Source organism: Seriola aureovittata, chromosome 1 (assembly GCF_021018895.1).
Source record: "Seriola aureovittata isolate HTS-2021-v1 ecotype China chromosome 1, ASM2101889v1, whole genome shotgun sequence".
Taxonomy (NCBI): domain Eukaryota; kingdom Metazoa; phylum Chordata; class Actinopteri; order Carangiformes; family Carangidae; genus Seriola; species Seriola aureovittata.
The window spans coordinates 11,885,234-12,173,591 of NC_079364.1; the positions used below are offsets into that span (position 1 = coordinate 11,885,234).

The 288,358-nt window shown below is 38.7% G+C and overlaps 14 protein-coding genes and 2 long non-coding RNA genes across 24 annotated transcripts in view; 8 read left to right on the plus strand and 8 right to left on the minus strand.

Moving 5' to 3' along the window:
• Positions 1 to 433: 433 nt before the first annotated feature.
• On the plus strand, positions 434 to 16,503 carry tpp2 (tripeptidyl peptidase 2). 2 transcript variants are annotated; one of them, XM_056373602.1, is made up of 29 exons: positions 434 to 743; positions 1,612 to 1,740; positions 1,939 to 2,034; positions 2,413 to 2,517; positions 2,648 to 2,772; positions 2,871 to 3,034; positions 3,177 to 3,331; positions 3,442 to 3,518; positions 3,619 to 3,746; positions 4,192 to 4,440; positions 4,548 to 4,663; positions 4,771 to 4,942; positions 5,079 to 5,236; positions 5,338 to 5,414; positions 5,506 to 5,612; positions 6,604 to 6,758; positions 6,973 to 7,089; positions 7,391 to 7,491; positions 7,578 to 7,674; positions 7,757 to 7,894; positions 8,652 to 8,896; positions 9,458 to 9,536; positions 10,858 to 10,896; positions 11,360 to 11,511; positions 11,613 to 11,709; positions 11,853 to 11,983; positions 12,220 to 12,472; positions 13,102 to 13,221; positions 13,403 to 16,503. In XM_056373602.1, exons 1-29 carry the CDS (start codon positions 579 to 581, stop codon positions 13,490 to 13,492), a joined length of 3,837 nt encoding a protein of 1,278 aa, XP_056229577.1. In that variant the 5' UTR covers positions 434 to 578; the 3' UTR covers positions 13,493 to 16,503. The 2 variants fall into 2 exon arrangements, with proteins under 2 accessions (XP_056229577.1, XP_056229587.1); XM_056373612.1 differs by lacking the exon at positions 10,858 to 10,896 and having other exon boundaries at positions 435 to 743.
• Positions 16,504 to 16,684: 181 nt separating this feature from the next.
• Positions 16,685 to 23,727, minus strand: LOC130167428 (uncharacterized). Of its 4 annotated transcripts, none has more exons than XM_056373626.1 (8): positions 23,548 to 23,727; positions 23,011 to 23,161; positions 22,768 to 22,928; positions 22,439 to 22,556; positions 21,034 to 21,774; positions 19,812 to 19,972; positions 19,605 to 19,722; positions 16,685 to 18,349 (listed from the first exon to the last, which is right to left on the minus strand). In XM_056373626.1, the coding sequence occupies exons 1-8, from the start codon at positions 23,611 to 23,613 to the stop codon at positions 17,964 to 17,966; spliced, it is 1,902 nt and encodes a 633-aa protein (XP_056229601.1). In that variant the 5' UTR covers positions 23,614 to 23,727; the 3' UTR covers positions 16,685 to 17,963. The 4 variants fall into 4 exon arrangements, with proteins under 4 accessions (XP_056229601.1, XP_056229609.1, XP_056229627.1 ...); XM_056373634.1 differs by having other exon boundaries at positions 23,011 to 23,151; positions 23,548 to 23,620; XM_056373652.1 differs by lacking the exon at positions 23,548 to 23,727 and adding an exon at positions 23,279 to 23,517 and having other exon boundaries at positions 23,011 to 23,117.
• Positions 23,728 to 25,688: 1,961 nt separating this feature from the next.
• mettl21e (methyltransferase like 21e) lies at positions 25,689 to 28,649 on the minus strand. The gene is made up of 5 exons (XM_056381481.1): positions 28,380 to 28,649; positions 27,016 to 27,155; positions 26,798 to 26,915; positions 26,583 to 26,680; positions 25,689 to 26,275 (listed from the first exon to the last, which is right to left on the minus strand). Exons 1-5 carry the CDS (start codon positions 28,429 to 28,431, stop codon positions 25,949 to 25,951), a joined length of 735 nt encoding a protein of 244 aa, XP_056237456.1. The 5' UTR covers positions 28,432 to 28,649; the 3' UTR covers positions 25,689 to 25,948.
• Positions 28,650 to 29,008: 359 nt separating this feature from the next.
• On the minus strand, positions 29,009 to 38,674 carry ercc5 (excision repair cross-complementation group 5). The gene is made up of 15 exons (XM_056381470.1): positions 38,446 to 38,674; positions 37,638 to 37,813; positions 37,382 to 37,497; positions 36,796 to 36,915; positions 36,441 to 36,498; positions 35,893 to 36,036; positions 35,603 to 35,813; positions 34,259 to 35,215; positions 33,895 to 34,175; positions 32,886 to 33,005; positions 31,951 to 32,164; positions 31,093 to 31,237; positions 30,239 to 30,439; positions 30,070 to 30,154; positions 29,009 to 29,764 (listed from the first exon to the last, which is right to left on the minus strand). The coding sequence occupies exons 1-15, from the start codon at positions 38,531 to 38,533 to the stop codon at positions 29,255 to 29,257; spliced, it is 3,426 nt and encodes a 1,141-aa protein (XP_056237445.1). The 5' UTR covers positions 38,534 to 38,674; the 3' UTR covers positions 29,009 to 29,254.
• Positions 38,675 to 38,944: 270 nt separating this feature from the next.
• Positions 38,945 to 43,921, plus strand: blzf1 (basic leucine zipper nuclear factor 1). Its single transcript, XM_056376221.1, has 7 exons — positions 38,945 to 39,201; positions 39,459 to 39,527; positions 40,046 to 40,506; positions 40,797 to 40,996; positions 41,225 to 41,353; positions 42,272 to 42,512; positions 42,607 to 43,921. Exons 2-7 carry the CDS (start codon positions 39,509 to 39,511, stop codon positions 42,790 to 42,792), a joined length of 1,236 nt encoding a protein of 411 aa, XP_056232196.1. The 5' UTR covers positions 38,945 to 39,201; positions 39,459 to 39,508; the 3' UTR covers positions 42,793 to 43,921.
• Positions 43,922 to 43,984: 63 nt separating this feature from the next.
• Positions 43,985 to 45,936, minus strand: trmt10c (tRNA methyltransferase 10C, mitochondrial RNase P subunit). Its single transcript, XM_056376207.1, has one exon. It carries the CDS (start codon positions 45,645 to 45,647, stop codon positions 44,097 to 44,099), a length of 1,551 nt encoding a protein of 516 aa, XP_056232182.1. The 5' UTR covers positions 45,648 to 45,936; the 3' UTR covers positions 43,985 to 44,096.
• Positions 45,937 to 46,121: 185 nt separating this feature from the next.
• txnl4b (thioredoxin-like 4B) lies at positions 46,122 to 48,192 on the plus strand. Its single transcript, XM_056376234.1, has 3 exons — positions 46,122 to 46,313; positions 46,406 to 46,557; positions 47,260 to 48,192. Exons 1-3 carry the CDS (start codon positions 46,182 to 46,184, stop codon positions 47,423 to 47,425), a joined length of 450 nt encoding a protein of 149 aa, XP_056232209.1. The 5' UTR covers positions 46,122 to 46,181; the 3' UTR covers positions 47,426 to 48,192.
• On the minus strand, positions 47,927 to 51,650 carry LOC130169435 (tyrosinase-like). Its single transcript, XM_056376194.1, has 7 exons — positions 50,793 to 51,650; positions 50,504 to 50,714; positions 50,194 to 50,335; positions 49,341 to 49,561; positions 49,112 to 49,222; positions 48,978 to 49,027; positions 47,927 to 48,850 (listed from the first exon to the last, which is right to left on the minus strand). Exons 1-7 carry the CDS (start codon positions 51,570 to 51,572, stop codon positions 48,665 to 48,667), a joined length of 1,701 nt encoding a protein of 566 aa, XP_056232169.1. The 5' UTR covers positions 51,573 to 51,650; the 3' UTR covers positions 47,927 to 48,664.
• Positions 51,651 to 53,030: 1,380 nt separating this feature from the next.
• Positions 53,031 to 56,454, plus strand: mrpl16 (mitochondrial ribosomal protein L16). Its single transcript, XM_056381268.1, has 5 exons — positions 53,031 to 53,267; positions 53,935 to 54,006; positions 54,225 to 54,373; positions 54,877 to 55,170; positions 55,390 to 56,454. The coding sequence occupies exons 1-5, from the start codon at positions 53,198 to 53,200 to the stop codon at positions 55,579 to 55,581; spliced, it is 777 nt and encodes a 258-aa protein (XP_056237243.1). The 5' UTR covers positions 53,031 to 53,197; the 3' UTR covers positions 55,582 to 56,454.
• A 587-nt stretch (positions 56,455 to 57,041) lies between these two features.
• On the plus strand, positions 57,042 to 61,982 carry cenpq (centromere protein Q). The gene is made up of 8 exons (XM_056381253.1): positions 57,042 to 57,416; positions 57,514 to 57,580; positions 57,744 to 57,861; positions 58,732 to 58,800; positions 59,221 to 59,350; positions 59,952 to 60,071; positions 60,802 to 60,876; positions 61,278 to 61,982. The coding sequence occupies exons 1-8, from the start codon at positions 57,312 to 57,314 to the stop codon at positions 61,434 to 61,436; spliced, it is 843 nt and encodes a 280-aa protein (XP_056237228.1). The 5' UTR covers positions 57,042 to 57,311; the 3' UTR covers positions 61,437 to 61,982.
• Positions 61,983 to 62,244: 262 nt separating this feature from the next.
• LOC130172480 (C3a anaphylatoxin chemotactic receptor) lies at positions 62,245 to 65,868 on the minus strand. The gene is made up of 3 exons (XM_056381242.1): positions 65,776 to 65,868; positions 64,753 to 64,916; positions 62,245 to 64,308 (listed from the first exon to the last, which is right to left on the minus strand). Exons 2-3 carry the CDS (start codon positions 64,879 to 64,881, stop codon positions 63,364 to 63,366), a joined length of 1,074 nt encoding a protein of 357 aa, XP_056237217.1. The 5' UTR covers positions 64,882 to 64,916; positions 65,776 to 65,868; the 3' UTR covers positions 62,245 to 63,363.
• A 21,100-nt stretch (positions 65,869 to 86,968) lies between these two features.
• LOC130176926 (ephrin-B2a-like) lies at positions 86,969 to 94,782 on the plus strand. Of its 2 annotated transcripts, none has more exons than XM_056388396.1 (5): positions 86,969 to 87,315; positions 88,225 to 88,508; positions 89,978 to 90,070; positions 92,698 to 92,796; positions 93,704 to 94,782. In XM_056388396.1, the coding sequence occupies exons 1-5, from the start codon at positions 87,209 to 87,211 to the stop codon at positions 94,144 to 94,146; spliced, it is 1,026 nt and encodes a 341-aa protein (XP_056244371.1). In that variant the 5' UTR covers positions 86,969 to 87,208; the 3' UTR covers positions 94,147 to 94,782. The 2 variants fall into 2 exon arrangements, with proteins under 2 accessions (XP_056244371.1, XP_056244412.1); XM_056388437.1 differs by having other exon boundaries at positions 86,970 to 87,315; positions 93,761 to 94,782.
• Positions 94,783 to 104,075: 9,293 nt separating this feature from the next.
• On the plus strand, positions 104,076 to 236,877 carry gpc5a (glypican 5a). Its single transcript, XM_056372061.1, has 9 exons — positions 104,076 to 104,480; positions 108,092 to 108,253; positions 137,273 to 137,733; positions 137,828 to 138,061; positions 138,819 to 138,952; positions 139,103 to 139,228; positions 168,970 to 169,090; positions 184,795 to 184,957; positions 233,234 to 236,877. Exons 1-9 carry the CDS (start codon positions 104,330 to 104,332, stop codon positions 233,392 to 233,394), a joined length of 1,713 nt encoding a protein of 570 aa, XP_056228036.1. The 5' UTR covers positions 104,076 to 104,329; the 3' UTR covers positions 233,395 to 236,877.
• LOC130166456 (uncharacterized) lies at positions 186,760 to 187,909 on the plus strand. Its single transcript, XR_008827145.1, has 3 exons — positions 186,760 to 186,909; positions 187,541 to 187,610; positions 187,706 to 187,909. It is a non-coding gene; the product is annotated as an uncharacterized LOC130166456 (long non-coding RNA).
• Positions 188,398 to 190,304, minus strand: LOC130166462 (uncharacterized). The gene is made up of 3 exons (XR_008827147.1): positions 189,750 to 190,304; positions 189,028 to 189,132; positions 188,398 to 188,529 (listed from the first exon to the last, which is right to left on the minus strand). It is a non-coding gene; the product is annotated as an uncharacterized LOC130166462 (long non-coding RNA).
• A 39,596-nt stretch (positions 236,878 to 276,473) lies between the features above and the next one.
• The window catches only part of gpc6a (glypican 6a), a 214,317-nt gene continuing 202,432 nt past the window's right edge, over positions 276,474 to 288,358 (minus strand). For all 4 annotated transcript variants that reach the window (XM_056373012.1, XM_056372995.1, XM_056373004.1 and 1 more), the window contains 3 exons: positions 286,167 to 286,297; positions 284,245 to 284,420; positions 276,474 to 282,207 (listed from right to left, as the gene is read on the minus strand). In XM_056373012.1, the coding sequence (XP_056228987.1) occupies positions 281,984 to 282,207; positions 284,245 to 284,420; positions 286,167 to 286,297 (531 nt within the window). In that variant the 3' untranslated portion in view covers positions 276,474 to 281,983. The remainder of the gene's footprint in view (positions 282,208 to 284,244; positions 284,421 to 286,166; positions 286,298 to 288,358) is intronic.

A 288,358-nucleotide genomic window follows, 5' to 3' on the forward strand; every position in this document is an offset into this window, starting at 1 on the left:
TCATATAATTAAGAGAATTTAGCACCAAAATGACAAGTGTAGACAATGCAAATATAACCTATGCCATTTTTATTCTTGCTGTTTGTTTGCACCCCTGATGAATGTAATGGACCTCTGCAGCTTTCTGACATTCAAGAGCATTTATAAGTCAAAAGATATTTGACAAATTGTTTTTATTTTTAAGTTTAAAGGTAGAAGTAAAAATGAAGGATTTTTACTTGGGAAACCTTTACCTTTAGGAGTGTGGCACACACAGTACCTGAATACTTATTCCCACACTGCCCTCAGGGACCAGATAGTTTATAGTTTTACTGCTGGATAAGGCAGCCTTGGGTGTTCAGCAGCAAAATAACGGCAAAATAACGTCAAAATAACGTCATGATATAATGATATAAATGTAGCTCAAAAATGATAAGCGACAGTTTGTGTCAAAGGCTTGTTGAATGAGGGTTGCAGGGAAATGTGGCTGCGCAGGATAACCCCACGCACTGCCCCTTTAACCAGCTCTCCTCCTCGTCTCCCACCGTGTGTCTCTTCCCCATTTCGCTGCTTTGTTTTCATTGTCGCTCCTCTGAATAATGGCTGCTCATTCTACCGAAGAACCGTTCCCTTTCCACGGGCTGCTCCCCAAAAAAGAAACCGGCGCCACGTCTTACCTCACCAGGTTCCCCGAGTACGATGGCCGAGGAGTGCTCATCGCTATCCTCGACACCGGCGTGGATCCCGGGGCCCCCGGCATGCAGGTAAACCTAACCAGCTGCCTCACGTTAGCTAGCTTCGAGCTAGCAAAGCTAAAGGCCCTACTCATTCACATAATTTGTACACGGCTAGCTAGCTTGTTAGCATGGACAAATACACACAACAACCATAACAACAATTGTATAGCTTTGTGACAACTAAAGCAACATAAAGTAATCGATGAAAAATACTTTTTTCTGTTGCCTAATAGTGTTTCGGTGCTAGACCAATTTACAGATAACCGACATAATGGTTGCCAGTTAGTTGGCACTCATGCTAGCATGTGAGCCTGGCAGCTAACAGCTGAATTTTTCCGCTTCTGTCTCCTCAGTTATCACAGTTTGTCCAGTCAGATGGTTAAATTGTGTTTGGCTGTTGCGACCAGGTTCATAGAAGCTACTTCAAATATTTTACAATTGGTCAGCTGTCAGTAATGAGCCGTGACTAGCTTCATGTTAGCTGCCTAGTCACACTAGTTCAAGTAGTTAGCCTCACGGTGTTAAATTAATGAATAAACACCTGCTAATTTTTATACAGTCATGCCTCTGTAGCTAGGTTAGTTGAGGCATTATGACAGTAAATTAAGGTCAGCTACTGATTTCCAACAACATATCACCTTGCTGCATTCGTGCTTTAAAGGGCAAATATAGAATCTGACCCCTTCAGTGTGTGTAAACAAATATATATGGGAGTTAATTCACTTTTCAGGTTGGTTTGTACACGACTCAGCTTGAAGTTCAGATTCAAAGTGACAGGTTGTTGACAGGTTTTTAGTTTATGATGTCCACAGTACTCCCTGGTCAGTATCAGTAACTAAATCTGCATGTTGCATCCTGTTCAGCCTGATTTCCTAATTCATTTTGGCTTCTTTAGGTTACAACTGAGGGGAAGCCAAAGATCGTCGATATCATCGATACAACAGGCAGCGGTGACGTGAACATGACCACAGTGGCGGAACCTAAAGATGGTATAATCACTGGCCTCTCTGGTAGAATACTTAAGGTGAGTAGACACCTTTTGATATTAAGATAATAACCGCTGTCACATAAGAAATATTCTGTTGCAGTCATTGTCCTGCATGTGATATAATTTTGTTATGTGTAATGATTTCTTTAAGACTAACTACACTCTTCATTAGGACCTCACTGTACATATTTTTCTTCATATTGCTCTCTCACTGTGTCTTTTTATGTCTTCCAGATCCCTCCTGCCTGGGTCAATCCATCAGGGAAGTATCGCATTGGAGTTAAAAATGGCTATGAGTTCTTCCCTAAGGCCCTTAAAGAGAGAATACAGGTAGGAAGACATGACATTATTACTGTACTAACCATCTGGTTTTGAATTTGAACACTATGGTTGTGTTCAGTGGTAGATGTGCATGGACTGCAAGAAAACTTGCACATGGGCAGGAATTTAGAGACTGTCCTCTGCTGATAACAATTTCCCACAAATATTTTTCAGATTACACCTAACGCATCTAATAATAGGAACTTTGTAATGAATGAATGAATGAATACAAATAAAAGAGTTGAAAAACTGGACTAATTGGATTCCCAGAGTTTATATTGATGCAGCCATTGCAGTGTACAATTTAACATAGATGAAAATGAAAGAAACTGGAGACTTTTTGTCATCTATTAATGTTTTTAAGACACTGTTACTTTTGTCTATTAGAAAGAGCGAAAGGAGAAGATGTGGGACCCACCACACAGATCAGCACTTGCTGAGGTCTGTCGCAAGACAGAAGAGTTTGACCTCTCTCATCCAACACCGGCACAGGTCAGACCTACGAGTTCTTGAGTACTCATCAGAGTTTGCATGCTAGTCACAGTAATGTGACATTTTTATTGCTCTGATTTCTCTCTGATGACACTCTCACACGTATTTTTTGCCCTGCTTTCTCTCTCAGATGGAGAAGTTGCAGAAGGAAGAGCTGCAGAGTCAGTCCGAGCTGTTGGCATCTCTAGAAAAGAAGTACAGCGACCCTGGTCCTGTATATGACTGTGTGCTTTGGCATGACGGTGTTACATGGAGGTACCCACATCTACTTTTTTCCTTATTATGCATGATGTTTTGGACCATTTTTCTTCACTGTCTACTCGTTACCACTTGTTACCTCTTGTTTTCTTTAGGGCTGTAGTGGACACTTCAGAGTGTGGAGAGCTGTCCCAGTGCACTGTGCTGTGCTCCTACAGAGAGACACAAGAGTATGCCACGTTAGGAAATGCTGAGATGCTTAACTACTCTGTAAATATCTATGACGAGGGAAACACACTCTGCATCGTCACCAGTGGTGGTAAGTTTTCCCTTTTTGTTTCGTCTTTTCTCATGATTCAGTCAGTAAAGACAAAAAATGTTCAGTGTAACGGATAAGGCTGCACATTGTGTAGAAGTTCACTGTGTTATCTGCAGTCTAACTTGCTTGGGTGCTGTTACAGGGGCTCATGGGACACATGTGGCAAGCATTGCAGCGGGCTACTTCCCAGAGGAACCAGAGCGCAATGGTGTGGCCCCTGGTGCCCAAATCCTGGCTCTGAAGATTGGAGACACCCGCCTCAGCACCATGGAAACAGGCACAGGACTCATCCGCGCGGTATATAGCCCAGACTCTGTCAAATATAGTAAATCTTAAACAGTTAAGCTTTATTTTTATACCTTTTTGTTTTTTCACCTATTCATTCATTATCTCTCTGTCACTTAAAGATGATCGAAGTAATCAACTACAAGTGTGACCTGGTTAACTATAGCTATGGGGAAGCCACACACTGGCCCAATTCCGGGTGAGTACGATGTAGTGGTAGCAAGGGGGTGTGTCATTGAGTGGGTTAATATTGTGTTGCACTCTTAATGCTCGCTCATTTTTGTCAATTTGTTTTTCAGGAGGATTTGTGAGGTGATCACAGAGGCTGTCCAGAAGCACAATGTGATATTCGTTTCAAGTGCAGGAAACAACGGCCCTTGCCTCTCCACAGTCGGCTGCCCGGGGGGAACCACCAGTAGTGTCATAGGTACACACGCACCGATAAAATACATATATTGATACACATATATATTAGATTAACTGGGGACACATCCAAAGTACATAGCATCTGTTCTTTAGCCTTTTCAGTCAAGCTAACACTTTGATCTATAACTTTAAATTGCATGCACTCTGTATTGTGAGGTATAAAATCACCATTGATGCACAAGGTTTATAGGCTATCCTGTTTGTTTGTTGAAGACCAGGAACAGAAACTACAATAAGTGGAACATATGTGATGGCCAATGCAATATAGAGATGTCTTAAGAAATCGTAGCAATTGTGATCTTTAAGTCTTGAACAATGTGTTTATCATAAAAATCAAAATAGTAGTGATCGTAAAAAATCTGATACATTGTCAAGCCCAAATATGTGTGTTCTGTTTTTTATATAATTTGCGTTCATTAATTCTCCCTGCTTTGTTTTCTCCACAGGTGTTGGAGCGTATGTGACTCCAGACATGATGGTGGCAGAGTATTCCCTGAGGGAGAAGCTGCCTCCCAACCAGTACACCTGGTCGTCTAGGGGTCCCAGTACAGATGGGGCCCTAGGGGTCAGCATCAGTGCCCCTGGTGGTGCCATTGCATCTGTACCCAACTGGACTCTTCGTGGTACCCAGCTGATGAACGGCACATCCATGTCATCCCCTAATGCCTGTGGAGGCATCGCCCTAATCCTCTCAGGTGTGTCCAGGGTCATGGACTGATACTAGATGTGGGACTATATTGCATGTTTGGAAGTTTGCATGAATACAAATCTAATGCTAGTGTGTGATTTTTGTGTGACAAAGGACTGAAACAAAACGGGATCCGTCCCTCTGTCCCTGCGGTGAGGAGAGCATTGGAAAACACAGCTCTGAAGGTTGATGATATTGAAGTGTTTGCACAGGGCCATGGCATAATCCAGGTAACTTGACTGTATTGCTGTTTTTTTTATTTTTACTGTAATACTTTGTTATTTTTGTACATTTTCTTGTGTGCCATTCAGTAATTTCCTCCCTTTCTACCTCTCAGGTGGACAGGGCATTAGACTACCTCACTCAACACGCCTCTTTACCCACGAGCCACCTTGGCTTCTCAGTAAGTGTGGGAACACAGAGAGGCATCTACCTCAGGGACCCAGGCCAAGTTCTTGCACCCTCAGATCATGGAGTTGGAATTGAACCCATCTTCCCAGAGAACACAGGTGCTGTTCATACTTAACAGCACAATCATCATGAGCATTTCTTTTGCTTGTTTTTTTTTTACAGCATTTTATTTTAGTGTGGATGAGTGTTTTCATTTCTTTTTACACATTTGTCTTCCCCTTTCATCCATCACAGGAAACTCTGAGCGAATCTCCTTGCAGCTACACTTGGCTCTCACATGCGCTGCCCCATGGGTCCAATGCCCCTCCCACCTAGAGCTAATGAACCAGTGTCGTCATGTTAATGTCCGCATCGATCCTGTGGGACTGAGAGAGGGAGTGCACTACACAGAGGTAGGGACAAAACAGTGGAGGAGGAAAAGATGTTTCTGTGTGTGTTAATGTTTATCTGATCACTGTGAATGTCTGTTTTTTTCTTTTTCTTTTTTCTTTAGGTGTGTGGGTATGATACAGCAGCGCCTAGCTGTGGCCCACTGTTCAGAGTTCCAATCACAGTTATTATCCCTACCAAGTGAGTTCTTGTTTGTGTTTCCTTTTAATTAGAGGTTTGCATGAGTGTGTGTTTGTGTGTTTCTCACAGCTCTCTCTCTGTCTTCCATCAGAGTGATAGATAGTCGTAATCAGGAGGTGTGTTTCACAGACATCCACTTCAGACCAGGCCAGATCAGACGCCACTTCATCACTGTTCCTCAGGGAGCCTCCTGGGCAGGTCAGTGTCTCTGTGAGATGAGGGGGGAGCTTTGGTGTGTAAGTGACCCTTTCAGCAGGATGTGTGCAGGTGTTGAAAAGTCTTAAAAAGCACAGAATTCACTTCCCTGAAAAAAGGCTGTAGAAGGTATTAAAAAGTCTTAAAATTACAAAGGTCTTAAATATTTGCTCTTGCCTAACTTGTAGACGGTAACATTAGTGACATTTTTTTTTTGTATGTGGTTGCAGGTTTACTTAGTTATTTTTAATTGGTAATTCATCCCTCCGTTTCTTCTGTTTGTGTGGGTCCAGGTCACATTAATGGATTAATTATATTATCAAGAATTATTTTTATTCATAGCTGTTAAGTACTGAAAAAAACATGATATCTCAATAAATGTATGTACTTGATAAAGAACTGTAGGCCTTATATTTCATACTGGATTTCTGTTATTCTTTGACTGACTCTGGTGAAATAAGTATTAAATTGCATTCTGTGTGGCCTTAAAACAATCTTATAAAGTCTCAAATTTAATTAGTTGAGCACTACTGAAACCCTGTATCGCCAGTAGCATCATTCAAGTCTCTAAGTGTTTGTTCAAGGTATCAAATGTTGAAATTTGTTCTATTTTGAGTCACAAACGGATGATGATACATTTCAGTTTAGTAATGGTTATGTCGAGTGGTGCCTTTCATTTCTGTTTTCTTTTTTTAACATTTCGATTTATTTTAGAATTGAAACTGAAACAGTGGTATTTGGTTTGACTCATTTTGAAAGTGGTTTCTTTAGGAGGTCTTGATTGAAGATTAGTCAGTGGTGAAAGATGTGACTTTTATTTTTCTTCTAAGTGGAGATAGCTGTGCATAATCAGAATGTGACCTTTTAATTTAACTTTTTTCTCTTCTGCCTCTTCCTGTTGTCTTCCTCCACTTCTTTGTTTCACCTCTTGTTTTTTTCACCCTGTTCTTCCTGTTGTTCTGTTTCCACCTCTGGCTCGGTCTCTGTCCTGCAGAGATCACGCTGACCTCTCATTCGGGAGATGTGTCGTCAAAGTTTGTTCTCCATGCCGTGCACCTGGTCAAACAGAAAGCGTACAGAGCTAATGAATTCTACAAATTCTCTTCACTATTGGAGAGAGGCTCTCTAACTGAGGCATTTCCTGTGCTGGTATGTATATTTTATTTATAATGTATCTTTTTTTTTTTTTATGAGGACTTTGCACATAAGTCATAATGTAAACATACCAGAGTCAGCTAAAACTAAAGGTAGTTGCTATCTGTACTTCTATAGGTGCTTTTAATGGAAGTCACTTAATCTCTTAGATGCGTGCACATAAAAATGGCATAATGGACTAATGTTTGTGCTTTTGTCTCTTCTCCAGTCAGGAAGGGTTGTAGAGTTGTGCATCGCGCGCTGGTGGGCGAGTCTGGGTGACGTCACAGTGGACTACAACATCACCTTCCATGGACTGAACACGTCTCCTTCTCCCCTGCACATAGTAAGAGTTTCACCTATATGCATCTAATGGCTGCTGCTGATTTTTTTTTTTTTTTTACAAGAGGAGGGGAGAGGACTTTATCTTTTTAGATGAAGGAGGATTTTATCAGTTATCAGAAACTAACAGTATGTATGTTAACTTGGTGATGAGGAGGAGGTTATTTTGTTAGTGTAGCGTACATTGTTATTAAGTTAGTGGGGAGGGGAGGTCTTGAGCCATCTCATATGTAAGGTAGACACACCAGAAAGTGAACTACAACCTAGACAATAATAATTTTTGACTCTCATCTGTGTCTACCTAGCATGCCTCAGAAGGAGTGACAAGTTTTGATGTGTCGTCACCTCTGAGGTACGAGGAGGTGTCCCCCACTATCACCCTCAAGTCCTGGGTCCAACCCCTCAGGTAAGTACACAAACACACATATATTTTGTTGTTTGATAACAGTTCAGGTCATTGTGTGATCCCTGTTGTTGCTGCTGTGTTTGTAGACCCTTAAGTTCAAAGATAAAAGCCTTGGGAATGAGGGATGTTCTCCCTAACAACAGACAACTCTATGAGAATGTCCTCACCTACAGCTTTCACCAGGTACTACAAGCACAACATACAAAAAAATTAAGTGATTTTTCTTTTTTCGTGTGTATATAATCCTCTTTTGTTCTTTCCTCAGCCTAAGAGTGGAGAGGTAACCCCCAGCTGTCCCATGCTGTGTGAGCTGCTGTATGAGTCTGAGTTTGACAGTCAGCTCTGGATGCTGTTTGATCAGAATAAGAGACTACTGGGCTCAGGGGACGCCTACCCACACCAGGTTCGTTCAGCCACATGAAGAGCTTTCCCTTAAGACTGCATGGTTTTTTCTTTCCCAGATGTTCACATATGTCTGTAGTTGTTACTTTCTTTCAGAAGGTAGGATTCAGTGCTTTTACATACACTTATGTAACCGGGTTACAGTCAGCATTTTCCAGTAAGCTGATTCCAATGTCATTTAAACAAGAAAGTGTCTGTAATCAGGGTAGGGGACTTGAGAAACATGATATCCCCTGATAAATTTCTCCTGGAGAACACAGATTTCTCTGCCATGAATACCAGCAACCAGGTTTCTAATCGGCTTTTTATAAGTGCACATGTGCATGACAAAAGACTGTTGACAAGAAAAGTAAAGGCCAGTCCATGGTTTCCCGTCAAACATACATGGACAGGAACGTGCACATGAAACTAACACAAAGTAGCCTTAAGAAATCTAAATAAGTGGGTCCCCATGCCAGACACATTTGCGCTATGTGGGAAAGCTCCGCTCTGTCTCACTCTCACTATGTTGTCAGGCTGTTTCAACACACACACACATATACCAAAACAAAATGTCAGGACCTCGGGAACGAGACGGCATCTGCCACTACTACAGTTCAAATAAACAAGCAAGCCATGCTTCCAGAGTAAGCTCAGGGGCAGGAGAGAAATCTGATTACTGATCTGTTTCATGTATACACAGATTTACAGTAACCAGGTTACTGCAGTGCATGTTAACTGAACTGAAACATCTCCCCTCTGTCTGTTTGGCTTCCCAGTATTCCCTGAAGCTGGAAAAGGGGGACTACACTGTGCGTCTGCAGGTCCGTCATGAGCAGTCCAGCGAGCTGGAGCGCCTTAAGGACCTTCCATTTGTGGTTTCTCACCGTCTGTCCACCACGCTCAGTCTAGATGTCTACGAGACGCATCGAGGTGCCCTCATGGGCAAGAAGAAGGCAAACTCTTTCACCCTGTGCCCTGGTGCCACTCACCCGTTCTACGTCACAGCCCTGCCAGACGACAAGTGAGTCAAACTAGAGAGACTTTTCCTCTGTATTGTACAACCTTAAAAGGGATTTACGCTCGATACAGAAAAAACTGACCGAACAGAAGAGGTCTAACAGAAATAAAAATCTATTTTTAATTTTCTCCTAGGAAATATTCTCAGTCCTCCATGAGATATTATTGAGGAAGAAGCAGCTGTGACACTCAGTGCAACTGCAGATCAGTCAGAGTCTTATAAACTACAGGAGACAGATTAAATTTACTTTGAAATGAAGATTATATTCAGGGTAAACAGGAGAAAATTGTATCATTGATCAAATGTAAGGCAGTGCTGTATTCAATGTCTGATCATCTTTTTAGGCAGGGAAAGAGTGATGTTTACTTCCTCTTCAGTATATTTTGTTGAGGCTCTTAAACCCCAAATATTCACTGGATAAGAGAATCTTTTTTTTTTTTTTTTTTTTTTGCAAAAAAATCCTCCTTGAAAATGTAGTTCTCTACATCCATGATATCAAATGTGTGATAATTTGGTCTTTATTCTTTCTGTCACTGTCTTTTTCCCTTTATGTCTCTCTCTCAGGATCCCTAAGGGGACGAGTCCAGGATGCTATCTCACAGGCTCTCTCGTTGTCCCCAAGAGCGAGTATGGCAAGAAAGCAGTGAGTGACTCTGTTCTTTGTTAATCTCTATACTTCAGAGCAGTGGTCAGTCCTGCTCCTCAGGACCCAAAGTCATTGGTGCTGGTTTTCCTTTCTGCCAAATTCTGGGACTTTTACACATTGTCGGGTGAATGCTGAACAAAACAAGTGGTAAGAGTGTGGCAGGTTGCCCTGCCCAGCCTGCCCATCCTGGTTAATGATGTAAAATCGTAGTACTTGGGGTCCCGATGATCAGGATTAAAGACCAGTGCTCTCAGCTTTATTCTTTTTAAAATTGTGTCCGGTGTGTGTCATCACTTTCAGACCTGAGCTGATTAGTCTGGTCTGTTGCTTCTGAAATTGGTTCCCATCCTTTTCGTTAATGCATGTCATTTTTCTTTTTTCACTCATTTGCCTTTGTCCATTCTCCCAGAAAAACAATCTGTTGTTGCTCATGCCAGATCTCAATTTATTTATTGTACATTACTGACTAATATTAGAGAACCTTTTTTGGTTGCTAACATGGTTAAATTGAAATTAGTCTTAAAACTGTGAGAATTACCTGCTTCTGGACCACATTGTCTCTATTTTAAATACCTAAAATTGAGAGAAAATTTCTTCAAAAAAGCAAAGCAAAAAGAAATGATTTGCTTAAATGGTTTTATACTTTATATATTGTGTGTGTCTGTGTAGTCTATAAATATAAATAAATCACAAAAGATGGCAGTGGTTAAGAGCAAAACTACCAATGAATTGAATGAAATATCTCTAAAAGTCAACAACAAAAATTAGACATTTACTTTTATGCACACTGCAATGGCAAATGTTTTATCCCCAGAGCCTATTCTTACTCTCCTCTTGGGCTGCAAGTGCTCACCTTTTACGTCTTTGAAGAGCTGTTCATCATACATGTCTGAATATTTTTCAGCTTTTGCGTACGTGTTTGTGGTTGAACTTCCTTTGCTCAGTGGCTCCACTGCAAAAGGACATTGAATTGAACTTCAGAAACCATTTACAGATCAATATTGTGTCCAAGTTTTTCATGATGTTTCACATTGCATTGCTTAAGACCCTTGTTTTGTTTGAGCAATTTGAAGAATTCTGCTAATCTCATGTGAAATACTCGTATATTCCACTGACAAGTCAGTCAGATTTGTTAGATGTGAACACAAGATAAGAAAGAAGAAAGAGTTTTACCACTGTGTTGTATGTTTAAGTCTGACAGGTAGGTGACAGGCTGACTCTGAGTCTCTGAGTGAGGATGAAAGATAAAATGAAGAGCGAATCCTTTTTGGTGTGTTTGTGTTGTCTCTTCCTCACTGTGTGTTATTCTGACCACCAGGGGCAGGCCTCTGCAAAACGACAAGGAAAGTTTAAAAAGGTACTGGATGAGCTAAAAAAAAAAAAACAAAACAAAAAAACACTGTACAACAGAGCGTCCTCTGCTGTCCTACCATCTGGAAATGGCTTATTCCTTACCTTAAGATGGGATTTGTTACTTCTGCATTAATCATGTCAAAGCATGTCAATATTGCTGTATTGAAATTTACAACAGTCTAGTCATAATAGGTATTCATTTTGATATGGAGTAGTTAAAGTTTTCTGGTGGTCAGTAAAATTATTAATATATATCTAAATATCAGCATCAGTTGATAATGGGCAGTACTTGTATAACTGGGTATTTAAAAGCATTTTTCTTAACTGATTTAAATGGAGAGAACCAGAAGGAGGTGGTTGGTAGGGTGAGAACTGGCTGATTCAGAGTAGAAAAAGAGGTCATGGATTTTGTTGAATGTATTAGTTATTGGTTTTTCCTTAAACATTTTTTTTTTGTGCTCATACAGGATATTGTACCAGTGGTCTACCATTTAATTCCTGCTCCCAATAAAACAAAGAATGGAGGGAAGGAGAAGGACAAGGAAGGAGACAAAGAGAAAGATGTGAAAGACGAGTTTGCAGAAGCCATGCGAGATTTGAAGATTCAGTGGATGACAAAGTGCGTACAGTTTCTATTCTGTTTTGTTCAGCAACACATTGCTTCCTTTATTCTTTTAATTCTCTCTCAACCATGTGTCCTGTCCTCTCTTTGCTGCTCAGGTTGGACTCCAACTCCATCTATGATGAACTGATGGAAAACTACTCAGATTACCTTCCACTGCATGTGCAAAGACTGCACCAGCTGGACTCAGAGAAGGTGATAGTGCACACAAGCAAGAAAAAAGGGAAATGGAGAAAGCCCTGTCAGGAGCACGGAATTATTTTGTTCCTGAAGTTGGAGTCTAAACTATGAAACTATCTCTGCTCACAGTCATTTCTCCTTCTCCTTTTCGTATTCAGGAGCGTGTCAAACGTCTCAAGGAGGTGGTATCAGCCGCGGATATTGTCATCTCCCACATCGACCAGACGGCCTTGGCTGTTTACCTCACCATGAAGACGGACCCTCGGCCCGATGCTGCTTCTATCAAGACGTATGTCACACTGGAGAATAGAATTAAGAGTAGAAATATGAACATCATTAGAATCCTTCATCAACACATACTTAATTGATAAAAGGGGCAAGCAGAGCAGGAGCAAACATGGCTTAACTACACAAAATAACTCTTTGAATGCATGCACTGAAAATTACATTTGTGTGATATCTAACAATAATTCAGCATCTAGAATTAGATTTCCTTTAAAAATGGCCTCAACATCTGTGTTTCAGTGACATGGAGAAGCAGAAGTCGTCTCTGCTGGACGCTCTGTGTAGGAAGGGCTGCGCTCTGGCCGACCAGCTCCTGCTGCCCGCCGCCTCACAGGAGGGCGCCAGTGCTGTCACCACAGGAAAAGCACCAGTAGAGGAGGAGGTTGGGGAGCAGGTGGCCAGCAGTTCTGACGACACCATTCATAACGTGGCTAAAGCCCTGACCGATACATTTTGGGAGGTGCAGAAGTGGGCGGAGCTAACTGACTCCAAGGCAAGCAAAATGTTTTTACAAAAGGCCAAAGTTATTCCATTGTAATAGAGGCAAGTTAAGTTAGTTAAAGGCTCAAGACTTTCTTACTTCCATACCTGTGTTATTCAGCCCTGAGTCCATTGCCTGCTACTGAAGACACAAATCTCTATAAAATGGGTCATGATTATATAAATTAAAATGGCTAATTACTTTCATAAGGCGGCTGGGCACAATAGGTTTAAGCAAACGTTAGTCGCCTGTTGTTTCATACACATTTGGTACAGTAGTGAGTATTTACAGCAGCAGGATGGTGTACTGTACGTGGGCCTCACCCAGTGCAACAGTGTGGATTATGGTATTTTAATAGTTTTTTTTAGCTACAAAGCTACACACACAATACTTATTGGGATTAATTCATTGATAGTTATCATGTTTTAATACCCATGTATGTTAGCTGTGAATTTTTCTCAGTTTTATAACATTGTGTAAACAGTCATTAGGACCACACTTTCTGAAGGTCGTACCTAAATCAATGTGCTTTCCCACAGTTTCTCTGGATGTACTGCATATCTCCAGAAAGCCACTTTTGTATTAATTCAGTAAATGTTACGCTAATATAGTTGGTCTTCCGACTTTTTTCCACTGTGCAGGTGTTGATGTTTTCATATAAACACGCTCTGGTGAACAAGATGTACAGCCGAGCCTTAAAATATGCCTCAAAGATGGTGGAGGAGAAACCCACCAAAGAGAACATGAAAAACTGCATCCAGGTATGAGAGACGTCTGATATCTGTTCAGTCATACATTGTCGGAGAGGAAAGAGTCAAAATATCCAGGAAATATCTTGAGTGGAATAAATTTTAAACGTTTGTGATTGAACAAATCAGAAGAACAGATGGCAAAACATCAGCTTTGTTCCATGAAAGTTATTTCCTTTTTCTTGTTTTCCAGCTTATGCGACATCTCCGATGGACACACTGCGCAACCTTCAGTGAGAACTGGCTCCCTATTATGTACCCTGCTGACTACACACCTTTCTAGGCACAGACACACACATGTGCATGAGCAGCATGGCCATATATGGTCCATTACATGGCAAGTTAGACATCATGTCCCTCAGGGTCACATGGTCTATGCATCTGACCAACCAGCTGCCTCCTGAGAATTACTTTGTTTTTCAAATTCAGATGTAGGTAAACACCAAAACAAAGGATAACACGGTGTGTAAACAATTTGATGCACTCGACACCTTTTATAAGGCGTTAATCCTGTGGTGGAGCCATTCAAACCAGAGGGTGTTTAAATGTCTTGCAGACCATCACAGCTCTGCCGACCATGTAGCGTGACTGCCTCAGCTGTTTGTTTAAATATCATCGACTCAAAAAAGGTAAAGAAAATTAATGTTAAAAACTCTTGCCAAGGCTTGCTGATACTGTAGCTCAATGATATCTATGATTGGTGTTGTCCTTTATTTTGGTGTTCTCTACATATTTGGATGTTTTCACATCCACCTACCCTCCTCAGTTGTCCGGGCTCCATATCATATTAATGACCTCATTCTCTCATGTAAATACTGTAAAAGGGCCAGTGTGGGTTCCAGGGGTGCATCCCAATTCTTAAAAGAAAAAACTGTGATACTATATGGTCACTCTAAAAAGAAAAACAACACAACTTCAGTGATAAAACAGAAGAGACTCGCTGCTACGTGATGTTCGGACATACAGACATGCAGAGTCTGTTTGATCCCTGAATTATAAGGGAGGCTCGGACAGAACCTCATTTCTTTTTTCTTTGTTTATTGATCGTTTCAGCCTGTCCAGGTTGATATAGCTAAGGATTAGTCTTGTCTTGTGTTTTTAGGCTCTGACTCGCATACACAGTCTCAGACCACACAACAGTGATGAGGTGCCTTTCTACATGTACCTTACCTTTTTTCTGATGGGATGAAAGATTAAGTGCGAGGGTTTTGACCACAGGAAGCTGCAGAATCAATAGCGTCAGTTGGCACTCAGTCAATTCACCCATCAGCCTTTGGTGTCAAATGTGATTTTTAAAGCTCACATCAGCAGTGTGAAGTGTCCGTGCACTGTATGCAGATTCGTCAGGAATCCTCAAACGCACTGTCATGGGTTCTACTTAACCTCCAGAGGTGTTGGCCGCCCACTTCACACTGCAGTTACCTGAGCGGCACGTTTGACGACCATCAAACAGACCTCACTAACATAGCAGTTGTAAGCAGCGGTAGGATGTTCAGATCAGATTTCACTGTAAAATGTTCACACAGTAGTAGAGATGTTTCTCTGCAGCATTCAAAATGTTGCACTTGTACACAGTGTCATAAAATGATGTACATACACACGTAACATAAAGAATATTAAGATGCAATAGGTATATAATACAAATATTATTCTACTTATGTATTTTGCATATATGCATGTCTTCTAGGATGTAAGGAAAATGGTTTTATTTGGAAGCAGATTTTAGTTTGTTTCAATTTGAAAGATTTTTAATCCAGAATAAGATTTTGACAATATCTACTTTCTGAGTGTGTGTTTGTGAATGATTTTATGTGTACCTGTGAGCATATTTTGTGTACATGAACAGAACTGAAATGATAGCCATTTAGAGGGTGGTTAAGCATGAGTTTTTTTCTTCAGATACCTTATTTACTTGAAAGGATGATGCCAGTGTTTTTGTATTTTTGAACTTTTTAACTTAAATGTGTAAATCTGTGGAATTCCCCATTGAAAGAGAAAGTCTACCATTTGTTTTCAATATCATATGGAAATTAATGGGAGACAACAACTGTACAGAATGGTTGGAAAAATGTGTCTGAAAATGGTCAGCAAAAATGTCAGGTTTACATGATTTTTAGTTGAGGAGCTAGAACTTGCAAAAACACTGGTATGGTCCTTTTAAAACATCTCACCTGAATCATTTAACAGACGAGGACATGTGGCTCTTTGTTTCCTCAGCGCCATCCAAAAGAGGACCATGCTTAAGATACAAACTACATATTCAGTTTTTACCTTATTATTTTCATGATTCTTGACCTTTTTCACTTATAAATCTGTAAAACAAGCTGTGATTTCCCGTCACAGTCTGCAGTATTGTGAGTTTAACCAAAGAGAGATTTTTCCCATGTTAAGTTGGTTTAATTGTAAAGGAGGTATGAAGGCTGAAAATGCAAGTACCAGAAAAAAAAAATAAAGATGATAAAATTGGACATAATATTGAATAGAAGAAGGAAAACCACCGGTTTAGATATAATTGCTTTAATTAATGGAGTCCTCTTACCCTGATGTTTTAAGTCCTCTGACACGTAGAAGGTACTTGCTTAAGAATGTAAAAGCAGCTGCTGCCAAGCCAAGGCCTTCCGCCCTCATGGGAGTAAATAATCTTTTCTGGGATGGCCATACATACACAGCAAATCAGTGGTCACAACTCATGTTTACCCAGGGATAAGAACACCTTGCGTTTCTGTTTTTAGCTGTGATGTGTGTGCACTTTCTGCAGCAGCCTCAGCACAGGCCCCTCCACATGCGCAGGGGTTTACTGGAGTCAGTTGGGTTTTCTTTTTATTTGTCTTCATTTTTACCTTTTGCAACTTCTGTTTTCTCCCGCTTCTTCGTCCTTTTTCTCCCCTGTGTTTGGGTTTTGTTTTCAGACAGATGTTACGTTCAGGACTCAGCTGTCAACAGTATGCGTTGCCAATGACGGTCTCTCCGAAAATGGCCTTAACTTTCACCACAGGACTGTACCGTCCATTTCTGGCACCAGACTTCTCATATCTGTTGCTCTCACTCTGCTGGTGTCAGGAAAGACTTCAGAAATGCTTCTTCTGGATGTTGAGTGTTTATATTTATAGTCATAAAATCTAGTAAATGCCAATATTTTACAGAATGTTATGAGATAAGGTTGTATGCTCTCAGTATTATTTTATACCCATTCTTCCTCGATGACATATTGGAAAGACCTGAGCTACTGTCACACAATTTTAAGTCACAAACAAGGAAAATGACACTGAATAAATATTATTTGGAAGAATTAAAGCATTCACTGGTCATCACTTGTACATACATCAAAATACAGCAAATTAGGTTTTTCAGCCACCTGATAACAGCTTCTATATTTTTTCTTGTCTTTTCTAATATGATAGAATATTATACTTTTGGACAGGAGTTTTCCCAGAAAGACAAGATAAAGTATAAGAACAAGTTAAGAGACAAAAGGTCTTCCTTCAGATTTTTATTACTGCATTAAACAAAATGTAAAAAAAACGAACAGGCATTTCATAAGTAATGCAGACACAACTAACTATAAAACTTTTAAAAATTGAAAAATGTCCATCATACTTTCACATAGCCCAGTGTGACCTATTAAAACTGCTTGTTTCATTCCAGCAACAGTTGGTTTATTTTCATATATAACAAAGGAAAACATTAATTCCTCACATCTGAACAGCTGGAAGCAGCAAGTGTTTCACATTTGTGTGCTGAAAAATGACTAATTGATCGATTATCAAAATAATTGATTCATTTTCTGTTAAAACAATTCACAGATCCACACTAAGAGCAATGATATGATTCCAATGCACAACTCTGGGACTCGTGTGGCACAGATTTGTCCTTTTCATGCTAATACAGTATTAGACCTGAATCACAGAGGGTTAAATAAAGATCATTGGCATCTCTATAAGGAACAGTGTAGGTAAATGGACGACAACGTGCTTGGTGTGATGCAAGCTGGACACATCTGTTGCACATCATATCCCCTCGTTTCCTGTCTGCCTCTGTATTATCAACTATCCTTTGAAAACAAACAATAATGTACACTGAACAAAAATATAAATGCAACCCTTTTGTTTTTGCTCCCATTTTTCATCAGTTGAAATTCTAGATCTAAGACTTTTCCTAAGCAAAGGATCTCTCTCTTAAATTTTGTTCACAAATGTGTATAAATCCATGTCAGTGAGCACTTCTCCTTTGCCAAGATAATCCGTCCACCTGACAGGTGTGCTTTGGCTGGTCACAATAGAAGGCCATCTTGAAATATGCAGTTTTAATTAGACATTTATTAAGCACTGAACTGTAGATTTCTCAAGAATCGGGGATACAGATGTGCAATTTTTGGGGGAAAGTGTCACGGATCAAAAACGAGTCAGTATCTGGTATGAATAACTTCTGTATTTTGTTCATGCAGGAGATGAAGAGAGGCTGCCTAACAACAAATCCAAACGGACACTCCACTGATATTAAGCAGAATACTATCGTCTACAAAATATAGAAGATATAGAAAACATCTTTGATGCAGGTAACACTTTCTTAAAGCAGAGCTTTTCTATTGGAATCAGGCACAAATAATGGTGACTGACGCCTCCCTACTTTTGACTGAGCCCCTTTGACTTTTCAACCAATGTTAAACACAATCACTTCAGACGGTCTGACCCCTCAGGGCCCCTGGGCCTGTACCTAGTAGGCCAGTCAGCATCAATGGATGCTTTTTCTATCTCTCAGTGTCTGCATGTTCCCATGAAGATCTTCATGTCTCCGTCTTCAGCCAGTAAACTTGTGTGAAAGGCCTTTTTAAAGTTCTCAGTGAAAGTCAGATCATTCTCCATCCTGACCTTGTTGGCCCAGATCACAGTCGTTCCTGGTCGGCAGAAATGCTTCATGGTGGCCAGGAGCTCGTCTAAGAAGTCGTGATGGTAGACCACATCAGCTGCCAGAATGTAGTCGTACCGGTAAATGGATGTAGGGTGGGTGCGCTCCAGGTCGTAGCCCCAGGATAGAACTTCCACCTCGGGTGTGTGTCTGCAATGCTTCCGGGTGTTCCTCATCACATTGGCCCTGAGGTTACTCAACACCTCCGGTAAGTCTGTGGACGTGACTGAAGCTCCTGAGGATGCAGAAACATGATGCGTGTCACTATCATCACTACAATAACAGGAAATGACTACACTGGCGTTTGTTGTGTGGTGACGCAGCTGTTGGCAGAGACAGTTAGTTGTTGTGGTTTTAGTGGGAAACTTCTCCAAATACATCCAATGCAATGCTTTTCACTGGAAGAGACAGACACTTTCATATTGTTGTTTTCATTGTGGCCTGTAATAAAGCCATAATGCTGTGCCTTGGCCATTTGTGTCTCCGCTTGTAACTTCATTACCACATGAGAATGAGAAAAGCCTAAAGGCAACTAAAAGATTACTGTAACACAATACCTATGTCATCAGTGTTTCAAGTCTGGTAAATGAATTGAGCAATATAGCTTCATGAAAGAAGATTGCACTGTACACGCTTTGGAAAACTGGTGGAAATAATGTGAAGAATCTATTATCACTAAGTGTGCTTAGGAATTTATCAATTGTACCTTGGTTGTACACAATTTCTGTGACACACAGCAAGGTAAAGCAATAGTTCAAATACACTGGTTCATGCTATATAGTGCAAGTTAACTGCAGCTTGTTTTTACAGTATGTGCACATATACTAGCTCTAGTTTTAAGATGAGATAAAACGAGCATTTACTGATCCCAGAGAGGAATTTCAGCTATTTCTGCAGCAAAAGGACAGAAATAAGTAGAAAAATAAAAACTAATAAGTTTATGAAATGAAAATAAGAATAGATATAATAGAAACAATTCAACTATTGCTGAACTATTGAAGAGCAATTAAATCCCACAGCGAGCAACACACATGCAGTACCCATGACAACGAAAAACAATACTGCCTCAAGTGGAGTGACATAGTGATGTGTTCAGTAACAGCAAGAGTAAAGTGATACCATTTACTGTATCAGCATACACCTGTGTGTATTAGTTATATTAATGCAATTTAATCTATAATGTAATAAAACAGCGTAACATATGAACATGATATAGTATAATATGATACAGTATGTATCATTACATACTGTAAAATATGTACATGTAGATATAGTATGTAATAGAAAATATAAGCTGAAATAATGTAGTAAGATAACCTGATATAGAGTATAGTACAGAATATAAAGTTTAATATACTATGAAAATAAAAAATTAATAGTAGATATCGTAGTATATTATATAATAGAATATAATAAAAGATTAATTCTGAGTTGACATTCTTTGCGTTGCGTTTGTGTTTACAGTCATGAGGACTTTAGTGACGGCTCACCAAGCAGACTGGCCACGATGGTTACCAGTCCTGTTCCTGCTCCCAGCTCCAGCACCTCCTTCCCCTGCAGGTTCACCTCATCCCTGTTGTTGTCCAGGAAAGAGCAGAGAGCCAAGGCCTGCGTGAAAAACAATGAAATGAATAACACAATGGAGGTAAGATGTTAAGATAAATGTAGCATTTTCTCCTTTTATGAGAAATACTCACCGCTGGCCACATCACTGCTCCATAGGAGTCTATGGATTCATAAATGACAATGTCCTGCCCCACATAATGGTAGACATCTTTGCCAAAGGTGCTCTGGATGCTGGAAACCCAGGCTGGTACTCGGTCCTGCTGTACAGCTTTCTGCATCAGTGACATGTGCCCTTTAAAACAGAAGTAAGTTTCCACTCAAAATCAAACACAATAAAGACAAAAATATAGATTTACAGTGAACAAACATCAACGCAACGATGATGTGGTGCAATAAAAAGATGAACATCAGAACTTTGACAGGCACAGAACATAATATTATTTTGTATGCGAACCAAATAACCTCGCTGCCATGGAAAAAGTGAGTCTCTGCCTCTTGTCCTATTAAAGTCAGACACTCTACACCAGTGGGCAAAGTACATCAGCCCTTTGGTTTCACTGAGGATTGGTAATGTTTTTGGCCTCACCGCATTTTGGCTTCATCAGATTTTGGCCTCACCATTAAGTGTCTCACATCTCACATCTCACATGTTTTTTCTCCTGCCATTGACCTTGTCAGACGCATTAAAGTCCTAAAATAGTTTTTTTCACTTAAGTAAAAGCTGCCAGAAAGCGGTGGGAGAAGATTCCAGGTCCTTTGGTAAAGGTAGCAATAGCAAACTGTGAAAATACTTCACGGTACAGAAAAGTCCTGCATTCAAAACCATTATGAGGAAATTTTACTTAAAGTATAAAAAAACAACTCGTTATGCAGAGAAGTGCTCCCAGTCAGTGTTTATATGTTGGATTCATATCATTAATTTGTATGTTGCATGAGTACTTTTACTTTTGGTACTTTAAGTATATTTTGATGCTGTTACTTTTGTACCATTTGCAGGACTTGTACTTGAAACAGAGTATTTCTACACTGTGGAATAGAAACCTTTGATATTTTCGACTGGATCAAAGTGGTGCATCGACAGTTCGACAGACATTGTAAACAGTTCTTCATTAAAATGACTTTCTACTGAAGAAGAAGTCCCTGGTGTTTGATGTGGCGGCAGATATCTCAAAACCTGAGCGAACAAAAGGAAATCTCTCTTCATCTCTTCTTGGTGAGGTGCAAGTGAGAAAATGTTTTATCTTTTTGTGATGTTGCTTCGAACACAAGGTAATGGGGTTTGTGATAAGCAGACTCGTGCGATACGTTTTGGTAGACAAATGTGCATTTCCACAGATCATGTAGATGACTCACCTGTAGTCTCTACATCACTGGCTGTGGTGTTGCAATTTGAATCATTGTTCTCTGGTTTATTCCTCTCATCCTCTTTATATTCATCATCTTTAAGGACCATTGTCGCCTCCATCTCTTCCTCTTCCTCACACTCATGCTCATGTTTTTCTTCCTCATCATCTCCTCTCTCTGCCTCTAACATGTGAGGCTCCTCTGTTACATCATCATTGTTTTCTTTACCTTCACTTTTTTGTTTATTGACACAGTGAACCTCATCCTCGTTGTGTTTTTCCTCTACAGGCTTCTCTTTGTTATTCTCATCTTCATCTTCCTGTTTCTCTCTCAGCAGATCTTGGATTTCATCACCTTCTCCCTCTTCTTCTCTACACGTTGCCATGAAGATCTTCATGTCTCCGTCTTCAGCCAGTAAACTTGTGTGAAAGGCCTTTTTAAAGTTCTCAGTGAAAGTCAGATCATTCTCCATCCTGACCTTGTTGGCCCAGATCACAGCCGTTCCTGGTCGGCAGAAATGCTTCATGGTGGCCAGGAGCTCGTCTAAGAAGTCGTGATGGTAGACCACATCAGCTGCCAGAATGTAGTCGTACCGGTAGACGGATGTAGGGTAGGTGTGCTCCAGGTCGTAGCCCCAGGACAGAGCCGCCACCTGGGGAGTGTGTCTGCATCGGCCAGTGGTGTTCCTGCTCAGGTTGACTCTCAGGTTGCTCAGGACCTCTGGAAGGTCTGAAGCTGTCACCCATGCACCTGAGGACAGGAACAAAAAATGGATTGACGGATTATGAGACAGTGGCCTTCTGAGCACAGATATGTAAAAGGCCCCCCACCCCTCTGACTGTATCTAGGAGCACGACATCCAAACTAAAAGTTGTTTTGTGTATTTGTAAGCAATTCACTTAGTTTTTATTTGTGGTGGTTTTGTGTCTCTGTGTATATCACTGTGCATGTCATGATGGTCAATTTGCGTCTCCTTTTGTGTTTATTTGGGCTCTTTGTAGTTGTTTTGCATCCCTTTGCAGTCATTTCGTGTCTCCTTACTGTCATTTCATCTCATAGTCCTTTTGTTCCTCTCTGTAGCAATTTTGTGTGTGGCTTCGTAGTCTTTTGCATCTCTTTTTATTCATTCTGTCTCTTCGAAGTAATTTTTTGTCTCATTATGGTTCAATTTTGTGTCTCATTGTGGTAAATTTGTTTCTCTTTATAGTCATTTTCAGTCATCACTTTGTATTCAGTGTGCATCTCTTTGTTATCTTTTCATTGATTTTGACAGTTTAACAGTCGCTGCATAGAGAGGCTCTGGCCCGGTGGCTGCCTGAACCCTTCAGCCCTTGGGCCTCTGCCTGGTCGGTCTGTCCAGTAATCCGTTCATGTGTCTCTGAGAACAGGTTCATGGTGCTCTCCTCTTACATACCCAGGAGCGCCGCTACAACAGACACAAGGCCAGTTCCTGCTCCGATCTCCAGCACCGCTTTGTCCACGAGATTCAACTGCTCACGGTTAGTGTCAAGGTAGTTGCAGAGAGCCAAAGCCTGAGGACAGTCAACATTAACACGTCAATATAATATCAATATTCAACACTGTGACATTTAGTCAGTGCTTTCTTTAAGTTTTGTAATGTGTCAGTTGATTTCAGAATCAGAGTGTAGAGAATAGAGAGTATGGACAGGTATAATGGGACACACAGGTTTATGGCAAATACATGAACATAAGTTTCCAAAGCTGAAAAACACTGCTACTCACCGCTGGCCATATCATGCCTCCATACGAGTCCAGAGCCTCCTCGATGATGATCTTGTGCCCAACATAATGATACACCTCTTTATCTGTTTTGTAGTAGAAACATGGAGCCCAGGGCGGTTTTTGTTGCCTTTGAACAGCTGATTCCTCGGTTTGTGAATCATCTGAAAGATTTTTTTAAAAAAGCCTGCTCTCACATCTGTGGGGTCTGACTCACAAAGTGTAACACTGAGTGTTTCATCTTACATTTTTCCTTCTCTTTATCTTCTTCATCTCCACCTTCCTCCTCCTCCTCTACTTCTTCTTCTCCCCCCTCTCCGCTTCTCATACAGTTGGTTTCCTCCACAGAGTGACTGGACAGAGTATCCATATAAAATGCTCTGTAGACTTGGACAAACTGACATTATCAGTTATGCAAGAAAGAAGTAGAGAATACATCTAGTGCATTTGAAATTGAGCTTCATTAGACATTTTTTTCATGTAATATGTGCTTCTTTTTTCTTTATTAACTTACCTATGTTTCTAATTTCTCTCCATAATTTAACTGTTGATAGACAAGTCTGGGAGAATACAGCCCTTCAATGTGACATTTTTAAGCAGAGCACAGTAGATATGAAAAAACTCACTTTAAATTTTTTTTAAAGATTATTTTTAGTCAGAGAACATGGGAGACACTTTCCCAAATCCTAACATACAATCCAAATTTCTGTTAAAAAAAAAACAAAAGTAATTCCCCCATAACTTTTACAAATATAGTGAAAAACCTCAAGTCAGCCACCCTACCTGTGACCTTTGACCTGCTGCTGCTTTATTTTCCAGTGCAAGATCTCTGGAGCAATACGACTGCATCCGGAGACCTCTGAGTGCGAGATTTTAGAGACTCAGCATCCTGCTGGACCCACCCATCATCATCACAAGGGCATAGGGGTATTTTTAGAGCCATGCCCATGAGAAATCAACACAAGAGGGATAGAAGCACACGTAGATTCAAACACACACATACACAGACACACACACACACACACACACACACACACACACACACAACAATAACAGAGATGAGTCAGAGAGAAAACCAAAAGCAGTGAGAATGGCAGGAATGCCATGAGACCAACAGCCATGGATTTCCGCTGAAGCCTCCACGGTCTGCAACCTCACACTGGATACAGCCTGATATGGATATAATATGAAGGAATACCTGTAAAACCTGGCTTCTACACTAACTACCGACTGATTTCCAGCTACAATGACCAAACACAATTTTTATGATTTGGATACAGTTGTGGGCTCCACTCAGCCAGATACTGCACATTACACTGGGAATGCATCAGTTTCACTTAGTAGTCTACAAATAGTCACAGAGACACACAGGAGGGATAAGCTCTCTTGAAAACCAGGCCAATGCATGATTTGTATTTGGCTTGATAGCATCTTGGCAGGCAGCCGTTAGGTGTTTGTGCTGCCACCAAAACCTAAAAGCCTCATAAACTGATTTCAATTTCTGTTAAGTTTGTGTCTCTTCTTCTGCAATGCTTTTATCAGCTTTTTTTTTCATCAAGCCAAGAGTCTATTTAAAAAAGGTAATCTGGAACTTTCCTGTGTTGTATGCTTTTCCTGCAATGGCTTCAAGTGCTTCACCAGAGATGGGAAGTAACAGGATCAGGCTGGCATGCAACCCCTATGTACCAACCCCCCGTACAGAAGAAGGGGGCTCCTGTAATATAAAACTCAATTAGATTTCCATTGGTTATATTTTGACAGCGCTTCACCAAGAGGTATCACCCAGTTTTGGTTTAGTCAAAATAAATCCTCTCCCATCTCAAAACCTGAACTGCATCCAGGACCCGCGGGTGCTTTGACACGTTAATGAGGAGTGGGAGAGAGGACACAGTGGTGAGGTCATTGCCCAGCTGTGTTGTAGATGTGGAACAGCCTTATTTGGTTTTTCAGCTTGATGACAGGGAGCGTTTTAGCTCTGTCTCTCAAAAGGATGTGAAAGGATGTTTGTCAAAGAGGCTGTGAAAACAGTCATGAGGTTAATGGATATCTGTACAGGTCTGCGGCGGGCAGTTTTCAGCTGTTGTGTGGTTGTTTGTTTTGACAATGACTCATGGTGTTTCACTGCCACTGGCTTTAAAGAACCTCTCTGTTCCTCTCTAATCCGCCTTTTCACCACTCCTCTCTTCCTGCAGCCAAACAACACACATCATCACATGGTGGGCAAAAAGACAAGGAATCACAAGACTGAAGATGCCCCTTAAAATGTTGGAGGATTTAAAATCATATATTAGATATCAGATTTAATGGGTCACATTAATTGCAAGTGGCTCTAACTTGACTCATTCCAAGATATTCATGCAAACTGGTGAGTTTCCAAAACACAGAAAAATTGTGCGACATGTTGGTGTTCATGTTACTGAAGCAGCACATACTGCCCTACATGGACGTGATCTTAAATTTGACCTCCTTAAAAGTGTTTTACTGGTGATGTTACCCAAGGACGTCTTATAGAGGTGTTAACATAAAAAAAAGAGCAATATAAACCTTTTAAACAATTTTTTGTAGTTTTATATTCACTGAGTTTGTTAGATTCGCTGAATACATTTGGTTAAAGGAAGACGGTGTTTAAGGTGATATAGTTATAGAATATATAGTTTTCCTGCTGTATATTATATTATGAAAAGGGATAAATCCCGACATGGTCCACGTGAAGTCAGGAGAGGTTGTTCTTCACTAATGTGACGCTGTGACATCATTTGTAGCACAGGTGTCGTTGGTTAAGGTGAATGCCTTGATGATGAATCCAAAGCAGCCACTTATTAAACACCAATATGAAAAAGCCTTGAGTGTATCCAGACATATGGAGTTGACAGTTTATTAAAGAACACATAAATGAAATGCAAAGCAATAAATGGAGGCTGTCATGTTGTTAAATGGTATTTTATTATATTGAAATGTGTCTAATAGACAAAAATAAATACACCAATAAATACCTTAAATAATGTAATACAATGCGTAAAAATATGATATTTTGACACGTCGAACTATGAACAGCATGAGGTATCAATGTTTAAGACATTTATACGACACCCATGGAAACACTTGACATTACCGTTACAACACCAGACAGTTTCCAAATGTGACCTGATTCAGGAGTAACACTGAAACAATAAAGAGTTCTCTCTCAGGCAGCAGCCTCTCCCTGCTCTCTGGTCCTCCTGTCCTTCCTCCAGGCTCGGTACAGTTTGATACTCAGGCTGGGGAGGTCGTACAGCTCCTCCAGGTGGAAGCGCTGCCGGAAGCGATCCACAAAGCTGTTCTCTGGGTCCAGGCGGAAACGCATAGCCCAGAGGATCTGTGTGTTTTCCTGGCACAGGTGGTCAAAGGTATCCATCAGCTCCTCCAGGTACGAGTGGGCGTACACCACGTCGGCTGCCAGGATGTAGTCGAAACAATGGGTGGCGCGTGGGAAACGCTGCTCCACCTCCTTACCCCAGATGAGCTCGGTGACCTGGAAACAGAGATTGTTTAGGGTGGATTTAATCAGTATTAAACCAACATATTCGACCTCCGAAAGTTTGTTTTTTTTAAAAAGAAAAAGTCGACTTTTGTTTCACTGGAAATATCACGGAATGACAGAGTAGATTTGGTCCTTAACCCAAATATACACCAAGACAAACAACTAAAACGAAACAAAGCGTAACATCTTGCTGATGGTTGTTTTGTCACCAGTACCTTGGCTGGATTTTTGAATGTATCTGAATATATTTCATACATTTATCAACCCTACAGTATGAAATATAAATATAAACACCTACCAGAGGGATGTACTTGCATCTGCCCTTGGTGTTGCGCATAACATTGTACTGGAGGTTCCCCAACACATCTGGTAGGTCAGTGGAGGTCACCTTAGCACCTGAAGAGAGACAGTGCAGCTGAGTGTTAAAGGCAATGACTTAAGTCAATTAAGTCAGAGGGACTGAAAATCAATACGTCTCCCAAAGATGATCACTGGATTGTTTAGTTTGCGTACCTAACAGGCTGGATACAATGGTGACGAGTCCGGTCCCAGCTCCCAGTTCAATCACATTTTTGTCTGTCAGGTTGTATTTGTCCCGGTTGGTCTCTAAGAAATGACACAACACCATCGCCTGTTGGGAGAGACACAAGTTTACAGTTCACTGGCAGTTTCATCCCGAAGAGGCCATGCAGCAGCTAAATGTTGGGATGAGTGTGTAAGCTTGGGCGCACCGAGGGCCACAGTACAGCTCCGTACAGGTCTGTGGACTCTTTGATGCGGATCTCCAGGTCAGAAAAGCTGTATCCCTCCCAGGCCTCCGGGCCAATGACAGTGGGGAGGGAACGCCGAGCCATTATAGCGTTGGCTAGCTCTGCATCCACAGGAGAGACGGGCATGGAATTATAAAAATAAAACATTTTTATACAGTGTTTCTCAAACCAAAGTTTACAAAGTGTGATATTGTAAATGCAAAACTGACCCAAGACAGACTAATGGACTTTGCTCACAGCAGATGCCAATAGCAGCAGCACAGGTTACAGGTATTCCAGCTCACTGACATTATTTACTGATACACCTGATGGTATGTAGCTGTAATTAATGTTATTAGTTGCACTTGAGCTGAACACACTGCTGATTTGTTTTTCATCTTAAAACGACTCGTCTGTGTACCTGCCTTGTTACTTGTGATTTATAGAAGTTGCTATAGTTGCACATTAAGTTGCACATTAAAACTGTATTTGCAAAGGGAAACTGTTGATGCTGCTTGATTAGAAGATGCAATAACTCCTATGAAACATTTTTCATAGTGAGGGCTGTGGATTATTAATATTAACAGGGAGTTTTTTTTTTATCTGGAAAGACATGCTTTATTTTTTTTAATGCAATTTTTCACTGTGAACCAAAACCTAATTCTCCTCCATTGTAGAGGACTGGAAGCAAAAATCTTCATAGATGGGGTAATTAAGTTTAACAATCCTACCAGCTACAGTCTCAAAATGACTTTGATCATGACATAATCGATAACATGGTTTTCTTTCATATCATATTGCCAGTAACATTTAATTCTCCGATCTATAAATAAATCACATTTAGGCTCATAATGCCTATCTGATCCTGTTGTGTTTGTCTGTAACATCATGCCAGTGTGTCAGGCACCAGCTATGTGTCAGTGCTCAGGGCTACTCAGAGGGTCTGACACACAACTTCAGTTATGCAACAGTGGTTTAGAGAGAAGGTCAGGGGAGCCCACAGAGCAACAATGCAAAGGTTGAGTGAGGTCCAGGAGTTCAATTTATAGCTTTTGTGTGTGTATAAATATCTCTGTTATTTTTATCAATAACAAGCAGAGACACAGTTGTTTACAGGGAATAAATATTTCAACACATGTCTTGCAAGCTCTGACATTAGATTTATACTCAGCTGGTTTATGGGATTCAACTTTTACTATGCCGGCATAAAACCTCTTGCAAGTTTCAAAAAGAACATGTTTGCTTCAAATTTTGACCTTGACGCAACTTCCAGCACTAATTAATGCCACTGAAATAACAAAGAAAAATCTTTTCTTTTCCTGTTGTATATGACTCCAAACTCTCACCTTCTTGTTTAGTTTTGGAGTCCTCCATGGTTTTGGGCTGCTGAGTCTCCATGTCTGAAGGAGTCCAAGCAGGAGGAGGGCAACGATGCCCAAAACAGAAAAAACCTTTAGCAGCCAACTGCTGTTCTTGGTTTGTGATCCCAGATGAAGTCCTTTGGATTTAAGTCGGTCTGGATCCAGATATCTAGCAGGCCTTTAACCTTCTATGGTTTTAAGTTCCCCACAAATACAGTGTTTCCTAACTTCTTGCTCAACCCCTCCACATATCTCTCTCTCCCTGGGCAATGCTTCACCCCCCTCTCTCATGCTGTAAAACTGACTGACAGCAGCACCTGCCCCACCAGGCCGGAGAGGGAAAGGAGTAATATGATTATAATTAAGAAAGACGAAAAAAAAAACTAACACATTTAACTAACAAATTAAAGCAGAACCTAATGCAGATATAACTGATTTTTTTCATATGAGTAAAAGTGTATACACGTGTGTGTTCAGGGCAGGAGTGCAGGAGTGTATGCAGTAAGTAGAGGGCAGCTGAAATACAGCCTGGCAGAAATGTAAGGGATGTGTGGCACCTGTCTCATTCTCACTGTGAACACCTCGGCACAACAAATGACAAGTTTGAGCCAAACTGACGTCTACTGTGGAAATACTTTATGCAATATATTGTTATCCCCTCACAAATGTACCACTAATAAATAGTTTACAAAATACATATTCTATAACACAGACAAAACTTAATTCATACTTGTTAATGACATGATGCATTTTCACATTTCCATTGTAAATGTCAAACATAATATGACCGACATTATTTAGGAGTGTGTGACGTGTTCTGCGATTAATATTTAATAACAATTGCAAAGACTTTTTTTTCACTATTTCTTCCCTCTTCCCTTTCCTCTCCCTCTTGTGCTTTTCCCTCTGTGGCCTCGTCGGCTGCCTTCAAAGACAGATCGGGCTGTAACCATAGCGACTTCACAGCCACCATCGCTGTCCTCGCCGGAGCTGCTGCTGCCCCTGACCCTTTGAGGTAGACTCTTAGTAGACTGAGGGACGACCTTCACTGAGAGGGAGTCCTGGCTGGTGCTGCTCACATCCTTGAGAGGTGTAGGCGAAGATTCACCAATCACCTCCGACCCCAGAAACCCTCCTCCTGCCACAGGATTCTCCTCCTCTTTCCCCCCTTCTCCTTTCTTTGCATTCTTGTTTGCCGCCTTCCCTTTCTTGGGTTTGACTGGGGAAGGCTTTTCCTCCTCACTGTCCTCCTCCCCTCCGTCTCTCTCCTTTCTCTTCAGGCAGGTGACTGCTCGGCGGAGTCGCTGGCTGCGGATCGCCTGCTTTTCCTGTTGCTCCATGCGGAAGAATGAGTCGATCCGCAGCTGAGTCTGAAACCAAACAGTGAGAGATAGAATTAAGATGTAAGATGACATAGTGGTTTTATTTCTGTCCATCCTGACTCTTTCAAATTTACACAGTAAAACTGGAGACATTCAAGAGACAGGGATACTGAGACAGTGGACTGAGAATGTGACTTTGTTAGAGCAGCGGCTCTCTACCTTTTTTGTCTTATGAGCTCAGGTATCCATTCACTGGCACCAATGATCATGTTTCAATTATATTCCTACAAATGGATTATAGTGAGGTTTTTTTTCTTTCTTCCATTTACTGCCCTGAGATCTCTCTCTGTTACCTGCTGGGCGTTGAGCTGCTTGATCACAGGCTGAAGAGTCTCCTCCGTCTTCCGACTGCTCCAGCCGAAACGACTCAGACAGAACGTGAGAGATTGGCTCAGGAAAATTCACACGTTCATAAACACACGCACACAAACACTGATCCGGTAACAAAGGGAGAAAGGATATTCTTTGATCATGTCGAGTTGTGGGCGTCCCCAGCAGAAGGAGCTGTCTGACTGGTCCACAGCCGGTTCCAGGTAAGCCTGAGCCACCACAGGGTTGGGGAAACCAGGCTGCAGTTTTAGGTCCCTCAGTTTTTTCTTCACCTTCGTGTCCCGAGGATCACCCATGAGACGCTTTTTTTCCTGAGCCTCTGACCACCATTTACTAGAAGGAAGAAACAATAACCAGACACACACAAATGTACACACATATTTTGTCAAAACTTGTAACTGTAAAGTCCAAAACACATATGTTTTGGGATATAATACATTTACATTAAATATTTAAGTCATGGAAGGGAAGTAATGTATATCTTTTTAAAATTACAGAAATAATCAAGCTGTAACCCCTTTATCAATGTAGAACTTGTTTTGAATTGTTAATAAATGATTCATAAATTAACTTTAACAATAAGTTTATATTACACATTTGTCATGTATTTGACAGAGTAGGGAGAGACTGGAGGGATTAAGTATGAAAGGTTTGGTAACACTTTACTTTAAGTCCCTCTATTCAGCACTTAGAAGCAATGAACAAATGTAATAATATAATAAAATTTAATTTAATTTAATAAAAAATAATATATTAACACACTATAAAGTAGTTGTAAGCAGATATAAGAACATTTTACTGTGTTTATTAACGTACAATACTGGTGAACAATTACAGCTTCTCCTATGAAAACATTTCATATTATTAAAACTGTATTTTACTATATTATTTGTACAGCATCCTCCACTTATTTGAGTTGCTGACAGACACATTAATAAACAGAATTATCTGCTTCCAACTTCCACCAAACCCTGGAACAAACACACCTAAACTGTGTTAGTGGCTCCAACCCTGGCCCTGGGAACTCATTCAGAATCTCCATGCCAGTCACATATCCGACCCCTGGCACACCCTCTGTGTAGTCACTTCCAAGCAGGTAAGCCAGATTTATCAGTTTAGTCCTGTCCAGACCTGAGAGAGAGAGAGAGAGAGAGAGAGAGAGAGAGAGAGAGAGAGAGAGAGAGAGAGAGAGAGAGAGAGAGAGAGAGAGAGAGAGAGAGAGAGAGAGAGAGAATGATTACAGATTGCCATAATCTGGAAAGGAAAGAAAGAGTGTGGTAGAGAGTAAAAGGGTAAAGGCTTGTGTACTCTGTGGTCAGTTTGCTGACAGCCCGTCACCAACTAACACCTGTTGTTGATATGTCCAATATTAGCTTATCAGATTCCTGATATGATGTGTTACCTTAGCACTATTTCAACACCCTACTCTCCCATTTCAGTAGAATAAAAACTGAATAAATATGTTCCTCTGGAGCAGCGTACAGTCAGCATATGTCAGTCTGCAGGTTTCAGAGACTCATAAAATGACATTATTTCATGCCATTTCGTGGTGTTTCTGCATTCAGCAGGATATTGAGTCGTTACTTGATTAAATCGATTTGATTGAAAGTAGGCTGTGATGTGCAAAAACTGAGAAAAGTCAGTAAAAAAAAACTTCATGGGGAGAGAAAATGGTAGGATTTAGATTTTTTCTATGTGTATTTTGCATCAAAATAGAGAAAGAGAGTCCACTTCATGGATCTTCCAACCTTATTGACGCCATTATGTGGTAACATGATAAATAGGACATTAATTGACTATATTTGAATACTTGTAAACACACACAGTTGATGGCGAGCACTGACCCAGTTGGTTCTGCAGGTCACTGTACTGGTAGTGTTCGACATATTTGTTCTGGCTGAAGAAATTTTTATACACATGTCGCCCTCCGAACAGCCACACATCTGAGTCGTCTGTGATGGTCCCATGAGTCTGGTCGGTGCGGTCGAGAGCTGCACACTGAGACTCGGCCTCCGTCGGCGCCACCAGGAACGGCACGCCAAACAGACGCAGCAGCTCCTGGTTTCACACAGGAAACAGTCACTTCCTGTACAAAGGCACTATATCCAAGGTGACAACTCTCAGCAAGCATCTTGTGGTTTGTGTGTTTTTCATATCATTTTAGAAGCCTAATTCTTTTAAAGCTTTCTTCTCATTTCTAGATGTCACTGATACTATTTGCCAAGATTTTAATACATTTTGGATTGTGATTTTAAAATCTGCAGCAGTAAATTCCTAAGTAGTTTTTCTTTTTGCAAGTTAATTCATTTAAAAATAATCCTTTCCCCTCAACAGACAGTGAGTAAATTCCTTCCTGAAAAATTCCTTCGCTCTTAGCAGCTCGTTATCAAAAACAAATCCCTGGTGACCGCTGGGGATTAATAAAGATCCGACACTTTGTTTCATATTAGTAGTGATTTTATGCAGGAGAAAACGCTGACAGCTTGTGATATTTAAAAGTGTGAGTGAGTTAACAGACACACACACACACACACACACAGCAAGTAATACTGAATGCACGTCATAGCTCTGGGAATTTTTGGCAGAGGCACCACAAAGAAATTTATCCCACAGTTGGTCTGACACCTGCTCTGGATTGTCATATGTGAGTCACAGTGACAGAGTGTATGTGTGAGTATTTACATGTTCTGCTTTAAATTTTATTCTTGTAATCACAATTTTTTTTATAGAAAGTTCATACGTCGGCTATTTTCCTAATTGTATCGTGTCTTTGGTTCACCTGGCTCTCCAGGTACATCTGTCCGGTGACTGTGTTCGCCATCCTCTCCTGCTGCTGTTTCTGCTCCCTCAGGTTGCTCTGCTCCACCTGTAGAGAGCTCTCCAGAGCCTCCAGCTCTTCCTGCAGCACGCACGCACGCACGCACGCACGCACGCACGCACGCACGCACACACACACACACACACACACACACACACACACACACAACCTTGGCATCAGCCCTGGCTCATATACATTATTCTGCTGACAGGTCTAAACTGCAGCTGACCAGTTCAAACATGTCATTCAAAACCTGTCTGCCTTTCTGCGCTGCCATGCTGCAGCCCCCTGAAACGTTACATGAAGTGTGTGTGTTAATAATGGACTCTTTCTCTTTTTGGGCTAGCTTCTATAAATGTAGTGAGACACTTAACTGACATAACAACAACAGCAAACCAATAATTCAGCAGGTTCATATTATCTTATTGCAGATATATTGATATTTTTGTGTATGTCAGCTGATAAATAACAAAGAACTGAAGTACGAGTATGTCAGAGATATGTTTAAGGTAATTTAGAAGTGATGGCATTACATAATTTGACCACCACCAGAAGACATGTTTATTTTTCAACTGCAAAATGTCCTTAGTAAAGTATATTTTATGCAGTTTGGGTGAAGTAAAATCAGACATTAAAGTCTGACTCTCAGATTTCTAAACAATACTGTACGGCTGCAACTAAAGATTATTTTCACTATCAAATAATCTGGAAATTATTTTCCGGATTAATTGATCAGTTGTTTGGTTTATAAAATGTATAAAAAAGCGAAAAATGCTGATCACAACTTTCCAAAGCCAGGGATTACATCTTAAAAAAAACTACCCAAAACCACAATAATTTCAGTTTATCATGACATAAGACAAAGAAAAGCAGCAATTTGAGAAGCTAATGTGCAGCCATTTAGCTAGGTTATCAAAAATAATTGCAGATAAATATTTTTTAAATCAATTAATGTGACAGAAATACTAACCATATCCAGGTGTTCCCATTCATTGACAGCCGGAGTTGAGCCAGACTCCGTCTCTGTCGCCTCCTTCAGCTCTTTCTCTTGGTTCTGTCCCTCTGTGGCGTCGTCTTCTTCTTCTTCCTCCTCTTCTTCTGATTTCAGATCAGCAGCTGGAGCCTCGTACAAACTTTCCTCTGTCCCATCCCCTTGGACCTCAGCTGGAGCTCCTTTCTCTCTTCTTATAATAAGTGAATCATCTGCATCCTCCTCTTTAAATTCTTCTTCTGAGACTTCGATGAAGCTCTCTGAGGAAACACATTGCACAGCACGTTTAATGACATCTACTTTTTAAGAAATGATGAATAAGTCTGATCTGACTGGCTTTTACCTCCTGACTCGCTCTCCTCACCGCCCTTTGACTTCACATCATCTCCATTCCTTTCGTCTAGAGCTTCGGTGGACTTCTTCCTCCTCTGCTCTAACACTACAGGGCGAATTTCAGTCTCAGCACTGAGAGGTGCGTTTTGACTGGAAGCAGCAGAACTCTGTGGAACCAGATCCCCTTTCTTTGTGATCCGTCTGTGTCCCGTTTCTCTTCTCTCCAGCTCTTCTTGTTTCTCTGTCCTCGTTCTACTTCCTATCCTTATATCCTCTGCCAACGCTCTTTTCTCTGTCTCCTCTTCTGACTGAATCTCTCTCGCGCGAGGTTGTTGCTGCACTGCGAGGTGAAGAGCTTTATTTCTCTGACCAATCACTTCCTCCATCTCATCTTCAGAACTACTAACAAGCAAACTATCTTCCACATGTACACTTTGGCCGGGTGAGTTCTCCTTAAAGTCTGACTTTTTATCATTAGGTAAAGACTTTGCATCATCAGGTCCGGTCTCTTCCTCTGAGCTGCTGATGACCACTTGTGGTGCAGGGCGATGAATATTCACCTGCAGTTTGGTGGATGAGCCATTGATTGGAGTCCTACGTCCAGCCGCACCGTCTTCCTCCTCAGCCAGAACTTGCTGTATTGCCAGCAGTGTACGTGGAGACACTCTACCATGCTTCTCATCCTGGTCCACCTTCTCCTCATCCGAGCTGTCGTTCATTGCAGCCTGGATTGCCTCGAGTGTACGAGGGGAGGGCGGTGATGCGTCTCCAGGAGCTGGTTTTGATGCTGAGGGTTTGGAGTCCTCTGAGGAGGGGCCCAGCACCTCCTCCTCCTCTTCCTCACAAACAGGACGCCACAGGGGCTGGGGTCTGTCCACTGCTCGTCTTTTGCAGCCTGACAGGGAGCTCCCAGACCAGGGTGCAGCTGCAGGTTCGCTCTCGGGGGCAGTCTTAGTCTTTGTGGAGCCTGAGCAAGAAAAGTGTAGTAGTGTGTTTAATATGATGCAGTCTCTTTTAACAAAGAAACCCTGTTAAAGGAGAACTCTACAAATCATGCAACCTTTACTCTACAACAACCGCTGTCTAATTCACACCATAAGAATATAAATTAATTTCCTACCTTCCAGACAACCCCTGGTTTCTATGGATTTAAACATGGCACCAAAGCTACAAATACAATTTAGAGGAGTAAAGTATTACACTGAACAGTTGCTGTACTACTTTATTGTACTGTGTAATAATACAGTTGTGAGCAGTGACTATGTAGGGAACTGTTTCTTTTCTTCCTGTGAAATACTTGAAGCTATCATGGTCCTGACATGACTGAGTACACGCATCAACGTAACTGCCTCACTTTTAATGAGGATATAGTGGGAATGGTCTTCTGAAACCAGTCGATGTGACTCTACGCTGCGATCCTGCTGGTCCCCGTCCTGTTGGTAGAGCTGTGGGGCGCCGCCGGCACTCCGCTGGCTCATCTCTTTCTGCACACTCTCCAGACGCTGGTTCAGATGGTTCCTATGCAGCAGGCCGGCCAACTGGTACTGGGAAAATTCTCCCGAAAGCTAAGAGGGAGTGAAGAGGTGTCCGTGATGAGAGGAGATGGGCGATTGTGCGTGAGTTTGAATGATGGGTGATCTTTACCTCTGGAGGTTTCTGGTACATGGTCCGGCGACGTTTCGAAAACTCTTTCATGTCTTTGAGTATCTCGTGTTTCATTTCAGGAGGCAGGCTGGCAAACTCCTCTGAGTTGATGTCCACTGAGTTGGGATCTTCATACAGTTCTCCCTGGAACACGGAGAGCAATCTGGCTTCAAATGTCAATTATCAACCAACATAAGAACATACTACAGTGATATGTGATGATTTCTTTTTTTTTTTTTTTTTTTTAAACGTGACTCTAAACACTTTCAAGATAATGACATGTACACAGTTATGTAACAATCGTTTGTAAGAAGATATGATGGACAAACAGAGGCCTTCGCTGTTGATTTCATTTCACTGTATCACTTTACTGTCACAGAGCCAGTGATATTAAAATACTATTAAAACAAAAATTCCACATAATATTTCATCTCTTAACATTAACATTATATTGATATATCCCCCTACTAAAACACAAAGCATTTCAAGATTATTATTTGGTGGTGATGCTAGATAATTTGATGCTCTAGTGTGTGACATAATTTCACCTGATAGATGTTATAACTGTCCATCTCCTCCGACTTTTTGTCTTGCTCCTCTTCTGAGCTGCAAGGTGAGGGGAACACATTGAAATGATGATAGTACCAGTATTACACGGGTAAAATAATATTAAATAAAGCAGTACATTTTGCTATGTGCCTGTCAATGATTAATGAAAATTAGTATTTCGTTATTTGTTAGCTCTGTTTATGTAAAGGAGGTCCTGAAAACAAAACTATATAAATAATTTAAAAAATTCACGTTATGACCATGCAGAGGGTGGCTGTAAAACTCTGGTGTGGACTGCACATATTCTCACTGAATTACTCTCCACTTTATCCATGATAACAGGTGAATAGTAACCTTTCCCAGGCATCTGATCTGCTTTCGTCCTTCTCCTCTGCAGGCGGCAGGGCTGGCAGAACATACATGTCGTCCACCTCATTTCTCGTCACGCTGGAGAGGCTGGGCAGAGGATCCTGACTGTGGCAGGGAAGAAACAAGAGGGATACTTCACACAAAACCACTGAGATTACAATGACTCTGCTAAGAGAGTAGACAGTTCATCTTGAATCTTGTAGTTTTTTTAAAGAGATGATCTATTTAGACAGTAGACAAGGAAAGAGGAGAAACACTTAAGATTTTAAGACTTTATTGGGAATTAGGGGAATTAACAGAATACAAAGTATATAAAAAAGGAGAGATATAATAACAGTATCTGGAAAGGCACGTGCTTAGAAATATACGAAAATAAAATAACAATGTAGACCAAGTGTCTTATGTTCATAAAAACACAAGAGAAAGCTTAAGCAGGCTTGGTTTCTACAATGAATGTTTGGTTGTCATGTGGTTCCAGAGACTGAGGACATAACCACTCAGCTCTTTCTGGACACTGATGTTGTATTTTTCTTTGCCATCCCTCCACCTTTACACTGCCACTGTCCCTCACCTGCGGTCTCCAAGTGCAGCTTTGATAGCTTGTCTCTTCAGGAATGTCTTGAGGAGTTTCTCATTGGTCTGTTTGGACTCTCGGGTCAACTCCTCCTTCCGCTGCCTCCTCAGAGCCTGCAGGAGAGCCACAGCCACAGCCACATGAAGTGATGGATGTAAATTACATCCCTTTGGTAGGAATGGCCTTTATCTGTTTGTTTAGAAAACATTTACACAAAATGTTTACGTGGTTCTCCAGCAGCCACTGGACCTACCAGAGTCTGCTTCTTCAGCAGAGGTGCGTCGCCGTCAAACACAAAGACTGGCCTGATGCGGAAGAAGAGCAGCTTACAGATGCGGTGGAAGAGAGTGAGGAGATGGGCGTTTTGGACACTGTTGCCATCACGGTCTCTCACCCCCTTCACAGCCTGGTTCAGCCATATGCTGATGTCTGGAAGTGTCTTGTTAAGGTTAATGTAATGGCTTAAAAGACGTCAGTTACATCAATACAAGAGACAACATACCATGGTGAAGATACTATTAGTTATTTAGTTTTTGTCTTATTACTCAGTTTCACCATGTGCGCTCCCTCCTGGGAGATGACCTAAGGACGACAACAAAATAATGTTCAAACAATTCCAATATTTTTTTTAATACTTCATTGCTGAGTTGGCTATATTAGTGAAAGTTATGATTAAACAAATTCTAGGCTTCATGTGGCAAACCTGCTAATATGCTTCTTCTTTTTTTTTTTTTACATAAATGTTTCAATACAGAATAATCAATGTTTTTTTTCGACAGCTGTCATGCAATGTGACCCGGTGTCTCCAAATCAATACCACAAATGATTTCTACATCGGCAAAATAGGACACCGCTTCATATTGGTGCATCTTCTATTTCATAAAATAATTTTTATAGAAAAGGTATGCCTTTCTTTCAATAGCTTTTATGTAATGTGACCCAGTGACTTCAAATCAGTACCAAAAATGTATCATAAACCTTTTCATATTGGGTTTTAGTGTTGATTATATTTTAAAAGTATATAATAGCTCCCATGTAATAGATCACCAGGTTGAGGATACCAACAGCAAGGATCTTTCCCTCCAGTGTCTCAGGGTTGATGGGTTTCCCTGTGCTCTCCAGCAGCCTCCACAGTCCGTGCACTCCCATGACAACTGTAACAAAGCTCACCCAAACTGTGAATGTCAAAACCTGAAACACACGACAAATAGTGAACTATGCTCGACTAAACTGAGCATTTTCTTGAATCTACTCCTAAACCACTGGAGCGTACCAGAGCGGCACTTTTCAACGTTTATGGTAACAGTATTTTTGTCCGTAAAGAAAATATTGACTACGCACAAAGGTTCCGAGTTATTCAAGTCGGCCCACATTCGCCTGTGACACCGCCAGCTTCCGGCAGCATCCATTTTCTGATCTGTGATCAGTTTTAACAATTACTTAACAGATGGAAATGTTGGTAGAATAACGCTGTGACTGATTGAAGATCAGTTTTTTTATTTTTATATATAACTATTATTTTGCTGGGTAAGTCTATCAGGCTTTCATGTACAGTATTTTTGCTTCGACAAAATAGACGTTGTAGCTAATGTTGATCATAATGGTTGCGGTTAGACGCTCGATTTGTAGTTTTGATCTATGCACAGGACTGCACAATGTGCTCCCTATACGAGACAGGAAGTTTTGCCTGTGAAGCTCAACGCAGGGAAAATCGCATTTTAGCTTTCGTCAGAAGCCAACCATATCCGGTCACAAAATAAACAGCTTTCTGCTGCTTACAGTGATTTAATCGAGGAAGTTGGAGCCATTTTCGCCCGGTACGTTATTTCACGGGTTTTCTGAATTCCAACATGTAGCTAATAGCTAGTCTTGTGGTGTCACGTTACCGTAATTTGTTTTGTTAAACTTTCTGTTAACGTTAGCAAGCTAGCTAACCATCGAAAGCCACCGTTGTTATCATACTGCAGCTGTTAACCCTGACCTTTGACTAGCGGCCTTCTTTGAACGTTGTCACAAACACTAAGTGCTGTAAATAATAACAACAAAATACGTTCTCCTTCGTTTATCATCACAGGAATAAGAGTCCCCGGGTTTCACCTAAACTACAGGCTCCAAACCTCCACCATGACTTCTGCTGTGAGAGGTATGCATTGTTTTCTTCATATTCACATTTCACAAACAGTGGTAAAAACGTCTGCATTGTCTGAGTAGTTTGAGACCACTTTTGTTCAAGACATACCCTCACTAATCCACGTTTCCATTGTCTTTCTTCACTGTTTATTAATCAAATTTCATACAGTTTGACTTATATAAAGGCTACTAAGCAGGGGACTGATTTCCTCTTATCCAACTTGCAGAGTTAGCCTTTTTAGACTAAGAATAATATGTGTAGACCTATCTTGAGCTGCATTGATTTTACGATCAGTTGATCCACAGATCAATGATAATTGATTAATCAATTAAATTTTTATGGTTTCACTGTCTCAAACGTTACAATTAGATGCTTTTCTTTGTCTTATCATAGTAAACTGAGTGTACTTGCAGTTTTGGACCATTGGTTTGTCAAAACTTCCATTTTGAGTTTGCAACTTGGGGGAAATTGTGATTAATCAATTAACCAAGCAAATAAAGTGTAAACATGGTCTTATTTACTTTCTACAGTTTCTGCCACTGTGCCTGTCCGAGGCGCCGGCGATGGCATGGAAACTGAAAAACCGCCAGCCATCCTGGAGGTAATCACAGACACACTGCCACCAGGTCTGTCTCCAGTTCCCCCCCTGAAGGTGGCTAGCCCAAAACGCAGCCCGGAATCTACCCATGCTGCTCCCCCTGCTGCCCCCCAGCCTCTCGGGGTGCTCCACTTGGGCAAGGTGAGTCGAGAGGCCTGCACAGAGGTGGAGGCTGTGAGGATTGTTGTCCCGCGTGCTGCTATTAGCCGGAGCAGCCGTACAGGACCTGCTGAGGAGAAAGGGGAAGCATGGCAACATGCTGAAGAGCAGGGCTCTCCCCCGCTGCCTCTGGTGGAGGATTGGAGAACACAGCTGGAGAAGCTGCAGAATTCTGAGCGCAGGCTGCTACAGGACAAGGAAGGCCTTTCCAATCAGCTCAGAGTGCAAACTGAGGTAACGCCCCCATGAAGCATTTTTGTTTTATTAAGATATTAGACATGCTAGGCTCTGCACAGCCAGGTTTATTGCTATTTCAAGACTCAAAATTCGCAGAAAGTACGGCTAAGTAAAACAGTACAGCGTAGTTAGTACAGGGTATTCATGCCCTTTATTGTCAACAAGACTACTGTATTTTTGTTCTTTTCAGTGAATGAGTGTTTTTAGATGGATTTAAAAGAAACAGTTTATTTCCTCATGCTTGTCTTCAGCGGTGAAAGGAACCTGTTATCCTTTATTCATTTCAGGTGAACCGTGAGCTAAAGAAACTGTTGGTGGCGTCGGTGGGCGATGACCTTCAGTACCACTTTGAGCGTATGGCACGGGAGAAGAACCAGCTGATTCTGGAGAACGAGGCTCTGGGCCGGAGTCTGGCACACACCGCAGAGCAGCTGGAGCGAATGAGTATCCAGTGTGACGTTTGGAGGAGCAAGTTCCTGGCCAGCAGGTTTGAAATAGACAAAGTAATTGTGGGACAATTAGAAATGGTTGGCAGTGAAAAGGGATGGGAATTTTTTTTTTTTATTATTTAAAAGCACCACCAGCTGCTGACATCTCATCAGTTTATGTGCATTGCTCAAAGAAGACAACAATGATAATTTTTTCTGCAAGTATCAGTAAAACAATGACTGTTTATCATGCTGAATATACACTTATATGAATATTGTCTCTTCAGAGTCATGGCAGAGGAGCTGACGAATGCCAGAGCAGCTCTACAGAGACAGACCAGAGAGGCACAAGGTGCAATTCAGGACCTGCTGTTAGAAAGAGATGAGTTCTCTGGGGACATGGTGCTCACTCACAGGTAACATAAGCACTGATCCATCATTACTAAATTAAGTAAATTCTTTATTATAATGGATCACAACTGAAAAATCCTGAAGATGAGGCAAAGAAATGACACTTAATCCTCTTAACTTTAAATTTAACTTCTCATGACTGCCTGGACGTTCATGTTGCCCCATTATATCCTTTGATCTGGCCACAGGATAAATAATATAGAGTCATAACTCCACTTCTAGCAATTACTTATATTGTTATATTTTGAGAAATTGAGCATTCTACTCTAGGTGTCCACCGTTCAGTGCATTTGTTAAAAAAAGCTACTGAGATGTTTATAAAATTCATACAAGACATATTTATATTTTCTGTGCATAAGCCCGTGTTTTTAATGGATTACCATGAATTAAAGTTAGCAAGAAGATAACTACTGGCATAGCTTTATAGTGGGAAGGCTTGATGTTCATGAGGAATTAAATTAGCTAGGTAACGTTAATATTTTTGCTCATTATCAGCTCACCATGCGTGAATAGTGTTTTTACAGTGAAGTTGTATTTTATATTAGAAATTAGGAGAACAAGGAACCTTGTTTTTGCACCTTCACCCATTTTATTGAAAATTAATATACTGACTCTGCTTTTTAAAGGAACTTTCAAATAATCCTTTCTGCTAGGAAAACTGAGAAGGCTGTATGAACATTACATCTTGAGCACATAAGGTTTAAAGTTCATAGCTAAGCCCGTGATACTAAAGCACGAATCAAACATTGACAACCAATTTGCCAATGCAAGCATAACTTCAGTGCTCCATTTCAGAATCATACAGTGTGTGTGTCAGTGGTCGTTGACTGCCAGTCAGACACAAATGAAGAGCCAAAGGTGAAGGACCAGCAGTCATCATAACAGAGTCCATATGCTGATGTTGCATGCTTCTCTGTTGTCAGATCTCTGGAGCAGCTCCTGGTGTCCCTGCAGTGGGGCAGACAGCAGACGTATTACCCCAGTGCACAACCCCTCAGCACAAGGGAGCTGGCAGCAGCCAATCACAAGCTAGCAGACGCCATCAATGCCCACCTGCTGGGCAACACCAGCAGCATTAGCGGCGGCAGCAGCAGCATGGTGAAGAGCAGCGGTGCGACAGCTGAGCAGCTCTGCAGCACACCGGCCGAGAAGATGGCTGAGAAGGTACAAACTCCATATCCTTGTACAAATGTGACCATTTTCTAATATAAGTCATAAACTCCAGAGGTTCATAAGTGTGTTGTCTTTTCTGTCTTAGGTGCTGAAGATTTTAGATCCAATTTCCTGTTCAGAAAACAAGATAGAACCTCCACTCAGTGACTCCACCCCATCAAATTTCCTCAGCAATAAGAAAAGCATCGGCAGGTTTCACCCCTACACCCGCTATGAGAACATTACTTTTAACTGCTGCGAGCGCTGCACAGGAGACATCTTGGTGCTGTAGAGGTCAAATGTCCCTGTCTGGCCCCAGTGCAGCATCAGAGTGTATTTCAAATGGTCTGAACAGGAGTGAGTCTTTCGCCTGTGCTACCCATTTCAGTGCATAGCACCCCTGATTGTTGTAATTACGCAATTTCAGTTTATGGTTTTAAACTGTATCAACCTGCTGTTTATTTAATTCTCTTCAAGAAGATTTAGTTTTTGTTTTTTTTTGTTTTTTCAGGAATCATGATGTTGATTGCATTTCAGAGCCGTTGCAGCCTGGTTTAAACCATGGAAAGTGCTATTTATTGCTAGGATGTGAGGTCAAGATGAGTCAGTGTTACATGGTGAACAGACACTGTAAGGGTGTCTGCTTATTCAAACTTGACCATTAGGATAGTGGGTGTTTAAGTTTTATTTACATATTCACACAACAGAGCAAACAGGATGTCATACATAAGTGTGAGTCTGAGGTATGCCAGGGTAGCCAGGTGCGGAAATACCTTCCAGGAAACTAATTGCACCATGTATTGTGACTGTGCAATAACAAGAATAAGTGAGCCTCTTACACTGCAGGGGACTCTCAGTTCCTCAGTATGATGGTGCTATTGTAATTTAAAACATCGTATTAATGTAATTTGTATATTGCGTGCTGTAAAGATATATAATATACATTCAGTATTTTCTAAGTGTATCACCGGTACTATAACAGACTATTATTATTATAAGCCCTGATAATGTCGAACACACACACACACACACACACACACACACACACAGTTCCAGTTCTTTGCAGGGTTTGACTTTTGTGTTGCTTGAAAAAAAAAATTGGAAGCAACATATTCAGAAAAGTTATTTGATTTCCCTTGAATCATGTCATATTCATTCGGGTGATGTTTTTGTAATTATTTAAAAAAAAAACGATTTTTTTTTTGCCTCAGAGTACATTACTATGAAATGACTAGTAATTTATTGCTTATGTCTTTTTACAGTTTTCTAAAACTATGTATAATATTTTGGTTTACTTCATCCGTATGGATACGTGATGGTGACGGTATGATTTACAGTGAAAGCACATCTTGAAAATATTTATACATCATATGTACATCACAACAAAATAAAGACCAAAGTAGTTTCTACCTTTCTTAAAATGTGTTGTTCTTGTCTTGTTTATAAGCCTGCAGTAGAACAGTCAAAAAAAGCACTAAAAAGCATCTATGAAAACATTTTATTCACCACTTGTCTCTCGTTTCTTTTTACATTTCTTCATACAGTGCTTGTAAACATACATGTCCATATTAACCCAAGTTAAAACTGCTGTTGACTTCACTCATCATCCCACCACGTCTTGCTTTTGCCTGCAGCTCTTCTTCCCTCCATGCTGCTCTTAAACGATGTCCGGACTGTGCTCACAGACGGTTTGTTTTCTCTGTTACTGTGCACTCCAGCCACTCTGTCTCTGTTGTTAAACCTAAGCTCTTTATTGGACCTGTTAAAACTTTGGTCCACATTTTTAAATGTCCTTTCTGTATTTCTTTCTCCAGATCTAAATGGCCTGTCACCTTTCTCTCTCGGTACATGATTTTTGGCTCCCCTTACTCTGTTATTGATTATCTCTTTTTGTGTGTGCTGCTGATGGAAGCCATCGTGCTTCCTCTTAGGCACAAAGTTCAACGCCTCCTCCCATTTCCCTGTGTCCTTGAAAGTGAGCATGATGCGGATCATCTGGTCCAGAGTCAAATTTTTGGCTCCTATCTCCCAATAGAGGAACTCATCCAGCGGTAAACGGGCTGTGGCCAGTTTCAGACGCTTGGCGTTGGCCAGTGACAAGCCTGACTGGATGGACCGGTCCACCATAGCTCCAATGATGTAGACCTTGGAATGGTCAAAGGTGCGGAGGACATTGGGGGAGTCTGCAGTGAGGTATACAAGCCGTTCACGGGGGAACAGGTCGACGTGCTGGCGGTCAGTGCTGGTAATGAGCAGGCGGTCCCAGGTCTCTGCACCGTATCGTTTGAGCAGCTCCTTCTTGTAGGCTCCGTCTGGCTGCAGGTTGCAGAAGTGAAGGTGGTAAGGCTCAGTGGCACGCCGGTTACACCCTTCCACCTCCATCAGCTGGGACACTGTGTTCTCCAATTCCTGTCTGGACATGTTGGACTCATAGCTCATGTCAAACACCAGTGGCTGATTGAACAGCATGGCTTGAGCGCTCCTCCAGGCCAGCAGCTTGTCCAGGGAGCGGCTCCAGTACATGAGGAGGAATGTGTTTTTCAGTTTCTTTGTATTGTTGGCCTGTTCGCTTTTCTGCTCCATTATGGCTTCCTTCGCCGCTTTCTTCTTCTGCTGCTTCTCCTTATAGGTCCTTTTATACCTCTCCTTGATGGCCAGGTACTTCAGGTACTTCTTCCTGGAGGCCTTTGTGGTGAGCCCTGCCAGCGTCTGAACCTCCTCATCAGTCATCTCCTGAGGTACAGTCTTCCCAGCCTGCCGCCACATCACAACCATCTCCCTGGTTGCCTCCAGGGAAGAACTGTCCTTTACATCACCTCCTGGTTCATTGAGGTTTTCATCCCCATCATCACTTTCATCCTCTTCATCATTGACTTGTTGTTTCTCTTCTGATGCAGCTTTTGATCTCATTATAGATTTCCATTTGTCCAAATCTATTGTGTCTATTTCCTCTGACGTATCTCCTTTAGGCTCGAGGGTATCTTTCCACACTGGGTTCCCAGTATTGAAGTGGCGAGAAAGGACGGATACTTGATGATGACAAACTGGGAAAAACCTCATGAGCTGCCTCTTGGTAACACAGGATGCCACAGAACGACTGCATCTGTATAGTTCCTGAAAAGTCTGGGTGGTGAAGAGCCGTAACATCGCAATGAATGACTCTTAACTGCAGCTATGTACTGAAACTAGGAAATACAGGCTGCCACTACGTCTTGAAGAATTTAAACGGAACAAAAAAAGTTACCGGTGTTACTCTGCTTCTTTTCCATTTTATAAAAACATAAGAAGTGATAGCTGCACGCTGTCAAATGTCTTCAATATTCCCCAATTTGACTTCATTGGTCTCTACGTCCACGCTTGTCAAAATAAGGCGAAGGTCACGTTGCCGCACGGTGTCACACTATAAAATGTCGTAGCGAAATGACACTACTTACCTGGTCTTAAATCTTTATTACCGTTTTCTTATTGTAACAAAATGTTTTAACCGATAAAATGTACTATAACTTTAATTCTTTAGCGTCGATATAAATGGCATTAACAAAAATATTACAATTTACAATAACGTTAATTTGCTGTAGTTTCCAGGTGGAATTTTACAGTGTTGTACGGCAAGGAACGACGTCATTTCCTGCATTTCCTGTAGTAACAAAATAAGAGGAGCTAATTTTGTTAGCCTTGAAAATGAGTTTGTTTCTGCCCAAATTAACTTGCAAAAAAGACATAGATGAAGTTATCAAAGGCGTGGCAGAAAAAGTCGTAGTTTTGAGGTTTGGGAGAGACGAAGACTCAGTTTGCCTCCAGCTCGATGAGATTGTAAGAAAGACTATTAACGTAAATAGCCAAACGGATTCTCACTGGCGGTGTGTTTTGCTTTTGCTGATTTTGTTATTTCTGTTTTCTCCTAGTTGTCCAAAACTGCCCACGACCTCAGTAACATGGCATCGATCTACATCGTTGATGTGGATAAAGCCCCCATCTACACAAGATACTTTGACATCAGTTACATCCCCTCCACTGTTTTCTTTTTCAACGGGCAGCACATGAAAGTGGATTATGGGTGAGCGAACCAAGTGTCTGGTAATTATACAAACCACACTCTGGATCTAAATAGAGCTGAAACTACTGAAGGTTTTCATCATCGGTTTTGCTTATTCTTATTGTCTCAATCAGTCTGTTAATTGTTTGGTCAATAAAATGACCATCACAGTTTCCTGGAACTTGATGGTATCGTCAGACTTCTTGTGTTGTTCAGCTAAAGGTCCAAACCCCCCAAATATTCAGATGCAGTTAGCTTAATAGTGGTATAAAATGTCCATCACAATTTCCCAAACTGAGACCAAACTGACATCTTTAAAGCGATGGTCAACAGTTCATGAACTATGTAGTTTAACAAAAGCAGCAAATATTTTAAGGTTGCAACTAACAATTATTTTCGTTATCAATTATCAGTTCATAGTCCAGTCTACGAACCATCAAAAAATAATGAGTGAAAAAATTAGTCACATCTTTGCAGAGCCGAATGTGATATCTTCAAATGACTTGTTTGGTCCAACGATTGAAATGATTAAGCGGTTATCAAAATAGTTTGATTATTTTTCTGTCAATTGACTAATCTGTTAATCAACTAATCATTTCAGATCTACTTTAATGTCACTCTTAAACCATCCTGCTCCCAATCTGGTCATTAAACATTAAGGCTCAACACATACATGTACAATCTGTAATTGGTTGATAATTGTTTTACTATTTTCTCTTTCAGCTCCCCTGATCACACTAAATTTGTCGGCAGTTTTAAGACGAAGCAAGATTTCATGGATCTGATTGAGGTCATATACAGAGGAGCCATGCGGGGGAAGATGATTGTCCAGAGTCCCATAGATCCTCAGAATATTCCCAAATATGATCTCCTCTACCATGGAATTTAGACTAAACGTGTCCACTGTGTGGCCTCATGATCATAATGATTTCTTTCTGAGTGGCATCTACCACTGCCTGTTGGTTAACTCACAAAAAAGAGCTTTGACTTTCAGACACTAAACAACCGTCTGAATAAGTTTTAAGCTAAAGTTCCTCAAATTAGGAGCATTATTGAACATATGAATTTTCCAATAGAGGGCACACATTACATTTCCTTTTATTTTTGGTCCTGTTGTGAGTTTGTGGAGTTTTTGACCACACGAGACACACAGGGGCGCACGTACTTTGACACGATACACGTTCCAGCCAGTGGTTTCACTCTGTTCCATTGAGCAAAAGGTTACAAGTCAAATCACAGTAATGTGAAGGTGCTGTGAGACAGTGAAGTAGAAAACTGCAGGCTACTAAACATGTATGTAAACAATGCAGGGTTCAAAGTTTTAAGAAAAATTTGTGTTTTATGAGGAAGGAAACACGACAAACATATAACAAATGCACACACAATCTAATAGGCTTTGCTAAATTACCGTAGTCAAATTTATTCACATCAGGACATTTTTTGTTTTCTCATTAGTTCATGTTTGACAGACAGGGTGTGAGTTCTGATGAATTAGTATCTGCAGCTTTATTCTAACTTTATTTTTTTCTTGTGAAAATGTCCAGTGGCATTTTGATATTTCCCATGGAAAACAGCTGTATATCAGCAGAAAAAATACAATTAATTTATCCACTGTACATACTCTGGTGTTATAATAAACTTTTATATTTTACCATGCACCATTGTTTATACTTTTTAATCTTTTGTTTGGATGTAATGTAAACTGATGCTTTTCTATGTAGAGAGGAGTGGGCCATGTCTTCATCATACGAGCATGTCGAAATATGTTTTTCACTGAAACCAATTGAATGATCATGCAGGTGAATCAGCACCACTCCAAACAGTTTGAACACAAATGGAACATGACTTTCATGAAGGTTGGATGTATTGCAGGACTGTTGTATTATACTGCATTAGTTTCAGCCAGGTGTATGTAATAAACTGAAAACTGGCTGAAATATTTGAACTATTGACTAAATAATCACAAAAAAAATCAATCGATGAACTAATAGTGAATTAAGTCTTAGTTACAACCTTATATCATTATTATGCTGTTATAATATGGCTATCACTGTTTGGTGGCCTATACACTCTTCAGGCTTAGATTCACCTGTGCTCTGCAGCCAGTTCACTCTCCACCCTTTTAAATCTAAAGGTCTATTTCCACATTCACAGCTGAGTCCACACCGTCTCCTCTCCCCTCTGATAAAGACCTGGGTGCTGCATCGTGTGGATGAGCCCCACAAGATGCAACATGGGTTGATGATGATTTGTCAATGGTGCCATTCCTCTCCTTAGCCCAGACTGCATACAGAGAGTTGGACCTGTAGTCAAACTGCATTAAAAGACAAAGACACGGGAGACAGAGGTTATTTGTGTATTTAGTTTTCTAGTTTCCTTACTTTTCACATCACATCTGCAAATAATCTAAATCTGCCTATCGTTAAAAAGTGATGGCTCACCTCTGACTCTTTCTCCTCTGTCGGTGCGTCCTGCGTTTGCTGTCTTTTGCCTAAATAGATGTGATGTGATGAGACAAACAAATACCTCTCCATAATAGATGTATTTATGATAATCTTAGGTTAATAATTCTCACCTTTGCATTTAATAGCAGCCCCAACACTTACACAGAGCAATAAAACACTAAAGACACCCAGAACAGGCCACTGCCACTGGACTCCACCAGCAGAAGATTCCTTTAAAAACTCTGACAATGAAAAGCAAATTTCTCATGTGCACCACCATCAGACAGGTGTATACGAAAGAAAGTAGAAAATACATTTAGCTCCTACTTGTTCTTACATTAGTTTTACAATCATCTCTACCTTCAGCATGTCTTGTTACGTTGTGACCGGCTCCAGAGCGAGGGAGGCTGTGTTCCCTGTAGCTGTAACCCAGGCTGTTGGTGTCCCTGCCCCAGTAATAGTTGTTGGTACGCAGCGGGAAGAAGGGGGCCATGTAGGCCTGCGCTCTCTGGGCTGGAGGGACCTGGTCACTGTCAGGGTAGGTCGCCTCACCGTGGTCCTGCAACCACCTCTCGAGAAGCCTGACATCCATTTATACAGCACAGAGAATACTATAAAAATCTTTTTAATAAATCATTGTTTTTGTTATTATGTTAACTTAAATTAGTTGTTGACTTGATTTTGAGCACAGCACCAAGTTGGTCACCTAAAAATGTATGTTTGTTTTCTAAGATTGAAGGACAGATTCACATTTTCTTAAAATTTGTCTTAATAGGGGAAAAGTCCACAGCCCCCATTCTGTGTAAAAATGCATTTCAAAATTTGATCGAAGCTATTGTGAGGCTTCAGCAGTCTGAGTTAGACAGGCTAAATGGGTATCTTCAGAAGTTACAGCCATATTAGTGCCAAATTCCTACTTCAGAAAGTAGCTTTGGAAGACTTTTTTTGTCTACCACAAACTGCAGAAGTCTCTTATTAGCTTCAGATTAACTTTAAAATACATTTTAACACTAAGCAAGGACTATGGATTTTATCCCACATCACTTACATTTAAACCGCTTTGTGAAGAGGACTCTTTGAGGTCAGTATGGGAGGAAAAAACACAAAATCACAGCAGCCAATAACCCTTTCAATGTACATATGGGCATGCTAGTATTATATACAAATAGACTTCAAAAAATCTTTTATTATGAATTAAAACTACATGACCTACTTGTCAATGAAGCTGTGGTGTAGCATGAATATGGGGTCATTGGCTGCAGTAGGGACCAGAGACATAGTGCCATTCAGGTATCTGTGGACCAGGTTGTGCATAGAGGCATTCAGGTGTCGTGAATCATCAGGCATCTCAAAACCTCGGAGGACAGAATAACACATTAAACTAGGTTTTTTTTTTTGCCTATTTTGTTTTACACCTTACTATTTTATCGCTTTATGTTGGAGAATTCTTTCTTGTCAAATAGTTGAAATTCTGGTGGCAGACATTTGAAGTAAAACTATAATTTGAATATTAGGCAATTTACCTTCTAGCTTGTTCCTGAAGCTGTTCCTAGATGTTTTGTCAAATGGAGGTGTGTCAAAAAGTGGTGTTGCCATTGTGTCTTCAACATCACCAGCGGTTGGCAGTGTGTTGTAGATTGGATCCTTTCCAGGGTTACGGATCAGATATGCAGGAGCAGAGGCGTCAGTGTGGATGCAGATTATACCAAGACTTTCCTGAAATGGACATATGGTCTGTGGGGCAAAAAGAAAGATGAGTTGATGAGAAGAGAAAGCACGGGCATTTGGAAAAGAATGAGATTGATATCTAACCTTCCACTTGCGGAAAAGGGAAGCACTGTCAATACGGCCATCTTGGCCAACTCCCCCAAAGTACTTGTTGGTGCAGATGTTGCAGTGGTTGGTTCTGGTCCAGTCCCAGTATGGGATGTAGAAATCTTGGTTCCCTGTGAGCTCCCTGATCTCCCTCTCAATGAAGAGTAGGAACATTCTGTGCCAGAAGAGGAAAGCAGGGCCCCTGTGTGCAGCATTACTTTCAGAACCAGCGTAACTCTTAGCTGAGTAGTAGTGCATCCACACATACAAATCATAGACACTTGTGTTGTGAAATGCGTAGTTCCCATCCACTGTTGTGTCATTGCTTGTAAGGATCATGTAGCGGCTGCTGGGGCTCTGTTTTGCCTGGTGCAGGTTTGAGAGGAAGGTCTCCCTCTCAGAATCTGTCAGATCTGTTATTTCTTTCCTCTCCACGTGATACCGTTGCAGACACTGAGGTCCCCTCCAACCCGGGAGGCACTGACCACAGTCAAATCCATCATAGTTTCCCCAGCATGTACATACTGAATCATAGAAAACACGAGGCCAGTTCACCCTGTAGTCCACTGGCTTTGGGAGGTCCCTTGCAGGATGTGGTGCACAGACTCCTCGCCCTGAGCTAAACCCACAAGGGGACCCATTCCAGAGGGGGCAACACATCCGGGTCTGCAGAACCTCTGGTGTTGAACAGGCACGTGGAAACTGAGCCTCAACATCTCTGAGGCTCATCAGACATAACAAGAGGACCAGGCAAAACCCTTGAAATGATAACCACATGGTGGAGGAGATGGAGAAAGATCACTGCACTACTGAGTCCCCCATTAAACCCCAGCAGGATACAGCAAACTCACCAGCTTGTTACTGGCAGCTTCCTTTAAAGGGGCAAATGTCATATGACTCTTATATGTTGTCGTGCTGCAATATTTGAACAAGTGGCACGTAGGCATTTCTGTGAAGACAGCTGTTCAATTAAACAGCACTGTCTCTTACATAAGTCTGTGTGTTACATCACTGGACCAGGCAAAGAGGCTCACCACACTCCTCTATACTGTATGTTTTTTATTCATGGTTAATTTTTAAATAGAAGTAAAAGTAGACAGCTCTGTCTTATCAGCTGTGTCAACATAAGACCCAAAAGTTCATCTGGTTTGGTCAGTGTCCTGTGTGTGAGACAAAAAGAGAGAGATAAGAAAGAGGAGAGGGAAAACAGAACTTTGGATGGACCAGCCACAGATCACTCATGGCATAGTCCTTTTTCATTCATGTGCTGTTTGTATCACGTGTTGTATCCATCTGTCACCGGAGGAGGCCCGTCAACACATGTCCTAGAATGACATGATGCAGAGAGCAGTAATGCTGATGTGTATGGTTTTTTGGGAAATTTGATTGTTGGCAAAAAAAAACATATTATCAGTTGTTTAGAAGGCCTGCTTGTTGAATCAGCAAACATTTTGGCAAATAAAACCACATTTCTGTTAAATACTGGCTACATCTGTTATTTGAGAGGTGGGAAAACAGCTGATAGCAATGTGCAAATAAAATACAAGAAGAAAACTATGAGCGGATTAAACACATTTCTAAAGATTTTTAAAAAGTATTTCCAAATTCATTCTACAGGATCATAAGAGCTAAAGTCCTGTCCCACTTCAAGGTTAGCCCCGTTCCCATGTGCTTTAATTTTAATAAACTGTAATTGCCTTCGTGGATATTGTTGTCTTTATGAACGACAAATAGCCTACTGGATAAGCTATGTTATTACTGATCTGGACAGTAACATTGGAGCATCTAACAACAACACATCAGGTGAGGTCTTTATATTTCTTACATAGCCAAGAAGAACTTAATGTACATGGACAGAAAACTTCAGCCTCTTCCAGCTGGACAAAAATATCGAGTAGAAGAAGCACTCACACAGACAAAATGACTTGCTGCCGTTGAATAGAATATGGGCAGAAAACACTATATTGCAGCTTGGGAAGAATGATAAAAGGAGCCCTCCATGAGAAATTATACTTCAGTACAAATTAAACCTTTTGTTTACAGCAGATACGTTTTACCTTTTACATTACGAATAATAAAAGAAAATGGGAACAACACTTTATACCTTAAAAATAAATTATATGGAAACTCCCATTGTGTCTTGCACACATCATAAATAGTGAATTTTTGGCCCCAGTGACATCTGTGAGCGGAACCATTTTTATTGTGAAAAACACTCGTACAGGAAGTGTCTCTTCTTCTGGCGGAACACTGGAGGAAGTCAAATCTACAGCAATGGTAGCGACCTTGTACAGAGCGTGGTGTCCACAACAATTTCATTAGTTAACCACCTAAAATGCTCCTATATCAAACACACGAAGTGTCGGTTTGTATTTATAGTGCCCCATTTCAAGGTTAGCAAGATGTTTTCATTCGTCAAGGCTGCTGTCGGCGGATTGACCGGTATCTGTAAAGCCCCCGGTCACCGACAAGGTAACGTTAACGTTATAGTGAATTTTATAAGTCTTTATTGTATATGATGTATATATTTATTTATTGGTTTATTTAACAGGTACAGTGCACATTGGAAAAAACCCCACTGGTGTTAATCTCAGAGTTAGCTGAAAGGATGTTTTGACTTCTTCATCTCTGGACAGATGTAACATAGTCACCCTGAAAAACAACATACAATTAAAACAGTGACTTAAGTGTAATGTAAACATGCAGAACGATAGTATAAGGGAAGTGTAATAGATAGATAATATGTAGTCTACTGTACAGGATGGCTAAGTTGTCAAATACAACACAGTAGCAAATAATACACAGAGCAATCAACTCATAATTAAAGTAAAATCATGAATCACTGATACAATAATTGTAAGGCCCCAATAGAAGACATGCAAGAACTGTGGTTTAAAACAGGTACAGGGTGACATACTGGTGATAACAAGGTGATAGCAGGACAAGTGCACAGAGAGACTGAAAATAGCAAGGAGCAATTGACTTTACTTGTTGACAAAGCTGACCACCAATTAACCATTTTATATGTAAAGGCATAGGAACAACAGCCTCAAACAAGCACAAGCAAAAGTTAGAATCATCATCTTTTTTTTTTTTTGCCAAACATGTCAACATGTGTCCACTGCTGTTTATTCCACAGGTCCTTTGTACAACCATTTGAAAGTCCTAGCTGCTGGGTTTAAAACGTATGAAATCCCTCCAGACTACAGTGGTAATCATTCATCATCTTATCATTTATTTGTTGTGATGTTTTAAATCAATTTTAAAAAAAAATTGTTTATGTCTTATTTGCATAACATTGTTATATGTATACATGTATACAGTTCTGGTAAAGAACGCACAGCAAGGAGACATGTTTGCTTGAAACTGTATCTTAATGTGGTTTTCATGATTCTTCATCCTTGTCTTGATTTTTTTAATTTTCTGAAGATGTGGTGCTGCCAGAGAAACCCAAACTGAAGTTTATGAACAAGGTTCCTAACCTTAAAAGGGCTAGGAAAGAAATGAAGAAGCTGCGCGATATCCAAGGCCAAGCTAAGGCAGCAAATGCCTTCACTACAGGACAGTATGCTATTGTGGTGAGTGCATTTATTTTGTGTAAACACTGTTAAAGTCTAAGAAGATTAAATTACCTGCAGTATTTTTAAAAACTTATCTTTAATACGAAACCTTCAGTAACTGTGTATTACCAGACTCATAATACCAACTGTTACATATGTCACAGTCTAAACAGGATACAAGTATAAAGTGCTTTGACATTTCTTTTTTCCAGGACAGAATTATACCGAAACCTCTTGCTTTAGTTTTACATTTATGCAAAGTAGAAGATGACTCACTCTACATGAGAAGTGTAGTGAGTCAAATATATAATTTGACTTAAAATATTATCCACTCTTGTGTCAAAAACAATAGCATTTATGACCATTTATGTCTTAGGGGAATTATCAACAACATTATTTTTCCAATTAGCCTTTTCCCTCACACACATTCTAACTCTATACTCATGCCAGGTGAAAAATACGAAGTGGTTAATCAGAGCATGATGTTTTCCTTTTTCTCTGTCTCACTCTCTGACACTCAGGCCATGGGAGGAGGCTACCTCCATTGGGGTCACATAGAAATGATGCGTCTGACCGTCAACCGCAAGATGGATTCCCGGACTACATTTGCCCGCTGGCGCATCAATGCCCCGTATAAGCCAATTACACGTAAAGGCCTGGGTCAGCGCATGGGTGGGGGGAAGGGAGCCATCGACCACTATGTGACACCTGTCCGCTATGGTCGTTTCATCGTGGAGGTGGGAGGAAAGGTGGAGCTGGGGGAGGTTGAGCATATCTTGACTGAAGTGGCAAAGAAGCTACCCTTCCCTGCCAAGGTGAGATGACAGATACAATAACAACTTTTCCAGTTGCTGTTCTAATGAATGTAATATATTCTGAAAGAGTTTCACTCAATGTAGTTTGAGTACTGAGGTCTAAAAGCGATGACTACAATTCAGTGCAATGAATAGTTTGCCTAGATGCCCCCCCACCCCCTACCCCTTGGTATCTACTGTATGTGTTACAATCTTTTTTTTACGACTTACTTATTTCAGGTAATGAGCAGAGAGAGCCTAGCAGCCCTGCAAAAGAAACAGGCTGATATGGAGCAGAACAACCAGAATCCCTGGACCTTTAAGATGATAGCGCAGGGCAACATGCTGGGTATCAGGAAGGCAATCAGTCCATTTGATCTGCACAACCATGGACGCTTCACAGGCAAATTTCACCTCCCGGGAAGGGTTTGACAGACACAATGTCATACTGTGACACTATCCAGACTACACCGTTGAAGAGGCAACCAACATTTTGGAGACCATGTGTGGGGAATTTTTTTTTTTCTTTTTTTTTTTTATGGAAACATATTTGTGAATTTGACCTTTTGTTAAAGGAGCTTTCTTTTCTTTATCTGTTTAAAAAAAATAAAATAAACTAGATTATGTATTTCAGTTTGACATGGTGACTCAAATATTGTGTGACAATATTGTATTTCTGTCTAATCAACAGCAAAAAAGATAGATGTGAAAGAATTAACAACAAATGAAAAACAAAATAGTTAATTGTACAGTATTTACTACAGATTTACTGATCAAAAAACGAAATAAATAAATAAAACGTATGTATGTAATAAGAAAAAATGTAACAGCTATAAATGTGTTTAGAAGAGGCTGCCAACCACAGTCACAACCAGTCACAGCTCTGAAGGAATGATGGTTTTCCATGGCTGTCGCTAGAGGCGGTGGTCATACCACTACATACAGCACCCTGTCATTTGCTGCAGATCATTACACTTCTTATTCAGAGATGGGGTTGAAATAAACATGAACATTTTTTTTGTTAGTTTGTAGATTTTGAACATTTTCTAATGTGTAACATTGAACAACTACTCTACATTTCCTATTGGGTTTTGACAGCACATCTGCATGAATCTGGACGTATAATTCTTCTGCAGTTCACGTTGTTTAATGAAAAATGCCAGTTTAGGGGGTATTGCCTAATTTAATTGTCCTACTTGTGCAAATATCTATTGACGTGTGTGAGCTCGTTGTTCACTAGCTGATGCTGTTAACGCTTTACGTTTGTTATTGTCCCATTGAATGAAGACGTGCAATTCAATTCAGCGCACCAGTTTCAGTCTCAGTTTGTTCCATTATTCAATTTGTTCAATGAAAATTGAACAAGGAAGTCGAGAGCCGGAAACAGAGACAGCTCGTAGTCAAAGTAAGGCTTTGAACATGCGTGCTGGCTGCAGCAGTCAATTTAACCAGAGACAGTACCGATTAGAGGTTCTTTGATTTAGCGGTTTCAACGTGAACAACTGCAGAAGATTTTTACTTCATGCATGGACCTCTGATATATGTGATCACTTTGTGCATCTACAAAATATATACACATATTGTGTTCAAAAGTTTTACGTCATTGTTATATTATGCCGAGTGTCTGAAACGTTACCATTTCCTAAAATGGCTTCAAGCTACATTGGTGCGTGTTTTGTGCCCTGTTCCTATTCTCACAGGTAGCGTTTGCGACCTAGTGTTGCGTTTATAAATCTGTTCTAGGGAGGGAAGTGTGTTTGCCGATACGTTGCCGCAACTACTTCTAATTTCAGTGTAGACTATCAAGCCTCCATATCAATTTTATAGCACTGGTAACTTGAGTTTAGGAACATGGGGGAGGAGCGGCTGCCTGACAAGCTTAACTCCGGGAATTTTGCTTCCCAAATTTCAAGCATGCGTGTTGTGGGCTGAACTGTTCGAAAACAGCAGCGCGAAAAAGTAGCTCGGCAGCCGACAAATGTTAGCTATCTGTTTAGTTTGCGACTCTACGTGTAGATGTGTATGACATCATTACATAACCATAGGTAGCGATAGCACCAGTTTGTTGTTGCTTTACTAGTGTGGTTTATTTACGTCAGCGTAGCCAGACGCTACATTACCTTTTTCATTACGCTTAAATTATCGTTAACTAGCTAACAGGTATGAAACCCACACGAGGTTCTAACCGAGCGGCATCAAAAACACCAAACTTAAAAAAGAAGAAAAAAACCGACGAGACGACGAAACAACAAGAAACAGTGCACGAGGTAAGATGATGTAAATGTTGACTCTATGTCTGCGTTGTCCTGTCAGTTTGTGGATAACCTACTCTAAACGCATAATAACATTTTTTTTTTACTTCAGGACCTGGAGCTCAGCGTCAACAACAGCGGCAAGAGCACCGACCCAAAACCAGTACAGAAGAGGAAAGGTTAGAGCAGCCTCTTTCTGCACGGTGTCCTACTTCTTCAAAATGTAAAAAAATATGAGATCATGCAGGGATAATGGTGGAGCACACTGTCCACTAACCAAACAAACCGCTCCGTGTTCACGCACTGTTTTTCTTGTGTTGCTGCTGCCTGTGTCCCGAATAGCCGAGGGCTCTTCTTCAGCACCAAAGAAAACCAAGAAAGCCAAAGGGCAGGACAACTGGGTGCTGATACCGCGGTCCTCCGTCACTGCTCTGGAGAACATAATGGACCTGTCAGTACTGTGAGTTTCACAGCTTAACACTTTTATTATACGTAAGGCTTTTGTTTTCACTTTTAATATTATAATTTTTCTTATTTTGGCATGTACTGTATGTTCTGACATACAATGTTATACAATATACAAAAGTTTATTTTGATGGTTTTTGAAGTGAAAACAACCCCTTCAGCAAACTGACATAAAAAATGATCCATTCTTAAAATGATTATGCAGTGGTAGTTTTTACTTTACAAACTTAAAAAATAAGTAGTGGGCCAAGAAACTGAAACTGAAATGTGGCTGGCTTAGTAATACAAAGTAGACCTCAAAACCCACTAAAATGAAGATTTTTGGAACATCCCTCACAGTCCCCTGACTTCATTATCATTGAAAATCTGTGGGAAGATCTAAAATGTGCTGTTTTGAGTAAGCCAGCCAAAAAATATCTCAGAACTTTAAGTGATCAGCAGGAAGAGCAGGAGAAAGAACAGAAAGACTCTTAGCTGGTCACAAAATTCCTTAGAAATTGTGATATCTCTCAAAGGGTGTGGGGGGTTACTAAGTAGTAACTTATTAGGGTGCCCAAACCTTAGTGCATGCAATAATTACCCCCCCCCCCCCCCCCCCCACCAGTAACATCGCATTAGCATTTAAAGAAAAGCTTTTTAATGTCTGTTTGCTGCAGAGGTTGTTTTCACTTCTTTTTGTTAAAAAAATTAGCAAAATCTGTGATTTGCCTGGCGGTGCCCGAACTTTTGCATACAACTGTATCTGTACATTTAAGGTTGGTATACATTGTTCCCCCTGACCAACCTTGAAGGCACTTCAGGTACAGCCAGTAAACAATAGCCAAAATCAACTTTGTAAGAACTTTTTTTTTTCTTGTGTTAACAGAGCAACTCTTGCTTTGAGGCGGACAGAGAAGAAAGAGAGCCAGGAACATCTGAACATAATGAAAAACAGGTGAGCACAAAGTCAGAAATGAAGATGTAAATAAATGGCATGAACTTTCTTTCCAATGGTTGTATACTTAATAATCCAACTGTGTTCAACTGATACGAATTACATTGAACACAACTCTAATCAGATGTAAAACAAATCTCATTCACTTCTTTTGTTGCAATTTGCTTTGGATCATTGATCATCACATAATTTTGTAAAAAGATGACATGATGAATTATCATATTATTCCGATTCCAGTGAAAATTGATAAATGAATCAAGTGATCCACCAACCTTTCTCCTCAATCTGACCTTCCAGTATTGATTTAAATATCATTGTTTCAAAGTAAAGAACAGAAAAAAAACTTTGATAGTCAAGGATTGTCTCAGTTGCACTTTGTTTTGTTTTTCTCTTTTGCTCATTTATTTTCCAAATGTTTAGGTTCCTTGCTCAGTGTGCACAGCTCAAAGTTCCAGTGCAGAAACAGAAGAATTTGGCGCGTTCATCTCACCGCAACCAGGAGGAGACCAAGAAGTCAGTAGTTGGAAAGAAGACTCTGGACACACTGAAGGTGAGAAACACTGCAGTCTGAGGAGGGAGGAACAGCCAGACTGTTGTTGTTTAACTGTGATGATTTCAAAATTGAATCTGTTGGATTAGTTTTACTTTGCGGTTAGTATTGAAATTATTACATGTTTAAACAATTAGTTGTGATATTAAATTAATTAGCAACATTTTTGATGATCCATTTATAATTTCTTAAGCAAAGCAAACATTTGTTGGTTTATTCTTTATACCTGTTGGTTGGACAAAATAAGCAATTTGAAATCCAATGTCACCTTGCAGTTGACATTTTCACAGTGTTGTGGTATTTTGAAGAGTAAGTGATGAACTGATTATTAAATTCACTATCAGCAGATCATTCAACATTTAAAATAATAATTTAGCTGCAGCTCTAAACAAAATAAACAGCAAGGTAATCCAACAAGCAATTACATGTGTTTTGAAATGTATTTAATCTGCTTCTGTAGCTACTCTGTAGTACAAGTCCCATGAAAATAGCATAAAGTATGTGTGTGTCAGTGGATTTATTATCTCTAATATACCAAAGGAAGTGGCGTCTGTGGTGTCTGTAGCATCTGTTCATTTTGTTGTTTCGTATGGGTTTCCAGGGAGACTTGAGGGCAGTGGTCCGTGCTCTGGAGAGTGCAGAGGAGCAGACCACCTCTTTACAGCACACATGCAGCACACTGAGAGACCAGGTGGAGGAAGAGGAAGAGAAAGCTAAAGAGGTGCAAAACCCTCACACACGCATACAAAAATATAAACGTACCCATCACAAAATGTGTGTGTTCCCTAGAGACTTTGTTTTTTTTGGTTTAGTTAAAAGCTATTTAACATCATATTTTCATTTTCAGGCAGGAAACACAAATGTTTAACAGGATAAAATACCAAATGATTGGTTTGGATTACCATTAGTCCATCACTGTCCTGGTCTACTGTACCTATTCAACAAATCAGTTTCTCTACACTCAAATATGCAGACTGTATGTGTAAAGTTATATGTCTTTGAATATGTTTGGATGAGAAATATTCTGTCATAAAAATGCACCAAAGTCAAAATCTGTCAACTGTGTTTGAGATTCTACTTTATTAAATGGGCCATTTTATTACCACAGACGTCAGAATTGAGGTGACCCAGAAACAGAAGTGGTAGACTGCATTTCTCCACACAAATATCAACCAGTTTGACATATGTGAGTCTGGACATGTCTTTTTGGTCGAACAACATGGTGAAATGTTGCTTTTTTGTGGAGTCTGTCATAATAAGCTTGTTCTTGAGAAAATAAGTCTGAGCAGAAGGTACAGGAAATGTCAGTCTTCAGTTAAAAAAAGAGTATTGAACCACACCAAAGCAGAGATTTTCACTCAAGTATTTTGTTTTCCTCAACAATTAGATCAAGAGATAAAGACATTAAATTCTACTTATGCAGAATCTTCTTCCTGTCTCTGTTCACACAGTACTTACAGATAACTGAGCAAGCAGTTCTCAACCTTCCTCTTCACCTTCCACACAAAGATGAAACAACATTAGAGGTAAGTGTGAGTGGTGCACAAAACACTTCCACAATATCTAGTATGTGCTTGACTTGCCCCTATTGCACAATTTTACTATTTAACGCATTCAGATTGTTTTTTTTTTTTTTCTGAATAAGATCTGAAAATGTCTGAGTTGGCTGTTCCATTGCAATGTAACAGGAAAGTCTGAACATGTTCTCCATGTTGCAACTTCTTTGTAATGTTGCATGAAAAAAATTGACATCTGTGTTATGCAAGGCACAGAGAGAACATTATAATGTCTGGGTTGATCTTTTCAACTACAGGTCAAATCTTTATTTTTCTTTTAGTTTCAGACAACATTTTGTTACTACACATTTGCCAGAAACGCACACACACAAAATCATACAGTAGGGCTAAATATTTTCTCTTTTCCTCAGACTTGGATGAGAAAAACTGTACCAGACAGTGACTCTGAGACTACTGCCCGAAAACTGGGAGAAATTTTGCAGAATTCAGAGGCTATCCATGATGCCCAGGTGCTGCTTGTACATGCACACAAACACGTAGATCTGCTTTTCAGCCCCAACCTCACCTGAGTCAGTGGTGCACCTTTGTTCAGACGGATTCTAGACAAATCTCTTCCTTTTTTTTTTTTCCTTTTTTTTTTTTTTAAAAGGGAAGTTTACAGTTCTAAGTAGTGTGCACACATTCATTGCACTTTTGCTGTGTGGCGAAACATTTCTTGGTCATGGTGACTTGGTTCTACTTTTTATGGTTGTGGGACATTTGCAATAAACAAATACAGCCTGAAAATTGCAGCCACTATGTGTATGTATATCTGAGACCAATAGTAGTATTATAGTACTAAAGATGGCACTTGTGTGAACCCAGCAAAGAAAAATCATGTAAGAAAGTAAAATATGCAGAAAACTGGCATTCACACTCTGCAAAATGTTGCTCCTTGTTTCTTCTCTAGTTTTCTGCCTTCTGTTTTTTTTTTTTTTTTTAACAGCATTCAGTTAAGTGTGAACATTAAAAATTGAGTTGATGGTTACACTGTGGATACATTCTTTTGGTGGAAAGAAAGTTCCAACTTCTGTCATAATTTAAGCCCAAACACCAAAACAAAACATTTCATTAAAGACATCCTATACTTGTAAATAAAGCCTGATTGTTCATGATTGAAATTCTGCATGCTGTAGAACTCTTCAGAAAACACATACCTATAAGCACGTCTGCTGAGACTGTGCCGTATGTAATTAAATTAATTAATTGAATGGATACGATTTAAAGATTTTGACTTTTTTTATTCATGTTTTAATGTACACAGAAAATAAATGTAAAGTGCTACCATTAATTACAGTTTTATCTCTCTATAACAATGAAAGAATAGTTGTGCTTATATATCAACAGACAATGGTGAAGCCATTTTTGCATAAATCATGTCCAGTTATGGATGCGGTACAGTCACAATATAATAATGATCCTGCAACATATTTACTTTCTGCTCATTATGTTCAGCTTCAGTCTTTTAAGAGCTTACACACATACATTCAGTGGGTTAATGAATAGGTGCAAATAGCACCACACAGGACTTATTTTAACATGGAAATCCCATGCATGAATTAACAGAATATCAGTTCCTTGGACCATACTGAGATGGTACGCACAAACGACAATGGTTACTCTGGGGCCTGGAAACTGTGACATTAAGAATGTGTGGACTTTGGTTTGTTATTTACCAAGAAGGTGTTTCCTACGTCCCGTAGACAAGATGATTCATGAATTAATTTTTATGCCAATTATGACACTGCCTTCAGCGTGTCGCAACAAAGTGGCATTTTTACAGCCTTCAGTCATCTAGTTTTACTGGCCATGTATCTTCTTGTTCTTCCCTGACAGTGGAGAAACCCAGCCTCCTTCACTGTTTGGTGAGATGTGTTTTTGTCCTTCTGCACTTCACTGTTGTGCCATAGTTTTCACACTTAATGATCTGCCTGACAGATCATGGGAGTTGAGCTGTATTTCTCTGAAATGTTGAAAACATGGTTTCTGCCAGAATCTATCCAAGCCTTTAAATTAAACTTTTTCATGCCAAGGATCCCCGCTGGAGGGAATCTCCTGTCAGAAAGGGTTTGTTACATGGTGAAATGGCAGAATTGGGTGCAGTCAAACTATGATTCAACTTTGATCACTTTAAGTTATAGGCAAGTCAGTCAACAGGATTACATATCTGCGTGTTGAGATGAGCTCCGCCTATTTCTCTATCTGCTGTTTCAGAGAAATTTGAAAACTACTGGCCTACAGCACTTACTTTACAGTCACTTGACTCCTTAAACGTTTCTCTAGTTTATTTACCCAGCTCACTTTTTTTGGTGGGGGGGGGGGGGGGGGGGGCAATTTGTGCAAATGGAGCAATCAACCAACCAAAAGTAATATTTGACATCTTCCACTTTCATAGATGAATAGCATTTATGTTTTTGATATATAAAAGCTATTGCTACAACATTGTTGACCTCTCAGCTACATCTGTGAGTTCTTAAGTGACTTCCTGCGTAAGGACTCTGTGGAGTCATCATTGAAAAGTCGTTCGATAGTGGAGACAACTGAAGCTCTGATAGCACGGCCTAAGCCTCGGGCAGCAAACACATACAACACAGGATTAAGAGCACTCTTGATGTACACCAGGTACAGAGATATGTATGTGCCTGTCAATGCTCCCTTATACATCTTGGTCCAATCAGGTCGTTCGTCGGCCAAGGCGCGCAGGAACCGACAAACAAAATAGGGCACCCAGCAGGTGAGGAAGAGGAGCATGGTAAAAAAGAGCACGTGGTACATCCTGGTCATCCTGCGGGCAGTTGAAGGTGTGGAGGAGGTGGGTGTTGGAGGCACTGCTTGCTGAATGGTGAGTAAGACAGCCACATTACTTCCCAGGAACACCAACAGGGGTAAGATGAAACCTGCCATCGTCTCTGTGAGAAACAACCCCATGTTAAACTTCCCACTCTCTCTGCACTGGTATGTCCCGTTATATTCTGTCAGTACTGCGCTGTGGAAGTAAGGGACAGACAGGATGGTGGCTAACAGCCATAAGATGCCACAGGCCAGAGGAACAGCCCAGGACGGCCGTCGCAGTCGAGCCCACAGAGGCTTCAGCAGACACAGGCATCGCTCCAGGGCCACAGCACAAAGGAGGAAAGCTGAGGCATACAACCCCAGGCCTCTCAGGAACATGATCAGGTGGCAGAAGCCATGGCCGAACGGCCAGCTGTAATTGTGAGCGATATAGCCCAACATGAGAGGGGTACGCAGGAGCAACACCAGGTCAGCCAGGGCCAGGTTCAGGACATAAATACGGAAACTGCTGGCAGCACGTGTTTCTTCATTGCTGCCTCTGCGCACCAGGTGGCGATGACTCCGTAATCCAAGTGCCCAAACCACCAGCCCATTCAGAGGTATCCCCACCTTGAGGAGCCAAGAGAACACGGCTGGTAATTACATTCGAATGACAGAATTTTAAAGCAATAGTTTGACTTTGGGGAATATGCTAATTTGCTTTCTTGCAGAGTTAGATGAGAAGATCACTCTGTCAAATAAATATGAAAATACAGCCAGGAGGCGGTTTGCTTAGCTTAGCATAAAGACTTTAAACATAGGGAAACCCTATTTGCCCTCATTTGTTGGCCAGACTCCAGGAAATCACTGCACCCAAAGCTATTCATTAAATGAATGTTAACAGCAACATAGTAGGCTATGCTCACCTATGGCCCCAAAACCCCATAACCAACAGATGATTTCAACTATTATTGTTATCATTACACAGCCTCAATGTTTGCAGCCCTCTGTGCAATAGCAGTGTACAATATTGATGGCACAGGCTGGCTCTGGAGCCATAGAGGATTTTCTCACCAGGAAGATGATCAGGGTAGCTGCAATTTGGACTCCCCTGATTGTCTCTGCTTGCCAAGAGCTGCTGAAGTTGTTGGGGCTAGTTAGAAGCTGGTTTACTGCACGAACAGGAAACTGTGTTGCATTCATATTAGCAATTGAGGTGATGTCAAACTGGAGATGATCTGAAAGACAGGAAACATTGATTTGATATCACAGATGCATGCATTACATGGCTGTATTTCTCTTTTGAATTTTCTTCAGAAATATAAAATGTTTATCTATTTACAAGGATAATGCGCAACATGCATCACTGCATATGAATATGGTTTTCACATGTTAGTTTCACAGATATGGTTATGTCCACATCCTACACCAATATGACTACAGATACTTCCTTCCTTACTCAGTTTAGTTTCATTCCTGAGAATGTTCTCCTTCTCAACCTTAAAAATTGCTAAAATAGTAAGTTTTAATGTAGCAATGGAATCTGTGGCCATGATGCATCTCTTGACACGATTGTTGTTATCCACATCATATTAACATTGACTTATATTATTTTGCTGGAGACAGACCTTAACCATACATTCTTACCCCCAAACCCTAACCCTAACTTAATACTATTTAATGGTTAACCATGGAAAGACCAGCTTTTTCTACTGAAATTGGAGTTGAGTCCCCACAGTGTCAAAATATACATTGACATACACAGTAATTGTGTCAGGTGTTGTATTAGCAGTAATGGTTAAAGAGAAAAGAATCTGAGAATGGATTTTTTTCCTGCAGCCACTGCTGCCCCAGGGCCCTGCCTGAATACACATCTAGACTGGGCCTATTTGTGAGTAGCTGGAATGAGAACAGCATGCATGCAAACACTCCTCCTTTGATCTCCACACGGTAGCAGCGCTAACCTGTGCCGAGGTCACTGATAACAGTTGTGGTTCTATGATTAAAAGTTCATAAACTTCAAACTTCTGCCAAGAAGTTTAGGAAACAGGCTTTAAAGAATCCATGCCTTGTTAATTTAAAAAAATTGCTTCTTACCTCCTTTATTTGCCTTGTGTGTAGGAGAAGCAGAGCAGGAGATAAAGAAAAAAGGTGTGTCTACTGGCTGTTTAAGAGCTCTCTCTCTCTCTCTCTCTCTCTCTCTCTCTCTCTCTCTGTCCTCTGTATGATTGCAACACTCTTTCCTATGAACATATCTACACACATCAGGAACTCTTAGTTGCAATCATTTTTTCAGCCAATAAAAAACATTTCCCTCTGTGCAAACCAATTTTATCAACTGCTCTGTGTAATTAAACAAAGTTATGCATTAAATTGACATAACATTTCTCACAATGGGAAAAAGTTCAAAGCTGGAAAGCATTGAAAGGATTTTTAATTATATATTTCAGACAGGATGTTGTAATTAAATCAATAATTATCTAAAGATATACTTATACACATTATTGACAAAGATTTATGTTTGTGGACAGTGAGATGGCACTTATCACATTCATGGCATAGTGAGCTTGTGAAAGGAAAATTATAAATTCACTCCGTCTTTGGTCCCATTTCTTTTTTGTAGAGCATTTTTTTCATTTGCCATCTTAATCTGATTAGATCCTTGTTTTTTCCATAGTTGTCAAAGTAAAAAAAACAAACAAAACACATCCTGTTTTATCAGGTACACAGCGACATGTTCATTCCACATTACAATGTAACTTCTAATTTTGTCAGTCAAACAGTCAAATGTCTGTTTGAGGTAATTTATGATTCAGATTTTATAGGTTTTTGACATTTCATCCATCCTGAACCTAAAGTGATGCTGTTCTCCTCTGGGAGTGTGGGTTGTAAGTCTGCATTGATGCAGAATCAGTGTTGGAGGACTTTATAACCCACTCCCACTTAAGGGTCATTAGTTTGGAACAACATTTATATGTGGCGGAGCACACAAACAGAGTGGGGAGGGGGAGTGTGTAGGGGCCGGACTGGAATTGGGCCCATATTTGCTTTATTTATTTATTTATTTTTTGATATGATAATTTTTTATCTTTTCTGTCTGCTCCATCCTAAGTCTGCAGGAATCTATAAAGACTAGCAGATAGCACTATTAAGACTGAGAAACTGGCTTTGAATACTGGACAAAATTAACTAAATAAAAAAAAAAAACTAAATTCCAGTTTTTCGAGAATTCCAACACACACATAATACATTAAAAAGTAGCCACAAGCCTCCCCTATCTCAAAATATAGAACATGAACCCACAGGAGTTATAGTTACAGAGGTCTAACCCTCTAAAGCAATGTCAAACTGAAGGTTTTCTTAAATTTTCCCGTTTTTCAATATACACATTCTTCCATAATTTGAACAGCGTTTAATCACTATATATAATCAAACTAAAGTTGTACATTTTGGACCATTGTTTTTTCATTACTTTCATAACAAGACTTCACGTAGGCGTAAGTTGTGTAGCAATGCCACTTCCAGTGTGTTACATGATTTTGAGGTTGTCTGATGTCTTTGCGTTGGGCAGCTTATACGCTGGGTTTTAACCACAGTTTAGCAAAACTACTTGTTTTGACACATCATCAAGTTTAGCACACAGCTGAGGTTTATACCCCAAGTTTCAGTTTAGCTGGACAGCTCTCTAAACTGCAGCTAAGCTAGTCAATATTGCCAACTTTCTTGTTGGTTGATAAAGATGCTACTGGCACCAAAACTCTGTCCTGATAATTGTAGTTGGTTGATTCAACACAACTTCATGTAGTATTCAGCTCACACAGGTGCATGGTGTTTGGTTAGAAGTATGTGCTTGGGTTTTTGCAGAGGCTGTAAGTCGGCTATTAGAGCAGCTGCCTCCCAACATAGAAGTCTGTATATCATGCTAAAAATACTGCAATCACTTTGCCATGATGCTGGTCTTACAATTGTGGCTGCTGTTTAGGTATTAAGGCTCTTTGAAGTGCACTGTAGCACTGCTTTTCACCTAAATTGATGAATAGTCATGTACATCGGTAACATAAATGAAATCAATTCTTTGGACTGCATTTGTGTAAAAATTTGTCTTAAAATATGGTCAGATCTTCAACTAAGTTGCAGTAGTTACAATAATGAACAAGCACAATCCAATTTAACCAACAAAAAGTGCTGGGTTGTTTATGTAAACACATTGTTGAGTTGCTAATGCTGGGTGAAAGAGATTGTAAGGAGTTAATTTGCAGCTGAACAGCTGGTTGGGTTACTCTGACTGGCTGCTGGTTTATTCATTATCTTGCTCAGCTATTGTCCAGCTAAATAATTAAGCCTATAAGTTTGGCCTCCACAAATCTAATGTCAATGGAAAATGAAAAAGTGAAGCTTACAGTTGCTAATTCTGGCTATCAAGATAATTACAATTACATTACCTGCCAATGTTTCCTACTAACAACATTAGGTAAAAATAAGAAATAATATTTTCAGTAATATTAGCTGCTAGGTTTGACCACAAGTCTAATGTCCAGGTAAAATAAAAATATAATTTCATTAGCTTCTAATTTAGTGATGCACAATCCAATGAGAAGATAAAAAGACCTTCTACGTTCGGCCATTGAACATAGATTTCTTATTAAAATGAAAATAACTTTCAATAACTTTAGCTGCTGACATTGGCCTCCAATAATCTAATGTCAAAGTAAAATGAAAAAATGACGTTACAGTAGCTGCTTATTATGGCCATTACAAATTTATGTTACCTGCCAACGTTGTCAACTGAAAACATTTGTAGCAAGGTAACAAGAAAATAAATGACAAATAATGCTTCTTAAATGATTGCAAAATGAAAAGATGTCTAACCCTAACTTTAGCTCCTGAATTGGCCATAAATTATAACATCTAGTTAATATGTAATATTTTAAATGCCAACACAAATCTAATGTGTACATAAAATTAAAAACATAATCAAAATGTCAATAATCCTATAATAAGATGAAATTGGAAAAAAAAATCAAAGATGTATGTAAGTTGGACCCTTGAACATCAACTTTCCTGTGAAACTGAAAACTTTTCATTAACTCTACCTGCTATGTTTTGCCTCAACAATTCCATTGTCAGTGGAAAGCACAGCAGTGACTAACATTAGCTGTTAATTCTGGTTATCACAAATTTATATTCATGTGAAATTAAACAATGATTATTATGTTTCCTGCCAACATTGCCTACCAAAAACATTAGTAGAAAGGGAAAAAGAAAAAAACAACAACATCATAATGTTTCTAAAGTGAACACAACATGAAAAAATGTCAGCAACCGTAGCTGCTAAATTGGTCATTAAGTATGATATTTATACTGAACAAAAATATAAATCCAACCCTTTAGTTTTTACTCCCATTTTTCATGAATTGAAATAAATGATCTTAGATTTTTTGCCAAGATAATCCATCCATATGGATTGGATCACATGCTGATTACACAGTATTATTATTGCACAGGTGTGCCTTGGCCTGGTCACAATCAAAGGCCACTTTAAAATATGTAGTTTTATCACACAACACAATGCCATAGATGTTGCATGTATGCGATTGGCATGCTGAATGTCCACGAGAGCTGTTGCCCGTGACGTGAATGATCATTTCACTACCCTAAGCCGTCTCCAATGTCGCTTTCAAGAATGTGGCACTTCATCAGACCAGCCTCACAACCTCCGACCACATGTACCCACGCCAGCCAAAGTCCTCCGCACCTTGACTTTACTGCAGTTTGTCATCTAAGGTGACCTGAGTGGGCAAATAATCACCTATGATGGCGTCTGGCACTTCATAAATGAATCCCGGTTTCACTGTACCAGGCAGATGGCAGACAGTGTTGTATGGCATTGTGTGGGTGTGTGGTTTGCTAATGTCAACGTTGTGGACACAGTCGCCCATATTGGTGGAGGGGTTATGGTATTGGCAGGTATAAGCTACAGACAACAAACACAGGTGCATTTTATTGATGACAATTTGAATAGACAGAGATGCAGCGATGAGATCCTGAGGCCAATTGTTGTGCTATTCATCCGCTCCCATTGCTTTACGTTGCAGCCTGATAATGCATGTTTCACGGATCTGTACACAATACCTGGAAGTGGAAAACAACCCCGGGTCTTGCATTGCATGCATACTATACATGTCACCCATTGAGCAGGTTTGAGATGCCCTGGCCACAGTCAACAACCTGATCAGCTCTGTGCAAAGGAGAAGTGTTGCAATGTATGAGGCAAATGGTGGTCAGACCAGATACTGACTCATTTTCTGAGCCACTATCCCCCACACTATACATTGTGTGTATAGAAAAATCTTAGATCTTTTATTTCAATTCTTGAAAAATGGGAGTAAAAACATAAGTGTTGCATTTATTGTTTTGGTTAGTGTAGATAAAATGAAAAACATCATTAACATACCTGGTAATTTGGTGACCAACAATCTAATATTAAGATGGAATTGGAAAAAAAAAATCAAAGATACATTACCTGCTAAGTTTCGCCATTAAACATCAAATTTCCTGTTAAAATGAAAAAGAAAATTCAATATCTTTATTATCTTTGGGTGTCACAAAGTCAAAGCTATGGTGATGTTAAAGTCCTTTGCATTAAGTAATACAAAGCTATCACAGCCATCCTTCGCTCTGCTGGGAAGGAACAACTGCTTATATAGTCCTGAGTCAATCTCACCTAAAAAGTAAACATCAACAGTACAAACAACTATCATTTTTTTAAACAATGTTTAGAATATCTTAAAATCATACAAATATTTATTAACATATTAAACTATTGACTGCCCCCACAGTATAACCCGTCAGCACATCAGCAAGAGCATAAAAAAGGGAAGTGTTTGGCTGCCATCCCCTTTTTTTAACTCCTGCATATATATATATATATATATTTATGTTTGTGTGTGTGTGTGTGTGTGTGTGTGTGAGAGTGACATTAACTGTAAACTTTTGGACATTACAATGATCATGATAGCCTTAGCTCCTCCTAAACTTTACAAGGCTAGCATTATTACTTTAGCATGAAGCTAAGTTATGCAGTGTCACTAACAATCAGACATCACACAGGGAGCATTAGCTGCATAATGTCTAAGCTTTGGACATTATAAAGAGCCACCAAAGTTCTAATATTTGGACTTTATAAATCTAGCATTAGCTGCTAAAGTTTGAAATTTTGGACCATATAAGGCTAGTATTATCTGCTACTTTTGGAAATTTCAGTGGTAGCATTAGCTGCTAACCATCAGACATTAGAAGGCTACCGTGAGTTCTTAACTTTTGGACATAACAAGTTTTCTGTATATTGTTGTATCATCTGCCTAATACTAAACAAACAGAGAGGTGGTGGAATGGCTTCAGTAGAGTTCAGATATCCTAAGAATATGGCTGAGGTGAAGCAGTTCTATAAGGAAGAAAGGTCCAAAATCCTCATGAATGTTGTCCAAGTCTGATCCGCAGCTACCAGAAGTCATTGTTTGGGGTTATTGATGCCAAGGCAGGTCTGACCAGTTTTTAAATTTACCAGCACTGTTAATGTTTAATAGGTGTGTTCCAGAGATTACAATTGTGTGATATTATCTTAAGCACATTGTGTTTGTTTACTCTATACTTTCAAGACGTAGATGAAGATCAGATCACATTTTATGATAATTAATACAGAAAACCAGGTCATTCCAAAGGGTTCACATACTTTTTCTTGAAATTACAGGTGTAATTTCATACTAGAAGGCTGGCAATATTCAGTTTTTGTTATTGTCATCAAACCCTTGTCTTTCAATAATTTTTGACTTCCCCAGCCAGTCTGTTGCTCTCAGCCCCGAGTGCCGTCACTTCTCTCCTGAAAGCATAAACAGGTCACAAATATATACTTCCTAAAACAGTGGAGCACTGTAGTTTTTAATATACGTTACTCAAAAGGAATACATACATTTTTAGATATTTGGTGCGCTACAATTATTTAATGCAGCAGGATGGTGAGTGTGCTCTCAACTCAAAATAAACTACAGTGCCCATTTTCATGGTGGTGAAGGAATATGTCACCCAGTGCAACAGTGTGGTTCACTGATGTGTTATTAATAGTTCTGGCTTTAGCTACACACAATAATAGTTTTTTGGTTTTAGTTTTGACATGGAATTTGTTGTCAATAAGCAAATTTAAATAATCTAATTAATTTTTTTAATATTTTTATCTTTTTGTGAAAGAAGGCTCTTATGTCATTGATTGCTTTGATGACTTTGAAGAGACGTCCTTTATGAGGATTTTGTATTGATGACATTATCATACAATAGCTGACATTCACCAGTAGATGGCAGTGCTGCTTATTTGGTAAACAGTAAAGTCATTTTTGTGTGACTGGACTGAGACATGATTTGACTCTTAATACATAAGCAGTTTTAAAGGAAATTATAAAATTGCTTCAGTCATTCTAGGAGATTTTATCGTTGCGTCTGAGACATTGATGACATTTGATTAGTACTGAAATATATCTTTCACGTGTGTGTCTGCTCTCTCCTGAAACAGAAAATTTTAAGCAGTTTTTATAAGATCAATTCCTTAATCACTCACTTTGAAGCTAATTCAAACTGTATGAATACAAACTGATAAAAAATTTAAACACTACAGTTTCACTTTTTATTACTATAATCAGTTAGTTTGTTCATTAATCAATTTATATATTTAGAAAAACATAACTGCAATTTCATTGTTTATTTGTATCTGTTTTGCAGTTAGCATTGCCTTTGATCCATGGATGTGACTATTAATCAGTTAATTACAAAGCGACTAAATATTTAACCTTAAATGAAGGATGAGACTATTTCATACACAACATAATTTCACAGAAGTACACAATGACAAACAGATTTTCAGAACTCAAGCTTGGTTGGTTACCCATCTATAAACACATGTTTTAATGTGAAGCAATTATATTTTGACTGATATTGCTGCTTGTCACATGTGTGTTGGAGAAAACAGACAAACCAAATTAATAGTTTATACACATGTTCATGATACTACAGTTGCTTCAATTTTACTGTGGAATTTATTTATCAGTAGTTGTCAACTATTTATTCATTCCACAGCGATAAAGGCCATTCAGTATTTTTTGATAGATTTACACATTTCTTATGGTTACATGCGGGTTCTGGAATACATGTGAGGATCCCAAATATTTTTTGCTTATGTGTGAAGGTCACTCGATGCTGTCCCCTCATTTGGTTTAATAGATAAAAATGCTATGATGGTTGGTGGCTAAGTACCAATTAACTAAAGGGAGAAAAAAAACCAACAAAGTAATAAACTTGCTTTACTTATTTTTAACTAATCTCTTTCAAACATGCAGAAATTTATCAAATTAACTCTGAAACACGAACAGACGCAGTTGAAATGTTTTCATGACAACAAATTTCCATGAAATCAAAGTTACAAAACGTCATTATTTCAAAGCATATTAGGTACATAATATGAATGTTAATATATTGTTATTGATTTTGACAATATTTACAAGAAATCAAATACAATACAAGTTTCACATTAATTTAAAGACTGATGTTCTTGTGATGTGGAAAACTTTGACACATTGTGTGACATTCAATGTGTGAATGTTCAAAAAAATTAAGGGAACACTGATATCACACATTGGATCTTGATGAACGAATTATTCAAGTTGACAGTCTTTACTGATGTACATTGTACAATTTGTTGAGAACAAAATGACGTAACAACGCTCAATGGAACCAAAATCATCAATCCATTGAGGGCTGGATTCACAATCACACAGAAAATCAAAGTAAAAATTTTAAATCACAGGCTGATCCAACCTGTGTGAATTTCATCAGGTCAATTCCTTAGTGTGTATGCACTCCTGACAACGTCTGGGCATGCTCCTGATGAGTCGGCGGATGGGGTCCTCGGGGATCTCCTCCCAGACCGTGATCAGGGCATCAGTGAGCTCCTGGACAGTCTGTGGGGGTACTCAGCTGCCTCGGATGTACTGATACATAACGCCCCATAGGTGCACAATTGGATTTAGGTCAGGGGTATGTGAGGGCCAGCCAATGGCATCAATGCCTTTGTCATCCAGGAACTGCCTACACACTCTGGCCACATGGGACCGGGCATTGTCCAGGGGGATCCCAGGGCCCCCTGCACCAGCATAAGGTCTGACAACTCCCCAGAACATCACTGACGTACTGCCAAACCAGTTTTGCTGGATGATGTTATAGGCAGCATACCTTTCACCATGGTGTCTCCAGGCTCTTTGATGCGTGTCACATGTCCTCAGTGTGAACCTGCTCTGATCTGTGAAAAGAACGGGGCGCCAGTGGCGGACCTGTCAATTCCGGTGTTCTCTGGCGAATGCCAGTCGAGCTGGACGGTGCTGGGCTGTGAGCACAGGTACCACTAGAGGACGTCTGGCCCTCATGCCACCCTCATGGATCATTATGTAGGGCTCTGGCAGTGCTCCTCCTGTCCCTCCTCACACAAAGGAGCAGGTACCTGTCCTGCTGCTGGGTTGATTCCCTTCTACGGCCCTGTCCAGCTCTCCTCGTGTAATGGCCAGCCCCCCGTAGCTCCTCCATGCTCTTGACACTGGCACTGACTGTCTGCACATATGGATGTGCCATCCTGGAGGAGCTGGACTACCTGTGCAACCTGACTGGGCTGCAGGTACCCCCTCATGCTACTAGTAGTGACAAAGACACTGGCAAAACACAAAACTAGAGAAGAATCAGTCAGGAAGGATCAGGAGAGAGCAATTGTCTGTGGCCACCACATGCAAAACCATTCCCTTTCTGGGGGTTGTCTTGCATTTGCCTCTCCATTGCACATGTTGTCACTTTCATTTGCACCAAATCACGTGAAATTGATTCACAATCACATGTGCTTCCTAAATGGACAGATTGATATCCCTGAAGTTTAACTGACTTGGTGTTATGTGATGATTAAGTATTCCCTTAATTTTTTTGAGCAGTGTACTTTGAGCTTACAAAACCAGAAACTTTATGATTGTACTGTTTACTAATTCTTTTTCTTTCTTAAATAATTTCTTTCTGATGTATGTCCATACATACTAGACTATTGCAACTACATTTTATATATTTCAAGTAAAGTTTTTCCTTTTTTTAATTACATACATTACGTTACAATAACCCAATTACAATAACCTAATTTCCATGTTTTTCCTGCCATCTCTTCAAGCCCCCTCCCAGACTGTTAGTATTGATGTACCAAATAATGATAATACATTGCCGATACATAAATAAATGAATCCCTTCATACACAGTGTGGATGACTCTTAATATAATAAAAGTATTGTATCATATGATCTCAAGTGGAATCAAACTTGTGAACAGAATCTCTCAGGGCAAATTTTATTTTGTCAAGATTCATAAACTTTATCAGGTCTTAAAGCCAGAGGGATGACTTTCAAGGGGCTGGTCATTTCCACTTTAATCAAATTTTTCTTCTTGCCAATATTAAGGCAAATACTATAATATTCTTTAATTTAATTTTCTTTGAATAAAAAAACAGCAGCCCAATAGCTTGGTCTCAAGATTCTGCCTGTGACTTTGCATGATATATTCAAACTACTTGCCTAGTAAATGGATAGGTAAGGGCATGTCCAGAACACGTGAATCAAGTCTGCTGGGGCATTATGACACCTACTGCAAATATAAATCAGGATATTATAAAGGACTACACTAAATCTAATCAAGCTGAATCTAGCACAAGAAGTCCTTCTGTTTATTCCCTCCTATAAGCAGCATCACATGTTTCCTTCAAGTAAGTCTCCTCAGTTTCCATTTCCCAGCATACTTTGCTCTTACTCGAGGGAGAATCCATAAAAGACACAATAATATCAAGATGCAGGATGTAAAACACTTTACAAAATAGACTCAAGACATGAAATTGTAGGTACAGAGGTAAATTTTAGATTCTGGGACATAGCAAAGATATTCAACCAAAAATATAAAAAATAGGGAGGCTGTTTTTTAGTGTTTTACATTACATGGTGCAAAGACAAGAGACTTCTCTTTAGTTTCTGTTTGGAGACAGTGAAGCCAGTTAACAATACAAACCTATTATGTATGAAAAATAATAAATTGTATGGGAGTTACTGACAAGCCCTCAAAACCTCAATGTCATACAGTAATTATGAAAAAAATGACATTTTGTTGTGCTGGCTGTATTTAAGTTAACATTATAAAGAGTAGATGTAAAATCAGTTTTCATGGAACCAGTCAGTGTAGACGAATATTTTCAATAACCAGAAATCTGAGAAGCGTGAACTAGTTTGTGGCGTTGGTCTTTCCACTTCTGAACCAACCCACACTTCCTTTAAATGTACTAATTTTAGATGAAGGGAAATGAAAGAGCTCTGTGCTTTGTGCTTTGTTGCTCATTGTGTTTATGTAGATATTATTTAATATTGTTGTGGGGTAAAACAATAGCTGCTTTAGGTCTGAAACAAGATGGTAATATTATGATAATGAAATATATGTCTTCCAAAGAAGACAAAAAAAAAAACCCAAAAAAACTCCATCTGTGTCATGTCTGTCTGAAATTTTCCCTGTGGTGCCACATATGTCACACTTTGAGGACACACTAGACTGAGACAGGATGACGGCATAGAGAACTGGAAATGTTATCAGATCATATCAGCTGTATGTCTGTCGGGCCTCTCATGCATATCCCACATATGACAGGAAAAAAGAGTGAAGTCAGGCCCTCAGGTTGCCCACGTGGAAACACTGAAACAGAGCTCTGCGCTGAAGAAATACAGAGAAAAAGAAAGTAATTTTTTTTCGTCTTTTGACTAGACATAAATACAACACACAAAAATGTTTATGCGCTAATGAAAAAACTTTCACAATGGTGTTCATTTCTGGTTTCCTTGGTAGTAGGTAAAATTTTATATCCTCTCTCTTCAATTGAAATTCAAAAGAAGATTAGGATCTGCTTTCCCCTTAACAGCTAAATATGTCAGTTCCTCTTTGAGGTGACAGACAGACATACATTTTCACACAATACAAGATTTAAAATGAAAAGGGAGTGACTTGCTCACTTTATGATCTATAAGAAGGGGAGACAGAACCAGAGTGCCAGAAGAAGTGAGGATCGTATTTGAACTCTCCTCAGCTGGCATATTACACGTTGTGAATTTCCAGTAAGTGAAAGGGGGGGGTCCCTGTCACCACTCTGCTTCTTCCCCCACCTCTTCATGTTCTTTCAACCTTTTCCCTTCGAGTATTACATCATCAATCTGTCTTTTCAAATGTGTTTTCTCTTCATCACTCACAGGAATGTGATGTATATGACAAGTGCACTGAGTGAGATGTCAAAAAAGAGTTTGAATGAAGCCAAAGTGTGCAGCCAGCGAGTCCAACAGTGCTACTCTCAGTGCTGGAGAAGAGAGGGTGGGTTAGGTAGTGAGAATGGATGGGGAGGCACCTTGTCTTCTCAGAAGCAGTCGTATGACTTGGTTACTGAGTTACCACAAGCAAACACTGTGGGTAAGAAGATTCTGGGCCAATTTACAAGCAGCATCTGAGAAATGTAACGAGGAGAACATGCAGGATCACAGTCATTTAGTGGAAAAGGGTCTCTTTCAAAATCCCCGCCGACACTCCCATAACTGAAAAACGTATATCCAATTCATTTCACAACTCTGCTCAGTCATAACGTTCAGTGATTGTACAGGTGGCTTAATAAGAAATGAATGCTTAATATATGTGTGAGTAAAGGTGTAAATGTGAAAGTAAGAATGTAAGTAAAATAACAAAAAATACACTTTTTTATACACCACAAACAGTGACTTTCCCTCTAACGCCACCGTGAGGTAGGCATTTGTGATTTTTAGTGACATACTGTATCTCAGAAACTACTGAAGAGGTTGCCATGAAACAGATCCAGTTTTCACTTATCCTGTGATATTTCGCAACATTTCTTGGATGGACTGGCACAAAATTTTGTACAGACATTCATGTTCCCCAGAGGATGAACCGTGATGACTTTGATGATCCTCAGAGGTGAGGCTGATCTTTGTGGTTTTGAGGGAAACATCAGAATGTTAGCACACTTATTTTAGCATTATTTAGCTTACATCTATGCAGTGGCGATTGCTCTAAGACTGCAAGGGAAGCTCAGCTTCCCCTAAAATGTCAACAAAATAAGTGGTCAAATATGTACTGTTGTGTGTACATTTCACTGACTAAATATGCACTAGAACACGTTCATCTTTTGTTCAGAATCAGCTACTTATCACAGGTAACCAACACGACTTCCTTCTCATTCATCCCCGCAGCGCCACAGTGCTTTACACAGTGTAGACGCCGAGTGTCTACTGACTTCAGTGGGGAAACATAGAGTGGGTTGTTCCACTGCAGCGAAACTAGACGGTCATTGGATAAATGCTGGGCTTTGTCCCGCCCATCGGACGAATCAGCGATCTTGAAGTATAAGCATCCACCGGAGCATTTTTCAAGTTTTTCATTCCGTTGTTCGGAGTTGATCTGGAGACGTTACTGATCCTCAGCGACTTTGTCTTTGTTAAAAACGACTAGTGTTGTGTTTGGCGACTCTCTTCTGTCACTCTGCGAATTTACATATAAATAAACGGACACATTTTATGATGTAGGCTGAAAATGAGCTTCCCCTCCTTATAAGACCAGCAGCCGCCACTTCATCTATGCCTAATATAGGTTAGCCTCAAAGAGCTGCTAGCATGGCTTGTATGGCGTAACCCAAGTAACACCCTTAAAGGAGCTAAATTTACATTTTTGCTATTGCTACCGTAGTGTTAACAGCAACAATGAATTACTTAATTGACAAATTTATCAATCTCATATCAGAAGCCATGACTTCTCGATTCAATGGATCTCCAGTCTCTACGTCAAAAGAATACACCAGGACAACAACTGTGTGTAAATAAAGGAGTTTATTAATTAAAATACTATCTACAGAGTAAATGCAAAGTGTAATAATCATAAAGATGAAAATAATAATGAAATGAGCAGTGTGATGAGTTGACAATGGTGGGAGAGAATATGTTATGGCGAACCACTATGGCTATACAGCTAATGATACTACGTCTACGAATGAGATTTGATTATTAAATATTGCTATATTTCGACATCAACCCAGGGTGTTAAGACCGGCCTACTGTGAGTTGCACTGTAGCTCAGGACCCTTGGCTGGAACCCAGGCGGCTGTGGTTGCCGTGGTAACCCTGGAGACGCAGGATCTAGGTGGATTCTCCTGGAGGCCGTGTCCCATTATCACGGTGACGGATTCTGCCGGTGTTTCAGCGATTCAGCACTGGTGGAGTTTGCCAGGAGACTTTCTGTCTTGGGCACTCTTGATTTCTGGTCGGCTTCTCTGCAGGCCGTTGTGCATGGGCAGATGGGTTATCTGCAGGCGCCTCTTGCGGGTTGCTGCGAATTAAACTCTAATGCTCTTCACTTCGGCTGGATAACTTCAGAGGAGACTGGCGTTGACCAGATGACTCTAAAGTTGTCAAAAAGCTTCAAAAAGGAAAACTTGATGATGATTAAAAGTTACAAAATAACTCTGAGGCACTTCTGTTGTTTTGGTTCAGTTGGTCTTGGCTTATAAAATTAAAATATTGCGCGTGTAGACAAAAGTAATGTTACTCGGAGCCTGTGGCAAAGAAATAACAAAGGAAAAGGTACGGAAATGGCTAATCATAGTGCCAGTGGTTAACTGATCAAACAACAATATAAACATTTTCTTAAACCTAATAGTCTATAAATGTGGATTACAGAGCAGTTCTTAACTGTAATAGTAATAATATGGACATTCTGGATGTCATGTAGTGTGTGTTACCTTGTGTGAAGGATGCTGACAGTATGGTCACATGAAGGACATTGTCACTGGTCATTACCCAGGATTGGAATGTGGGTTGTAGTTCAATTTGATCAATTTGATAGTTTGATGGTGGGAAGAGTAATAAAGTGTCAATTTTGGGTTCATAACTCTGCATGTCCTTACAATGAATTTCTTTAATGGCTTGTGACTGATGTCAGGCCAGGTATGTATGCTACACTACATAGCCAACGTTAACATTAACAGCTGCTTACTTACCAGTCTTGAAAAAACATTGCGAGTTCAGCATCAAACGTTATTCCTTACTCTTCAAGAGCTTCAAGAAAACAACGCCAATGTTGACTCTTGTTTTGCTTCTGTTTCTATTACTTTCTTTAAATTAGCATGCTAACCAGCTAGGCCCGGTTTCCGATAGTGAGTTACTGTAGCATCGAGTCTGCCCTGAAGTAGTAGCACTGCGCAGAGGGTGTATTATAACCTCTTTTGTTGTAAACACAATGATTGCTGATGTACTTGGCCAGTGACTGTCACCACTATCACCTTCTCTTGGCAGAAAAGCTTACAAATGGCCCCTTTAATCAGGTAGTATATGGTGTGATCACACTGGATAAGTGACTTAATGAATGAATGACTCAAACCAGACATGACGCAGATAAAATATGGTAAATTTTTGAGTGATCTGTTAATGGATACTGTTCTCCCATGGTGCATTACACAAAGGAAATGGAGGAGCTGCTCACGGATGGAAAAAAATCAAAAGAAGTTGTGGGTGGTGATGAAACACCTCCAGAAAGATTTTGGAGAAAAAAACATAAGTATTTAATCTTGAGAAAGAATTGCTTTCTATTTCTATTGTGTCATTTCCTATTGGTTTAAAGTGTCCACACAGTATAGTAGCACATATGTATGGAATTAGTACTGTAGTATGGATATGGGTAACAGCCAGTTCAGTCTTGTTTTTAAAGGGAAAGTGAGGGATCACCAACTGTGAGTGTGTCTGAAATTTCTTTATTTATTCATCCATTCTCTTTATTGAAGCAGTAGAAAATATGAGGAGGGGAAACCCTGTAGAAAATCTTTGGACAGTTTGATACAGAGTCAGGTTTGTTTCCACACACAAACTGTCAGGCCTTTATGTCAAATTTAGTATTTTTGTCAGATATATTTAATGTATTACTATAATAACTGCCTCAGTCGCTCAGTCATTTTGCTTAAATGGTCCCTAGCTTTAAATTTCTCTAAATATCATATTAAAAATCCTTTAATGAGACTGAAGAGGGGAGTATTACATTTTTACACATGTTGCTCTAAATGCATGGAACAATTTTCCCTTCAAATCTCTGATGTGCTTCATATTTGAAAATATAATTGAATTTAAATTCATGATGTCAAACTGCCATCATTCTTGATTAAACTTCTATTGCTGTCAGCACAGTTGGCATAACCGTAAATAACCTGTTTAAATGAAAGAAATGAATATATATTGTTACTTCTGTAGGCGGCATTTACATAAGATAAATGGCATCTTGCTTAAAAATTTGTTGCGTGATATTCTTTTTCTTTTTAATAGTCATTCAGTTAGAAGGGGATTTTGCATGACTCACACAAGTGTATAAAAGAAATGTAAACCCACATTTTGGTTTACTGCTGAATGGGAGACAGAGAGAGAGAGAAATGCAGAGGGCGGAGGGAAGAAGAGAGAGAAGCACTGAGCAAAGGAGAGAAACACCAGTTGCTGAAAGAGGAAGTGCTGTGGATGTGGTGACAGGTCAGTACCTACCTAACTACCATTATAAGACTCACAGACTTAACTTCCTGACAACATCTCGACTTAAATTAGAATCGATTCTTAACTAGAGTTGACATGTAACAGCACCTGGCACATCCTGTTTTTGCTCGTAATGTCTATGTAGGGTGATGATAGATACCGAACTTTACTGATAGTACCAGCTGCCCCACACCTGGACTTTTTCAGTCTTTTAAAACTTGTCTGGGTAGCTGATTTAGCTCGAGTCTGCACTGCTAAACTCTTCTATCCCATGGACACTTAAGAGGGTCCACACAGAAATGTATTTCAGATTTCTATCAGACAAGTCAAAAGAGCAGACATAGACATAGAATTGTTGGTCAACGTGCTCGAGTGTCTAATCTGGAGTTAATTTGATTTTTGTTTTATTTTTTATTCGCTTAAATGAGTGGTAGTTTTCTTGTAATCCACTCTCCAAAATCTTTGCTGTTGTAACTGTAATAAAAGTTACCACAAATTCACAACAACGCGTAGTCATTGGCTTATGAAGTGAATACTTGTGAATGAGACTCTCTTGTTCAAATGTATAAATGATCTCTCAAAGCCAACCAGTAACTGTGTGTCTGTCACCCCCTGCAGGACATCCCCCAGCAGTCTGAACAACAGTTCTGAGGTAAGCATGGAAGTGATGATACAGCCGTCAAGTCCAGTCCCAGGTTGAGGTTAATGCTAATCGTGATAGGGGTTGTTCATTACCAAACACCTAACATGTTAGCATTAGCTTCACTTTGGGAAAAAACCCCACCAACTGGAGACCTCTGCTGCTGCTGGTACTGCTACTGGGACGGGAGCTCATCATGCAACTGAGGAATATGATGTGTATGCAAATGGGTAGTGAAGCTGTAATGAACTATGTATTATTACTCTATTCTCAATTAAGCTGTTGAGCAGTTGAGATGCTGCTGTCATGGGACATTGAAAATTTCAAGCTTTTAACCTTAACACACCTTAACACTGTGCTTTGGGTTGACCTTCTCCTCAAACCTAGTTTTCTGACGCTGGATAACACATTTCGCTCTAAGATACCATGGTAATCTTCTGATTTCATCATTCCTTTGTTACATTCAGTGCCTCTAGCACTAGAGGCAGCAAAAAGCAGCCCCACGGCATGATAGAAAATCCACCATGTTTTACCACAGGTAGGGTGTTCTTTTCCTTATGGGCTTCATTTTATCACCCATAAACAAACTGAATTCCCAAAGAGGTCTACTTTGGTATCATCTCTTCATTGAACATTATCCCAGAAAAGACTGTGGCTACTTTAGTTTTACCTTTTTGTGCTTTTCTTTCAATAGTGGGGTCCTCCTTGGCATTTGCCCGTGGAGCCCTGCTTGGTTTAGTGTGCTGCATGTGGTATTGGCTGATTGCTCCAGGTTAGCCTGAAGCTCTTTAAATGTCTTGCGTGGTGTTTTTCCACAATCCATACCAACCATCGCAGATTTCTCTCACTGAGTTTCATCTTAGCACTACGTCCTGCAAGTATCTTGACAGTTTTATGTGAAACATTGTGATAACATTACAAGTTGTTCTTTTGTTCAGTGACCTTGGACAAGTGATTTAAATATTACTGTTGTATTTATTTCTTAAACAATACTAAATGATGTACTTAATTCAGGGGTACCAATAATTATAACCAGTACTGTGTGTATCACTTATACTAAATAGTATAAAGGAACACTTTAGTATTCTGTATGAAAGTAGTAGTGGGTGCAAATGCTGGAAATGCTATATTTTGACACTGAAAGCAGCCGGCATGGTGAGTACCAACCATGTATCTCAAAATTCAGTTTTTATTTTTTCAGAAAAACTGAAAAAATTGAGTGTTCCTCTATAGGTTAAGTAAAATTCTCATACTTCATAAGCTACATAAATCATTGACAACCATGTGGCAATAAATGCATTGTCACAAGGATGAAAACAGACCTAACCAAAAGCTGATGTTTTAATATCAGTCGTAAATTGAGCATTCATTGCAACGTGTCACCATGGTGATTCTTATTTGTATAATAGATCATGATCTGCCCTAAGCTGTGTTTGATTTTTCTATTGTTAATAAATTGGCCCCACCAGTGAAAATTGTATTTGAAATTACACCAATTAGAGACAAACTAGGAAAAGATGAAAAATAAAGAGGGAAAAATAAAAAAAACAAATCTGACTCAGTTTAACTAGTGAAAGAAACCCCCCCCCCAGTTCATCATCATACAAAGCAAAAACTTAATCGTGACACTTATGAATTTACAGAGATTTGTTTTGTGATTTGTGAGTTCACATTGCTTCATCTGTATTGTGTGCCTTTTGTTGCTTCGTTGTTTCAGACAAATGAATTTGTGTCATGTTTGGAATCTGCCTTGTAAATGTACGTTGGCAGCTGAATGCAAGACAAGAAAATAAAATCAGTACTAAATATCTGAGATTTGTGTTTCTGAAGTTTGTTTTAGTAAAACCAAAAGTCGGACTTCTATATTTTTGTGTTTACATGAGAAAAATATCTCTGCATCTGCTTTCTCTGTAGTCCATGTCAACAAAACTCGAGGTTTAAATGAATTATAAATATGAAAGATGTTGCCAGCACTTTGAACACATACAGCCCAGCCTGTTCCCGACAGAAAGGCAGACATTTCTGTGCAGTTCAGCCGTCATTTGTGGTGCTTTAGTCTTGTGACAGAAGCCCTCTGTAATCTTTTAAACCACTTTGACATTAGTTCAGATTCGCTGAAAATGAAGGAGATTACAGCCTTGGCTCCTTAAATGCAGAATATATAGGATTTTAAAGAAAATCCCAACTCATCCATTCAACAATGATTTTAAATGTATTGATCCATATTGCAATATAAAAATCATAACAACAAAACATGAAGCTCAGGATGTAGTGGAGGATTTCTCGAACTCAGCTGCTGACTTTTTTTTATTAGAGGAATTTAAACAACTTTTTGCAGTAGATGGTCATCTCTATGTCCTGATCTCATTAAAGTCTATGTATCCAGGGTAGAGTGGGTTCATTTAAGGTGATTGGTGAGTCATAGCTTTCACTCGTATTTCTATTTGTCACCATCAATGTTTCCCAACAACAGGGGAGACCACAGAAAGCTTGATTAATCAAATCTGTACTCTCAGGTCCTGAATTCCCCCCATATGGTGACTTATAGTTGTCACCATATGGTGACAACTATAAGTTGCAGGTCAATGTAGCTACAAAAAAATTAAAATGGCATAACTTAAGGCAACTGGAATTGGTCATCAGTTAAAACGAGAAAGTTTCTAGATACACAAAAAGTCAGTCTGTAAACAAATTCAAACACTGTGTTTTCCCATAAAAATCCCCTTACATCATACACTGATAAAAATATCCTGCTTGATCTACTTAAAAAAATTAAGGCAACTTTTTGCATCAGATTATTATGTAGATCAAGCAAAGCTAGTCTTTGTATATACAACTTAATTTTAGCAATTCTCCCGGCATATTTAATATTTTTTATTTTATAAACTGTCAAAACTGACACTATCCAGTGTAGAAAATATTAATGTGCTCGTACAAGAGAAGCCATAAAGTCACAGAAATTTAAGGGATTTATTGACTTAACGCCATGAACGACAACAATCCATTCACTACATTCATTAATATGCTGCCAAGTAGCTGAAGTGTTGAACACACAAATAAATGGACAAGGCCATCCCCTAGACCCTGTCTGCCAACAGTATGTACTCTGAACAACAACCACAAGTCATCAGGTATAAATATTTAACTTGTATTTAAAAAGATTCTGAAATGCAGTTCAACCAATGCACAACTTGAAGTAAGGTCTTATTTTGAACTATGAATACAATACATCAACATTGTATAAGATCTCCTCCATGAGTCATGTGTTTCTCACTCCTGAACAGTTATGTTCCTAAAAATGCTCTTAAGACCTTAAAACAACAACAGCCCCATATGAAGACCTCGGTGACACTGATTTTTCTGAGCTGACCAGGGCTGAATTTTGTGCCATTAAAAGCACAGAGAACTGATGGAATTCACACTATAATGCAATACATCCCCAAATAAGCAAATACCAACAACAAAATAGATCAGTGTAACCGGAGACAGTGCACTTCGAGACTTCAAGAACCTGAGAAAGTGCATTGGGAGAACCTGGGAAACTGCAGTGTAAACACCATAACTGTAAACATTGACCAGAGGGGGTTACTAAAACCCTCTGCCTTCAACCAAGTCTGTATGGCTTTTAGGAATGTAATCTGACCTTCAGATCATGAACCTTGGAGGACATCCTGTTGTTCACACCCTCCAGCTCTAGGAAGATCTTCTGAAAAACCTCAAAGGTGTATTTCAGTGTCTTAGGGTAGCTTGGTTCCATGGCATAGATAAGACCCATCAGGTAAGTACAAGCATGTGCCACATCAGGATTACCAAAAAGGACCTCTGCTCCCTTGATGTCTATTCCTGTACAGGCTCAACAGTTTGGGCGTGTATTGGTCCAACTTCCTCATTAATGTGGACCGTAATGGCTCCCTCCTCGATCTGTGAGAAAGACCAAGAGTGAGATGGAGAAACATCACAAAATACAGAAAGAAACCAATTAGAAAGAGACAGGGCAAGAGAAAAACTATTTAGCTTGAACTGAATAGTGAGTGCACCCTCCAACAAAGAAGCGCTTGCTATTACACAGGTAATCAGATAGAAAACTGCTGAAAAGTCAAAAGTCAAAGAAACCAAAATTTGTGACACAGAGAAACCACAGGAGGAAACCTAAATATACAAAAAAAATATTGGGCCAATGAGGTCAGTATGCCAGATTAGCTTTGGACACACACGACCATATGTATGATGCCCTCGAGGCTTACACCTGGCGGGATAGCTACTTAGCCAGGCACCACAGTTAGCTTCAATTCAGTTTAGCTTCAGCACCTAATTTATAGCCCCGTGCCAACCTTATCTGCAATTTAAAACACAGTCCTTGGTTTATAACATGGTTTATAACACCGTGTTAACATACATAACAACATAACACAACAACAAGATATATTCATGCTAAGATACAAACTTTATTTTGTAATGTTAATATCACAGGTTTAATTAAGCTACATTTATTTTTTTTTTCCAGTGTAAACTGTCAGTCAAGTACATTTTATTTAACCCACAATCCATCACATGTAGAAAAAATCCCCCCAAAAAAACACTTGCAACAAGAAAACATAGTTCACCTGAAAAATAATTACTTAAATATTATATATAATAAATATAATATAATTAATAAATAGTTCATATGATAGATAGTTCTCTCACAGATGTGAATATGTGGATATAGGATATATTAAGACTAAGTGCCTTTGGGAAAAGTGGGAAAAATAACTTCTGATTATTTTACACGTTTTTTTGTTGTTTTTGTTTTAAAGGCGGTGGGAGTATAAATACAATCTCTACCATTACCACCAAAGAAATAAGGGGTTTTATTGGTGTTGATTTTTAAAATTTCAGTTAATGTAGAGGAATGTACATGGGGGGGGGGGGGGGGGGATGCCGACCAGCCCCGGTCTCCTGTACGCATGAGCCTGTGTATGGGCGGACCGGTCAGTCAGCTGATGACTAAATACTCCACACAATCTCTGTCCTCAATACACGGATTTCGTCACACGAATGATTTCCTAGCCAATTACGCACAATGTGGAAGATTTCATACAACTGCAGGAGGAAGAGCGGCAACTTGGTGGGATCTCACTCAGGAATGTGTCGTCTGCGCGCACCTGGGGCCACTGGAGACATGCGGAGGCAACAGATTTTAACCTGTTTTCACTCTGTTTTATGATACTGAGCCGTCGTGTACCTGCCTGTGATGGGGAGAAGCGCATGGAGCTGCGGTGCCGTGATCCTGCTGGCCATGATTTGCTGGTGTCGTGCCGCCACTCTGGAGTCCATCCACTGGACGAGTTCCAATGCAAAGTAGGTGGATGCTTCAGTTTCACACTCGTTGGATGCAACTTTCTGCTGCTGCTTTGTGCATGTGGTGTGACCTAACTCATTGATTCAACGTGAAACAGAAGAGAAGCAAACCATTCGCTGCAAATCAAGAGCTACAGTGTTGATATGTGAAGTAATTAGTCGCAGACCACAGAAAATGAGTTAATAACAATTTTGATAAGGGATTAATCGTTTAAATTTATGAAGCAAAACTGCCACTGTTTTCAGCTTCTCCAGTGAATGGATTTGTTCCTTTTCTCTGTTCTGTATCATTGTAAATGATTAAACTGTATTTTCCCCATTAACTGATCAATTATTTTATCAATAGAATGTTAGACACTATGAAAAATACTCCTCATATATTCCTAAAGCCCAGGGTGCTGTGCACAGTTTGCTTGATTTGTCCCATCTCCAGTGCAAAACCCAAAGATATTCAGTTTACTATCACATGAACAAAGGACACCAGCAGTGAGAAGCTGAAACTGGAGATTTTCTTTTTTGCTTGAAAAATGACTGTCATTCAGTGATCAGAATAGTTACGGTTTAATTTTCTGTTGTTCCAGTAAATTGATTGGATAACTTATCTTTTCAGCTTTAAAATTGAATATCTTTGGGTTTTGTCCTCACACAAAAACAGCAATCTGTGTGAGCTTTTTTTTTTTTTACTTGTGATGGGCATGTTTCAATGATTTTTAATTCTTTATTCATTGGATACTGCCAGGAGGTATTAGAGCCTTCAAAACTCAAAGATCTTGTTGAAAACTTAAAAATGTTGTCTCTTTGTGCAAGCAGAGCATTTAATAATGATGTTTCAGTGTGTACTGTTTAATAGGCCATTTGCTATTAGATTTATTTCATTATGTCTTTGCACTGTCACCCTCTTGCATACAGGTTTACTCCAGGTCAGGGTCTGATCCTGTATCCTCAGATAGGGGACAAGATGGACATTGTGTGTCCCCGGGCAGACGCTTCCTCGGGGGGGAGCGAGGAGTTCTACAGAGTGTACCTGGTCTCCCGAAGTCAGATAGAGAGCTGCACCATCGATAAGACGGATACACCCCTGCTGAACTGTGACAAGCCTCACCGGGATGTCAAGTTCACGTTCAAGTTTCAGGAGTTCAGCCCCAACCTGTGGGGTCTGGAGTTTCTCAAGGGGAGGGACTATTATATCACCTGTGAGTTAGTCTAGATAATACCTGCCACACCTGTCACCTGTTGTTTTTCATCTTACAATCAGTTGAACAGAGACACGGGCTGCTTGTTGCTACAGGTGGAACATTATTTGAATCAATGCTAACAACTGTTTCTTTTTTTTTCTCCTGGGGAGAAGAGGAGGCCATCGTCCTTGGCTCCCTCTCAATTTGTCAGTTTGCGTGAGAATCAAAAAAATGTGGCCTCGTTATTGGACCGCTGTCGGTTAAACCAGCATCTTAGTGGCAAGTGATGCATGAGATAGAGAGCAAGTCTGACCATGTAGCCTCATCCACCTCGCCACGCTCTGACAGCACACACTTCGCTCTGGAAGGCCAGTGTGATTCCAAGGGCTTACATGCCCCAAATCACACAAGGCTTTTACAGCATCAGGCAGATTTGATGGGAGCTTTCATGGCAACGTGGCTTGTTGCCTGCGAGATGTTGTTATCTGACCTAAATGCTGCTAACAACTCGATGTGTGTATGTATGTGTATGTGTGTGTGTGTGTGTGTGTGTGTGTGTGTGTGTGTGTGCGTGTGAAGGGGGATTGACAGGGGTGAAGCAGAGTTCTTGGTGTGTGTGTGTGTGTTTATGTGTTTTTGAAGATGTTGGTATTTTTAGTTATTGCTATGTAGGTTATGTCTTTAAAAGGCTTGCTACTAAATGAATACATTTATTTTTATTTATTCATTTTGCCCACCACCACCTAAAGCTGAAATTAAGTCGATTCATCGGTCAGTCGATTCAAAAAGAAAATTACATTCAGCTGGCTGATCCTGGTCCTGCAATAAATCCTTCATGAAGGTTATAATGTTTTTATTGAGACTGTTTTAGAGAGCTGTTGATTGTGTTCATTTTTGAGGCTATAGTTTGCGGTGCTGTTGAACTGTATTAATGTAATCAGTTTCATCAAAAATTGAACATTTTAACCTTCATGATTTATTGCAGGACTGTTATATTAGACTGCCTTAGTTTCAGCTAGATGTGCACTGATAATCGATTAATCATAAGTTATTTATGAAGGAAAATTTGCAACAATCTCTGGCTCAATAAGGGTTTTATGAGGATATTCTTAGTCTTATGTGATAGTAAAGCAAATATGTTTGGGTTTTGGACTGTTGGTCAGAAAACACAAGTAATATGTTGAAGATGTCACATTGGGCACTGGGAACTTTTGATGGGCATTTTTAGCTGTTTATTATTATTCAGAATTATTATTAGGTGCAACCTTAGTTGCATGTTTTGTTTTTATGTGTAATTATCAATATATTATTTGTAACATCATAATTTGTGCTATGTGTGTCTGCATCTTCATGCGCAAGTGATGCAACATGCAGCAACTTAAACAGTCTTCAAAGAAATCATAATGAAACTATGTGTTGATAATCTTGCATTCGCGTAATTGCGTGAAATACAAACTTAATGTTTGCCTACTCTCTCTGTATATCAGCCACTTCTACAGGGGCTCTGCAAGGTCTGGATAACACCAATGGAGGGGTGTGCAGAACTAAATCCATGAAGCTGGTGCTGAGAGTCGGCCAAAGTGAGTAATTTGTCTGTGTATGTGTGTGTGTGCCAGCATGTGTATAAGGCTTGGGGTGTGAGTGCAAGACAGACACAGCTGTCTGACAAACAGTGCTAAAGGAACAACTGCAACAATAGTTTCATTCTCGTCATTATATGTGTAATGCAATAATGTCGCCTCTCTGGAATTACTAAGTGGTCAGATAATCTCGATCATCCATTCATTCTCTTGAAGAGAGATTGCCATCGTGAATTATCTCAAATCCCTAATTCAAACCACTGGCAGCTTAAGGCCATCAGTATTATCTTGCATGCCATCGTTTGGACTGGTTATTGCAGTCAAAAGTATTTTTTTTCTTTTTTTTTTTTGTATTAACATCAGAATAGCCAATGGTCCTTTTTTTTTTTCTTATCTTTTTGTGCACTTATCACATACATTGAAATTTAATAAAGCAGATTCAGAGCATATCCACTGCCATTACTTTAAAAGAGGAGAAATCTCTCTATAATACAATATTCACACAGAAACAAATTGAACTATTTTATCTTATAAACCATCAAAACAATATAATAACAGTGTTATTTATCTATGTATAAGGTAAGTGACTGTATACATGAAGAAACAAGGGTTAATAGTGTACTTGTTTATACATGTGATGTATTTTGGTGTGTTATTGAACTCCACATGATCAGAGAAATCGACAGATGCTGCATTTCTGTGTATGTTGCTGAAATGTTAAAAGCTAAATGTGTTAAAGCCTCAAAATACAATTTTCTGCCCTCAGAAATGTGAAGTATTATTCATATAAATTATTCAAGGGAGTTAGAGATGAAAAATCAGCATTTTGTGTGTTTCTCAACTGATCATAACTGGAAATATGGGGCTGTTTTTCCGCTGTGTTTACAAGCACTACTGGTGTAAACAGCAACAGAAAACATTAATAACTCAGATTTAGTTGTAATCTCTTGTTAAGGTCTGCATATATTAAAAGTGCTGTCAGTCGTTGCTGTTTCCAGTCTTGTGTTTAGATCTTCAGGATTGCAGTGACCCGTCTGTTTGGATTGTGCCTTTAGAACTGAAAGTGTAGGGAGCAAAATTTAAATGAACATCAGTGGTAAATGAATGTTAATGCAGTGAAACAAAATTTAAACTTGTGGGCTGGCTAACAGTGAAACATACAAAAATGTTGTTTACTGTATGTTGTCCTCATAAATCTATAAATGAAATGAATACATAAAATTATTCTAAATGAAATTTCATTTTACTTTACTCAAAGGCCATAGTATGTTCATCTTGCAGTACAATTCCTGGTTGTATTTGTTTGGGGAAAACTGCCTGTTTTTTTTGCTGGCCTCCATATTTTCCTTCAAACTGACATCTTTCTCTACTTAAAGACACGCTCCAGGGATTTGGTGTTGCACTCCCATAAAGCTGAGGGACTTGTGAGAGACTGAAAAAGCAGAGGTGGAAGAAGTATTCAGATCCTTTATTTAAGTAAAAGTACCAATACAGTTATATAAAAATATTCCGTAAAAGTAAAAGTCCTACTCGAGGAATCCAACTTAAGTAAAAATACAGAAGCATTAATAGCAAAATGTCCTTAAACTGTCAAAGTAAAAGTATTCTCTTTGTCCCTGACGCGGATAAATGATCATATATGACATTATTAGATTAAAGCTGATGCATCAGTATGGAAACATCAATTTACTGTTTTAGCTGGTCGTGTTGCACCATGGTGGTCATGGTGCTTTGTATTCAGTTAATTAGTTTAGTCCTGTGGTTCTAAACCTGGGGGTCCTCCCCTCCGAGGGGTCACAAGATAAATCTGAGACGTTATGAGATGATTAAGGGAGTAGGGGAAAAGGAAAAAACAAATCTGTTTCCATTCTTTGGACTTTGGATGAAATTTGGCTTTGTTTTGTGAAAGACTGAATAATTAAAAATTAAACCACTGGTTTAATTTCCAACAATGTGTTGTATTTTGTACACTTGTTGTATCTTGTAAAATCTTAATTTGAATCTAAATTTGAAAGTAACTATAGGTATAGCTGTTAAATACGTGTAGTTATGTAAAAAGTACAGTAATTTCCTTCTGAAATGTTTTAGTTTAAAGTAAAATAAAATGTAAAAAATACTCAAGTAAAGTACTGATTTCTTTAGTATGGTATTTGAATAAATGTATTTAGTTACAGCAGCAGTTGCATCAGTTTGAGAAATCCTTTTAGTCCCTACTGGGGTAAATCTCCAAGAATGCTGGATCCTATACATTTCCCATAGAGGAATTAATTCATACCTTTCATTAAATCCTCCCTGCATGGTAAATTCCATAAATGTATAAGGGTATATGCGCACATCATATTATTCATGATTTGTCACTTGATGTAATTTTCTCAGACCTGACAACACTCCTCCATATTTACAATCAGTCCAGAAAGAAAGAAGCTCATCTTGCTTTGATTCTGAGAAACTGACTCAAACATTATTTATTCAACATTGTATTTTCAACAGGAAAATTTTGTCATGACATGATCCCATGGCCTACACCACAATGACAAATGAAAATGAGACGTGAGGAAGGGTCCTAGAAGCCATATGTTGTGATTTTACTTATGTCAGCTGCTCAACTGTCCGGCTTTATATTCCAGGCTCCTCAGACCCACCTTCAACACTCCAGGAGTCCCCCACCAGATTCCCACCCTCACGACCAAAGCCCAAGGCCAAGGACACCTCTGCAAAAGAAAATGGTATAAAAAAAACTGATATGGTTCCTAGTGAAGGTGTAAGTCTTTAGTAACAGGTCACAAATACATACGTTCATATTTAAAAAATATGTTCATAAAGAAATGGGGCTTTGTAGTTTTTAGCAGTTGTTCGGCAAAAGGGAATAAATGTTGCATTAGTTAAGGATTGTTTTCAGCCATGAATTTGGTTCATGGGTGAGTATTTACAGCAGCAGGACGGTGTACATGTATGTGGGATCTACTTAAATTAAACTGCATCCCATCGTAATGAAAGAGCATGTGCAGTGATGTGGCTCACTGATATGTTTTTGATCGGTGGCAGAGAGGAATATGGTTTATCATGCTTTGGCTGCTCTGACAATACTTGTCAGAAGGATCAATTAATTGTTGGTTTAAAGTTTTCATGGGATTTGCTCTATGTCTATGTAATTTGATGTAAACAGGCACCAACATGCAAAAACACTAATATAAGCCCTTAAGGAGGAATATACCTAAATTTCCCACAGACTCACTGAGATGCTCCACAAAATGAAATATTTTGACCTTCCTGTTCCATCTAATGCGTCTCATGGATCTGCAAACAGACACATTTCAATAGAAATGAAAAACAGTATCCACGCAAGGATCAAAAAGCATTCTCTTTACTATTTGGATTTATCAATTCCTCCGTATTCTAGTTTATATACAAAGCTTCAGTGACCATGGCTCACTGGCTCACTCAGTGATAGAAGACGGCACCAGGCTTTTTATCAGTGTGACACTAAAGATTACAGCATATTCTCCAGTGTCCAGCTTTGACAGAGGTTTTTCATGTTTACACATACTGATCGGTCCTGTACCAGGGCATAAACTGAGTGAAACTGTTTTTAAATCCTTGCGTTGCATGTCCTTGTTTACTCTTTCATCTCAGTTTCTCCTTCCTTTTTTTTTTTTTTTGCCTGGCCTCTCCTCTGTCTCTGTTTGACAGCCGCGGGATCAGAAACAGGACAAACAAACCCCAGCGGCGGCTCTGAGTCAGGACTGTTCATGTGGGTTTTCTCCGGCTGTGCGATCCTCCTTCTGGTCATCATAGTTCTGCTGGCCCTGCTGTGGAGGTACCATCACCGTCACTGTGTCCCTGAGAGCCAGCAGTCAGCCTCCGTGTCCCTCAACACTTTGGCTGTGCCGAAGCGAGACAGCATCAGCAGCGACAACAACGGCTCGGACCGCAGTGATGTTGTCTTTCCTCTGCGATCTTCTGACAGCATGGTGTGCCGTCACTACGAGCGCGTGAGCACCGACTATGGGCCCCCCGTGTACATAGTTCAGGAGATAACACCGCAGACTCCCACCAACATCTACTACAAAGTCTAGTGTTTGCTGCTCTAATGTCAGTCTTTGACTAATATGTTGATAATAAATTTCAGCCCTTGTGGACACACTCTCACAGGCTGTAATCTATTACACAATGCTCCCATGGCTACAGTTGTAAAGTTTGTAGCGTGTGAAGAAATGTGGGGAGTTTCTCCGAGAGCGGTGTTGCACTGACCGTCGACGGACAAATGTCAGTCTTATACTTGCTCTGGTCACACTGCACCAAGTGCACAAAAAGCTGTTGTACCACTTTGTTTTCTTAGTGAAGAGACAATCAGAGAGAAAACTGGTGTGTCATAACACGTCATTCAGTAGTTGTGTTCGGTTAGTTTTTTGTGAGATACGTGCGGAAGTGTTCAGCAAATACCAATTTGTTCTGGTTTTTACAAAGAGATCAGTTGTGTCTCTCTGCCACTGAATGTGGCGGCTTCAGATGTACAGTATATGTGTATTTTATTTAATTTATTGATAACTCGTTGACAAAGATTGATATTGAACTCCTGCACACTAAATTTGCGGGCGCTTGAATATAGATTTTTCATAACCGAAGTGTGTAAACTTTGTTTGAAATGCTGTTCAGTGAAATGAAAATCATGATTCTGTGGCGTTTATTAAAGTAAAAACAATTTCAAGGGATTCTGTACTCATCTTTTTATTTCGTGTCAACCTCAATTTAAACATCGATAATCATTTTTAAACATTTTTTAACATACTGCACTATAGCCAGGGACTACAAAAATCTTCTTTTGAAATTTAATTATTACTCAACACAGGAATGGTTTTGTTATTGGTTACAGTTTAAAAAATTGGACAATTTGTCAGTAGTCTCATTTTTACTGTCACCGTGACACACAGGCTGAAAAGGAATGGAAAACAATGGAGAAGTGAAAGTTTGAACCAGAATAAATGCAAATAAATCACAGCGCACTCCCTCAATACTCCTTGTAGTTACAAAATTACTAAGCAGCACATGATGACTTAAAGCGGTAAGTCACAGCAGCACCACTATTTGCATACGGCTGTTATTAAAATCCTCGTGGTCCTATTCAGCATTTATAGCCAGTGTATTATATTGAAAGGACTTTCAGACATTTCAGCTGTGGTTGATGTGGAACTATTTTAAAACTAAAAACCATTTATTTTCTGAATGATTTTTGGAGGTTGAAGGCATAAAATTAGGCCCTGCCCAGAGGAGCATGTCTCTTCATTACACTTCTAATGGTGCTCCTGGGATAGTGACTGTCATTCTGCAGCTTAGAGCAGCATGATGAGTTTCTCACTCTGTCTTATTAGGTTGAATGGACAAACAAATGACATCACGCAAAATACAGTTTGATATAGTTTATTGGAAAGTTTGTAACCTCTCTGTGTAAGAGTCTTTAGTGTCTTAATAGTAATCTTGCACATAGCAGGACACAAGATACAAAAAGGAGGCTTTTTATTTCTTACAATTTCCCCTGAACTTCTCACTCGGCTGCACTGTAATATTTGCTGTAATCTCCCTATAGAAAAAAATTTCTGTGAAGGTGAAGAAAATACATTTTAACATGAAACCACTTAGCATTTAATTGTCTCACAGTCTCTCTTGTGGCGCTGTACACAGCATCCATGGGTGAACATGTTTCATGCTCCTTCGGCCACATCATGCAACACATTTTCAACCTGTCAGCTTCCATGAGCTTCCTCTCCACCAGGGACACTGTTGCCTCTGAATGCAAGAAGCCAGCCTAGAGGATGTGGAGGACATGTGCTCTGTGCATACAACAGGGAAAATACTCTGCTAATATTAAACAGGGTCTTTCCAGGAAGATTAAGTAAACTGGCTATGTAAAAAAAAAAACATTTTCAAAAAAGGACATTTTGACAAAATTTGCAGTAAAACTTTTGAGAGAATTAGGTTACATTCTCCACAGTGAACCACTTTTCTTTTTGGCCTGTAGCCTGATAGAAAAGGAGCTGCAGATGACAGGTGTGGGCGGCCTCATTCTTATCCTGCAGCAAAACGCAATTTACCCTCTGGCCAGCGATGTATTTAAAATATCTGAAGGAGAGTTAATAGAAAATGTGCCAAAGATAACTTCATTACTCCTTTCTATAATTGACTTCATTAATAGACTCAACATGTCTTGGCCAATCTAAACCACTCCTAATGTTTTCAATGGGGAAACATATTATCCTCACTATACAATGACCTATACGCTCTAATAAATGACACTGCATTTGTAAGTCGATTTTTCGATCACTTTGAACTGCTTGTGCACGGCTCATGCTCGCTACATTGTGAAAAAAAGAATATAACACAAATTTGCTTTTGACTCTGAAGCACTGAGGAGCGTGGTCGTTGTCTGTGTGCATGTGTGTGTGTGTCTTCCCACCCCCTCGCTCGGAGTGATCCTTGCTCTTGTGAGATGTTTTTGTCCCATGTGAAGCTTCACAGCTGAATGGGCCGCGGTCGGGAGAGGTGAGTTCAGTTGACCCCAGGGTCACACGGAGACAATGGTGGCCAGGCTTCTATAGGAAGAACAAAACAGAGACCCCCAGGCTCATGGCCCCTGTCGTGGGCGGGGCTTGGATATGGTAGGCCATTTTAGAAAAAAAGGGGCAGAAGTGGTGTTGCATGAGAGGGGATGTTTTGGATCTCAGGTACAGGCTTGAATATCATAAGTGCTACCAGCATGTGGTTTTAAGTTCCGCATTTTACCTGGGAAGTCTTCTCTCTGCTTGGTTTTACAGTGCAGAAATAACAATGATTTTATATTCTTCATATGTATGACGGCTTTTCCTTTATCTTCCTTATCTAAATGATATAAACTAGCACATGAAAGGTGCGCTAAAATGCTTTTGCAACTGATACCTGCTCTGATAAATCTTTTAACTGTCATTTGTGCAGAGAACATAGAGCTTGAAAAGGGGTGGGGGGTGTTTAATAAGGAGAGGCATAGGCTTTTATCTGACCCCATGGGACAATGTGAAGTCTACAACCTCCCTGTGTCCACCCACCCCCCACCTCACTTCCATATGCAGAGGAACTAGCCCCACCACTGGCTTTGTGTTGGGGGTTGGGGGTCATGACTGAGCACTCCCACTCCCACAGTGTGCCCAGAGGAGTGGAGAGGAACAGATATTCTGGTATTAGGGTGAAAAGATATCTAGTCGTTGGTCAGTTGGAGGAACGGTGAACACACAGCACTGGTAAAAGAGGACGATAATATCTCGCACTGCGTCTTTCTGAGTTAACAGAAACATCAGCGTGCATCACATAGGGGCTCCACACTGAAACAAGTTGAAATCTTAGACCTTTTGATTTGCTGCTTCGCTTCAATTCTTATGTCTTTTCTCTGAATCTCATTGGGTTATGTAAAGATGACTTTTTCCCTCTCGTTTTTTTTTTTTTTAAACAACAGGAACCCCGATGGGGAAGTTGTGGTTAGTGTTGTTCTTACAGTTGGAAACCCATTATATTGTTATAGTACAGTATTTAGTTCCCTCTGCTGGCCAGCTACTATACTGTATCATGCAAATGTTTTCGACAATTCACAGGGTTTAACATATTTCAGCAGATGATAAAAGGTAAAAGCTGTTAAAGCATTTCATAAAACCTCGGTTATACTCTTAACTACTAACTGGCTCAGGTTAAGGGGGAAAGGTGGAAATGGATTTGGAAGCTTCCATGGTTGAAGGGACTATCTCTTGTTTCTTTGTTAGCCTGCACTTCGATGCAAACATATTGGGTATTTTTTATTTTTTAAAAACACTTATTTTATCATTTATTTCATTTTATTTACATCTTTGTGTTGTGAACGAAAAAAATCAATGGAAGGGCTCTTCTTTTTTTTTTATAAGCTACACCAGTTGCTCTCCAGTAGTGTAAGAAGTATTCAAAACATTTAAGTAGCCTACCAATACAACTGTGTAAAAAAAAATGAAAATATTGGAAAGTTTTACATTTTCAAGCCTTAAACAATTATTTAAATGAAACTGCATAATTAGTTCAACTCACCAACATCTGAAACATGACAAGTGGTCCCATATGCCCTTTTATTCTGGGAGGAGTTTTGAATTGTATTTTATAAGCTTATCATAGTTTTTTTCTAATGTAAAATCTTAATTTTAAAAGTAAGGTAAATGTAGTGACTCTCCTGCAGTGGTGGCTGTTACTATTTCTGACTGTAAATGGTGCAGATATAAAGGTGAGTGAGAAATGCCATTTCAGTACATGTTGTATTCATGATAAAATGATCTTTAAGATTTTGTCTGGTAATGAATAACTAACTGTTTTTCATCGAAGTGCAAACCTTCATAAACATAATTGAAAACAAAAAACACTGAAGATTGGGAGCTTATATTCAAAACAGTCCACAAAACTTCCTGTGCACAAATCATTGTAATTGATACAAATGCAGAAAAGTCAATTTTGCAGAGTGCAGCAAACATCTGAAGCGTTTACTGGAGGCTTGTATTGATCCAAGCCTTGTATGTCACTATAGAAGTATTTTAACAATTCTTTGATTTCACACATTCAAATGAATCTACTCAGATTTTACTTTTAACAAGATGCAGAGAGAGTCTGGGCCCTACATCCTGTTTGAAGGCCCCAAATTAGTTGGAGTACTTGACTGCTCCTCTGTTGTGGTTTGTTGGCTTATGCCTTTGCTCATGAAGTCTCCACAACATCCAGACGGTTTGTTTTAAATCTGAGAAGAAAACAAAACCAGGGCATGAACACAATAACTGTGAGCTCTCTGTGAGCATGAAATGTTACAGATAATTTAGTTTATTTGAGAGGAACTCAAATCACAAAATGATCCTTAACATTTTATAATCCTGAACAAGATTTAATTACTATAATTTTCCACACAGCACTCACCAAATATCTTATGTTTTATATAATTTGGGTTATTGGTATATTTTCCCTTGAACTATTCTAAAGGAAAACGCAAAAAGATTACTGAGAGACATAAAAAAATGTCTTTACTGCATTAAAACAATTCTTTAAATTGATTCTAAAAACTTCCTCATCTATTTCACTTATTGTGTCCTCATTTGTTATCAAATTTATATTTCAGTTACAAATGTTTTAATTTCATTCATTTGTTTGAACGTATTGTTGTAGAACTTTTGTGGATTTTTGTTGTTGAGGTGTTACCCAGAGCAAAACTTAGATTCCAACCCACCACTCATTGCTGTATCTCTAAATAGTTTCAAAATAAAATACATTTTTTCAAAAGCTAAATTTAGAGAACTACATATAATCTGACATCACTGTTTACCTATTATGATTTAATTACCTGAATAATGTTTCACTGAACATTTAAGCCTTCAATTTCATAGACTTAAGAAAATAAAATTTAATTATCAATGAAAAAAACATACTTTTAATGGACCCTCATCCTAGTTCACAACCCACAGACTCTGGGTTTATGATGAGTGCTTAAATAATTTACTTTTTTTTGTTGCTGTTTTATACATAGGCTATTTTGGTCATATGAGTTTGCACACACTTGCTAATGAGTATGAGTATAACTGACTGACCAGTGGATTTTTCATTGCATATTTAAAAGTGGCCTTAATTCGTTTACAAAACTCTGAAAAACGTGTTTTATTTCGGGAATTATTATATTAAAAAACATTTTTTCTCTTTTGTCTCTCTGTATGGAGGCCGACCAAAATTAAACAAATGTATATGTGAGCTACAGGTCAATACATTGTTTTACATTATTTTTTATACGTGGTTTTAAAGTGTTGTGGTACAGCAACAGGTTAATTAGTCGTTTTATTCTTGTGGTTAAACGAGCATACAAATGTGGTCAATGTAGAATATAGTTATTTAATTATTTTGATTAAAATAAAAACGGATTCTCTGTTTTATTTAAGATTTTTTTTTTCTTTACACTGCAAAACTTAAATGTCCATCAAACTGTATGACTAAGCAGGCTGTTGTCCGCTATGCATGCATATAATTGTCACATTAAAGGAAAACAGCAGTGATCTGTGTCTATCTCCCTCTCCTTCCTTGGGAGAGGGTGGTTGGAGCTGTGTGTCGGAAGTACCGTAGTTTATGTATGCTAATGTGGAGAGTTGGGGGTTGTAGCTAGATATTTACGTTCAGTGGGAGCCGCCCTTCATTCACCCACATGGTTACCAACTGGTCGCCTTCGCGCCACTTTCCTAACCCCGCAATCATTTTTAACCAACGTTTCTGGGCTGTAAATTCACTCACGATCGGCTCGGATTGCACTTTGTGTGTCGTTTTTGTCCGTCGGTAGAAAAGTTTTCGGGATAGTTACGTATTTATTCCTCTCTTTTTTGTCGGTGAGAGACTACACGGCAGCCCAAGCAAGTGAGCGAAGATGGTGGATTTCGGCTGGTGAGTGTCTGCCGAGCGCATGTTTATCGGCAAGGAAGTCGGGTTTCGGGTTATTTTTTTATCTCTGTTTTGGTGAATGAAATCATCAGCGGTGTGTTTTACGCTTGTTTTTACGCCTTTTCATATCAGGCTAGTGGGGGGATATCCAAACAGTAAGACATAAATGAGATGTTGGCGATGAAAACAGTGTAACGTGAGGCGCATGGCAGCCCCCTCAGCTCCACCATTGAGGGAATGAGGGAGATTTGAAAAGCTTGTCCGGAGCTTTCTCCACTGCGCTTTGGCGACTAGTTAAACAAATATCCAGCCTCTTTACAACAACCCCGCACTTTAAATAAACACCGTAGTGCGATATTTGAAAAGTAAGTTTGTATATCAGGTTAAATCGCTGCTCAGACTCGAGTGCAGTGGTGTGTGAGTTAAAGTGCCCCCCAGAACAAAGCAGCAGCACATGGGGCAGTTTTAGGCCGCGCGTTTTAGCTTAGCTAGCTTAGCCTAGCCGCATAAACTTAACGTTGTAGTTTTGTGGGGTAAGCAAAAACATAATATTATAAATGCAGGAAACCAAGTAACATAAAGATAAGAGTAGGTAAATGTGGCCAATCCAGCGGCACAGATGCACCGTTGGCGTATTTTCAAACGTGTGCTCATTTGTTGTTGGCTAGCAGCTAATCAGTGTCGTCAAACTCAACTCCCAATTTTATTACCCGGAGAGCCAGACACTAAAATGAGCCAACTGTTTCACTGTTAACACCCTGGCTGCCCCTGTGCCACCTCCCTATGGCAGTGCTGGTAAACTGGAGTAACGTAAACACGATTTGCCATGTTTTCACAAGGCTAGCACCAGCTCAACCAGCGCAGCGCACGGCTGCTGTGTGCTGCTAGCCTCTGCTCCTGCATGGACGGTAGCCTTGTTTTCTAGAAGCTCCGAAACCGCAGGCCACGGTGTTTCCTTTTTAAATAAACAACACGCAGACTTCAATTTTTGTGTGCAACACAACGTTTGTGTTTAGCTTGGTCGGTTTAAAGTCATTTATGCTAAGGTTGGCGCACTTCGAGGCGCCATGTTAAAGGCGGTGGGGGAGGGGTGAACAACACCGTGCCCCGCGCAGGCGCTCCCGTGTCGCAGGGACGCGGGCCGCAGGCTGCGCTGCTCATTCATGTTTTCACTGACCTCGTGCTGCTACAATAAATCATAACATCTTATACCACAACAGCAGACTTTTGTAATTATCGATTAACCAATGCACATATATGATGGTAAAAAGATGCAGGTTACACGTTTTTAGATTGCAATTAATTGGTCACACGTGCTCACACATCTATCTGCCTATGTAACTTGTTGCAAGCCATAAAGTCATATTTATTGCCTGTAATAATCTGTCTTATGTGTCCTTTCTGTATTTCCAGATCCACTATGATGTGCAGGGCCCCAAACATGGAGCAGTGTGATCATCTTTTCCTGTGGTGCTGGAGGGCAGTGATGCTAAAATCGGTCTGTGTATTGTCAAAGTGCTTACAGTGCAGGTAGTACTATGTCATACCTACTGCAGTGGAGGCACTTACAGCAATACCCTGACACTGGTGTGCAGATTCTTTGATGTTACATGTCATTTGAAGTACTGTCTTTGTGCTAAGGTGCATCTAGTGCAGATAGTGAAATAGACTAGCACCTACTGCCCTAAGTGCTCCTTCTGGCATAAGGGGCTGTGATATGCACCACCAGACCATTTTTAATTTCTAATTGGGCTCAAATATCTTGCAGTTCTCTGCTAGTTTTGCATAGTTGCACTACAAGAATAGATGAGTTGTGCAAATCTATGCAAAACTGATGGTGGCCTGCTTGCTCTCCACCTGCTTAGATGTTTGGTTTTGGGGGTGTCACATCAAACACAATCTGATTTGCGTAATATGCCTTGAAATGTTGTTTAAAAACCAGGAGCATTTGCCAGTTCTCATACACTGACCTCAGTTTCAGCAGTACTAAAGTGCTTATAGTGCAGGTAGTGTTTTTCTCCTATCTACTGCAATGTAAGCACTTGAAGTACTTCTAACTAACTGCGTCTTTATGAAGATCTGATGTCTATGATAATCCAAGACTCAGCGGTTAATCATCACTTGGTCAGTTTTGCTGGTTTGCATTCAGCTTTAACTGATGTTCGCTGTGCAAATCCATGCAAAACTGACTAGGCTGATGAGTTATGCTTTGCCAGGTGGGATTGCTTTTCATCAAGATGTTGTTTTTTGCTGCATACGGAGTATTTAAGTGTGTGAGTGTGAGATATTTCGGATATGTGGAGATGTCCCTTCCTGTGCAGGTGGGGATTAGTAGCAATGCTGTGTACCTGGAGGTATTGCACTTGTCCCGGCCTGTGTAGGAACGAGGAGATGGAGCTGACCTGGATCCTGACCTGAATGTTGATAGGAAAACTGCTGCACTCAATTACATGTCCTGTGATGTTTTGGCCAGTTTGATCTATATAAACTGCATGTGTTTAGAAGTGGTTGATTGTAATATTGCTGGTAATATATTAAATTTCTTAAACATTTTTTTTCTTCTCAGGATGCCTTGTGTACATTTCACTATTAATCTTAAAATTGTTGAAGTACCCTGTACATGTTTTAGTAGGATTTTAAGTAGAAACTTTTTGAAAGGGTTTGAACCATGGTATCTTTTGTAATGCCACTTTGTAAGAAACTCTTTTACAAGGAACAACTTTTGATTCTATTCACACTTCATGCAATCAAATTAAATAATTTTCCAATATAATACTAAGTACTGTCATGTTGACCACAAATTAAATGTGTTCTAATCTCATAACATCAAGCTGTGGTGTGGTCTGCAGTGATTGCCCCAGATACACACTTCAGATGAGTGGCAGCAGATAAATCACAGGAGTTCACATTCAAAAGCATTTAAAACAGAACATGCCAATCAAAATGTATTATAAAATCATTTTGAGGCGAACCTGAAATCTGTAGTTTGGGTTGATACATTTAAAAAAAAAAAAAAAAAATCGTGTTACAAATCAATATGGCAGATTAGATTTAAGAACTTAAACATAACCATATATATTTATGTAAATGTTGGTGCAAACAACACAAGTTCGTTTGGACTGAATGAGGGACATAACATACATGCATTTTGCATTATTTAAGACCAGCACATCTGTACAGTCCTAAATGTTTACTTTCTAATTCAATCAAAAATAAAAACATGGCCTCTTATTTGTCACTTCAAGTGACTGGAAAGAAAAGCACTATTTAGGTGGTCAGATGCCATTTGAGATACTTTGGCAGAATTTTGCATAAATCCTGTATGTCTTCATGAATGAACCCGGGAATAAATCTCTCAAATTCCACGGTCCTATTCCTCAAACTAACTAACATCATTTCCGGTTTGAAGATTTATTTAGCCTACACAGGATGAAACTGTCATTAAAAACAAATCCTAGCCCTAGATTGAAGTTGGGAGCTGTCCACTAGATGGCGCTGTCTGGCTGCTGCTCAGCTGCAGATGCAGCGGCGGAGTGCAGGTAACGTTACGGTACCGCCTCTGCTGTCGGTCCAACCAACTTGGACAACATGCCGTTGTCTAGCAAGTCGCACCGCAGCAACTTTCTCTCTGTGTCTGGGTCGAAATGATCATCCGCAGCGTTTCATCGACAGAAACACAAACGCCACATGGTCGACGCTAAATCCTGAAACCTGAAATGTGGACGGGACTCACCTGAGACCCGGACTGCTAAAGGTTTAGAAACCATAATTTCCAACCAGGCTTCTTATTTGGGAGTATTACCCGGGCGTTTTATTAAAATGGGTGCACTCTGGACGAACTGCGTTTTCCTCCTGGCTTGTTGCTGTGGATCAGGGTTTGGAAGCCCAAACAGATGCGACGAAGTGCGCAAAGTTTTCCAACTCAGGCAAATTGGACCAATTCAATTATTGCCAATAAGTCCCCGACCAGGTATGTTGAAGTTTACCCTCCAGACTGAAGAGTAGGCTCGTCTGTGTGTTACTGTCTTGTGTGTGTTTTTTGGGGGGATGGCGTTCTTGCCAGCACACATGGTAACACAAATTGTTATGCTATTTTTTTTCTTGGTTTTATTTCTGTTATTTTTCATTTTTCTTCATTTACATCAACATGTCAACCACTGACTGAGAGAAATATTCTGGAGAAGTTATTCGACCTTGCTGTAGAGCTCATTAACTGCACTGTAGCTTTTAACCTGTCATTTTCTGTCTTAAGTACTCTTTGGAGTTACAAAACACCTTTTTAAACACATTTTAGAAGCGTGTGAGCAGTCGTGATAATAATATAGACACTAGAGGAGGAGAGCTTTGAGCTGTTGAATTTGCTTCTGTTTGTTTGACTTTTTAAATCAAGATATTAAAAGGAAATACTGCAAGAATGAAAACTCAGAGATCTCCATTCCTCCCCTGTTGGAGTGATATCTAATCTTTGGGCATCTACTATGTCAGGTTCTTCATATATGATGAAATATTTCAAATATGCAGATTTTCAACCCATTTTCAAGCAACAGGAATATGTTTGGAGCTAGATTGTACCAGTAAAACTATATCACTTATTGTTTACTTCACTACATTACCAGCAGTGCATGGGCTAGTTAAAAAAAAAGTGCTGTTTTAACTCTGTGAAACCAGGACATAAAGGTGCTGAGGTTACTTGTTGGTTGTGACGAAAAATAAACCAAACTCTGCTCCTTTTCGGCTGTCTAAAGCAGATAAGTGTTTTGCTGGGATAAACATGAATCATTTTGCATGAACTTAGGTGAACCAGGCTTCACTTAACTTTCTGAACACCACCCATAATGTGATTTCACATGATAGTTGTGTGGGGGGGGGATTACGGGGTGTGGATATTTCATGTGGGCTGTAATTGAGTGGACAGCTTGCTGCTGCTACCACTGTTCTCTGTGCTCTTCTTGGAAAAGTCAATCTTAATGGTGTTGACTACCATCCTGCCACAAACTGCTCCCTATAAACTTCATCACTGGTCTCCTGTGCCGCTGTGAGGAAACAGATTTAATTGACAAAAAAAACCCTCAAATGCCTCCTAAACCTCTAAATAACCCTTATAATACCATCACCACTGCTGCCCTTTAAATGAGCCTGCGTGGATTTAAACCCCTGTTCTGTTTCTTTGCACATTTGCAGACTGAAAATGACTTTCTCTGAGATAAATTGTGTGCAGTGGGGGCCTCCTGCAGTTTAAGCGATGATAAGCTCCTGCCTCAGTAGCTACTCACCCTGTAAAAACACTTGCTACTGTTTAAAGCTGCACCTCCACTGACCTTTCAGGCAGTAGCTAAAAGGTCTTCCAAGTCCAGATTCAGTCTTGACATTGTAAAGATGGAAATTGTTTCCTTGATGGATGCAGATTAATGTGCTGAAATGCATAAGATAGTGTAATGGGAGATGGCAAGATGTAGAGTTGATCCTTGAGCATGATTTTAGAAGTTATCTATAATTGAGTGTGGGCCTGAGAAAAATAACCTCCAGAAATTCCAGGAATCCGAGAGGGTGAGTGAGCTGTGTCCATGTTTGACGCTGCCTGCCTGATAAGAAGTGCCGAACAGCCTTCAGTTTAGGTCAGAGCACAGCAAGTCAGAAGTCTATCACCTCGGCCCAAACAAAAACTGTTGTCTGTGCTGTTGGAAGTGGAAATAGTTCTGGGAAGCGTTTAAGTTAGAAAAGCAAGGCCTGGGGTGTTTTCATGTTGTCCTATCTGGAAGAGTTTGAATTCCTCCACCACGTGTGCCATCGCCTGCTCGGCTCCCTCCTCACTCTTGAACCTCGTAGGGAGCTGATATCGTCTCTGGCAACAGCTCTGCCTAGGCATGTCAGAGAGGCTTTTTCAGAGTTTTAGGTAGCTTTCAAGATGTTTTGATTGCCCCGTATGTGTGCAGATTGCTTACATTTGTTCATGGGGGGAAAATCTGAGACATCACTTTGTGAGGCGATAACGCTTTGACTCAGATCTCCCCTCAGGATCTAGATGTTTTGGTTTTCTTGCTCCACTAAAGCAATTTTTCACTTGTGCACTGCTAGAAAAACACAAGTATTGTATCGCTTCTTACCTGATGTTTTAGGTATGTCTACCACTGTGATGGCTTTGAAATAACTTCTGATGTTTCACACAGACGTGATCTTGATCTCCTAATACTTTTTAAGAGTGTGCCTAGTGTTGGTCGGTCTAGACTGAGATATCTGAACATGGATTGTCATGATATTATGTACAGACATTTATGGTTCCCAAAGGATGAAGCCTGCTGACGTGGTGTCCTAACTTTTCCTGTAGCAACACCAACAGACTGACGTTTACTGACATGTCTCAACAACTGTTGGTTCAGACCCTCATGTTCCCCACAGGATGACTTGTGATAACATCACAACTAGCACAATCAAACAGTTTAAATTAGTCTAATATGGGTAAATACCTACAAAATGTGTGTTTAGTGCTAATTAGGAAAGGCTAGCAAGCTAACACTATAAACTAAGATGGTCAACATGGTAAAGATTATCCCTGCTTAACAGCATCATGGTAGTATCGCCAAGTTATGTTAATGTTAACATGTAGCTCAAAGCAGTAAGAAGCACAGCTTCACAGTGCAGCTATAGCATTACTGCAGACTCTTGATCTCTTGCTGATGCTGCTAAAGGGAGAAAAGCTGCTTGTCAGTTTGGACAGTTGCCAGTCAGATAATACTGAAGATAGTTGGACACACTCATTCGTACCTCTGGGCAATTTAAGGTGTCAAAATCCACCTGACTTACGTGCCTTTGAAATGTATAAGCCCCAGTTTAGGCTTCTCGTGTATTAACATTGCATTCGAGTAACAGAGATAAACGTTAGTTCCTCAGAAAAAGAAATAAGCTACCTGGTGGTGTTTGAAAGACCCAGGAACCCAACATGTACCTGTTCTGAAGGTATTTCCAAAATCCAAAAGACTTTTTATCTCGATGAAAAATATTCTGTTTTTTGGACAATAACAATTTTTTTAACACTCTTACCCAATTTCCTAACCCAATCCTTTTAGAGTTGCAGTGTTTCATCGATAAGTCAGTTGAAAGAAAGTTAATTGGCAACTACTTTGATGATCGATGAATCATGTATGTCATTTTTCAAGCAAAAATGCCAAATTTTTGACTTGTTTTCTGATTTTTCCTTGACCAAATGGTTAATTGAGAAGCAAATCAGCGGATTGATTGATAATGAATATAATTGTTTGTTGCAGCCCTAAATCTGTTTCCTCATCCAAACAAAGATGGCAGCCATAAACCACATGTGTCTTGAATCATATAAGATGAACTACACATGTGTTATCAGTTATATTTGATTGCGTTGATGTTCATTTATATTATTTTGTATGTTCTAACAATACAAAACATAAATATATGTCCCTTGTATTTCGTAACAAGTGCAAAGACATATCATTTCTCACTAACTGGATTAGGAAGGACAATTCTGGGTTTATTCACCCTGCGTCTTAGTTTTGTTCTAGCCTCTGTCCATAATATTCTACGATCATAACATTTATTCCCAATGACTCTTAGGTTCAGACCTTCAGGTGTGCATGTCCAAGAACATGACCTGCTGCACCAAAAAGATGGAGGAGAAGTACCAGTTGGCGGCCCGGAGAGACATCCAGAACCTTCTCCAGATGTCCAGCACCAGCATTAAGTTTCTCATCGCACGCAATGTGGCTGCATTTCAAGGTAGGAATTGACTGGGTTTCTCCGCTGTAAGGGTTAAGCTTCACAAAAACACGTGCTGAGATAAGCTCACTCATGTTTATGTGGATAATTGTATGTGTGTAGATGTTTGTTTGTATTTCCGAGTATATGCTGAGGAGTAATGGTTTGTGTGGGTGCTGTAAAAACAGTGGATGAGTCAGTCTGTGTGTGTGCGCAGTGAGGCTCCACTTCAGAGCGAATAGAGCAGGGTCTTTCCTCCTTCCACACTCTGATCATGAGATTAGAAAGGTTGGCTGTTCCTGTAGGAGACTCAGGAGACCATCTGTATGGGTAAATATCTGTCAGAGATTTGTACAGGGGCCTTTTACTACTAGCCTCACTTCCTGTCCAAGGTGCCCCTGCTACACTGTATCCTGTTAATAAAATAAAACCCTCGTATTTAGAGTACTGGAAAACAGATTTCCATCTTTGCATTTGTTTTCAATCTCTTTTTCTCAATCTTTTCCTGTCTTCTCCACTCAGCAGTGACTGACAGTTGACTGGCAGGCAACAACTTGCCTTCTGTCTGCGTGCTGTCCCTGCCCAGTGTGGGATGTTTCTCCCACTGGAGCTGATAGCTGTCATGTGACGGCTGGGATGGGTGGGCAGCAAATACAGAGCTTATGACTTGAATGTACAGTCTCAGACGTATCATTAAACCAATTCACTTTAACGATGTCTCTCAGTTTAAAGATGTGCTGTTATCCTCCTCCTAAACTCAAATGATTTATAGGAGCGTCTCGCACGATCACAGTGTTTTAGTTGTGGTTTGCAGGGGCAATGCCCTCATTTTGTCATCAGATGTTTCATGTGTGTACTCAGGTTTTGAAGTTGAACTAAAATGCTTAGCATCTATGCTGATGTTTATAAAGACTGGCACCTCTAAAATGCAGTTAACTGAAACCAAAGTTGCAAACATTGCTGACCTTATGAAAGTTGTTGTAGTGCAGGGTTTTTCAAAGTATATTTCCGTTGTCTTTATCTCTCACTAGTTTATAACTTTCCTACCCTGACTGGCACTCATCCCCAAGTCCATTACTCTCAACTGAGGACATCTTTAAAAATAGGTCACAAATATACAATTTTCACTTATCTAAAATGGCTAAATAATTTCCTCAAACAGCAGAGCACTGTAGTTTCTATCAGACTTTTCTCAAACAGGAGCAAAAAGTGCATTTGTTGTGGACTATTTTCAGATGTGGATTAATACACATTTGGTACTGTAGTGAGTGTTTAGTGTTGTGTTTTACTCAAAATAAATTATAGTGCCCACATTCATCATAATGAAGGAACATGTCACCCACTGCAACAATGTGGTTAACTGATGTTTTTGGCAACAGTGGAGCCCTATGGCTCAGGCTAGTTAAAGCACTTTAACTATAGTCAATTGTTAGTAGCATCAAGTCATTGTTGTTTTTTTTTTATAGTTTTTCTTTGACAATAGGAAAAATATAGAACATCACCAGCCTTATCCTTTAATATAAGACTCCGTTTGAAACTTTTGAAGGTGTATTTTTCCTTCTGCCTCTTAAAGTTGTTCTAACAGTCCAGGAACTGAGGCTTTTGTTCACACAGGGCCGCAGTTGAATACAGCTGCAGGAGCCGGTAGCGGTTTGTGAGCAGCACTCACATGATTTCTTCTGTGGAATGGCAGAGAGTGTGCGCTCCTGCCAAACCAAACAGAGTTCCCTGTCAACATCGGCTCGCATCAGTCAACAAACACTGGCGGCTGTTCCAACATCCAAGCTGCATAATACAAGTGGCAACAGAAGTTCAGCAATTAAAGTTGCATATTAGAGTCACAGCAGCAGCATAACCGCTCTGAATATTACATTAAGGCTATTATGTACCGTTTTTCAGCTATTCTTGAGATTTAGTTAATTGTCAAACTAGGGTTGCAACTATTTTCATTATTTAGGAGTTTATTATGTATTTTTCTTTTGTCTAATAATTTATTTATTGAAAATTTTCCACCACCAACTGTAGATATGCTCCTTGTTTGTGTGCATGATACAAACAAAAAAACACTCGTAAAAAACCTTGCTCCATAGCTCTGCCAGCAGTCAAAACTTCACAGGATACCTTTTATTGACTAGTCCTTTCATCTGCATCTTTTCTCTTGAAAGTTGTTGGTTAGATCACATATGTGCTCTTATGACATTGTTGGTTAAAAAGTGATTTATATTCTAATCTATTCCTGCTTTTATATTGTTTGTCTTGCTTTGAAGCAAATCTGTGCTGGTGAAAGCTGATACTTGTTCAAATATGGTTGCAGACTTTTTGACTCGCAGCCTAAAATATCTGTTTACACACACACACACACACACACACACACACACACACACACACACACACACACACACACACACACATAGACCCACACACAGACACAGCGCCACCCACGTGGCATTGTTCTATTTGGCCGTAGAGGTTTTAGGAGCCTTTGTCACATGGAAAAAAAACTCACTGTGGCACCATATGTATGGGAAGCACGGAGGGACAGAAATGTCTGGCAGGTTCTTAGATCTTAACAGAGTGGAAAAAAAGAACTGTTGCACTGTTCATGTGCAGACATAAAAGAAACACAAGTCAAGCATTTAATCTGTCTTTCCTATCCAGGGAGTGTTCAATTACGCTGAATTAATATGAGTGAGTTGTTTGTTATTTGTGGCTGTGGGTTTTGTTTAGAGTGTTTTGAGATTATAATAGAAGTGGAAAACAGCCAACAACTTCACAGATCATCTTGAAATTGAAAAAATATTTTACATTGACGGGCTGCCCTCAGCACTTCTTATTATTCCTGTAGTATTACTCTTCTACCTCACCATAGACTTTTGTGGAGCACAGGAAAGATTTGGCTTTTAAGAGGCGGGTGGGTTGTGAGTATGCAGAGAGACAAGTCCCATAGATTGATTCTCAAAATGATTGGCAACCTGCACTGTAATTTGAGAGACAACAGAGAACAAGCCGAGTGTATAATGCATTACAACCACAGACAGGAAGAAGGACGAGTTAAAAGAGGGCAGGCTAATGTGGTCATTTGTTTTGAGCGAAGCCTTCAATTAGGCGTCTTTTATATGATGCAGCTGAAGGCAGAGGGGAATGAAGAAATTAGAGGAATGTAGATGGATAACTGTGAAACACTCAGGAGACACTGAGAAATAAAACGAACCTATAAAATGCTATTTAAAATGCTTTTTTCTTGCGGGACTTGATGCTCATGTTTTTGTGCTTGTAATGGGCTACAGTTAAAAAAAAAAAAATCTTCAAGGGCATCCTTTATGTAGAAAAAGTGCTCAATACTTTCAGCATAATGAGTAATGCAAATAACTGAAAACAAGCGCTGTTAATTATGAGTAGAGCTTCAAAGCAGAGCTCATCCCACAGTAATGGTTCATTACGTTTCTCTCTCTTCTTCAGAGAAATATGGCACAACATTTCAATATCTCGTCCTTAAATGAACCTGACCGCTGCCTTTCAAGTCATTTCACAGCCAAAAGATAGTTGGGCAACTGGGGAGGAAAAAAATAGAAAGAATAAAGACTAAGCTGATGGCATACTGTCAAGCCAACGGCCTTTGAGCTTTCCAGCACATCACTTCTTCCCCCCCCCCGCTCCTGCTCCTGCTCTGTCAGTAAGTCTCTCAGGACTGCATGTTTTCATTCACGGGTTGTGAGGTTCCTGCACGTCGTCCGCACAGTGCACAAATATGCACCCTGCTGAGCTGGGCTTTAGGGGAGATCTTTTTTCATCCTGCGCAAGTTTGTCTTAAATCCATGGCAACCAACCTGTGCAATCCTAGTGTCCCGTAGGGCTGGAGCCAAATAAAACTCAAACACAGTGAATCAGCTGTTGAGATGCCTGAGAAACAGTGTCTGAGGAGGGCCGCTCAAATCACAGTGTAACCGACGGTCTAACATCACCAGATCAGAGGAATGCCTTCCTCTGGGACGAGCTTTCATTTGAAAAGCTGTGTCTTGCCTTGTGTGGACTGCAGAGCTGAAGGATACTCCAGTTTTATAAATAATCAGTGTGTTGCTCCTTATGTGATGTAAGGAGGGAAGGATTTTGTTATGTGGTCCCTGCTGGTGTGACAGTGAGTAACGGTTCAATTGAGACGAAATATCTGTGACAACATTAAAAAGATTTCTACACACACTGAGGAGGAATAAAAAATGAATTATTTTACATTTGTCATATGTACTTGCGACAAATACATATGATGATAACTTATCATAAAAATGTGAACTATAAACTAGTAGTTTTGAACATTTTGGCTTGTGGCCCCTCAAAAGAATAATTAATTATTTGGAGAAATAGGCTCAGTAAAACATAGACAGGAGAAAGTGAAAATGTGTGTTTTTAATGCCTCATAATTCATGTTAAAGCATACATGACCACTGGATGAGCAAGTTGAGACCGACTGTTATAAATTCAATGCTACTGTTGCTTAAATGTCTCTGGTGTGAAGCTGTTGTGACTATTAACATTCTGGGGCTTGTGGTATTCCCTTCAGTCAATCTGTCATTTTGGTTTCTAGCCTGGGGAGAAAAAAAAAAGTTCTAGTCAACATGAGACATCCAGCAGACACAGTCAGTCAGCCTTTGCTTTTTTTGTTTGCATTTTTTCTAATCGTGAGCTTCTGCTTTGTCAGGAGCTCAAGTGGTTCTGATGAATGTAGGATCAGACAGTCCCAGGACCGAGTGCTGGTATCGCTGAAGTGGAAAGCTAGCCTGTTGTGCTATTTGCACCGATAAATGCTAATTGTGTTTCTGTTTACCAGCTTTTAAAGAATCAGCTACACATTTTTTACTCTTTGAAAAAGGGACATAGTTGAATGGCAGTGGCCCCACAGCTTGACTGAGAGGAAACCACAGTCAGCTGTCAAATTAGTTGGGGGGGGGGGTGGTATTTTGATTTGTGCTGATTAGACGGATGATGTTTTAAAGTTTTATTTTTTTTCTTTTAGCAGAGTTTCCATTTCAGTGGATAGATTCTGGTTGTGTTAAGTCCAGTAAAGTCAGCACTGAGTTGGCTAACGCCCATACCATATGACCACAACATCCTGCTGAATCCTATAAAAGAATATTTTTAATTTGATTGTAAAAAGGAGACAGAAATGACAAATAGACGGTCACCAAATTAAACTAACCTTCAACTTTGACTGCCAAATATGCTGACCTCTGATGCACATCGACTGGCATTAAGATGTTGAGATAAATTGTAGTTTTATCTGTTACAACTATGACCCAAAAGAAGAAATGAGAATTACTTTTATGAAACTCAGGAATGTGTACCTGTACACTGCAATCTTTGCCCCGAAATCATCGGTTACAAGCTAATACCCGACAGGATGTGGATTCCAGGTTGGATTGCTGTGCATTACTGTGCATATAAACTTAGAAAAACACCCTTTTTATCAACTTTGTCACGGTACATTTTTCATCTAATCTCGTTTTGTTTTAAAGGTGCTATAAGTAAGTTTTCTATGCCCCCGATTTCTTGGCAGGGGTGGGTGGTGGTGGTGGTGGTGATCGCTTGCCAAGAGCCTCAGCTATTGTGGCGTTTACAAGACAAGTGGTTATAATATGCCCTCTGATCAGCCCTACTACTTCTTACTCTCTTGTTGAACTGAAGAGAGGCTGGACGATACAGTGACTCACTATTACAAAGTAGTATTACGAGATGGGACGGGCCAGGTTAGCATGCCAACTTCAGTATGAGAAAAGGAGTGACATGGAAGAAAAACAAGAGTCAATAGTAACGTTCTTAGTGAGTAAAGGAATCAAGTTTGATGCTGAACTTGCAATATTTTCTCTGCACTGGTAAGTAAACAGCTGTTAATGCTAACATATCCTAACATACAGCACCTTGCTAACGTATAGCACCTTTAAGAAGCAGAAGGATTTTGTAAACCCATAAAAGAACACTTATCACTCCATCAGTTTTTACAAAAAGTTCAAAATCACCACATCCAGGGATAGATATACAGAAACATATTCCTTGTTTATTCAAGTCTGAATGAATCTAAGATAGTTCCCTGTGGCTGAATATTAATGGTGTTTTGTTATTTCAAGGCTCATTTGGCTCATTATTTATATCACTGGTCAGTCTATCAATATTATTAACAAACTGAGTTCCTGATCTAACATGCTTTGGCTTTCGCTCTTTCATATGCATGTTGTGTGTTGCAGAAAGTCTGGTAAGAGTCTGAAGGCCCTGCTAGTAGCCCCTAGAGGCAAAACTGGATTACCAATTGGACAAGGCGGGCAACTGCCTCAGGGCCTTGGGCTCTTGGGAGCTTCATTAATTGCAAATTTGTTTGGGCCTTAAGGCAGGCCCTGCAATATCACCTGTTTAGTCTACCTGAGAAAGACAGGCCTGTGTCGTAATCTGTATATTCTTAAATACACACAAACCCAGAGTCAACAGTTGCACACAACTTATTTTTAGGGAACTAATCCAACCCCTAATGCTACGCCTTATACACACAAAGTGGCTTAAAATATGGTGACTGATGGACATTGCTAGTAGTGGAAAACAGGAAAACAATCAAAACACTACCTGTATTTATGGGGACAGTTAAAGCTGAAATCCATAATAGTTTTTCTTAATCCTTATTTTATCATTCTGTATTGTCAAGTGGGGGAAACCAGTGGGGAAGGAACTGAAATCAATCATTGTGCTTGGAGATGTAATCTACTGTTGAGGAGTTAAGATCGAGTTTGTCAAGCTGCATTTGTAAGGGTTTACAATGGCAATATCATTTAACTATATACAAAACATTTGTATCCACCTCACCTTTTAAATGAAATGATTCTTTCTGTGATGTGTGTGTAGTGCAAGATCTGACATAAAAGATAGTTTGGATTGTCTCATTTGACTAATTTCCACTGCTGACTTGTCGCCTCGGCAGTCTGAACATAAACACATTTCTTCTATATTTGCTTTAATATTTCAGTGTGATTACCAGGCTGCCCTTCGAGGGATGTTGTGCAAAAAAGTTGCTCTAAAAGTGGTGCTGGAGGAGCCACCACATTTACCTAAGTGCTCCTTTGCAATCCACATTTCTCCAAGAATTCAAGTTCAAAACCGTAATTTCATACCAAGGACAGATATTGTGCTGTGACCAGCCTTGAACAACACTGCATCACTGTCTACAGTAACACAGTGTTCTCTTCCAGTAAAGTTTCTATGTTGGTCACAAATTGGCTGCTCGCCTCAGTCAGGGAAAATATGCTGCTTTTTATAGGACTCCGCATTTTAGGATCTTTTGTCTTGAAAATGAGCATTCCTCATGTTACATTTCCCTCGAGAAACACCAGGCTGTCTCACATTGAAGCTACTTTTTGTTGTATTCATTCAAAAATTGTTACTGTACACCCGATACAACAATGTAAGAGGTGTGAGATAAGATGCCAGTTTAACATTTTGTCTGGGACTGAGCTGGATAACAAACATACAGTTCGGTAGTTGCTGTAAAATAGACGTTACGTCTTTGTAAAAAGAAGATGGCGTATCAGTTGGTCATTTTGTTCAGCAAGTTGATCCATACTGAAATATCTCAACAAGAATCAGATGGATTGCTGTAAATTTTAGCACAGACATTCATGGGGCTCAGAAGATGATTACTAATGACTTTGGCGACCCCCTAACTCTTCTTGTAGCGCCACCAACAGCTCAAAGTTTTCACCGATCCTATAAATATCTGTGGATGAATTAGCACAAACTTTTGTTCATGATATTCATGGCTCCTGGATGATGAATGACTTTGTTGATCCCTCGACTTTACCTCTAGTGCCACCTTAAGGCTGACAGTTGTGGTTTGAATGGGTTGTCATGAAGTTTGCAACAGACATTCACGTATCGCCCTGCATGAAGAACTGAAATAACTTCAGTGATACCTTACCTTTTCATTTAGTGCCATCTTCAGGTCAATATTTTAATGTGTGCAACACTTTGGTTTAAGACCAAATACCTGCAAAAGGAATGACATTCTTATAAACTGCAGCTGTACTTTGTGTTTACTGCTAATTTGCCACTGTTAGCATGCTAACATGTTAAAATAAAGTGATCGTGGTAAATGTTACACCTGCTAAACATCAGCATGTTAGCATTTTTAGTGTGAGCCTGTTAGTATGCTGATGTTAGCGCCTCTATGTCTAAGTCTGAGTGTCACAAGGCTTCTAGCATGGCTGTATAGTCTCTTAGTCCTGTTTTTCCATAACATTAGCAAACCAGTCCCTCCATAGAGACTACTGTTAGATGTTTTTGTCAAGCATAAAAAGCTATGAGTGTGAATGAAAGAGGGAATTAAAGGCAGAGAGACTTAAATGATATGAAAACAAAGGTTCCAATAGAAATCAACCTTGCAGGCTTTGCAATATGAATGTGTGATGAATACTCGCATACATTGAATTGAGTAGTGGTTGGATTTGTTTAAAGATTTCATAGGTTGATTCTCACTGCTGGCCTTCAAATTCTTTCTAACCTGCTCTCTGCTCCTTTGTGTGGGACCTTTCATTTAGCTGAGTCTTTGTCCACCAGGTCTACAACCATCCTCTCTTTGTTGTCACTCTTACAAGAGGTGTGTGTGTGTGTGTGTGTGTGTGTGTGTGTGTGTGTGTGTGTGTGTGTGTGTGTGTGTGTGTGTGTGTGTGTGTGTGTGTGTGTGTGTGTGTGTGTGTGTGTGTGTGTGTGTGTGTGTGTGTGTGTGTGTGTGTGTGTGTGTGTGTATTCCAGCCGACGCAGGGGCCTCTCCTCGAGATTCCCACAGAATTTGGGTTTGGCTTTGTGATTCAAGGCTGGACAGTTGATCCAGGGGAGGACAGAGAGTGAAAAAGAATGCGAAGAAGAAGAATGAGCGACTGATGGAGAGAAAGTTGGGAGGATGCCAGATTCTATTGAAAGTCTTTGCACAGCGTTTGAAGTCAGAGGATAAGGATTTAGAGGGAAGCAGGATTATTCAGAGTCAATACCCTTCAACAATCCAGGCGTTTGGTCTGCTGCAAAGAAACAACGTAGTCAGACTGTTTTTCCCTCCGTTTCCTGTTGCAGCTCCTGTGTCAGACATGCTAGTTAGCGTAACACTTTTCTAATCTTGTTATTGTTCTCAGTGCTTACACAAATAGTTTGACATTTTGGGCAATTTGTTCATTTGTTTTTTGGCAGAGAGTTGGAAGAAAAGTTGGATACCACTTCCAACAGTTAAATATGAAGCTACACCTTGCAGCTAGTTAGCTTAGCTTAGCATGAAGACTGGAAACAGATGGATAGTGCTTTTCTGGCACTGTTCAAAGCTAACAAAATCCCCTTCCCAGCACTTCTACAGCTCACTAATGAACATGCTATATCTTGTTTGTTTAATCCATACAAAAACAAAAGTGTTGCAGTTTTTCAGGATTATGTACACGACTATTTCTTGGCTGAAAACTACTACCAGCCAAGAAATAGGCTGTCAGTAATCTCCCATTTTTAGTTTTTTTTTTTTTTCACAATGTCTTCTGTATGGATTAAACAATTGAGATATAATATATTAATTTAGAGGTGGTAATAGGTCAACCCTGTCTCCTAGAGATTACATTCATTTTCAACTTTATTGCAAAAACCTCTAATACTGTTGTTTTGGTAAAATGTTCACGGAGAACATATTTGTTTTCTGCCCCAAAAATTTTGGAATTTCTTAATGAATTATTAATTAATTTCTTTAACGTTTTTAATCCTTTCATAGTGACTACAGTATTAACTTACTTTTTATGATTATGTTTAGGCCCTCGCAGCACTTGGTTAAGATTAGGGGTCTGGTTTAATCCAGAAAAAGTTAAGTGATTTCAGACAAAGTGTGTTTATTTATATTTAACCAAAACCAGGATCTGTCCTTTACTTCTGCAAAGTGCTTCTTTAGCTTAAACCTAACCACACATGGACTCTGGGTGCAAAATCCCATCTTTGGTGTCATGCACCCCAAATCTGACCAAACACCCTCCTAGTGACCCTGGTGGAGTTCATACATGTACTGCTTCATTCATTAAAAACAACAGCTTGCTTCTGAACATAATATCACCAGTGATCCTTATCCATCCATCCATCCATCCATCCATCCATCCATCCATCCATCCATCCATCCATCCATCACTTATCTGGAGTTGGGTTGCAGAGGTAGCAGGTTAAGCAAAGTAGTCCAGACGTCCCTCTCCCCCTGATACGTTTTCCAGCTCCTCCTGAGGGACCCCATGTAGTTCCCAGGCCAGATGAGGTGTATAGATTACGTTTTCACTGCCAAGTAATTGGGAAAATAATGTAGTAATATATATGGATGCGTAGGTGGAAACTTGCATAAAGCTAAGCTAGCTGCTTCTTCCTGTTTCCAGTCTTTATGCTGCGCTAAGCGGCTTCTGGCTCTACTTTCATATTTAACTGACAGGCAGAGGAGTGGTATTGATCTTCTCATCTTACTTTCCATCTGAAAGTAAATAAGAGTAAATGTCCTCTATGTCAATATGTTTTCATGCACAAATGTTTCTGTGCTGGAAGGTATATAGCATATGGTCTTCCCTTTCAGATTTTAATCTGTGTGTGTGTGTGTGTGTGTGTGTGTGTGTGTGTGTGTGTGTGTGTGTGTGTGTGTGTGTGTCTGTGTGTGTGTGTGTGTTGTGTGTGTGTGTGTGTGTGTGTGTGTGTGTGCTTGCGTGCATTCAGTTTATTGCTACACAGGAGACCCAGATCAGTTGACACACTTCTTCAAATACTGGACGACTGCTGTGTGTCCCAGATGTGCGCATCAACAGTCACGCACACTCGACGACATGAATACACACGCACCCTGACTTTCTCTGTCTTACATTTTGTCTCTGTCTCTTTCAAACACACACACACACACACACACACACACACACACACACACACATACACACTGCACTGCAGCCATGCTGCATAGAGATGAAACCTAAAAATACACACACTTGTCAGCACTTTACATTGTTTGTCTCCTGTGTGCCCGTTTGAAATGGAGATTTATGGCCGCTGGCTGTTGTCTTAGGGCCATTTTCTAGATTAGATGACAAAGCATACTGCTAAACAGGAGCTGTATCTTTACGACAGATTTACACAGTTTTTTTTCCCTTTACAGATTTACACAGGGTTGACCTGCCTGGAGTCCAACAAGCAGGGTAATATCCCAGTGTGATGTTTGTGCAGGAGAGCTGACTGTGCAGTGAGCAGCAAAGACTGAGCTCACACTCCCAGCTCTCCGCACAAACCATGTTGCTTTGATTTGGTGGTATGTCAAGTGAATGGTTCGGCCCATAATAGCTGCTTTTTCTGGAAGTAGCCCTCAAGTTAAACCAGTCATTCTTCAAATAATTTAGAAGTCCAACTCAGGGGTAAACCAGACAAAAAATTAGGGCTGTTCTCTGGTACATCAGAACATTTGGCTGAGAAAAAAATGACTCTGTAACTGATACTGAGACAAATCCTCTAAGTTTTCAGCACCAACGCACTGCAGTTTTTATGAAAACATCAGTGTCATTTTTTTTAAACCCCAGCTCACTTGAACTCTTGGCATGTTTCTTAGGGTTGTGCGTCTCTGTTTCACCGCAGTTGTTTGGAAAAGAGAAATCACTTCTTCTGTCAGTTTGACGGAAGGAAGTATTTCCTAAGTAAGGAAGGAGTCTCCAGGGATTAGGCTGTAGTCGTCTGGGCGATGAAATCCTAAACACAAGCAACACACCAAGCCTACTGTCTGCCCCCCCCCATCCTGTCCTCCTTCCCTACATGGCAGATATAATGGCATAATTGTCCTGCTTATCACTAGTATCCTGGCATGACTGACAAATGAATGTTGGTTTTACTCCAGTCCAGTGTCTGATGTGCCTGTTCAATACTGTTTGATATAAACTTTTCAATCCTCCTCTGATTTTTCCCACGGCTCAGAGATGCTTAATAGGGCAGTTTGAGTTTTTTGCTCATCTTTTCACATGCATGATTACATGAAAGTTTCTACATGCGTATGCCACAATCTAAGATACTCCTAGATAAGCTGAGCCACTTCTCTCAGGCTCATTCATTCATAATGAAACTGCACTAAAGAGTAAAGTGATTTTATTTGTTTTGTTAGGTTTATGAAATAAGGTTATGCACATGATGCCAGGACACAAATGTGAAATATTAGTGCTAAAAACATACACAGACGGGGCGTCGTGTAGCGTAGTGGTCTAAGCAGGCGCCCCATGTGTAGAGGCTACAGTCCTCGCTGCAGTTGGCCCTGGTTCGAATCCCGCATCGGACGGCCTTTCGCTGCATGTCATTCCCCCTCTCTGCCTCCCCGTTTCCTGTCTCTCTCCACTATACTATCAAATAAAGGCATAAAAAGCCCCAAAAAATATACTTAAAAAAAAAAAAAAAACATACACAGACAAAGTATAAAACGAAATCAAGTCGGTCTGAATTCATCAATTTGTCGTTTGGTAGAAAATTAATCGCCAACTATTTTGATAAACAATTATTCATTTATCATTTATTGAAGTCCATTATCAAGAAGCGTGTTATATATTCTCTGGCTCCAGCTTCTTAAATGTGAGGATTTTCTGCTTTTCTCTGTTTGATGTGACAGCAAACTGAATTTGTTGTTTAATAACTGTAAATAATTTGAGGACATCACCTTGGCTTCCAGGAAAATGTTTTCTCTCACTATTTTCAGTCATTTAATACAATGATTAACTGATACAATTATGACTGATGAACTGATGAAATTAACTGAGAAAAAACAAATAATCAAGGTTAATCTGTGTTAAACATAATTGGTAGTTGCATCCCTAAAATCTATGAAAGATCCTCACTTTCCAAGTGACTGTTACTACTCCATTCACTTAAATAACAGCTGCGACACAGAAGTTTTGTTGATCCTGGCATAAATAATTTCACTGAACTCAGATCTTTACATTACCCTTGAAGTGTAAATCTGTCACTGTGAATGAGAATCAGAATGTTAAAAGTGTACACTTAAAAATAAGTTACAGTAATAGAAACAACATGTTAATAAAAGGAGAGCTGGGACAAGACAAGATAGCAAGTCTTAGTTTTCTACATCAGCTCCGCATTCTTTGTAGTGAAGATAAGACCTGAGCCTTGTTCTCTGATAACAATCGATCTTAGAAGTTATGAGGGTTTTCTAAGAGCTTTTCTACGATCGCTCTTAAATTTCTGTACGTGTTCCCCAAAGCAGCACTTAAGAGCGAGTATATGCGCATTCCATTAAGAGCTCCTCAATGTCGGCTGTCTGTTAAGCTGAGGATGATGGCGAATGCACTTTCCTTTTTTAACTGTCTGTAAGCTGGTCTGTAAAATTACATCCCATCACAAAGCGTAAGGGTTGTAAACAACACAAAGAAAAGCTTTATACTTGGAGTTGTCCAATATGAAAACAAAGATTAATGTGCAGTGAGCAGTCTACAGCTTGCAGCTTGCCTCCTTTTTATATTTCATGTTACTGAGTGGAAGTTTAATGAAGTTAACTTTGATTGATTTAGTTGCCACTTGAGGCACGTAATGTTCTACTCTTAAATTCACATTAAAGCTAAAATCAGGGGCGGACTGAAACAATAATTCAGGCCGTGAATTTGACTCCATCCCAGGCCAACCTCATGCAAACCATCAGACTGCTAATTCTGTTGGCCGACTCTGTTTGTTGATGTAACAGGTTGCTATAACGGGAATATGCACATACTCTAAAGTGAATTTCATTCTATCATTGTTTGTGTATCGGACCTGCTGTTCATAAGCGGGTGGCAAACAGCATAGACAAGAAAAGAAAAGAGAGGATATGGAATCTGAAAATTTACAATTTAACCATGACGATAGAAACTTTCAGATCAATCATGCAAGTTGATTGTTGAATTAATTTGCGCTTGTGTATTTGTTAAATGTTACTTTGTCATTTTTTTTAATCTAAACACTATCAATCATTTTACATTAAACATCACTTACAACATTTGTTTTCATGGTAAAAGATCCCTATAGAAAAAAAAAATTTTCCTCCTCCAGGTTATGAAGATGCTCTACAAGTGAAGACACTTGTTAATCTATGATCATTTCTACCAGCATCTTCAGTCACGATACTTTTCGGAAACAACTCTTAAGCTTAAGGAAGTTCATTAGATCGTTTTTTAAATTTATTTATTCATTTTTTTATGATTTGTTTTTTTTTTTTTTTTTTTCCGATCATCACAGCCTTAAGCTGCTGTTGGGAAACAGGCCTCTGTTTTCCCACTGTCACATATTACAATGGTTGCGCTGCATCTGTTTGTTATTATTATTCTTTGGGCAACAGGCAGTCGAAGGAAAGTTACTGTACTTCCACCAATGAGTGCAAAATGAAATGGTAAATTAATCTTAGTTTTACATAATAAGAGCTTAAAGTCTACAACCTCCTCTGAACTGGAGAATGCACAATATTTAACTGAATATTTTTCAAAACCTACCAAAGCAAGGCAAATATAACTAATAGCTAAAAACTCCAAATTAATGAATAATACATGTCAAATGTTACTGTTTTGTATTAATTACTCCCCCCCCCCCCCCCCCCCCCGTAGTCTGAATTGCCACAACAAAAATGGTTGTAAAAGTGTTTTTGCACTTTGCAGTTAGTTTTGCAGGGATACTGATGTGCCTCTATTTAGCTGAGGTCTATTGTAATTAGAGCTCCAACAATAACATAACGAATCCTCTTTTGTAGGCCAGTCGACCGGGTGGAATTACACAGCTTACCACTTTCAGACCCTTGAACCTAATGTTCTGTATCATCTTTTTATAAATCTGATGTAATTATCCAGTTCAACAGAGTAATCACTGGCGTGCTGTGTGCATTAGCCCCTCTATTGAGGCTTATGACAGCCCTGTTGGCTCCTTCACTGGCATCTAACAGCTCCCTGAAGGCCAGCCGCAGGAAACCTTCAACAGCCTCACACAGAGCCACCTTTGAAAGCTAATGAAAGCTTTATTATGATATTATTATTTTCACTCCGCCTCTTAAAACTGTGGCTGCTCACTCTCCACTTCTCTCTGTCTGGGTTACTACGTGAGTGTGTGCTTTGAAAATGTTATATGTGTGCTAAACGTGAGCTGTGTTTCTACAAGTGCTGCATGTATAAAAGGATATTTGACCTATACATGCCACACACACACATACACACACTTCCCTGTGACCCTCTCTGCCTCCTTTCCTGAACGGCATATTAAAGGCTATGTTCACAGCAGAGCTCTGTGCTCTTTGAAGTGTTCAAGAGCTGCAACAGATCCTCAAATATTGACTTTTAAGCCTTCTGGAGGAGAGAGAGAGAGAGAGAGAGAGAGAGAGAGAGAGAGAGAGAGAGAGAGAGAATTTTGAATTTTTAAACCAACATTTATTAACTGTACATAAACAGATTACATTATATTAAACCTCCACAGACGTTACAATGAATTGAACACTAGCTGTCCATCAGCCACAGAGCAGAGCAGCTCCTCATGACCCCAGACCAGCTGGAACCTCTGCAGGTCCTGAGCTGCTCTGTAGAAGCTGAACTCTACCAGCAGTCTGGACTTCACCAGGTTCTTAAAAACAGGAAGCACATCAACATGTGACTCCTCCTTCACCTTCCTCTTGCGACTCACATACACCGCCATCTTTGCCAGTCCCAAGACAAAGTTTAAAAGGTGACATTTGTCCTTGTGTTGGCGAGTGTATTTAAAACCCAAAATAAAAACCTGCTTCGTAAAAAATTCTCCACACTTGGTAAAAAAGTTCTGTAACAGTGCGAAGAGAGGCGTGAGCCGTGAACACTCATAGAAACAGTGGAACAGCGTCTCCCTGAGACCGCAGAAGGGACAGCCCTCCTCTACAGCAGCATTAATCACTGCAATAAAAGAGTTCACCGCCACAATACCGTGGAGGATCCTCCACTGCAGGTCCCCATGTCTTTTAGAGAGAGGAGGTTTATATAAAGACCTCCATGCCGGTCTTACATCAGGACGCAGTTTCAAGTAAGACCTCCATGGGGTGTCGCTGCGCCCATTCAGTGTCCTCCTGTTCAAAGTTTTAACCATCATCTGGTACAGAGTCTTTCCTGAGGCGCCCTCTAGAGACGCTCCTCCACAGTCAGCAGGTCCAAGGAAACACCCAGAACAATCCTTAAAATCCGGGAACAAGGTAATGGCAGGATACGGATCAGAACAATCTGGCTCCAGTGCACCGTCACAGAAGTCAGCCAACAGTGCCACCTGATGACCGGTCAGCTTCTGTCTCCAGTGCTGTAGCAACTGACCCACGACCCGTGTAGACCTCACCCGCAGCCGAACAGCCAGTCCAGCAGGATCATCCAGCCGTGGTCCAGCCAGCTCCAGCACCTGCCCCAGAGTAGAAACCCCTGCAGTCTGAAGCGTCCTGGACAGGGTGGGTCCAGCCCAGCCAGGACAGTCCAACACTCCTCCAAACAGCACCGGCTCCCTGAGGAGCCAGTACACCGAGCCGGTCTGTCCCTGCCTCTGCCTTCTCAGCAGAGTCCACACAGAGAAAAGACTTTTATAAAAAGCCGGCAGAGATGAAAGTCTCATCCTCTCAGAGTCCATGAGGAACAGAGGCAGGTCCAATCCCAGACCACCAAACTGCCGCAGGATGCAGCAGGACAACGGTCTCCACACCAGGTCCGTAGGCCCAGTGAGCAGTCTCTGAATGAACTGAAGGCGGAAGGTGGCTCCCCTGCTGGCCAGATGGACCAGGCCCTGTCCACCCTCCTCCTTTGGTAAAAACAGAACACTCTGAGGAACCCAGTGTAACTTGTCCCAAAAGAAATCAACTAAAACTCTCTGGACCTGAGACAGAAGAGAAGCTGGAGGATCAACACAGGCCAACCGGTGCCACAGAGCAGAAGACACCAGATTGTTGACAATAAGAACCCGACCCCTGTAAGACAATTTAGGTAAGATCCATTTCCATTTCATTAGCCGACCTTTGACCCTTTCTAAAACATTGTCCCAGTTTTTCTTTAAAAACGTTTCATTTCCTAAAAACACTCCCAGATATTTTAGCCCTCCTGTTCTCCAGACCAACCCTCCAGGTAGCCTGAGCCGATCCCTCAGCCGGTCCCCCACCATGACCGCCTCGCTCTTCCCCCAGTTCACCCTAGCTGAGGAGATAGAGCCAAAACGGTTCACGGTGTTCTCTAAAATATCAATATCAGTCTGGGAGTTGACCAGGACAATGACATCATCAGCGTATGCAGACAGTTTAAAAGAGACGTCACAGTTGGGGAAACAAACACCACTCAGTCCAGTTCTCAGCTTGTGAAGCAGAGGCTCGATGGCCAGAGAGTACAACATGCCAGACAGAGGACAGCCCTGTCTGACACCCCTCTGGACCCCAAAGGGAGCACTCAGACCCCCATTCATTTTCAACACGCTCGCAATGTCACCATAGAGAACCTGGATCTTGGCTATGAAACCTGGGCTGAACCCAAAAGCAGCTAAGACTTGCCACAAGTACTGGTGTTCAACCCGATCAAAAGCCTTTTCCTGGTCTATTGAAATCAGACCAGTGTCTACAGCCAATGAGCCAGAGACCTCCAAAACATCACGAATTAAAGTGACATTGTCACTTATCAGCCTGCCGGGCACACAGTAAGTCTGGTCAGTGTGGACGACGGCAGCCATCACCCCTCTCAGTCTGGCGGCCAGGACCTTGGACAGAATCTTATAGTCCGTGCAGAGCAGTGAAACAGGTCTCCAGTTTTTCAGCTCTTGCAGGTCACCTTTCTTCGGTAGCAGGGTGATGACCGCCCTCCTACAGCTCAGAGGCAGCCGTCCTGTCTCTAGGCTGGCTGAGATCACCTCCAGCAAGTCCTCACCCAGTACTGACCAGAACGCCTTATAAAAGTCCACAGGTAGACCATCCAAGCCTGGAGCTCTGCCACTCTGCAAACTCATCAGAGCCGCAGACAGTTCAGGAAGAGTTAACAGAGACTCCAGCTTGTCATTGTCCTTTGCTTCCACCTGAGGGAGACCAGTGAAGAAGCTGCTGCACAATGAAGAGTTCGATGTGAATTCACTCTTATACAGATCGGTGTAATAGCTGGCCGCTAGCCTCCTGATCCCAGCAGAGTCTGAGACCACAGAGCCGCTGCCAGACCGTAAAGAGTGAATCACCTTCCTCTGACCATTCCTCTTCTCCAAGCCAAAGAAAAACTGAGAGGGGGCATCCATCTGCGAGACGTCCAGAAATCGTGACCTGACCAGAGCTCCCTGTGCTGCAATGCCCAGCAGGTTGGCCAGAGCCGACTTTTTGGATTTGAGGGAATCTAAAAGCCCTCGATCTCCTGTAGAATCCACCAAACCCTGCAGTTCTACCACCTGAATCTCTAGGTCCTGCATAGATCTGGTTAAATCTCTGGTGACATTGCGAGTGAACCTCTGACACAACTGTTTGATCTGAGCTTTGCCCACATCCCACCACTGTTGTACACAATTAAAATCCCTCTTACAATGTCTGTGAGCAGCCCAAAAACACTCAAAAGCTGCTCGGAAATCCTTGCTCTGAAGCAATGAGCTGTTAAAATGCCAGTAGGCACTCTGCAAACGCACATTTTTGATTAAAACAGAGCTAAAAACAAGACAGTGGTCAGAAAAACCAACAGGGGTAATGTGACAACTGTTAAAAATGTTCAAACTGTGCTTAAAACCGTACAGACGGTCCAACCTGGCCAGAGATATTTTATTGTCTTTGCAGTGACTCCAGGTGTACTGCCTGTGATGTGCATGAAAAGTCCTCCACACATCTGACAGCTCATGTGCTTCTGTCAACTGTCTGAACCTGTGTGACGAAGCAGGATGAGGCTCATGGTGGTTTCTGTCCAAACTGGGATTTTCAGTACAGTTAAAATCACCCCCCACAAATAAATATACATCTCTGTTACAGTTCTTGACAGTCTTACATAAAACATCAAGGACTGCTACTCTTTGCACTCCATTGGTTGGAGCATAAACACAGATAAAAACAGCACAGACCCGTTCAAACTGAGCAGTGACCTTAAGTATACTGCCTTTAATTACTTCGTCCACAGTATATGAAGCAGGCAGGAAGCTCCTGGAGAAAACAATCCCCACTCCTCCACTACAGCTGGACTTGTGGCTCAGGATGACCTCCCCAGAACATCCCCTCCTCCAGTCACTCTCAATATCAGGGGTACTGTGTGTTTCCTGAACCATCATGATATCAATATGTTTTAACTCCATTAATTTAAAAAGAGCAGCCCTTTTACCCTCATCTCTAGCTCCATTAATATTTAAAGTGCCTATCTTAAAATCACACATGGAGAGAGAGAGGAAAAACACAAGAAAGTAACATAACAGAAAATAAGAAAAACAAATATTATTAAACATCATCATGGAGCTCATTGGTTCTGATCTTATGAACCAGTTTTCGTAGTCTGTGGACCTCCTGCTCAGATATAACATCATCTCCTAAATTTGCAGATTTTAAAGTAAGGGGTCTTGCAGATTTAACAAAGAGTTTCAGATCAGGGAAAAAGTTCTCTAGTTTTACCAGCCTGTGGCCTTTAGTTTCCCTCAGAAACTTTGTGATGTCCTCATGAGAGTAAAGACTCTGTTGATCGTCTTGTGTCAGTGAGAAATCACTCTCAGACTCCATCGACTTCCTCACTTTCAGGTTCCCTGCTCTTAAAACCTTTGCTCTGTTCTGAACAGAGTCCTGATTCTTCCTTTTCTGTGACACTTTTAACAATTCATCATCTGACATATCCTCGTCTGCAAAACAATCCTCATTATCAGACGACTCACTTTCACTCAAACCATTATCAGCAGGCTTTGACCTGTCTTCAGTCTGAGCTGCAGAATCAGACTGATCACCTTTATCAGCCCCCTCCTTCCCAGAACAAGCAGGGGGGGCACCATCAGCTGGATCCCCGCCGGGAACGGCAACGCTCGACCCGGCGCTGCCAGCAGACTCAATCGGTCCTGGAGCCGCCGATCCCCCGCCGGGAGCCGGAACAGCAGAAGCCGGAGCCACCGGAGCCACCGGAGCTACCGGAGCTACCGGAGCCACCGGAGCTACCGGAGCCACCGGCTCCGGCTCCGGCTCCGGCTCCGGCCCCCGACGAGGGGCCGCCGGCCCCCCAGCAGCAGCCGGCCGCCGCACCGCTTCCCGCTCCGGGCAGGAACGGAGCAAATGTCCTTCTGCCCCACAACCGAAACATTTCATGGTGTCAGACGAAGCGTAAACCATATAATTAAACCCTTCCACCTTAAAATTAAAGCTGAGGTTCAGCTCAGTGTTTTCTCTCAACACCATGAACACCTGTCTGCGGTGACACACCACATGTTTCAGCAGGGGAGACTTGCAGCCTAGAGACACCATCTTAATAGGAGACACCAGTTGTCCATATCGAGCCAGTGCAGAGGACAGGGTGTCATTTTTAATAAACGGGGGAGCGTTAGAGATTGTGATCCTTTTAGCTGGACTAACCAGCGGAGGACAGGGACAAAGGTGTCCTGTATAACGACACCTGTCTCCACCACAGCGTTGACTTTCTCTGTGCTGTCTAAAAAGATCACAATGGCTCCGTGCATGCGGGAGGCAGACCGCACACTCCCGCATCCCACCACCTCTCCCACCGCTAAACTGGCCTCCTCCACGGAGCAGTTTACAGCCGGCACCAGTTTGATAGCATGCCGGCGTGTTAGCTTCTCATACTCCACACCACCCTCCACCACGGGCATACTGCCCCACCGTGCCGGGAAACCGGCCCCCAAAACAAACTACACCCCAACTACACTTAGTGACAAACTACAGCAACTGTGTGAAAGAAAAAGAAACACATAAAACTGATAGAAAAAGGCAGAAAAACCTCAAACACACCAACGCTCACTCACCACGCTCTCACTCACTCCGCCATTCACTCAGAGAGAGAGAGAGAGAGAGAGAGAGAGAGACAGACAGACAGACAGACAGACAGACAGACAGACAGACAGACAGACAGACAGACAGACAGACAGACAGACAGACAGACAGACGTGTCTCCTGTGGTAGTTCAGATGGGTTTTGTGACAGGAGGGCTGAATTTGCTCTGGATAGATATATGTTTGTCAACTGTTCATGTATGTAGGGAGGGGTGTTTTTATTGTCAGGGGGCAGGAAGTACACAGAGATAAAGGCTGGTGGTAACTGAGCCTGACTCCAGGCAAAATAGATTAAAATGACTCATGTCTTAATGTGGCTTTTTTTGTCATTTCCTTTCCTTTTTTTTTCTTTCCTTTTTTTCTTTCCTTTCCTCTCCTTTTGTCCTTTCCTCTACTCCCTTTCCTCTACTCCCTTTCCTTTCCTCTCCTCTCCTCTCCTCCTTCTCTCCCTCCACCCTTCTCTGAAAAAGCCAGAGCACACTTCTGTAACACCTCTGAACAGGCGACTGTTTTCAGTTTTATAACAATGCCCCCTTTATTGAAACTGAAGACGGAAGGAAAAACGTCCCAGGGCTTTTTAACTTTTCTCAGGAACCTTTTTTTTTTCCTGTGCTGTCTGCAGGTCAGAGTGGTCAGTTAGTTTCTGTTTGCGGTTGAAAATTAGGCCGATCGACAATCCAGACGCCTGAAACTTATGTGGAGAAGCATTTTGAAATGGGAGAGTTTAACATGGGCTTTCCCTCGTTATGTATTTCTCCCCCTCCTCATGCAAACATGCTTGCACATGTCTTCACACACACACACACACACACACACACACAAACACACACACACACATAAAAGGCCCCGTTTTACTTGGTGGTTTGTTTGTAGATCAGAACAGGCAGGTACACTGAGCTCACTCATCCACACTGAATAACACTTTGTACCTCACCTCAATCACATGCTAAATCGGGACAGTCTGCATGCGTGCTTGTTTGTGTTTATGATACTGTTGTCTTGATGCAAAATCTTCATTTGCCTTATCTGTTCTCTTGTCACTCCTCTGTCTGTTCATGCCTTCTTTTGCTTTCTGAGCAGCCAGCTCAGGTAGATGTAGCCAGGTGTGGCTGTCAGACACTCCGGCTCAAACTTGGAGAGCTCTGTGTTGTGTCGTATGATCACAGAGCCGCCTTCTCTTCTTCACAAACTAACATGCTTGTGTGAAAATTTGTCATGCCAGAAGAGCTAAAATAAGATTATTTAAAAACTCTTATCAAGACCCTGACAGTGCTGCGTTCGGTGGATTTTGATGAATAAGTTCTTTGTCGTAAATGTGTGCTGCTGCTTCTTTTACAGATTACAGGCAGGTTTATTTTTACACTCTGTGTCCTGCAGCTTAAGAGTCTGTTAGTTTGTTAGGATAACTCGGTCAGCCCAGATCAGCTTCCAGTTTACAGCCTGAGAGAAAGGCAGGTAACGTATTGAAAAAATATGTGATTTATTACCAGCTGAATGCACACATTTGTGATTTATATAGAGGCAAAGTGAAACTAAATTCTTAACGTTGGTCCGAATAAATTGGCCTACGGGTCATAATCAGGTAAGTGCATGTGGTAACTATATAGTTTCGGCTTGTGGCCTACATCGGCTTTGACCTCTTTATATCCTAATATTTCTATATGTTTCATAGACAGAACTATAGAATTTGGTGCTAATATTAGGGAAAACGAAAATGGTGTGAAATTTGTATCCTTTCAATTAATTGGAGGAAAACCTTAGGAAACCTAACCTAGAGAGTGTATGCAGGAGATCAGCTGACCATGTGTCGACAGACAAGCACACAATTCAACTTTATATAAAGAAAAGAAATCCAGTAATAATAATCATAGGAAGTTAACAAGAAATGGTTAGGAAAAAATTGAACACTTAAACTAAAGTGTTACTGTGCCTGTTGCTCTGGACTTCATGGGAAGCGAGTTTTAAAGCAATCAGTGTCTGACCTTTTTCTATTTCTTTTTAGTTACCACAAACTTTTATGCAGAAAACAATGTCATCAAACTACATCCTGGAACAAAAAAGTCTGGGGTACTTTTTTTCATCCTAAACTATCCCACAATTAAAGACATACTATTCTGTTGACTGTACTGACTGTGCCACCCTTGGCTTTCATTGTGTTTTTAACTCTGGGATGAGCTGAACCCACAGAGCCACTGACTCATCCTTTCTAGATGGAGAATGGCCTTTTCTGCAGCCTATCAGATGTCACTGGGCTCCTCTGTTGTGGTCACAGCCATTCAGAGAGGATGAATCATATTAGTAAAAGCCATCTTTGCGCAGCTCGGCGGCTCAGCAGCTCAGCTGAGGTCAGCTGCCGGCATTTGAGAGCTGTAAACCTAGAAACAGAAGAATCTTCAAAGTAGCTGATATTGCTGTGATCAGTTCATGCATTACAGTGCACATTTAAGGATGCATTGCAATATAGTACAATAACTGTATCAACCATGTCTCTGCTTATTCTGTGTTTTTGTGTGTGTGTGTGTGTGTGTGTGGGGGGGGTGGAAGAGAGAGAGAGAGAAAGAGAGAGAGAGCAGGAGTTATTGGCCTGGTTTAAAAGGCTCTTTTTAAAAGGCAACTACAAAGGCACATCTTCTTTCTCATGCAGCTGACTGATCTTTTTTCTCAGTAACACATCTATGAATACACACACACACACACACACACACACACTTCAATATCTGACCTTAATATCGAATAACAGCCTATTTGTTTGAATGCTTTGTGGTTTGAATCACATGTTGCTATTTTTTTGTTGTTAAGTTGACACCTGTAACAAATCATGGTAACCATGAAAGTGATTTAATTTTCTGTATGTGAGTGTATTAAAATAAAAATGTCTCCCTCTGGTGGTGAAAGGAACACCTGGCATTCTCATATCATTTCACATCCTCAACCACCTTTAGCCATACTGTTTGGGCTGCTTTTACCTTATGTTATAGTTTCTGTGCTGATTAATAATTTTTTGCTTTTTTGTCAAAATGTCAGTGTTTCCTCCCAAAGCAGTCAGATACAGAGGGGCACAGATGGAGAGATGGCATAATCGAGTGAAATAAAATCAAAATTTTTCTAGTTTAGTGCCAATTGCCAGAAGCCCTGACCTTAAGTGTAACTCATCACTCGGTTAGCTACCCCTGTCACAGTTAACGCGATCATCCTACATTAAAGAAAATGAGAAGTGCAGCAATTATGGGAGAAAGGAAGAAAATGGGATCAAATTTAAAAGCCTTTTAGACATGGAGAAAAGCTCAGCTGTTGTGGAATTTAACTGAAGGGGCTTCGTGATCGGTATATTACAGCCAATATATCTGGATGATAACCAGCGATACCCAAGCTTTCAAACATTAATTCATCATACACTGATCAGCCACAACTTTGGCTCTCATGGCTAAGCTTTGTCTTGCTTGTCTTGGTGTTTGTGCTGTTTTATTGCTCTTTGTCTGCGCCGTGTGGGAGAGCAGGAAATTTGGTGGAAAACTGTTTTGAAAGTGAGTCATGTCCAGTGCTGATAATGTTTTTCATTGCTTTTCTGTTTTTCTTCCCATGAGGGAAAAAAAAGTAGAAATAATTCCAAAATAGATCACACAGTCTTGTTTTTTATTTTTTATTTTTTTACACCAGACCCAGTTTCTGGTGTACAAGTCAGTTCAGGTTTCAAAGTTCAGAGTAAATGTGTCATATTTAATAATATTTCTGGCTATTTACATAGTTATAAAATGTTATCAAGACTCAGATTATCTGTGAATATCTAACTACCAACACACACACACACACACACACACCTATATACCCACTCTGTGTCCAGCTGCTGTAGTTAATCCAAGCCGACTAGACCTTCAGTAACAGTGTTTTCTGTCGTGCTGCCTCAGCCGCTTCTCTGCGTTCATGTCTGCTCTCCTCTTATCAGCCGGGTCATTGACACTTAGAACACACAGAGGGAAAACAAGCACACTGTGGCATCCTCATTATAAATGTAAGGAATTAGAATTGTTATAATTGTTAAAAAAATATGAAGATATAGTGTAAATGAAAGTGGATAGAGAGATAAAGTTGACATGGGGAACTTGTTGGCAAGAATCTGCTTATTTACACATCCAGCAGACTTAGATAAATAATATCATTCAGTTGTCTTTCTGACCACCTGATGAATAAAGTCTAATACACACTCTCCTCTTAGCTCTGTTTTGGTCTCCACCGGCTCCTGAGAGAAATATCTGTGTCTTTACTCACCAGCTAGTTACTAACTTTGTCTGTTTGTCTTTTGGTGCTCAGCAGCGAGAGTAGAGCGGCTTTATCAGGGTTTATCTGCTGCTCCTGAAAACAAGGTTGATGAGAGCAGTGAGAGTAAACCACAGTAAAGCTGCTGGCTTTAAAACAAAAACAATGAGCTGAAAGGCCCTAAACTCCACTGAGAATAGGGTTTTTTTTCACTATGAAGAGACCCTCTCACTTTACACTTGGTCATGCGATCCATTGTCGATGTTAAAATATTGATTACGGCAGTTTTAAAGACACATATTTGGCTTATGTGTTTCAAAATGTGAGCAGAGCGCCAGAGAGAGTAGACTTAAATATTTCTGTCTCAAAAAGGTAAAAGATGCACCTCCTTCTCATCCTCCTCTTTATAACTCTGCTACATTACTCTTCCACTTTTTACTTTCCTCCTCTCCCTGAGATGTTTCAGTCCTCAGGCTTGCCCAGAAGCCCGGCCGCTGGTCTAGGCCCCCAAGTGTGAGACTCAGCTTCACATAATTTTCTTTTCTTTTTTTTTTTTTTTTTGGTGTGAAAAATAATGTCATTAATACTGCCCGGACGGCTAGCAACGTCTCTGTGGGTGGGTGTTCCTCTAATAGAGCAGATTTGTTTAGACAGCAGAATTGCTGATCAGCTTATTATCCATGCCTTTTTAAGTCTGCCTTTATGTACCTAGCTGTTACTGGAAAAAACTGTTACGCGAGTTGATGGCAAGATTTACGTCTTAGGAAGCAGAAGAGGAAGAAAGTGCTGAGAGACGTAGACACAACAGAGACAAATCTGTTTACTTCACAGATTTTCGTTATGTGGTCTGACAGGTGGGATTCATTAACCCTGCAAACTGATGTGGTAAACCCCCCCCCGAAGCATGAGCTTGTAATCCCTGTGGGACTCTTCATAACTCTGCCTGCTCTGCTTCATACATCCCAGAGCTGCAGTAATCTCTAACTGTACTCCACGAGCACATATTTCTTTCCCTCTCTGTTTTCTCTGCCTGTCTGTGCTCCTTCCTTGTATCTGTCTGTTTCATTCACACAGGCACATGCACACATCCAAACACCCACAGCATCGACACTGCACTTGCACAGCTGTCACACTTGTTGTCACCTCTCTGTGTTTTCCGTGCTGCTTTCTGACCAGAGTGCTTGCTGTGTGGGAGTTGCAGCTTTTTTTTGCTCATCCACACATAAACACACATCTTCCAGTCTCGGATCTCGTCAGACCTATCACGTCCGTGCGAGATCACAGAAGACCTGCGAACCAATGCAGTTCCTGGTACCTTAGTGTTTAACGCTGCCTGTGGACATGCCAGACGACCCCCCCCCCCCCCCCCCCAAACCCCAACCCTCCTTCACAGTCACCCTCTCCAGGGGGCTTTCGGTCAGTCTTTCCACATCGGTGAATATTGTACAGCACTTGACCGTCTAAGCCCTCATCACACTGGTTACCCCACCCAACAACCCACCCACCCACTCACCAGACTTTCTGCCCCCCTAGTCAGCTTCAGGCCTTCACCCTATTTCCCTCACACCTCATGACAAGCACATGATGTGAGAATGGCCATGGCTCAGGTATTAGCTGAGACAAACTGAAAAAAGTGAGACAAAGGGATAAAGACAAGCTTGTTGCACTGGTGAAACACTTTGTTGAACTGAGGTTGTTCCTTTATGTCTGGAAAAACATGCAGGGCTTTTTTTTTTTTTTCTTTTCTTCATGTTTCAGAGAAATCATGCTCTTAAGTGTAATCTTATGATAGTGTGTTATTGCCCTCAAGTACAGATCAAGTACAGTTCCTCACAGTGAAGAATACAGATTTAAAATAAAAAGAAAAGAAAAAAGACTAATATTGGACCATGCTGACTTTTTTTCACAGCAGACATTTTGACTTGTTATAGCAGGAAAAAAAAGGTGATTCTGGATTCTGTTTAGGGGAGCTAGTTTCAGCCCCCTGTTGTTATGCATGCTGGTTCACTGTCATGACTTACTGGGATGCTTGATGGAGCAGCTGGGGTTGGTGCTTCCCTGTAAAACATCATGCCATCAGTTCTCTTGAAGCTAAAGGAAAAGTAGAATACGCTTATTTGCTTTCTTGAGTTTGATAAGAAAATCAATACCACGCTCATGTGTTGTAATATAAGGTTGGAGTTTAGCTAGCTTAGCTTTAAGAGTGGGAACAGCTGCGTTTATATTTTGTGTGTCTACCCTTAAAAAAGAAAAGAATTGTGGTTTTGCAGGGAATTACTGCAATGTTCAAGTCAGAGTCATCTGATGCTAAAAAAAAAAAAAGTGCACAATTGCTGAACAAACGCAAGCAAACAGGGCTGTCTCAAGTCAGCCAAAGTCCATTGTTAAAGTTAATTAAATGCTCGGTGCTTTACTGGACAAACATGGTATTTTTAACTCGCATCCATCCAACTCCACAGTAAAACAACCGTAATTTCAGTTCAAATTAGACTCCTGCGCCATTAATAGCGTTTTATAGCAAAAAATTTGCTTGCAGCTGCCATCTTGAGCTGTCTGATGACGTGAATATGGAAATCTTTACCATCATTACCTTCCCACTCACATGATGTGAACGAGGCACGTGCGCGGGACTAAGCTAACGTCTCCTGGCTCCGACTTTATATCTAACAGACTTACAACCATTCCTAAAATGTCAAAGTCTTTCTCCTCACTTTAAATCTTGGACTGAATCAGTGGGAACCAGCTTTTATTTCTATCCTCAAGTGTGTCTTTGGCACACCTGAGCATTTCTCTCCCCCTTACGTGACTGTTGGATGCCATATGATGTTGCACAGTCTGCACACTTTTCCCCAAACAGCCACTCCTAAAATACACACACGGAAAGACACACGCAAACAGAGCTAGATATTGCTCACAGGACTGGGTACAAAGCTGTGGCAGTCAAAACAGGAACAGCATGATATGCTTTTTCCCTCCTGATGCAGCGGCCTGAGCATTAGATTCCTTCGGACCAAAGTATTTTCAGCAGTGGAAAAGATTTTCATGTCACATACAGCTGAGCTAAATTTGTTTGATATTTACATGATGAAAATGAGTGGAACATCATGTCACAAGGATAGTGAACATATGTTTTTAGGTTTAAAGTGAGCATCTTATCCTTGTAAAGCTAAAGCAGGTAGTCTGCCATGTGTGCATGCTTGTATAATGACATGTGGGCTATATGCAAAATGTATGGATATTATTATAATAGCTCATTCTCTGATGAATTCATTTGTGAAGTTCCTATTATGCATCCTCCCGTCTCTCCTAACCTTTCTTCTCCCTCATTTCAGGCTCTTAACCTCTGCCTTTCTTCTCTCATGTTTCTCCTCCATCCTCTCTTCTCTTTTTTTATCCACCTGCTCTTGTTCTCACTCCAAGAACTCGAGGAGCCTTTCTCTCCTTCCCTCTCCCTCACTGCACCGCAAACTGCTTTGATAGAAGTGGTTGGTTTATTAAAACACTATTTATACTGAAGATCTGTTCATATTATATCACAACAGTGCCCACTCCATTGTATGTAACCTCTCTTCTTTTAAATTTTTCATTGTCAGCTCAGCTTTTGATTAGAGAACAAATTGCTTCCCACAGACTTTGCTTTTCTTTCTGGAAAGACACAGGAAACTGCAGCTTCTCTTCTCTTCTCTTCTCTTCTCAGCAGGGACAACTTATCTTTGAGGCAAGATAAAGATGATGATGTGTTGAAATGAACCCAAGTCCCCGTGTAATCTTTTGTCTCTCTTTCTCCTGCTGTTCATCCCACAGAGACCTTTGAGGTTCTGATGAGGCAGGCGGAGAATCACACTAACGCCGTCCTTCAGGAGTCTTACCGCAGCATGGCTGATCAGGCCGTGGGGCCTGTGCGGGAACTCTTCACCGACATCGGCCTCTTCCTGCTGGGATCTGAGCTCAGCGTCGATGACTTAGTGCAGCGATTCTTTGACGCTCTCTTCCCACTGGTCTACAATCACCTCATCAACCCAGGTCTCAGCGACATATCACCAGGATACGCCGAGTGTGTGAGGTCGTCAAGACGTGACGTGAGACCTTTCGGTGGGGCGCCTGGCCTACTGGCTGATCAGATTTCTCGCTCTGGTGTCTCTGGGAAGCTTCTTCTTCAGGCACTGCACCTTGGCATCGAGGTCATAAATACTACAGACCACTTACAGCTGAGCCGCGAGTGCAGACGGGCCCTGCTCAAGATGCACTACTGTCCTCACTGCCAGGTATGGATGCATGTCTGTGAAGTGAGTTTATCGATCTGAATTAATGAAAGTCTTCACCAGAATCACTGATCCCCCAAAGTAATTTTCTTCATAGGGCTTAACCCAGTCCAAGCCCTGCATGGGTTACTGCCTCAACGTGATGCGGGGCTGTTTGGCAAGCATGGCAGAGATTGACACCCACTGGAGGGAGTTTGTTCGCTCGCTGGAGGGCCTGTCAGCGCGGATGCATGGACCTCAGGATTTAGAGCAAGTGCTCCTGGGAGTTCACACGCTGCTTCATGACGCTGTCGGGCAAGCTCAGAAAAATGGACCCCGGCTCTCAGCACAGGTAAGGGCATCTTTGAGGAGACTGTACCGGGGCTCTGTGGGAGGTGAAAACCAGTATCACCAGTAAATCTGACAGGGTGAATAAGAGAAGAATAGATAAAGGATAAAGCATTTCAGTCCTGGGGTGATTTTTATACTGAATTACACTGCTATTCAAGTTGCTTACGCCATGTCAGATACACATGGGGTGAGGAGATCGGAGTTAAATCGCTTGAAATTGCACGTACCAGAGCAGGACAAACACTCTCCAAAAAGAGATCCATGTGGGCAGTGCAACAGCAGTCAGGAACTTAAACTGCCAGCCAGACAGAGAAAGACAACAGCTACTCCTCAGGCTTAGACTCATTTACCCACACTAGAAAGCCTTTATCCATCATCATCCATAGAAGTTGAACCATAAAGTCTTTATTTTCACATGTCTCTGTTGATGCTAATTGAGGTGAAGTGAATGCCCCTGGATATTTGTACCTGAACTGCACTGCCTCTGCTGTGCTAATTGAGACACCACAGCTCCATCTAGTGGTCGACTGGTGTGACTGCTGCTTGACAGGCTGCACAATGCAGTACATCCAGATATTGGAGATGATGGGCTTGGCTGCACTAATGGCCATAGTATAAACATCTGTCACTCCCGCAGCTAAAACAAGGCAGGTTTGTCATGCACCAGAACAGTTTAACAAGATTTGCAAAGTCTCAAAATGCAAGTTTCCACCCGGAGTGTTTAGATCTAAATTTGTGTCTGTCTCTTTGGGTAATAGGTGCATAAACTGTGTGGCCCACCAAGCAGGAAGCCTGCACAGTCAGCCAACATCCAGCACAGCAAAAGCAGAGAATCCATCCCTCTTACTGCAGCCATCAGAGCGTCTGGAGACTCGCTTGCTGTCAGGAGAAGGTAAGTGGGCGAAAAATGCCAAATAAATTATGTACACATAAAAAAAAGTGTCATTTTATGATGTTAGTTCACCAAATCTACAAATGATGTGTAAAACATTTTGATAAGCAAGTTAATTATAGGCGTGCCTCCATGTGGCTGCTTTTTCAGGGAATTTCTGAACAGTCTACGTCACTATCGCACCTACTACGGTGGTCTGGCAGATCAGCTGTGTGTGAGTGAGCTGGTCTTTGGTGACGGGATGTCCTGCTGGAACGGAACTGACATGGTGAAAAGGTTTGTTTTAAAGAATTTAACAATACAGACGGATGACAAATAGAATAAAACAAACAACGAGTGTCTTAATAAGTCAAAGAGCCATGACGTGACGCAAACAAAACGGCCTCAGTGCTTTTTCTTCAGCTGTTGGAGGGATTAGCAGCACTCGTCAAAAAGAGATCCCCCTCAGCTGTTACATACATGGTTTCAATATCTCCCATCTCCCGGCAAGTTACTTTCTTCTAACCATTCAGTGAAGCCTCTCATGTTTTTCATGAAAACATCTACATTTATGTTTTTCCAGTAATTTATTCACGTTTTTTCTTTCATTTGTCACCCTTCTGTTGTCTTTGTCGACCTACGTGTCACAGCATCCAGACACACGCGCCCAAACATTCAGAGGTATAGGAACTACATACCTCACATCCCTTATTTTAAGCATTCAAACTACAGGCAATCATGCATATGCAGTATTTTCACATGATCATAAAGTTAAAATGATAGAAATTATTATTATTATTATTATTTTTTTTTTTTGCATGTGCACTTGTGTAAAAAATAATACACATACTCGAGCACATGAGAAATCAATCCTTTGACTTCAAAGTTTTCCTTGTTGCTATTTCATTTTCATGTTTGAGCTTCTCTGTGCAGAATGACACATGAACAGTGTTGGTTTTCACACGTATCTGCTGAAAAGGGAAAGTTTTTCCGTGTTCACCTTAAATCTCAGTTTAACACCTGTATGTTATTGCAACCAGACTGACAGCCAACTTTGGTTTGATAATCAGATTACACAAATGTGATGTGGAAACTTATATCTGTTAATTAGGAGAAATCTTGTGTGTCTAACAGTGAAACTTTTGCAACAAAAATAATAGTGTCTGGATTTTTCAGTGAGGGAAGAAGGGGTAGATGTAATTTTAAGAATTTTTAATTAGGTAATCAAACTTTTTTTTATGAGGCGAAAACATACCATTCACAAAATATAATCATTGAAAGCAGTATTTTTTTGTGTTAAAAGATTTCAGGGGGGGATCCTTAACGTTTGTGTTTTATTGATATCATTAGGATATGAAACTAATCCTCAGTTTAGTTTCTAGTTATTGCTATAAAACAAAGATTGTTTAGGCAGAGATCTGATTTCTGGTTAAACTAAATCTTGTTTCTTTGGTTCAAAACCTAACTGGCCCTTTAATTTCTTGAAAACCTCCCCATATTCTGCTGGCAGATAGACAATTTAATGAGTTAACAGGGGTGGAGACATGTCCTTGCAAGAGGTAATATCACCTCAATGCACTTCATGTCATGTCATTCCCGTGAAATCTTGGTTTGCTTGAAGTCGAAAGGTTTTCAGTTCACTTTGCGATCCTGGAATGAGGAGGCTGTCTGTACACCATCTGACCCTGGCCCAGTTCACACAAACACACACACACACGCAAACAAACACCCCTCACATATATACTGCCCCCACGGACAAATTGACACCAATGTAGAATTAATCTATTAGCTGTTAGTACCCACAGACATAGATCTTGGATATGAATGGTTGTGAACTGGAGTAGACAAACTGGCCTCTTTCATAGTATCAGTCAGCGGCCTTGTCTCCACTACATCACAGCTCTTGATCTTAGCCGTGCTGTCATCACTCAAGGACCCCCTCATATATCCCCAGTCTGTGGTTGTTCCTCTTAACTGTCAGCCGCTGTCAGCGCTGTAGAAACAGCAGGTGGGCCTGTATTTCGAACCAGGGTGAGGTTGGACCTGCTGGTTCAGGTTAGAGCGTCCATTGTAAAGGATGACAGCCTTGTTGAGATTGTTTCACAGCTGCTGTGTGTAGGTAAGAAAGAAGGAGGCGTACAAGGGGAAGGAGGTCTTTCACAACCTTCTTAGCAACCGGAGAAATTCGCAGACTCCTCAAGAATGTGTGGTTGCGTGTTGCTCTAAAAAATGACATCGCTATGGAGACAAACCCTCAAGGTTAAGTGTCACTCTGACATTAACAGTTTACTCTTTTCATCTTTTATTATTTTCCAACACAACGCCTCAAGTTTCCATTACAAAAGAGGCATCCATCTTTGAGAATAGAGATGTTTCTCATGTTGGTGGAGAAGGAGGCAGGCCAGCAGGCTGCAAGCTGTCTATCATCTCTGCCAGCAGCCTCTGGGAAATGTTTATGGTCCGCGGGCGTTCCTCAGCCCTCTAACCCTCCCTCCTCTTTCCCTCATTCACACAAACACTTATTGATAGAGACTCATTCACCTCTGGTTTACTGACAGATTTTCATTTTGATTGAGCCATTACCAAAAAAAAGTGAAGGAAGAAAGCTGAAGAATGAAAAGTCATTAAAAATCGAGGGAGACGTGGCTCTCTGAGGAGAGCGAGTCCCTGCAGCTCAGCAGGCTTCCTGCAGATCTACAACCCTGTGCTGCTTTCTATTAGCCTAGAACCATAGATGAGTGGCTGGGAGTCAACACAAGCTGAGACAAAAGCAATAAATAACCTCCTGCCTGTGGGTCATAACCCAACATCCACTGAGAGAGAGGGGAATAAAACTCACTGCCGGATGGTGGCTGATTTACAGAAGCTTATCGAGGCCTCAGAGACCTTAAACGATTGGTTCAGTGTGTATGTGTGTGTGTATGAAACTGTACATACGAGTGTGTGCAGATGCCTTTTTATAACGGCTCTTTGCATGTGCTGACGCAGATTGTTTTATGGTCTTAAAGATGCGGTGAGTTGCACCAGAGCTTTGCCTTATTTAATGAAAAGACGGATGAGCACAAAAAACATGACAAGGGAGTCTGAGATTTAAGGGAGATTTAATGCATGTCCTCATCTGGGTCCCTGGTAAACAAAAAGATAAAGAACAATCAGATAAGATCATAGAGGAAGAACACAAGCAGCTTTCATCTCAATGTCTATGTGAATATACATGATGGGGTCTCGCTTCAGGGGAGATTTAGTAAGCACATTCTTTCTCTCTGTTTGTGTCTCCCTGTCTCCTTGTTTGTCCCTTGTTTATACACTCGTATTTTAAGGGGCAAAATGGATTGGATGTGAAATTTTCTGCTTAGTATTCTGGCGTATTAACAGTGTTTGCACCTTTTGGGACAGCTAATTTTACCTGAAATAAGCCCATAATGTGCAGGTGTTGAAGGTGTTATTGTGCTCACAGCAAAGTGATACTAAATAGGAAAGAAAAAAAACTATCAGATTATTTTTTGGCTGTTTTGCAGATTTGTGCATGGGGTGTCTCAATACTATTTTGGTATGTGCTAAGTACAGGCAGTTGTCATCATACATTGTACGAGTTGTAGTCTTATTTACTTTTTCATCAAATTTGGCCACTTTAAAACTTTTTAGACTTCAGAATTTTAAACTTTATTTTGACATGGTTCTTATTTAGCTGATTGTTTTGAAACAACAATTTAGCTCTGAGAAGCTTTTATTAAACCTGCTATATCTTGGAAACAAGGTGTAAACACGGCACTGACAGTTATAATCTTTTAAGCTTTTAAGAGTAGATAAATCAGAAAAATTTTCACTTTTTTCAAAGGTCAGATCTTTTTTATCGGGAGTATGATACTAGAACTCAGGAATCTTAAGTTATTGGCACTAGTATTGAAAAATTATAATCCATATCTAGCCCCAGTATGCAGGTGTACAGTTTGAAGGGCTGGTTGTGCTCTTAGATTTGTAACCCTGCAAGACTAATTAAAAAGCTCTGACAATTTTGTCACTGGACAACAAGAGATACAAAACGATAGAGAAACATCTTCCAAACTGTGGAAGTGTGAGTGATTATCTTTTGTTGGAGACACCGTCCCCGTTTGGGCAGAAAGGTTAACACATTCCCACATGCTTTCTTCATCCGTCATGGATACACACACACACACTGCAAGAATGGCAGGTTGCCATGTGCTGCCCCTCCCCTGTTAGCACGCATATGCACACACGCACACACACGCACACACACACACACAACACACACACACACACACACACACACACACACACACACACACACACACACACACACACACAGCAGTTATGGTGGCAGACAAGACTTGGATAAAGAATGAAACCGTGCAGCGCTAGTTCCAGCTCCCTTTTTTTTTTTTATCTTTGTTTCTCTGTTAGAGTAACTGACTGACAAAGACAAAATTGCATTAGTCATGGGAAGAGATTACAGGGATCCTCATTCCTTTTCAGTTGCCACACATTTACTTGCTAATTCAGTTTGACACCGAATTTTTAAAAATTACATGTGAGCATGTGCAAGGTCTCAAATCTATTTTGGAATCTATTCCATTATTTAAAAAAACAAAAAAAAAAACGTCTTTTTTACATTCTCCCTCTGCATTGGGAGACAACAACCAGGAGTTATAGCAGTGCTAAAAAGCTACAGCCTCAACAAGTATGAGTGTGATGTTTTATTCATGATTACCTCCTCCGGTGTAGTCTCGCTTTAATTCATCCCCACCTGCAGTCTGTCTTACGGCTGCCAACACACACCAGGTGTTTGGCGGTGTGTTTATATTTTCAAAGTGCCTTTTTCTAATTGAGTACAACAGTTTTTTTATTTTTACGATAATAAGGCAACTGACCTTGCATGCTGTTGGAATTTAACACGCAGGGATGAGTACTGCGGGATAATGCTGTTGTATACGTATTGAAAAAGATGCTTGAAGACAAGCGGGCAGATTTGAGTGTGGCCTTTCATTTAATAGGCCACCATTCATGCTGGAGTGGCTGTCTGAGCACTGACCTTTGGCCTTTCCTGTGTCTTTTCCTGCCCGGTTAATCCTGAAGAGGTTAATCACATGGTAATAAGAGCCTTGGAGTCGTGGAGCAGACCTCTTCACAGTGTGTGGCCAGTTAACAGAGGAAGGGATTGATTTTGTAAAAGTAGGTCTGTGTTCCTCTGTTCATTTCTGTTCGGTTCTATTCCTCATGCGACTGCTTCGTCATTTACCTATTTTGTCATTTGTCTAATTTTCGCTTCCTTCCCCCTGCTAGTTCGTGAAGCTGAGATGATTTGCCTTGGCTTAACTGAAATGACAGCATTTAAGCTCTACTAATAGGAATCCACTGAAGAAGCATCAAGAGCTTAGGTTATCCCAGCCTGCTCAGGGAACATGCTTCCTCGTTTGAGGGCTGTCTGCGCCTCATTGCGAAATCCACACGGTGTTCCCATCAGGGGACAACATGTGTTGAATAATAAAATATTGCACTGCTTCCCAACCTTTTCAGCTTGTGGCCCCTCATCACAGGTCACTTAGGGCCAATTTTTCCTTCCTGGAACAATTTATATAAATAATATGGAGTTAAAATGATCCAGGAATTCACAAGAACAAAAACAAATATTCAACCAAAGTCCTATAAAACCACATTCATGTTGCAGAAATGTATTTTTCTGCTTTCCATTGCTGGTACTCAAATCATAACCCCTGAAATAAACCTTGCAACTCTTTGAAATCATAGGATATACAGTATATAAACCTTGATGTTCTGTCTGGGGAATTGGAGACCCTGCCTCTCTTCGACAGCTCAAAAAAACCTATTTGACATGATATTGAACTGATGACAAGTTACAGAAGTCTGCTACATGAGACAATGCACTACTTCTGTTTGAGCTGTGCATCTGTGACTGGCAGCACTTTTTACACTTTACTACCCTCCAGTCTAAATAAAGTTTATATGAATTTCTATTATTGGAGTTTTATAACAGTTTGTTATTAAGAAGTCAAACGGGGATTTACACCTCTCTGGGGTCAAATCAACAGTATAACTGTTGATACAGAGCCTGGTAAAACATGAAGTGTTTGGTATTTAGTGATATAACAATGCTTTATGGTCATTTCTGTGTTTTGTCACCTTCATCAAATGCACAACCCCAGTTTAAGGCAAAGGGAAGATTACTATTTAAATAATTAAACAATTTTTTTTGCCATCATTATTTTTACAAATTCATTAGAAGACTCTGGGACTCTGAACAATGAGGAAGTGAAGCCAATTTCAACAAAACATAAGGGTTAAGAATAATTGCATTAAGTCAAATTCATATTACATATACATATGGTAGGGAGCTCTCCAGATGTGCAGCCTCCAATAAACATCGCAGCTGGCTTTCTTTGTTCAGTGCATATATTGATTCCCACTTTTGATCCATTAACAAACCTGCTGACAGAGCTATGGTGTTGCATTCAGTGAAATGACTGTGGTCACTGAGGTTGTAAATCCAAATGCTTTTGTGCTTCAGTCCTGATTTAGTGCTGTTATAAGTCTCTTTGACCAGCAGGTGGAGCTCTGCACTTTGGGTTACACACACACACACACACACACACACACACACACACACACACAAACTCACACACACACACACACACTCACACACACACACACACACACACACAACACACACACACACACACAGATGCGCACAGAATCACACACTAGAAACATGCCAGATTGCTGATCACTCCACTGCTTCTCTGCATCAGTTTTGATGATGTATGCCGGGGAGTGGTGGTTCCTATCCATGTTGTCCCTGACGGTGACAGACAGAAAACAAAATTTAAACGATAAACAGACACACTGCAGAACATCAAGTCTCACCGCCTCTTCTCGCGTTTCTTAGCAGTGATGAACTGACCTAATTTTGAATGGGAAGGAATAACCTTTTAAACATGCACTGTCAAATATATTATGCATAGCTGTCCTCTTAGTCACTCTCATGCGAGAAAGGAAGAGACTTGTTTCCTTCCATCACATGAAAAACAGAAAAAACAACTTGAGATGAGTGTAGTATAGAATCCCTAGTACCTCAGTAAGGCTACCAACAATTCATAAAGTTGCATTCAAATATGGCTGAGAGTTTTCTCTTCCTGCCTGGAAACCAACTGGGTCATTTTGGTGTCTTGTCGGATTATCAGTTTTTTTGTTTTAACTTGTTCTAAATCTTTTGGGGCAAACACTAAAAACAGGAAAGAACGAACGTTAATTCACTAATTCACACATCCTAAAATTAGACAGAGGGACAGAGACGGTGTGGGCTGATTGGACAGTTCTGATTAAGAGAGAGGGGAGAAAGATGAGAAGCAGAAAAGAGGAGAGGTGACGTTCTTGAAGAGCTCCTCTGTATCGCGACAGCTGGCTACTGCAGATAACCACAAAACCACTGGAGCACTTGAGGTCTGGGTGCTGCATGGCTAGGGTTCCACTCCAACATGACCTTATATCCTGCCTGGGTTTTAGATGCGTGGGCTCGGTCAGAGTACCACATCCTGACGATTATCCCAAGTGACAGAATCAAGAAGTCTGTCTGGCTGACTAAATTGAGTTCATAAATCCCTCTTGAATGTGTGTGTGTGTGCGTGCTTGCATGTCTTTCTGCTTTTGCCCCCCCCCCCCCTCGTTTTTTGAATTATGCAAGATTGCTCTGAACAGATAAATTTTCAATCTTGCTCTCTGGAAATAGAGAGATGTCATTTATTTGTGCTCAGATATTATCCCTGATGTTGCTACAGTAACTGCCAGTGAAACCACTGTGCAGAAGAGGCAGTAAATTCAGAGTTAGCTGGTTGCAGGTGGTGCATGTTTGTGTATATATCTAGTCCCATTCATTTTTTTCCCTCTCCCTTTTGCTTCACGAGCACTGCCCCCCCCCCCCCCCCCCACACACACACACACACCACCACACCCCCCCCTCCCTCCACCACGAGTTGGACGTCTGCCTCCAGCATCTGGAGCAGATTGCGACCCTGCAGTGTGCCAGGTAGCAGGACATTAACAGCCAAGGCCTTATTGTTCAGTGATGAGCTGTCAGAGCACACACCCTCGCCCCCGTGTGTGATATCAACCTGCCTCCATCTACCGTCGAGCACACACACTCGGTCCCCGCGGAGCGCTCTTCCTCTTTAGCTCAGATATAAATCAGAGGTCTCTGAAAAACGGGGAACAAAGAGATGGAAAAAATGTGAAGTTAATGCTCATAAAGCGGGAGCAGAGGTAGCACGTCTTTGTTGACAAAAGCCTCCGTGTGAATGGGATCCATTTGTTTCGTCATAAAAGACAAAAAGTCCTGCCTTGTGATTTAATCACAAGGACACAGTAATATTGTTTTGAAAACAAAGGCTATTTCTCACAGTTCTTTGCAGGAATACTTCTGCACCGCAGACCAGTAAACAATAGACTAATAGAGCAGTTTCAGTAATGGACATCTCCAATAAAGGTCCTGATATTTCTTTTCTTTGCTTTGCTTTGTGTATGGAGAGCTGGCAGTGCATTCCTCTATGTATTTTCCTCTGCTGTCTGTTACTGGGACAATTAAGACACTGGGTTGAATACAGAGTAACACCTCATGTGTGTCTAATGCTGAATTCAACACTTTGCTGCAGTAGCTGTAAGCATTTCTGCACATGAATTAATAGCGTGCCGCCTTATCAACAGGGCCTTATTTCATATCGACTTCATGACATACATGTGGACCATATCCATGTTGAGCTCTGCTCCAGAAGAAACTTAAATTCTCTGTAGCAGGAGTGTGGGTGGAAACAAAGACTCTCATATCTTTGTATCATTGTCTTGGTTTATCTTACCGCTGCAGGCTTCTGACAATATGTGTGGTACCTTCCCGTTCCTTTGATTTTTCCACTCATTTGTTAACTAAACATGCTTCCCATTTACTGCCACAAAGTGAAAAATGTAGTAGTCATTAAGTATTCATTACTTGTGGAATTTGTTTCTTCTTTATGCACTTTTAGCCCGGAGACTATTCTGAATGCGTAGGTAGGTTGCTTTTGGAATATTGACAGTTTTAGAAGGCAACATTTATGCTGTTCAGTGTTTCATTATTTATCAAATCGCAAAAAAAATGTTACAGCCAGTCAATCTGCCCCTTATCTTTAAAATAGTCTTTAAATATTTCATTATGCAGTATCATTTCATTATCAAAAAATGCATGACATTAATTGGTCTTTACTGTCTGTATCAGGGAGTTTGTAGCCACAGAAGACTCAGCGCCTCTTTATAAGTGGAAACCTACCTTTTAGCTCCTGACCTAAGCTGAAAGCTAGGTGTGAATATGCTCTCATTAATCTCATCTCCCACAGTAAAAGGTCTGAGTCTGGAGGCTCCCTGAGAATTAATCTAAATAGCTCTTTCATTTCTCTGACGTAAACACAAATGTCTCCAACAATAATGTGGCGCGCTGCTGGATGCCCTGAGACCTGAGAGCTTTGCTCTCTTATCATTGTCCCCTGTAATGTTGTCCTGCAGTTTCTGTGGAAACCAAGCCGGCCTTATTAAAAAAAAAAAAAAAAAAAAAAAAAAAAAGTTTCACCTTCTCTGAGTCTGCCCTTTACCTGACAGCCAAGATAAACGAGCAGGGTCCTGGGAGGAAGGCAACACAAACATGCATCTCTGCTCAGTGGCCCGTGCTCATTGGCTCTCTGCTGGAAGCCCTTATTTACCTTAATGCTGGAAGGTGGCGGGAATGGGGGAGGCTTGAGGAGGAGTAGCCGGCGGAAGGTGTGTGTGTGTGTGTGTGTGTGTGTGTGTGTGTGTGTGTGTGTGTGTGTGTGTGTGTGTGTGTGTGTGTGTGGGTGGAGGGTGTGGGTGGGGGGGTTGTGATTACTCACAATACCTCCCATCAACAACCTTGAACCATGCAGCAATAAAAAAGAAGAAAAAGAAGCAAACAACTCTTTCTGGCCCCCATAATGCACACGGGCCAGATGATGTCATATGTCACCTTCAGCTAATGAAGGTGATGATGACATGCATGAGCGCCGCATACGTTCACCATCTGCTCGGTTCCACCACGCTGGAGCTGCTCCCCTCACAATGCTGCAGAGAGGAGTCGAGGCACGTCTGAGCCACAGTACGAGTGTCCCTCGACGCGTGTGAAAGACTCGCCGCCTGCATCCAGATGAATCACTGCGAGTTTAATCATACCTTCACACGGCAAGCTGCTAAAGTGACGACTCTCTGAGGCCGCTTATTTTGTATCACCTGAGAAACAAGGATGAGTCGGCTGATGTGGTCACCTGAAGAAAAACCAAAGTAACTTTTGAACAACATCACCTGTTTCACATTCTATGTTAATATAATAAATCATGTGGTTTATTTAAATATTAAGTATTACAATAGTTTTTTTTTGTCAGTTTCTCTTTCATTTAATTAAAGCAGCAGGGCAGGTCACAGTGGAGCAAGGTGTTCTCTGGAAGATTTGAATGTATTTTAAGATATGAATGTTAAAAAGATGCAGTGACAAAACAGGAAACTAATGGCACCAGAAATTAATCCATGTGATTTTTGAATGTATAAAAATATGTAGCATGTTTTCCCGCACTTGTGCACTTGGTTCATCTCCGCTAGGGAATTAAGTTGTTGCAGTAACAGCAGACCTAATGTTTCAATAATTAATGATGTGAGATATTTAAAGAAATATGAGTCTGTTTCAAGTAGGAAGACCAGTGTTTCAAACAAACACACCAGAGTGAAGCTGGCTGTGAAACAGGACTGCAACCAATGATGATTTTTATTTACAATTAATCAATACATGTATGATGCAAGGTGCGAATCTGACGTCTTCAAACAGTCGACAATTCAACATTATCTACAGTTCACAGTGATATGAAACCCAGAAAAGCAGCAATTCCTACATTTTCGGAAGCTGGAACCAGAGAAGTTTTGACATTTTTTTAATTATTAATTGTTAATTGTCTGTCGATTGACTAATAGATTACTCCGCTAACTGTTCCAGCTTTAATGTGAGATGTAATTTCAAAGTTAGATTTTGATCATTATCGCAGCATTTCAGATTCATAGTCAGTCGGTCATTCCACCAATACGATGTCAACCGAATATAATTTTAACAATTGATTAAGCAGATTTGGTATTAAAAATCAAGAAGCATTTGTCATGTACACTTTGCAGTTGCACATAAAGTTAGAGCTCAAACAATTAGGCAGCTAATTCATAAGTCAATCAATGGAAAATTAATCAGTAACTGTTTTTTATATTCAATCAATTCAGGTACGTAATTATTCAAGCAAAATTGTCCAAAAAACAAAAAAACAAACAAACAAACAAACAAACAAAAAAACAACAACTTCTTCAGTGTGAATATCTTTTTTGTTTTGGACTGTTGGTTGGACAAAAGGACTCATCGTGATGTAGTTGTCACCTGGGGCTCAGTCAACTTCAGTTGGGCATTTTTCATTATTTATCATTATTTCATTATTTGCTGCCAAGAAAATAATGGGTAGATTAATTGATAATGAAAATATAATTGTAAGTTGCAGCTGTACATGATATGACTGATAACACCAGTTGTTCTGGCTTGCCTGTGGTCATTTTCTAGTTTAATTCTGAGGAGTGACAAATTACAGATCGATTGATTAGTTCTACTTTCCCATGTACTTTTCTTATCTGACAAGTCAGAAGTCAGTCGGTGTAGATGATAAACATTAGTCCAGTTTTTCAACATTCTCTTGTTAAATAGTCTGTGAAACAGAAATGCCAATTTTAAAAAAAAATTCCTGCAGGTGATGTTTATTCTTTATTTTTGTGTTAATACTTGAGAGGGAATTGTTTTTTTTGATTGATTACTGTGTGAAGAGAAAGCCACTTTGTTGTGGCTGCAGGTTATGAAAGTTGTGATTGACAGGTGCTTGACTTCAGCTGCTGAGCCGAGTGTAAAAAGTCGAGCGTTGGTGACTGAAGATGATCTTTAGATAACACCAGATGACCTTTGAGAGCAGCTGAAACTATCAGTCTCCATGGGGGCTACTCTCCTCCTCTTGTCATGTCTTGACACCCCCCCCCCCTTCCTCTTTCTCTCCCTCTTTTATATCTCCTTCTCTCTTTCTCGCGCTGTGTCTTGCGAGTAGAGTTTCTGTGAGTTGGCAGCCTGTATCTGATCCTGAGGTAATTTACTGGTAGCGATAAGGAAGTGGTGCGCACAGTCTTTCGTTATAGTCCTTTCTGACAGGGCAATCTGAAGCCCATAGAGACTAAATTGGAGGGAAATTTTGACTCCAGATAGAAGGGAAACATGCAAGGTTATTATTATATAAATTCAACAAACTGAGATTGAGTGGAGAAAAAAATCACCTGTGACTGCTGGTTTAATTTTTAGAGACGTGCCTATTCTATTGACTTAGGGAGTGGAAATAACAGCTGAGTAAAGTGAAGGCTCGTGGTCTATTTTCATGTTTGTTAATGAGCTGTTGGAGACCTTCGCTGTAGTGAAAAATTAGTGCTTATTTACACAACTTTTATTGTCCACTTAATCCTGATTTTGTTTGTGGGAAGACAGAGACTTTGACTCCTTTGCCTTTGCCAGTACAATCTCAAATCATCATATATGTGCATACTATATATAGTACATGTGTGTATGTGTGTGTGCACGTGTGTGTCGAGTCCACTTTTGCCCAGCAGAGCTCTTTTTTTTCTCACAGGCAGACCAGGCAGGCCAGGGTCATTGCCTCAGGGGTGTCTTAGAGAAATGCCTCTCTGCTGTGGGCGAGAAGAAATATGAAAGAGACCCTAAATCAAGACACAGAGTCCCATGAATCATGTCAGCAGCTGGGCTGAAGAAGAGGGATGGGACCATCTGTAGCAGCATATGAATGGCTAACTGACTCACAGTGCTGTTGACACAAGCTGAAGAAGTGTGAAGAGGTTGTGAAGATTAGCGCTGCTGCTTGCTGCATAGCCTGGAAACCTGCTTCAGTCAAAAAATGAGAAAACCCAAATACGCTGCATGCTCCATTCGTCACTCTTGACGTTTTACAGAATTGCACGGAGGAAATGTTTTTTTTTGTTTTTGTGTGTGTGTGTGTGTGTGTGTGTGTGTGTGTGTGTGTGTGTGTGTGTGTGTGTGTGTATGTGTGTATATGTGTGTATGTGTATATGTGTGTGGGTGTGTTATAAAATAAGATGAATTCTCATTACAGTACATCTATAACACTTGAATTCACGCTGCATGAATTCATCTTGAAATTTCTCAGCTTTTTTCCCCCGTTAAAGGCTTTTTTAGTGTCGAGTGAGCAGCTATGGATGCATAAAGTGCTCCACAGACTATTTAGAAAGTCTTTTAGTCACAGCTGTAAAACCTTTGAATGACAATGTTGTTTTCTTGGATATGGGTTGCATTTTGGACATAATCTTTAAGGTTTTGTTTGGTTGCTTGATTGATTAGTTGATCCCTAACAGGAAATTAGTCATTAACCGATAACTGATTAATCATCTCAGTTTTTCAAACAAAAACGCCAAACGTTCAGTGGTTTCAGCTTCTCAGATTTGCATATCTTGGGTTTTAAACTGTTGATACAAGCAATCTCAATACGTCACCTTTCTGGAAAATTGCAATGGCCCTTTCCCACTGTTTTTCCTGACATTTTATTAAATAGAAAAAAAAAACAATTACTCATTCAATTGAGGAACAAAACAGCAGATTCATCGATAATGAAAATAATTGTTATTTACAGCCATAGTTTTGTTTCATAAGTATTGGTTTTACATTTGTTAATATTATTTTTCATTCTGTATTTATTGCCTGTATTATTGGTCTCATTGTCAGGTGCATCACTCATGGTTGGCCTCTAATTTATCAACTAATTGATTTGTATTGTATTGAACACATTGGTAGGTGGGCTCCTGAGCTACTCTTAGTGTTGTATTGTGCAGAAACGTCTCTACTGTGTCTTGTGTTATTTGTCACTGTGCAAACTTGCTTCTCCTTAATTAAGTAATCTACTCTAATCTAATCTTTCCTTATCGAGTGTCTAAGAATTGAGGCTGTTGCATGTTGCACAGATGGATTTGGGGCTATATGACTAAACTTGACCATGTGTCTGTGACGCCTCTATTGTCAAACTTTGTTGGCTGTTAATGTCTGTGGTCTGTGATTTACTGAAAGTTTTAGTGGGAATAATAAAAAAATAAATGAAATTTACGCTTGGGGTCAGGCAGGTAGAATGAGAATTAATTGTCACTCTGGAGCAAATGATTTTGCCCTCTAAATTGAAATAACAGTGAAGGCATTGTTTTGACATTTAAATTGCACTGACACTGCATTGTCGTAAAAGAACCTTGTGGCAGTGGTAAATTAGTCTCTTTGAGAAAGCACTGAATCTTAATCGCTGTGCCCAGCGGTGAGGGCATGTTGTTAAAGCACAGTAACAGGACAGATGATAATCACAAAATTTCACGGCCGACCCCAGGGCTTGTTATCTAAAAGTTTCACCAAATAGATTAACCCATCAGAACCACTGGCATACAAGCCATGCCAAGGGCACCAAGTGGTATTCGGGAAGGCGGAGGCGTTGTCAAGCTCATAAATAGGAGGTATTGTTCATGTAATGGAACTGCAAAGTTGTGGTGAAGGATAATGCACAGTCTTTCTCAGATAAATTATGATGATCTTCACTGAGTGTGTGCGGAGTAGGCCTATTTGTACAAGGCTGACAGTGGGAAGATGAATCACTCCCCCCTCCCGAAAATCTATAGTCAACAAGGAAGCATATCATAGTTTTTGCTAATAAGGATCAGCCCAATTTGTGCTCTTCAAACGAATAAACATGTGACTTTAATCTTACTTTCTAAAATGGTGCGAACACATCCAAAACAGCATGTGCTGTTTGTTGAATGTTATGTTGAATATGCTAATACTGAATTAGCTACAAAAGCCCATGCATCAACTTTTTTTTCTTTTTTTTTTTTTTGTAACTGCTCTTGTTTGTTTACTATTCAAGCACATCGCTTCTTATCCATCTTTAATTTAATAAATGTTTTGTTTAAAGCTTTTATGTTTAAAAAAGAAAAAAGAAATGCACTGCAGCTGTGAGCACAGCATCCAAAAAGCTGGTGTGTGTTTGAATTTTTCTTTAATTACAAAAGGAAGTTAAACAGTGTCTCCTGCCTGAGGGGAAAACATACTGACTGATTTGGCATCAAACAGAGGGAGATTGAGAGATAGGCATAATTGTGATGGACCTTCGGGGAGAGCAGCAGTAGTCTTAAGAGCTGCAGTAGCGGTAAGAGGTGCACTTTAGCAGTGGTATTATTCTCCTGCGATTGGCTATACAGAGATGAGTGTGGGGAGATACTGTGTAGAAACATAAACACAGATAAGCCCATCTGAGAATGAAGGGAGGGATGCTATGTGATCAGTCAACTATAAAATTGACTTAGACCGAGCAGTTTTACTGTCTCTCAAGGAAGATTGGTGATATGACATGGAAGGAAAATGTGAAACAATCCTACTATATTTTATCTCTTTCACTCTCAGCTCTGTCAGTGTAGCCAGACAAACCCTAAATTTATCAGTTTCTACAGAAGGGTGACAGATTAAAGGAAAAACCAACATAAAGTGTCTTAGTAAGGTGTTGGGACACCACGTGCTGCTAGAGCAGCTTCAGTCTACAAGTCTCTGGGACTCCACTGGAGGGATAAGTCCCATTTTTCCAAAAGATATTCCTTCATTTGGTATTCTGATGATTGTGTTGGAGACTGGGGTCTAACACATCAGTCTAAGTCCCCCAAAAGGTGTTTGTTTGGGTTGAGATCTGGTGACTGACGCAGTGGTCATTTTCCCATCCAGCATCCATGTTGTTTAAATAACAAATACACTGCATTGTTGCCACATTGCTATCTTGAGGAAGTGGAATGCGATTGACCAATAAAAACCTTGTCTGAAGTCAGTGGCGCAATATTTCAAGGGTGCATTATCAAGATAGTAATATGTGCCTAGATCGGTGGGTGCACAATGTGTGTACGCTGTCTGTTATGCACAAGCAGAATGTGCTGAAAATGCACTTCAGATGTTAATATGTTCAATACAGCTTTCAGAAGGTTGGAGCATTCTTTGTGGCATATTATGTGTTGCGTAATATTGCCAAGCATCATGGATGTGTCTTGGCCATAAATGAGGCTATACAGAGAAGCGCTCTTTCCCATTACCTGCAATCCACCACAGTATTTCCCATTCATCATCTAGACTAAGTTTTTCCCACCGCAGTTTCATAATGAACCAAAAATGTATTTACACTTAGATTAACATAAAGGATGTCAAATGTTGTGATTTGTGAAATTGATTCTTTGTAGAACTGTGTGCTGAGCATTGATACACTCTGCCCTATTTTGCCCCTTGGGGTGTGCAGAGCTGCTGCGTGTGTGTGCTGGGACTGGGCTCACTGGCCAGTTACAATATATAATCAACTTGCCACAAATGGGATCTAATTCTGTGAAACAATGCGCCATTAAAATAGCAATCTGCCAAGGTGCCAGCATGCCAGGGAATGGGAGATGGTTTATGGGACCGGTTTATTGCATGTTGCACCCAAAACAGTCCCATGATTAATTAAAAGATTAAAAAGAACCTTTTTGAACCATTCACCTACTGGGGCCTGACAGGACCATTTTTTCTGCTGTCAAATTAGCAAAAGTGGATATGGATATAATTGTACTTAATGTACTTGCTCCATGCGCATTAGACCATGCACTTTGGACTGTTAAGATATGTCGATGTATGACATTTTATGGCAGGTTTCGATTTTGTGTTTTCAGTTCTGCTAGTGGGGCTGCCCATTTGTTTGCATTTGCATCATAGATTGTGCCTTAAACAATGTTTAAGGTATCTAGATACTAGTCTGGGTGGTTTCTCTATCTCCTGCTATGAATTTGTGCATGTGTCAGCATCACCAGACTCTTCCTTTAACTGATTTTTGAGGTTCACTGACGGGGTTGTGGGGGCCATGTTCCTTGATTTATGGAAAGCATTCAACAATGTTAATCATAACACCCTACTGCATACACTTAATTTCAATTTTTCGACTTCAACAGTTTTCATTCTTAACAAATCCTACCTCTCATTCTACTCCCAACTTGTCAAAATCAATAATTATACTAAATCTGAGTCCCTATATCTATTATCTGGTGTCCCCCATGGCTCTATACTGGGCCCAGTCCTGTTCTGATATCTGTATGTATGCTGATGATACAGTCACTTTTACTCACACTAAAACAAGCTGCAGTTGCAAACAAGCTAAGAGATGTAAGGTCAAAGGTAACATCCTGGTTAAACCGATGTTGTTTCCAATTGAATATGCTGAAAACAGTTTGTATGTTTTTCTCCAAAGGCCACAGTGGAGATGTAGAGCAAGATTTTCTCATCTCAGGAGAGGGACTACACGTTCTCAGAAAACAGACATTTAGGAGAACATTAAGATTCAAAGCTCAGCTTCAAAATCTATTAAAAGGGTCTTTAATCTGACATAAATGGAGGATTCTCTGTCTGTCTTTCTGTCTATATTTCAATTTTCTCGACAACCGCTCATCCGATCGACCTTAAACGTTGTGGATGTATTGCTGAGGACCCGAGGAAGTGCAGTGTTGAAAGGTTTTTGGATTAGTGGTTCTTCAGAAAGCTTCAAACATGTTTTTCTACATGTTACCTGACAGTGGAACTCAACTGCGACGTCACTTTCTATGCTGTCAACCAGACACTATCAGATCGGAGCAGAGCAGCCAAGACCAGCAGCCAACCCTAGCAAAAGTGCAGCAAAAGTTACAAGTTGGATGACACAGGCCAAGCAATCGGCTCCTACTGATAGAAACATTTTGACCAGGCATTGCAATAATCAAATAAAATTCTATTTGGTAAACATCAGGTTTATCAGAAACATACAGAAATTATTTTTCAAAGCCAAGAAAAATCAATGTGAGTATATTTTTTACCATTTAAACAATGCGTCATAAAGCAGGACAACTCGCAGCAGTGTGAAAACATTGAATAGATTACAGGCTGGTACGTGGTCTACCACTGGCTTCATTACAGTTCATATCTCAAACATGTGCTATGATTTAAGTTTGCACGCCAGGTGCTGTAAATCCTTGGTTGTTGCTGCAAAACACAGGATCTCTGTCCGCTTGTGATGTTTTTTCGAGGTTGGCAAAAAGCTTTTTGGTGCATTAACCACCAAAACAACTCTCTCGCAAGAGTTAACAACACTAATGTTCACATTCATTAGTTGCATTCACAGATACAGTTCACTGTTCACCAAAAACATGAGCTCTTTTAGCGTGTTCATACACAACACTGCTTCCAATCAGTGGTTCTCTCCCACATCACCTATTTTCATTAATCTAATACATGTTTTATAGCCTTAAAACCACTGGAATCATTATACAAACAAGCACTTAAAACTTTAGACAAGAGCCGTTCAGTTTTTGCCATATTCTAAGAGTAATCTGCACAATCCCACAGAGAAAAACCAAACTATCTTTTCCTTCAGAGCATCCACATCAATAACATACAGTACCACAATCAATTAGTGACCCTATCCTATTATTCATTAAAGTATAATTTTAAGAAATGGCTTATCGAGAACCAACAATGTCAACACTGATTCTATTTTTATGCCTGTTTTTGGCTTCATCATGCTAAACTGGTGTTGACTTCTATTATGAGGAAGTCACAGAAAATGCAGTGTGTTTGCCAGTGAGCTTAGCACTTACTGCTGTCGTTCATCAAAAAAGCATCTATAAAACAAAGCAATGGTCCTTTTTTGGCTTTATTTGACAGTGGATCAGTTTGAGACATAGCAAGGAGAAATGGAACGAAAAGGAGCAGCCACAGTGAGCTGTTAGATGAGGAGCTGCAGGCGACAGGCTGCACATCTCTAACTTCTCAGTGAGGTAACCAACTCCTTTCACTGTGCCCTGCAGTTTGCAGACTCATGCAGCTTAAAATCTGATCATGGTTGCTCACAGAATGATGGAAAATGGGCAATTACTGCCTGACTTCTTTATTAAAAATGACAGTAGTTTGTTTCGCTACCCCCAGAATTCTGTGACTTGTAGTATTAACCCGCATTTGCTGTTTCCACTGGTTAACTACACAGTCACCAAATCAACCAAAATCAAAATCAAGCAGGACCTAAATCTTCCAGATTGCCTGTGTTATATGTTGTATTTATTATAACAGAACTATAGTAGGCCTATATGCTATTATTACAAGGTAGTATGTTTTAAACTATTGTATTACTCCTGCTATTTTTTGATGCCTAACAACATCAGGCAAAGGGACTTTTGGACTTTTGACTTACTTGGGTGAATTTACATTTATTTAAATGTTGACTGATGTACATTGTCCCTTTTCTAAATAAATAAATTAATCGATTAATCAACCAATATGAACCTGCTACAGTATTGATATTTTTGTTGTATTGTACAAAACAACATTTCCACCCACACTTTCTGCTCCTCTGCCGCTGCACTTATTTGCCTTCCAGTGATGACTGTCATTCTTTTAAATTTGGTGACACACAGACTATTTAATCTGAACAGACCTCTAATTCATCTCAAATCACTCTGACTGGTGTTTGGCAGCCGTCATTCACCTTAAGCTTTCAAGGCCCCGCAGGAAGTTTATGAGCTGCTTTACCATTAGCAGCTCTTTTTTCTTTTGGCACATTCAGCCGCTGTTACGCTTAGCGAAAAGAAGAATGAGGGTGAGAGCAAATATCCACAAACAGTTTCACAGGGGTGATTAGACTGTTGGTTATTTGGTCTCTTTTGCCAATATGTTGTTTACTGATGTGGATCTACACTGTTCTCTCTGAGGTGTTGTGCGGTGGATCTCAGTGTCTGTGGATGTAGGAACAACAGATGTGGGCACTTGTTCCTGCTGGTAGAGATGTGAGGACAAACGCCTGGACACAGTGTAATTTAGAGCTTTAAACTGGACCTTAGTGGTGTCTGCATGGGACTTTAAATCAGTGTGTGGCGTCATCTTTAATGATTTTTTTTTTATGTAATATATCTCATTATTATTGCTGTAATATTTTTTAATTAAATTTATATCAGTGATCTGCTTTTGTTCAGGCTGCCCACTAAGTACCTATTTGTCCTTATATGATTTTTTTCTGAATTATTATAATACAGTACTCACATACTGTGAAAACATCCCTTCCCAGCAAGGGATGAGGGCAGAATTTGATCATGTGCAAAAAAGCATTCTGATGTTTATCTGAAGCCAATATGAGGCTACTAAAGTGCTGGTCTCTGGCTAAGGGAGACAACCTGCTAGTTGCATGTATGTTTTTTTGCAGGTTCCCAATACCAACAGAAACATACATGCAACCACAATACACAATACTGGCATGGCTTATTAGGACATTGGGTCTGAACTTAATGAAAGTTTCACTGTACAAGTCAAAATGTCTCCTGGGAAAAAGGTCTATTGCAGGCTAATTTCTATGCAGATAATTTCTCTGTCTTTATCTGTTTTCTTGAAGTTTCGTGCAGACATCAACATGGACCGTATGTGTGAACACCTTCACATACACAGACAAGTGTAAACATGTGCATTTCTGCTATCCCACCCTATGTCGGTGGCCATTTCTGTTTTGAAATATCTCACGGCCTTAAACTGCAAAGACTGAATTTGTTGGCCACTTGGGGGCAGCAGAAACAAGTTGTGAACATAACTTTGACACATCACCTTTTTAGTTGATAAACTTAACTTATTAGCAAACAGTTGCTACATCATTGTTCATTTGGAGTCGTGTTTCTGACCACCTGTGCGTCCAATGTTCGCTCTCCTTGCAGCTCTGTTTTTGGTCTCCACTAATTCTTGAGGGAGACATCTGTCTCTTTAGCTCCTAAATGCTCCACTATGTTCATCTGCTGCTGTGTGTGTATGTCCTTTGGTGCTGAGCAGAGAGTGTAAAGTGGGTTTTTAGAGCATTTTTGCTGAAGGCAGTTTCCTGCTGTGGCCAAAGATGACGTAATGAGAGGGGTGAGGGTGAAACACAACAGTAAAGTTGCTGGCTGGACGGCTAAACGATAAGCTGAAACTCACCGTGAACATCCATAAAGCCGAAGGGACCTGCATATTTGGGTGATAGTCATGCTTTTCCCACTGTCATATTGTTGTCACATTGTCATTTGATACATTGTTATACAAATATTGATTATAGCTGCTTTAGGTGAGCTAAAGCCTCATATTAGATTTGGCTGACCTTTTCAATGTGTCTTTACATGGAACAAGGACTCTGGGTTTTGTTCCCTTGCTAACATGACTACACTGTATTTCATACAACCTGACTAGAGTGTATTAGAAAAACTGTATTCCTGTTAGGATGAGTTCTCTTGATGGCAAGTATATATAGAGAGGAAGGATTATTGCGACCAACAATTTTGATTGCATGACTTTTACTTGTGATGCAATATTTTTGCTAGTTTCACATCAGTAAATGAGCTAAATAAATCCCCCTACCACTGCCCTGAACGCACAGATACAAATATCCGTTAACAATAATAACAACATGCCATGTTATGGTTTTCTAGCCAATTTACACTTACTCTGCCAGCATTAGATAAAATAGGTACAGATCTATCAGTGCTCACCTTGATGTATTTTAAATTGCTGCAGAAATTGTGTGCTTTCTTCTTCTCATACTTTTGATAAATAATGGACGATATTTTACAGTCAGTGAGAATTGCAGCATTGCTGAGCATAGCACTGACAAATTACATGTTAATATCCGGCTTAAATATCTCACCACCAAAGTGCTGCAGCATGCTTCTTCAAGCCTTATTGTAATCTGTGTGTGCTCCTTTTGGCTCCATTGCTGGGCTGGATAGATGCCTTGTTATCAAACAGTGGTATTGGGAGAGGAAGTCCAATCATTTCTCAAGTGTTTACTTTAAACCTGACATCCTCGCTGCCTCGGCTATTTGATAGCCTGGGAATAAGGGTGTTGCCCTAGGCTTGTTGATTTGTTTATGCATGTTTACAGAACTCTTCATAAATTCATAATCATCCTCTCAGTGATTTTCCTCTGCATCTCCAAGAGGCAGGTGTTGAAATTTGGACAGGCTCGGTCAGCGGATGAAGATGGCAAAGATGACTAAGCCTCTTAAGTTTTGCGCCAGAGAGGAAAATCATCAGAGCGATGATTTTGATAATCTGCATTGGATTGAGACCAGAAAATCGGTACATGAAGTTCTGCGGTAAATCTATTTGTGTTGTGCTGTAAAATAAAACTTCCAGACAGATGGAAAAGATACAGTATTTATGCATTGTAAAAAAAAAATACACCAGAACATTATTTTGGATGCAAGTGTGTTGATTACTGATATCATAAAATCCCTGATGAGTCTTTTATTGTCTGCCCTGCTCTTACCACATCTGTTTAATCCTGAACATTACTGCCCTTGCGGGACATTATCATCTTTTAAAATTCCCTCTTTCGGTGACCATCTGCTTTTATGAGGCCATTGTACCTCCTAGATAGCCAACTTTTCCATTTGTCCTTATTACCTTCCATAAAGCTCAAATATTTAGGAGATGTTATAAAAGTTCCATTGCTATTTGAGGACCTCTGATATCTATTTGGCATTAACAGTGTGCCTGATGCAGTAGCTCACACAGAGCCACTTAGCTTTGCAGGGGAAATTATTGGTACAATATAACACACTCTTTACAACCCGAGTAATGGATTTCTGTGAATGTGAGGTAGGTGTTGTTTTGGGCATCAGTGTGAAGAGAAGTGCCAAGCCATATGCTGGCACTCATTTATGTGAATCTGTTTAAAACATTGGAAGAATGCTGTTTATATAAAGTTTGCTCTGGATGTGGACAAGCGGTTTTTGATGTGGCTATCACAGTGAGGGCGGTGCACCGGGGCGTTATAGCAAGAACTGTGTCAGAAAGAAGACGCATCAATAAACCATCCAGCAGTCAATGCTCGTTCATCGGCTTTGTTTTTCCATACATGCATCATTTGAAGTGCAGGTGCATTATTGAAATTTGTCACTGACTTTGATATCATCACCCTAAGTCCACTGATAGTGCTGTAACTGAGATAACTTTTGAATTAATAAATTCATGTATTGACTTGACCCCTGCACTTTTAGCATGCTGTCAGTTCTACGTCGCTCACACTGTGCTCCTCTTGTGTTGGGGTCTTGGGCCTCTGTGCCATTGTGCGGAGCGTGTGCCGTAATTTCCCCAAACAATAATGCGTTTGTAAAAAAAAAACATGAATGAGCAAACATCAAGTGCACAAAGTGCTCCCCCTAAGCTGTTGAGTCATTGTTAAAGAGGCGGAATGGGCACATAAACCTGAAGTAAGAGGCATTACAAGTGTAATCAAGTGGAAAGCTCAAAGCAAAAGAAAATTTAATATCAAATAGTCCAACTCTGTCTCCTACAAAATATATATCTCGCTTTCACAATAGCACTTACCCTGAAGCCATCCACATCCTAAATGCTTCACTGGTTGTATAAACAAGCACATGCACTTTAATCTGGCACTTTTGCACTAACTGTGTTTATTATATTATGACTGTGACTGTTTTTTTGGGGGGTTTTTTTGTGGTCACTTGTGTGTACTATGTGTTTATATGTTTGCTGTTGTTGAGCGCACCAAAACAAAGTCCAATCGACTGTCAGGTTGATATGGCAATTAAATATTGACTCTCTTGAATCCTTGAACATTTACTAATTTGCTTTGTCAAATACATTTTGGAAGAAGCATAATTTGCTGCCTGCATTACACTCACTGGCAGGCAGCGTTCCCAACTGTAATCCAGTGCTTCAGGTTAACCAAACGTAACCACAGAAACATGGCACAGAAACATGACATTTTACGGATATATCAGTATGAACATTCCTTGTTCTGCTGATCTAAAAGAAAAAGTAATACTTAATATGTGACATTACTTTTTACCAACTGAATCTCACCCAAAAGCACAAATACAGAAATCTATCAGTTTAAGTAACTCAGACTTTTCCAACTCTGGCAGATTCTTTTTGCTCATGTGGGACCACAGTTCTCAGACTGAAATCTGCCAAATCGTCACCTACTCGACACAAACATAAAGTAAATAAAATGTAAACATGTAAAATAAAATGATAGATGATAGCCGTTAGAGTGCACTTCCTGCAGAGTTTTGCAGTTCTGCAAAACCTTGTTTTTATGAATCCGTAATGAATCTGTCTTCATAAGAGCAAGCCCCCCCCCTCCCCCAAACATCTCAGTATGACAGCGTAAGTACAGATTCCTGACACAAAATGCCCATTACCCACCGACCAACTACCAGACCATATTAATTACAGCTGCCACCTTGTTCAAACAGCTCTGTCTGGCTAATTCCATAGTGTCTCACTGGCACAAGTCAATACAACTTCAAGGCTCAGGGCTTCCTAGTAATTGGAACAAACATGGCAGTAGTGATGTTTGGAGCTAAATCTTTGCCAGAGGCACTGTTGACTGCTGTTGTATTATCCTCTTTGTCGCAGCTCTCAGTAAAGGTACACAGTTCTAGATATACATACCGGCAAACCTTGTAATCCTGATTATGATAATCCTTTATGAAAATACCTTATTACAAACGGTCTGCCAAAGTTTTGTCAGTCAATTAATTTATCTGATTCAGAGTTTGTGCACAAGGAAATAAGTCTTTCCAAAAGATATCTGAAAACTCCGCCTTACTGTACATATCGTGGAATGTAAACATACACTTATTCACTGCAGGAGGTATGGAAATCTTGATGTATTATTTAATTACAGTGTTGTGTCACCGTGTGTATCGCTATCTTTATTACCATATTAACTCTGGGTTATTGCACCAAACAGATGCTTGTTTGAAGCATGGCCCTCTTGTTGAGTTTACACATTAAACTGCACATGTTGTATTGTCTTGCCTGGAGTATTTTCTGTCCTTTTGAGCTTAAGTGAACAGGCTGCTTTGAAGTGGCGGCCTCTTCCCAGATCCTCTCTGCGCCCAGCGATGAGCCAGAAGGACTTTTGTTTCCTCAGTGACAACTAAGGCAGGTATTGCCTTCTAGTCTACTAACCGCAGGGCTGCTTTGTTTCCCACTCAGCCAGCCATGAACACTGTGCATGGTCGACCTCCATTATCTCCCGAGCCACTGAACTCCTCTCGCCATAACATTTTGATGAAGGGGCTCTCAGGAAAAATACATTTCTACATTCAGACATCCAACTGTTTGTAAAATCCAGATCCAGATGTTTGTTTAAAAAAAAAAAAAAAAAGAAAGAAAGAAAGAAAGAAAGAAAAGAAAATAAACAAACATATCAGCTTGATAAATAACTGAGCATAATTTGCTCATCCCGTCTTGTTGCTTTCATTCTTCTTTAGCAGTTTTAAAATAGCCAGCTTAGCATTTAAGAACAAAAAAAATGTTTGAACATCGTCTTATATAGCACCACAGTAATTATTCATGTGAACCCACAATTGAAAGACAGATGGTTTGACTGCAAATAATGAACAGACATGCTCAGTTGCAACTCATTATTGATACCTCAAAGGCAGCAGAAGCGTAGTAGTAGATCTGAAACAGTATGAGCAGTCTGTGACATGCTAGTTAAACGATGTCATGAGCGTTCAGCAGCCATCAGTCAACTGCCTCCAGGAACTACAGCGAGCAGACTGAAACACTGCATTTTGGCAAATTTTGAAAAATGTATACAATATGAAATCTAGCTAAAACTGGTCACTATTTGGAATTCTGAAAGAAAAATCAACAACACATGCCAGCTATAACGAAAACACAGCAAAAATAGGAAGCAGCCAAATGCATAAACGCCCTTCGAGATCACTACACATCAGCGACGGTAACCGTGGTGCCAATTTCAAACATCTGTAATTGCTATTTATGTAACGGCAATACATAATGATGAACCTGCTAACCTCTGTGCCTCCTCTAGGATGTTTTCAATCTCTACTTCCATACCTCTACATTTGATTGTGCTTTGCGTGTTTGGGTGTGTTTTCTGAAGTTGCGAGCGTGCTGTGCGACAGTCAAATTTAAGCCTAACTCTTAAACACTCCTCGTCCTCACAGTCCTCATCAACAGGATACAGCGAAGACGATGCACTTGAGACCAAAAATATTGCAAATACGAAGCATCATATTCCGCGCAGTAGCTTGCATCTATGTTTTATACACGACCGCAGTAGCAGAGTAGATAGAGGATGTCAGGGAGAAGAGTCATGCTCCTCCTGTGCCATGATCAGAGTAAATTGCCTTGACGTGCCAGTCCTACACTGTCCTGAAGTCAAGGAATAAGGCCTCAGAATTCTTTGTTCCAGACGTGAAGGTTTTGCACTTACAGACAAATATAGCTGAATGAGGTGGGGATAAGAGCCAAGAATAAAATGATTGAAATTTTTAATCTAGGGCTGAACAGCAGTGTGAGCAGAGATGAGATGCAAACCAAGCGTCCCTTTGGAGAGAAGGATATAGATTGTAGGATCCCGCTGCTGGTCCACAGAGACACAGGCAATCACTCAGCTGTTTGATATCCTCTTGTAGGTTGTGCCTGATGCTACTGTATGCTTTTTACTCATCCTCAAGAATATGTAATGACTATGATCAATGTTTTTTTTTTTTTTATCTGTGACACCTTTTAAGGAGCACACCCTTATTTTCTGTTGTCGCAACCCCCCCGAGAGTCTTTGTGTTGTGCTCCCAGCCCTGCAGCATGGTACAAGAGTTTGCATGTGTTTCAGGTTATGGATCCCAGTGGCATAATGAAATACATTGCTTACTGAATGCAAGAGGAGCTGCCCCTGTATTTATATGTATGTATGTGTGTTTATCTGTGTGTGTGCATGGATACTAACGATATTTTATATGTGCTTCACGTTTAACTACATTTAAATTCATGCTTGCAAGCGGTTTTCCAAACGTAAAAACACTTTTTGATAATAACATACAGGATTTTTTTATACAGATGTGTGGCTGCACACATCTTCATCGGGTGGAACTGGGCACAGATGGCTCTGATGTAATCTCTTCAATCTGCTATTAATCACAGTCTACAGAAAGGAGGGGAAAAGACTGCAGTAAAGGTCATGAAGAGGTGGATTTTATATTTGTTATGTAGGATGGCATCTCATGATAACTGTAAGCAAGCTAGGAGTTTATCAAAGCCTGCAAGTGCAAGTGGGCCCAGTCATTTCTCTTTACTGTTGATTTTTAACCTTTATGTTTTCTTACCAAGTGGACCCTTAGCAATTTATAGTAGTGCCAGACCCAACAAGGACTATCTTCCTTCCAGTTATTACACATACAATCTCAATCTCAGCAGGTGTGTTCAGGGATTAAACAGAGCTGGAGGCCGCTGGATCATAGCTCCGGTAGACACGGTTCAGGTGCAGCTTAGTCCCAAACACGTCTGACTCCAGCCACAGGCGCCTGCCGCATCGAGCAAACAGGGTCTTTCACTTTCACTCTTACAGTTTGGGTCGATCGGTAGTGTTCAGACGTGCACAAGAAAGCCGAGTTTTTCAAAGAAAAATCTGAAAAGTTGCTGTTGACATGCACTGTGATAACCCGGTTACTGTAAAATCCATCGCGCAGCTGGAGATGATGTTTTCCAGTCTTTTTCCATTCAGACTCTTTCATGTGAACAAACCTTTTCCCAAATTCCTCAATTTTGGTTGAACAAAGGGTCAACCCACCAGCATAGTTTTAATCAGAGCACGTGGAATAAATTGATTCTTTTAACATCTGATATTAAAATTAATTTGAAAGGAAATTAAATGACACGAGTCACACGCATGATGGAGCAAATCTCAACCCAAATGAAGCCAACAAGAAACCTGAATAAAATCTCACTTGAATTTAATCATCTCACAGATTGTGTTGTTTTTTCCCCCACTAGTTATTTTTTATAAATCAAACAAATGCATTTTTATAAATTTACCATCTGTGCTTTAAATTACCAGAGCGCCGCTATTGCACAGACAGATTTAAAATGTTCATTTTAATATTTCATTTGACGTAGCTGCCAGAATACAGACGGCAGCCGCAGCTCAGACGACGAGGACAGAGGCCACAAAAGAAGAAGAAGAAAGAGCCTAATAAGAAAAATAATGGCGATAACAGACCAGTGATAAAAAGTAGAAAAGGATGTTGAATGGCGGCTGTATCTTCCCAAAATAATCATATTTAGGAGCTCAGATTTGCTGGAAATTAACATCAAAATTGCGTTTGAACGACAGACATCCTGACTGAATTTGAATTCTGCCACCCACCTTTTCTTTTAAATAAATTAGGCACCTATGCTTCCTGCACTTTATTTATTCATACATGTTTTTTTCTTTCTGACCTTGTGTGGCTTGAGGAGCCTTAGCTGCTACAGAATCACCCACCAGTCATCTTAGCCTGTCACTGATTGTGTGTTTTTTTTATTTTATGTTTTATTTTTAATTCTCTGATCCAGATATTTTAAGCTCAAAGGGACATCGGGCACAACACCTTAGTGGTCCCCTCCTTGTCAGATCTGCTTCAAAAACACACACTCAGCAGAACTTTCAGCCATGAGTGACTTTACCTTGATCTACTAGTTTGATTAAATGATATGCTGGTGATTGAGATGTGAGTGCATTGTGCTCACTCACCAGCTGCCACGGTCAGAGTCATTACAGCTGACAGACTGGACTGAAACTAAATAGTCAGGAGTCCTTGAGGTGAACTGAAGCCTATTACCAAGCTATAACAACAACAGACTGCTTTAAAACAAGGATTAATGCGGCATATTGAAACGTTACGGCACACATTGTAAATGAATAGCTGAGTACAGTGTACTGATGTATAGTTTTGATAAACCATAGATGTAATGGCTTAGAGCTGCAGCAGAGATGCTCGTTCAGGTGTATCATCTTATGTCCACGACACAAATCCCACTTTAACCAAAGGATGGTTCATTTGTATTCTTACAAATGAACTATTCCATCACCTTCGTCTGAGTTCAGAATATTGAAGATCTTTTATTGTTGCTCCAGAAGAGAAGAGGAGATAATAGTTTGGGTTTTATTCAGATTCAGAGAGTGTCGACTGAAGTTCTCAGTTCCTTTACTTGAGAAAAAAATACTATTCGAAATACTCTATTACAAGTTAAATGTACTTGAAGTACTTTTTGTATATATGACATTATTAGATTGTTAATACTGACTCATCAGTGTTTAAAGAGTAGTTTATTGTTGTAGCTGCTCGAGATATATACAGTTAGATAGTTTATATAGATCAGTGGTTCCCAACTTGTGGGGTGGGGCTCACTGGTGGGCCGTGAAGGTATCGCATGTGGCGGAACCATCATTTGCAGTACAGTACAATTCTGGTGACAAGATTTAGAAAATAATAAGTTTTAAAAAAAAATTTAACACAAGATGATTCTTGTTTTTTTTTGCATTTTTTTGTATTAAGACTTATCGCTGTTTTGCCATCGGACCATACTGTATACTTGTTTGCATTCTCAGTCTGATTGCGAACTGAAAAATTAAATCCATGGCAAAACCTGGAGCATCAAAACGGATTGGCAGAACAACTAACAACCAGTAGACAAATGAAACTTGACCAGTTTCCCCAACCAGACCCTGTTTACTTTTAAATGATCATCAGCCACTTTATTTGTTAACAATGTATGGTGTTTTATAAACTACAATCATTCAATCATATGTTTTATGAATTATGAACAATCTCAATCTGAAAATTAACTATTAGCCACACTTCTCAAATAAATGTTGTGGAGTAGAATAAAGTGTATTAAAATGAAGTACAAGAGTTTGTGCTTAAATACAGTAGGTTACTTACTGTAGTTACTTTCCACCACTGGTATTTCTCATTTGATACTTAAACATGACAAGAGGATACATGAAAATACTCACAGACTCGACCCTCTTTCTTCTGCACTTTGTTCACAGCTACACCCTCCGCGTGGTCGGCAATGGGATCAAAGCTCAAAGTGCCAACCCCGAAGTCAAAGTGAAGGAAGCAGATCCTGTGATTAATCAAATCATTGACAAACTGAAGCACATCAATCAGGTGAGACTCTCTCATTCTCTGTACATATTTGCTGTATGTACATTATCCAATTTCCTCTTTTATTGAAGCTCTCACTTTGTTTTAATTCCATATTTCCATCCCTCATTCTGTCAGACACATGGGAAACGTCTCCTAAGGCAATCTGCTAATTCTCTTTGTCAGTCTATGGAACATAAAGTAGCTCCTGTCAGCTTTTGGCTTGTTCTTTAAGGAGCACTGACTGCTGCCTTGTAAAGAAATGACTGCTCACAAAGCTGAAGCTCTTCACACTTTTCCTCTGAATAATCCTTGACAAAATAATTCATTTATATCCTCTATTACCAGTAAGTACCGGCTAATAGAAAACTAGTCTCAAATGCAAAATCATCTCCAGGCAATGAAAAACAAAATCAATCATTACACATTTAGAAACCCATTTGATCTGGTTTGTGTGTCTTCATATTTACAAAATCCTTTTTCTGCTCTTTGTCAAAATCAATGTAGCTGTTCTATCAGTCAGTCTGCTTTGATGCACATTTGTGCTGCTGTGGCTCCTTTCAGAGCTGTTTATCTCTCACGATGATGAGATTAGGGCAGTTTAGGGGAGCGCCTTTTCTGCTGCAGCTTCAATAACAGCTGCTGTAGCCACCTCTGTTGTTTCACTGCAGCGGCAGCAGCAGCAACAGCAACAGCAGCAGCTTCGCGCATCTGTTGCTTGGGTTCCCCAAGTGGCAGGCTGAAGGCCAGGTCATCTCTCTTGACCTCGCGCTGACACCCCCTCCCTGACTAATTCACACCATCTGTGGGATGTCAGAACACATAAATCTATATCATAACAATTTGAGAGCTCCTGAGCTACCTTGTTGACATTCACCGTGTCTGCTTTCACCGTTTGCATCTTAAACGTGCTTCTTTGAACGTCCTTGTGGTTCTGTGGATTTTTACCTACAGGAGAAACGCAGGTTTATGAGCTTGGATACTGAAATTGTTTCTCTGTTGCACATGATTTACTGTAACTCCTAAGAAACAGATCATCAGCTCAGCCCAGATTATGTAATCATAATCTGGGCTGAGTGTAACTTCAAGCCCTCTGTTTTTTTTCCACGCAATATCTGTCGCACATACTCTTCTCTCTTTGTGTCTGTTCATCTTCTTTTCTGCTGACAGTTCATTCTAATAAAAACATTTTAATGAATGTCATTATCTTACAACCTGTTCCTCTTGTTCTTATATACCCAGTCTTTGGTTAAAAACCGATCAGTAGTGAGTGATTCACTCATTGATCCCTAGTAGAATCATATACGTCACGGTCAGTTATGGACTTTGAGATGTGACTTCAATACTAACATCTGCTTCAGTACATATAGATGAACATCTGTGTCTAATGACAGCACAATTGTACACGTACGTTGCAGAAAGTAGTTCCATATATCCAATTTTTTTGGCCACTTGTGGGCAGTTGAAAACAAGCTGTAAACACAACATTCACATATCATCACCTTTTAAGCTTATATGGCAAACTTGTTAGCACAGTGGATACAGAGCAACAACAGGATTCTCTTGTGTTAGGCTGTGCTTGTTTCCACCTGATGAATTTAACACCAGCATTCATCTCTTATTAACTCTGTGTTTGGTCTCCACCGACTCCTTAGGGAAATATCTTGGTCTTTTATCTGCACCGTGTTCACCAGCTAGTCATTAACTTTGTCTGTCTGCCATTTGGTGCTGGACAGGTATTACACAGTGGATCTTCAGTGTTTGGTTTTTTTTTTTTCACTGAATACATCTGCCTGCTTCGTCTGGAGTTGGATAAAAGCGGCGAGTGAACCAAACATTAAAGTTGTAGCCAGAAAACAAAAAAAACAAAAAAAAAAAATGAGATGAAAGGCGCCAAAATGCTCAACAGAGCTGAGAGACCTTCAGAGTCATGAGATAATTCAGCTAGAGCAAGCACCTTCACAGTGCACAACTGATCCACTGTTCATGTGAAAATACTGATTCTAACCACTTTAAAGGTACAACACAAACATTACTGATGTTCAAATACAAAAACAAAACTGCACCTATCCCTCCCAGTTTGACTGACAGACTTATATTAGATGACAGGTAAATTTAATATTCTTAATGCTTTCTGACATTGTTTAAGGTTTGTTTATCGCTAATAATTGTACACACAAGAGGTGTTAAACCTCACTGTCAGTTATGATCAGTTCAGAACTATTACTGGTTTTTGTTTCTTTCTGGTTTGACGTCTTCATTTCTTTCTTGTTTTTTTTTTTTTTTTCTTTTTTTTCCCCTCCATTTATATCTTTAAATATTTGCCCTACATTTGCTTTGCTTAAAGGTGAATCTCTGGTGCGTACAGAAACTAACTGAGGTCAGTCTGACTTGTAGCAACGACTCAAAAAAAAAAAAAAAAAAAATAGCTCGCAGTATGAGATTTGTTTTTCAGATGCATAACTTGAAGTTTATTCTGTATTTTTGCTTCAGCTTTGGAATAATATTCTGTTTTCAACACCTGCACAGTTAGTCTTTGTAATGTCTTTTGTAATTGTCTTTTTGAAGACGTCACTGGAACAATTCAAATGCGTTGACAGAGCAGCTGCACGCTTTCTGTTTAAAAAAAAGTTCTGACTGTGGTTTCTTCCAGGAACACTTCTTCCGAGTTTACTTGGAAATAAAATAGAGGTAGTTTATTAATACATGAATAAAAAGGAATGTTGGATATGAATGGAATTAAATCAAACATCCAACAGTGACTCCCTGGTTGTCAACTGCCCTTAAAAATCATCCGACTGTGAAATCCCTGAAATTTAAATGCATTTAAAGAATTTATTCAGCGAAGGCAGCATGAAATGAAAAGACAACAGAGTTTCAACCAAAGCTAATTAACATGTGCTTTTTGTCCCTGTTATGTTGGTTGCTCTTGGTCGTGATCCCACCTTTCAGCAAGTATGACTGAAAACAAACTAATGGCTATTATAAAATGACATCGTCAGATTGCCATATGCGCTGTAGCTCATAACAGTGTCAGTCATTCAGTCGGTTGATTTGTTGGTTTGGTCGTTTAGCCATTTTGGCCCAACAGTTTTTTTTTTAAATTTTCCATGAAATTTTATACAGACACGAGCGCCTCTGACCATGAATCTTAATGTCAAAGTTTTCACCTATCCAGTTAAAAACTAAACAAAACAAGAAACTAAATATTGACTCACAGTTCCCAAATGGTTTATTCTGTACCCTGACTTTTCCTTCAGCACCACAATGAGGTTTTCAATTAGCTATGAAGCACAAATTTCAGCATGAGAATGATAAAAACATTAGCATCATAAATTGTCAAATTAGAAACACACACAAAAAAAAAGATATTTCTGACCTGTATGATGTTCCTTGGAGCCTGAGAACAAAAATGATGGTCCCCATCAGCAAAGGTGTTACACATATATATCAACCACGTTTAGAGATTAAAAAAAAAAAAAAACACTCCCCACCTCAATAATACCAAACTAAAGTGCTAATTAGTCCCACAGAATATAAATAGTATCCAGATATAATCTCTGGGGAAATGACAGCATTTCTGCTAATTAAACAGAGTAAAATGTAACACAGGAGTCAGTTGTTATGTATGTTAATGATAATGTGATTTTAGTTTTGAAACAAATAATCTTTTTGTTGTACTTTGTCAGCTGTGAAGATATGAGTAATTATCATGAACAACAAGAATCTTCATACAATGAAATTGCTTTAAGTCTTAATATTATTTCCCACATATTGAATGTGTGAAGGACAAACAATGAATGCAGTAAGGACACTATCTGAAAAAGAAATGAGTTTTAAGACTTTTCATGTTTCATGTCATTTATATATTTATAATCAATAAAGCTGCACCTTATACAATCATAATGGATGCACGCTTTAAAGAAAAAAACATAATTTGCCCTTCTGCTCAAGTTCTGTTTGCCAGATCCTCATGGTCTGTGCCAGCACTGCCTCCAGCACATGCAATAAATATAAAGATATTGTACCTGTGTAGTAGCGTAATTAGTGAACCTTGTCTGTGTTGTTTGTAGTCATTACCATTAACCATTCAGATCTTGTGTTGCTGTAAGCTTTTCCAGGACTTTGTTTGGGTTTTATGGGAATTCAAGATGCAAATAACCCAATAATTAATTGTAGCAGTAGCTTGAGTACACTCAAGCCAAATTACACTCCATCAATAGGTCAAACTGATTTCAAAGAGAAGTGCTTTGTTGTTATACTTGTAAGCCTCATATCAGTTGCACAACGCAGTGATCTGCAAAATCATTCATCACAGTGAATGTTTTATCCCAGTCACTGCGGTGAATTAGAAACAGACAGTATTCCAGTTTTATCGGATGTGTCCTAATAAAGGAAGACGTCTCCGCGCTTTACAAATAAGATTTTAAAAAGTGGTATTTAGTACAAATGCTAAAGTCCTTTTTCAGTAGCAAAGTCAGAATTTGTGTGATGTTGGTATAGTCTTACCCCAAATTTACACACAATGCAAGATGGTAGCAGCACGTAAGCGATACTCGTTCAGTCCACACGGACTCTGACCGGTGTTTGATGGTTGCTCTCCTTCAAAGTCAGCTGCTCGTCACTGATGTTACATTACATTCATGTGGCGGGCGCTTTTGTCCAAGGCGATCTATCTACGATAGATGCATTCAAAACACGTAGAAGCAAGAGCTAGATATCAGTTTGCAGGGTATCCCCTTTGACACAAACAAACTAGAAGAATGTTCAGTGCTACAGTACAAGTGCGTACAGAGATTTGAAGAGTAAGTACTAGCAGGTAAATGTATGCACTAGTAGGTGGGTTTGTAGCCTGCGGCAGTGACTCTGCTTTCCTGACTTCAGTGGGGAGCTCATTCCACTACTGTGGAGCCAGAACAGAGACGAGCCTTGACTGACCTAAGCGACCACAAGACGCACCGGGTGCATCTGGAAAGCTAAGTAGAAAAAAAAAAAAAAAAAAGCAGCCCTCTCATTCATTTGAATGGAACCATTTTTTCAGCTGAGTCGGGGGAACCAACACACCGTGCTCCCACACAAAACATCACAGAATCGTCCTATCACAAAAGTTAAACAAGGTTCGACTTTTGCTTCAACCTGACGGCTGACAAAACGCTGCATTGGCCCATCAAGTACATGCAAGCACACATTCCTGGTAGATTACTTATTGTATTACTTACTGTATTTCTAATGTCTATCTAATGATGGTTGCGATGAAAAATAAAGTAGGCCTTGTTGCTGCCGTGATAACTTTTCAGAGATGTGAAATCCTGTCTCTGAGTATTACAAACCGCTGTGCTGTGTTTTGGCATCTGATAAGCCTTTAATCATTAATCTGTTTTCTTGAGTTGGACTTCCTGGATCGTATTTAATTCTCTGACTGGCGCTTTAAACAACACTCCTCCACCAATGCTGCCTCCGGTGCTGTTTTAACGCAGGACTGTTGTTGTATCGCTCGGAGATTGTGTGGATTGATACGTGATAAAACAGAACCTGCATCTGTTCCATGACTCTGATGAAGATCGACTAAAAACAGGGAGTTTGGGCATAAAAGGTTGTGACTTCGGCTCAGGAGTTCAAGATTATATCATACTCATACTGTTGAGCCCTGGCTTTCTGAAGCAGGAAACATATTTAAGAGAGCTAATTAATCAACGTGGCATCTAAAATGGTTCCTGTACAGTCTGAAATAACCTGTGCTGTTACTTCAGAGAAACGACTTGTGTTTTCATACTAGACGTCACTGTAGAGGGAGGTGAAGTCTTACAGTGATGCTGTGTCTGGTAATTGCAGACCTTTTATATTATACATCTGGTACGATTCATTGAACAGCTTGTGTGTTCACAGTCCTTGAGTCTAGTTTGCATTATCATCTCATTGGGACTTGATTTGCAAATAGTTCTGATTGGCACCTCATTAGTTGGTGAAATGCGGCACGAGTGTCAACTTGTGTGTATGACCCGACTTTGTCATTTAGCATCAATTTCCATCTCTAATGTTTTATTCCTCAGCTGTCTTAAAGGTGTTGATGACACATGTTGTGAGGCACACGGCATGTTTTGACACAACAGGGAGTCCCAGGAAGTGGTAATCATGTAATTCACTGACAATGTGGCTGTATAAAATTGAAACTGGGGCTCAAGGAGGATATGTGGGTCATGTTCAGCACATTGATTTAAAATGTAGGCAGTGTTAAATGGTGTTTCTTTGAAATTTAAATTTATTGAATTTATCTGTGGTCGATGAAAAAGGGAAGAACTATAGAGTTGTGTGTGTTTGTGGGTGTGTGTGTGAACGTATGTGAGGGGGGGGGGGTTAATGGCAGCTCATTTTATGACCAGCCAAAACATCAATTACATATACCAGTGCACACGTTTATTCCATTGTACACATGAGTGACTGTGTGCACATATGGGTGTACCCTACACAGTGTATTACTTCTATAAATCACTATGGTGTTGGTGCACCTTATTAATATGATGAAACTTAAAGTACATGTGCATGTGTGCATGAATGGCAAGTTGCCTTTTTTAATGGCTGGAGAGACAGAAGAAAGTGTTCACTGAAATATGGATGAAAATGCAATTCTATTACCTTTTAAAGTCGCCACTGTGGGGCATTTTTATGAGGATAAGAATGGTGTGTCCATGCAAATGTTGATTTCCATGTTTGTCATCTACATATCAGAAATGTTCTTTACTATTTCCATTTATTTGCCCCTGACCTTGAGTAAATGAAGTGCAGAAACCACTCCCAGTTTCCACAGAACCAAATGGAAATGTATCATTACTATTCCACAGCCGAGACTGCAGGAAAACACAAAACAGCAATGCAGCTATTGACAAATTCATCATGCAATCTGAGAGTACAAACTCTAGATTTCATCATCTTGCTCATCAGCAGCTCTTTCCTATGAATTATTTGTTGGCTCCTCTCCTCCTTGCCTGTCCTCTCCTCTTGATGTGGTAAAACCCATCAAGAATCTATAAGTAGGTCCTGTCCCTGTGTCTCTCAATCAAAATCAGGGGCAAGCAGCTCCTCATCCAGTCTGCGGGCTGAATTATTTACCAGTCATTGATGTGGTGGTTGACCAGCAGTTTTGCTTGTGAATTATTCATGCGCTCTCTCCTCTTAGACCAAAGGATTAACACTGAGGATATATTCACATTTTATTTGTTGTGCTCCTAAATGTGCGTACCACATCATAGCATTTGACTGTTATAAAAGTCCAGTCAAGGAGCGAAGGCAATCTTGGGATATAACCAACATCCTTTTTTTTATTTATTTTTTTTTGTTTTTGTTTATTTTTAAAGATATTTAACACACCACACCTGCTGAATATGACTTACAAATTGAGCTTGTGCAACTAATTCATGTTGGTATCCAGCATAGAATCTGTAAATGATATGTCAAGTGGGTTTAAATTGGAGACAAACCACAAAACCTGCAGCATAATAATTCATGTTTTAACCTGCACTCCATGGCTTCATTCATTATAGCCAAGTGCGGTAAATAAAAGCATTAAAAGACAAATCCAGCTAAGCTGCGTACCTGTAGATAACAATTTTGTCTTAAATGACCTCATGTGTTTACGATCATTAAAAGCCATTTTGAGCAACAGCAGGATAATCCTCTTCGTGTAAATGGTCATAAATTGCTAAATTCAAGTTTTACAATATTACAAAATAAAAGGAAATCACATTTGATTAAAACATACTTTTAAATTTTAACAACCTTTTCTTCTAAGAATTACACTCATATGTAGTTATTTTTTTACCCCAGAAAAAAGGTTTCAGTGAAAAATGCTCACATATCCACAATCGACCCGTTTACTTGTTTCTGTTTATTTAAATCGTCACTATAGTGCTTGTCTGTTCTTTTTCTTTTTCTTTATTTTCTCCGTATTCATTTTATTGAAAAGTTTAGTAATTTCGTATAACAGTTGCACAGTAGTTTCATTTCTTTCTTTTTTTTTTTTTTTTTTTTATAGATCAAGTTGGCAGTTTTTGCCTAACAGTAGAGGCAGACAGGAAACATGGGAGAGAGAGAGACAGAGAGAGAGAGAAGGGGTCCAACATTCAACAAAGGTTCCCGGGTTGAGAATCGAATTGTGGATGTTGCGGTTATGTGGCACGCACTGTAACCATCTGGACACCAAAGTGCTCTGGCGCTGTTGTTTTCTAGCAAGTGTAGTAAACGTGGGCTGTGGATTAAAACCCGTTTGGTGCCATAGTGAGTATTTATGGCAGCAGGAAAGTGTTTGTGGGATTCTCTCAAAATAAACTACAATGCCTATGTTAATCGAAATGAAGGAACATGTCATGCAGTGCAGAGCTGTGGCTCACTGATGTGTTTTTGTTTTTATAGTTTTGGACAACAATGGAGGTCTGTTGTATAGAGGAATGAGCTGCATCAGGCTTTATGTGCTAGCAGCATCACTTCATTGCCATGGGACGTGCTGGCAATATTAAGAGCACTGACCATCGCCTGCATTATCCTTGAAATCTTCCAAATGTTAAGTCATAGGACGGAGGGTTAATTTGAATTATACGACTATTCTAAAATTCACATTATAATCTAATTTCTGCTCCTGCCTCTCACTCACTGACCTGCTGCCTCTTTGCCGCTGCACTCGGTCTGGATAAACATCCTGTCAGTGCTGCTGCTGCAGTGAGGGAGATGGAAAATGACAGTATGTGTCTTGGGACCTGCTCACATCCTGACACTTTTCTTCTCTCACTGGCAAATATGATCATTGTAAGATCTCTCCTCCACCCACTATTTACGGATAGTAGAATATGTTCAAAGAGAATACTAATGAGCTTAAAATCCACACACAGCTTGATTCATCTCTTAGAGCTTTGAAGGTGTGATTCATTTTGCCACATGACACCCTGCACCTCTTTAGGAAATGTACCCTATACATAATGTGCACTGTTAATTTGAATCAACAATAAATTTTAGTTATTGCTTGTCACTGACTGTTAGTTTGAATTCCTTGCAGTTTTTGGGGACCATACCTGATTTTGTCTGTGGTGGGAAAATATTGACTGAATGGTTGTGTGGGCAGGATAACTATAGTCATGATGTGCTCACATTTACAAGATACTGAGTAACAGGGCCTTGCCCCATTACTATTGACACATCTTAAGCACATACATTAATGGTTTGAGGGCACAGATTGGAGTTGACAGCTGAGTGAAAATTTCAAGCATTGGACAACAGTACAATGAGATTTTCTACCTTTTTTCTCCAATATAAGACATAGTTTTAGAAATGCTGAAACAATCGTATGGTTTAATACTTTTAATAACCCTATCCAGCGGTCAAACAAATAAATTTAAAGCCAAAAATACAAGAGTTTAAATACCCTAACTCTGCGTCTGCGCAGGCGACAGACAACAGACATATTTTTATGATAGTTTAGTTTTTTTGGGGTGTCTGTCCATCCATCTGTCCCATTCTTGTGAACGTGATATCTCAGGAAAGCCTGGAGGGAATCTATTCAAATTTGGCACAACTGTTCACACAAAACACATTTCTTGCCATAAACCAGGAATTCATACACTAATTATGACAATTTAATACAAATTTATAATCAGATATTATGGACAAAGGTCAACTTCACTGTGACATCATAATGTTCTGCAAAAAACACCTCTGGCCACTATTCAACACAGTAACTCAGGAAGGAGAGATTGTGACTGTTTCCTGCAAATTGACAGGTTGGCGGAGGGATACAACTGCGAGGTGGTAACTCTAGTTTTTTTAGTTATACCTGTAACACCTGTGTTTGTTTGCTTTAATGCAGAGACATATACCAGTATCATGTTCATCTTTGTTAAAAGATAAATAAGATAGTTGTACTCTCAGCCTCTCAGACACTGTCACTCTCAGCCTTGGATAAGAAATAAAAAATGCAATAGATAGTATAATTGAGTGGTATCTCAAAAAATATACAATAAACACAGAACTATATACATTGTAGGTACAGTACAGGTACATGTCTGTACTTATGTGTGTGTATATGTGTGTGTGTATGTGTGTGTGGGTATTATTCATTTTTCTGACTACCTGTGGGAAGAAACCGTCTCTGAAACGAGTGGTGGGTGATTTAATGCTCTGGTAGCATTTTCCAGATGGCAGGAGTGAGAATAGTGTGTGGGCAGGATGACTGGTGTCCTTGATGATGCTTTGGGCTTTTCTTATGCAGTGGCTAATGAAGATATCATGCAGCCGTAGTAGGTCTTTGCCAGTAAATTTTTGATGCTGGCTTTACAGTGTTTTGCTGCAGTTTCCAGTCGTGTGCAGCCAGAATTACCAAAACTATGCACTGTGATACAGCCTGTCAGAATATAGTCTCCATGGTGCAGTGATGAAAGTTAAGCCAAGCCTCGTTTCCCATCCTAAATCTTTTGAGACGCCTCACAAACTATAGCCTTTGTTGTGATTTCCTGAGGAAACAGCTGGTATTATGAAAAAAGTTAGTGATGTGTACATTGGTGAGTTTAGAAATTTATAGAATATATCAGGGGGCCAAAGTTGTTTTTCGGGTAGGGATCAGACAGGAAAGATAAGAATGCATGAAACATATGAATTCATGTTTTTATAAAGTCATAACAAGGTTTCGGCCACACTAGCAGCTCAAGGCACAGTAGTGCTTTGAGTCAAGCGCTAACAGCAGCATGCTAACACAAAGACAATGTTAACATGCTGATGTTTAGCAGGTGTAATGTTCGCCATCTTCATCTTTGTAGTTTAGCGTGTTAGCATGCTAACATTCAATAATGAGTACAAAGTACAGCTCCATGGTATTGTTTTGTATTAATTTGGTTATAAATGAAATTACTGAACAAAGTAAAATTTTGACCAGATGATGCTAGAAAAAATCCACTGACCACAACAGTTGTTGGAATCATCCATGGATATTTTTTTTTTTTTACTCGATTTAATATCAATCCATGCAGTAGTTGTTGAGATGGACCAAAGAGCCTGGACCAAAGTAGCGTATCAACCAACAGGCTGATATTGTCATCCCCAGAGAGAGAGAGAGAGAGAGAAAGAAACACTTATGGGTGAAAAATGACCTGAAGAACATTTATCAAACAATTGAGCCATTTTCAAAAGAATATCTATATTATAGGCTTTATAAATCATGTCCATGAAACTACATTCTGAACTGAACACAATGTATGTGAGTGAATGACAGGACTTCACAAAAATATATTTTTTGTCACTGATTGTAACAGTAAAAATTAACTTTTTTACTAAGTTGAGAGGTGGTTCAGCACAGGAATCGCTGAGATTTGTAACTTACCTACCCATGAAGGCCATTTCTGAATCGCTGCAAGCCTGTGGTAGTACAAGCCAGTAGATATTGTGTAACACTGCTTTCAGGCTAAACGTACAATCATAGTATAAATTTTCTACTTTGTAATATCAATAGAGAGTGGACTTACTCAACTCTCAGAGTTCATTTGCACAAAAGAAACTCTTTCGACATTCCTCTCTACAGTTACATTTTTGCTACCCTGACTTTCACCTCTCGTCAATCAAAGAAACCTGGTGGAAGCATGTTGTTGACATCAGTGTTACATCCAGGTGGTCAATCAGAATACAGTTTAACACATTCACCATTGGAAATGGGTTTTTCTTTTTGGCACAATGTTAACCCTTACACTTTTGGTGTGAAAGCCCTGTATTGTATAGTTGTTCTTCCAGTCAGCCAAATGTGTGCCAGTGTTTGAAGGATGGCCACCACTGAAAATGTTACTAAGACATTAAAGAAACTTTAGAGTTTTCAACATTGAGCCACCGAGGGAAATAGGAATTTGATTGCTGCAGTAAGTCATTGTTTTTGCCTTTCTAGTGTTACTACAAGTTGTTTCTGAATGATTGCTTACAATAGGAAGTGTTTTACTGTGAAACACATGGGGAAAGTGTTTAAATTTGCATTAAGCAACAGCTACAACAAATTAACAATGCAAATGTGGGTTAAATTATAACTATTAATAAAAAAAAGGGTGAATCGGCTATAAAGACCCGTCCCTGAAAATAGTCTAAAGCCAGGCTCACACCTTAGTTGAGTTAATTGCCGCCATTTGAAAGTACAGGAGTATGTAGAGTTTATTATAACTTCATGCAAAACCCTGTCTGGCCACATTGATGCCTCCATATATCAAACTTCCATTAAATATTAAGACATAGTTGGCCATGAACATGTGTTCTGTGCAGTTTTATCTGTAAGGATCTGCAGAAATTGTGTTGTTTACCATTATCTCATGTAGCTTTAATTCTTAATTGGTGCAGGAATTGAAAAAAACAAGAGGAAATGACCAACCACTGGGGGATCCCTGTGTTCAAAAAAATTCATAGTAAATGTGCAGTGGTGCAGTTTATTAGCATGTGGGCAGTTTTGTTTGTGAAAAGAGTAATTGGAATTATTTGGTCGTCACTAACTCTCCACACGCTGCAATAACAGCCAGAGGCCTGCCCAAGGGTTCCTATACTCAGAGCTTTATCTCATCTGGAGATGCATTGAGCCAATCAGAGCACCTGTCTCACAAGCCCATTATTAGACAAAACCCCATGCCGTCCACAGAAGTGCGGCTAATAACACTGTTAGGCTATGCAGGCTCACTTCATTGTGTGTCAGAAAGAGCAGTACAGCTGTTCAATACAATCAAACGCACAGCAGTTATTCCCCTGGCCCAGAGGAGTCAAAGAACTTAGTCGTCTGCTGACGGACAGGCATGGTCAAACATGGCAAATGTTTCCAAATTAGTTTGTTGTGAAATATCATTCGCTAACAAGACTTTATTCATTAATTACTACTGATGATGCAAATAATGTCATCTGCCAGTAACTACACAAACCAAAACACATGCTTAAGTCTTCTTTTAAATATATAAAAGAAAAATCTATAAATTATAAATTACAGATGTCTGTACTCCACGATTTACAGCTGAACTTGGGAAATGTGTGATGTTTACACAGAGCCAGGCTTTGACTGCAAAATTGATGAGGCCATTTCAGTTTCATGTTGCTCTCTTATCCCTTTTTTGTTTTCCATTTTTACATAAGCTACTGTCATTTTAGTCAGTTTAATGAATAATTTTCTTCTAACAATGTTAAAGGATAAGGCTGGTCAATTACAATTTTTGTTATTCTAAACAGATGAACCCATGAAACCAAACACCAAAACCAACAAAGTTTCTAAAGAATAAAGTTCTGATTTGATTGGACAGCAGCACTTTTTCTTCTTCCTCACACACACATTCATGTACGCACAGGCTCATAAGCTCATCTCCCTCTAAACTTTTAATAATGAATCTTAAGCTCACGCTGCATATTGTCTTCCATAAATAGACTAATTATTGTCAGATGCTGTTACCTTTGCAAACAAGGTTTGGAGTTGACAGCTTTTGAACTCCACATACAGAACCCTCGAGCAGCGAGACTGTTTGAAAATTTGAGCCCGTAGGTCATCTGTGTAAGCAGGTTATTACAACTCATAGTCACATTTTAATGTTAGCTGACCATTAGCAGCTATAGTTATTATGACAGGAGTAAAAAAGGAAGTCAGTTACGTAGTGTGTAGAGCAACCACGTGTTGTGCTGAGGAGGCCTGGGTCGATGGATGGGTTGTTTAAGCGTGACCACTCCACAGCCTTAACCAAATGTTTATTGTTGTAATCATGACGATGAAGGTGACCTATATGGTCGTTTAAGTTGGTGGACGTGTTGCGAGCACTCCTCTACCTCCTGCGCTGTGAACAAACACAAAGTTCAAATTCAGCCAAACTCCCGGACCAGACTAATCGTATGCACCACAGAAACTCATTATTCCACGTAATGTATCAAACATTTGGTCTGATTTCTGACGTAATTGGAAAGAAAATCACGCCAATTACACACATGGAGGGAGCGCTTAGATTGCCCAAACCCTCAATATTCTCCATCTTCTAACCTGTCACTGTTGAGGAGCAAAGACTCAAGACAGGCTAATTACCAGCACAGATATGTCCCAGCTCAGCCATGGCAGCAGCCCTGACACTTCACTGCTCCCTTGCACTGAACCACAGCAGTAACTAATTAGCATAGACACTACCCTTCTGATCAACACAAAGGATTCTCTCTTGTTTCCAATGACGTACCATGAATTTAAATGAGCCAATTAGCGAATGCATTTCCCCTGGTATCACAGAGTCTTTGATTGAGATTCTCCTGCACAGCAGTACAGCAGAAAGTTCAGCTACCCTGCAGGCCACTGCAGCTGAGAAGGGTGAGCGTCATGTAGCTCATACTGTTGGTTCATTAAAGTGTAGTTTGTAGGTGGTGGTGATCAGGATAATTGATGATGCTATAGCCATTTTGATGACTATGATGATTTCCTTTTTATTATTTTAGTTTTTTTAAAGGGCCCCATATTGTGAAAATGGGTTTGGATTGTGTTTCGTGTGTGTCTTTTTTGTGAACTCAGTGGTATAGAATAAAAGTTGGGAAAATATGAAGTCCTTTAAAATGCCCCCCCCATGCTTTACAAGCCAGTAAGAAAATTGCCTGTGTCTGTGGTAGGGAAAGACAGTGAGTATAAACAAGGTTTTGTTGCTAACTGTAAGTTAAGGACATAAAGTTTTGTTAGCAGCTGTGTTGAAGAGCAAGGAATAAGCCATTTGGACAGACTCATATAGTTTTTGTGTTTTAGCTGCAGTGTGCAGGCTAATGGCTAACAGTAAACTAGCTAAGTGAGTGAGTGTGCGAGTGTTGGTGTGGCTGCTGTTAGAGCGGATGGAGGTGTGCCAGTCGGCACAGAGTTGGGTGAGCAGTATAAACTGTGAATGTAGAGTACATGTACATTATGATCCACATTTTGTGATAAAAATAAATGATGCAGTCCTTTCGAGCAAATCAGTGTTCTCTGAATTTTGTGTTTTGCTTGTAAGGTCTTAACATGCCTGCAGTCATGTTTACTGTGGCCTTCCCTCAAATCTGATCCCAGGCTGTCTTGTGAGTTGGTCTGTGCTTAACCAATCAGAGTGCTTGCTGACGAATAGTGGGCGGTTACTTCTGCATAGCAGCAAAAATCGAATGTGTGTGGCTGGGACAGAGAGGGGCTCTCGGCAAAGCCAGGCAAAATCAAATTAAGAGTATATTTTCTTTGTTCACCACATTACAGAAGTGTAGATGATACAGGTACAATTTTAAGTGTCAAAATATGGGACCTTTAAAATCAGACAAACAAAAAATGGAATTATACTATTTATGTATTTTAATATCAAAGGGCTTAAAAACAATGAAAATAAGGTTGCACTAAAATTCGACTTTAAATTTTTTTAACAGAAGAATGCAATTTACATTTATTCTGTAGATTCTTCATTTTCTGTTACGTAGATGACTGTGGCTGATTAGCAGAATAATCAGCAGCTCTTTTGCATTTCCTCCCTGTTTTCCTCTTCATTTTCTGAAAGCATACTCTGTACTGTCCTTGCCATTAGAGGACCTTGTTCACCATAGCCTGCTGTGAATATTGAATATGAATATGATATGCATGTAATGCAGATATAATGATTATTGCAGCAGGAAACAGCAACTTTTAAAATCAGCGCAAATAAATGCACTTTTAACTACTTTTGACAAATTTATGTATGTAAAGAAAAAAAATATATTTTGTTTTATTCCACAACCAGCTGTTGCAGGGAAAGTCCATTCCTAAACTGGGGTCGCTGGACCAGATCGAAACAGGCAGTGGAGATGTGGAAGGACAGTACAGCGGCGACTGTGATGATGAGGACGGTTGTGGGGGATCAGGTGGCGGTGAGGTGAAGAGGAAAGTCTCCAGAGTCTCCAAAAGTAAGTCTCATTCTTTTATAATTTAATCAAACAATTAACCAAGTAACCTGTATATTGCACCAAGGAAGCAAGGTTATGTGGCAAGAATATAACATTGGGGTATGAACATTCTTATGGTATTGGACTGGGTGCAATGATTTACATTTGGATATATGAAACATGAAACATAAACTATAGAATTTTCAAAACATAGAAAACAGACTTCTTTAGTTAAAAATAGGAGGAGAGTAATCAATCAATTCACAAAACACATCAGATTAAAAGAATGAAATAAGATTAATAACAGCAATGAATATACCATAAGTAATATACATGTATGTACTTACACTTTTTAAATTTCAATCCATGTGGTAAATTCAGCGTTTTACCCATCTATCTTTCTAAAAGAGGCGAATTTAAAATCCACGAACCACCAAGTTTTTGATCAGTGAAGGCCTTGAAAGGTGCAGTTGCATAATGCTATATTTTAATAAGACTTCCTCCAGTCTCCATTTTATGACAGCCATAATAATAGTCATTAAAGATAATAGTTGCTATGGGGACATTATTGCAATCAAGGCCTGTTACTTTAGAAATTATTGAAATTATTGCTCCCCAGAGGATCAGTAACCCCTGATGAATCACAGCGGCGGAGCTTTCCTCTTCATTTTGTTACCTTTCACACTCTCCACTCCTCTCAGCCCATGGATTCCTCCTTTCCTCTCCTCTCTCCTCTACTCTCCATCAAACATGCTAACAACCTGATTAATCACCCCGCTCATTCTGCCTATGGCGACAACGGGGGGGGGGGGGGTTGTCATCCAAACAAGCCGTTCTATCCGTGTAAATGTTTCCTCTAGTGCTTGTCAGTCTGTCTCGAGGCTTCAGCAGCAGCTCGGGCTCAGGAAGCTGCTTAACAATCGCTCATCTGAGGCTGTAGGGAGGCTCTGACATTTATCACCCATTACAGTAGAGCCGCCCTTTCCTTGTCGTAGGCCAGATCAGCCTGTCTCCCATATTTATGACCCACTGTCTGTTGTGACCTCTGTCGAGCATCAGTCCCCTGCTGCCTGACCCTCACACAAACACTCAGGGTTCTCCACCTGAACCAGACCTCTGGATAGTCCCTACAGAATTCTGCAGGGTTTAGCTTTTATTGCTGAATTTCGCTGAAAATTCATTTCTATTCGTGTGTGTGTGTGTGTGTGTGTGTGTGTGTGTGTGTGTGTGTGTGTGCGTGCGTGCGTGCGTGCGTGCGTGCGTGCGTGCGTGCGCGTGCGTGCGTGTGTGTGTGTGTGCGTGTGTATATATATATATATGGGGGGTTTATTGTTGAAATAGAATTAAGTGGATTAGTGTTATGTGCAAGCCAAGGATACAGCAGCACTAAAAACATAATGTTTTATTGCTGTCTTACTGAAAAAGAGAATACTTAGTTTAAGTACTAATCCATTATATTTTATGAACAGAAACAAAAATAGGTCCTCAAATCATACTGAAGGAAAATACAGCAATTTCACAACACTCTTAATTGAACCTTACCATTGGAAAATGAATAAAATCCATCTTAATTTTTTTGTTAAAGGGGACATATTATGCTCCTTTTCAACAAGTTTGAATAAGTCTCAGAGGTCCCCAAAGCATGTATTTGAAGCTTTTTGCTAAAAAATCCACTCCGATCCTATATTTCAGCATGCCTGTAAACCCCTCTTTTTGAGCCCTGTTCAGAACAGGCTGTTTCTGTGTCTGTAGCTTTAAATGCAATGAGCTGTGCCTGACCACGCCCCTCTCCGGAAGGGGATGCCGTTCGGGCTTCTGGCACCGTGCTCTAATGTTTACGGTGACCGTGACCGGCAACCTGGCGTCGGTAGCGATTTGGTTCAACCACACAACTTTTATCCAGAATCTGAGCCAGAGGGAGAGGCTGCTGAAGAAGTTCAAACTCTACAACTGCAGCAGGACGTTTCTGAATGGTTGGTAACCAATTTTGTGTATTTTGACATTACATTTTGAGTTTGTTGATGAGTGCTGGCACACAGTTACTAACATGTAGCTAGGTAGCTAATGCTAACTGTTACTGTCTCGTCATTACTGGAGCTCTTTTGGTAAATAAGCACTATTGTGAATAGTGTAATGTAGTTATCTGTCATGCCTCCTTAGATATACTTTTACAGTCTGAAAATGTTTGTTGTATCTAGACTGCTACAGGTGTTCAATGTCAGTACTAGTCAGATATTTTAATAGATGCTGACAAAGTAAATTTTTCTCCATGTTTTGAGCAGAGATGCTCATCATGACATCTTCCTTTATGAAGTAAATTTATTTTGTGTATTACAATGAAAGCTGTAAATCAGCATAAACATGTCTGACAGCAACAGTAATCTTTAGTCAAAGACTGAACTGTGCAGTTTTCTACACTACACTGTTGTTAGGCTCCACATTATATGCAATAAGTGACATGTTATAAATTACCTCTGTTATATGCACTTGATATGTAGCCAAGCTTACTTCTTACCCACCTTAGCTCCACTGTCTGTCAGTGTTTGAATTTCACAAGCTTTATATTTTGGTGAATGTTACCATTTTTCTCTATATCTTGGACAGGTGCTCCTGTGGAAACTGTGCAACCATGCCCACAGAAGCTGAGAACATCTGCTGCTAGGAGATACCACAGGTAGCATTCTCACTGGACAAACTAATCACTAATTTGTTTTGATTACATTACATTTATAATCAACCATAGAATTTACCATTTGCAATTCACTGTAGGTTACCAGATGGCTATGGGAGATCGTGGAAGATTTACCATGTATGGTAGACCGTCCTGGGTTGGAGCCGCTCTGCCTCAATGTGTTCTGCCTGCAACATGTACCGCACTGACTATGGTCCTTTACGGTTGAGAGGAATACACCAGTACGTTTTGCTTCTTTGTTAAAACATAGTTTCAATCTAAATAAAAGATGTTAGACAGTCTTGTTTTACTTCAGTGCACATAATTTTACAATGGTAATAACACACCACAAATAGAGTAACACACCCTCAAATAAATTAGTTTAGCTGCTCTTTGATTTGTAAAGTTCTTCTATCAGCAGATAGTGTGCATATAATATATGAATTCAGAGGAGTCATTTCTTTAGTAACAATCAAGCATTTATTTACATCAAATGAGGCAGTTATAATCAGTGATGATGAAAAAACTGTAGGATTCACTGGATCCATATAAAAAATTGTGAGACACAACATAGATATATGTTTGCAAGACTAAATGCCCTGTCCAGTTGTTTTAGTCAGTACAGGTATCTAGCCTATAGGAGCTTTGTGAGCTGGTGCTTCCTTGGTTGCAGAATCTGGGTCATCATTCCAGCCTGCGTGGTCCTACGCATCCATGCCGTGTTTCCTGACGCCACAGGCCGGTATGTGGGTTTTAGACTGGCCCATGATAGAACCGGGACACAGAGCTGGATATGACCTCCTCCTTCTCAGGCCGCTCCAACTGTGCAGTGAGGTCCTCTGGGATGGGGATGGCCAAAGCAGCTTCTGTGTATGGTCCCAGGTCACAAAGACTTTTTCAAATATGAGGTCCACCACATTCCCTGTTTGATAAAACACAAAAGATTTTTTTTTACATTTTTCACTTTTTTTTTTTTTTTTACAAAACAATGACTGAGTCTGTTTCTAAATACCTCCTGACATTTTCTTTACTGTATTTTGTTATTGATGGAACTGTCATAACATTATATGTGCAATATTTAATACAATGTGTACAAAACATTTTTTGGTTGAAAAATAAAATAATATAACACTTATAGAATGTCGCCTCAGTCTTAACTGGTTTAGCTCTGCATTCTCCCTTCATGGCTTTTGGAAATTGGACCTTGAACAGTGGTTCACCTTCTTTTGTTTGGGCTTGTGGTCGGTCAGCATTTTCATTGTAGGACATGGCAGCCAGGTGACAGATGATGACAGAAACCTTAGCCTACACACTCACAAGTTCTAAGTAACCACAGCTTCATTTACCTGCACATTATTCCAAAACTGATAAATCACTGTTAGGTTTATCAAAAGTAGATGCACTTCAGATGGCTACAGACCTGTACTTCTGATGTGAGGCTGAAGATCTTCAAGGATAACTGTGGGCCTACAGTGGGTCAGTCTGGCATGCAACATCCCCTGTTGCAGGAAGCTGTATAGATGGCCTGAACAGAGGAAACAGAGATTACACCAACATCTCCTCAAATGTGTAGTTATGGCAACAGCTGCAAACAGTGCAAGAATGATAACAGATGCTCTCAATTATGTGTAAACTGGGTTGTCAATAGCTTGTAAATGCTGCAAATAGCTCACTATATGTGCAAGATGCAAAAAATGTGTATTATAGACTATCCCCTTGGACATATCCCCTTAACTCTGCGCTTATCTAGATATTCCCTACAGGCACTGTATCTGTGAACATGATATAAACGTTAAAACGGCCGTTATAAGGCATGACTCTCAATAATAACTTTCACAGCACTAATAAACAAGCCCGGACACCTACGCTAATCAGTACAAAGCCTATTTTTAGTCCGAATTTTACCGGCTTGACTTTACAGACAGCTAAAACGCCTTTAAAATATAATACATTTAACAGGGTGGCTCTTATCAATGTCACACGGCGATACCAAGCAGAAGAATTACATACAATCTGTACCCCGCTATACCCGGCTGCGCGTCGACGACGCTAAACGTTAGCCACGTTAGCTGCCATGCTAACAACACACGCAACAGGCTCTCGTGAACAAACAGTAAAGCAACATAAAATGGTAAAACTTACAGCTCCGAAGTTCAAAGTTGGGTCACAGACAGTCGGTACTGATCCAAGCTTTATCTTGAGACTTGTAGGAAATCCTGCGTTGTCCTGGCCCAGGTTGAGAAAGCAGTCCGAGGTGAAATGGTTAGCACACAGTACAACACTTTCGGAGTTGGAGCGGGAACATTTCCATCAAAAATAAAATTAATCCACTGGGTCTTTAGATCCTCGGGCGTAGGGATTAAAAAAAGACTCCTGTGTTGGTTTGTGCAGCCAACAACAAAGCAACTACTGTGTTTCGCTGTACCTTCGACATTGTTCTACCGAAAGCCAGTGTTCGCGAGGGAAGTAACGATACCGTCTGTAACACGGACTCAGAGGGCGGAACACACACCTAGCTCGGGGAGCGTCACCCACCCGGGGGGAGGGGCATCGCCCTTCTTGACGTCACCAGGGGCGAATCTCCAATCCGCTCGTTTGAGCACACATTTCTTGAAAGGTGGAGAAAGCAAAAGAACGAGAGTATGGACTTTTCTCATGTTTGGGGGGTCCGTAGACACGCCAGGGACACATACTACCGATAGAAAACCATGGAAAAGTGCATTTTGCATAATAGGTCCCCTTTAATGTTTTAATTGTTTAATTTTTCTATTCATCTGCTGGCACAATTCAAACTGAAAGTATAATACGGGAGGTTTAATCCAAAACACCTCTCCAGCCCGTAGGAGTCGATAAAGGTCACAGATAAACAAGCAACCCACTGTTCACTGAATCATTCTCCTCAATCATTGTCGCTAAGGTAGACATGTAACACTTTCAGACACCAACTGAGGTATGAGACGGGTTAATAAACAAGTGTTAAACCCTCATTTGGCTGATCATATGGGAATTTTAGTGATGAATAAACACTTAGTCATGGCCATGTTCGCAAGAACCAGTCTGTGTATGTAGTTAGCAGACAGAATTTCTTCATACAGAGCATATCATTGTGCTACTGTTGTTGCTCCAGTACAGATTAATTTAGTTCATATAATTTGTTTTGGTCTAAACCTACAAAAAGAAAAAAAAAATCAGTTGAAGTTGGAACAAATATCTGTTAGTTATAGCAAACCTATGAACGTTCTGTAGTAACTGAACAATAATCCTGTATTTTTTTTTTTTTTTCATGTAGTTCTTTTTTTGGCACATGAGGGTGAGAGGAACAAACTATAAACAGAACCGTGACAATGTCATCACCCTTTAAGTTGAATGGTGAACTTGTTAGCAAACAGTTGCCTATTGACACACCCATTGGTTACTCAGCAACATTATCATTCTTTGGAGTAGTGTTTCTGGTCAACTGAAGAATCCAAGTCCAATATTCACGGTCTTTTTTTAGCTCAGTTTTTGGTATCAACCAACTCCTGAGGGAAATATCTGGCTCTTCAGCTGCTAAATGCTCCTCTGTGTTCACCATCTAGTCACTAACCGTGTCTATCAGAAACACCTGTAGAGCTCTTTAAAGCTGTGGGCAGCTGCATATACAGGTGATAATTCTCTGTAGGTTAATCACTTCAAGTGACTCCTTTCACACTTTCACATTGTTTTCACATTTTCATTTAATACATTGTTGTTGTAAAAATACTGATTACAGCTTCTTTAAGGAACGGGAAACCTGAGCGATGTTGCGAGCTTAATTAAAACATTGACTAAAGTCATGAGAAGTTGCCTGACGACATGATATGCTAAATAGCACACAGATTGGTTTGCTGCAGTACACGACCCTCGGTGCAGGGAGAGAGTTTGCTGTGTCTAAGATACACTGTGATGATCACACGCGCTCAGATCAGACAAGCGAGTAGTGCAAATCGGCATCAGCTGTACTCAGCTGTCGCCAAATGCTTGAGAGTCAACACATTACCATCCTTCTCCACGGATGATAAAAATGTAATTAATTCAGTTTTATTTCTTGCTAGAAATACAGTTGATTCCTGAGAAGTTATTACATCTTACTGTAGCAAGACAGTGCTGATAAATTGGCTACCATGAGGTTAAATCACTGGTGGTGGAGAATACAGTATTAATGAACGTTGTTAGTTTTTATTCCAGTCTGTGTGCAAAACTTCAAAACACAAAGCCAAAGAGACAGACATCAAATATTAAACAAAGCTACAGACCCAGAAACAAAAGCAACCATAGAACCAGGTAGAAAACCGTGAAGGTGAGATAAAATCCACCTCACCAAACACGAGTTCAACAAACGACTAAACTCAAACAGAGCTGAAAGGAACTTTAAGTAACATAATATCATCGTGGAATTATTCACAAGTGAGTGAGATCACAGGAAGTTTTTAAAACATAGATGACATCTTTGTCATCTGCAGGACTGTACAATATATTTCCAGCTGCCATTTAATGGCAAGTGTGCCAGTCTAGAATTTAATATGATTCCTTTCTCTGCAATTATCCATAATCCCTCTCCTTTGTGTCTGTGATGTTTATCAGCTGAACATGCTGACGATAGATCAGCATGATAAGGAAATAAAATGGGATAAGCTCAATACTGACAATACAAGCCTGATTTAAAGGATTATCCTCATTAAGCAGAATTACTGTTGTGTGAGAATGGTATGTATGTGACAAGAAGCAACAATGTGAGCAGTTCATCCTTTAGAAATATTTCAAGGATTTTTGAATGTTTAGCGTTTGCAGCAGGGTAGTATTTACTGCATTTTGGCCTCCAGATTGCTGAGCCACCTGAGAGAGTTTCCGTTTTTGTAAAAACACAATTAGGCTGATCTGTTTGTGTGTGTGTGTGTGTGTGTCTGTGTGTGTGTGTGTGTGTGTGTGTGTGTGTACACCCAGATAATTATTGAAAACACACAGTGAAAACAGAGAAAGATTGATTCACTTCACTCCTCACAGCTTGCTAGGTTACACAGACTGATGAAGACTCAGGAATCCCAGACATGCCAGATAGACCATGCGTCCAGAAGCTTTTGTGCATTTTCCTCTCAGGCCCTGTTTTTTTTTTCCAGTTATTGTACACCTGCCAATCGCCTCAACAAACACACACATCTGACTTTCCCTCATTAATTAAATGAAATGATCATTTAACGCTAATGAGAACCAGCACCTCGATGTCGGAACTATTGTGAGATCACAGTGGTGAGTATTGCTGGATCATAATTACTAATTATAATAGACATGACTGGAATACTCTTTGAAAAGCTATGATGTATCCCTTGTCTTTAGAGTCATGTTTTTCCAGCGTCCGGTTGTGTGTGCTTTGTGTAAGTGTAAAGTGGTTAAGGTCCTTTTTGCACTTATTGCACAAATTCAGATCTGAAAGACATCTTAACACTCCCAAATAACAGTGACAAGACAAATTTTAGCTTTGATATCCAGAACGTCAATTTGGTAAATAAGGTGAAGTCAAAGGGTTTCAAGTAGCTGGGATGAGAAGGTTCATTGCCACAGCCCTACTTTATGATTGAGCCTGATGAGATAATTATGCACCTGGTTTAATCACATAAAACCCTTGCCGGGCTCAGCTTTGAATATAATAAATCCAGTTTTGCCATTTTAGCCACGGTGGCTTATTAATCAGTTGTGAAATGAAAACAAAACAAAACAAAAAAAAGTCTACAGCCATGCTAGAGGCTCTGTGAGACTGTATCAATCCACAGTGCTGCTTTCGGATAAATGTTAACGTCAGCATGAAAACATGCTCACACTGACAATGCTATCACGTACATGTTAAGTATATTGGCACCCAACATTTGTTCAATGCTAACATAGTTGTTGAGACAGTCCCTCCTAACCACAATTGTGAACCTGCCGTTGACACAACAGTAAAAGTCTTTCAGGATTCATCATCTGGGAACCATGAACGCCTGTACTGAATTTTGTGCCAATCCATCCAACAGATGTTTAGATATTTTACTGTATAACTATGAACTTTGACATACTGCTGCTGTTAGATGAAAAGTCAGTGAAGAGTTATCCTCCGGGGACTTTGAATGTCCATCTGTATAAAATTTCATGTCACTCTATTCTATCATTTTTGAGATATTTCAGTCTGGACTAAAGCGGTGGACCAACTGACTGACATTACATTTGTAGAAAAGTGTTACACCAACTTATCTACAGTTTGTGGCTGATTGCAACATTTACTCACTAGAAGAAAAAAAAATTCTTAATTTCTCAATTTCCTTTAATCCAATACTAAATCTTAGATTCCTGTGACCTGTCCACAGCATCTGTGGGGGAGAACAATTAAGAGGTTCTTTCATTGCTCCAACCTCAACAGGCAGCTCCAGGCCTTTTATCCAGCCTGGCATGGTTTAGCTGCAGACTCTGTGATTGCTTGCAGCGTGAGCATTGTACTGCAGAAAGACATCTGTTAGACGCAGTGGCAGCACGAGAGACACAAATCGATTTCTAGCAGGTAAGCACAATGAGGGGAAGGGCAGAGGCTCCTTTAGCATGAGTCTTATTAATTAATAGTGTCTCAGCAGAGGAGTGTTTGATGTTATCTGAGCTTCTCCCTCACAGTCCAGCGGTAAATGAACGGTGAATATAGCTGTTGCATATAGAACTCCTCCGCTATCTAATGTCAAGTGATAATGGGCATAACGGCGTTCATCAGGGATACAGGGCACAGGGGTCAGCACACATTTAGAAAAAGCAATTTGCTGTCATAGTTTACAGTGTTGTATACGTTCCAGCTCTAAATGAGAGATCAGAGAGATAGGGAATTTCATCAAGGCCACTTTGTTGGACATATACAGTAATAGGCCTATCACTGGGAGCCATTTGGAATTTTCCTAACAGGCTCTGTAATACTTGGCTGTGCCCATTAGAAAGATCTTTATCCTCATTACAGAATGAGATCAAATTAGGTCACCTGCTGTGACTCCTGCCCTCCTCTGTGCCAGTGAAAATAGGATCAAAATCATCTAGAGCAGTGTGGCTCATAACCTCTTGACCAGCGAGCTTTACTAGGTGGATTCTTAGGTTGTCTGATTATCACTCCATTAAATTAACCTCCTGAACTAATTAATAACTAAGGGATTCATCAAAGACTTTCATGTCTCAGGAAGACTGTACTCTTATACCTTTACAAAAAGTATAGTTTTATGGTCACTTCAATGTGTGTTGCTGTATATCAAAGCAAATGTGAGTATTTAACAATAAAATACATTGTACAAATAGGTCACAGCTAAATGACTAAACCAACTGTATGTTCTACATTGTCAGTTGGGTTCAGTACATTGTTTATTGAATGTAGAGGTCATTATTTTCAGGTTTGCACAATTGTCATTTAAGGTTATCAAAACTAATTAACCTTAATTGTAGACTTGGTACTGATGTCACACTTGTATTCTGGCTGGGTGGCTGTAGGTCCGTTAGTGTTGTATATCCATCTCTGACTGAGGAACTGCTGTCACTTAAACTGCTGCTGTAGCTGTAGCTGTTGTTGAATATTATGTAGTTAAAGCTGTTGTAGAAATACGACTTTTACTTAGACTTTGGGACCTTCACTTCAATTCAGTTTTATTTGTATAGTGCCACATCACAACATACATTATCTCAAGGCACTTTACAAGGTAAGGCCAAAACCTTACAATGTTATAGAGAGAAACCCAACAGTTTACACAATGAGCCACACTTGGTGTCAGTGGATTGGAAAAAACTCTCTTTTTCCGAGGGAAGAAACCTCCAACAAACCCAGTTGCATGTTTGGGTGAAAGAATAATCAAGTAACACTAATGCGCAGTGGCTAATTGACCCAAAACTAGACCGCTGCAGTCTTTTTCTAGAGCCGGAACCGGTCACCATTACAAAAGTAAATGGGTCCTGAAATAATCCACACCCACTGGTTGAAGAAACTAATAGTGCAGCATTAATGCAAGTCAGCACAAATGAACCATTTACTAACCACCGACTCCCTCCATGACTGTCTAACACAAGGCAGGACAACTCTGATCATGAAAGATCCCCACAAGGGTGTAGCAACGTCCAACTACTGTCCAACGTGGAAACTCCTGTCAGACATCAAAGTCTTGGACCTAAAGTGACATGTGTGTCAATATGTGAGGAAAGATCAGCAGGGAATTGGAAACAACACCAGAGGCCCAAAGCACCAGCTACTGAAGACAGAGCTGTCACTGCACAGCTGTAAATTGAAAGAAATGAGCCTGAGCACAGTTTGAATTACACAGTGGTGGAAGAAGTATTCAGATCCTTCACTTAAGTAACAGTAGCAGTACTACACTGCACTTAAGTAAAACTATGTATTGCATGTATAATGCAGGAACAGGATCCCTAAGAGTGTTAAACTATTTTATGTTATGACAGTGTGTAAGTGGCATTTGCTGCTCTAGCTTGTTGAGATGGTTAAGTACTTTACATACATTTGAGTTGTGCAATTGAGTAAAAAGTACAATATTTCCCTTTGAGTGAAGTACTAGTATAAAAGGAAATACTCAAACTACAACTACCTGAAATACGCACTTAAGTACTTAATAACTTTCCCCCACTGGGATTAGAGCAGGGTGATATATTATTATTATTATATATATATTATTTTATATTTATATTTATCTGTTGCCAAAATTAAAGTATTTAAGCGAATTCTCAAAAAACATAACAAAATGAGTTACGGAAATTTTTGTTGTACCAGTGTGAAGAGTTTTCTCATGCACTCCATGACCGTGTCATACAGTTTGTTGCAGTGATCTTCAGTTAAAAATATTCACTTAGTTTCAGTTTACTAGGAACACTAATACGGCCTAATACAACAGTCCTGCAATAAATCCTCCCTTTATAATGTTCAGTTTTTTTAAAACTATTTTAGAGGGGTGTTGATTCAACTGTGTGGTTGATTTGAAGGATTTATTTTGTGGTGCTGTTAAACTGTATTGCATTATACTGCCAGGCATTTCTATTCTTTTGTCCAACCCATTTATATCAATGAGGATAGGATAAATAACAGAAACACCTCCATCTAAAATGCATTACAATTCAACAGCAACACAAAGAAATCCTCCCTAAAAATTCTTACTGTTATGATATTGATTTCAAACATATTACTCAGCTGTGGTCTGGACAAACAACCTTAAAGCCCATCACCAAGTGCAGCACTCATAGATCCTAGCAACATCTTGCAGTATACAAGGTTAACAACACACTAGGAGACGTCTTTAAAAAACTAAAATCTGCTCTCAAAGTGGACAAGTGACTATCATTTGCTGCCCCTGCTGCAGTTCTGCTTTGCATTCAACCTTTCCAGGTAGATCCCAGTGAAGAATGGATATAGGTTCATGAGGGGGGCTACGACCAGTCACCTCGTGGACACGCAAGCCATCAAGCTGAATGACAAGAGGATCTACAGCAATGACACTGGAGAGCCATTTATAGTGGAAAAGTGTGACTGGGTGGAGGCAAATGGAGAGAGGATAATTGGACCTGAAAGGGTTTAACTGCAGCTGCAGGATCCTGGGGCCAGATGGATGAAATAAGAATATGTACAAAAACCATGTCTACACCATCTTCCTGTCGTTAACTAGTATTTATAAAAGCAGAAAATGCGTTGGGAACGTACACACCTCACGCATACTTCATACCAAGAAGCAGCAGCGTCCAAGGAACATAATTATCACCTCAATACTGTTCAACTGATCAATATTGTTAAATATTCAGCTGCCATCATATACACAAAGGAAGGATACCAAAGATGTTCATATTTAGGAAAAGAAAATCCTCACACTGTACAGAGGATTCTACCCAGCTTGAGACAGGCGAGGTGAGTGTCAAGGACACTGTATGAAACACGAGGCGTTCATGAGTACATTAGTAAAATGGCTCCTGTCATCGCAGACAGATGAGGCGGCTGCCAGTGATTGCCAGAAAAAGACACCATCTGCCATTAGAGGGATCCAGAACTTATGGAGCAAATGATTTGATAACGAGTTTATAGTCTTAATTCAGCAATTTTGCAAAGTTAAGTCTCATAGAAAGCATTTTGATTACATTTTGAAAGTGCTGGTAATATTTTCCATTAAGAAATGACTAATTTATTATGATGGTAATGGTATTAATCACCGTGGTCTTACTGTGAAGTACTTTTTTTAACAAGTCTAGAAATGTAATGTTATAAATTGACAACAAATGCCCTCAAAAGGTTCTTGGTCCCCTGGGAAAGTCCCTGTGGTGGAAACGCCCCAATAGACTCAATGCAAAATGTTTGGCCTGATTGATTGATTATGTATGAAATACAATATGACCTCCTTTCTGTTTAATGTTTCAGAACCAAGTGTCTACATGTGCTCAAATGTTGTGATAACAACGTTGATGTAGGAAGCTGAGTTGTACATTCTGTAGCAAAGTAAAAAAGGTGCTCTGTCTTTGTTGGCCTGAAGGTGATCTTGCTCGCACAATGATAGACACGACTGTAGCATCTAATGCTAGAGGAGTCAATTTCATTTTGTATACCAAGGCCAAACAGTTTGGATACTCAAAACTCAGGTGGCAGAAATAAAACCACTACATCCTGTGGGTTTAACTTGAGCTGAAAAACCTGGGGGTAAATATTTCATTCTAGACCTCAGAGTTCAGGAGTTATTGGCCAAACATACGCACTATTTTTCATAACACCCGTGGCTGTTCTATGTAACTTCTGCTGTTTAAGTCATGGCGGAGGGCTGTGAAAGCCTTATTTCTTAACTTATTTCTTCAAGATCTGCAGTCTTGGTGGTAGACAGTGCTGGTAGAGACTCAGGGGGAAAAAGGAAAAATCTTAACACAAATAGTAGAGTTTCTACCCTGTAGGCTTCATCTCTTAACAACTGGAAATAGAGAATAACAAAAGCCAATTTACATACTCTCAAATTCGCATTAAAGGCATCCCTCATTCAATTTTAAGCTTAATCTGTTCCTCAAAGCTATGAATGGACTTGAGTGTGTGTTTCATTACGTTAGATGTTACATGTTATGTTCTTTTGTTGCTTTCTCAGTTGAATTTGACATGCCCTAGATTATTAAACTGCCCTAGATTACTAAACTACCTTAAACAACATTAACCCCACTGCCACCTACTCATCCACAGATTGTTTTTGAGGTTTTAGCTTCACTGTGGGATTATTTTATGTAATCAGTCTCTTGTGACTCATCATGAATGCCTCCCCCGTTTGCTGTGGGCTTATCTAACTCATATGGATAATCGTGCACCTTTTCTCCAACTCAGCCTGCTTTCAACTATTGGGAATGGTAGATGTGCGTGACTTATCAGAATAGTTGATTAAGGAGGTAATATAAGCAAAGCAAAATTACTGTGTGCGAAGCTGTGCACTCTGACGTTTCACATTGAAAACATCAGAGACTTTATTTGTGACAGATATCTAAAGCAGTAACACTGCATTCAAATACATACCAACATATCACCATATTGAAGGTTTCTGGCAAACCACAGTAAGGCCATAAGAACCCTGGACAGCCTGGATCTATATTTATACTTTTTCAATACATAACATTGATGAGGTGAAGGGATATACAGTATATTTAGTTAGTAATCAATCAGCAATAACATAGACTGTGGATCACAGAAATAATGTATGACCAGACTGCCTCCTACTTTTCAAATACTCCAGGGGTTTTTCTCTTTCTTGTTTTATGTCCTTGTTCAAGTACACAGGAGAAAATACAGATTTTGCCGCTTCTTGTTTACGAATAAGAAAAATTGTGCCCTTTCACATAAGTAAGCCGTAAAAGCAGGCGGATGAAAGCATACAGATTAGTATCTGCTGTGTATTAACATATGGTCACAGCTCAGATTGGATTCTTTGTCAGATGAAATACACACCGAGTGTACTGTATGTGCTTTGAACGGCAGTGCCTGCTAACTCAAAGCATGCGTGGAGGAAAATGAAATGCAATTGCTTTTTGATTTGCCACAGTAAACATAATGACACTTTTATTGTAAGATAATAGAAACCTTGCGTTTTCTTTATCATTTCCTTACCAGGTGTTTGTGGGTTTTTTTTTTTTTTTTTTTTTAAAGGTAAAGCTTTCTAACCACAGTAAGTTGTCATTATCTCTAACAGCACATTCCTGTTTTTCAATCATTTTCTCATACCTTGCATGATTAACTGGCTGGCTTAATGAGCTGCGGCTTGCATGTGGAAGGACATCTCATTGTGTTAATGAACCATGAAAAGGGCAAGCACACATCATTGTGTGAACAGTTTTAATAATCAGCTGTGTGTCAGACACACAGCCCATATACCAAAAGTCTGCATTATCAATAAACACAGATGTTGAACGTTCCATGAAGATAGCCTAACTCTGATGAACTGTCATCCAATCAACTCTGACCCTTTTCCTTCTGCATGTCTCCTCCTATCCTCTTCAGCTCTCACACTGTCTGTGTGCTACCAAGCAGATGCTTTCAAGGCTTGACTGGCCACGTTTTCTCTTTTTCAATATTTTGCCAATGTTTGTTTATACGACTTACTCACTTTTAGCTTAATTTATTCTTATCTTTTAGCATTTTTCCACTGCAGCGCACCGACTCCACTCTATTCTTTTGGTACCAAGTACTTCTTCCACTCCAGATAGTAACCCCTTAATGTGGCGTTATTACTACAGTGATGACGCTCAAAGCTTTTTGTGACAATCTTCACTGTGTGTTTTTGCAGGTTGCCATACTAAAACTAAAGCACACTAACTAACAGGAAATGTAACAGGCTACAATGAGCGCTTCACAGTCGCTTGGCTGTTTTAAAAATGGCAGGTTTGTTCAGAATGTCCCATCTCGTACAATGATGCCGTAGTAGTGATGATTCTCTCTGACCAATCACCTTTTGGTAACGCCTCAGTTTGCTTGGATCAGCGGATGTGATATCAAAAACAGTACCAGGTACCAGGCACTATTCACAACTGTTTCCCGATGGAAAACAAAAAAAGGGGAGTAGAGTCGAGTAAAAAAGTCGAGTTGCGTTGAGCCGGTACCATGCAGGTTGATAGACTGTGTAAAGACCAGGTACAATGATGAAAATAAGTCCAGGACTTTATCGTATTGTCCCCAAGAAAGTCTTATATCCTTTATTATTTTTGCAGATGTACTGGAATGTTGTGATTGAATTTAAACCTTAAGTAGTCAAACATCTTAGTCTGAGTATAGCTGAGTCTGATGGGTGGGTACTTGGTACGATAAATAAAAGTTTTGACCTACTGCAATGGTGGTCAGGGCATCGCCAAAGTACTACTTATCATCTGTGGCAGAATGTACGTATCAAATTGCATGACGACCCATTCCAGTAGTTGTAGAGACATTTCACTCAGAGGAACCAATTGGTGGACTGACTGGCCAATCGATTTTGCCATCCACTAAGCCTCAGAGTTAGCATGGCTCAAAAAAACAAGTAGCCTCAGCAATGACTAAACTCAATTCTGCTACTTAACAGCACCATTTTATGTTTGAGTGGTTAGAAAGTGGTTGTAACTGTTCTAAAAACCAACTTCACATACAATAACACGAATCATATTTTGCCTTTGTGTCAAAAAATTTTGCCAGGAAAAAGCACAGAAAAACCGTTTGCAAGTGATTACCACTGTAATCAGATGTAATATAGCACTGTCGGCCCTGCTTTCATACAGAATCTTATATTTCCACTTGTGGCTTCATGAAAGTAGACTTTGCCTGACCCACACCACTTGTCGGCATGGTGACATACGACAGGCAGGTTTTGTCTCCTTCCTCTTCATGTCCTCTGAAAATTTCACTCAGCCTTCATCCTCAGACCTCCAAGGTCATCCTTAGATGTGCTTCAGCAGCCCTGGCAGACCCACGCGCTGCTCTCCCATCATCCCTCCTCTCTGTCTGCCTGACCTGCCAGGCAGAAAAAAACCTATCTACTGTATGTCTGCTGCAGAAGCCCTCAGCTCACCCTCTCTTTCACTAGTATGCACACCCACAACCACATTTATACAGAAGCATGCGTGGTGTGACACACACACACACACACACACACACACACACACACACACACACTCTCATACACAGTCGCTGAGAGAAACACATCAGGTGAACCGGTGAAAATCTGAGTCGGCCAACAGGAACAAGGTGTCTGAGTCTACTCAGACTGATGTTTTGTGCTGACCTTCAGTGATAATGGATCAGAAATAATGGAAAAGGCTGATATCCAGGCAAGAAACATTGCTGCAGAAGCTTGATGTTTGTCATGGTCGTGAATGGAGAGGACAAGCTTGATGTTATATTTTGAGGTTAAATTGTGGTCATGATTTATCGCGCAGCAACAGTTACGTTATTATTAAAAATATGGTGTCTCAGTGGATAAATAAAAAAATGCACATAGAATCCTTCAGCTTGAATAATCGGCCTTTGATTGCCATGTCCAAGGCCTGCATCGGTGCACTGGAATAAGAAATGGCTTTTTGTAGCATTCAGGATGCATACAACTCGCCGTTCTACTCAGTTTCACACATCATTTCTGAGCAAATGTGCACATGAACATCATACTGCTCAAATGTGTTGGGTGTTAGTTGTTACGGCTATATTGTTCTTTTTTTTTTTTCTTTTTTTTTAGCTTTTAGTCCACATTAAAAGGACATTTGTTCAAATTGGGCAGTCCTTTCTCTTCTGTGATATAATCATCATAATAACACAATTATTATTTAAAAAGTAATTAAATGAACACTGTTGTTTGTCTTCATTTTTTTTTTCTCAGATGTGAGAATCTGCTGTTTTCTTTCCAATATGTCATTGTTAAATAAATATCTTAATAAACTTAATATACATACAGTTAATACGCACTTCATAAATATAAAAAAAAACAAGCATTACACAGATGTCATCTTGGGCTCCAGGAAATTGTGATCGTATTTTTTCAAAGTTTTTTTATATTTCATAGACTAGACAAATAAGCAATTTAATTAAAAAAAAAAAAAAAAAACAGCAAATTAACTGATGATGAAAAAAGTCTGTGATGATACCATCACATGAAGGCAAAACTCTTACAACTTTTTTTTCCATACAAAAATAGAATAAAAAAAAAAAATGTATTTATTTTTTTATTCTGTTGGCTTTATAGGAAAAAAATGCACTTTCCAGTCACAAGTTCACAAGTTGTTTTGTTAGGAATTTCGGTTCATGCTCAGTCAATCACTCAGTTCCTGCAAATCTTGTGCTAATGTGTTCACACTGCAAACCTCCCATTGCAGTGCAACTGAAAGGTGCTCTGTTGTGTTGAACTGTGGTGACTGTGAGGGCCAGTGGAGTAGACTTAAGTCATTGTCAGTTTCTTGGAAGCTAGAGATAATGAGTACTTTGTAACATGGTCCATTATCCTGCTGGAAGTATCCTTTTGAAAAAGGATAGACTGTGGCCGTGAAGGGATGATCCTGGTCAGCAGCTTAGAATGGTGTAGCATTTAAATGATGCTCAGTTGGCATTAAGGGGGCTAATGTGTGCCAAGAAACACAACACTACTCACAGAATTACACCAACATCATTAGTTTGTTCCTCCAGCATAGACTGGATAGGTCCGGGACACTATTTAAAACAAAGTCCTGCTCTACCATCAGCATGCTGCAACAGAAAACAAAGGTTTTGAACATGGCAAAGGTTTTCCACTATTCAACCATTTAGATTATGGATATATGCCCTCTGTAGCCTCATTTCCTTTTAGCTGACAACAGTGGAACCTAGTAGGGTCTTAAGGTTTTTTTTGTTTGTTTTTTCTTTTTCCAAATGTTCAACAAGGGGTCTGAAACGGCATTCCTGCACCTTACTTTTATTCCTGTACTTGTGGTAGTCCTGTTAGCCTGAATGACTACTGCCAATTTCCTTTGACCTCTCTCACTGACGAGCTGTTTTCGCCTACAAAATTGCTACTGACTGCATATTGCTCTTTACTATTTCAGTTACTTTAAACTCTTGACAGTCTGGTTCACAAGCATCTCAGGGGGGGAGGCAGCTGCTAGATCTAGCATTGGATTTTCTTCCTATTCTTTTGGTTAATCAAACAGTTCTCACTTCTTGGCCCTGTCTAAATGCTCTTATATGCTGATTTGCCACCACATAATTTACTCCATAAATATTTGTGCAAAGAACCTTTTCTCATAAATATAAACCTCAGAAACAAGACAATGTCATTTGAACTAACAAAATGCAGCTTCTTGAGCTGCAGACACTGAGAAGAAGATAACCATCTGGAACAGAAAATGTAACAGTGTCAACAGTATTGCAACCACACGATCATATCAGTCGGATATCAGAGAGCTGATATGTGTGTGGGATCTGTGATCCCCCTGTGGGAGTCATGTTTTTTCCCCGGGTTTACCTCTCCATGTCCCACAATGACTCATTTTCCACGTCAGAGTGATTGAATGTCATAACAGTATGTGCAGCTCTCAAACACTAAACACTTTCACATCAATCGAATTGCATTCAATTAATGGGCAAGACTTACAAAAACACACACACGCACAAGTCCAACAGCAAAACTTATCTATTTTATATATGTATAGAACAGTTAATACTGTTTAGATTCATGGTGTACGATCTTGTATAAATGAGATGCTGGTGAATTTGCAATGATGTGACACACTGGGATTCAGAGTTCATTCAGTGCAGCCGGATTCAGCTCACATCTGAATTTAATTAACCCCAAATTTGACGTGATTTTATATTTATATATTATATGTATGTATTATTATACATTAATTATAATTCAACAGTTCAGCTGCTCATTAATTAAAGTATTGAGTTTTGACTAAAGGTTGCACTATTTCTTCATTTTTTCTTTAAATAAAGCAAAAAATTCCTCCAAAATACTGTGTCAGGAAAGAAACTCTTTCCCAGTGCCAAACAACAGCAGTAAATACAAATTAAGCATCACACACACTTGATCAGTATCATTTCATCTTGTTGACTAAATGATGATTTATGACGCAACCATTATATATGCAAGGCACTCTTCACTCTCACTTCTGTTGTGGCAGGTTGCAAAGCTGGAATATAGATATATCTTGTTTATAGATGCCATCAGTTTCACCCAGTACTCTGAAAACAGAATGAGTGTCTGTAAAGATTATTAAAAATGTATTGCCTAATCAATCATTGATCAAGAACCTGTAAAACATATAACAGTAAAAAAAAAAAAAAAAAATTGGCCAACTGAACTTTGTGCAAATGTCACATTTCATTGTTGTATTGGATTTGATCTACTCATCAGGGGCTTGTTCAAGTAATTCAACTTGCAGCCGGTGCTCCTTTGTTATAAATAAGGCTTTGCCTCAGGTTTCCAGCAGATCATTGCCTCTAAGTAGTACTGTGATAGTGTGAAAAATGACATCAGAACTAAGTGAAACTGTCAGAAGTCAAATTGTTATTCCTAGCAAAGAGGTGCTTTCTCAGCATCAAATCATGGCCATACTAAAGGTTTCTAGGGGGGCAGTGCATTGAACTCTAATTGGATCAGTTGCATCCAAAGCACGATCATGGAGACCAAAAGTGACCACACAATCAGAAGATCAATACATCAAGCTTGGTTCCCTGAGAGATAGAAAAGCAACTTCATCCCAGATACAGAATTTGCTAAATAAAGAACGCAGGACTCCAATCAGCAAAAGTACCATCAAAAGAAGTCAGTCTTGTAGTGGTCTCAGAGGATGAGCAGCAGTTTCTAAACCACTTCTCAGGGGAGGAAACAAGGCCAAACGCTTGGGGTGGGCTAAGAAATACCAGCACTTCATAGTGGATGGCTGGAAAAAAGTCCCATTTACTGATGAATCCAAGTTCGAGATTTATGACAGCACCAGAGGTGTGTTTGAAAGGAGACGAACAGGAGAGAGAATGATACTGCAATGTATCAGATTGACATGAAACATGTTGTCATGGGAATATTACCATACGAATGTCTTTACCTTTAGACATTACATTATTCACAGCACTTTGAGGACATGCTCAAGCAAAATAAAAAAGCTTAATTTTATAATTTTATAGTTCAGTTTACTTTAACAAAATCACCAATACAGAATAAATCATATGTTTATACAGCAGTAAACGGTTCCTTGGAACAAATCAAAACTTGTGCACATCTAAGTGAGAAAAACTGTTTTCCTTTCACACATGTAGTCACCTCTCTCTCGCTCTCAAAACTGTAAGATTTGTTCAGAGCCACATAAAGAAATCTGTATCTGTGGAAGTTGTTATTCAATTTGTTTATTTTTATCTTAAGTTTGTTTAAATTTCAATGTCAGTAATATAAAATACTATTAAACAGTCCTTGACTGAGAGCTTTTCTTGCCGTCCACATCCTAGCATGTAGACATTCAAGTACAATATAAGCAGAGTCAATCTTTATAGAAAAATGTCCAACTTCATTTGTTTTGCTGTTACGTATTCCATTGTGTAGACTTGTTTCAGTCTCTTGAGTCCACTGAATTTTTGTTGGCCAAAGTGCTTTTCTCCAATTTAGAGTTCTTATTTTTTCTAGCAGTCAGTAGAAGTATTTATAGTACATATCTATTTGGTCTTTGCGTGTTACATTTTGGGTCGTTCTCCAAGTAAACACAAAATTTTCATTATTTTTTCAGTCTTGTATTTTGTATCTTAAAGATACAAGATTTAACTCCATTCATCCCACATTTCCTCGATCATAAAGCAGATACTGAACCTTTCTTAAATGTTGAAACGATCAATGGAGTCCTGAAAAATCAAATTTTTAGCTTCCAAATTCTTTCCATAGATGACTGTTAATTCCTTTGTGGCAACTCAGACAGATACCCTTCCAAGTCCTGTAATCAGTAATTATATTCTAGCTACTATTTCTCTTTGGCATAAAGGATATTATCTGCCTTGTCAGTTGTTAAAAATTTTAAATATGGGCGATTTGTTTTTTCAGCTGGCAAGTGTTTTTCTATTACCATAATAAAATGCAGTTTGATACTTGTTTGATCTCATTTCATCTTTTTCCACTCTGTATTGCTTTTAATGTAGTGCCTATTTGTGGGTATCAGAACAGATCATTTGGTTGTAATGTAAACTGATTTTGGAGTTGAGCTAAAGATTTTATTTCACTGCCTTCAAATAGCTGCTTTATTGCACTGAGGGCTTTTTCTGCCCACTGTCTGAATCCACTATCCCACATCGATGTCAGGAAATCATGTTGCCAAGAACTGACATGGCTCTTGACAAGGAGGGTGCTCCCCTTAGTCTCTCTCTAACCATTCCCACTACCTGCAAAGTGTGCCTTATCCATTCATTCTTTAAGTTTATTCCAATCAACAAAGGTAAGACTGATGGACCTATCCCCAGGGCTGAGCTTTGTTCTATCTGGACCATTCCCATCTCCTGGTTGTTATTAATCCATTCTATCACAGCACTAAGTTGGGTTGCCCAGCAGTAATAATACTTCAAGCAGAAAGTGTGATTCCTAGATATCTAAAACTCTGCTGCCAAAACAACACAAAATCATTCAGTTGTGAGGGCCAGGTTCCAGATATCATCATTGCCACTTTCATTAGCTCTGTATCCTGAGATTGGACTAGATGTATGCAGACAGCCAAGTGCAGGGACCGAAGATGGGGGGTTTTGTATAAATAATCATCTTCAAATAAGGCTATCATATGCTGAATCCCTCCTTCCACCAGGGGCAATACTGAGTGAAAACAGACCTGGGGACAGTGTGTCTCCCTGCCCTGTCCCTCTTCTGAGCTTAAAAATGACTAAGCAATGGCCACTAACTCTGACTCTTGACCCAGGGTTGTGATAAAAAATGGTTTCATTGTAAGTGTCATGTCTTGTTTTCCTCCAAACATGACACTTAGAATTGAAGCCAAACCCTTCAATCTTGGTTTCATCAGATCAGAGAATCTTGTTTCTCACAGTCTGAGAGTACTTTAGAAGCTTTATTGCAAAGTTTCACTGAGGAGAGGCTTCCCGTCTGGCCACTCTGTCATAAGGCCCAGATCGGCGGGGTGCTGCAGTGATGGGTATCCTTCTTGGCGTTTCTCCCATCTCGACACTGGATCTCTAGAGCTCAGCAAGAGTGACCAGCAGGTTCTTTTTCACCTCTAAAGCAGCGGCTTTCTAAAATTCTGTTTTCACTTGGTCATTATGGGATATTGAGTATTTTTTTTGCTTACAGGCCGGTATCCAATACATAGTTCTTTTCACTTCTTCTGAATTACAGTTATAATAGCTTCAGACCGCGGCCCTGGTGGATATTCCTCTTGTAGTGCATAGTTGTATGTTTCACATAAGACTGGGAATGAGTCCAATTATTAATGTCTCATAATATTCTCCCAGAAACCCGTCAATTATTGGAGACATGTTTTTTTTTTTAAGTTGAAGGATGGTTTGTTTTATTTCTGTCTCTTTGATAGGCCTAACCAGTTCCTAGTTCTCTGAATTTTCTGTCTTTTTGTCAAGATCCTGACTTTGATCAGGTAAGCAATTAAGCTGTTGGATTTTTGATACAAGCACTCTACGATCCTGTTCAGTCTTGACTTCCATCTCTGGTGGTTTCTGCAGGGTCTCTGCAGATTAAGTCTTTCACACTGAAAGACTGTACTGATCATATCCTGGCCTTCACGGCTTACATTATTACCTCTAAGTCTGTTCTGGAGATCCACCTCTTAGTGTAGCAAGTACCGACTTGCTCACTCATGTCTCATCCCTTTATCTTCATATGTCCTAATTCTCTCATCTGCTTTGGTCTTTCTTTGTTTTTCATGATTTGGACTTTTAAATCATCTACAGAAAGTTTTCACTTATCTGAAGAGGTCTTGGACTGATTTATTCTTTTATTAAGCTCACCTCGTATTTCAGAGAGATCCATGTGGTCTGTGCAGCTCACATTAGCTTTAGTTTGGCTGGCTGAGCTTGGTGACCTTCCATTCTCCACATCCATTCTTACATTGTCCTGTTTACTCGAACTTCTGCTACGTCTACTGGATGAGCTCAGTTTATGATACTGCTCTGTAACACCGAGTATAAATCAAGTTGTCAGCTCAAAAAGTAAACTTTCAGGCGGAGCCTCACTTTTATGCTGTTGCTTCTGTCTTGGTGTCACTGGAAGCCCCTTTTCATTCAATTTGACATGCATACAAACCACACTACTTACTTCAGTGAAACTTTAACTAGATGAATTGGTTTGCATGTTATCCTCATTATCTTCTCCTGCTGCTACAAGATACTGTAGATACTTTATCAATCCTTTTCAGGCATTCCAAATTCAGGCATCCAGCAACTTACAAGACTCATATAAAACCCACTACACACCAATTATAAAAACAAAAAGTACAATACAAGAAGGTAAAAAGCAGAATGAAAAGTAGGTATAAATGACTGGTTAGCACAACATGCAAATGTAATGTAATGTGCAGAGAAATAGAGCTGTCTCTATTAAAGCATATGTGCAATGGATATATATAGAACAATGCAAATACCTGTTGTGCCCAGGGCTCAGCAGGTGAGCATTTGTTAACCAGCCAGTCAGTTTCACTCAGTTTCCCCCTCACCATCGCTGGGAGGAGTTACACAGCTGTATGGCCTGGGGGACAAAAGACTTCCTAAGTCTATTTGTTGAGGACTGGGACAGCAGTCTGCTGCTGACCAACCTCCTCTGCCTGGTGAATGAATGGGTCGTACAGTAACTGGCACTGCAAACTACTCTGTACAAATTGGAGCTTTCTAATGGATTGGGTGCTTGTTGTATGAAAAGTGACTCCTAAATATTTGTAAAAGACTACAGTCTTTATGCGGCTAGATGTTGTCAATAGCAAGCCAGGCAAAATTAAATTGCCAGCATGTTGCGGGGATACATTAAATTCATAGTTTAGTCACGTGCATGATGGCCTGATGGGAAGCAATAGGGCTGTGCAATCAGAAAAGACTGGAAATGCTTTATCAGTTTAGGTTTTGATGAAGAATAATTGTAGGTTTCAGCCTTAATAGTGCACCATATTGTCAACTGAGTAAACAGAATACCCAGGAGCTGAGCAGCCCAGCTGAGTAGGAGCCTTATTAAAGCAAACAGTTTAACTGTCTTTTGTGCTTCTTCTTGGAGCAAGCAAAAATGTTTTCCATCTCAGGCCAAAATTCATATTTTCATTCGAATGCCTCAAATGAATGAATGATTGCACAGTAAAAGCCACACATGCCAAAACTGAAGCAGTTGGCACACATAGAACATTTTTTTGTGGCTTCTGCAATAGGTTTTCTTTATTACTTTTCAATTAACTTTGAGGGGTTGAGGCTGTGCCTAACAATATGAGAGGCATAAAACATTTTAGAAATAGCCAATCCCTTTTTTTCCTAGAGACCTGAATTACAGACTTCTGTATTAGTTTACATGTGTCAACCTCTGCCAAAGCCACATGAGGAAAAACAAATGCTCTGGGTGCTTTTATATTCTGTGTAAACCTGTTAATAGGGTCAGTTTTTGCAAACTGTTAAATGGTTTCAGCTTGTTTGCTGCCAAAGAACGATGAACATTTACTCACCAGTAATTGTTCCATCAAAACACAAGAGGCTAATGTTCTGGCTTAAACACACACTGAAGTTGAGTAAAAAAAAATAAATATACCATCCGAATTGTTGGCTGTCAGAACTGTATATTCATTGTTGAAATGTATTTATTCAGTGGAACTGTCGCCAAAACGCCTGTAGAGTAATCAAAGTAATGCCTCAGTGACCTCAACATTTTGCCTGAAATTGATTTCATTGCTCCTTAAAAAACACATTTTTTGCAAAGGGAGAGTGAAATAAAGGCAAAAGTTAATATTGTGGGTTTAGAGCAATTAAATTCTCCATCAAGACTCGTATTGAAAGTATCTCTCAAACTGCTTTTTGAATTTTACAGAAAGCAGCCTTGACATTGCAGCTGTTATGTATTTCCTGGACGTAGCCTTCTGCCAGTAAATGAATGGAAGATTTCCTGTTGATTTTGTGAGTAATGTTTCACAAAGTTTAGAAAATAACATCCAAATTCAACAGGAAAGATTATTGAATTATATGTAAAGCAGCTTAAATTTACTCCTAAGCCTGCCTCACTCTGTGAATAAATAACTGTTGACTGTTTTAAAGAAAAGTCTTAATGTTTTTACTTAAAAACTATAAAACAATAATTAAATAAAAACTTAAAATGAGTTCAAATCGTATGGATGAATTTATTGTAATATTGTATTTTAGTGATATTTCTCTATGCTGAATTGGAAAGTTTTCAATCCATGCATTCAAATCCTCAAAGGCAGACACATACAGATGCAATCCTCCACAAGATATGTCTCTTAAACTTTCTAGCCCCTATAAAATTGGTTGGATTATTCAAAATATATCCAGAAAAAGCAGCTATGTTAGTGCTGTCACACAGGTATTTAAATCACATTCATCTATCAGCATTTTTTTTTTTGATGAATCAATAGAAATATACGAGTCAACTACAAACAGAACTCATTCTACTGTGTATATATCATGACATTTATTGCCCCAAAGTGGAATAAATCTAATGAATGTGTATTGTAGGTTATTATTTTAATCTGCACCTGTGCGTCTGATATTGATGGACAATAAAAGTATGTCTTTCATACTAAAAAAATGACTATATTCAGTAAGTTGTAATATGTTATTTGGTAACAGCCGAGTGCTTCCTGTCTCACAGTAACAGAGATCTTGATGACATCATGCATCTAATCCAGTTATTACATTTCAGTTGAGAGTAAACAACCTGGAGTTGGATTACTAAAATGATGAAATTACTAAAATGACAATATAATGGCAATTAGCTTTTATCATAACTGTAATGGGCCTCCTCAGTCTCTACTACATTTCACTGAGTGCCAACTTTCCTGTTGTTTAACTTGTCTTTGACCACTGGTAAGTCAAAGATGATGCAACTTGCAAAGTTAACGTAGGTGTTACTGTGTGAGTGTGTGACTACAGTATATGTATAGTTTGTGCACTAAATAATAATATTAGCCCACAGTATTGTAGCAGAGAGGCTGTTGATCTGCACTCTAAAAACAAAACAAATTCAACTCAACTGTTCACATTAAGATTATGACAATTTGTAGTTTAATTGTGTTGAACCCTGTGAGAACATGTGCTTGAGCATTTCCTCCGCACATACAAGAATTATTGGTTATCATGTGCTTAAAGACTGGCCGAATAAACTCAAGATTTTAAGTTGATTACAGATGAAAATGAAGTTGTTTTGACAATTTTTGTTTCTGTGATAAAATGAAGTTATGGTTTTACTTATTGCAAATTGTACGTTTTCCTGCAGCCCTCAAAATGTGAGTTAACTTGGGTTGCATCATTGTATGTTTTTCTCTCTTTGAAGAGCCAGTTCTGCATTTAATATGAAGAACTTTGAGCTGTAGCTGCTCCTGTTGAAGCTACTTGCGTGCATGGTTACGCCCAATGACTTTATTACGATGGGGATCAAGACCAGGTTTTTTAAAGAAGGGGTTGGACTAAGGCATGTTTAAATAATGAGGGAAGAAACCCGGAGACTATAGGGTTATTTATAATGGAGAGGATGGTGGGACCAAGTGTTTGAAATACCTCCTTTAGGGGAGGTGTGGGAATAGTGTCAAGTTGGCAGGATGAGGATTTCATTTGAGTTATGGTTTTGGTGAGAGCATGATGGCACGTAGAAATTGCTTTTACCAGATAAGAATCTTTCTTTATGAGAAAGACATGAGGTGCAGGAGGCTCAGTGCATGTTGTGTCGGAAAGTCAGATCTACCTCAGGGCTAGAGTGTGCTCCATGTAATTTCAAAGGTTTTAATGCCACGATGGCCTACAGTACTGGACTTTCTCTCTCTCTTTCTCTTTCCCCCTCTGTGTGTGAGTCATAAAAATTAAATATGTTGACATTATCAGCAGGGTTGGATTCAGCTGGATTGGGAGGAAGGAGATTGAGATGTCACTCCATCCCACTACAAGATAATCTGTACTGACCTTCTGCCGCTTTGGTCCCAAAACATGTTTGAGTCAGCTCAGACTCTGAAGCCAAAAGAGGCTACAGCAGTGCTGAATTTGGGAGAAATTACATGATGGTTTTTGTGTATGTAATAGAAGGAAATATGACTTTTTTTTTTTTAAGTTGAAAGCAACACATCTGTTATTGATCTAAAATAATAAAAAAAATAGTAAAGTAAGCATGAGAAATGTGTAGGATTAGCGACAAATGTAGTGGTTGTGAAGTGGTTGTGTCATTGTCCCTCTGGAGCAACGTATTCCTGTTTGAGCAGGATCTGAGAGGATGGACATCCATTATCTCCGGTGCCGTGGAGGTAGAGAGAGGATTATCTGACTCCTGCAGGTTGAGCTGGCATCCCACAGTTTGCAGACATCAAGATCCATCTCCCAACTGTCGATCAGAGTCTGGCGCGTGTCTCCATTAGTACCTTGTGGCAGATGTTTTCCATCCACCATCCATCGCTTAGTGTCACACATCCTTAATTGGGCATGGTAATTATCCAATCACACAATATTAAGTGTCCTATTTGTGGAAATGTGGTTGCAGAAAATGAATAGTTATTGATTAGCAACACTGACATTCTACTTACTCCTTTTCGCACATTAGCCTAGCATTGATTGCTGGCAGCACTTCCTGTGTGCAATACTGAGAATCGACCGGATTCCTAATGTGCGGTCCAGGCTTGACCATTAGAACCATCCATTATCACGCTTGCCATCCACAGGCTTGTCACTAAGGCCTGGTGGGAAATTGGCAAGCAGACATGATTGTGACTGTGAGGCAGAAGCAGATTTAGGTTCTCTAGTTTCTGTCAGCGAAGCTATTGCATAATTAATTGACTATAGCCTATACTGTGTGGATTTGTTGCAGCGTAGAATATGTATGAATGTTGTTTTATGCGTGTGAGTTTTGTTTTTGAATCAGAAACAATATGTGCCATTTCCATTATGCATTAAGCTTGTGGATTAAGCTTCACCCTTAAAGTGTTGCGCTTTTTTGTTGTGTGTCTTGTGTAATGTTTCCCGCTTACTTTACATTTGCTGTTTCTTAGGTTATCACTTGAAAATAAATTGAAAAATTGATCTCTAACCTACATAGAATATTTATACGTCTCATCCTTGGGCTTCATATGGATTTGCACTGGTCATGGCTGGATTAACCTTTTGGGGGCCCAAGGGCAGAAGAAATTTTTAGTTGAGCCCCTTATGAATCCTCACCCACCCTCTGTGCGCACAGCAGATAATATATGACAGCTTCATTATACTTCATTATACGTATTCCCCATGCTGTAATATTACTATCTGGCTGCAGGTTTTCTTTGTATAATTCAGCTTTTGGAAATTTGATTACAGTTGTAATTCTGTAATCTGTAACAGCAAGTCCCCTTTAAAACCCAGTATTCTTGGGGCAGCAAAAAGTGCTTCAGCAGATACTTTGTCAGGATTACATCAGGAAAGCAAGTGGTGAATCTGTGCACAGGGCAACCTAAGAAATTTAAATTGTTCTAATAGAGCAGTCAGTCAATAATCAGCCTTTTCCCATCTGAACGGAGGTGTGCAGTATGTTGCTTTGAAATATTTAACATTATTCAACGATAAAAGAAAATGTTTTGTAGAGGCATTTTTGATGCACAGTAATTGTGACAAATACATTATGTTTCCTGTTTCACAGTAAAAGCCACTCCGTTTTGCTAGTTGGGTGTTTTTTAAAGTGAAACAGCAGCAGTAGGAAAATGTTGGGTTTGCATTACCTGAGATACGGCTGTGGAAGAATAACTGATACCAGTGAGCTCAAATGAAAAACTGTAATGTTGAATTTACATGTTTCATTGTTTCCTGTGAGTCCTTTGTGCATGTGGAGGCAATTTGAATCGAGCGTGGGGATACCGCACCTGGCCACTAACAATGAAAACCACCTGAAAGAAAGGAAATAACAGAATGTGACTAACAATGGTTGATAGTCAGTCATTTCAACAACTTTGTTCTACCTTGATCATGATAGATGCAAGTAAAACGCATCAAAGTATTTTCCTGTTCTCATTTTACTACTGAGGACAATCATTTTTTAGTGGATTTTTCCTTTAGAATGTCAAAACACATTTACTAACAAACTTTCAATCAATTGAATCTATTATTTTATTTTTCTCCCTCACATGTTACCATCAAATGCTTGCATTGCTGGCTGCTTCCCATTCTATCCCCTTCAGTGGCCCTCTGTATAAATAGAGAACCATTCAGCTGTGTGCAGCCTGATTTCATTGCTTACACCGGTTGTCCACACAAGCAATCTCTTCATGTTCTGCATTTATGGGTAACCTGGGCTTGCTTGGGGTCCAAAGTTTTGGAGAGATCTATCATCGTAACACAGGTAGGCAGTTTAATAACGCTGCTGTGGACTCCTGAGAAAAGCCAGGCATTTATTTAATGTAACATGGACTATGTTGGGGGGCTGACAGATGGCCCAGGAAGGAAAAATTATGTCCTGTTTCCTCTACCTGCTGAATTCATATAGGACAGCAGCCTGGGAAGGAATGTATTGCCTTAAACTCTCTGTAAGGATTCAAATGTAAATGAAGACTTCAACTCCTCATTTCCTTATGTAGGCCTACATTTTTGGAAATATGATAACCATTATAGGATTACAAACTGTCCAAAATGCATTGCTCACAACCCTCTACCTAATGAAGCCTGCATTTGTAGATATATTCAGTATCCACATTTTTCCTTATCATTTTGTTCAAAAACAGCAATGGCCTCCTGTAAAATCTGATGCAATCCAATACAACATCTCAGCCATAAATTCTACCGCTACAGAGAAAATAATTCTCACTTTTAATCGACACCGTCACAAAGTTATTCACTGAACTATATGTAAAGGTTACTGAGGTTGTAGTTTCCAGTAGTGTTGAACTGCACTGCAACATATTGAGAGGTGTTCCTGGTGTTTTCTTGACTCCCATTTACAAAGAATATTAGAGAATATTAACATTTCACAATACCGTGCAGTACAACATGACCAACCTCAGTAATAAACATAGTTGAGTTGACACCTCTCGGAAAGTTTAAAAAAAAAAAGGCCATTATAAGTTTTGTAAGGGTAGGAAATGTTTTTCCACATAGTGAAATACTCAGTTATCCAACATTAGCACAGAAAATGTCCTTAAACTGAAAGCTCTAGCTTGAAACGATCAAGGCCACCTATCCCTGCAACAAATCAGTGACTTGGATGTATACTGTTCAACATATGAATTTCCTCAATCATAAAATGCTCGAGCCCTTTAGTTGCAACATACTGTTACAGTCCTGTTTGACATTCATTGTGGGAGCTCTTTACAATCTCTCCGCTGTATTGCATTGAGTGAATTATGCTTTGCAATCTAACATTCTCCAAATATTCAAGTAAAAATACCACGGTCAGAGTCCTCATGCAGTGTGCACAGTCCGTAATAATAACAGTAGTTGAATTACTATGAATGTCAAACACTTTAGAAACATACTATCCTGCAAACAGGGAATATCTAAAATCATACTTTAGTTCAAGCAGCACCAGATTCATCTTTATAGAGCATATTCATTAATAAAACAGGAGGCTTTAAAAAAGAAATTGTGTCCTCTGCAACTCAGTGCTTCCCAAAACAGCAAAGGTGTTTATGCTTTGCTTTGCTTATAAATATTTCAAATGAAATTACAAAGGCCTTTCAACACAAATCTTCATCCTGATATACAAAGATCGAACAAAACAAAGTTTAAGCACTCTGAGTTGCTGTGACATTTCATTGCATTTAGTGTTCTCAGATATTTTGGTGATATGTTTGGATCTTATGCATAAAATATACTGCGTGTTGGCAAGGTCCACAGAGCATTTGTCAAGATTTACAGAGTGTTGCTCCAGCATACTTGCTTCCTCTGTGTGCTGGCGGTGTACACCACTTCACATTGATGCTCCTTATTGCGTGGAAAGTTTGCTGTGGCAAGAAGCCCGCTTGTAAATCATGCATATTGGATGAGACATGCAGCAGATGAGCCTGGGCCCTCCAGTCAGGCCTAGCATTAATTAAATATCAATTGGCCCTGCTTCCGTACCTCATTTCATGCCACATTCACACCTTGTCTGGGCTTGTTGAGGAAAAGTTAAAATGAAAGTTGTGGCCTTGAAGCATCATACAATTCGTAGCACTGTTCGGCTCGAGCATCTTGGTCTTAACAATATGAATTCTGACTTGATTTCTACAGGGAGTGCACAAGAAAACTTCACAGTTGGAATGAAACATACACACAGGAAAATTTTCCACCGGAGGGGAGAAAATATGGGATATGATTGCAGCTGATTGCTCGTTTATAGCTTCAATCTGTTGGTAACATGAAAAATTGCATGAGATGGTTAAAATGGTCTTTGATATAAAAGATTATATCATTACATTGAGAGAATAATCTGACATGTAGTTTATATGCCCCACTGAACATTTACATTTTAAAAGAATTCATATGCAAAGATGTTTAGTGATGAAATATTAGCACCCTGTCATAAACTGTGGCTGTATGTTGCCCCAAGGTTTCTTATATTTTATAGCATGCTCAGAGATAGAGATAGATCCACATGATGGCTGAATATATGCAGAGGTTGCAGATTTAAAATGTAACATTATGTTGGAGAAGTGTCACCTGTGAACACCCCACACATTTCTTCATACAGTAGAGCTATTAATGCCTGGATCATGAAATCAATCATATCAACATAATTACAGTTAATTGCAGTATCCTCGTAATCACACAGATCAAAGTATTCTTGCCTCTGTGCTTTTCTTCCAGTACAGCAGAATTAAATTGTCAATATAAATGATCATTTAAAACAGTGTTTTTCAAAGACAAGAAAAAAAATGATGCTGTTTTCTTTCTCTTTTTTTTTGTTCTTTTCACCTTATCTAGAATTGTCATGTATAACTTCTGTGGCAAAATATACTCTAGGTTTTTAAAATGATTTCCCACCTTCACAGCAAGACTACTTCAGCAAGTCAGCTGTAACGCATCAAAATATTTCCCAGACAAAAACTAAATCGTGTTTTCATATGTTCCTTTTTTCAGATTTTCAAAACTCAGATTTCTTATCAGTGTAGTGTATGTATTGCATTTTGAAAAAAATCTCTCTCTATATGAGCTCATCTGGGAGATTTTTGAGGATATTGCAAGTTCACAAAGATGACCTTTACAATGGCATTGACTTCTAAAAGAAGAAAGAAAAAGAAGAAGAAAAAAGACCATACTGCACCCAGTTCTTAATGATAATTAGCTAAATTTAAAAAAAGAGATGAGGAACTTTCAATGATGTAAAAGTCTGACCTTTCTAGATTTTTATTTTTTCAAATCAGTGTTTTAAGCTGGTTTAGTAGCAAAAAAATTAACTCAATAAATAATTGAAATAGTATGTTGAAAACATGAGACTATTTTGTTTCACAGAGCTTTAAAAACTGCTGGTATACTAATACATGAAAGGGATTTTGGAAATTGACCATGTAGCAATGTTGACTTCTTCAGAAAGAAACATTGTATTTTATGTATCATATGTATCATATAAACAAGACATATACAGTATATCTGACCAGCCTTTGAATCAAGCATATTCAGCAGAGTTGCTGCTCTCTTCACTGACGTTTCATAGAAAGTCAGCAGCACTGTTCACCTTGGAGTCCCTTTGATGATGTCTCAGGGATTCCCCTAATCCTCAGAGGGTAGGGTGGAGGGCACTCTCTCCCTGCTGAGGGGATGAAGCCACTTAATGGATCACAAAGTTAATCAACCGCAGGGAGAGCCTGACTGAACTGAAGGAATAGGTTGAACTATTAGACTGGAGTCCCCCGGCACACACACACACACACACACACTCTCTCTCTCTCTCTCTCTCTCTCTCTTGCTCACTCTCTCTCTCACACACTCTCTCTTACTATACTCTACTACTTTTAAGTAAAGCTTGCAAGGCCAGTGGAATATAGAAAAAGAAATTATTTATAACCACTGATTCTAGTATTTTTTATTTTTTAAGTATCACCACAGAAGATATACTATATTCAGTTCTATTAAAAAACTGACAAACAAAAGGGCCTTTGGCCTCCATACTTCATTCACTGCAGCTTCACAGTGTCTTATGCTGATAGACAGTGACCCTGTAGGCACTCCATGCAAGTTGTATGCACTTGGTGATCAAGGGTCTGCAGGCTTATGGTGTTGCAGAGTGGCAGTGCTAAGACAAGAAATGCAATTCAAGTAAATACTTATTTGTATTCAAAGCTGTAGGATTTGCATATAATTGCCATAATAGTAGCTTAAAATCTGTCCTATCAAGCATGAAATTTGTTACTCTATAAAAAAGAAACGCATCGGACCAACATGGCCTCTTCTTTTCGTCTATATTTATTTATTTACTTATTTTTGCATGCTTTAGTATCAAACATCTTGGCTGCATTTGTCTTTTGCAGGTTCTCTCATTAGCAGTTGAGTCATACATGCGACTTCCTCACACAGGAGGAAAAATGGCGCTACAACTGTGGTTTTCACCAACCATGAAGAATCAGTGAGTGTTTTCAGCCCTCTGACCTCAGGGGGTCAGTTTGGTGCACCACAGTGAGGCAGAGAAGATGCCAGAATATTAAAACTGGATGGAGACGCAGCGTATTACAACCCATTGTTAGAAATTATGTCGGGAGCAATTAGATGACATAGTATAGAGCGTACAAAGTAGTAATCCATGTTAGAAGTATGTTGGGATGGATGGATGGGTTAAACAAAAAAGGAGGACTTTGAGGAATGTGATTTTGTTAAGTGCAAAAGACTTGTTTTCTACATCTTTGCTATGGTCAGTAGTGCCTGTGATGCATCAGAATTAGTGATGATTCTGGTTTGTTTTTCAAGACCAGAACTTTTTTGTGAGATGGCCAACAATAAGTAGTTGTTCTTTTGTTAAAGTTAAAATAAAAAAAAAAGTTGTTCATATCATTCTCCTCTAAAACATCTCGATGGTGTGAATAGTCCAGCAGGTCTGTTTTTATTTACAGTCTTTGACCTTTTCTTTTGGCTCTTTAGTAATGTCATTATTCTTGTGAATTATCTTAGTAAATGCTAGTGAGGAAGGTCCAAACCAAACAAAACTTTCTTTCTTTCTTCCTTTCTTTCTTTCTTTCTTTCTTTCTTTCTTTCTTTCTTTCTTTCTTTCTCTCTCTCTCTCTCTCTCTCTCTCTCTCTCTCTCTCTCTCTCTCTCTCTCTCTCTCTCTCTCTCTCTCTCTCTCTCTCTCTCTCTCTCTCTCTCTCTCTCTATGACAATGGAGAATCACTTACAATGTCCCACCCACACCCGAGAACCTGAAGAAGTGAACATTTTAACAGAATGCACTACAAGCCTCACCCAAAGGGTGCACCACCCACAGACATCAACACAAAAACTCTACATTACGCAGCAAGCAAACCTCCAGAGCACCGCATCAAAGGGCTGTTGTGGCTGTTATTGTTCCACAACGGCCAAATTGGCATGTATTGTAGAATTGACGGTAAGATGGTGTTGAAGAAACTTATGAGAGTTAAAAGACCAATTATGCTGAAATGCAGCTGAAGCTGCTCAGAAGTTCAAGTTTTTTTATTGTAGAAGTGGGATGCAGCTGATTCGTTGCTACGTCTACGACCAGTCTATTGAAGAAATCAAGTCAAGTCATTTTCTTTCTTTCTTTTTTCTTCTTTTTTTTTAAGAAGTACAAACTGAAATGCATTTCCCCTAAATACATTTTAAATGCAGTGTTCAAAATTGTGACCATCAACATTTCCTCTTGTATTGATTTACCTATCACCAATGAATCCCTCAGATTAGCCATGTGAAGGAGAACATGCAGACTCAAACAAAGCTCTAGCTGCTTTGTAACCTCCTTGCTGCCGAGCAGCTTGTACGAGATCTTCATCTTCAGTGAGGCGAGCTGTTATCAGTGGCCTAATCACCCATAAGCGATTCCACAGCTGGTCTGAGGAATTTGGGCCAAGCCTTTTGGTGTGTGATCCCAGGGAATAATGCTCAGAGCTGCCTCTGTTTATCTAAAGGTTAATGGAAGGTTAATAAGAGAGGGAACAGTGCAAATTCAAAAACCTCATTATGCAAATAGTGTTTTCTGAAAAGAGTAATATCTGGTTGTGATGTGGTCATGCTAATTAGCAGATTGTCTTTAGACTGGTTAAAACAGAGACACCTTTGAGATATAATGTGAAGAAAAGATTTCATTATTTATGAAGCTGACATGAGCTGATTACTCAAACTGTGAAATAATTCTTGATCTAGGTGTTTCATTAAAACCTGTCGAACTAATAATGAACCCTGTTGCTTAGCAATATCTTCCTTTTTTTTAATCAACTCTTTCCTGATGGTGTGTGTTTGCTTTATTGTGTACACAATCTAAACTGGGACCAGTGTGTTCCAATTGGTTGGTGATGCAGTTACCATCATGCTGAGCTCAGCATCAAACCCGTACATAAAGCTGCAAGGCTGGAACAGAGTGCAGTATGTCCCTCTGATTCTCATTCACACTCAACAATCCACACAAACAGAGCCAGATGGAAAACGATACACTTGCCAAAAAAAGCATTCGCACATCATCATCATCATCATCATAGGAAAATCTTCTGGGGCATTTGATTGATAGTTGCAAAAGATGTTTTTAATCACACAGGAAATGTTTTTTTAAGCAGGACTAACCCTGCTTTCATTCAAGTTCTCAAAGAACGATCATCCCTTAAATTCCTTGAAAACTTTCAAATGTTAAATGTTTCTCTGCAACATAAACTACTTATGACTAAATGAACAGCAATCATATCCCAGACTCAGAGATAAATATCCTCAGATGTTATTAGATGTTATTTATTAAGACTTCAACCATGTTGTTAAATCCTAATTGGTGCGTCGAAATACAGGACATCACCTTTTTCCATCTGATCAAAAAACACAAAGTCTGTCTTGTAAAATAACCACAACTGTAACTTTGACAAAACCTTTTGTGTTCACGTGGGACTCCATTGCTCAGATGAAGAAGGTGACTGGGTTTATATAGGTTTTCAGGGCCTTTAATACCTCCATTAATTGTTATATATATATGTGTGTGTGTGTGTGTGTGTGTGTGTATATATATATATGTATTTGTCAACACGTGAAATAGCTGAATGACCTTGTCCTGTTTATGTGGTGCCAGAGGTGTTTAGTTTGCTGTTGCATGAAGTTGACTGCAGCGAGGCTTAACTCTGAGGATGTGAGCTGCCGCTGGTAAAGAACAACAAGGGGGTAGATGGAGAAGGGCAGGTTTGCAGAAACCTTTGCCAGGGCATGTCAATTTGATCAGGCCCGTATGTTTTGTTTTCCACAGTGAAAAAAGGAACTGTGCATGAAAAATTGAACACTTCCCCTCCTTTTGTTAACACTCTCTGACTCCATGTGATACAATATTAACACGGTTGTTTGAGTTGGTTGTTTTTATCATTTGCCAGGAAGTTTTTATGTTAGTTGCTTTTTCCAGTTAAATTGTTATCAGCAGATTTAGGCGATGATAAAAGATTATATTGCCAAGGATTGCAGTGTGTCAGTAATACATCACAATCTTCTAAGTTGTGACCATTTTCTTTATTGATGAATCAATTAGAGAAGAGTGAAAAGTGGTGATTATAATTTCCCAAGGCCCAGCGTATATATGCATGTATTCAAAGTGCCACAAACAAGCGACATACACTTTACTCTCAGATATGACAAAGAAAAGCAGAAAATCATGACAATTGAGATGCTGCTGGAACCTGATTTATGTTTAGCCAACAAGTTAACGATAGAGATTAATAAGTAGGCTGATATGGAGCCTCATACAAGTTTTGTATATTACCCCCGATTTGACTCCATTCTTATATTAAGAGATATGTGTCAACTTTGAGCGTTATTTCAATAAGTTATGGATATCGTTTATGACACACCAAATTTGTGGGAATAGGTTTGTCCAAACAGCAGCCTGCTAAGAAAAGGTGTGGACACAGAGAGGATGCAGAGCTTTGAGTTTTCCAAGCTGATTTGTATTCTGCCCGTGTGTGCAACCTGAGAGTGACTGACTGGTGGTCAGAGTCGAGTATTGACTGCTCTGAGGATGTAATAGAGGCTGGGGTGATAGGATCCAGGACATGAACACTCTCACTGTGGCATGTGCAGCAGAGCTATACAGGATATAACCAAAGCACTTAATCATTCTGCTGGCTCCATGCAGAGATGCACCAGGCTCTGTGTTTTAGAATAATGCCTCTGCCTCAAATTAGATTCCATTGATCCTTCTTTTCTCTATAATTGCACAAACAGGATGGATGCTGGTTTTATTGGGGGTCAGACCAGACATTTGAAATACGTTAGCTTTAAGTACAGCAGGTAAATTATATCAGACAAAAGGTAGGTTGACCTGATTCAAGGTGATTGGACTATTAAGGGATTTTCAGACAATGGTTATATTGTTCAAGCAAACTTGTGTCTCTGTTTGAGTTATTCAACCTTATTGTACAAACTTTTACTAATCATTTTACTTTGCTACACTGATTGACTCTTAGGGTAATTACCCCAGTGTTAATTTGTTTAATGCAATGTAGTTACTTAAATGTGTTAGGTAACCTCACATGATGGCAGCCACAGAAAGCAGGAATAGATATCTGTTTGTATTATCTCCTCTATCCAAACAGTCACGTGATGTGTTCTAAGTAAACACAGTATCTTGTATGTTTACCAACCTGGCCAGTCGCTGATTGCTTTTTCAGTAAGGGTACAAGGAATGCAATGAATTTACCATCAAAGAGTCCAGCTCTCTCAGACCCGCCGCTCTCTGCTGCTTAGGAGACAGTTAGAAATTTTTTTTTTTTTTTTTACTTCCTATTCATCTGTACCAGCTGCGGCAGTTTGGCTTGTATTCTTTTCACCTTGAGAGTCTGTGCGTGTGCCTGTGTGCGTGCATGTGTGTGTGTGTGTGTGTGTGTGTGTGTGTGTGTGTGTGTCATTGTGGCAGAATGTCATCCTTGAGACACCTACTGTAACAGGAACTACCACAGAGGCGGTTTTGAGTAGGTGTTTATATGTCTGTCTGTCTGTGGGAAGATTTTGTGATTGCAATAGCGTCACAACCTTGCAAGATACAGTCATTTACAGGTGTGTAGTTGAGATCAAAATGAAGGCTGACAAATCCCATGTATTCATCCTTTAACAAGTTCTGTCTGTGTAGCCAAACCCTGTTGTATCTTATTATTCTGTGCCATAGAACTCCATTGTTGTCCCAAAATGATTAAAAACACATCAGCGAGCCACGCTGTTGTAGACATGTTCCTGCATTACACACACACACACACACACACACACACACACACACACACACACACACACACATACACTATGCTTTATACGCTGAACCTCAGCTACTGAAAATAATCCCCAACAAATACTCCTGTTTGAGAAACATTTGTTATAAAACTGCACTGCCCAGCTGAAATGACTGAGCTTTTTAAAAGCGGTATATTTATCACCTATTTTGAGAGAGCTACATCTTCAGAATGAACCAGTAGGACTGGGGCTGAGTGGTTCAGGCAGGAAAGTCAGAGAGTATCAAGAGACTAAACCAACATAAACAAAACTAAGCATCCATTCTTTTGGCTCTGGGGCTGTATTGCACAGCCGTGCCTTGAGCTAAATGCTAATGTTAGTATGCTAAATAATCACAGTGACAATGCTAACATGCTGATGTTTAGCAGATATAGTCCAATGTTCATGTCCCTGTACGCCTTCTTAGTTTAGTGTGTTAGCATGCTAACATTTGCTAATTAGCGCTAAACACAAAGACCAACTGGGGCTGACGGGAAAGTCATTAGTTTTTCAAGTATCTGGTCATAAATCAAAATACTGGACAAACTGGAATTTTGAATTGATGTTGGTGCCATGGAAAAGTCAAAGGATTGCCAGAGTTATTACAGTTCATCCTGAGGGGAACTGAGTATGTGTAACAAATGTCAGGGCAATCCCTCCAGTAGTTTTTTGAAAAGCCACAAATGTGAACCTCATGTTGGTGCTACAGGTAAAGTCACAGGATTACCAGGGTCATTAGGCTTTGTCTTCTAAGGACTGTGAAAAAGATTTCATGGCAATCCATCAAGTAGTTGTCAAGATATTTCGGTGTTGGACTGACTAATAGACTGCCATTGCCATCCCAAGAGCCAAGCTGCTGGCATGGCAAAAAATAAATGACATGAATAACATGTAGGGCCTAATTATCCTTTAAGACTGCAGCCGTATACCATAAAGTATGCATTTGTGTGACTGTGTATGTCTGTAAATGTGTGCACAGCTGATTTTGTGTTGTACACGCTGTAAAATGCCATGGGTATTTTTTTGTGTGATCCTTGGTTAGTGAATCCACTTGCAGTGAATCAGGTGTTGCACACTAGCGTTGCAGACTCTCCTGCTACTGCTGCACAGTAAACACGTGACAAACGTGAATCTCATGGTGGTGATAGCGTTGACATTAATAAAAGAGACAGAGAGAAGGAGGCAAGAAAGGAGCATTCATGATGTATCAATCATCACAAACTGGCTGTTTATTAAACACTGTAATTGTGCAGAAGATATAAATGAATGAAATTGTGCTAAATCATATGATTTTTGTGGATAAAGAGTCAATTTATTCTGTTTTCTCTGGGCGTCTGAATCTAATTGAAAGGGGATGCCGTCTCCAGCACAGAGCTATATTCAATTGTTCTGTTTGAGAATGGGAGCACTCAGCCTTCTCTCCAAGAGGTCTCAGGTGGATTCTCTTCGTTTAGCTCCTCTCCTCAGCTGATCTCGTTTATGTGTAAACAAAACAATTCTAGGCAAAAACAACGGGCTCAGGAATATGCATGTGTCTTTTTATTTACACTTAATCCTGCTTGCCATGCTTTATATGCCATACATAGATTGGGTTATATGCTGATTATTAAAATTAATTTTAAAAAGCTTAGCTGCGCACGCCACAAGCGTGTGTGTGTGTGTATAGAAGCAAGAATGTGTATGTTGATGTGTCTGCATGCATGTGGGTTTCAAAGTGTGATGAGAATAATTTTACCCATCTTTTGCCAAAGGCTTTCTGTATTATTACCTACGGGGGGGGGGGGTGTTTCTTGCAGAGCTGTTGAGTCTTCTTGGCGTTATGGCCTTCTGGAGCGACGGTGCAGGACAAACATATTGGTTAGCGATCAGTGCGACTGATGATGCTGCACTTGTTCAGGGGAAAATCTGCAACCACACAGGCAGCTCAAACAAGACATAAACAATGGAGACATGACAACAGCATACACCCGCCTTATACTGTCTAATTTGATGGACTGGATAGGGGACCAAAGCATCTGTTTTGACAAAAACGTTTTTCTATTTGTGTCAAATGATAGATAGACATAGACTGTTTTTTTTTTTGTTGGTTTTTTTTTCTAGTAGCCCTAAGCGACAAGATTAATGGAGATACCTGAGAGGACAACAATATTGTGGAGTTTGTGTCAGGCAAACTCCGCCATAAGGATGTGTTTAAATGTGAGGGAAATGCAAAAGACGCTGACTACACATCTGCTGTCACATCTCCCTCGTAGATATAAAGTATGTTAGAAATAAGTTTGTGGTGTCACATGAAAACAACCCAGATAAGATTTTCTGGCACACACAACACAATTGTAGTTCAGACCAGATTATGTGCTGTCATGCACAGTCTTATTTTCTTATGTTTGAGCGTTGCTGGATATAACTGAAAATGCCAACATACTTAGCTATTATGCAATAATAATTTATCCAATAAATGTTCAGCTTTTGTGAAAAGTGTTTAACAATATAATTTTAAGTCACATGATGGGTTGTTGAGACGTACAAGTTTTTGTTATTGTTTTAAAAACTTGGTTTTATTTTATTTGTTTCAGTGTGTGCTTGTTGTTTCAGACCTCTGACCATATAGAAAATTTATAAATGGGCCTCTGATGAAAGAGTTTGAGTACCCTTGCTATACAATATTAATACACTATTGGTTCACATAACAAAACATTATATTTTTCAAAACCCATTCCTTTTCATTGCGTTGGACTTACAAAATGACAGTAGCATTACAGCACACGAGTTAGGAATTAATCCCCCAACCAGGCCGGTTTTATTACCATCCTGTATCAGTATCAACAGCAGATGCTTGCAGAATACAATATTTATGATTTGTGATTGGTATCATGTTTCACTTCATTTCCAAATGTTAATAGATCCTCAGGCTGTAGCGTCCACGCTTCTTCCCACTTTCTTCTGTTATCTGTTTTAATTTTGTATCAACAAAAGGCGTTATCTGCTGTTGCAAAATAGCAGTGGCTACATCTTGAATTTTTTTTTTTTTCCCCATGCACAATCCAAAGATGAACCACATACCATTTAGCAGGAGTGTAATCACACACTCTACTGTCGGTGATGATGGTGAGTGGAGGTGCAAGGAGGCTTTTGGATAACACTTCACACATGCATTTTCAAGCACGCACACACACACTAACACACACAAAGATTACATTGGGATGATTTATTTCAGTACTACAAGAACTTTTGCTTCAGACAAAAGCTGTCATCCATCATAGTATTAATGTTGGTTTCTTATATATGATTAAAATGTACTCCAAAATCTTACCTGCCCAGTCTGGATACTGGACGACTATTTACCCACCGTCCGACCATCAAACTATATAGAAACATTTAGGAAAAGAAGGATTAGAGAAGTCAATCAATGGTGTTTGCTCTTGCTTCTTCTTAATATAAAGCTGGTGTAATCCCTCTAACTTTACTTGCTATCAGCAGACTGAAAAGAAGATTCTACAACTTCTCTCAGGTTCAATTCTCAGGTTTATTTCTGGCAGCAGACAGTCTAATAAGACTGTCAAATAGCACAGAAATCAATGTGGTTAAATGGTGGTGAGGCTCCTACCTCAGGCTAGAGTCAACAGCAAGCTAAAAGGTCCCAGCTCTCTCACAATGTGATTGTTTAGCTCTGAAAACAAAAATAACCCCAATGGAAGCCCATTCACTCAAATTTATATTGTCTGATACTTGTGTTTGTGTATCATAAAGTGGCGTGAATCCACTTTTCTATTCAGATACAAAGACTGACATGATGACAAATAAGAACATTACTGTCAAAAGTTACAAATAGGCTATATCATCCCAATAACCAGAGGTGGGAATAAATGAAGTACATTTGAGCAAGTACAGTTCAAATACTTCAGTATACTGCAGATTTCATATCTTCACTGTACCATCTTTTACCAAGATTAGCCTGTAATGTTTTTCTTTTCTACACTGATATGACAGATTTATTTACTAGTTATGCAGATAAAGATTTTAAAACTCATAATGAAGCATCCTAATAAATAAATATATATAAAATTGTCAGTTACAAACCTTATAAGGGGTAATCCTGATGACTGAAATGCATACCATGTAACCACAACATGCAAACTCTTGTCACATGTTATCAACTCCTCTCTCTCACTGTGTTACTTGTCTCTCTGTAGCGTACTGGCAAAGAAACAAAAAAAACAAAGCAAAACTCCTTAAAAAGCTTGGGAAATATGTCAACAGCTTTGTTTCAGCTTAATGAGGAGGCTAATTGATATGATCAGAACACATCACAACATATTCATGGATTCACTTTGCGTTGGTTTACTTAGGCAACACTGAAGTGGTGTTGGTTGGTTGGCATCAGCTGCCTCATTCGTGCTCAGTATTATTGGCTGATTTATGCATCACCTGCTCAACTACCAGCTGAATAGTAACATCCAATCACATTCATGCTCATGTGTACTTAATTGAGCTTTAGAAACTGTTAGTTCTCAGTGCTACTTTGCTAATTTTCCTCATGCAACACTGCTAACTGCTGCAGCTCCCTTCACCACCCCAAAATACTCTTTACCAAAGCTTCGACAATATTGACTTAGATCTAATGTTCAAGTATGTTTACAGAAAGCTTTCATTGTATACTATAATTTGTTTGGGGGGGGTGTCGCTTCTCTCAGCAAAACCCTTGTTGCTGTTTGGATTCTTTGATTATCTCTAGTCCTTTTCACCACATCCAAGTGCATAAGCATTTGTGATTGGTCAAAAAACTAAAGTATAATTTGAGTCCCTCAAATGTATATTAACATAGCTGCACTTAGATTTAGTGCCACCTGGACTTGCTACATTAAAATAGTTTACAGGTGCAGTAAACAGATAAAGAAATTTAATTAAATGTACTACTCTTTGTAATGAGTGCTTTTACTTTTCTTACTTGACTTTAAAAGATGAGAGAGAGGCTATTCTCACCAAATGCGACTTTCTCGCTATGTCACCTTCTGTGCTGTTTGTTTTTAACTCTAATAAAATCTTAATATAATGTTTTCAGTACCCAGCTGGAGTCGTCAGAAAGTGATAGAGGAGGACAATTTCCATGTAAGATGCCTTCCCAAAGTAATGAAACTGCTAAAATAAAGGAAGCTGTAGATGGAGGCTGTAATGAAGTTTGACAAACTTTGGCTTTTTATAATAACCCTGTTACTCAAACGGACAATCTGAAGATTTGCTCTCAAGCTCTAAAGCTCTGAAGGCTGACCCTCTTATAATCACACAAAAGCACTTTCCATCACTGCAGTTGTTAGGTGTGTTTTTTTTTTTTTCCTTGTGCAGTTAGTGTGGTATTGATCATTGTTGGTCCAAGTCCTCAGGAATCAGCTTGTATTGATTTCACTTCAGTTGTAAGCCTCTCTTTCTGACCTATGTCTCTCTTCAGACCAAGCACCTTTTCAAACGCCCAAACATCTCTGCTGAGGGTTGACTAAAACATATCATTACTGCAGCACTTTCCAAGAAAATTTCCAAAATCAGTTGTGCTTGGATCCAAAAAGCAGGACAGACCATTATAGCTCTTTTCAGCCATTAGCTGTTGGAGACTAGATTTGCTATGGCCTCAAACACTTGAGTTGCAGAGGAAAGATGTATGCTCTGTTGGGTTGTTATATTGAAGACACATGTAGTCGTACTTTTAGAGGGATAATATGCTCCTACATTTGGACCTTCATTATCATTCATAAAAAGAACCCACTTATAGCCAGAAGATTCAGCAGTAATGATGGTTATTAATAGGTGCAATGCAGCCAGAGTCAATACTGTGTGTGTATGTGAGATATTAAGTAACACGTATTTGTCTGTGTTTGTAATTATGTGTGTGCCAAATGATCAGACCTCCATTACTTAGAGGCTAGTTTGAGAATTCATTTCAAGATCTTAAAGACTGCTTTTAATGCAGGCATTACATTGCACAATGTTTAATCCCTCCCTTCTCAACCTTCCCCTCGTCTGACCGCATGCATGTGAAACCTCATAGTTTTCCAAAGCAAAACTCTGAAAGTTGTGTTTTTATTCCTTTGACTAAAGGAGATTTCTTACCATCACCCTTGACACTGTAGGCCGCACACAACAACCTGTGATTAGCTCAAGAAATAACATGAAGGGTGGAGGTCGGTAGTGTAATATTAAACTAGATCAATAGAGCACTTTGTGTAACATCCATATTATTATTAATCCACATAATTAAGCTCTTTTATCCTTGCACCTACAAATACGATTAGATTTCCCCTTAACCAAATTTTGCAGTTTTGTATTTTTAAAGTGTCTTGTCATCAGATATCATGTCCAGGACTGGTTGAGGTTTCACAGCATGAGTTGTTTTCAGTGTCAGTGTGAAATGTATTAGTCAGAAAGATACAGTACATTCTATCATTCTGTCCACAGCTTGTTGCTGCATTTGAAACCTTGAAGCTTCAGTAAGAGGAATTGATTGAGTTGTTGAAGTTCAGTGCTCTTAGGTACAAAACCCAGATGAACTATCAGTGAGCTTTATACCTTCAAATAGCTGTCCTGGCGTCACCTCGGCAGTGAATCAATAGATAATAGTTAATTTCAAGCGCCATCCAGATGCTTCACAGTAGCTCATATGTGAGCCCTTACATGTATCTGAGGTAATCAGCAATAAAAATGTCTATTTCTGTGAATACTTTAAATGCAAATTTGAAATCTGTAAGAAAAAAAAAATTGGCCATTCAGAAACTTTGATTTAAATGCAGAACAATACTATGTCATGTCATGTCATGTCATGTCATGTCATCTCATGGATAGAAAAGAATTACAGGGTATTTCTGCTGCACCATAAAGAGTAGAGTTGAAGTCCACAGAGTACAAATGGCCTCTGCAGCTGGTCTTATTTTTCTGCTAGTAAGATAAAGTTTGATAACACAGCCTTTATACACTCTGAAAGGGTCTGGGTTAGAGTAATCCTGCACACGACAGACTTATGACCCTGAGGTCTAAGTCAGAGACTGGAAAGTCCTGGAGCAGCTGGCCATCTATTGGGTTACAGCCTCCCACCATCCCTGTGGGGATGAAGCAGGATGGAGTCTGAGGTGTCCTTAGGTGACATCAGCAGGGCTAAAGAGGATGCTGTATTTCACTCAGGAAGGGACACTGAATTTCCCCCCTTAACACTTGAGGCCTCCAAAGAGACGTAAACAGCAAGATGGATGTTGGCAGCCGGTGTGGTGCAGTTGTCTGAATTGATATCCGTTGCTGTTAAGGTACAATTTCAAAGGTGTAGACAAACAGGAGGGGGGGGGGGCTTGAGTTCAAGTCAAGGTGGTTTGGTGTATATAACATGAAGGTCAGAAGAAAAAGGCAGGCTGTTTTGAAGTCATTGGCTCATACACTGCGTGTCCACTCTCTTGTCTTGGTTAAATGTTGTCACTTACACGACAAGTTCAACTGAAGGCAAAAACAAAATTAACAAATGATCTCCCTGAAGAAACACCTTAATGTACATCATCGCCCTTATCCAAACCTCACCTACAGTGTCAAAGAAAGTGTCCAGCTGTGATGGATTGACAGCAAGGATATTACTTGTCAGGGCTGAGTGTTATTTAGCGGTTTGACTGAATTTAATGAGGCGCCTTTCAGAAACACTTAAACCAGTGTGAGGAACCAGAGGGTGACGACAAGAAGATACTGATGTTTCCTGCTTGAGTAACGTGATTATGTTTTTAGCACAAATATGGTAATAAAGTAAAGAACAATTTGTTTTCTACATCAAAATGAGAATTCTATCTCCTCAGTGTTTAAATTTAACTGTGGAGCAAAATAGGGGCATTAAAAAACAATGTTTGATTATTTAATTTGTACTGATGGCAGTAACTGCACATGGCAAAATACAGTGTAAAAGTGATATAATCAGCTGCATGGAGGGAGTCAGTGTTGTGTGTCTACAAACTACGTGACCCAGTGGAAGCATCAAGAGAGGAACAAGCCTGAGTCTCAGAAATGGCCCCTGTCGTGCACCTTGTGTAATATGAAGAGCAGGGAATGAATAAGGAGTTTTCAGGTTGAGTGTCCTGGTAGCGCAGTGGTTTAGATGCACCGTATAACTGTAACGTCACCTGGTTTGATCCTGGCTGGGGAGTTTTATAGTCCCTCTCTCTCCTCCACCATCTTTTCTGTTTATATTCTTCTGTTACTAATAAAATAAAAACGAAATACTTACTACTAAAACGGAATCTTGAACAGGAGTTTGTGAGCACCTGAGTGTTTATGATCTAGGAATTGGAATGGATGTAGAAATTGAAAGAAAAAATATTTCCTGTAAAGAATTCCTCTGTTGATAAATGCTTGTGTTTAACTATTTTTGTTTGTAGTAACTGTGTTTGCATTTAGCTTTAAGACCTCGGGACAAACACTCTAATGGCTGATGACACACAAGCGTACCCGAGATGCTCTCTGCTGCACCTCGGGGGAACTGTTAAAGGCTGAAGGTGCTCCATAGTTGCATCAGCTTGCTATAAATAGGAGGTGGTGGAAAATTAACAAACTCCCTTAATGGTTTAGTGGGTGCCCTAATGTATTGCAGCTGTGAAAGGTGTGTGAGGCAATAGTAGAGAATGTTTTTGTAAATTTTCCTACAATATTCTTCCACCAAATCAGCCACAAAAAAGCAACATTTTACTCCCTACAATGACCGTAGGTTCTGTAGTTTAAGTCCATCCAATATACTGGTGTACATACTCTCTAGTGCATCAAATAGTCCCCAACAAATACAAGTAAGTAATGTTTGTTACAGTGCCTAGCTGTTAAAGGAAATTTCTTTAACCCACTTTAACAATGAAACTATATAAATGTGACCCATATAGAACGATCTGCATCTTCAGTAGGATCAGCCGGGCTTGGAGATGAGTACCACAGACAGGAGAGTGAAGTCTGAGAGAAGAGCTCACTCTTTGTTGGTTTTGTTTGTGTTGACGCTAAGAAATATGTACAATAAACCAGCCTTGTCTTTCTAAGTTAACGCGGCAAACAGTAATAAATCTTCCATTATGTTTTATTGATAATGAGCTTCCTCCTGACTGGCATGTTGGTTTCTGCTCTCTCCTCAGTGAGTCCAGATGTGACGGGTGATCACAAACATCATCATCATTATCATCATCATCCACCTGTTGAGGATTCAGAAGTGGAGGGCAGATCCAGGGGCCTTGGACTGACAGGAGCCATCTGGGTCTTGATATTGCCTTGTTTACATATGCTCCTGGCCTTGTAACAGCTGCCTTTTTGCAGCATGAAACTGTCAAGACTTGATTCCAAGCTTATTTATCCAGAAACGAAAGGGCAAGTGGACGTAACATGCTCCGGCATGAAATGGAGCATCACTTCCACAGAGTGCAGAAGCAAATTCATCGTGAGGAAATGACAAGACACTGTGGCTTCTGTAAGACAGCACATGGTTCAGCTTTGCAAATATTAACTGATTATTTTTTTTATCAGTTACCTGGCATTCATTAACACTAATAATGACTTACTTACAACAGCAGGATTTCACAAATAACTACAGCACACTTTGTAAAAAATTGGTATTGATTTAATTGTATTTCTGCACATAATATATGTCATCTGTAGATATATGTATAAGCATTTGTTTGCTTTTGCATATCACTCTTTAATGCACTCTACACAGCACAGGTTGTACTTTTCTTAAATGGGGTTTTACAACTGCTGTGAAAGGAGTAAAATAACCAGAAAGGTTCATTTTTAGTGTTGGATTTGAAATTGAAAAATAAACTGTCTCCACAGCTCTTGCATTTTCAATATTTGTACAAGCCCAAATTCAAATGGCCTGTTATTCTTATACAATCTTAGGAATCCCTTCTGTGTACAAACCATAATTTTTACAGTCATTTTTATACAGAACTGCTTCAGATTGTGTGTCAGATATTGTAGATAACCTGTAGAAAACAGTAAGCTATCAGATGTGTACTGCTTGTTTTTGTGTAGGAACAGAAGAGAATTTGAGACATCTGCTTATCTTCACTTGTAATAACTACCATGCTGTCCAGAGCATGTTTAATTGGCACATTTCAATTGCAAAATTAACCTATAATGCTAATGCTGAGAGCCACAGTGAAGGGGTGGTGGGGGGGTTAAGGCAGCAGGAAGTAGGGGGGGCAAGTGAGCAAATTCATATTTCTTTCTTCTTTAGAAATAGATTAGTTTCCTCGGGAGTCTATTATCATCTTTCAAACTCAATCCTCCTCTGCCTTCATCGGCCTGGATGGGAGCTGATAGCTCCTGGAGCCACTGGTGAGGAAGAATCCAATTGGTTCTACCTACTACCTTACTGCATACTGCTGGTGTGTTGCTGGCAGGTTTTCTGTGCAGAAAAAAAGGAAAATGATTTGTTTCACATATGCCATGCATGTCTGGCCAGTTTCTGAGAGAGAGAGAGAGAAGTATTCAGTGGCAGCGTACATTGGTTCTTTGGCTCAGATATGTCAGGAAACTACTTGTAGAGCTGAAGAAATTATATTTTGAGATTCTGTAGACACTAAAATGGTACTCTACAAACAGATTTCATTATTCATATACAAGGAAATCATTAACGCTGCTACTGTAAATAGATCACATTGTAAAAAATAACTGAGACATTCAATGGTTGCTCCGGACTAACCCTTTTCTTTCTATATGGGTTCAAATGTACAGAAATATTTGTGCCACTTCATAGTGAAATAACAGTAAAAATTGTAATGATGTAAACATTATTACTACGGTGAGATGACCTTAATTTCTAAAGTTCTATTTCAATTAATTTATACTTATAAATATTTGTTTGACCCATGACCATTTATTATCCTGCCCATCTTAATGTAGAACTGAGCAATGCAAAGTGCAAATTGGATTTCATCTTCAACTTCACACTTATTTAATTTTTTTATTCCTTATGCTGCAGCTTTTTATTTTCCAGCCAAAGGTACAATCTCCTCAGGTACTCAGTTTGATCAGATATGATCATATTTTAAAAGCCTGCGACCTTCCTCATGCTGCAGTTGTCCTAAAGCATGCATAGTAATTGTTGTCATTAGTCATTTTCACCATTAATGCACCAGGTTATACTTTTATCATGATATAGTCAAGGCTGTTTGAGCATCTGAACCACTCGAGTAGCTCGGAGCTTCTTCAACTACATCTCAAGGTTTAGAAATGATAACTTTGAGATTAATTATACACCTAATTTCTTACCCTACTTTCACTTTAATGTCTCGTAGCCTATATGAGGCTTTTGTCGACCTTAACCAATTATACCATGAGTTGGCACCATCAAAGTCTGGAGCTATTGTCATTTGAACAACCGTGTTAATGAGACTATTAGAGAATAGTGTTCGTGTCTAACTAGATAACAGGCAGCCCTGCAGAGACAGAGGTGCCTTGAGGCTAAACGTGGATGTCAGGTTATGCAGGTTCTCCTGTACTTAAAGAAAAGGTTCAATTTGATGTCTTATGTGATCATTATAACTACATACTGAGACGGTTATCCAGAGGAGGGAGGAAAGGGGCCAAATTCTGATGCCAGTGTCAATGAAAGAGCACTCATACAGACAGGTGTCATCCTGCAGGCATTGCAATATAAGAGACGCTCTGGAATAACATGTTTACTGTCTAACATTCAGTTTGGAGAGTGAATGTTTCATTTGAAAAAGAAATTCCTGTGATACATGCATCACATACGCGTGATGCATAAATTAAAAAAAATTTTTTTTTTTTACAATGGTCTTTAAAGGAAAACTACTTTTTTATTACAACTTCATCACTCTATAGATTGGGTTGTCTGTTTAATCTGTCGTAACACTGTACTCACCAAAGTAATTGCTGGGATCTTGGAACATAACAAAACAGTTAAAAATAGGTCATACAGACACAAGCAGTCTAACGATCAGACAGGTTTTAAACAAACCCCCAGGATAATAAAAAATTTGTTTGGAGCAGAAAATGAAAGCGAACACTAAAATGATGATCCAAAGTGTTTACTGTAGACAGTTGACAGACTAAGCTCCTGGTTCCAGTCTATCCTACTTGCTGTAGTTGGATGCGTTAACTATTTGCCTTTCCAATGATTATTTGCATCATTAGTGACTTTTCAGTGTTGCCTCCAAATAAAGTGTTGGCTTGTCTACAACCTGCCTTTTCTTTAATTTTTTGTTTTTTTTGCCCGACCTATTTATTTAGCAAATGCACTATATTCTGAGATCTCAGCAATTATTAACATGAATACAATGTTATGAAAACTGATAAAAGTAATAGTGAAAACTATGACTTAACAACAACAACAACAACAACAACAACAACAACTGTGTTTGTATTAGTTTATTCTTGAGATTGTTTATTGTATTCATGTAGCCCAAGTCTATGCAGTAACTCAACTGTCCTGAGGCTTTGGGTGGCTCATCCATCCTTTTAGTCTCACTTGCTCCTGGTTAATCTCACTGTGGCTTCAAGTGGCAAGCATAGCAGCCAAACCATCCTTTGCCTTTTTTCTGACCTGCTGGGACATGTAATCCAGGGTTTCATGTTTTCTTTTGGTTTTAAATTAATTTCTTCCACAGTATAAATCACTGCTTTTCCTTAGAAACTACGAGTCCTGGCTACAGCAAATGGTGTATATTTCTTTTCTGCCAATTCTTTAATATATGTTAGATGACATGTTAATACTTTTTTAAATAAGATAATAAAAATAAAGATTATATAAAATAAAGATGATATTTGTCCGGATTTTTTTCAACATGATTCGAGGTAGGCAACATGTGCAACGGCATGGAAGGAGGAGAGACACGTGGAATAATTGTGGTCGGGATATTCTCCCATTGGTTTTGGTGGTTTGAGCAGCACCATCTGAGAGCCGCTCACTCCACCACCCTGTGTCCATGATCTCACCCTTTGTTCAGTCAATCCCACAGGTGAGAGCTGGAGCAAGGGCTCAGCATCAAATGGAGATCTTTGATTTACAGCTCAGCTCCGTCCTCCCATTCAATTTTCAGCCAGTGTCTGTATCTTGAAGTTCGTCTCGCAATCCTTTAGAAAAGTCACCTTTATATGCCTTTATACAGTTGAATAAGACTGCAACATACTTAAAGTCCTCCACTTTGGGCAGCTGCACACCCCCACTCAGCTGGTCTGAAGTCTGCCATTTAGAGTTTAGACTCTTCAGACTCTCTGCCTTTCGTCCATAGGATGTGTCTGTTAAACGTCGTTTTTCTACTTACTGCATCATCTACCCCTCCAAGTGGCTAGATGTATTCATGGACACCTAAAAGTAAGTGCCTCATTACAGCAGAGATGCTGCCTGAGTGATTTCAGTAACTACCAAACAATTGTACATATAACAGCCCAGATGCTTGTAGTTCCAACCACTGGTTTTACAACGGCTGTGAACAATCATCTAAACTACAATTTTTAGGAACACCAAAATTACTTGTCGTGGTTCGTTCAGTATGACAACTGCACTTAGGCAATGACATGAGGGTACACCCCTGTGTGATCTCTGTAGAGGAAGATATATTTGAAACATATTTGAATGAATGAAACACTGACTTTTGGTAATTACTCTTTATTCCTCACATTTAGTGGCTGTCCAGAAGTTGTTGGTCAAAGTATATGGTACAATATTCTTGTTAAGTTAACTGTTCAATTAGTTCCTTTATCTTATCTTATATTTGTGGAAACAGCTCACAAGCCAAAGAAGACCATCAGACATGCATGAAAGTCACATTTGGCTCTGGCTGGGAAATGTTTGCTATCTCAGAACATAATAGAAATACAAATAATTCTGAAAAGGCAAAGGCCTATTTAGAGATTGGAGTGACTATCAATATTGTTTGGGCACTGTTTTACTTACCAATGGCCTCTAAAAGTTCACCTAATTAAGTCCTGGATAATATCAATGTGAAGTAGTTTTCAAAGGATTGAAGTCAAACTACATCATCAAATCAAAATGATTTCATGCTTAATTTTGGACAGGTGTTCAAAATGCAGGGATTCTTTGTAGAAACTCTGCCTTTGGCATTTTTCATTACTGTTAATTGGGAGTTGGACAGTAATAGGAGAGTGTTCACTTCCCACACAGAGACCAAGAAATGGTGATATTAATGAACTGCATTTTAAAAGAGGTGAAGACGGGTATTTTGAATATCTCTCAATGCAGTATTTTCTTTGTGCTGGACTCAGCCCAATTACAATACACTTTGGTGTCTTCAAAATTACTCCAGAGGTAAAGCCTCAGATAGTATGAACCATTGTCTTTGGAGTCTTTTATCTCTGCATACTGAAGGAGGGCTCCTGGGACCTTCTAAGGAGAATAGTGCTGAGCACCGCTTAAACTTATACAGAGATTAATTTCATATTCCCATCAAGGTTTCTGTTTCACTCAAAATTATTACTGTGACCTTGACAACGGCTAACGTTTAGCCTCAGCTCAGACGGGAGCTTTAATCATCACAGTGCAGACGCAGACAAGGCTTTGTATCATTCTTCAAGTTGTTCATGGTAAAACCAATGTTTTCAAAAGCTTAGCTCTGAACACAGGACATGCCTTTGAATGTGTCAAGGAGATACATTGTTGTGAAAGAGGAGTGAGGTCATTGTTAACTAAAGAAGGCTTATTGCTGCAGTAACACTGCATTTTCTGAACAAGTTGTACGTGCCTGAAGACCAAATTGTGTTGACAGCAAATGTATACAAATTTAGATTAATGTAATGCATTTTGTCATTTATCCCTTGGATTTCTACATTTCCCCATCCAGCCAGTGGGTCTGCTGGTTCACCACTTTGGACCAGACTGAAAGTTTTTGATAGATTGCCATGAACTTTAGTATAGATGTTCGTGGTCCCCAGATTATGTATTATACTGACTTTGGTGATCCAGTGTCTTTTCCTTTAGGGTCACCATAAGATTAATATTTGTGGTTTTGAGTGAAATATCTGGACAACAATTTGACTATATGGTGATCTTAACTTTCCACCAAGCACCGTTGTCAAGTTTATGATGAAATCCCTGCAAAATAATAGTGTTCCTTATCCTCAGCTTAGTCTTCTGTATTTTGTAATGTCTGAATTGTATTAAAAGTAATTGCATTTACATTAATATAAAAAGTTGTATCACTTTTTTTCAACAATGAGATGCACTTTCTGTATTCTCAATTTTTCAAGGATAATTTTTAAGGAAGATATGCATCACAAAAGTGCAGGTTTGAATCCCAAGCATTGCTCTATCTTAAGGAATGTCCATCCCAGTGTTCAGCTTCCTCACAGGTCTGAGGTCTGTGTAACATTCATTAAATCCCTCAAACACAGACACACATCTGTCTACTGTGCACAGCTGGCGAGCGCATATACAAATACAATTACTGTTACAAACTGAAGTAGGGAACTGTAGTACTGATGCCTACAGGTGGAGTTCAGGTCAAGTGATGCTGTTAACCCCTACAGTGTAAAAATACAGACACATTATGGAAAATCACAGGTATATTTTAGTGAACATTCACAGCCTGGATCCAACAGTAAGGTTAAGAACCTGCACTTATTCATGACTGAGCTGTATCATTTATTAATTCACTTCATTTTTCATTTTCATGCAGAAAGAGAACAGTCAGAGTCAATGAGCACCAATCTGAGTGTACCACATGTACCAGAGGTTTCTTGATGTGTGTTTCCAAACATTAATGATAAGCTAAAGGCACAGCCCAATGACACACAAACACACAAAGACACACACACACACACACACACACATACACATACCTTCCACCTCCCGCCCGACAGCACTCTATACCTTCTCTTTCACTCGTTTTCTGTGTTCCAGCCTTTTTTTTTTTTTTGTTCGTGGGGTAAACAGTGCCATCAATATAGTGTGTTTTCCCGCTGTCTTCCCACCCACTGGTTCCAGATTATCAGACAGGACTACTGCACAGGTTTCACAATAAATCCTCTCATCCCTTCCCTCCCTGGCTTTCCTCTTCACTCATCTTGTTTTCCCATCACTCTGACACTCCTCCTCACTCTTTTGCAACTTACTCTCCCACTAAGGTGAAGTTTAGTTTCACAATACAATATTCTGCTATTTCTCTCCATCTCACAAACATGCAAATACAGTGCATAAAGGTGTGCATATTACTATTGTATGGAGCAGTTATATAAAAAGCTAAAATAAATTCTATATATTATTTTTCAGTTAAATTTTTCTTGGTTGATGCAGTATCAGGCATAGGTGTCTGCGCATTCAACCTGAAGTCCAAATTTGCTGGGACACAAGCCATGAGCACTGGGTCTATTCTCTGTGTGCTGAGAACTGGGATCAGGTGTGAGGGTAAGCGACCATAAATAAGCTTGAATTTTCTGTGTGCTGGAGTCTATCATTTATGAAAATGTTATTTGATGTACTGCTGTGTTGTCAAGTGAACCTGCTGTTAAAAAAAAAAAAAATATATATATATATATATAGGACACTTAAAGTGGAGGTGAGAAACACCAGCAGAGCATGTCAAAAAATAACAATATATTAACTGAATACCAGACATCAAATGATGACAAGGCTGGAAAGACCACAAATACGAGTGAATGGCAATGGAATGGTGAAAATGGTGAAATGTAAGAGAACAGATACTGTCACCTTATGTAATTTTCAAAACAAAGATGTTGTGACAAATCAGTGTCAGAAATGAGTTGAGTCCAAGGGCATAGCTTTGCAAATGGACAGTAGGGACATGTCCTTACCATAATTTTGGTTGGACAGAATTGTCCCTACCAATATTTGAGTGAACTCATTCACACTATGCCGTTGTGAATTCAAATTAGATCATTGGATCCCATTAGATCATGTACCCACTCCAATGAGGCTACATCAGTTCAGTTCAGTTCAGACAACTTTATTTATCCCCCATAGGCAATTCATTTTTAGCATCCCAGTCCATACATTCAGTCTCAATGGACAACCAACCAACCAACCAGATATAGTTAAAATGTCAGAGGAAACATATTAAACGGCATAGGACAGTTACAAAAGGTAAAACAATAAATAAAAGCGGTAAATAAAAGCAATAAATAAAACAACATATCCAATGAATTACTCTAAAATAACAATCATTTAAAATGGGTATTGTCCGTGTTGAGCAGCCTGATAGCAGAAGGAATAAAATACTTGGAGTACCGATTAGTTCTCATCGAGGGCACATTATAACTTCAGCCCTAAGGCATTAGAGAGAATTCGGACGAGAGAATGAGAAAACCCATTCATCACCATGAATACTATGACTTTTTTTATGCCTTACTATACTATGACTTTTTTATGTCTAACTATACTATAACTTTTATTATGCCTTATTATACTGTGATGTTTTTATGCCTTACTATACTATGACTTTTTTATGCCTTACTGTGACTTTTTCATGGGGCGGTACAGTGGGCAGTAGTTTGGAGTTCGAACCCTGGTTTTGGGCCCTACTATGTGGATGTTGCATGTTCTCCATATGCTTGCGTGGGATCTCTCACCAACTCTAATGTGTATTGTGACTTTTTATGACTTAGTATACTATGACTTTTTATGCCTTACTATGCTATGACTGTTTTTTTTTTTTGCCTAACTACACTATGACATTCTTATGCTTAACTATGAAATGACGTTTTTATGACTTTTATGCCTTACTATACTATGATGTTTTTATCACTCCTTATGCCTTAATATACTTTGACGTTGTAATTGTTACAATACTACAATTTATTAATGAGCGAGCTTGGTGGTGCAATGGACTTTCACTTCCTGACTTTTTATGCTTAACATTTTTATGACTTTTTATGCCTTAAACATTTTTATGACTTTTTATGCCTGACTATACTATGTCTTTTATATTATGTTTTACTAAACATGATGTTTAGGCATTATTATAATATGTTACTATACTTTTTACTTATTACTGCAAAAGCTAGGTGGTGCAAGGGTTAGAACATTTACGTCACAGTCTGGAGGTCGTAAGTTCGAAGCCTTATTCCTGCCTCAACCCTCAGACAAAAGACATGCACATTAAGTTGAAATGAATGTGAAATATTTTAGAATACTAAAACTTTTTATCCCTTATTATACTATGTCGTTTTTATTACTTTTTATGTCTTACTATACCATGTCGTTTTTGTAAATTTTTATGCCTTACTATACTATGACGTTTCTATGACTTTTTACAGCTTACTACACTATGTCGTTTTTATGACTTTTTATTCCTTACTGTACTATGGAATTTTTATGACTTTTTATTCCTAATTATAGTATGTCATTTTTATGAATTTTTATGCCTTACTTTACTATGTCATTTTTAGGAATTTTTATTCCTGACTATGTTATTTTTATTCATTTTTATGCCTTACGATACTGTGACTTTTTAATTACTTTTTAGACCTTACTATACTATGTCATTTTTATGAATATTTATGCCTTACTATACTATGTCTTTTTTATGACTTTTTATGGATGGCTATAGTACGTCGTTTTTCATGCCTTTTTATGACTGACTAAGCTATGCCATTTTTAGAATTGTTGTGCCTTACTATACTATGTCATTTTTATGACTTTTTATGCCTTAGTATACTATGTCATTTTTATGAATTTTTATGCCTTACTATACTATGTCATTTTTTTAATGAATTTTTATGCCTTACTATACGATGTTGTTTCTATGACTTTTTATACCTTCCTATACTATGTCATTTTTTGTGAATTTTTATGTCTTACTATACTATGTTGTTTCTAGGACTTATTATGCCTTACTATACTGTCCTTTTTATGACTCTTTATGCCTTAGTATACTATGTCATTTTTATAACATTTTATGCCTTACTACACTATGTGGTTTCTATGAGTTTTTATACCTTACTATACTATGTCATTTTTTGTGACTTTTTATGCCTTACAATACTATGACATTTTTTATGGCTTTTTATGTCTTAGTATACTATGTCATTTTTATGAATTTTTATGCCTTCCTATACTGTGTCATTTTTTTGACTTTTTATCCCCTAGTATACTATGTCATTTTTATGACTTTATCTGCCTTACTACACAATGTAGTTTTTATTACTTTTTATGCCTTACTATACAATGTCATTTTTTGTGACTTTTTATGCCTTACTATACTATGTCATTTTCTGTGACTTTTTAAGCCTTATTATACTATGTCATTTTTTGTGACTTTTTATGCCTTACTATACTATGTCATTTTCTGTGACTTTTTAAGCCTTATTATACTATGTCATTTTTTATGACTTTTTATGCCTTACTATACTATGTTATTTTTATGACTTTTTATGCCTTACTATACTATGTCATTTTTATGACGTTTTATGCCTTACTATACTGTGACATTTTATGCCTTACTATACTATGACGTTTTTTGACAAATTAATGCCTTACTATATTATGACGTATTTTGACAAATTTATGCCTTACTATAATATGACGTTTCTTGACATTTTTATGCCTTACTATACTATTACTTTTTTGCCTTAATATACTGTGACTTTTTATGCCTTACTATACTATGACGTTTTTGACAAACTTATGCCTTACTATAGTATGACTTTTTTTGAAAATTTTAAACCTTATTATACTATGACGTTTTTTGACATTTTATGCCTTACTATACTATTCATTTATTTATTTACTATATACTTCATTCCAGCAGCTGTCAGACTCCACAACTCCTGCTCTTCCTGACTATGTGCAAACTTGCACTTTTTCATGTACATATCGTGTGTATTGTGTATATTGTATTTATTAGTGTATATTTGGTATATTTTTGTTGTATATTTCCATATTTCCGATTTTTATTCTATAGATGTTTATTTTCTGCTGTGGTAAATGAAATTTCCCAGTTGTGGGATAAATAAAGTTAATCTAATCTAATCTAATCTAATCTATGACGTTTTTTAAAATATTTATGCCTTACTATACTATGATATTTTATGCCTTACTATACTATGATGTTTTTGACATTTTTATGCCTTACTATACTATGACATTTTTAGAAATTTTTATGCCTTACTATAATATGACGTTTTTTTGACATTTTAATGACTTATTATGACATTTTATGCCTTACTATGCTATGACGTTTTTTGACATTTTTATGCCTTACTATAATATGATGTTTTATGCCCTATTATACTTTAACATTTCATGCCTTACTATACTATGACGTTTTTTGAAAAATATATGCCTTACTATACTATGACTTTTTTTTAAGTATATTTTTGGGGCTTTTATGCCTTTATTTGACAGCACACAGTAAATGTGAAGGCAGAGAGAGGGGGAATGACATGCAGTAAAGTGCTGTCTGATGCGGGACTCGAACCGGGGCCGACTACAGCAAGGACTGTAGCCTCTACACATGCGCCTGCTTAGACCACTCCTCCACTTTTGACGTTTTCTGCCTTACAATATATTACTACTACTATATATGCATTACGATCATACGATGTTTTTAAAGCATAGAACACCATGAATTTTTGAAAAGCTGACACCATAGTTAATTGGTTTTGGCAGTTATTTCACACTACAAAGATTGTAGGTTCGAATCCTGCCATTGACCCTTTTTGTATAAAACTTGGATGTTTTCCCTTCACCTGCGTCTGTTCTCTCTGGGTACTCTAGCTTCTGGCTTCTTATAGTTTATTACACTATGACATTGACATTTTTTATGCCAAGCTTTACTCTGACTTTTTAATGCCTTGCTATACTAAGACCTTTTTTTGGCATTTTTATGCCTAAGTATAGTATTCTGTCTCATGCCTTGCCTCACTATGATGTTTATACAACCTTTTATGCCTTAATATACTATGTTTTTTTGACATTTTATGCCATACTATATATACCATGACGTTTTTTGGGCATTTTTCTGCCATAGTATACTTTGATATTTTTTGGCATTTTTATGCGTAATTATATAATTCTGTCTCATGCCTTGCCTTACTATGATGTTTATACAACCTTTCATACCATAATATACTATGATGTTTTTATGACATTTTATGCCATAGTATACTATGACGTTTTTTGACATTTTTTTGCCATAGTATACTTTGATGTTTTTTGGCAATTTTATGCCAAATTATATTATTCTGTCTTATGCCTTGCCTTACTATGATGTTTATACAAGCTTTCATACCATAATATACTATGATGTTTTTTGGCATTTTTCTGCCATAGTATACTTTGACGTTGTTTGGCACTTTTATGTCTATTATATCATTTTGTATCATGCCTTGCCATGCTATGACGTTTTTATGACCTTTTATGCCTTAAAATACTATGATGTTTTTTTGATATTTTATGCCATAGTATACTTTGATATTTTTTGGCATTTTTATGCGTAATTATATTATTCTGTCTCATGCCTTGCCTTACTATGATTTTTATACAACCTTTCATACCATAATATACTATGATGTTTTTTTGACATTTTATGCCATACTATACTATGACGTTTTTTGACATTTTTCTGCCATAGTATACTTTGATGTTTTTTGGCATTTTTATGCCTAATTATATTATTCTGTCTCATGCATTGCCTTACTATGATGTTTATACAACCTTTCATACCATAATATACTATGACGTTTTTTGGCATTTTTCTGCCATAGTATACTTTGACGTTTTTTGGCACTTTTATGTCTATTATATCATTTTGTCTCATGCCTTGCCATGCTATGACGTTTTTATGAGTTTTTATGCCTTAAAATACTATGACGTTTTTTGGCATTTTTCTGCCATAGTATACTTTGATATTTTTTGGCATTTTTATGCGTAATTATATTATTCTGTCTCATGCCTTGCCTTACTATGATGTTTATACAACCTTTCATACCATAATATACTATGACGTTTTTTGGCATTTTTATGTCTATTTATATAATTTTGTCTCATGCCTTGCCATGCTATGACGTTTTTATGACCTTTTATGCCTTAAAATACTATGATGTTTTTTTGATGTTTTATGCCATACTATACTATGACGTTTTTTGGCATTTTTCTGCCATAGTATACTTTGATGTTTTATGGCATTTTTATGCATAATTATATTATTCTGTATCATGCCTTGCCTTACTATGATGTTTATACAACCTTTCACACCATAATATACTATGATGTTTTTTTGACATTTTATGCCATACTATACTATGAGGTTTTTTTGATTCTTTTCTTTTATGCCTTACTATACTATGACGTTTTATGGCATTTTTATGCTATAGTATAATTAAATGTTTTTTGCCATTTTTATGTTTAATTATATCATTTCTTCTCATGCCGTACTTTACTATGACGTTTTTATAACCTTTTATGCCTTAATATACTATGATGTTTTTTTGACGTTTTCTGCCATACTATACTATGATGTTTTTTTTATTCTTTTCTTTTATGCCTTACTATACTATGACGTTTTTATATCCTATTTTATTCCCTACTACAATATGACATCTTTTATGCATTACGATCATATGATGTTTTTAAAGCATAGAACACCATGAATTTGTGCAGAGCTGACACCATAGTTAAGTGGTTTAAGCAGTTGTTTCACACTACAAAGATCGTAGTTTTGAATCCTGCCATTGACCCTTTTTGTATAAAACTTGGATGTTTTCCCTTCACCTGCGTCTGTTCTCTCTGGGTACTCTAGCTTCTGGCTTCTTATAGTTTATTACACTATGACATTAACATTTTTTATGCCAGGCTTTACTCTGACTTTTTAATGCCATGCTATACTAAGACGTTTTTTGGCATTTTTATCCCTAATTATAGTATTCTGTCTCATGCCTTGCCTCACTATGATGTTTGTACAACCTTTAATGCCTTAATATACTATGATGTTTTTTTGATGTTTTATGCCATACTATACTATGACGTTTTTTGGCATTTTTCTGCCATAGTATACTTTGATGTTTTATGGCATTTTTATGCCTAATTATGTTATTCTGTCTCATGCCTTGCCTTACTATGATGTTTACACAACCTTTTATGCCTTAATATACTATGATGTTTTTTTGACGTTTTATGCCATACTATACTATGACGTTTTTTGGCATTTTTCTGCCATAGTATACTTTGATATTTTTGGGCATTTTTATGCGTAATTATATTATTCTGTCTCATGCCTTGCCTTACTATGATGTTTATACAACCTTTCATACCATAGTATAGTTTGACGTTTTTTGGCACTTTTATGTCTATTTATATCATTTTGTCTCATGCCTTGCCCTGCTATGACGTTTTTATGACCTTTTATGCCTTAAAATACTTTGACGTTTTTTGGCATTTTTCTGCCATAGTATACTTTGATGTTTTATGGCATTTTTATGCCTAATTATATTATTCTGTCTCATGCCTTGCCTTACTATGATGTTTATACAACCTTTTATGCCTTAAAATACTATGATGTTTTTTTGACATTTTATGCCATACTATACTATGACGTTTTTTGGCATTTTTCTGCCATAGTATACTTTGATATTTTTGGGCATTTTTATGCGTAATTATATTATTCTGTCTCATGCCTTGCCTTACTATGATGTTTATACAACCTTTCATACCATAATATACTATGATGTTTTTTTGACATTTTATGCCATAGTATACTTTGATGTTTTTTGGCAATTTTATGCCAAATTATATTATTATGTCTCATGCCTTGCCTTACTATGATGTTTATACAACCTTTCATACCATAATATACTATGATGTTTTTTTGATGTTTTATGCCATACTATACTATGACGTTTTTTGGCATTTTTCTGCCATAGTATACTTTGATATTTTATGGCATTTTTAATGCGTAATTATATTATTCTGTCTCATGCCTTGCCTTACTATGATGTTTATACAACCTTTCATACCATAATATACTATGACGTTTTTTGGCATTTTTATGTCTATTTATATCATTTTGTCTCATGCCTTGCCATGCTATGACGTTTTTATGACCTTTTATGCCTTAAAATACTATGATGTTTTTTTGATGTTTTATGCCATACTATACTATGATGTTTTTTGGCATTTTTCTGCCATAGTATACTTTGATGTTTTATGGCATTTTTATGCATAATTATATTATTCTGTCTCATGCCTTGCCTTACTATGATGTTTATACAACCTTTCATACCATAATATACTATGATGTTTTTTTGACATTTTATGCCATACTATACTATGAGGTTTTTTTGATTCTTTTCTTTTATGCCTTACTATACTATGACGTTTTATGGCATTTTTATGCTATAGTATAATCAAATGTTTTTTGGCATTTTTATGTTTAATTATATCATTTCTTCTCATGCCGTACTTTACTATGACGTTTTTATAACCTTTTATGCCTTAATATACTATGATGTTTTTTTGACGTTTTCTGCCATACTATACTATGATGTTTTTTTTATTCTTTTCTTTTATGCCTTACTATACTATGACGTTTTTATATCCTATTTTATTCCCTACTACAATATGACATCTTTTATGCATTACGATCATATGATGTTTTTAAAGCATAGAACACCATGAATTTGTGCAGAGCTGACACCATAGTTAAGTGGTTTAAGCTGTTGTTTCACACTACAAAGATCGTAGGTTTGAATCCTGCCATTGACCCTTTTTGTATAAAACTTGGATGTTTTCCCTTCACCTGCGTCTGTTCTCTCTGGGTACTCTAGCTTCTGGCTTCTTATAGTTTATTACACTATGACATTGACATTTTTTATGCCAGGCTTTACTCTGACTTTTTAATGCCATGCTATACTAAGACGTTTTTTGGCATTTTTATCCCTAATTATAGTATTCTGTCTTATGCCTTGCCTCACTATGATGTTTGTACAACCTTTAATGCCTTAATATACTATGATGTTTTTTGATGTTTTATGCCATACTATATATACTATGACGTTTTTTGGCATTTTTCTGCCATAGTATACTTTGATGTTTTATGGCATTTTTATGCGTAATTATATAATTCTGTCTCATGCCTTGCCTTACTATGATGTTTATACAACCTTTCATACCATAATATACTATGATGTTTTTATGACATTTTATGCCATAGTATACTATGACGTTTTTTGACATTTTTTTGCCATAGTATACTTTGATGTTTTTTGGCAATTTTATGCCAAATTATATTATTCTGTCTTATGCCTTGCCTTACTATGATGTTTATACAAGCTTTCATACCATAATATACTATGATGTTTTTTGGCATTTTTCTGCCATAGTATACTTTGACGTTGTTTGGCACTTTTATGTCTATTATATCATTTTGTATCATGCCTTGCCATGCTATGACGTTTTTATGACCTTTTATGCCTTAAAATACTATGATGTTTTTTTGATATTTTATGCCATAGTATACTTTGATATTTTTTGGCATTTTTATGCGTAATTATATTATTCTGTCTCATGCCTTGCCTTACTATGATTTTTATACAACCTTTCATACCATAATATACTATGATGTTTTTTTGACATTTTATGCCATACTATACTATGACGTTTTTTGACATTTTTCTGCCATAGTATACTTTGATGTTTTTTGGCATTTTTATGCCTAATTATATTATTCTGTCTCATGCATTGCCTTACTATGATGTTTATACAACCTTTCATACCATAATATACTATGACGTTTTTTGGCATTTTTCTGCCATAGTATACTTTGACGTTTTTTGGCACTTTTATGTCTATTTATATCATTTTGTCTCATGCCTTGCCATGCTATGACGTTTTTATGAGTTTTTATGCCTTAAAATACTATGACGTTTTTTGGCATTTTTCTGCCATAGTATACTTTGATATTTTTTGGCATTTTTATGCGTAATTATATTATTCTGTCTCATGCCTTGCCTTACTATGATGTTTATACAACCTTTCATACCATAATATACTATGACGTTTTTTGGCATTTTTATGTCTATTTATATAATTTTGTCTCATGCCTTGCCATGCTATGACGTTTTTATGACCTTTTATGCCTTAAAATACTATGATGTTTTTTTGATGTTTTATGCCATACTATACTATGACGTTTTTTGGCATTTTTCTGCCATAGTATACTTTGATGTTTTATGGCATTTTTATGCATAATTATATTATTCTGTATCATGCCTTGCCTTACTATGATGTTTATACAACCTTTCACACCATAATATACTATGATGTTTTTTTGACATTTTTATGCCATACTATACTATGAGGTTTTTTTGATTCTTTTCTTTTATGCCTTACTATACTATGACGTTTTATGGCATTTTTATGCTATAGTATAATTAAATGTTTTTTGCCATTTTTATGTTTAATTATATCATTTCTTCTCATGCCGTACTTTACTATGACGTTTTTATAACCTTTTATGCCTTAAAATACTATGATGTTTTTTTGACGTTTTCTGCCATACTATACTATGATGTTTTTTTATTCTTTTCTTTTATGCCTTACTATACTATGACGTTTTTATATCCTATTTTATTCCCTACTACAATATGACATCTTTTATGCATTACGATCATATGATGTTTTTAAAGCATAGAACACCATGAATTTGTGCAGAGCTGACACCATAGTTAAGTGGTTTAAGCAGTTGTTTCACACTACAAAGATCGTAGTTTTGAATCCTGCCATTGACCCTTTTTGTATAAAACTTGGATGTTTTCCCTTCACCTGCGTCTGTTCTCTCTGGGTACTCTAGCTTCTGGCTTCTTATAGTTTATTACACTATGACATTAACATTTTTTATGCCAGGCTTTACTCTGACTTTTTAATGCCATGCTATACTAAGACGTTTTTTGGCATTTTTATCCCTAATTATAGTATTCTGTCTCATGCCTTGCCTCACTATGATGTTTGTACAACCTTTAATGCCTTAATATACTATGATGTTTTTTTGATGTTTTATGCCATACTATACTATGACGTTTTTTGGCATTTTTCTGCCATAGTATACTTTGATGTTTTATGGCATTTTTATGCCTAATTATATTATTCTGTCTCATGCCTTGCCTTACTATGATGTTTACACAACCTTTTATGCCTTAATATACTATGATTTTTTTTGACGTTTTATGCCATACTATACTATGACGTTTTTTGGCATTTTTCTGCCATAGTATACTTTGATATTTTTGGCATTTTTATGCGTAATTATATTATTCTGTCTCATGCCTTGCCTTACTATGATGTTTATACAACCTTTCATACCATAGTATAGTTTGACGTTTTTTGGCACTTTTATGTCTATTTATATCATTTTGTCTCATGCCTTGCCCTGCTATGACGTTTTTATGACCTTTTATGCCTTAAAATACTTTGACATTTTTTGGCATTTTTCTGCCATAGTATACTTTGATGTTTTATGGCATTTTTATGCCTAATTATATTATTCTGTCTCATGCCTTGCCTTACTATGATGTTTATACAACCTTTTATGCCTTAAAATACTATGATGTTTTTTTGACATTTTATGCCATACTATACTATGACGTTTTTTGGCATTTTTCTGCCATAGTATACTTTGATATTTTTGGCATTTTTATGCCTAATTATATTATTCTGTCTCATGCCTTGCCTTACTATGATGTTTATACAACCTTTCATACCATAATATACTATGATGTTTTTTTGACATTTTATGCCATAGTATACTTTGATGTTTTTTGGCAATTTTATGCCAAATTATATTATTATGTCTCATGCCTTGCCTTACTATGATGTTTATACAACCTTTCATACCATAATATACTATGATGTTTTTTTGATGTTTTATGTCTATTTATATCATTTTGTCTCATGCCTTGCCATGCTATGACGTTTTTATGACCTTTTATGCCTTAAAATACTATGATGTTTTTTTGACGTTTTCTGCCATACTATACTATGATGTTTTTTGGCATTTTTCTGCCATAGTATACTTTGATGTTTTATGGCATTTTTATGCATAATTATATTATTCTGTCTCATGCCTTGCCTTACTATGATGTTTATACAACCTTTCATACCATAATATACTATGATGTTTTTTTGACATTTTATGCCATACTATACTATGAGGTTTTTTTGATTCTTTTCTTTTATGCCTTACTATACTATGACGTTTTATGGCATTTTTATGCTATAGTATAATCAAATGTTTTTTGGCATTTTTATGTTTAATTATATCATTTCTTCTCATGCCGTACTTTACTATGACGTTTTTATAACCTTTTATGCCTTAATATACTATGATGTTTTTTTGACGTTTTCTGCCATACTATACTATGATGTTTTTTTTATTCTTTTCTTTTATGCCTTACTATACTATGACGTTTTTATATCCTATTTTATTCCCTACTACAATATGACATCTTTTATGCATTACGATCATATGATGTTTTTAAAGCATAGAACACCATGAATTTGTGCAGAGCTGACACCATAGTTAAGTGGTTTAAGCTGTTGTTTCACACTACAAAGATCGTAGGTTTGAATCCTGCCATTGACCCTTTTTGTATAAAACTTGGATGTTTTCCCTTCACCTGCGTCTGTTCTCTCTGGTACTCTAGCTTCTGGCTTCTTATAGTTTATTACACTATGACATTGACATTTTTATGCCAGGCTTTACTCTGACTTTTTAATGCCATGCTATACTAAGACGTTTTTTGGCATTTTTATCCCTAATTATAGTATTCTGTCTTATGCCTTGCCTTACTATGATGTTTATACAACCTTTTATGCCTTAATATACTATGATGTTTTTTGATGTTTTATGCCATACTATACTATGACGTTTTTTGGCATTTTTCTGCCATAGTATACTTTGATGTTTTATGGCATTTTTATGCCTAATTATGTTATTCTGTCTCATGCCTTGCCTTACTAAGATGTTTATACAACCTTTTATGCCTTAATATACTATGATGTTTTTTTGACGTTTTATGCCATACTATACTATGACGTTTTTTGGCATTTTTCTGCCATAGTATACTTTGATATTTTTTGGCATTTTTATGCCTAATTATATTATTCTGTCTCATGCCTTGCCTTACTATGATGTTTATACAACCTTTCATACCATAGTATAGTTTGACATTTTTTGGCACTTTTATGTCTATTTATATCATTTTGTCTCATGCCTTGCCCTGCTATGACGTTTTTATGACCTTTTATGCCTTAAAATACTATGACGTTTTTTGGCATTTTTCTGCCATAGTACACTTTGATGTTTTATGGCATTTTTATGCGTAATTATATTATTCTGTCTCATGCCTTGCCTTACTATGATGTTTATACAATCTTTCATACCATAATATACTATGATGTTTTTTTGACATTTTATGCCATAGTATTCTTTGATGTTTTTTGGCAATTTTATGCCTTGTTATATTATTCTGTCTTATGCCTTGCCTTACTATGATGTTTATACAACCTTTCATACCATAATATACTATGATGTTTTTTTGACATTTTATGCCATACTATACTATGATGTTTTTTGGCATTTTTCTGCCATAGTTTATTTTAATGTTTTATGGCATTTTTATGCCTAATTATATTATTCTGTCTCATGCCTTGCCTTACTATGATGTTTATACAACATTTCATACCATAATATACTATGATGTTTTTTTGACATTTTATGCCATAGTATACTATGACGTTTTTTGGCACTTTTATGTCTATTTATATCATTTTGTCTCATGCCTTGCCATGCTATGACGTTTTTATGAGTTTTTATGCCTTAAAATACTATGATGTTTTTTTGACGTTTTATGCCATACTATATATACCATTAGGTTTTTTGGCATTTTTCTGCCATAGTATACTTTGATGTTTTTTGGCAATTTTATGCCAAATTATATTATTATCTCTTATGCCTCGCCTTACTATGATGTTTATACAACCTTTCATACCATAATATACTATGATGTTTTTTTGACATTTTATGCCATACTATACTATTACGTTTTTTGGCATTTTTCTGCCATAGTTTATTTTAATGTTTTATGGCATTTTTATGCCTAATTATATTATTCTGTCTCATGCCTTGCCTTACTATGATGTTTATACAACCTTTCATACCATAATATACTATGATGTTTTTTTGACATTTTATGCCATAGTATACTATGACGTTTTTTGACATTTTTCTGCCATAGTATAGTTTGACGTTTTTTGGCACTTTTATGTCTATTTATATCATTTTGTCTCATGCCTCGCCATGCTATGACGTTTATACAACCTTTCATACCATAATATACTATGACGTTTTTTGGCATTTTTCTGCCATAGTATAGTTTGACGTTTTTTGGCACTTTTATGTCTATTTATATCATTTTGTCTCATGCATTGCCATGCTATGACATTTTTATGACCTTTTATGCCTTAAAATACTATGATGTTTTTTTGACGTTTTATGCCATACTATACTATGATGTTTTTTTGGCATTTTTCTGCCATACTATACTATGATGTTTTTTTGATTCTTTTCTTTTATGCCTTACTATACTATGACGTTTTTTGGCATTTTTATGCTATAGTATAATTAAATGTTTTTTGGCATTTTTATGTTTAATTATATCATTTCTTCTCATGCCTTACTATACTATGACGTTTTTATATCCTATTTTATTCCCTACTACAATATGACATCTTTTATGCGTTACGATCATACGATGTTTTTAAAGCATAGAACACCACGAATTTGTGCAGAGCTGACACCATAGTTAAGTGGTTTAAGCAGTTGTTTCACACTACAAAGATTGTGGGTTCGAATCCTGCCATTGACCCTTTTTGTATAAAACTTGGATGTTTTCCCTTCACCTGCGTCTGTTCTCTCTGGGTACTCTAGCTTCTGGCTTCTTATAGTTTATTACACTATGACATTGATATTTTTTATGCCAAGCTTTACTCTGACTTTTTAATGCCATGCTATACTAAGACGTTTTTTGGCATTTTTATCCCTAATTATAGTATTCTGTCTTATGCCTTGCCTCACTATGATGTTTATACAACCTTTCATACCATAATATACTATGATGTTTTTTGGCATTTTTATGTCTATTTATATAATTTTGTCTCATGCCTTGCCATGCTATGACGTTTTTATGACCTTTTATGCCTTAAAATACTATGATGTTTTTTTGACATTTTATGCCATACTATACTATTACGTTTTTTGGCATTTTTCTGCCATAGTTTATTTTAATGTTTTATGGCATTTTTATGCCTAATTATATTATTCTGTCTCATGCCTTGCCTTTCTATGATGTTTATACAACCTTTCATACCATAATATACTATGATGTTTTTTTGACATTTTATGCCATAGTATACTATGACGTTTTTTGACATTTTTCTGCCATAGTATAGTTTGACGTTTTTTGGCACTTTTATGTCTATTTATATCATTTTGTCTCATGCCTCGCCATGCTATGACGTTTATACAACCTTTCATACCATAATATACTATGACGTTTTTTGGCATTTTTCTGCCATAGTATAGTTTGACGTTTTTTGGCACTTTTATGTCTATTTATATCATTTTGTCTCATGCATTGCCATGCTATGACATTTTTATGACCTTTTATGCCTTAAAATACTAAGATGTTTTTTTGACGTTTTATGCCATACTATACTATGACGTTTTTTGGCATTTTTCTGCCATAGTATACTTTGATATTTTTTGGCATTTTTATGCGTAGTTATATTATTCTGTCTCATGCCTTGCCTTACTATGATGTTTATACAACCTTTCATACCATAATATACTATGATGTTTTTTTGACGTTTTATGCCATAGTATACTTTGATGTTTTTTGGCATTTTTATGCCTTGTTATATTATTCTGTCTTATGCCTTGCCTTACTATGATGTTTATACAACCTTTCATACCATAATATACTATGATGTTTTTTTGACGTTTTATGCCATACTATACTATGACGTTTTTTGGCATTTTTCTGCCATAGTATACTTTGATGTTTTTTGGCATTTTTATGCCTAATTATATTATCCTGTCTCATGCCTTGCCTTACTATGATGTTTATACAACCTTTCATACCATAATATACTATGATGTTTTTTTGACGTTTTATGCCATACTATACTATGATGTTTTTTTGGCATTTTTCTGCCATACTATACTATGATGTTTTTTTGATTCTTTTCTTTTATGCCTTACTATACTATGACGTTTTTTGGCATTTTTATGCTATAGTATAATTAAATGTTTTTTGGCATTTTTATGTTTAATTATATCATTTCTTCTCATGCCTTACTATACTATGATGTTTTTATATCCTATTTTATTCCCTACTACAATATGACATCTTTTATGCGTTACGATCATATGATGTTTTTAAAGCATAGAACACCACGAATTTGTGCAGAGCTGACACCATAGTTAAGTGGTTTAAGCAGTTGTTTCACACTACAAAGATCGTAGGTTCGAATCCTGCCATTGACCCTTTTTGTATAAAACTTGATGTTTTTTGGCATTTTTATGCCTTACTATACTATGACGTTTTTTGGCATTTTTCTGCCATACTATACTATGATGTTTTTTTGACGTTTTTATGAGTTTTTATGCCTTACTACACTATGACATTGATATTTTTAATGCCATGCTATACTAAGACGTTTTTTGGCATTTTTATCCCTAATTATAGTATTCTGTCTCATGCCTTGCCTCACTATGATGTTTATACAACCTTTCATACCATAATATACTATGATGTTTTTTTGACGTTTTATGCCATACTATATATACCATTAGGTTTTTTGGCATTTTTCTGCCATAGTATACTTTGATGTTTTTTGGCAATTTTATGCCAAATTATATTATTCTGTCTCATGCCTTGCCTTACTATGATGTTTATACAACCTTTCATACCATAATATACTATGATGTTTTTTTGACATTTTATGCCATAGTATACTATGACGTTTTTTGACATTTTTCTGCCATAGTATACTTTGACGTTTTTTGGCACTTTTATGTCTATTTATATCATTTTGTCTCATGCATTGCCATGCTATGACATTTTTATGACCTTTTATGCCTTAAAACACTATGATGTGTTTTTGACGTTTTATGCCATACTATACTATGACGTTTTTTGGCATTTTTCTGCCATAGTATACTTTGATATTTTTTGGCATTTTTATGCGGAATTATATTATTCTGTCTCATGCCTTGCCTTACTATGATGTTTATACAACCTTTCATACCATAATATACTATGATGTTTTTTTGACATTTTTCTGCCATACTATACTATGATGTTTTTTTGATTCTTTTCTTTTATGCCTTACTATACTATGACGTTTTTTGGCATTTTTATGCTATAGTATAATTAAATGTATTTCTGTCTCATGCCTTGCCTTACTATGATGTTTATACAACCTTTCATACCATAATATACTATGATGTTTTTTTGACATTTTATGCCATACTATACTATTACGTTTTTTGGCATTTTTCTGCCATAGTTTATTTTAATGTTTTATGGCATTTTTATGCCTAATTATATTATTCTGTCTCATGCCTTGCCTTACTATGATGTTTATACAACATTTCATACCAGAATATACTATGATGTTTTTTTGACATTTTATGACGTTTTTTGACATTTTACTGCCATAGTATACTTTGACGTTTTTTGGCACTTTTATGTCTATGTATATCATTTTGTCTCATGCCTTGCCATGCTATGACGTTTTTATGAGTTTTTATGCCTTTAATACTGTGATGTTTTTTTTGACGTTTTATGCCATAGTATACTTTGATGTTTTTTGGCATTTTTATGCCTTGTTATATTATTCTGTCTTATGCCTTGCCTTACTATGATGTTTATACAACCTTTCATACCATAATATACTATGACGTTTTTTGGCATTTTTCTGCCATAGTATACTTTGATGTTTTATGGCATTTTTATGCCTAATTATATTATCCTGTCTCATGCCTTGCCTTACTATGATGTTTATACAACCTTTCATACCATAATATACTATGACGTTTTTTGGCATTTTTCTGCCATAGTATAGTTTGACGTTTTTTGGCACTGTTATGTCTATTTATATCATTTTGTATCATGCATTGCCATGCTATGACGTTTTTATGACCTTTTATGCCTTAAAATACTATGATGTTTTTTTGACGTTTTATGCCATAGTATACTTTGATATTTTTTGGCATTTTTATGCGTAATTATATTATTCTGTCTCATGCCTTGCCTTACTATGATGTTTATACAACCTTTCATACCATAATATACTATGATGTTTTTTTGATTCTTTTCTTTTATGCCTTACTGTACTATGACGTTTTTTGGCATTTTTATGCTATAGTATAATTAAATGTTTTTCTGTCTCATGCCTTGCCTTACTATGATGTTTATACAACGTTTCATACCATAATATACTGTGATGTTTTTTTGACATTTTATGCCATAGTATACTATGACGTTTTTTGACATTTTTCTGCCATAGTATACTTTGATGTTTTTTGGAACTTTTATGTCTATTTATATCATTTTGTCTCATGCCTCGCCATGCTATGACGTTTTTATGACCTTTTATGCCTTAAAATACTATGATGTTTTTTTGACGTTTTATGCCATACTATACTATGACGTTTTTTGGCATTTTTCTGCCATAGTATACTTTGATGTTTTATGGCATTATTATGCCTAATTATATTATCCTGTCTCATGCCTTGCCTTACTATGATGTTTATACAACCTTTCATACCATAATATACTATGATGTTTTTTTGACATTTTATGCCATAGTATACTATGACGTTTTTTGACATTTTTCTGCCATAGTATACTTTGACGTTTTTTGGCACTTTTATGTCTATTTATATCATTTTGTCTCATGCCTTGCCATGCTATGACGTTTTTATGAGTTTTTATGCCTTAAAATACTATGATGTTTTTTTGACGTTTTATGCCATAGTATACTTTGATGTTTTTTGGCATTTTTATGCCTTGTTATATTATTCTGTCTTATGCCTTGCCTTACTATGATGTTTATACAACCTTTCATACCATAATATACTATGATGTTTTTTTGACGTTTAATGACATACTATACTATGACGTTTTTTGGCATTTTTATGCCATAGTATACTTTGACGTTTTTTGGCATTTTTATGCCAAATTATATTATTCTGTCTCATGCCTTGCCTTACTATGATGTTTATACAACCTTTCATACCGTAATATACTATGATGTTTTTTTGACATTTTATGCCATAGTATACTATGACGTTTTTTGACATTTTCCTGCCATAGTATACTTTGATGTTTTTTGGCACTTTTATGTCTATTTATATAATTTTGTCTCATGCCTCGCCATGCTATGACGTTTTTATGACCTTTTATGCCTTAAAATACTATGATGTTTTTTTGACGTTTTATGCCATACTATACTATGACGTTTTTTGGCATTTTTCTGCCATAGTATACTTTGATGTTTTATGGCATTTTTATGCCTAATTATATTATCCTGTCTCATGCCTTGCCTTACTATGATGTTTATACAACCTTTCATACCATAATATACTATGATGTTTTTTTGACATTTTATGCCATACTATACTATTACGTTTTTTGGCATTTTTCTGCCATAGTTTATTTTAATGTTTTATGGCATTTTTCTGCCATAGTTTATTTTAATGTTTTATGGCATTTTTATGCCTAATTATATTATTCTGTCTCATGCCTTGCCTTACTATGATGTTTATACAACATTTCATACCATAATATACTATGATGTTTTTTTGACATTTTATGACGTTTTTTGACATTTTTCTGCCATAGTATACTTTGACGTTTTTTGGCACTTTTATGTCTATTTATATCATTTTGTCTCATGCCTTGCCATGCTATGACGTTTTTATGAGTTTTTATGCCTTTAATACTGTGATGTTTTTTTTGACGTTTTATGCCATAGTATACTTTGATGTTTTTTGGCATTTTTATGCCTTGTTATATTATTCTGTCTTATGCCTTGCCTTACTATGATGTTTATACAACCTTTCATACCATAATATACTATGATGTTTTTTTGACGTTTTATGCCATACTATACTATGATGTTTTTTGGCATTTTTCTGCCATAGTATACTTTGATGTTTTATGGCATTTTTATGCCTAATTATATTATCCTGTCTCATGCCTTACTATACTATGATGTTTATACAACCTTTCATACCATAATATACTATGACGTTTTTTGGCATTTTTCTGCCATAGTATAGTTTGACGTTTTTTGGCACTTTTATGTCTATTTATATCATTTTGTCTCATGCATTGCCATGCTATGACGTTTTTATGACCTTTTATGCCTTAAAATACTATGATGTTTTTTTGACGTTTTATGCCATACTATACTATGACGTTTTTTGGCATTTTTCTGCCATAGTATACTTTGATATTTTTTGGCATTTTTATGCGTAATTATATTATTCTGTCTCATGCCTTGCCTTACTATGATGTTTATACAACCTTTCATACCATAATATACTATGATGTTTTTTTGATTCTTTTCTTTTATGCCTTACTATACTATGACGTTTTTTGGCATTTTTATGCTATAGTATAATTAAATGTTTTTCTGTCTCATGCCTTGCCTTACTATGATGTTTATACAACCTTTCATACCATAATATACTATGATGTTTTTTTGACATTTTATGCCATAGTATACTATGACGTTTTTTGACATTTTTCTGCCATAGTATACTTTGATGTTTTTTGGAACTTTTATGTCTATTTATATCATTTTGTCTCATGCCTCGCCATGCTATGACGTTTTTATGACCTTTTATGCCTTAAAATACTATGATGTTTTTTTGACGTTTTATGCCATACTATACTATGACGTTTTTTGGCATTTTTCTGCCATAGTATACTCTGATGTTTTATGGCATTATTATGCCTAATTATATTATCCTGTCTCATGCCTTGCCTTACTATGATGTTTATACAACCTTTCATACCATAATATACTATGATGTTTTTTTGACATTTTATGCCATAGTATACTATGACGTTTTTTGACATTTTTCTGCCATAGTATACTTTGACGTTTTTTGGCACTTTTATGTCTATTTATATCATTTTGTCTCATGCCTTGCCATGCTATGACGTTTTATGAGTTTTTATGCCTTAAAATACTATGATGTTTTTTTGACGTTTTATGCCATAGTATACTTTGATGTTTTTTGGCATTTTTATGCCTTGTTATATTATTCTGTCTCATGCCTTGCCTTACTATGATGTTTATACAACCTTTCATACCATAATATACTATGATGTTTTTTTGACGTTTAATGCCATACTATACTATGACGTTTTTTGGCATTTTTATGCCATAGTATACTTTGACGTTTTTTGGCATTTTTATGCCAAATTATATTATTCTGTCTCATGCCTTGCCTTACTATGATGTTTATACAACCTTTCATACCGTAATATACTATGATGTTTTTTTGACATTTTATGCCATACTATACTATGATGTTTTTTTTGACGTTTTATGCCATACTACACTATGATGTTTTTTGGCAATTTTATGCCAAATTATATTATTCTGTCTCATGCCTTGCCTCACTATGATCTTTATACAACCTTTCATACCATAATATAATATTATGTTTTTTTGACATTTTATGTCTTATGCCTATGACGTTTTTTGACAAAATCATGCCTTACTATAATATGACGTTTTATGCCTTACTATACTATGACATTATTTGACATTTTTATGCCTTACTATAATATGACGTTATTTGACATTTTTATGCCTTACTATACTATGACATTTTTTGACATTTTATGCCTTACTATACTATGAAATTTTTTGCCTTACTATACTGTGACGTTTCTATGTCTTACTATACTATGACGTTATTTGACATTTTTATGTCTTACTATAATAAGACGTTATTTGACATTTTTATGCCTTACTATACTATGATGTTTTATCCCTCACTATACTATGTCATTTTTTTGTGACGTTTTATGCCTTACTATACTTTGTCATTTTTATGAATTTTTATGCCTTACTATACTATATAATTTTTTGTGACTTTTTATGCCTTACAAAAAAATGTCATTTTTTGTGATTTTTTATGTCTTACTATACTATGACATTTTTTGCCTTACTGTACTGTGATGTTTTATGCCCTACTATACTATGACGTTTAGTGCCTTACTACACTATGACTTTTAATGACTTACTATACTATGACGTTTTTCACAATTTTATGCCTTATTATACTATGATGTTTTATCCCTTACTATACTATATAATTTTTTGTGACTTTTTATGCCTTACAAAAAAATGTAATTTTTCGTGACTTTTTATGTCTTACTATACTATGACATTTTTTGCCTTACTGTACTGTGATGTTTTATGCCCTACTATACTATGACGTTTAGTGCCTTACTATACTATGACTTTTAATGACTTACTATACTATGACGTTTTTCACAATTTTATGCCTTATCATACTATGACGTTTAGTGCCTTACTATACTACGACTTTTAATGACTTACTATACTATGACGTTTTTTGACATTTTTATGCCTTACTATACTATGACATTTTATGCCTTAATATACTATGTCATTTTTTTGTGACTTTTTATGTCTTACTATACTATGACATTTTATGCCTTACTATACTATGACATTTTATGCCTCACTATACTATGTCATTTTTTTGTGACTTTTTATGCCTTACTATACTATGTCATTTTTTTGTGGCTTTTGTGCCTTACTATAATATAACATTTTATGCCCTATTATACTTTAACATTTCATGCCTTACTATACTATGACGTTTTTTGAAAAATATATGCCTTACTATACTTTGACGTTTTTTGACGTTTTATGCCATACTACACTATGATGTTTTTTGGCAATTTTATGCCAAATTATATTATTCTGTCTCATGCCTTGCCTCACTATGATCTTTATACAACCTTTCATACCATAATATAATATTATGTTTTTTTGACATTTTATGTCTTATGCCTATGACGTTTTTTGACAAAATCATGCCTTACTATAATATGACGTTTTATGCCTTACTATACTATGACATTATTTGACATTTTTATGCCTTACTATAATATGACGTTATTTGACATTTTTATGCCTTACTATACTATGACATTTTTTGACATTTTATGCCTTACTATACTATGAAATTTTTTGCCTTACTATACTGTGACGTTTCTATGTCTTACTATACTATGACGTTATTTGACATTTTTATGTCTTACTATAATAAGACGTTATTTGACATTTTTATGCCTTACTATACTATGATGTTTTATCCCTCACTATACTATGTCATTTTTTTGTGACGTTTTATGCCTTACTATACTTTGTCATTTTTATGAATTTTTATGCCTTACTATACTATATAATTTTTTGTGACTTTTTATGCCTTACAAAAAAATGTCATTTTTTGTGATTTTTTATGTCTTACTATACTATGACATTTTTTGCCTTACTGTACTGTGATGTTTTATGCCCTACTATACTATGACGTTTAGTGCCTTACTACACTATGACTTTTAATGACTTACTATACTATGACGTTTTTCACAATTTTATGCCTTATTATACTATGATGTTTTATCCCTTACTATACTATATAATTTTTTGTGACTTTTTATGCCTTACAAAAAAATGTAATTTTTCGTGACTTTTTATGTCTTACTATACTATGACATTTTTTGCCTTACTGTACTGTGATGTTTTATGCCCTACTATACTATGACGTTTAGTGCCTTACTATACTATGACTTTTAATGACTTACTATACTATGACGTTTTTCACAATTTTATGCCTTATCATACTATGACGTTTAGTGCCTTACTATACTACGACTTTTAATGACTTACTATACTATGACGTTTTTTGACATTTTTATGCCTTACTATACTATGACATTTTATGCCTTAATATACTATGTCATTTTTTGTGACTTTTTATGTCTTACTATACTATGACATTTTATGCCTTACTATACTATGACATTTTATGCCTCACTATACTATGTCATTTTTTGTGACTTTTTATGCCTTACTATACTATGTCATTTTTTGTGGCTTTTGTGCCTTACTATAATATAACATTTTATGCCCTATTATACTTTAACATTTCATGCCTTACTATACTATGACGTTTTTTGAAAAATATATGCCTTACTATACTTTGACGTTTTTTGACTTTTTTTTTTATTTTAAGTATATTTTTTGGGCTTTTATGCCTTTATTCAAAAGCACACAGTAGAGAGACAGGAAATTGGGAGGCAGAGAGAGGCAGAATGACATGCAGTAAAGGGCCGTCCGATGCGGGACTCGAATCGGGGCTGACTGCAGTGAGGACTGTAGCCTCTACACATGGGGCGCCTGCTTAGACCACGCCGCCACACGACGCCCTATTTTTTGACATTTTTATGCCTTACTACACTATGACGTTTTATGACTTACTATAATATGTCATTTTTTGTGACTTATTATGCCTTACGATAAAATGTCATTTTTTGTGACTTTTTATGCCTTATTATACTATGACATTCTATGCCTTACTATTCTGTGACATTTTATCCCTTACTATACTATGTCATTTGTGGTGACTTTTTATGCCTTACAATAAAATGACATTTTTTGTGACTTTTTATGCCTTACTATATACTATGACGTTTTTTGACAATTTTATGCCTTACTATACTATGACGTTTTTTGACAAATTTATGCCTTACCATACTATGACGTTATTTGACATTTTTATGCTTTACTACACTATGACGTTTTATGCCTTACTATACTATGACGTTTTTTGACTATTTTATGCCGTAGTATACTATGATGCTTTTTGACAAATTTATGCCTTACTATACTATGACGTATTTTGATAATTTTATGCCTTTCTATACTATGACAGTTTTTGATAATTTTATGCCTTACTATACTATGACATTTTATGCCTTACTATACTATGACGTTTTCTGAAAAATTTATGCCTTACTATACTATGACGTATTTTGATAATTTTATGCCTTACTATACTATGACGTATTTTGATAATTTTATGCCTTTCTATACTATGACGGTTTTTAATACTTTTATGCCTTACTATACTATGATGTTTTATGCCTTACTATACTATGACGTTGTTTGACAAATTTATGCCTTACTATACTATGTCATTTTTTGTGACGTTTTATGCCTTACTATACTATGACATTCTATGCCTTACTATTCTGTGACATTTTTTGACAATTTTATGCCTTAATATACTATGACGCTTTTTGACATTTTTTTGCCTCACTATATTATGATGTTTTTTGACAAATTTATGCCTTACTATACTATGATGTTTCATGCCTTAGTATACTTTGACATTTTTTGAAATTTTTATACCTTACTATACTATGACATTTTATGCCTTACTATACTATGATGTTTTTTGAAATATTTATGCCTTACTATACTATGACGTATTTTGATAATATTATGCCTTCCTATACTATGATGGTTTTTAATAATTTTATGCCTTACTATATTATAACGTTTTATGCCTTACTTTACTATGATGTTTTTTATGAATCTATGCCTTACTACACTATGACGTTTTATGCTTTGCTATACTGTGACATTTTATGCCTTACTACACTATGATGTTTTTTGACATATTTATGCTTTATTATACTATGACATTTTATGCCTTACTATACTATTATGTTTTATGCCTTACTAAACTATGACGTTTTTTGACAAATTCATGCCTTACTATATTATGACGTTTTTTGACATTTTTATGCCTTACTATACTATGACGTTTTATGCCTTACTAAACTATTACGTTTTTTTTACATTTTTTTGCCTTACTATAATATGACGTTATTTGACATTTTTTGCCTTACTATACTGTGACGTTTCTATGCCTTACTATACTATGACGTTATTTGACATTTTTATGCCTTACTATAATATGACGTTATTTGACATTTTTTGCCTTACTATACTGTGACGTTTCTATGCCTTACTATACTATGACGTTATTTGACATTTTTATGCCCTATTATAATATGACGTTATTTGACATTTTTATGCCTTACTACACTGTGACGTTTTATGCCTTACTATACCATGACGTTTTTGACAATTTTATGCCTTACTATACTATGATGTTTTTTTGACATATTTATGCTTTATTATACTATGACATTTTATGCCTTACTATACTATTATGTTTTATGCCTTACTAAACTATGATGTTTTTTGACATTTTTATGCCTTACTACACTGTGACGTTTTATGACAATTTTATGCCTTAGTATACTATGACGTTTTTTGACAAATTTATGCCTTACTATACGATGACGTTTTATGCCTTACTATACTGTGAAATTTTTTGACAATTTTATGCCTTACTATACTATGACGTTTTTTGACATATTTATGCTTTATTATACTATGACATTTTATGCCTTACTATACTATTACATTTTATGCCTTACTAAACTATAACGTTTTTGAGAATTTTATGCCTTAGTATACTTTGACGTTTTTTGACAAATTTATGCCTTACTATACCATGTAGTTTTATGCCTTACTATACTGTGACATTTTATGCCGTACTATACTATGACGTTTTTGACAGTTTTATGCCTTAGTATACTATGATGTTTTTTGACAAATTTATGCCTTACTATACTATGACGTTTAATGCCTTACTATACTATCACTTTTTTTTACATTTTTATGCCTTAACATATTATGACATTTTTTTGACTTTTTATGCCCCTACTATACTATGTCATTTTTTTTACAAATTTTTATCCGTTATTATACTGTGTTGTTTCTATGACTTTTTATGCCTTACTATACCATGTCTTTTTCATTATTTTTTATGCCCTACTATATCATCACTTTTTTGTGACTCTTTTTGCCTTACTAAAACATCACGTTTTTATGACATTTTAGGCTTTTATCCTATGTCGTTTTTGTGACATTTCATCACTTACTATACTATGTCATTTTTACTTTCTATGCCTTACTATACCATGTCGATTTTTCGTGCCTGACTACACTATGATGTTTTTATGACTGTGGGATTTTTTTAATGACATATATTAGTATGACTTTTATGGCCCTACTATACTAGGACTTTTTACAGTCCTAATATACCGTGACTTTTTAAGCCTTTGTATACTATGACCTAGGACATACCTATGACATATATCTCCATATATCAAGAGTGATAATACCATATGTGTCATATATGTGTCATGTTTATAATATGAAATACTCATACCAAAATGCAACTTTATTAAAACAACATGCTTATTACAATTCTATATTTTGTATATGATTTTCTTAAGAATTTCTATTAAATTCAAACATACATGTCGATATTTTATATTTACATATATAATATAAACATATACAGACAGGCTTTGGGACAGATATATATTTATGTAAAATATGTGTACAATATAAACTGACAACAAACAAATATTTGTTTCTATTAGCTAGACATATATCTCAATATATACATACAGTATATATATATATTATGTTTTCAATTTCTAACAGGTTTCATGTGTAACTTTAACATATTCCGTTTTTTATTTATTTATTTATATGTACATATACAGTACTTCATATATGGAAATTCAACACATGTACATATATTACATTTGCATATGGGCTTTTCTGAATGCAAATTCAGATCTTATATGTTAACCGTTTGGTTGATGGCATTAAAAAGTCAATCTCTTTGTTTTGCAGGGGAGGCAGGAAGAACTTCGTCATTTTCACTGTGTTCATCATCATGTCTGCTCTTGGAAGGTCAGTTGGTGTTTGGTTGTACTGCAGAGTGTTCACCACACAACAGAGGCTTGATTTGGCACGCCGTGAGACCTCATGTCACTAATCCTTGAAATATGCAGTACATGCTTTCTGGTTTTGGGTGGAGCGAAAAATTAAACTAATCTTCCCCTTGTTTAAACCTTAGTGTTAAAGAAACACAAAATTTGTTTAATAATGTCCTATGATAAAACACACATGACTGAATTTACTATGTGCTTCTGTATTGTTTTGTAAGAAGGAATCACAATCTTATGTATGTATCCAACAGCTTCCCGGTCACCACTTTCAATGATGATTTGGGAGAAGAGTTCCATTTCATTTACTGACCTACTTATCACAGCTCACACAAGCATGGCTGCCACAACTTGGACCATCCCCGTGGCCACTGACCCATTTGCCTGACAAGCCAACCTTCAAAATTTCAAATATTCAGATCACATAAGTCATGCTTAAATCTATTCCCTAATATTTCTCCTCTGTTGCACACTACCACCTAATTCCCCATCTTCCAGTCCCCACACACTTTATTTTCCCAGAGTTCTCTGGTGCAAGGTGGGTGTCCTGCTTAGCATCAGTTCCTGACTGAGGTCTGACACATCTTCTCTCTGGATCCAGGGCGGACGTACTGCCAGTTCCATTTACGACACAAGCTGCTGCATTATTCATGCTTCTTAATTAGGCAGTGAAGCAGCAGCTTATAAGAATGAGACATTTAGTAGATCAGGGTTTTGGATGCCACTTTCTACACGACTTTGCCACCGCATACAAGAGCAAACATGATAAGAAATGGCACTGTTTAAGACAGGGTGCAGTATTTTTAGCAACAAGCAATGACATTACTATGATCATTTTAAGAAAGGTACAGATGAGCACAGAGTGCCCATGAAACATCAGAGTACACCCACATAGAAGATTAGAAATATCATACAGGGCATTAAATACCTGCAGGCACCTGACGACAAACTACAGTAAGACTGTGTGCTCTTCATGCTGCTAAGCCAGAAAATTATTTGAAATACTTTTAAAACATGAGCAGATAATTTGTATTTGTAAGAGCAGAATGCAAGTTTTTCCATATGAAATTATACATTTGGACGTTTGGTATGTATTGATTATCAGTTGACCACTGCCTGAAAAGAGTCAAATCCAGAGGCAGACTTATTTTTTTACAGTACAAACTTCTTTTTAACATCACAAATTTTAAATTTTACTTATGGAAATACAGATAGTAGCAGTTATACTATTTAGAGACATTATTCTTCCTATATCTTTTAACAGATTCATCACAACTCATCAGAGTATTTGATTTTATCATTGCAAATGTTAAAATACTGTTAGGAATGATTCAAAACAAAACCATCAGTATCAACTTTTGTTTTATGCAGTACTATAATTAGGTCTGCAACTACTGATTACCAGAGATTACTATTGATCAATTAGATTATTTTTAGTTTATGAATCCTTTAGTTTTTGAATGTCAATAGTGAAAGAAATGCTTCTCACAGTGTCTCATAGCCCAAGATGACGTCTTTTAATGTCTTGTTTTTGCTGAGCAATAGTTCAAAAGTGAAATAATTATATAACTTAATTAAAATTAGTAACACTGCTGTAAACAATAGAAAAAAGTTTTGCATTCACATTCTCTTTACATAAGTAAAAATCATTAAAAGATTAATTAGAGTAAATGTATAAATGGAAATGCAAGTAATGTACAAGTACCTTAAAATAGTAGTTATATATTATAGTAGTACAGTGCTTGAATAAATGTGCTGTTATTTTCCTAAATTGTGGAAGACATTGAATGAAAAAATTATTTACAATTGAGAAAAGCCACAAATCCTCATAGTGGAGAATCTGGAATCAGACGATAATTTTTTGTTTGTGTTTCATAAGTGACCTAATGATTGATCTGTGATTTAAATTGTTGCCAGCTATTTATTCTTTACCACTCAACTAATCAATGAATCATTTCAGCTCTGACTGTAATGTTGTTTTAAATGATTCAATACTAAAATAATTAATAGTGGAGGAGATTGGATGTGTTTCTTTTTGACATATAGAAATACAATTACTTTTGTTCATTACGGACAATAATTAGCGATTCAAACTTTTGTAATGATCAGTTCTGGAACTCTGTGTTTTAATATTATTTCTTTATTCATGAACATATCCAACAAAAGGTTAAACACTGACTGCAAATGTTGTATTTTCAGAGCCAACAAATCCAAGCTGCTTTGGGAGCTAAGCCTTTTTAGTTTTTCTTGTCATTTGAAAAAAAAAGGGCAGCATGCTGCACCTGTTGGCTGTGGAGCCATATGCCTCCGACATGGCAGTATGCATGAATACGGATCAGCACGGTGACAGGCCTAACATCCACTGCATGGGCTCAGCAGATTCCTCTCATTCTCGAGTCAAGTGGTGGGTCAAAAAGGATAAAACCATTCTCTTTCTGTTCTCTGATGCATGCTAATACGCAGTCTGTCAGTACTGAGGTGGCAAGGCCCTCAGGGAGGGTTTTGCACTGAACTATTTCTTGTCTGTAGAAAGATCAGGGAGGGTAATCTCTGTCTCTGCTATCCAGGACTGTTCTGCTGTGTAATTCAGTCTTTATCCTAAATCCAGAGAGAGAAAGACAGCAGAGACAGACAGAGGGAGAATCTATTTGAAAAACCTCTAATGTACGAAACGAAAATAAAAAAAGAAGTGTATTTGCACAAGTAACATGATTGCAAAGGGCTTAGGGTACTGAGGCAGGGACATGAAGTTCAAGATGGAGATACATATTCAGAAGAATCTTTTTTATAATGACAATTACTCATTGGCACAACCAACATGATAATATTTTAACATTTTAATCATTCTGAATTGCAGGCACTGAACGAGCCCTTCAAAGACAATAAACACTGCCAGCCAAGGTCATATCAACATCACAGGAATCAGCAGTGTGGGATGGTGTGTTGAACCTGCCATGTTGGTTTTGAAATGAAGCGTAAACACACGGGGGGAACAGCATCTGGTCTTACATGTCAAAGCATAAAGTACATCTTCTACAAAAGGCAACTTTTTTATGAAGCCTCTCCAAAAGATATGAAATGTTGAAACTTATTTATGTCTTACTACACGACACTGGGTTAAATCAATTTAATTGCTCAATTCTTGAGGGAGTGTAAATTGAAAACCAAGGTTTAATTTCATAGGTCTCTATTTTCAAGGGATTTTTCACTGTCTCTAAAGCCCTCACACTATTACTTGTCATGTAAAAAGCAATTACAATCAGTGCCTGGATGAAATGTGTCATCAGAGAATCCATTAACAATGTCCTCAGACCTTAATATTTACAGTCACCACCCTACTTTCAGAGGCAACATTGAGTTTTATGAGTTGTGAAGGGCAATTAAAAGGCATTGGTGTCATTGTCAGATCTCTTGTGTTAGGCAGTCTGTTTGAGGAAATTATGATTTCGCAAAGGTATTTATTGCAATGCTGTTGTATTACATTAAATTATACGAGTGTTCCTGCTGTGTCCGAGCTTCTTTTACTGATACATTACAGTTATTTAATTAAACTAGTGCTACTATGATTGTGTGGTTGCAATAAAAAAAGATCTTTAAAAAAGATCCTTAATTAATGAAAGGAAAACAACATTAGATTGTAACTATTGGTTTTCTCTTGCATACCTGTGGAGAAGATAACCAATACAAATATAATTTCCTATTCTCAGCCTAATAAAGTAGTCCAAACTCTGCCTTAAAGGAATAGGTCGTCATTTTGAGTAATACACTTGTGCTCCTGCCAAGTGCTGGACGGGAAGATTGACACCACTTTCATGTCTGTAGGCTAAGTAGCCTATGATACCGCCAGCAGACAATTAGTCTGACCTTAGTTTAGCATAAATACTGGAAATGGCTAGTTAGGTAAATCTGTATACCAGCTCATAAAATGCTCACTAATTAACATGTTGTTTATTGCCCTGCACCTCACAGTGACGACAAGACCTACTTCCAGTCTTTATGCTAAGATAATCATCAGCTGTTAACAATAAAATGTGTAAATTCTTTCAATCACAATTTCTAAATCAATGTAACTGTTAGAATATGTTTTCTGCAAATCTTGTAACATAATTTTCTAAATATAATAATAAATAGATAATAACCTTTTTCCTCAATGGTAGAAATATAATTGTGTCATAGCTGTAATTATTGTAATTAATTATTTACACTGTGTAAAATACGATGATTCTCAGGCATGTTCTGGGGCTCTTCTGTGATTTCTAAGTGGATTTGTGGACGTTTATTTGGGATTGACATCAGAGATCAACATCAGAGAGACCCTCCCCCCTGAAAAAAATGAAGCCAGTAACTTCTAAGCTAATTATTTCCTGTCCTTTTACTGATCTTGTGAACCCCCAGATTCACCTTGCAACCTTGCAAGGGATCTCAGCCCCCAGGTCTGGAACCAACCACTATCGTAAATGTAGTTACACCCCTGCATAAACACACAGATGATCATACAGCTTCTCAAACATCACAGTTCCACCATTACTTACTAAAAGAGCACCCGTCGCCTCTTTGATGTCAGCTGCTCAACTGCTAATTTGTATCCTTAGACTGAAGCAAAGGATGTGGACGGCTGCATAAATCATTGGCAAGACAGTTAAATATATGTATCAATTTCCTAATTGTATTTTAAGTGCTGCAGTATTTACAATACACTATATATAAAGATTATTATATTTATATACATTCCTTGGTATTTACCAACTGACCATAATCATCTCTGCCGACTGTTGGTAACATTATGTCCTGCATGCTTTTGCAGCCATTTGTTGAGGCAGCAAGAGAAACTAGTAATCATTAAAATTAATAGAATTCTAAAACTGTCCAGTTGTGTGAAAGTTATTCAAATATTCTGAATGCAAATATAAAATGTGGAACAAATGGTTTCAATTAATTAAAAAAAATACCAGCAGATCAGTTGGTGCAGCTGCCATTATAACATATACTGTACAGTATTTCTCCAGCACTACAGTGAAGCAAAATTAATTCATTTTACAGTCACAGAGGTTTAGCCAAAAGCAATTCGAAATTATCAAGTGGATCCCACAGTAAAAACTAAGCCCTGTCTTTGAAATCCATAAACTTTTTGTATTTCATCTGGAGTCTGGCCCTTTCGCATTGCTTTATCCATAATTGAAGCACATAAATAATTGTACAGACAGAAAGAGAGATTATAATGAATAATTCTGGTTCAGATGTGAAGTCGTTTCGTGTTGTTCCCACTGATGTTGTCATGTGAAAATGAATAAATGGATGTTTGGGGGAGCTGCTAAGATGTAGTGAATGAGGCAATGCAGTGAGCTTTTTTTCCCCTGTCTTTTCTGTCTACCAGACGTTCTGCTACCTCCCCTGACAAAATGTGATGCCGGCCCAAGTTTGATGACTGATAAATCTATCAGTCATCATACTGGTAGCAGTTAACACATTAATTTCAACTGAGCTTGACACTACCTGTTTCTTGCCTGTTTCTCTTTCACTTCATCTTTTGATGGGGGAGTAAAATATATTGCACAGAACATTTGGATTTAATTAAATTTGTAGAATCCAGGTTCTGTAATCTCCTGCAAATATTGTAACACATTCAGGAAAGGAAAAGGAAAATGTAATGATGGGCAAATTGATGCTAGAAACATATTAAGCTATATATGCAGCAATTAAAAAAAAAAAAAAGAGTTCATACTAGTTGACAGTAAGATTCATATGCATTCATATTTTCATATAGTATATTTGAATATGTTACATAATTCTATAAATAAAGAAATCCAAATGTGACGTAAGTTTAATGTATGACAGAATACATTATTTGTGTCAATGATAACACATACAGTATAGTACTGTGTTACTTTTCAGTTTGAATGTTAAACTCTCAGTGCCACATTAAGTCTGAAAATATATCACCAATGATGTCTTTTGTCCCATTTTTAAAGTTCAAAGTAATTTGTGAAAGCTCTGTGTAGAATAGGTGAGAACAAAGGACAGAAAGAGAAGACACAATAACATAAAGAGGCTGCTTTTTAAAACGAGGGTTTATTAAAGTTCATTAGTTTTCATGCGGTAATAATTTTTTTAATGAAAGGGATTCATTTCATAAGCAGTGGTCTGTAATTTTGCCTGGAACTGTATTAGCTCAGCGTCTCATCATGCTTTCCCAAAATGCATTAATATCTAAAAAAGAACCTCCACTGTGATCTGCTGTTTTAATGAAGAAAGTAAGTTTGAAATTTGGTGTTTTACATAGTTTTACCTCATATAATCTGTATATTGGGTCCATATTTTCACAGAAATCTCACACAAACTTCCAGTTTAAGTACTTCATCAGCAAATTTGAATAAACATAAAGTCATGGTAATCTGGTCATTGTTGAATCTCATAAGTCTTAAATAAAACTAAAATAAACTGTGTCAATGACCCATTCTCCATAACTTACAAGGTAAACTAGGTAAAATTAGGCATCTTTTCTTTTTCTACTGAATATTCAGTATGATAGTTGAGAAACATTTGAAAAGTATAGCTAAAACTACTGGTAAATGGATAAATAGACAGGCAAAAGTCACGGATAAATGGTTAACATTCAGTAGAAAGAGGATAAGAGTTAAAATAATTAACTAAACTATTGAATAAATAGTTTAATAGTTATAGCTAACAGATTAATAAATGGTTATAGTTATCTAAAAGTTGATAACAGTTTGAATAAGTGGTATATCTAAAATAGGATTAAAACATTGGATTAAATGGTGAAGCTAAAAGTAATGGATAAATGGTTGAAACGTCCAGCTTCTGCCACTACATGTGGTAGTATGTTGTACTATCATTGGTTATGTTGATAGTAATTGTGTGAAAGTACGGGAGCAATATCCACTATATTGAATAGTGTTAAAAAAAAAGGTTGGGATCCACTGACGTAGACAAAATAGGCAACAAAAGAATGTATCTTAGTTATTTCAACAGAGAAACAGGCTTAATAAATGCAGTAAATCTATTCTAAATTGTCATGTCAAACTGTTTTTTTTTTTTCACCTGTGTTTCAAGGTAATTACTTCAGATTCTAGCATTGGATAATCAGAAGATAGACTTGCTAGTGAATGAATTGTGAAAGAACCCCTATTAGATCCACTTGTTTAAAGCTGCTCTACATGACCATGAAAACATGACCATGTCACAGTAAGAAAATTACAGACATAAATGACAAAATTAATATTGGCTGAATTCCATTTAGCTGCTTTAGTGCTGGCTCACTGTCCTGTCTCACTGGAACACTTGAATAGAACAGAGCCATTGTTAATGTTATTAGTAACCCCTGTGCATTTCATACCATGACGAGTCAAAATGTCTGCTGTGAAGGAGGAGGTGGAAAGCTTGCACTTTACTTTATGTGTTAAGGAAAATACATTTTTCAGGCTTTTGCCTTTATTTCAGTCATAGTGAGAAAAATACAGGAAAATTGCGGAGAGGGAGAGAGAGGATGACATAAAGCAAAGAGCCACAGGCCAGAATCGAACCCAGGCTGCCGGGGCAAAGACTAAGCCCAAATGGCACACACTCCATCAGGTGAGCCACCAGGGCACCTGCTGCAATATAGACTATCTTTCTTAATTCATCTCTCACACAGCTCACAGCCTCTGTCTGGGATACATATTAATTTAGGCTTTATTTACTTCCAACTCCAGAAAGAAACAGACATTTATAAGAGGCAGGTCTTTGTGTAACTTCCTGTTTGATATGTAGTTGGTCATAGCAGTTATTACGAAGCCTCATTACTGATGACTTCTCTCTCTCCCTCCGTCTCTCCTGCTCAGTGTTGTGAGTTTTGTGTTTAGTTATTCCTATGTCTCCTTTAGTAATAATGATTCATGTAATGAAAGTAGTTTATTTGCAGTAATGGAGGCGAGGCTAAGTGTATTGGAAGTACTCCTCTGCTTCCCTGCAATTTCCCGAGCAGCCGGGAAACCAGAGTGGTTTACTAAATTGCAGCTCGGTGCTCCACTGACCAGTGGTGGAAATATAATCAGTCAGTCAGTCAGTCAGTCAGTCAGCCAGTCAGCGACATTTGTGATTATAGGGCTGGCCCCACTGTTGCGTTCCAGCCAGAAAACACTCTTCAGCCATGCTGAGCACCACTCACTAAATATAAAGCTTGGATGCATTAGAACTACTGATGTTATGAAGACAGAGCATGGCTTCTTTTGAGGTGAGAGAGGAGTGGATACCAAATTCCATCAATTTCTCAAAGTTTCTCTCTAAAAGCATATTTGATTTCTTGAGACTACCTCCCAGTCATTTCAGCCAGTGCCCCAAAACAACATATTTACATTGAAATGACAAAATGGAGACACGATAAACTACAGTAAACAAGTTGTTTTTATTAAAATGTTTATTATCACCTTTGTATTATTTTCTGTATACAAGAATGTGTAACAAAAGCCAAATAAGCAATCCATTTTAGTATTTTAAAAAATGGTAAGGCATGTCTGCTTGTATAACTATCAACTTCAGTTCCCCCCAAACACTTTAAACAGCGTGCACTGACAGCTCCAGAAACCTTTATGTGCTCCTTACTTATCTGATTTTGCAAATCACAACAGTACCACACTCACAGCATATGTTTTAGCAAAAGTGCAGCAAATGATTAACATCAAAATGGAGAAGACCTTGCATAACACATTTTGTTCTAAACATTCTGTAAAAAAAACCTCAGCCAACCACAATTTTACTCCTTTTTTTTTCAGTTTTTCAAATGCTGGAGAATGTATGAGACAAAAAAAAAAAAAAAGAAAAGAAAAAAGGCTCACAAACAAATTAAGTTAAGCACTGAAGCATCTCAGACATTGAACTGCATGTCTGACCAGGGTAACATAGCTTGTTAGGAGGGAGAGAGGAATACACAAGGCAGTGGAAAATGGCAAACATACCTCTTGTCGTAATGAGAGAAGACTGTTGTTTGTAACGATACGAGCTCTTTGGGAAAATTGGATCTTCTTCTGAAACTGTCTTTTCTTAATTCACTTACTTTACTGTATTTCAGGAACACCAGTACACATCTGCCTCACCCTCACTCATCCAAAAGTCTTCTTGTTGCCATGACAGATGTGGTGGATTCTCTTTCGTGAGCATCCAAACTTTGTATGGCTGCAGATGCTTACACAGTTTTTACACTTTCACAAATGTAGCCATTAAGCTTCACTGAGGAGGCAGCAGTGCCAAAGCTTGAACAATGCCAGTATCTGAAGCCACACAGCTAACGTCCTGCCTTACTATGGAACACACACTGTACTGACTGTTCTGCCTCAGCTCTGACCCTGACTCAGAAATAACTGCCTCCACAATGTTTTCTTACTTCAAAACTGAATTTATATGGCTGTTAGACTTGTAAATATATAACCCACTTACTTGCACTTCTAATCGACCCTTCCTGTTGTATACTGTATATTTTTTTCATTTACCAATTATAGAATCACCAAAGCACAAAGATCATCTGAATGCAACTCTGTTACTGCACAATTGGGTCTAGTTTTGGGAAACAATATGACACTGCACTGCACAGCAAAAATAAAAGTGCAGACAAAACACCTATTTGTGTTTACTTCTAAAAGTCAGAAGATTCTGTATCAAGTCAGCGATATCAACGTCTCAAGCTAAAACTGAATTATGAGTCTGAGCTTCATGAGCTCAAATGGCCCCATGTGACAGACCATGATTTTTACATGAAATGTCCTTTACTGCAGTTATCTGCAATCCAGGACTACACCTCGGTGGGTAAAACCCTAACAGCTCAGGAAACCTGCTGCTGCACATCAACTCTGACAGCTAGTTACTGTAATAATAATTCACTCAATATTCAGCACATTATAAATAGTTACTGCTATATATCCATCCTGTTTAACTACCTCCCATCTGTCTCATCTCGTCTGACTCACTGTTTATTTCACCGCTCCTTAACACAGTTGGGTGGTGGGCTTTTGTAAAGACACCGTGATCCTGCAGATCACACGAGCAATCCAAAATATCCAAGAGAAAATTGCCATAGAGTGTAACCCATGTAACGTCTGCATAAACAGCTGAGTAAACACTATTTTAGATTTTGAGAGGTGGGTAAACTCTGGTTACGTGTGTTTAGTTTCCACTGCACGCCCTGGTTCTATCTCATACAGGCTTATATCTAGAAAGGCTCGACAGGCTTGCACACTCACCCCTTTAAGTGCTAAAATACCAATCAGAATGCACTCACCAACCCACATCTTAAAAATGCTCATTGCATTCTCTCCTAGAGAATGCAGCAAATTAATGCATGTTCCCATTAGCTAATATCATGTAAATATTAGAAGTTTGGTGCATTGAGAAAGACAGTTGACGGCGTTAAATCTCCAATCCTGTGACATTCAACTATCACAGAAGAGGAGACAATAAGAAAGATCAAGACCATCAAATGTCACATGCTTTATGTATGTTTTTGAGATTAGTTTGTTTCCATCACTTTGTTTTCATCTATACACCAACTTTTCACCTCACCCAAGAGTAAAAGCTTTTTTGTGGTTTTCCAACATTTCCACTCAGGTTTTGCTTGGGCAAATTGAACATGTGCATAAAAACAAGTGAATGGAAATGAACAATCTGCACTGTTTTACTGAACTGGACAGTTTGATGTTGGGGCGACTTTTCGTTGATCAGTTCAGTGTTCAGTGTCTCTCCTCAGGCTGCAGTTTTTGTTCATTCCTGTCGCACTCCACAATTAAGGATTATGCATCAGTGATTTAATTTTACCACGCTGGTTTTGGTGGGAGGCTGCTGTTCAGTCACCTACTCCTTAGGCGGTTTCTGCAGACACTGAGGTGACAGAGGTCAATTGTACTGCAGTGGGATTCCTGTGGTGCTTGGGGTCTCTCTTGTGAGCCATACGAGCCCACTGAGGAGAGATTCCCCTTATGGTGCTGTCTGTGAGGCAACTCTGATGCTGCCTCAAACCTTATCAATGCAGAGATCAGTCAACTCTAGTTGTTCGCTCATTTGAGAACACAGAAGCGCCGCTGTTTGCCCGTGCCTCTCATTTGTGCCTATGAACATCAGATATTTTTCAGGTCTTAGAGGGAAGGTGCAGCTTGAAGCTTTTTTTCAATCTTCCCTCATGCTGGCGACAGAGACAGGAAACTTGTTAAATGCACGGTCTTTTTAAGATGCTCACATCAGATGGCAATTTGTTATAGCAATGGGCTGTGGGTAGGGTCTCTGTAGAGACAAGAGAATTATTGGCTATGTGAAAGTATTTCAGGTGCATTTCAGGTGCTTATGAGCTGAGTCCAGCATGAGATTGGCTGCCTCAAAGGCCTTCTTTCATGTAACAGTGAACATTTTGCCCTTGGTTTGTTTTAGCAGTATGCCTGCAACATTTCTGGTCCTGTTTTTTCTGCGTTACCAGAGGTCACTGCCATTGTGTTGTGTTGGTAGAGTGCAAGCTATTGGCTTTGCTCCGTAAGCCTCTAGAGCCTGTCAGAGGTCAAAGCCTGCAGGAGATAAAATGGAGGTTATGTATAGTAACACTAGTTCTAAAAGCACAGTCACAGCCCTCTAACCTCGGCACCCTGCTTGTTTTCCAGCTGCTGACTTTCTAAGAGTACAACCTGTAGCCAGTAGGGGTGGTAGGTCTTTTGTTATTAGGGATGTCATGAGAACCAATACTTTGGTACCAAGTCGATGCCAAAATTCTGAAAATGTCATGGTACTTGTTTTTCTAAAGTATTGACATGCAATTCTTCCAGGACTGATGGGGGCAGTAAAATAACCCGACGAGCGCTCTAGTCTGACATCAAACTCAAAGAGAAGAAGGAGGCAGGCACAGTAAACAATAACACCTGGAATGATGAGCAGCAAGTGCGGTTGCAGCAACAGGTCCACTGCAACTTGTGGAAAAAAAACAAAAACACACCAAGACTGGTCTAAGGAAATATTTTGCATTTGATGAGGATCAGCAGAGACAGTTTATAGAGCACCAAAAGCCAGAATGCAAACAGTGTCATAGAGCATTTCAAATCAAAGGAGGAAACACCTCAACCTTATCTAAGGAGCCCAAAGACAGAAATACACATCTGTACACAGAATTCAGGGTGAGAGAGTTTCAGTGGTTAAATTTATATAAACAACATGTCATCAAAATGCTCATGTCCTGAAATGTTACCATTATAGTTTGTAATCTGTGACAGCTGGCATCTGTTGTAGCAAAGCAAAGCTCCACACACAACATTCACAGGCTAACGTTACTTTGTTTAGGCTAACATAGACGACAGCTCATAATGGGAGCTGGGCGCTCACAACATTAGCAAGCTAACATTATCACCGTTCAGTCTGATAAATATAACACTGACTTTTGGAATTGATATTTTTACACCATGTTTGTCAACTTGATTCGAACTACTGCTTGCTGCTTGTGTATGTGCACACGTTAGCACACTGTGTGCACAGCAGCCTCTGTTGTCGAATTTGGTATTGAGGATTGTGAAATTTTAATGGTATTGGTACCAACAACCAAAATTCTGGTATCGTGACATCCCTAGTTCTCATTGGCCAAACAAGACCATGCGCATTTCAGTGTGAGGCTTCATTAGATGTGAGTGGGTAAATCTGCAGAGCCTGTCAGAGGGCTACATGTGAGCTCACAGGACGAGGGTTACGATTTCTCCATACCTCCCATATATGTAATATAAACGTCGTGAAAAATATAGGAAATAAATCATAATCATTTATAATTAAAGTATGACAGCCAAGAAAATAAATGAAAATATCATTAACATATACCTAATATTTCTAATATAGTCCTCTGAGAAATAAGAAGGAAATGTTTAGATGCATGTTAAATGCACAAACAGAAGAGTGTAAATCAGGTAACTGAACATTGTTAGCAGGCAATTGTAGCATAATGGCTTTCTGTTGTTACTAAAACTTTCTTTTGTCATTTTACCGTGATCAAATAACTTGTAAAAACAAATAATACATTTATAAAAATGTAGCCATTTACTAACCCATTAAGATTACATTACAGTACCTTCCTGTGGAATACATATGCCAACTGTTTTTAAGTACAATACAATCAGTTAAATGATCTGAAAATATAGATCTTCTCTCTCTATGGGGTGGATGTTTCCTGAAGCTTTATAAACTTATGAAGCCAACAAAAATAATCTGTGCAAAGTAGATCTCTTAGTGCAGAACACTGGCACTTTCTTAGAGATAATCAAATGTGCAACTATAAAGTGGCTGTAAGAACTGCTGCTTCCTTAAGCTGCACTGATATGACCAAACGGGAAACCAGGTGAACTGCTAGCACTGGACAATGCTGTACCAACCAATCCAAAACCGTGTAGCCTGCATTAAAAAAAAGAAAATCCCAAAAAATGTTTTTTTTTTTTTTTGTCAATTAACATAATTTCCATGCATGCACACAGTAAGACTTTCTCCTTTTGTCTGAGGGGGAGAAGACTAATAGGATAAACTGGGTGTCTCGATTTCACAACTTCATCATACAAAGAAAAAGAAAAATAGATTCTCCTTCATCTGGAAAATCATTGACAGAGCCATCTTGAGATGGTGAGACTTTCTAAAAGAGGAGCATTTTTGAAGAAACACCACATTTTCTTTTTTTTTTTCAGAGATGTGAAAGCTGGTTCAGTGATGGCACCGCACATTCTTTGGGGGACGAGCAGGATGAAGCACTGCACTCACTTCCAGTCCTACCATACAGTAAGCCATTCTTGACAGGTTTCCAGGAGGTTCTACATGTCCAGTGAGGGAACAGCAGTAGAACTTGCTGTTAAACATACTGTATGTAACAGTATAAAAGTCAGGGATCAGGCCACACTCGTGTATTATCTCCAGTGAGTCTGCATTGCCCAAAGTGGGAGTGTGAGGGCGGCCATCACCAGCAGTAGGGAGGGTCCACGGGAAAGGGACTTGCCAGCGGCTGCTGCTGCTGCGCGTTCATCGCTCCTGTCAGCTCCAATTACAGGAGCCTCTGTTCCGACAAAAACAAACTCTGTTGTGCAGCCGTCAGAGCAGCCGCTGCCACTGCCAGAAGTACTGCCCTCGTCACCTGCAGCAACAAAATCACATCAATTAAAATCTACATAAATGTAATGCAGCTATTAGTTTGGTCTATGGAAATGGGGAAGTGAGGATACAGAATCAAGACCTCGTTTCTCCAGAAAGTGGCACAGAGAAGTTCACTCATGCATTTCAGTCATACAGGTAATGGTAGAATTTGATAACTCACTTTGCCGATTTGAATCGTTTCATTCAGCCCAATTCAAAGATTCACAGTCACTGACTTTCCAAATACGTGATCACATCTCCTTCATAACGCTGTTAGGCTTGGTGCTGTAGTAAGCTTAGATTGTTGCTGGTTCAACCTGTTCCATTCAATTTAGTACAAAACTAGGCCAAACACTATTTGTAAGGTTGATAGCTCTTCAGCAAACCATTTGCAACAGAGGTGGCTTTTGTGTTCTGTGTTTTCAGGTTTAATAGAATAAGGGCTTCCTTCTTATTTTTATATTGATTGCACGTTTCTAAATTTCTTTGATTTTTTTTTGCAAATGGAGCCAGAGTAAGATTGCATTCCACGTTTGTCCAGGGTATAATGAAGACCTAAAAACTGTGAGAAAAATACTGTATGTAATTACGCTATGTTGAGAAAAGAGTTCTGAAATATGCTGAGATGAGCTTATTTCCAGATTGTCTGGACTTTCTTAAATGCATTATAAGGACTTCATTACTGATTACAATAATAACATCCAAGCATGCATGTGTTTACCTGCTGATTCAGTTATTTCTAGAGGCCTAACAGTGGATGCATTAGAAAGAAAAGTTGGCCCTCTGACGCTGTGTATGTTGGGGGCTGGTGTTAAAGATTTGTTTGTACATGAAACGAACACCTCCATTGGTGACTGCTCGCACAGCTACTCTACTACTACTGTTAGTGGTGAGCTAACTTCTAATTCGCTTGCAAGCTGAGAAAAGGCTAGCACCGGTCAGATACTATAGCTCTATGAGCTAGTTTTTTTGTCACTTAGCATAGTCAGTTAGCTTGGATCGCTACTGGGACAATTATTTCTCATAATTTATTCCAGAGCTGTATTTATACATCTGACCTGTCTGCAAACCATGCCTTGTTTTTGGAGCAATTTATAATTCTGTAGGGAAAAATAAATAAAAATAAATAAATGAATAAAAGTGGATTGTGCAGCAAAGCTAATAAGCAATGATAGCGCCCTCTGTTTTGACTCTCCATTCCTGTGAAAAACTATTTTACTTAGCCCTCATAAATGAATTTGCTTTTCAGGGCGGCTTTATTGAAATGAACTGACTTTAATGCAAAATGTCTACTTGTTACAAGTGCTGGTGTGGCCGGGCCTTTAAAGTTATACAGAGCATAAAAAAGGTTTTACATGATTGAAAAAAGGCAAAAAAAAAAAAAACTGATTATAAATAGCAGTGTGCGCAAAAGGCTGATCTTTAAATGAGGATGTTCCACTAACAGAGTGTGTGAGTGGGTAAACCTGCAGCAACTCTATCCAACAATTTTAGTTGCTTCAGCAGTGGGTCTGTGATGTTTAACCAACGTTAACAGAAAAACAATTGTGACAGCAACTAAAATGGAGTTGAGGTACAAAATTTGGGGGCCGTATAGTCATGCAGCCACACATTTTATTTGTAGCTGAGAGATTCTCCCATCTTGTCAGCCCAAGAGGATCCACAGAGTCAGACAGAAAGAATGGGTTCTGTCACGGCAGCATTAGAGGAGTACATCACTGTTTGTCAGCGTACCTGCAGCTATTTATTCTCTCCTAATAATGTCAGTCTTGCCTCCATGCAACACTGATGCATCCTGTTGAGTTGTATGATGAGTTGCTATATTGATGACACTTGAGATCTTATTCGGTATTAACAGTTTATATTTCTGTGGGGGTGTTCTTGTTCTTGCGTGTGTGTGTGTATGTGTGTGAGCGAGAGAGAGAGAGAACATATGCATGTGTGTGTCAAAACTACCATATGGTGACTGAAATCAACAGACAAATCTGTCTCTCTTTGCTTTAATTAATCTCATTTCGTGAGAGTTTGGAGAACTTACTGGAGTCCTGGAAGTAAATGTCATTTCCATTGTAGGCGTTCTTTAGCTTATTGGTCATGACACGTAGAGCCATGATCTGCTGCCGGATCAGTGTGTCAGGCCTGGTGATATCCACATCCACCTCTGGGTTGGTCACTTGGTTGGTTAGACCCTCCTTCACCACTTCAGGGAAATATCTGCACAGGTCACACACCAAAGACCTTGATCTAGCATCTAATGTTTCCATGTAGTATTATTACTACTATTGTTATTGTTATTGTAATATTCTCTAGATTTACTACAAAACGCTTGGTTGACAAATCACATGCTTTCATATATAACATTGAAAGAGTGGCTGTATATATATTTTTTTCGTCTCTATACCGGTCATAAAGAGATCGCGTTGAGATAGAGGACAAAATTCATAGGCCTCAATCCGTGCAAAAATGTATTGCAAAGTTTAGCCAAAGATAAAATGCTGAAGGTAATGTGAGGCTTCAATCGTCTACATTCGCCAAATCAAATGGGAACCCGTCCCTTGAGATGATGATAATAAAAAAAAAAGTGAAAATCAAATATAACGCACCAAAGAATATTTTTCAAGTCCATGCTAGATTTCTCTGTAGTTTACCATCCAATAACTGCCTGAAATAAAAGTAGTACAGTCTCTAATGAGCATCAATGAGACTGAATCAGAGGCAATCAACTGTATGGACGCTGAGCTTATCACACTGCAAACATTGCAAACATCTTCAATACACATTTAAAACAAAAAATAACTGCAAACCCCCCCACCAAATTTGCAGTGTTTCTTTTAAAACGCATCATATATATATATATATATATATAGTCAAAGCGGTGAACAAGTCCCCTTCATTTACTTGTGTTGTGTTTACTTGGATTTGTTTTCTTAAATTGCCGTGTGTTGAGAGCTCTCTGCCAAACCAAAGCAATCTAATCAAATTACACACGTTGCAGAGCTGATAGAGTTGTTGTTATTTGCCAGTGTGGTTGCTGTGTCAGCCTCTTGTGCAGCCATTGTGTCCATCTCTTTCAAGTGTGTTTGACCAGGAAGTTGCTTCGCTGCTTTCTCCGCAGGACCGCACATTAATAATCTCTTTTGGAACATGTTTGAATATCTCATTATCTTGTGTGACAAGGTGAGAACCCAAAAGTAAACCAACTGAAATCAGACAGAATTATAATGGCTACTCTTCCTCATCATGGCTGCTAAAATCTGACAAAACATAAGTGTGTAAAGGCTAAATAGTCTATTTCATGTTGGGAATAATTAATTGCTGCAGTGATTGCAGTCTTGTTTCTGTTTATACATGTGTACATGTGTCCCAAGTCACCATTTAACCATTAAGATTGTATTTAATCTAATTAGTTTTACAAAATATGTAGTGTGGGTAGTTTGTGTTTAAGTAAGAGGAGAATCCAGTGATTTAACACAGTCCTCCCATGGTCTGATTGTTACTGACGCTTTATTATCTCTGGGAAATCAATTTACCTACCAGATTTAGAATGATGCTTAAAAAAGGTACTGGCACAAACAAGTGAATTAACATGTCTTTTATTGCACCATCTGGTGATTTTGCTACTTGGAGAGGGCCACAGTGATGGGGTGATATATTTTCTTTGCCAATGTCTCTGGTTCACTGTCAGGGAAAACAATTTACTGTCCAATCTACTGTACGGCTCAGCAATACTCTACACACTGCGGTGGTGATAAGAGGTGTTGGAAACTCCACAGCCCCCTGGGTATTAGAGCCTCAGAGCTTATATAGAAGTTCTCCATATAAGCACTAACCATTGTACTTACAGAGAGAGTGTTAATCTGGGAACACAGTGTGGTTATTTTAATCCCTGGCAGGCAAAATGTGATAACTGTGGAACGGGGAGACTTTGCTGTGGTAAGAAAGAGTTGCAGAAGTCCTCACCTGCCCTTCGCGTGGCTGTTCCAGCACTGCTCGTCGTCAGACTCTGTGAGCTTGCCCTTGGCACAGATGTCGTCTGGCAGGTTGGACCAGAACCTCCTGGACTCCTTCAGCTTCTCTTTGATGTCAATCACCTGCCGTGGGACAAAACAGAAGACAGACATGTATTAGGTTGGTCATTTTGCATTTTAATGGCTGAGAAGTGAATCAACTGCCAAGTTGTTGCTCTTTGTAACACTGAGATACACACAACCTATGTAGTTCTCAGAATGTATATTACATTGATTCCAAAAAACTTAATTGGGAATATACAATCAATTAAAAAATACCTGAGACAGTTTTCGTTTCAGTTAAGAAATATATATATATATATATGTATATATATATATATATATATAGATTAAAACAGGAAAAATGTCAGTGAAAGAAGCTGTAGAAACCTAAAAACAAACATGAATACAACAGATTCACATAGTTCCATCTCGAATAAGGACTAAGACACACACTGCACCTCCCCTTCTGTTCTTGTGGTCCAGCAGGAGAGAAGTAGGCTACTGGTGGACTGCCTGGAGTTCTTTTCCTTTCCATTTTACTTCTTCTCCACTTCCACCCATATTGTGTTCATCTCTGATTCATACAAGACAGACTTGGGGTTTTGAATTTGATATTTGGCATGAGCCGTCACCCCCGACTGACTCCATCTGGACTCAGCAAGAAGTTTGACCGGGTGACCAGCAAACAGGCGAAAAAAACATGAGGAGCGGAGGTTTGAACAAGACCGTCTACCTCCCTCCCTCTCTTGGTCTCCCTCTCTCTCTAATTATAAACATGAAAAACTAGTTTTTACCAGCCGCGAAAGTGTGGCTTGCCTTTTGAGTCTGTGTGTGAGAACTTCTGTCTTTGTGAGGACCAGTTTTAGAGTTTAACTGCCAAACCAATTTGTTTCTTACTTACCCCCTGTAAAACTACAGAATAAACTTGAATGCATTTTTGACATTTTAGCAAAGTGAGGACATTTTGGCCAGTTTTCACAACTTTAAAAGGCTGTTTGAGGGTGAAGACCTGGTTTTAAGGTGACAGTTAGAATTAGGTTTAGGTTAGGGTAAGCGGCTAACAAATGTCAACAAGTGTCGTCACAAAGACAGAAGCTCAAGTATGTGTGTGTGTGTGTGTGTGTGTCATCATGGCAAAATGTACTGCTGGAGACACCTACTGCAGTGGGGGACGCTTTTGACTACTTTGGCAGGTGTTGACATGTCTATGGACAAATTTTTATCACTACAACAGCGTGACAGCCGTACAAGATACAGTCAGGAAACTTAACAGGTGAGTAGTTGAGATCAAAATGAAGGCCGAGTTCAAAGATGAGTACATGAGTACTGGGGAGTCTTGCGATGATGTAGTAATGATTGTTGAGTACTCATGGATTGAAATGTCAATATGATGACAGGCATCACAGCTGGTGTGATGGTCGTTGTCAGACAAGACAAGATAGTCTCTATGTGTTGAGACAAAGTCAGTAACAATTGCAAATGCAATATATGATTAACTTGAGAGCATGAGATCACACCAGCCATGACGCCCATGTTGACATTTCGACCCATGACTACTGAGTAGACATTACTACATTAGTTTTTGTTGAGTTCACAAACAAGATATATGTTAATTAGTGCACTTTAACATTGCTAATTTCTTTTCTCTTTTTATCTTAGAAGAAAGCTAGGCTAACTGTTTTCTATTGTTTCTGTATGTTAGGCTAAGCTAACTGGTTGTAGCTTCATGCTCACTGTGTGGCACCAATTCTGATATCTACCTCTCAGCAAGGAAGCAAATGAGCGTATTTCCTAAAATGTGGAACAATTCCTTTGAAAAAAAAAAAATTTTTTTAGGATAATGCATGAATATGTATACGGACATGGACGAGTACATGATCCCTCACCGGCTTCCCCTTCTGAACATGGACAATTGTGTTTGCTGGAAGTACCCTGATCTAAGTTGGAGGGTTTGCCACTGGATCTTAGTCACATTTAACTGCCAAACCAATTTGTGTGTTACTTACCTCCTATAAAACTACAGAAAAAACTTGAATGCATTTTTGTCATTGATAGATTACAAAATTCCAAAAACTGGACGAAATGTTCCAAATATGCATGTGCTCGGCTACATGATGTTTACAGTGAGTGAGAATAAGAACA

What these genes read in the sequence shown, in the direction of transcription:
- tpp2 (XM_056373602.1), top strand. Translation starts at nt 579, where the DNA reads ATGGCTGCTCATTCTACCGAAGAACCGTTCCCTTTCCACGGGCTGCTC. An exon ending in TCTCTGGTAGAATACTTAAG is followed by an intron (nt 1,741 to 1,938) that starts GTGAGTAGACAC and finishes TATGTCTTCCAG; the next exon opens with ATCCCTCCTGCCTGGGTCAA. An exon ending in ACATGAAAAACTGCATCCAG is followed by an intron (nt 13,222 to 13,402) that starts GTATGAGAGACG and finishes CTTGTTTTCCAG; the next exon opens with CTTATGCGACATCTCCGATG.
- LOC130167428 (XM_056373626.1), bottom strand. Translation starts at nt 23,613, where the DNA reads ATGCAGTCGTATTGCTCCAGAGATCTTGCACTGGAAAATAAAGCAGCA. An exon ending in GAGGCATGATATGGCCAGCG is followed by an intron (nt 22,557 to 22,767) that starts GTGAGTAGCAGT and finishes GACTGTCCTCAG; the next exon opens with GCTTTGGCTCTCTGCAACTA. An exon ending in CAGTGATGTAGAGACTACAG is followed by an intron (nt 19,973 to 21,033) that starts GTGAGTCATCTA and finishes TCTGTTTTAAAG; the next exon opens with GGCACATGTCACTGATGCAG.
- mettl21e (XM_056381481.1), bottom strand. Translation starts at nt 28,431, where the DNA reads ATGGAGACTCAGCAGCCCAAAACCATGGAGGACTCCAAAACTAAACAA. An exon ending in GAGCTGTACTGTGGCCCTCG is followed by an intron (nt 26,916 to 27,015) that starts GTGCGCCCAAGC and finishes CTCTCCCAACAG; the next exon opens with GCGATGGTGTTGTGTCATTT. An exon ending in GATGCAAGTACATCCCTCTG is followed by an intron (nt 26,276 to 26,582) that starts GTAGGTGTTTAT and finishes CTCTGTTTCCAG; the next exon opens with GTCACCGAGCTCATCTGGGG.
- ercc5 (XM_056381470.1), bottom strand. Translation starts at nt 38,533, where the DNA reads ATGGGAGTGCACGGACTGTGGAGGCTGCTGGAGAGCACAGGGAAACCC. An exon ending in GCTGCACTTGGAGACCGCAG is followed by an intron (nt 36,916 to 37,381) that starts GTGAGGGACAGT and finishes TCCCTGCCACAG; the next exon opens with TCAGGATCCTCTGCCCAGCC. An exon ending in AGATCAGATGCCTGGGAAAG is followed by an intron (nt 36,499 to 36,795) that starts GTTACTATTCAC and finishes CTCACCTTGCAG; the next exon opens with CTCAGAAGAGGAGCAAGACA.
- blzf1 (XM_056376221.1), top strand. An exon ending in AGCAAGTTCCTGGCCAGCAG is followed by an intron (nt 40,997 to 41,224) that starts GTTTGAAATAGA and finishes TTGTCTCTTCAG; the next exon opens with AGTCATGGCAGAGGAGCTGA. An exon ending in CCGAGAAGATGGCTGAGAAG is followed by an intron (nt 42,513 to 42,606) that starts GTACAAACTCCA and finishes TTTCTGTCTTAG; the next exon opens with GTGCTGAAGATTTTAGATCC.
- trmt10c (XM_056376207.1), bottom strand. Translation starts at nt 45,647, where the DNA reads ATGTTACGGCTCTTCACCACCCAGACTTTTCAGGAACTATACAGATGC.
- txnl4b (XM_056376234.1), top strand. Translation starts at nt 46,182, where the DNA reads ATGAGTTTGTTTCTGCCCAAATTAACTTGCAAAAAAGACATAGATGAA. An exon ending in GCCTCCAGCTCGATGAGATT is followed by an intron (nt 46,314 to 46,405) that starts GTAAGAAAGACT and finishes GTTTTCTCCTAG; the next exon opens with TTGTCCAAAACTGCCCACGA. An exon ending in CACATGAAAGTGGATTATGG is followed by an intron (nt 46,558 to 47,259) that starts GTGAGCGAACCA and finishes TTTCTCTTTCAG; the next exon opens with CTCCCCTGATCACACTAAAT.
- LOC130169435 (XM_056376194.1), bottom strand. Translation starts at nt 51,572, where the DNA reads ATGTGGTTATCATTTCAAGGGTTTTGCCTGGTCCTCTTGTTATGTCTG. An exon ending in CCCTTTTCCGCAAGTGGAAG is followed by an intron (nt 50,715 to 50,792) that starts GTTAGATATCAA and finishes TTTGCCCCACAG; the next exon opens with ACCATATGTCCATTTCAGGA. An exon ending in CAGAGGAGAAAGAGTCAGAG is followed by an intron (nt 48,851 to 48,977) that starts GTGAGCCATCAC and finishes CTTTTAATGCAG; the next exon opens with TTTGACTACAGGTCCAACTC.
- mrpl16 (XM_056381268.1), top strand. Translation starts at nt 53,198, where the DNA reads ATGTTTTCATTCGTCAAGGCTGCTGTCGGCGGATTGACCGGTATCTGT. An exon ending in AGCCCCCGGTCACCGACAAG is followed by an intron (nt 53,268 to 53,934) that starts GTAACGTTAACG and finishes TTTATTCCACAG; the next exon opens with GTCCTTTGTACAACCATTTG. An exon ending in AGCTACCCTTCCCTGCCAAG is followed by an intron (nt 55,171 to 55,389) that starts GTGAGATGACAG and finishes TACTTATTTCAG; the next exon opens with GTAATGAGCAGAGAGAGCCT.
- cenpq (XM_056381253.1), top strand. Translation starts at nt 57,312, where the DNA reads ATGAAACCCACACGAGGTTCTAACCGAGCGGCATCAAAAACACCAAAC. An exon ending in AACAAGAAACAGTGCACGAG is followed by an intron (nt 57,417 to 57,513) that starts GTAAGATGATGT and finishes TTTTTACTTCAG; the next exon opens with GACCTGGAGCTCAGCGTCAA. An exon ending in CTGAACATAATGAAAAACAG is followed by an intron (nt 58,801 to 59,220) that starts GTGAGCACAAAG and finishes CCAAATGTTTAG; the next exon opens with GTTCCTTGCTCAGTGTGCAC.
- LOC130172480 (XM_056381242.1), bottom strand. Translation starts at nt 64,881, where the DNA reads ATGAATGCAACACAGTTTCCTGTTCGTGCAGTAAACCAGCTTCTAACT. An exon ending in CTACCCTGATCATCTTCCTG is followed by an intron (nt 64,309 to 64,752) that starts GTGAGAAAATCC and finishes TGGCTCCTCAAG; the next exon opens with GTGGGGATACCTCTGAATGG.
- LOC130176926 (XM_056388396.1), top strand. Translation starts at nt 87,209, where the DNA reads ATGGGGAGAAGCGCATGGAGCTGCGGTGCCGTGATCCTGCTGGCCATG. An exon ending in GAGGGACTATTATATCACCT is followed by an intron (nt 88,509 to 89,977) that starts GTGAGTTAGTCT and finishes TCTGTATATCAG; the next exon opens with CCACTTCTACAGGGGCTCTG. An exon ending in CACCTCTGCAAAAGAAAATG is followed by an intron (nt 92,797 to 93,703) that starts GTATAAAAAAAA and finishes CTTTCATCTCAG; the next exon opens with TTTCTCCTTCCTTTTTTTTT.
- gpc5a (XM_056372061.1), top strand. Translation starts at nt 104,330, where the DNA reads ATGGGTGCACTCTGGACGAACTGCGTTTTCCTCCTGGCTTGTTGCTGT. An exon ending in GCCAATAAGTCCCCGACCAG is followed by an intron (nt 104,481 to 108,091) that starts GTATGTTGAAGT and finishes AATGACTCTTAG; the next exon opens with GTTCAGACCTTCAGGTGTGC. An exon ending in AGTCTCCAGAGTCTCCAAAA is followed by an intron (nt 184,958 to 233,233) that starts GTAAGTCTCATT and finishes CTCTCTCCTCAG; the next exon opens with TGAGTCCAGATGTGACGGGT.